This window comes from Tursiops truncatus, chromosome 3, assembly GCF_011762595.2.
Source record: "Tursiops truncatus isolate mTurTru1 chromosome 3, mTurTru1.mat.Y, whole genome shotgun sequence".
In the NCBI taxonomy this organism is placed as follows: Eukaryota; Metazoa; Chordata; class Mammalia; order Artiodactyla; family Delphinidae; genus Tursiops; species Tursiops truncatus.
Window position 1 is genome coordinate 114,872,708 of NC_047036.1, and position 270,206 is coordinate 115,142,913.

At 42.2% G+C, this 270,206-nt stretch overlaps 11 protein-coding genes and 2 non-coding genes across 45 annotated transcripts; 5 read left to right on the plus strand and 8 right to left on the minus strand.

Annotated features, from left to right (window-relative positions):
* Positions 1-10,287: 10,287 nt before the first annotated feature.
* On the minus strand, positions 10,288-46,861 carry NME5 (NME/NM23 family member 5). 3 transcript variants are annotated; one of them, XM_019924482.3, is made up of 6 exons: positions 46,395-46,530; positions 46,113-46,287; positions 39,431-39,636; positions 38,665-38,765; positions 26,594-26,712; positions 10,288-13,478 (listed from the first exon to the last, which is right to left on the minus strand). In XM_019924482.3, exons 2-6 carry the CDS (start codon positions 46,239-46,241, stop codon positions 13,395-13,397), a joined length of 639 nt encoding a protein of 212 aa, XP_019780041.2. In that variant the 5' UTR covers positions 46,242-46,287; positions 46,395-46,530; the 3' UTR covers positions 10,288-13,394. The 3 variants fall into 3 exon arrangements, with proteins under 3 accessions (XP_019780041.2, XP_073658675.1, XP_073658674.1); XM_073802574.1 differs by lacking the exons at positions 10,288-13,478; positions 46,395-46,530 and adding exons at positions 23,365-24,251; positions 46,708-46,861; XM_073802573.1 differs by lacking the exon at positions 10,288-13,478 and adding an exon at positions 23,365-24,251.
* A 222-nt stretch (positions 46,862-47,083) lies between these two features.
* LOC109548170 (bromodomain-containing protein 8-like) lies at positions 47,084-56,588 on the minus strand. Its single transcript, XM_019924487.3, has 7 exons — positions 54,318-56,588; positions 53,198-53,467; positions 52,194-52,351; positions 49,672-49,761; positions 49,505-49,573; positions 48,089-48,266; positions 47,084-47,519 (listed from the first exon to the last, which is right to left on the minus strand). Exons 1-7 carry the CDS (start codon positions 54,711-54,713, stop codon positions 47,469-47,471), a joined length of 1,212 nt encoding a protein of 403 aa, XP_019780046.1. The 5' UTR covers positions 54,714-56,588; the 3' UTR covers positions 47,084-47,468.
* A 107-nt stretch (positions 56,589-56,695) lies between these two features.
* Positions 56,696-76,839, minus strand: LOC101337070 (bromodomain-containing protein 8). Of its 17 annotated transcripts, none has more exons than XR_012330867.1 (24): positions 76,748-76,838; positions 75,575-75,671; positions 71,545-71,685; positions 70,528-70,597; positions 68,925-68,974; positions 68,569-68,691; positions 68,375-68,455; positions 67,889-67,953; positions 67,095-67,231; positions 66,336-66,554; positions 65,802-65,946; positions 64,746-64,955; positions 64,074-64,354; positions 63,272-63,724; positions 62,867-62,960; positions 62,618-62,664; positions 61,629-61,843; positions 61,348-61,440; positions 61,084-61,152; positions 60,315-60,492; positions 59,234-59,365; positions 58,711-58,755; positions 57,462-57,636; positions 56,696-57,074 (listed from the first exon to the last, which is right to left on the minus strand). XR_012330867.1 is itself a non-coding variant. In XM_073802567.1 (23 exons), exons 1-23 carry the CDS (start codon positions 76,764-76,766, stop codon positions 57,015-57,017), a joined length of 3,024 nt encoding a protein of 1,007 aa, XP_073658668.1. In that variant the 5' UTR covers positions 76,767-76,836; the 3' UTR covers positions 56,696-57,014. The 17 variants fall into 17 exon arrangements, 9 of the variants coding, with proteins under 9 accessions (XP_073658668.1, XP_073658669.1, XP_073658671.1 ...); XR_012330868.1 differs by having other exon boundaries at positions 59,234-59,338; positions 76,748-76,835; XR_012330873.1 differs by lacking the exon at positions 66,336-66,554.
* A 370-nt stretch (positions 76,840-77,209) lies between these two features.
* KIF20A (kinesin family member 20A) lies at positions 77,210-87,277 on the plus strand. Its single transcript, XM_004312050.4, has 19 exons — positions 77,210-77,343; positions 77,806-77,991; positions 79,163-79,252; positions 79,355-79,474; positions 80,055-80,193; positions 80,297-80,484; positions 80,571-80,700; positions 80,882-81,076; positions 81,189-81,300; positions 81,410-81,478; positions 81,698-81,841; positions 81,983-82,148; positions 82,259-82,423; positions 82,553-82,692; positions 82,832-82,934; positions 83,247-83,445; positions 83,690-83,781; positions 84,006-84,143; positions 84,774-87,277. The coding sequence occupies exons 2-19, from the start codon at positions 77,827-77,829 to the stop codon at positions 85,089-85,091; spliced, it is 2,673 nt and encodes an 890-aa protein (XP_004312098.1). The 5' UTR covers positions 77,210-77,343; positions 77,806-77,826; the 3' UTR covers positions 85,092-87,277.
* Positions 85,938-108,887, minus strand: CDC23 (cell division cycle 23). The gene is made up of 16 exons (XM_004312052.4): positions 108,706-108,887; positions 108,548-108,620; positions 104,854-104,991; positions 103,862-103,904; positions 103,001-103,106; positions 102,774-102,906; positions 100,985-101,162; positions 100,802-100,899; positions 100,579-100,660; positions 90,012-90,165; positions 89,772-89,891; positions 89,376-89,451; positions 88,983-89,044; positions 88,204-88,282; positions 88,007-88,126; positions 85,938-87,165 (listed from the first exon to the last, which is right to left on the minus strand). The coding sequence occupies exons 1-16, from the start codon at positions 108,864-108,866 to the stop codon at positions 86,995-86,997; spliced, it is 1,794 nt and encodes a 597-aa protein (XP_004312100.1). The 5' UTR covers positions 108,867-108,887; the 3' UTR covers positions 85,938-86,994.
* Positions 104,476-104,597, minus strand: LOC117312033 (small nucleolar RNA ACA64). Its single transcript, XR_004526211.1, has one exon. It is a non-coding gene; the product is annotated as a small nucleolar RNA ACA64 (small nucleolar RNA).
* A 15,321-nt stretch (positions 108,888-124,208) lies between the features above and the next one.
* TRNAC-GCA (transfer RNA cysteine (anticodon GCA)) lies at positions 124,209-124,280 on the minus strand. The gene has a single exon. It is a non-coding gene; the product is annotated as a tRNA-Cys (tRNA).
* Positions 124,281-137,324: 13,044 nt separating this feature from the next.
* GFRA3 (GDNF family receptor alpha 3) lies at positions 137,325-154,828 on the minus strand. 2 transcript variants are annotated; one of them, XM_033853217.2, is made up of 8 exons: positions 154,393-154,828; positions 147,199-147,486; positions 142,395-142,487; positions 140,760-141,072; positions 139,172-139,275; positions 138,867-139,001; positions 138,369-138,547; positions 137,325-138,155 (listed from the first exon to the last, which is right to left on the minus strand). In XM_033853217.2, exons 1-8 carry the CDS (start codon positions 154,463-154,465, stop codon positions 138,066-138,068), a joined length of 1,275 nt encoding a protein of 424 aa, XP_033709108.1. In that variant the 5' UTR covers positions 154,466-154,828; the 3' UTR covers positions 137,325-138,065. The 2 variants fall into 2 exon arrangements, with proteins under 2 accessions (XP_033709108.1, XP_019780049.2); XM_019924490.3 differs by having other exon boundaries at positions 138,369-138,457; positions 154,393-154,811.
* A 5,316-nt stretch (positions 154,829-160,144) lies between these two features.
* On the minus strand, positions 160,145-184,266 carry CDC25C (cell division cycle 25C). 6 transcript variants are annotated; one of them, XM_019924489.3, is made up of 15 exons: positions 184,024-184,265; positions 183,404-183,616; positions 182,609-182,703; positions 181,854-181,899; positions 179,926-179,959; positions 179,721-179,810; positions 178,685-178,753; positions 175,151-175,309; positions 165,578-165,730; positions 164,536-164,637; positions 163,463-163,525; positions 162,095-162,193; positions 161,427-161,560; positions 160,936-161,047; positions 160,145-160,736 (listed from the first exon to the last, which is right to left on the minus strand). In XM_019924489.3, exons 2-15 carry the CDS (start codon positions 183,598-183,600, stop codon positions 160,587-160,589), a joined length of 1,503 nt encoding a protein of 500 aa, XP_019780048.2. In that variant the 5' UTR covers positions 183,601-183,616; positions 184,024-184,265; the 3' UTR covers positions 160,145-160,586. The 6 variants fall into 6 exon arrangements, with proteins under 6 accessions (XP_019780048.2, XP_033709110.1, XP_033709109.1 ...); XM_033853219.2 differs by lacking the exon at positions 179,721-179,810 and having other exon boundaries at positions 184,024-184,266; XM_033853218.2 differs by lacking the exon at positions 163,463-163,525 and having other exon boundaries at positions 184,024-184,266.
* Positions 184,267-184,622: 356 nt separating this feature from the next.
* On the plus strand, positions 184,623-186,833 carry LOC101339242 (oocyte-specific histone RNA stem-loop-binding protein 2-like). Its single transcript, XM_033853226.2, has 4 exons — positions 184,623-184,792; positions 185,624-185,719; positions 185,826-185,930; positions 186,563-186,833. Exons 1-4 carry the CDS (start codon positions 184,749-184,751, stop codon positions 186,738-186,740), a joined length of 423 nt encoding a protein of 140 aa, XP_033709117.2. The 5' UTR covers positions 184,623-184,748; the 3' UTR covers positions 186,741-186,833.
* Positions 186,834-188,529: 1,696 nt separating this feature from the next.
* Positions 188,530-199,201, plus strand: FAM53C (family with sequence similarity 53 member C). Of its 3 annotated transcripts, none has more exons than XM_073802577.1 (5): positions 188,530-188,767; positions 192,447-192,676; positions 193,067-193,124; positions 194,522-195,306; positions 196,235-199,201. In XM_073802577.1, the coding sequence occupies exons 2-5, from the start codon at positions 192,599-192,601 to the stop codon at positions 196,490-196,492; spliced, it is 1,179 nt and encodes a 392-aa protein (XP_073658678.1). In that variant the 5' UTR covers positions 188,530-188,767; positions 192,447-192,598; the 3' UTR covers positions 196,493-199,201. The 3 variants fall into 3 exon arrangements, with proteins under 3 accessions (XP_073658678.1, XP_004312104.1, XP_073658677.1); XM_004312056.4 differs by lacking the exon at positions 188,530-188,767 and adding an exon at positions 188,950-189,221; XM_073802576.1 differs by lacking the exon at positions 188,530-188,767 and having other exon boundaries at positions 189,630-192,676.
* A 3,015-nt stretch (positions 199,202-202,216) lies between these two features.
* KDM3B (lysine demethylase 3B) lies at positions 202,217-261,344 on the plus strand. 4 transcript variants are annotated; one of them, XM_019924491.3, is made up of 24 exons: positions 202,218-202,446; positions 215,232-215,399; positions 218,195-218,308; positions 220,992-221,097; positions 222,676-222,800; positions 224,912-224,986; positions 227,690-228,289; positions 231,882-233,118; positions 234,236-234,437; positions 238,733-238,947; positions 239,720-239,872; positions 245,173-245,280; positions 246,826-246,953; positions 248,040-248,319; positions 249,063-249,319; positions 252,183-252,449; positions 253,258-253,429; positions 253,827-253,917; positions 254,064-254,194; positions 255,137-255,256; positions 256,494-256,633; positions 256,914-257,090; positions 257,939-258,073; positions 259,920-261,344. In XM_019924491.3, exons 1-24 carry the CDS (start codon positions 202,252-202,254, stop codon positions 259,998-260,000), a joined length of 5,277 nt encoding a protein of 1,758 aa, XP_019780050.1. In that variant the 5' UTR covers positions 202,218-202,251; the 3' UTR covers positions 260,001-261,344. The 4 variants fall into 4 exon arrangements, with proteins under 4 accessions (XP_073658676.1, XP_019780051.1, XP_019780050.1 ...); XM_073802575.1 differs by lacking the exon at positions 245,173-245,280 and having other exon boundaries at positions 202,217-202,446; XM_019924492.3 differs by lacking the exon at positions 239,720-239,872 and having other exon boundaries at positions 202,217-202,446.
* Positions 261,345-262,555: 1,211 nt separating this feature from the next.
* Positions 262,556-269,266, plus strand: REEP2 (receptor accessory protein 2). 4 transcript variants are annotated; one of them, XM_033853224.2, is made up of 8 exons: positions 262,556-262,724; positions 265,145-265,217; positions 265,506-265,582; positions 266,767-266,887; positions 267,109-267,222; positions 267,578-267,725; positions 267,823-267,953; positions 268,039-269,266. In XM_033853224.2, the coding sequence occupies exons 3-8, from the start codon at positions 265,515-265,517 to the stop codon at positions 268,105-268,107; spliced, it is 651 nt and encodes a 216-aa protein (XP_033709115.1). In that variant the 5' UTR covers positions 262,556-262,724; positions 265,145-265,217; positions 265,506-265,514; the 3' UTR covers positions 268,108-269,266. The 4 variants fall into 4 exon arrangements, with proteins under 4 accessions (XP_033709115.1, XP_019780054.2, XP_073658679.1 ...); XM_019924495.3 differs by lacking the exon at positions 262,556-262,724 and adding an exon at positions 262,809-262,870; XM_073802578.1 differs by lacking the exon at positions 262,556-262,724 and adding an exon at positions 262,901-263,196 and having other exon boundaries at positions 267,584-267,725.
* Positions 269,267-270,206: the final 940 nt, after the last annotated feature.

The following is a 270,206-nucleotide window of genomic DNA, read 5'->3' on the forward strand; positions in this document are numbered from 1 at the left end:
TTAAGTTTAAAGAGAACACTTGAGGTTCCCAAACATACCATTACCACTTGAGCCCAAAGCAAAGGAAAAAGTCAGCCCATTCATTCCCCCTGCTACACTACACTTCATGGCATGTACCCCTTTTCCCCCTCCTCGGTATTCACCTTAAATTGGCTTCACCTGAATAAAAATGTTGAAGGGCACAAAATCAGAGTCATCTTGGATGCTGATATTTCTAGAAATCCACTGCTCTTCCTATTGCTTCATGGTTTATGCCTGCTGTCCCAAGTATAATTGTAATTGCGCCTCCTTTCACTCCAAAAAGTGTACTGTTTGATGGCAATCATATAGTCCTCCTATTTATAACCCACTTCATCCATTCAATAAACATTTCTTGACCACATACTCTGTTATAGGCATAGCACTAATGCGAGAGATGAAGAAGTTCATGACATTGACAAGGTCTCTGCCCTCATGGAACTAGTATTTTCATGGAGGACACATACAATGAACAAGTTAAAAAACAGATTATTACAGATTGAGATAAGTGTCATGATGGAAATAGTAGGGTTCTTATAACAAGGTGGCAACATCTTAAGAAAAAGTGGTCAGAGAAGGTTCTCTGTGAAGTTGACATTTAAAGTTATACCAAAGGAACTAGTTATAAGAGCTTCAAGAAAACATATTTCAGAGAGAAGCATTAACAAGCAATAAGGCCCAAAGCAGAAAAGAGCTTGGAAAATTCCAGGAACTGATAAAAGTTTGATATGACTGAAGAATGCTTTGCGTGTGGTGGCATGAGATGAACTTAGAGAAGTAAGCAGGGGTCAGATCATTGAAGACCCAATCGGTCACAGTAAAATGTCTGAATTTTGTTCCAGAGAAATGGAAAACCATTAAAAGATTTTAAGCTAGGGGATGATAGGATCCTATTTACCTTGTAAGAAAACTGGCTGTTATCTGGAAATAGTCAAGCGTGGAAGGCTGAAGACAAGGAGGCAGTTGTATTAAGACAGGCAAGAGCTGATAGTGACTTGGACTAAGGTAGGGATAAAGTGAACAGAGGGAAGAAGGAAGATGGGCAGTATGTATAAAAGAGGTAGAACCAATAAAATTTGCTGATGGATTGGATGTGATGGGTGAGAGAAGGGGAAGGATCTAGGGTGACTTCCAGTTTCCTAACTTTAGTAACTGAGTGGCAGGTGGTGCTGTTTACGGACATAGGCAAAATGAGAGGACCAGGTTAGGGCTAATGGGAAGATGGGGATCAAGAGTTCCATTTCAAGCACATTAACTTAGAAATTTTTCTGAGACATTCAAGTGGAAATCAAGCAGGCAATTGGCTATTAAGTCTGGGAAAGATACTAAATAAACTAGAAAAGAAAATTGAGATGGAGATGCAAACTTAAGAGTCGCCAATACAGAGAGAGTTTCTGAAGCCATGGGAGTAAATGAGATTTCCTAAAAGGAGTAGGAAGTGAAGGGAAGAGGGCACAGGTCCAAAGAAGCACCACACCTCTCCCATTGACGTCCACAAGTGCCTATTGAATAACCTGAGCAACTGAGCCTCTTTTTGATTTTAGGAACAGATGGATACAGATTTGCCAGCAGGTAGGGAAATATAAGAGCTAACCTTTGTGGGGGGCCTCCATCAATCTATTCAATCAGTAAATGTCTTCTATGGGTCATGATGGACTGTGCTAGGTGCCTGTCTGGGAGGTAAACACGAAGGGACACGTTCCCTCCCAATCAAGAAGGAAAGCACACCTATGCCCATAAAAACGTGGTGTGATAAATATTCTAATAAAAGTGTGTACAAGGGGGCTTCCTTGGTGGCACAGTGGTTGAGAGTCCGCCTGCCGATGCAGGGGACACGGGTTCGTGCCCCGGTCCGGGAAGATCCCACATGCTGCGGAGCGGCTGGGCCCGTGAGCCATGGCCACTGAGCCTGCGCGGGAGAGGCCACAACAGTGAGAGGCCTGCTTACCGCAAAAAAAAAAAAAAAAAAAAGTGTGTACAGGGGCAGTAGGAACATAGGGATGAAAGCAACCAATTTCTGCCTGGCCCAAAACTGAGGCAAACTCATCCAAGTAGTGAGAGGAGCTGAACATTAAAAGGGTGCTCTGAAGCCAGAAAGGCTTCCTTGCATGCTGTTTGTTTCTGTTTTGCTTTAAAACAAATCTCGTACTTCCTAGAATCAAGGTAAAATCATGACAGGTTGGTAGGGGTAAAAAAGGAGGCTTTGGCTCTCTGTCCTTTGACGACAGAGACTAGCCCTTTCCAATGAGCCTTAATCAGGTGTGGGGTGGGGGTAGGGGTTAGAGGAAAAAGTAGAAGAGAGTGGTTTATGGCTGTTCACAAAAAAAAAAAAAAAGCAATAAAATACTTTGCCCTGAGCTGCAGAAGGGTCATAATTGGTATGATAAGCTATCATTTAACATGAGGAGGAAATTGAAGTTTCATTTCCTTGCTTTTGTGGCACCCCTTGAATTGGGTTGATGACACCATTCAGTCAGTCAGCATGAGGCCTGCCTTACCAATTTTGTTTTGCAAAACAAAGCCAGTCACGGTCAAACTCAGTTGGTCAATTCCACAGATTAACATGAGAGACCCCTGGAAAGCAAGACAGCTGGATTAGCTCTGGCTGGGAAATGACGGGTTAATCCTAGGCCAGCTAGGCAGGGCGCTTTCATAAGATCTTTCAGGCTCCTGGCACCCTCCCACTCCTCACCCCTCCAAGAGCTTCCCACACTCACCAGTGTCCTGGGGTTGACTCTAAATAATCTCCAGAGTTTGAAGGACAGGGCTGAGCTGAGAGTATGGATGCATTTCCCCATTGTGCCATATGTTGATTGCCATCTTCTCGTCTTGATTTTTTAGACGCAGACTGGGTAGTATGGTGTGACAGAAAAAAAGCAGGCAGGAATCTATATGAGCACAAACTGGGAAGAATGAAATTTTCTTTAAAAATTGACAATAATACAACATTTCTCTCAAATTCTGGGCTCCAATAGGTGTACCTACTCATTCCACAACCTAAAGAAAACAGCAAGGACGAAAATTTTGTTAAAGTTCTACTGAACAGCCAGACAGTTTTGTTGTCTCTACGGCTAAGACATTAGAAAAGAATCATTGATTCTCTTAGAGAATGATTCCCATTCTGATTCTTCTCCATGTCCAGAAAGTTGCTGAAAAATCGAGGCCACTTTAGAATAGATCACAATCTGGAGACTTTCAAAGCTCCCATTTAGCTGAATAATTCCATTTTTCTCTCTTTCTGAAGTCTGATGTTTCTGGTGAAAAAACAATTCTGCCAGTAACACATAAGGACTATCAATAAGCCAAGAAAATCTGCACATGCAATGAAGTTGCCTGAATAATAATGGGGTTCATGTTCCAAAAGGAGATTAAGGTAATGTTTAATTTTAGTTCCCTGAAGGTTGTCTTACATTTTTCCAAAAGGATTTATTCCTGCAATCTTCTGTGACAATCAACACAATTTAATTTTGAGGTAATCAAGAGAGGTAATTTAGTATTGTGGGAAAAGTGCTGCTGATTTTGCCACAGATTTTACTGTAAAGCCATGCAAATCACTTTCTGTGCTTCAAAATCTTTACTATAAAAAAGAAGGGAATTTGATTAGATTACATTAGATATTCACAACATTTTTTTCAAATTCTAAAGTTCTATTCTGAGCCTCTAAATTTTTCTATCCTGACAGTTCTGGCCTTTATAAGATGTCCCATGCCAATTGCCATACAGAATAAATTAGAACCCCTTCTGGTTTCATGAAACATATAGCCTGTAAAATAGCAATAGTCAGATGTTCTTCATGTACACAGAGTCTTATGATTAGATTTTACTCATTTGAATTTAGTGCAGAAGGAAGCTTCTTTGTACATTATATTTTACAAGGATTTACTATTAAATTACCACCACAAGTAAGATGGCAGGTGGAGGTTTTTAACTGCTTATGACAATAATATTTTCAAGTGCTTCTTCTCAAGGGGTTCCTGGTATAATGAATAGCACTCTGGGTATGAGCCAAGAACATGGATCATCAGCCATTAGCTTTATGTGTGACCTTGGGCATGTCTCTTAGCTACCCTGAGCCTTGTTTGCTTCAATTATAAATAAAGGGGTTGGATTAGGTGGTTTAAAATTAATTAGTGGGCTTCCCTGGTGGCACAGTGGTTAAGAATCTGCCTGTCAATGCAGAGGACATGGGTTCAAGCTCTGGTCCAGGAAGATCCCACATGCTGCAGAGCAACTAAACCCATGTGCCCCAACTACTGAGCCTGCACTCTAGAGCCTGGGAGCCACAACTACTGAGCCCTCATGCCACAACAACTGAAGCCTGCATGCCTAGAGCCCATGCTCTGCAACAAGAGAATCCACTGCTATGAGAAGCCCATGCACCGCAATGAAGAGTAGCCCCTGCTCACCACACTAGAGAAAGCCCACGCAGCAGTGAAGACCAAATGCAGCCAAAAATAAAGAAAGAAAGAAAGAAAGAAAGTTCCCTTTAAAAAAATAAATAAATAAATAAAATTAGCAAAGCTTTTTTTTTTATAAAGTTGATGTGCAAGAGCATGTAGTGGTTAAGTGTAAATAAAGGTATCAGTGCCTTTAGTAATACGGAGAATGAAAAGGGGTTTGGAAGCACTTTCTGAGTGAAGAAGGAAGAAAACCTATGACTGTCAGCCACAAAAAGCAATAGCATAAATGGAGTAAAGCCCCAAGTCCCACTTCATTAATTTATACACAATAAATCCATTAAATGAATGAACTTGGTTTATACACAACACTCAGTTGGCCCTATGAGAAAAACAGGAAGTTTCCCATGTCTATGAAGAACCACCATTAAGTAATGGAAAGGCTTTAGAGCCAAATTTAAGTTCAAAACCCCAGCTCTAATAATTCCCAGATATGGCCTCTACATCAAATCGTTTTTTTTTTTTTTTTTTTTTTTTTTTGCGGTACGCGGGCCTCTCACTGTTGTGGCCTCTCCCGTTGCGGAGCACAGGCTCCGGACGCGCAGGCTTAGCGGCCATGGCTCACGGGCCCAGGCGCTCCACAGCATGTGGGATCTTCCCGGACCGGGGCACGAACCCGTGTCCCCTGCATCGGCAGGCAGACTCTCAACCACTGCGCCACCAGGGAAGCCCCCATCAAATCGTTTTAACTTCAAGATTGTTGTGAGGATTAAGATAACATAAGTGAAAGTGCTTAGCACAGTGCTTGGCACATAATAGGTAACGACAGATAGTAATCCTTCCATTAATGATGTGAAGAGAGTCCATATATAAGTTTAAAGAAAAAGACCTGAGGTAAAAAATTATAGCTAACTTTAACTGAGTGCTTACTCTGTGTCACAAGGCACTGTTAGGTACTTTTACACATTTAATCCTTAAAACAACCCTGTAAGGTAGGTATTATCATTATCCCCAGTAGAGAGAGGAGGAAACAGACTCAGAGAGGTTAAGCAAATTTTCCCACAGTCACAGAGCTAGGAAGTCATGGAGTTATGATAGAAAACTGCTTTGCTGTTTCCAAAGGCCAAATGCTAAACCATTTCACCATATGTCCAGTACATTATGTCAAAGGAGTATATTATTAAGTGCCAGATAAGTCAGCAATTAAGCTGTATTAGAGCAAAACTATATGAAATTGTCTCCTAGGCTAGGAATTATACAAGCATAAAAGAATAGGAGAATCTTCAGTGTTTGTGATGTAGGATGACAGAGTAAAGCAAAGAATGGCTTTAGCAAATGAACAGAATTAGGAATGGGCAAGGCGAGCAAACCAAACACTCTAGCTAGAACAGTGTCCATACGGCAAGTTCTGAGGATATATGTTTGGAAAGATAAGCATTGACCAGTCTGTGGGAGCCCTGAATGCCAGATTAACAACTATAAAATATTTTTCCAGCATATTATGTATATACAAGATAATAAGTATTTGTTGATTGTCACAAAGTAGTGAACATTAATTTCAAACAGCTACCCATGGAAGTAGGAAACCTGTTTTCTATACGGACAATGTCTATTCAACTTGGGTTCCCCTGACCAAACTGAATAGGAAGAAAACATGTTGGCACACTCTTTTTAACTCTTTCACTCTGTGATGTGCTTCATAATTTCAAAATCTTTTTAAAAATCATATTGCAATATAACTGACATATCAAGATCTTTATAGCAGCTTATGGTCAAGAATACTGAACTCACTGATAAAGATAAAGGGAAATGATCAAGATGAGGACAGGAAAAAAGATGAGGAGAATTTTAAAATAATAGAGCTCTAAAAAGGAAGAAGAGTATTCTAAGAAGATACCAGCGCATGGAATCCAGTGAAAAGGTCAGCTCAGATGGCATAGGAGATCCCAGGGTCAGGCCTCAGACCTAGGTAACTACTGAAGAGCTGAGGACAGGTTGAGGGCACCCAGACCTACAGGAAGCTAGACAAAGGGTCTGGCTTCCTAAATACAAGAGTGTGTTCAGGTTGGACGTACAATATTAGCAACAGAAAGAGGAATATAACAGTGTGATTTCACTAATGTGCCTAAAAATATTACATTTTGACTTAATTTAGTATATTGTGTTTCTTACCACAAAGATTACAGTGGTTTCAAATAATCCATTTTCTCAAACCATCCCTGAGAGGCATGAAGGAACTCATAATGGTTTGCTACTTACGTGTTGAACTTGTATCTCTGAAATGTGCAAACAAGTTAGACTAGAACTTGGGGTTCCTAGTAAATATTTTATTTTAATTGAACTTTGAAAGACTGAAGCTTTAAAATCTAAAAATTTTCATCTGGGACGTTTAGTCTGTAGCTAGTCATCGGATGGTTAGAAGTTTGGCATGACTAATTCTTCACAGTCCATTTGCTAAGTGACACATTATAAAAGCAAGCACCACTGAAAAGGATGTGCTTGTTTCGAAAGCTTCAACCTCATTGTAGACTGACTGTTTTATGTGGGTCCGTGGCTAACCGTTTTATGGTGCAAGAGGCTCTAACCACATATATATGTTAAAGACGCCTTGAAATGTTCTCACATTGGCAAGGACTAGGAACACTAGATAAAGACCAGAGAGGCTGTCATTCTGGTCCCAACATAAAGGCCACCCAGAAGGATCAGGATTTTATAATCCTGATTAAAATAAGATTTATTAACCCCTGAGATGCTTATTCTTAAAAAATAGCTTTACCCTCTCTATCCCAAAATTAGAAAACTTGAGCTGAAAAGTAACTAGATCTTAGTAGAACAGTTGAGAATGCTTACTAAGTAAGTTCAGTAGGGCTGCTTCAAAACTAAAAAGTTGAGCACTGAGAGATCCAAACAATGATGACAGAAAGTTTAAAGAAGGATCCAGAAATTGTAGTTTAGGTTGACACATTGTTGGTAGCTGTGTCTTTAAAGGACTTTGTCTATTTCACCTAATTTGTCAAATTTATAAGCATAAAGTTGTTCCTACTATTCCCTTATTGTCCTTTTACTACTGGTAAGGTCTGTAGTGATTTGACAATATTGGGCTAAGTAGAATTGTTTGAGAAAGAAAAAAAAGGGAGGGAAATTTGAGATTGCTTTATGTGAAGCCATAACTTTTCCAAGGAGCATTCCATCGCCGTCTCAGCCAAGAAATGCAGATGAGGCAAGCGGGGGGAAAAAAGGAATTTTTTTTATGGTTCTAGTGATGGGCTGTTGGTTGGATTAGCTGCCCATTTGTCTGCAAGCTGCTTTCTCCTCCCATTCCGAGCTCCCTGCCATCACAGTGCAGCTGCTGGCCAGGAAGCCTGAGGAAGGGGCTCCCTCTGGAGCTGATGGCAGTGGCACTTTGGAAAGTGCTGGCAGGGGGTGGGCTATAAAAAACAATTTGGTCTGGGAACAAAAGGCATCAATCACAGCAGTGTCATCAACCCTTGATTTGGATGAGGGGAGAGAACTTTCTGGGTCATCCTGGAAGCAGGAAAGGAACAGACATCATATTTAGTAATCTCCCCTTTCCAATGGACTAAAGTATGTAGTTAATTTAATAGGAAAACTATGCTGGACTGCTCCACAAAGATTTTTTTCTTTAGTCATGTCCTTCAATGAGGTGGGAGAAAGCTATCTCCCTTACAGTATTTATCTGAAATTGCCAAAAATCACTGGACTCTACATTTAGAAGTGAACTTCTCTACTAAAGGCTCTCATAAGCCAGGGAGTTTCTGAGATTTAGTTAACTTCTGTAAAGTAAATGAAAGGTGCAAAGTTAGTACAGTGAATGTTATTAGTAAGGGGACTAACAAAAATAAAGAACCCAAGATAAGCACCTAAAGTCAAAGAAGTAGCAAACAAAGAAGAATTGAACCATCTCTGAATGAAAATTCAAAGCTTAATCTAAATAGTTCTTACATAGAGTTAACAACAAGAGAGAAGTGGCAGTATTTCTGAGATGGAAAAGTACTTCTAGAAAGTATCTGTGACACTTTCAAATCAAGCTAATCTGTGGCACCCTTAAGCCAGGGCAGATAAACTATTGCCCTGGGTTCTCCAAATGTGGTGGGGGGGGGGGGGCGCTTCTACATGTCATCCCAGAGCTAAACTTCTAAAGAAGTAAAGAAAAATCTAAACTTCTGTTTAGTCCTAAGTCATAAGAGAGCTGCATGCTTGCTTGCTTTTTTCTATGATCTCTTTGAGTCCTAGAGAAAGAAACTAAATGAAGTGGTATATCTTTTTTAACCAGAATACCACACTATCATTCAGTGCAAGAGAAATGCATTAAACCACCACTACTTAACAATAACAAATGTGTACACAGGACTTTGATACCACCTGACAGGTTATGTCAGAAGGCAGTCTTCTCATTTTCTTATTCATTCTATGCTATACTTTCCAGTTCTGGCCCATGAAATAATGACCTCAAATGTGTCCCAAGTTTAAAAATCCTATGGCTAACTACATTGTTTTCCATCTGCATGTATTTTTATCTATTTTTCCTCCAAAATGTATCTCAAATTAGTCTGTTTTCTCTATTTTTTTCTTCCACTTAAAAAAAAAACCCAAAAACAAATGGCAGGTCTGGCGACTGAAGCTGACTTCCAGTATAGAATTTTTCTGCCATACACAGTGCTGCCTCTTTTTTGCACAAGAGGAGGCTCTTGTGGTGGAAATGACCTCCTGAAGCTGGAATCTCATTGTAAAAACTATTTGCTTTTTCCTATATGCTCTTGACCATTGCTCAAAATATAGCCATCCACTATTTATCTTTGTTTTTAAGATTTTAGTTTGTCTTCCCAACACGATGTTAAAGGTGTTTTGAAATACAGTGGGCACACCAGTCCCAGGAGGAATATGTCCAAAAATTCATATAAACACCATAACTGAGAACTTGTAAAACATCATGGCTCTAGATAGCTTAAAGATAGTCTATTAATAAGGAAGTGTTGCTAACCCTTTTAATGTTGACAACCATTAAAACATTTATCTTTTTAAACCCTTAAAAAATGACAAAAGCAGTAATATGAACACTGTAGAAAAATTAAAATACAGCTAAGCAAAAATAAGAAAATCAGTGTATTCCCACCATCCAGAGATTATATAATAACGTTTGAGTGGGCGCCCTTCTACATCTTATTCCACATATATATGTATTTCTTTATCAAAGTAAGATCTCACTGGGCTTCCCTGGTGGCACAGTGGTTAAGAATCCACCTGCCAGGGCTTCCCTGGTGGTGCAGTGGTTGCGAATCTGCCTGTCAATGCAGGGGACACGGGTTCGAGCCCTGGTCTGGGAAGATCCCACATCCCGCGGAGCAACTAGGCCTGCGAACCACAACTACTGAGCCTGCGCGTCTGGAGCCTGTGCTTCGCAACGAGAGAGGCTGCGATAGTGAGAGGCCCGTGCACCACGATGAAGAGTGGCCCCTGCTCGCCGCAACTAGAGAAAGCCCATGCACAGAAACGAAGACCCAACACAGCCAAAAAAAATAATAATAAATTAAATTTTTAAAACTTTATAAAAAAAAGAATCCACCTGCCAATGCAGGGGACGCAGGTTCAAGCCCTGGTCCAGGAAGATCCCACATGCCACGGAGCAACTAAGCCCGTGCGCCACAACTACTGAGCCTGCACTCTAGAGCCCGTGAGCCACAACTACTGAGCCCATGAACCACAGCTGAAGCCTGCGTACCTAGAGCCTGTGCTCCGCAACAAGAGAAGCCATGGCAAGGAGAAGCCCGCGCACCGCAGCAAAGAGTAGCCCCCGCTCGCCACAACTAGAGAAAGCCCACACACAGGAATGAAGACCCAGTGCAGCCAAAAATAAAATAAATAAAATAAATTTATTTTAAAAAAAGTAAGATCTCACTGTACATATTGCTTCGTAACATGTCTTTTCAGTTAACAATCTTTACCTTCCAAGACAACACATTTTCATTGTATCTAATACTCAGTCTAGATTCAAATCTTCCCAGTTATCTCAAAAATGTCCTTTGCAGGGCTTCCCTGGTGGCGCAGTGGTTGAGAGTCTGCCTGCCAGTGCAGGGGATACGGGTTTGAGCCCTGGTCTGGGAAGATCCCACATACCGTGGAGCAACTAGGCCCGTGAGCCACAACTGCTGAGCCTGTGTGCCTGGAGCTTGTGCTCTGCAACAAGAGAGGCCGCGACAGTGAGAGGCCTGTGCACCGCAATGAAGAGTGGCCCCCGCTCGCCGCAACTAGAGAAAGCCCACGCACAGAAACGAAGACCCAACACAGCCAAATATAAATAAATAAATAAATAAATAAAAATTTTTTCAAAATGTCCTTTGCAGCTTGTCTGCATAAATGTGGGTTCAATCTAGAAACTAGTGTTGATTCTGATTATGTATCTCACATCTCTGTTAATCTAAAAGAGTCCCTTTTCTCATAATACCAATTTGTTGAAAGACCAAGGCAGCTGTCTTACAGAACATCACATCTTGTAAATTTTTGCTTCTTTATGGTATCATTCAGATGGCCACATTATTTCCTACTACTGTAAGCAGGAAGGTGGGCCTAAAGGCTTGATAATTTTAAGGTACACATGTTTGGCTAAAACACATCATAGATGATTAGTATATGTCATTTTTATATCAAATCAAGAGCTATATAGTATCTGAATGTTTCCCTATCAACAATGTGAAAAACTGAACACCAGCTTTTGATAATAACATACAGATCTTTTTTCCCCAACTTCATTTGTGAATAGTTTTAAAGCACAGAAAAGTTGAAAGAATAGTACACTAGAGTGCCCACCACCTAGACTGAACAATTGTTAATATTTTGTTAACTTTGCTTTATCTTTACATGTATAAAAATATTTCTTGCTGAACCATTTGAAAATAAGTTGCAATCATCAAAAAATTTCCCCTAGAAATTTCAGAATGCATAACCTAAACATGATATTCTCCTTTTATGGCCATATCATTTTGACCCTTTGAAATTTAGCAATTATTCCCTAATATCACCTAATATTTAGTCCATATCTAAATCTCCTTAATTGTCCCCCCAAAGGTCTTCTATAGATGTTTTTTTAGGCAAGAGCTACTCATTGCTTTTGGTTAAGGTGTTTCTTTGGTCTTCCCCATTTCCATTTTTTGTTTTATAATGACATTGCCTTTCTGAAGAGATGAGGCCAGTTTAATTATTTACTCTTAAAAAAAGTCTTTTACAACTTGGATCTTTTTTTAAGTAAATTAAAATTTCTTTAATAACTGAGAATTTTTCATTTTTTGAAAACTAGCACTTCATCACAAAAACATAATTGAGAAATATTAACCTAAAGACTTTGGTAGAGGGACCAATCATTCCATTTTGTGAAGGATTAAGGGGCCTCAAAGCATGCAGGACTTTCAGTGATACAACCAGAAATGAGTTGTCATGCTACTGTCGGTCACCCTTGTAGGGCACTTATTAATGTTGAGGAAATAATTATATATGACTGGTTAAAACTATAATTGAGTTCTAACCATTTTCATTTTACTAAATATAGGTAGCCCCCCTTTCTGAAAGTTCACTTGATGCCACTTTGCTCTTACGAAAGACCTGCATTCGTATCTGTTTTCACTAACCAAAAGAAATCTGAAGAGGATTTTTGCTTTTATGATAAAAGGCAAAAAGGGAAAACAGAACTATTTGTTTTGCAATGAGCCAATTCAGAGGCAGTGCGCACAGCGAGCAACAAGAGTAGCACCACGAATATCATTCCTAGGGAACTACACTCAGCATCCCAGCATCAAGCCGTGATAGCTTTGAACTGTCAGTGAACACCTGGCCTTTATCCCAATTGATTCTGTGAATCTGTTAGCAACTTGTGAACTAAGGTAATTGATTCTTCACATTACACCCTTTCAGCTTACGAAAGGTTTCATAGGAACACTCTACTATTGGATAGCGGAAAAAACCCGTAATTATTTATATACTTATACTTTTTAAACTCAGCTGTCTGAACTATGCATTAATTATGCATGTAGATATAGGCTAGGGAAAATATAACGAAAATTCCATATCTTCTCGAAATTAAAAAATAATAAGCAATATCTTACATCAGCCTTCTATTACTTAATGCTTACATCATTGTTAAAATCATATCCTAAATCGACAGCCATTGCAACACAATGAGCTCCTCCACAGAGACAGCACCAGGGCAAGTGAGAGCCAGATGGGCACTGGATGACTGTGACTCACGGAGGAAAAATAACTAAATATGGGAAAGGATATCCTAAGAGACCGAGAAGCACCATCATATGCATTCTTTGGGCAAACTTGCCAGAAGGAGCACAAGAAGTACCCAGTCACCTTCTCAGAGTTTTCCAAAAGTCCTCAGAGAGATGGAGGACCATGTCTTGCACTGTAAAGCTGTGCCAAACTTGTTTTTAAACTGTATAGTGTCTTTTGTGTATAGTTAACATACTACCAAATGTGTCTTTAGCTACCCCTGTCCTGGTGGTATTTTCAATAGCTACTAACCTTGCCTAGTACATTATGGAGGTTGTAAATTGGCAGAGAAATTTAAAGTAGGTTCTTGTTGGTGCACAGCAAAAATCAGTTATATATAGAAATGGTATCTTATTATCTTCAGTTGTCTCTGTTGCATCCTATATGAACTGTTGTTCTCTTAACTGAATACCACTTTGTAACTGTAAAAATAAAAAGTTGCAGTTACTTTGTTGACATTCTAAATCCTGCTAATACAATTTTCTTATTAAAAAAAAATCATACCCTAAACCAATATTTTACTTTAGATAATGTTATCTGCTGCATGAAATAGTTATTCTTTTAAAATTTATTTTTAAGAAATAATTTATGTCACATGTAGTTACTTAAACCCTTAGGAGTTACTTCTTTCTTAAGTAGAAGCATGCCTTTTACAGTGAGACAGTTCGTGATTTGTTCTTTGAGAGCTTTATTTTAATAAGGTTCTTCTGCAACTGGATGATGACAAAGTTTGGGTTTGTTGGGATTATTTTTCAGCAACCAATCAGCCAGCCAAATCTATGGAAAAAAGAAAAAAAAAAACCCTTACGTTAATTAATGATTACATATTTCTTCAATATATACTATTTCAATTTAAAATAGTTTCCAAAATCACTTTAAGAATAATAAGAAAATGAGCATTAAAAATTGAAACAGGGGGCTTCCCTGGTGGTGCAGTGGGTAAGAATCCACCTGCTAATGCAGGGGACACGGGTTTGAAAACTGGTCCGGGAAGATCCCACATGCTGCGGAGCAACTAAGCTCGTGTGCCACAACTACTGAGCCTGTACTCTAGAGCCCGTGAGCCACAACTACTGAGCCTGTGTGTGACACAACTACTGAAGCCCATGTGCCTAGAGCCTGTGCTCTGTAAAAAGAGAAGCCACCACAATGAGAAGCCCGCCCACCACAAGGAAGAGTAGCCCCCACTCACCGCAACTAGAGAAAGCCTGTGTGCAACAACAAAGAGCCAACACAGCCAAAAATAAATTAATTAATTAAAAAAATTGAAACAATAAGTTTTACATTATGCAACACTGTCAAGTATAGATCCAAACTGGAAAGGAAGGTAAAACTATGTCCATTCACAAATGACATGACCCTATTACATATAGGCAGATCTCCATCAGTTTACTGCACTTTGCAGATAGTGCATTTTTTTTTGTACAAATTGAAGATTTTTTTTTTTGCGGTATGCGGGCCTCTCACCGTTGTGGCCTCTCCCGCTGCGGAGCACAGCCTCCGGACGCGCAGGCTCAGTGGCCATAGCTCACGAGCCCAGCCGCTCCGCGGCATGTGGAATCCTCCCGGGCCAAGGCACGAACCCGTGTCCCCTGCATCGGCAGGCAGACTCTCAACCACTGTGCCACCAGGGAAGCCCCAAATTGAAGATTTTTGATCACTCTGCATTGAGCAAGAGCAAGATTATTGGCATCATTTTTCTAACAGTATTTGCTGACTTTGTGTCTCCATGTCATATTTTGCTAATTCTCACAATATTTCAAACATTTCCATTATTATTATATTTGTTATAGTGGTCTATGATCAGGGATCTTTAATGTTACTATTGCAAAAAAATTATGACTCACTGAAGGTTCAGATGATGCCTAGCATTTTTTAGCAATAAGGTATTGTTGCACACTTAATTGACTACAGAATAGTGTAACCATAACTTTTATACCCATTGGGAAACCAAAAAATTTGTATGACTTGCTTTACTGCAATACTTGCTTAATTGTGGTGGTCTGGAACCTAACCCACAACATCTCCATGGTATGCCTGTATTAAAAAATCCCAAAGAATCAAAGAAAGCTACTAGTGCTAATAAATTAATATGGCAAAGTTGTAGGTTACAAGATCAATACACAAAAATCAGTTGTGTTTCCATATATCAGCAATGAATGATTCAAAAAGGAAATTAGGAAATCACATTCATTTATAATGGATTTGAAAAAAATATCTAGGAATAAATTTAACCAACTTGTGTCCTGAAAATTATAAAACATTGCCAAAAGAAATTTAAAAACCTAAATAAATGGAAAGACATCCCATGTCCATGGATAGATTTAATAACATTCAGATGCTAAGATGTCAATATTACTCAAAGTGATCTATAGATTCAACACAATCCCCATCAAATTTCCAACAGTTGTTTTTGCAGAAAAGGAAAAGACAATCCTCAAATTCATATGGAATTTCAAGGAGCTCCAAATAGCCAAAACAATCATGAAAAAAGAAAAAAATCAAGTTGTAGAATTTGTTCTTCCCAATTTCAATATCTTCTATAAAGCTACAGTAATTAAAACAGTGTGGCATATAGATATACATATAGATCAATGGAATAGAATTGAGAGCCAGAAATAAACCCATATATATATGGTCAACTGATTTTTGACAATGGTATCAAGTCCATTCAGTGGAGAAGATATAGTTTCTTCAACAGATGGTACTAAGAAACTGGATTTCCACATGCAAAAGAATGAAGTTGGACCCCCTATCTCACACCATACATGCCGCGCAGCATGGTCAAAAAAGATAAAATAAAATAAAATAATAAAATGTATGGCATTGGCACAAAAACAGACACATAGATCAATGGAAAAGAACAGACAGCCCAGAAATGAACCCACACTTATATGGTCAATCAATCTATGCCAAAGGAGAAAGGAAATACAATGGGGAAAAGACAGTCTCTTCAATAAATGGTTTTAGGAAAATTGAACAGCTACATGCAAAAGAATCGAACTGGACTACTCTCTCACACCATATACAAAAACAAACTAAAAATGGAATAAAGAATTAAATGCAGACAGGAAACCATAAAATTCCTAGAAGAAAACACAGGCATTATGCACTTTGAAATCAGTCTTAGCAATATATTTTTGAAAAATTTTATTGAACTATAGTTGATTCACAATGTTGTATTTTTAGAAATATATTTTTGAATATATCTCCTCAGTCAAGGGAAACAAAAGCAAAAAAACCCAAATGGGATGACATAAAACTAAAACACTTCTGAACAGTGAAGGAAACTATCAACAAAATGAAAAGGCAGCCTACTGAATGGGAGGAGGTATTTGCAAACAATATACCTGATAAGAGGTTAATATTCAATATATACAAGTGACTCATACAACTCAACATCAAAAAAACAAAAAATGAATTTAAAAATGGGCAGAGAACCTGAATAGACATTTTTCTGAGGAAGACAAACAGATGGCCAACAGACACATGCAAAGATGCTCAACATCGCTAATCATCAAGGAAATGCAAATCAAAACCACAAGGAGATATTACCTCACATCAATTAGAATGGCCATCATCAAAAAGAAAAAATAACAAATGTTGGCAAGGACATGGAGAAAAGGGAACCCTGGTGCACTGTTGGTGGGAATATAAATAATTGATACAGCCACTACAGAAAGCAATATGGAGGTTCCTCAAAAAGTTAGAATCACAACTACCATATGATCTAGCAATTCCGCTTCTGGGTACTTTTCTGAAGAAAACAAAAACACTAATTTGAAAACATATATGCACCCCTATGTTCATTGCAGTATTATTTACAATAGCCAAGATAGGGAAGCAACCTAAGTCAATATATGAACAGATTAAAAAGATGTGATAGAGGGCAGACAGCAGAAGCATGCAGAACTACAATCCTTCAGCCTGTGGAACAAAAACCACATTCACAGAAATATACACAAGATGAAAAGGCAGAGGGCTACGTACCAGATGAAGGAACAAGATAAAACCCCCAACAAACAACTAAATGGAGATAGGCAACCTTCCAGAAAAAGAATTCAGAATAATGATAGTGAAGATGATCCAGGACCTCAAAAAAAGAATGGAGGCAAATATCGAGAATATGCAAGAAATGTTTAACAAAAATCTAGAAGAATTAAAAGTACAAACAAACACAGATGAACAATACAAAAACTGAAATGAAAACTAAACTAGGGCTTCCCTGGTGGCACAGTGGTTGAGAGTCCGCCTGCCAATGCAGGGGACACAGGATCATGCCCCAGTCCAGGAATATCCCACATGCCGTGGAGCAGCTGGGCCCGTGAGCCATTGCTGCTGAGCCTGTGCATGCGGAGCCTGTGCTCCGCAACAGGAGAGGCCACAACATTGAGTGGCCCACGTACTGCCAAAAAAAAAACTACACTATAAGGAATCAATAGCAGAATAACTGAGGCAGAAGAACGGATAAGTGACCTGAAAGACAGAATGGTGGAATTCACTGCTACACAACAGAAGAAAGAAGAAAGAATGAAAAGAAATGAAGACAGCCTAAGAGACTTCTGGGACAACATTAAACACAACAACATTTGCATTATAGGGGGCCCAGAAGGAGAAGAGAGAGAGAAAGGACCCGAGAAAATATTTGAAGAGATTATAGTCAAAAACTTCCCTAACACAGGAAAGGAAATAGCCACCCAAGTCCAGGAACTGCAGAGAGTCCCATACAGGATAAACCCAAGGAGAAACACGCAGAGACACGTAGTAATCAAATTGGCAAAAATTAAAGACAATGGAAAATTATTGAAAGCAGCAAGGGAAAAACGACAAGTAACATACAAGGGAACTCCCATAAGGTTAAGGTGATTTCTCAGCAGAAACCCTACAAGCCAGAATGGAGTGGCATGATATACTTAAAGTGATGAAAGGGAAGAACCTACAACCAAGATTACTCTACCTGGCAAGGATCTCATTCATATTCTATGGAGAAATCAAAAGCTTTACAGACAAGCAAAAGCTAAGAGGATTCAGCATCACCAAACCAGCTCTACAACAAATGCTAAAGGAACTTCTCTAAGTGGGAAACCCAAGAGAAGAAAAGGACCTACAAAAACAAACCCAAAACAATTAAGAAAACGGTAATAGGAACATACATATCGATAATTACCTTAAACGTGAATGGATTAAATGCTCCAACCAAAAGATACAGGCTTGCTGAATGGATACAAAAACAAGACCCATATATATGCTGTCTACAAGATACCCACTTCAGACCTAGGGGCACATACAGACTGAAAGTGAGGGGATGGTAAAAGATATTCCATGCAAATGGAAATCAAAAGAAAGCTGGAGTAGCAATACTCATATCAGATAAAATAGACTTTAAAATAAAGAATGTTACAAGAGACAAGGAAGGATGCTGTATAATGATCAAGGGATCAATCCAAGAAGAAGATATAACAATTATAAATGTATATGCACCCAACATAGGAGCACCTCAATACATAAGGCAACTGCTAACAGCTATAAAAGAGGAAATCGACAGTAACACAATAATAATGGGGGACTTTAACACCTCACTTACACCAATGGACAGATCATCCAAACAGAAAATTAATAAGGAAACATAAGCTTTAAATGACACAATAGACCAGATAGATTTAATTGATATTTATAGGACATTCCATCCAAAAACAGCAGATTGCACTTTCTTCTCAAGTGCACACGGAACATTCTCCAGGACGGATCACATCTTGGGTCACAAATCAAGCCTCAGCAAATTAAGAAAACTGAAATCATATCAAGCATCTTTTCTGACCACAACGCTATCATATTAGAAATCAGTTACAGGGAAAAAAATGTAAAAAACACAAACACATGGAGGCTAAACGATACGTTACTAAACAACCAAGAGATCACTGAAGAAATCAAAGAGGAAATCAAAAAATACCTAGAGACAAATGAGAATGAAAACACGACGATCCAAAACCTACGGGATGCAGCAAAAGCAGTTCTAAGAGGGAAGTTTATAGCTATACAAGCCTACCTCAAGAAACAAGAAACAACTCAAATAAACAATCTAACGTTATACCTAAAGGAACTAGAGAAAGAAAAACAAACAAAACCCAAAGTTAGCAGAAGCAGAGAAATCACAAAGATCAGAGCAGGGCTTCCCTGGTGGTGCAGTGGTTGAGAGTCCGCCTGCTGATGCAGGGGACACAGGTTCGTGACCCAGTCCGGGAAGATCCCACATGCCGTGGAGCAGCTGGGCCTGTGAGCCATGGCCGCTGAGCCTGCTCGTCTGGAGCCTGTGCTCCACAACGGGAGGGCCACAACAATGAGAGGCCTGCATACCGCAAAGAAAAGAAAAGAAAAGAAAAATCTCCCAACTAACAGAAGTCCAGGACCAAATGGCTTCACAGGTGAATTCTATCAAACATTTAGAGAAGAGCTAACACCCATCCTTCTCAAACTCCTCCAAAAAATTGCAGAGGAAAGAACACTCCCAAACTCATTCTATGAGGCCACCATCACCCTGATACCAAAACCAGACAAAGATAGTACAAAAAAAATTACAGACCAATATTACTCATGAATATAGATGCAAAAGTCCTCAACAAAATACTAGCAAACAGAATCCAACAACTCATTAAAAGAATCATACACCATGTTCAAGCGGGATTTTTCTCAGGGATGCAAGGATTTTTCAATATACACAAATCAGTCATTGTGATACACCATATTAACAAATGGAAGAAGAAATACCGTATGATCATCTCAATAGATGCAGAAAAAGCTTTTGACAAAATTCAACACCCATTTATGATAAAAACTCTCCAGAAAGTGGGCATAGAGGGAACCCACCTCAACATAATAAAGGCCATATACAACAAACCCACAGCAAACATCATTCTCAATGCTGAAAAACTGAAAGCATTTCCTCTAAGATCAGGAACAAGACAAGGATGTCCAATCTCACACTCTTATTCAACATAGTTTTGGAAGTCCTAACCATGGCAATCAGAGAAGAAAAAGAAATAAAAGAATTACAAATTGGAAAAGAAGAAGTAAAACAGATGACATGATACTATACAAATAGAATCCTAGAGATGCCACCAGAAAACTACTAGAGCTGATCAATGAATTTGGTAAAGTTGTAGGATACAAAATTAATGCACAGGAATCTCTTCCTTTCCTATACACTAATGTTAAAAAAATCTGAAAGAGAAATTAAGGAAGCACTGCTATTCACCATTGCAACAAAAAGAATAAAATACCTAGGAAGAAACCTACCTAGGGAGACAAAAGATGTGTATGCAGAAAACTATAAGACACTGATGAAAGAAATTAAAGATGATACAAACAGATGGAGAGATATACCATGTTCTTGGATTGGAAGAATCAATATTGTGAAAATGACTGTACTACCCAAAGCAATCTGCAGATTCAATGCAATCCCTATCAAATAACCAATGGCATTTTTCACAGAACTAGAACAAAAAATCTTGAAATTTATATGGAGACACGAAAGACCCCGAATAGCCAAAGCAGTCTTGAGGGAAAAAAACGGAGCTGGAGGAATCAGACTCCCTGACTTCAGACTATACTACAAAGCTACAGTAATCAAGACAGTATGGTACTGGCAGAAAAACAGAAATATAGATCAATGGAACAGGATAGAAAGCCCAGAGATAAACCCACGCACTTATGGTCAACTAATCTATGACAAAGGAGCCAAGGATATACAATGGAGAAAAGACTGTCTCTTCAATAAGTGGTGCTGCGAAAACTGGACAGCTACATGTAAAAGAATGAAATTAGAACACTCCCTAACACCATACACAAAAGTAAACTCAAAATGGATTAGAGACCTAAATGTAAGACCGGACACTATAAAACTCTTAGAGGAAAACATAGGAAGAACACTTTTTGACATAAATCACAGCAAGACCTTTTTTGATCCACCTCCTAGAGTAATGGAAATAAAATCAAAAATAAACAAATGGGACCTAATGTAACGTCAAAGCCTTTGCACAGCAAAGGAAACCGTAAACAAGACGAAAGACAGCCCTCATAATGGGAGAAAATACTTGAAAACGAATCAATGGGAAATACTTGCAAATGAATCAATGGAATCAATCAATCTCCAAAATATATAAACAGCTCATGCAGCTCAATATTAAAAAAACAAACAACCCAATCCCAAAATGGGCAGAAGACCTAAATAGACATTTCTCCAAAGAAGACACACAGACGGCCAAGAGGCACATGAAAAGCTGCTCAACATCACTAATTATTAGAGAAATTCAAATCAAAACTACAATGAGGTATCACCTCACACCAGTTAGAATGGGCATCATCAGAAAATCTACAAACAACAAATGCTGGACAGGGTGTGGAGTAAAAGGAACCCTCGGGCTTCCCTGGTGGCGCAGTGGTTGACAGTCCGCCTGCCAATGCAGGGGACACGGGTTCATGCCCCTGTCTGGGAGGATCCCACGTGCAAAAGAGTAGCTGGGCCTGTGAGCCATGGCTGCTGAGCCTGCGCGTCCCGAGCCTGTGCTCTGCAACGGGAGAGGCCACAGCAGTGAGAGGCCCGCGTACCAAAAAGAAAAAAAAAAAAATTCTACAAACAATAAATGCTGGAGAGGGTGTGAAGAAAAGGGAACCTTCTTGCACTGTTGGTGGGAATGTAAATTGATATGGCCACTACGGAGAACAGTATGGAGGTTCCTTAAAAAACTAAAAATAGAATTACCATATGATCCAGCAATGCCACTAATGGGCATATACCCAGAGAAAACCGTAATTCAAAAAGACACAAGCACCTCAATGTTCACTGCAGCACTATTTACAATAGCCAGGTCATGGAAGCAACCTAAATGCCCATCGACAGATGAATGGATAAAAAAGATGTGGTACATATATACAATGGAATATTACTCAGCCATAAAAAGAACAAAATTGGGTCATTTGTTGAGATGTGGATGGATCTAGTGACTGTCATACAGAGTGAAGTAAGTCAGAAAAACAAATATCGTATATTAACACATATATGTGGAAGCTAGAAAAATGGTACAGATGAACTGGTTTGCAGGGCAGAAATTGAGACACAGATGTAGAGAACAAACGTATGGACACCAAGGCGGGAAAGCGGTGGGTGGTGGGGGTGTGGGTGTGCTGAATTGGGTGATTGGGATTGACATGTATACACTGATGTGTATAAAATTGATGACTAATAAGAACTTGCTGTATAAAAAAATTAATAAAATTCAAAAAAAATGATGTGACATATGTACACACACACACACACACACACACACACACACACACAATGGAATATTACTTAACCGTAAAAAAAGAAAATTTGTCATTTGCAACAAGATGGATAAACCTAGAAGGTATTATACTAGTGAAATAAATCAGAGAAAGATAAATACCATATGATTTCACTTATGTGTGAAATCTAAAAACCAAAACAAATGAATAAATATAACAAAACAGAGTCATAGATAGAGAGAACAAAGAGGTGATTGCCGGAGACAAGTGGGGTTGGGAATAAGTGAAAGAGGAGAGGGATATTAAGAGATATAAACTTCCAGTTACAAAATAAATGTCACAGGGATGAAATGTACCGCATGGGGAATATAGTCAACAACATTTCAATAACTTTGTATGGTGACAGGTGGTAACTAGACTTAATCATAGTGATCATTCTGTACTGTACAGAAATATCAAATCACTATGTCGTGCACCTGGAACTAATATAGTGTTGTAGATTAATTATAATTCAGTAATAAAAAAGGAATTCATACAAAACTCCAACAGATAACTGGACAAAAGATAAACAGATAGTTCACAAAGGAGGAAATACAACTAAACATAGAGGGAAATGTTTAACCTCACCATTGTGTGAGGTTAAAACAACTGAATGGAAGTTAAAACAATTGAATTACCATCTTTAATCTATTTTTCCTCTCATCAAATCAGTCCCACTCCCACTCCAGTGTTTTTAACTTAATAAATAAATTTATTTAAAAAAAAGAAAGCAATGTGAGAGTATGTACTGTGACTGAAAATATTCACATTAGAAATTATAATGCAAAACAAAATTAAGAAAATTCTGAAAAAAAAGAGTAATTGAAAGGTTTAGAACTGACTTTGAAATATATTACAAACCTATGACTTAAAGCAATGTGGTACTTACAAATGAACAGATGAAATTAACAAACCAAAAAAAAAAAAAAAGAGAAACCCACTAAATGCATGTAAGAACTTAGTATATATTAACAGTGGGTTTTTAAATCGATGAAGAAAATACATACTGTTCAATAAATGGTTTTTGTCAATTGAGTAACCAAGTGGAAAATAAAATAAAATGTGGCTCTCTACCTCACTCCCTATAGCAAAAAAATATTCCAGATGACCAAAGACATATACATGGGGGGAGAAAAAGGAAATATTAAAAAGTACTAGAAGGCAGAATGAGAGAATGTTACTTATAATCTTGAAACAGAAAACCTTCTTCAAATATAACAGAAACCTGGAAGGCATAAAAGACCTCAACAAATATAGTACAAAAATATTAAAATATATCCTGGAAGTAGTATTAAACTGAGAAAATCTAGTAACCAACAAAATATGTTGCTTAAAATATGTTTAATTTCTTAAACATAGAGAGTACCAATACAGTAAGAAAAAGACCTAGACGATCAAGCGCTGGCAAATGGACAAAGGCCTGGGGTAGGAAGTTCACAGAAAAGGAAATGCAAATGGCTTTAAGTAGCATATACTAAAAGATACTCAAACTCACTCATAACAAAAGAAATACAAATTAAGTTACGAGATAACCACTTTTCACCTGAGATTGGTAAAAAAAAAAAATCCACAAAACTTGAAAAAACATCAGGTACTCTCATTCACTTTTTAAAATTTAATTAATAATTTATTTTTGGCTACATTGGGTCTTTGTTGCTGCACGCGGTCTTCTCATTGTGGTGGCTTCTCTTATTGCGGAGCCTAGGCTCTAGGCACGCAGGCTTCAGTAGTTGTAGCTCACGGGCTCTAGAGTTCAGGCTTCAGTAATGGTGGCACATGCGCTCAGCAGTTGTGGCTCACGGGCTGTAGAGTGCAGGCTCAGTAGTTGTGGCTCTCGGGCTTAGTTGCTCCACAGCATGTGGGATCTTCCTGGACCAGGGCTCGAACCTGTGTCCCCTGCATTGGCAGATGGATTCTTAACCACTGCGCCACCAGGGGACTCAGGGAAGTCCCCTCTCATTCATTTTTGATCAGAGTATAAAATGGTACAACTACTACAAAAGGTAATTTGGCAATATTTATCCAAATTAAAAATGCACACATCGGGCTTCCCTGGTGGCGCAGTGGTTGAGAGTCCGCCTGCCGATGCAGGGGACGCGGGTTTGTGCCCCGGTCCGGGAGGATCCCACATGCCGCGGAGCGGCTGGGCCCGTGAGCCATGGCCGCTGAGCCTGCGGGTCTGGAGCCTGTGCTCCGCAGCGCGAGAGGCCACAACAGTGAGAGGCCCGTGTACTGAAAAAAAAAAAAAAAAAAAAAGCACATATCAAAAACATCAAAATAACATTCTTTTTGACTTCGTATTTTCATTTGTAGAAATTTATTCTACAAATAAATGGTATGCTGACAAATGAATGAAGATATTCACTGTAGCAGTTTATAATAACAAAAGAGTGGAAACAACCTGAACAACCATCCATATGTGACTAATTAATAAATTGTAGGGAATTCCCTGGTGGTCCAGTGGTTAGGACTCCGCCCTTCCACTGAAGGGGGCATGGGTTCGATCCCTGGTCAGGGAACTAAGATCCCACAAGCTGCACGGCCAAAAACAAATTTTTAAATTTGTAGAAAATCCATAAAACAGAATGCCATAAGCTGTTCTTTTAAAATGGGGCAATTTTGTTTATGGTGCTATTTAATAATTTATAATACATATTAAGTATATAAGGTAAAAAGCATCAAATAGTGTGTTTAGTAGCTAGCATTTGTATCTATATGTGTTTTTAAGTACATATAAATAATAAGTATTTTATTTTATGCTTATATATGTATAGAGTTTCTCTGAAAGGATATACTAGAAGCTGGTAACAATAATTAACTCCAAGGAACAACTGGGTAGCTGAGGAAGAGGAATGGAAAGGAGAGTTACTTTTCACTATATATCCTTTTGGAACTTTTAAATTTTATACCATATTCCAACATTGCTTATTCAAAAAATTAAACAGCTTAAAAAATAAGTAAGTTTTTTAAGGGATAAAATTTTTTTTTTAATTTCATGTTTTGAATTATAATTTGACTTTTTGATCTCTTTCCAAATGAAATAATCTCAATGTGTGAAAAGTGTTATACTCAGAGATGTTTATTGTTACAGTATTTATAATAGCAAACAACTCAAACAGCAAAAGAATGGTAAAGGTAACAAAAGAAACATCATGTAACTATTAAAATAATCTCTATAAAATATATACTTAAATATACCAATATTTATGGGATATGTGTTTATATGTAGTGATATAAAAAAATAAAATCTGGGCAAAGAAAAAAAAAACAGGACTAGTTTTTTTGAAACTAAACAGGATTAGTTTCATTGGAGATATAGGCTTTAAAAACCAAACCAAACCAAACCAAACCAAAACCAGTAATAGCAGCAGCTAATGTTTGAGCACTTACGCACCAAGCACTTTAAGAATTTTACATGCACTAATACATTTAATCCTAACAATATCCCTACTAGGTAGACAGTTGCCAATATACCTACAACTTATTGATGAGAATAAAGAGACTCAGAGAGAGGTTAGGTGTCTAGAGTCAGAGCTGAATCTAAGCAAGATGACTTGGGAGACCATGTTTAGGAAATGGAACCAGGAGTATCTTTTTCTTCTCTTTACATTTTTCAGTAGTTTCAGGTTTCTTACTAAATGAAAATATACTATTTTCACAATGAAAAAAGACATATTAAAGAAATAACCTGTCAATCTTTTTCTTTTTGGTAAAAGTGGTAATGTTAGTGGGAAAGATTAAATCTTTTGTCTTCCAAAGGGGATTCCCTTTGAGAATGCTAACAAAGGCTAGAGATATTATTTTGGTACGGCTGGTATTAAAATAACCTTCCTTGATTATCTCAGATGGGTGGGAGTATTTATAAAGAAGGACCCCGGCTGACACTTGGCCCTGGACAATCATCCTAGGTCCTCATACTCAACCGTTCTTCCCCCTGAATGAGCAATGTTGAGGCCTCTAGGTATGTGAATAAATGTTTTCTGTTAAAAAAATTTAGATTGCAAAAAAAAAAAAAAAAAAAAATTTAGATAGCATGAGAAACAAAAATGTTGAACACAATTCAAGTAAATAATTTTATCATTTGATTATATAAATTATATACAAAAACAATGCTCAGCAATGAAAGGATGCAATGACTGAAAATGTACTTAGGAAGAATTTTTTTTTAAGAGTTAAAGCACAGCAAGAAAATAAGTATAACTGACCCTTGAGCAACATAGGTTTGAACTGCGGGGGGTCCACTTACACGCAGATTTTTTTCCAATAGTAAATACTACAGTACTACACAATCCACGACTGGCTGAACTCAGGATGCAGAATCACAGATACAGAGGAAATGAAGATACGAGGGTCTACTATAAGTTTTATGTCAGATTTTTGACGGCACAAAGGGTCAATGCCCCTAACCCCAACTCTCAAGGGTCAACTATAATCAAAAGTTATACAAAATGAAGTATCTAAAATGTATATATAAAGTTTTTTTAAATGACTCTCAATATGTTTCAAAGAATATAATATTTTAACTATGAAAACTATAGACAATATTGTTCAGTATGAATAAAAAGATTTCTTACAAAAGGATCTGCTGGTTTTTGCTTACAAAGCTCTGAAAGTCCTTTAAGCAGAGTTGGCATTACGTGCACATTTAAATAGTCCTTAGCAGCTTGTCCAACTGGAATGGGCTCAACAATCACTGCAAATACAAATGATTAAAGCTAATATAAATGATGAAATATTACACAATCATTAAAAAGGACACCTTCAAATAAATTTTAACAGCATGAGAAATACTTAAGAGTTATTTTTTTAAAAAAAGGAAACAGAACTATATACCTAATATTTTGTTCAAAAACACACAAGCACACACATACAGAAAATAATAAGACTCATAAGACTGGCCAAAAAAACCCATCAAAATGCTGACAGTGCTCATACATAAGATTCTGATGATATTTTCAACAATCTCCTTTTCTGCATTTACATTTCCATGTTTTTTACAGTAAATACATAATGGACAATATTATGAAAAAGAAAAATATGAAGAATGTGTATAATCTAGGAGATTAATTCATCACAAAAATTAACTCCTGTCAACAAAATGGTAGGCATTTTGCAAAGTGTTACAGATACAACAGTGAATAATACATGCTTCTTGCTCTCTTACAGACTACTGAATATACACATAAAACCTATTTCTATAATAGTCTGAATATTCCTGCTGTTATTTTTCAGGTTTTAAAATAAATAATGTAAGATTTAGGGAAATTTTAGTGTTTTCAGCTTTTCTGAACACTATGTAGGTGAACCAGACTTGCAGTACAACAAAAAATATATTTCTACCAGAAAGAAATGTGTAACTCTTCATAGGTCTTTTGAGGTTGATCTCCATCAATGTGCTTTTTTCTTTTTTAATAAAATTTTTAATTTATTTTTGGCTGAGCTACGTTTTCATTGCTGGGCACAGGCCTTTTCCAGTTGTGGCAAGTGGAACTACTCTTCGTTGTGGTGAACGGGCTTCTCACTGTGGTGGCCTCTCTTGTTGCAGAGCATGGGCTCTAGGTGCGCAGGCTTCAGTAGTTGTGGCTCGCAGGCTCAGTAGCTGTGGCTCACGGGCTTAGTTGCTCCGTGGCATGTGGGATCTTCCCAGACCAGGGCTTGAACCCATGTCCCCTGCATTGGCAGGCAGATTCTTAACCACTGCGCCACGAAGGAAGTCCCAATGTGCTACTTTTGATAAAGATAAGAAAGCAAAGCGACTAGTCTCATGTGTTCAGATCTAAATCCTCACTGACTGAAGGCAAAGGAAGGTGGGAGGATAATTTCTGTATGACTGTATGTATATGTGTATAGGCGCAGTCTCAATGAGACAAAGACTAACAATGGGAGTCATTTGCCAGGATGCCATGAAGAGCTGGGAGAAGTCTCACAGGTATTGGGTAACAGGCTCCTTTCCTATTAGTCTCATGATAGTACCCTTTATTACACTGATTACTGTAATAATTTTGTTTCATTTTGATGATATAAATATTTGTCATCTGTCTCTTCTACTCTGTAAGACCATGTTAAGACAATGTTTATCATGTTCACTGGCCCCAGGTCCTTTTATATTATTTTAAACATGAAAATCTGAAAAAAAATAAAAATAAAAAATAAAAATGAAAATCTGATTATATCGCTTTCATCCTTAAAATGCTTCACTGATTCCTTCTTTTTCTGTTTTTCTTCTTTTTTTTTTTGCAATACGCAAGCCTCTCACTGTTGTGGCCTCTCCCATTGCGGAGCACAGGCTCCAGACCTGCAGGCTCAGCGGCCATGGCTCATGGGCCCAGCCGCTCCGCGGCATGTGGGATCCTCCCAGACCAGGGCAAGAACCCGCGTCCCCTGCATCGGCAGGCGGACTCTCAACCACTGCGCCACCAGGGAAGCCCCTGGTTTTTTTTTATACAGCAGGTTCTTATTAGGTATCCATTTTATACATAGTAGTGTATACATGTCAATCCCAATCGCCCAGTTCATCACACCACCACACCCCCCGCCACTTTCCCCCCTTGGTGTCCATACATTTGTTCTCTACATCTGTGTCTCAATTTCTGCCCTGCAAACCAGTTCATCTGTACCATTTTTCTAGGTTCCACATATATGCGTTAATATACAATATTTGTTTTTCTCTTCCTGACTTACTTCACTCTGTGTGACAGTCTCTAGATGCATCCACGTCTCAACAAGTGACTCAATTTCGTTCCTTTTTATGGCTGAGTAATATTCCATTTTATATATGTACCACATCTTCTTTATCCATTCATCTGTCGATGGGCATTTAGGTTGCTTCCATGACCTGGCTATTGTAAATAGTGCTGCAGTGAACATTGGGGTGCATGTGCCTTTTTGAATTACGGTTTTCTCTGGGTATATGCACAGTAGTGGGATTGCTGGATCATATGGTAATTCTATTTTTAGTTTTTTAAGGAACCTCCATAATGTTCTCCATAGTGGCCATATCAATTTACATTCCCACCAAGAGTGCAAGAGGGTTCCCTTTCCTCCACACCCTCCCCAGCATTTGTTGTTTGTAGATTTTCTGATGATGCCCTATCTAACTGGTGTGAGGTGTTACCTCATTGTAGTTTTGATTTGCATTTTGCTAATAACTAGTAATGCTGAGCAGCTTTTCATGTGCTTCTTGGCCATCTGTATGTCTTCTTTAGAGAAATGTATATTTAGGTCTTCTGCCCATTTTTGGATTGGGTTGTTGTTTTTTTAATATTGAGCTGCATGAGCTGTTTATATATTTTGGAGATTAATCCTTTGTCCATCGATTCATTTGCAAATATTTTCTCCCATTCTGAGGGTTGTCTTTTCATCTTGTTTGTAGTTTACTTTGCTGTGCAAAAGCTTTGAAGTTTCATTAGGTCCCATTTGTTTATTTTTTATTTTATTTCCATTACTCTAGGGGGTGGATCAAAAAAGGCCTTGCTGTGATTTATGTCAAAAAGTGTTCTTCCTATGTTTTCCTCTAAGAGTTTTATAGTGTCCGGTCTTACATTTAGGCCTCGAATCCATTTTGAGTTTATTTTTGTGTATGGTGTTAGGGAGTGTTCTAATTTCATTCTTGTATTACATGTAGCTGTCCAGTTTTCACAGCACCACTTATTGAAGAGACAGTCTTTTCTCCATTGTATATCCTTGGATCCTTTGTCATAGATTAGTTGACTATAGGTGTGTGGGTTTATCTCTGGGCTTTCTATCCTGTTCCATTGATCTACACTTCTGTTTTTCTGCCAGTACCATATTTTCTTGATTACTGTAGCTTTGTAGTATAGTCTGAAGTCAGGGAGTCTGATTCCTCCAGCTCCGTTTTTTTCCCTCAAGACTGCTTTGGCCATTCGGGGTCTTTCGTGTCTCCATATAAATTTCAAGATTTTTTGTTCTAGTTCTGTGAAAAATGCCATTGGTTATTTGATAGGGATTGCATTGAATCTGCAGATTGCTTTGGGTAGTACAGTCATTTTCACAATATTGATTCTTCCAATCCAAGAACATGGTATATCTCTCCATCTGTTTGTATCATCTTTAATTTCTTTCATCAGTGTCTTATAGTTTTCTGCATACACATCTTTTGTCTCCCTAGGTAGGTTTCTTCCTAGGTATTTTATTCTTTTTGTTGCAATGGTGAATAGCAGTGCTTCCTTAATTTCTCTTTCAGATTTTTTTAACATTAGTGTATAGGAAAGGAAGAGATTCCTGTGCATTAATTTTGTATCCTACAACTTTACCAAATTCATTGATCAGCTCTAGTAGTTTTCTGGTGGCATCTCTAGGATTCTATTTGTATAGTATCATGTCATCTGTTTTACTTCTTCTTTTCCAATTTGTAATTCTTTTATTTCTTTTTCTTCTCTGATTGCCATGGTTAGGACTTCCAAAACTATGTTGAATAAGAGTGTGAGATTGGACATCCTTGTCTTGTTCCTGATCTTAGAGGAAATGCTTTCAGTTTTTCAGCATTGAGAATGATGTTTGCTGTGGGTTTGTTGTATATGGCCTTTATTATGTTGAGGTGGGTTCCCTCTATGCCCACTTTCTGGAGAGTTTTTATCATAAATGGGTGTTGAATTTTGTCAAAAGCTTTTTCTGCATCTATTGAGATGATCATACGGTATTTCTTCTTCCATTTGTTAATATGGTGTATCACAATGACTGATTTGTGTATATTGAAAAATCCTTGCATCCCTGAGAAAAATCCCGCTTGAACATGGTGTATGATTCTTTTAATGAGTTGTTGGATTCTGTTTGCTAGTATTTTGTTGAGGACTTTTGCATCTATATTCATGAGTAATATTGGTCTGTAATTTTTTTTGTACTATCTTTGTCTGGTTTTGGTATCAGGGTGATGGTGGCCTCATAGAATGAGTTTGGGAGTGTTCCTTGCTCTGCAATTTTTTGGAAGAGTTTGAGACGGATGTTAGCTCTTCTCTAAATGTTTGATAGAATTCACCTGTGAAGCCATTTGGTCCTGGACTTTTGTTTGTTGGAAGATTTTTCTTTTTTTCTTTTTCTTTTTTTTGCGGTATGCAGGCCTCTCACTGTTGTGGCCCTCCCGTTGCGGAGCGCAGGCTCAGGACAAGCAGGCTCAGCAGCCATGGCTCACAGGCCCAGCTGCTCCGTGGCATGTGGGATCTTCCCAGACTGGGGCACGAACCTGTGTCCCCTGCATCAGCAGGCGGACTCTCAACCACTGTGCCACCGGGGAAGCCCTGTTGGAAGATTTTTAATCACAGTTTCTATTTCATTACTTGTTATTGGTCTGTTCATATTTTCTATTTCTTCCTGGTTCAGTCTTGGAAGGTTATACCTTTCTAACAATTTGTCCATTTCTTCCAGGTTGTCCATTTTATTGCCATAGAGTTGCTTGTAGTAGTCTCTTAGAATGCTTTGTATTTCTGTGGTGTCTGTTGTAACCTCCTGTTTCATTTCTAATTTTATTGAGTCCTCGCTCTCTTTTTCTTGATGAGTCTGGCTAATGGCTTGTCAATTTTGTTTATCTTCTCAAGAAGTAGCTTTTAGTTTTATTGATCTTTGCTATTGTTTTCTTTGTTTCTATTACATTTACTTCTGCTCTGATTTTTTTTTTTTTTTTTTTTGCCAGCCTCTCACTGTTGTGGCCTCTCCTGCTGCGGAGCACAGGCTCCAGATGCCCAGGCTCAGCGGCCATGGCTCACAGGCCCAGCCAGTCCGCAGAATGTGGGATCTTCCCGGACCGGGTCACGAACCCATGTCCCCTGCATCGGCAGGCAGACTCTCAACCACTGCACCACCAGGGAAGCCCTGCTCTGATCTTTGTGATTTCTCTGCTTCTGCTAACTTTGGGTTTTGTTTGTTTTTCTTTCTCTAGTTCCTTTAGGTATAACGTTAGATTGTTTATTTGAGTTGTTTCTTGTTTCTTGAGGTAGGCTTGTATAGCTATAAACTTCCCTCTTAGAACTGCTTTTGCTGCATCCCGTAGGTGTTGGATCGTCGTGTTTTCATTCTCATTTGTCTCTAGGTATTTTTTGATTTCCTCTTTGATTTCTTCAGTGATCTCTTGGTTGTTTAGTAACGTATCGTTTAGCCTCCATGTGTTTGTGTTTTTTACATTTTTTTCCCTGTAACTGATTTCTAATATGATAGCGTTGTGGTCAGAAAAGATGCTTGATATGATTTCAGTTTTCTTAATTTGCTGAGGCTTGATTTGTGACCCAAGATGTGATCCGTCCTGGAGAATGTTCCGTGTGCACTTGAGAAGAAAGTGCAATCTGCTGTTTTTGGATGGAATGTCCTATAAATATCAATTAAATCTATCTGGTCTATTGTGTCATTTAAAGCTTATGTTTCCTTATTAATTTTCTGTTTGGATGATCTGTCCATTGGTGTAAGTGAGGTGTTAAAGTCCCCCACTATTATTGTGTTACTGTCGATTTCCTCTTTTATAGCTGTTAGCAGTTGCCTTATGTATTGAGGTGCTCCTATGTTGGATGCATATACATTTATAATTGTTATATCTTCTTCTTGGATTGATCCCTTGATCATTATACAGCATCCTTCCTTGTCTCTTGTAACATTCTTTATTTTAAAGTCTATTTTATCTGATATGAGTATTGCTACTCCAGCTTTCTTTTGATTTCCATTTGCATGGAATATCTTTTTCCATCCCCTCACTTTCAGTCTGTATGTGCCCCTAGGTCTGAAGTGGGTATCTTGTAGACAGCATATATATGGGTCTTGTTTTTGTATCCATTCAGCAAGCCTGTATCTTTTGGTTGGAGCATTTAATCCATTCACGTTTAAGGTAATTATCGATATGTATGTTCCTATTACCGTTTTCTTAATTGTTTTGGGTTTGTTTTTGTAGGTCCTTTTCTTCTCTTGGGTTTCCCACTTAGAGAAGTTCCTTTAGCATTTGTTGTAGAGCTGGTTTGGTGATGCTGAATCCTCTTAGCTTTTGCTTGTCTGTAAAGCTTTTGATTTCTCCATAGAATATGAATGAGATCCTTGCCAGGTAGAGTAATCTTGGTTGTAGGTTCTTCCCTTTCATCACTTTAAGTATATCATGCCACTCCATTCTGGCTTGTAGGGTTTCTGCTGAGAAATCACCTTAACCTTATGGGAGTTCCCTTGTATGTTACTTGTCGTTTTTCCCTTGCTGCTTTCAATAATTTTTCATTGTCTTTAATTTTTGCCAATTTGATTACTACGTGTCTCTGCGTGTTTCTCCTTGGGTTTATCCTGTATGGGACTCTCTGCGGTTCCTGGAATTGGGTGGCTATTTCCTTTCCCGTGTTAGGGAAGTTTTTGACTATAACCTCTTCAAATATTTTCTCGGGTCCCTTCTCTCTCTCTTCCCCTTCTGGGACCCCTATAATGCAAATGTTGTTGTGTTTAATGTTGTCCCAGAAGTCTCTTAGGCTGTCTTCATTTCTTTTCATTCTTTCTTCTTTCTTCTGTTGCGCAGCAGTGAATTCCACCATTCTTCCAGGTCACTTATCCGTTCTTCTGCCTCAGTTATTCTGCTATTGATTCCTTCTAGTGTAGTTTTCATTTCAGTTATTGTATTGTTTATCTGTGTTTGTTTGTACTTTAATTCTTCTAGGTCTTTGTTAAACATTTCTTGTGCCTTCTTGATCTTTGCCTCCATTCTTTTTCCGAGGTCCTGGATCATCTTCACTATTATTATTCTGAATTCTTTTTCTGGAAGGTTGCCTAACTCCACTTCATTTAGTTGCTTTTCTGGGGTGTTATCTTGTTTCTTTATCTGGTACATAGCCCTCTGCCTTTTCATCTTTTCTTTCTGTGAATGTGGTTTTTGTTCCACGGGCTGCAGGACTGTAGTTCTTCTTGCTTCTCGCTTCATTGATTCCTTACTGCACTTATATTCAAGACAGAATTCCATACGTTGGCCCACTGACTACACTGTGTCCTCTATTTACCTCTTCAACCTCATCTTAGTGTCTCTTCCTCCAAATCTTTCAGTTTATGTATGTGCCATGTACCATATTCTTTCCTGCTCATCACTTGAGCACTTGCTGTTCTTCTCCTAGAATGTTCTTCCCTTTCTCTGGTTAACCACTATTTATCCTTTGGATTTCAACTAAAATGTCACTCCTCAGTCGGGCCTGTCTTGTTACCAGTCTCTCATGATACCCTCTAATTGCCGTATAGTACTTACCACACAGTAACTATGCAACTCTTAGATAATAACTATGCAATTATATAGGTAATTATTGTTTAGTGGCTATCTTTTGAACACTAAACTATAAACTCCATGGGAGCAGAAACCTCATCTATTTTTTATAATTTTATTTTTTAAAGTTTTATTGAGGTATAGTTCCCTTATCATGAAATTCTTCCACTGAAGTATACAACTTATTTTATTTATTTATTTTTTTTGCGGTATGCGAGCCTCTCACTGCTGTGGCCTCTCCCGTTGCGGAGCACAGGCTCCGGACGCGCACGCCCAGCGACCACGGCTCACGGGCCCAGCCGCTGCACAGCATGTGGGATCCTCTTGGACCAGGGCACAAACCCGTGTCCCCTGCATTGGCAGGCGGACTCCCAACCACTACACCACCGGGGAAGCCCCTATACAACTTATTTAATAAACTTATAATTGTGTGATCCTCACCGCAGTCCAGTTTTAGAAAACTTCCATCATCGCAAAAAGGTTTCCTTGTATTCATTTGCAATTCACCACTACCACTCCCACCCCCAGCCCTTGGCAACCACGAAGCTTCTTTCTCTTTCTAAAAACATCTTTTCTGGACATTTCCGATAAATGGATCATATAATATATGGTCTTTTGTGCCTGGATTCTTCTACTTTGCATAATGTTTTGAGGTTCACCCATGTTGTAGCATGTATCAGGAGTCTGTTCCTTTTAATTGTTGAGTAGTATTCCATTGTATGGCTGTATGGCTATACTAAATGCTGTTTATCCATTGGTGAACAGTTGGATTGTTTCCAGTTTGGTGCTGTATTAAATAATGCCACCATGAATATTCACATGTGTTTAAGTAGAGTTACGTTTTCATTTTTCTTGTGTGGGTACATGCTGCCAGGAGTAGAACTGGTAGTGGAGTTACATGTCACGTGGATGTGTTAACATTTTAAGAAATCACCAAACTGTTTCCCAAAGTGGCTGTACCATTTTACAATAATGTATGGAGAATGCCAGTATCTCTATACCCTTGCCATTGATTATAGCATTCTAGTGGGTATGCAGGTGGTATCTCATTGTTTCATTTGCATTTCCCCGATGATTATGTTGAGCACTTTTTCATGTGCTTATTAGCCATTCATCTTCTTTTGTGAAATGCCTATTCAATTCTTTTGCCCAGTTTTTAATTCAGTTGTTTGTCTTAGTATTGAATTGTAAACGTTCTTTATATATTCTGGATACAAGTGCTTTACCTGATATATCATTTGCAAATATTTTCTCCCAGTCTGTCGTTATCTTTTCATACTTTTTAAATATATATATATATTTATTTATTTATTTTTGGCTGCATTGGGTCTTCGTTGCCGCGTGTGGGTTTTCTTTAGTTGTGGCGAGCGGGGTGCTACTCTTCACTGCGGTGCACATGCTTCTCATTGCAGTGGCTTCTGTTGTTGCAGAGCACGGGCTCTAGGCATGTGGGCTTCACATGGGCTCAGTATTTGTGGCTCACGGGCTATAGCGTGCAGGTTCAGTAGTTGTGGTGCACGGGGTTAGTTGCTCCATGGCATGTGGGATCTTCCTGGACCAGGGATAGAACCCGTGTCCCCTGCATTGTCAGGTGGATTCTTAACCACTGTGCCACTAGGGAAGTCCCCTTTTCATACTCTTAATGATGGCTTTTAAAGAAGAAAAGCTTTGAATTTTAATGTAGTCCAATTTATCAATATTTTCCTTTATAGATCATACTTTTGATGTCATATTTAAGAGCTTTGTCCAACTCAAGGTAATGAAGATTTTTTATATTTTCTTCTAGATGTTTTTAGCTCTTACGTTTAGGTTGATGATCCATGTTGAGTTAAATTTTGTGTGTGGTGTGATCCAAGGGTCTAAGTTGTTTTGTTTGTTTTTGCATGCGGATATCCAGTTGTCTCTGCACCATTCGTTGAAGAGCCCACCCTCTCTCCATCAAATTTTCTACATACTTTTGTCGAACATCAATTGTACATAAATGTAAGAATCTAATTCTAGATTCTCATTTCTGCTTCATTGATCTTTATGTCTACCCTTATGTCAGGACCATACTGCCTTAATTATTGTGGTTTCATAATAGGTTTTGAAATCAGGTTAGTGGAGGTCCTCCAACTTTGTTCTTTGTTTTCAGAATTGTTTTAGCTCTTCTAGATCCTTTGCAATTCCATATAAATTTTAGAATCAGCTTGTCAATTTCTACATAAAAGCATTCATAGACTTTTATAGGGATTGTATTAAATTTATCAATCAATTTGGAGAGAACTGCCATCTTGACAATATTGACTCTTCCAGGAACAAGTGATGTCTATTTATTTAGATATTCTTGAATTTCTCTCAGCAACATTTTGTGCTTTTCAGTGCACAAGAATTTCACTTCTTTTGTTAAATTTATTATTAAATATCTTATTTTTGATGCTACTGTGAATAAAACTGTTTCCTTAACTTCATTTTTGGATTGTTTGTTTCTGTTTTTGCTGACCATTTATTATCTGTCTCTGACCACTTATTATTTGGAAGTTGGAGGACTTCCACTAACCTGATTTCAAAACCTATTATGAAACCACAATAATTAAGACTGTATGGTACTGACATAAGGATAGACAATAAAGATCAACGAAGCAGAACTGAGAATCTAGAATTAGATTCTTACATTTATGGCCAACTGATTTTCGACAATAGGGCTGGATGAATTAATGAGAAACTAAAAAGGGTTTTCATGTTTCTTACATAGATAAACTTTCAATGTACTTTTAAAAGCTTTTTCATGGCATAATTTATATACTGCATTGTATATTTATTTTTATAGACTTTTAAAATAGAGTCTTCTTGAAAAGAGCAGAGACATCTTATTCATCTTTGTATTTCTGGCACACAGTAGTTAACTCAATAAATTTGTTGAATGAATGGAATATAGCAAAGCTTTGAATCAGCCATCCCTATTAAAAGGGAAGGGAAGAGCACTAGCTTTTTCAAGGATTAGGAATATGTTTTAGAATATCTTTGTAACTTGCTTTAGTGACTCCTCATCATATAGGGTTTTGCATATAGTTCCTGACTGACTGCTAAGCAAGAGGGAGCTCATATCATCAACTCTGAGAACTTTCCCTCAAGAACTTCACATTCTCATAGCAAGAGATCTGCAAGGTAGTAGGTAATAAATCATTTATCTTTATCCTACAACTGCTGCTTCTCAAATGTCTAACTGTATCTAGAGGATTAATTAATGGGTAAAATCAATCTAAAATAACAGTTTAGGGATATAACCCTATGAGTAAGAAGTGCTTCCAAAAATATCTTCTACTTAAGATAAATGAGCTTTTAACTCTATTTTAGTTAAAAGCTAAGGAGGAAAAGTCTAATTCACTAGTAGGACTAAATCTAAAGATCTACCACATTAAAAAGACATCTCATGTTTAAGATGTGCTCCAAAATAATATGGAAGCAGGAAAAGTAGGAGCAGGGGTTATAGATGAAATAATACTGAACTAAACCAACTATACTTCAATTAGAGAAAAAAAAGACTGACCAAAATTGTTGAAGCTGGGTGATGGGTTCATTAGGAGTTTATTATACCATGCTATCTACTTTTGTGTAAATATTCCACAATGAACAGTTCCAACGAAAAAAATATCTTAATGGGATGGATACGACAGAAACTTCTGTCACAGAAATAAAGTATGTAGTAGGCAAATCCTTTTTGTGTACAGATATCTTTAAAACAGTTTTTGTTCAAAAATCTGAACTTTTAAATCTCCAAGACAATTTTCAATTTTCTTTGAATAAATCTTCAGCAGAAAATACTGAGGAACAGGTCTAAATTACTTAGAGAAAAAAAAAAGCCAAAAAAAATTCAAAATTGCCCAATGCTTAGACTTTTCTTTATAATGAAAATCACCAAAACTCCTTTCTGCTCTAAAAATATTACTGAAAATAAACTAAAAACCTCAGTGCTGCTCCTTATTATACCCACTTATAAAAGGTTTATAACTTTCATAACAGGTTGGAAACAAAAAGAGGGCCTGAGAACTATTAATTTCATAAAACCATGAGTTTGTTAGACAAACAGTAAACTGTTAGAGAAAATGGCAAATCAGTCATAATTTCCAAAGAAGATTCTTTTTCAAGTGTAACAAATTTGACTGATGCATTTAGGGATAACTAAAAGGAATTACAACACAGAAGAAGAAAAACCCAAGAGAAAAGAAAGAAAAAAAAGTAAACTCTTCTCAAAATATTCCCTAGAGGTCACAATTTAGTTCTGAGAAAAATGTTTTCTACTCTTGGCTTCAAGTTAAGTAACTACAATTTGACAATATGACAGAATATACTGGAGAAAAACCCTGTTATCTTCCTTCCCAGCTTCATCTCCAAAATAAAAGAGAAAGCAAACAAGTAGATGCAACTAATTACTCATCTGTAACTCACCTGCAGGAAACATGAATCGCATTTCTCTTTCTGCTGCAGCAAAATCATTACTTCCATGAAGTGCATTCCTTAGCTCATCTGTGCCATAAATTGCCCTTAGACTAAAAGCAAGTTAGAGATGATGACCATCCAATCTGACATGCTTTCTTTACTTTTTACATATGCATTCTATTTAGGAATTTTACAGAAGCATCGCCACTTCTCACATATGGAGGTCTTAATCTATTTTGAATTTAAGCATAAATCTATCTACATGAGGGTCAAGTATATTTAAATCTGTGGGAGGGATACACTGGAAAAATAAGAGTTACCTGGGTGAAAAAGAGGTGTTGTTTTGTGACAACTGAAAAAGCAATGCATTTTCAAAGTGCAAGAACTCAATGCCCTCTGGTTTCCAGACATTAATGATAATGCTGAAAATCTGAGTTTCTGGTCCTGCGTTACCAATATTCTATAAAATACCATACCAATTTTCCCATGAAAAATCCTACACCAGTGGCAGTTTAATTCAAGGATGAGAGAAAAATAAGGCTAGTCAACCATAAATCAAAATTCTCTGAGACCTTTTGTGGTATTTGATATTAAAATACACATTTAAGTAGTTAAAACACAAAATGGACCTCCCCCACCCAGCCCTCCACCACCAACAAAAAAAATCAGGTTATTTAGGAAAACTTTCAAATTAAAGGAAATTCCTATTACAATGAAATCAGATTTTTTTTTTCATTTTCATAGTTGGATTCCGTTTCTCCCCCAGGAAAGTTACCTGTCTGGGTGTGTCTCCTTAGCTACTAAGCTATTACTTGGTCCCAAGAGTTCTTTCCAGTAAGAGATGGCTTTAAATCTAGCTAATATCATGGCAACAAGTGGTCCAGAACTCATGTAAGCTGTTAAATTGGGGAAAAACATTTTCCCATACTGTTCCACATAAAAGTTACTACATTGCTCAGGGCTGAGACGCAGTTTTCTTCTCTAAAAGAGAAACAAAATCAACAAAAGCATTATTGACAGTTCAATAATACCTCATTCAGTCATTAATAACTTGAAATTAGTACCAATCTGACCACAAATTTGAGATTTATTTTTGTATTATGAACGAAGGGCAAGATAAGAAAGTTAAATGTAGGCTGTAAATAAGAATTATTTAACCTACTTAAGAAAAACTATTCCTGTTGGGCAGCCTCTTTCAACATATGGTATGTTAATGACAAATTCATCATATCTCCTTCTTAAAGTAAAAACACGCCAATCATCAATATTCTGTTAATACATACTTTGTATAAAGCAACAAAATTGAGGGGCTTCCCTGGTGGCGCAGTGGTTGAGAGTCCGCCTGCCGATGCAGGGGACACGGGTTCGTGCCCCAGTCCGGGAAGAGCCCACATGCCGCGGAGTGGCCGGGCTCATGAGCCACGGTTGCTGAGCCTGCGCGTCCGGAGCCTGTGCTCCGCAACGGGAGAGGCCACAACAGTGAGAGACCCGCGTACCGCAAAAAAAAAAAAAAAAAAGTAACAAAATTGGACTTTAGAATATTCCAAATTCATCTTTCCCTATCTATTTGTGATATTTTCCTATTCATTGTGAAATTTTCCTACATATTTTCCTACATATTTAGAAATAGTACGCAGTATAATGATGCAGTAAACAAGTTTTTCACTTGAACATGAAAGTTGTATATTCTTTATTCTGGTTCTGCCATAAATATGTTGATTCACTATGATCTTAAGAATGATTAGTTAGCATTAAGTTTGTTAATTTGAAAGAATATGAAATGTTTGGGACAAATAAATGTTAATTTTGTTCACAAATGAGAAACTATATGAATTAATTATTAAATTTTAAAAACCACAGAAGCTGAGTCAGTCATTCTTCCAATTAGAAAGCATCACATTTTCCCTAAGAGCAACTATTTGAGTATATCTCATTTATTTATTTATTTTTGGCTGCGTTCGGTCTTCGTTGCTGCACACGGGCTTTTCTCTAGTTGTGGCAAGAGGGGGTTACTCTTTGTCGCCACGCACGGGCTTCTCATTGCAGTGGCTTCTCTTGTTGAGAAGCACAGGCTCTAGGCACATGGGCTTCAGGAGTTGTGGCAGGTGGGCTCAGTAGTTGTGGCTCGCGGGCTCTAGAGTGCAGGCTCAGTAGTTGTGGTGCACGGGCTTAGTTGCTCCGTGGCATGTGGGATCTTCCCAGACCAGGGCTCGAACCCGTGTCCCCTGCATCAGCAGGCGGGTTCTTAACCACTGCGCCACCAGGGAGGTCCCTTGAGTACATTTTTAAAAAAATAACTCCATTACTACTGTTTGTCAAATTCACTAAAGGTGGATCAGGAGGGAAAGGGCTCAAAATAGAATACAGGGATTCAAAGTAGACATCAAGGAAAACTTGCTGGAGTAAGGATGATGAGACATGGAGATAAATTACTAGGGGAAGGCTAAAAATCTCCAAGATTAAGGCAGATATCTATCTTTCTAAAATGGGTTAGAGGACTTCCCTGGTGGCGCAGTGGTTAAGAATCTGCCTGCCGATGCAGGAGACATGGGTTCGAGCCCTGGTCTGGGAAGATCCCACATGCCACAGAGCAACGAAGCCCGTGCGCCACAACTACTGAGCCTGCGCTCTAGAGCCCGTGAGCCACAACTACTGAGACTGTGTGCCACAACTACTGAAGCCCACATGCCTAGAGCCCATGCTCCGCAACGAGAAGCCACTGCAATGAGAAGCCCGTGTACTGCAACAAAGAGTAGCCCTCGCTCGCCGCAACTAAAGAATAGCCCAAGCGCAGCAATGAAGGCCCAATGCAGCCAAAAATAAATAAATAAATAAATTTATTTAACTAACTAAATAAAATAAAATGGGTTAGATTTTCCTGAGAGTACAGTGTGAATTTTACCAAGTGACCTACCTCTTAAAGCTCCTTCCAAAACTATCATGTGTCTTCAAGTTTCAGAAACTTGATAAAATTGCTTGGTTTGTAGAGAGGGATCTAAACTGCCCAGAGCAAGAATCTTGTAGAGATGCTTACTAGGTAAGTCAGCAATGCTATGAACAGGCTCTACTGGACAAACATAACATTCTCACTAGTCAAGGATCAGTTACAGTACTGTAAAAAAAAAAAAAAAAAAAGGTGCTGACATCTATTCTCATATTAAAATTCATACAGTCAAGAAATAGAAGAAATTTGAGAAGTTATAACAGTGCCTGATTTAGTATAATCCTTGATTCTATTATTTAAAATTAAGATATGCCAGTATTTGTGATTCTTATGCATATTGATTTGAGTGTTTTTTTTTCTGCACTGTAAGCCCTTATCTGCCATTATACCCCTTAACAAGCAAGGGAAGCTATATTCTGCAGGTATGCTAGCTAATGCAGCGTAATTTTAAAAATTAAGGGCTCATCTTAAACTAAAGTTGATACTGAATCAGTGATTCCATCAGTTGCTTTAAAATTAGATCAGATAAACTTTTTTGAAATTTAGATTAATATTTTCACAAAGAGGGAATTCCCTGGCAGTCCAGTGGTTAGGAGTCTGTGCTTTCACTGCCAAGGGCATGGGTTCAATCCCTGGTAGGGGAACTAAGATCCCGCAGCTGCGGCCAAAAAATGAATAGAAATCAACAACAAATATTTTCACAAAGAGGAGTTATTAGTTTGTAACACAGAAAGGCTGCCACCTACTGAAAGAATACATCATATTTTAGGAGTTTTTTCCTAGATGGAACAAGAAAGCCTCAAGTTCAAGGAACTCCCACCTATAATAGAGCCTACTTTTAAAGCATACAGTACAAAGGACAAATGATTCCACTGACATGAGACACCTGGAATAGCAAAGTCATAGAGACAGAAAGTAGAATAGTAGTTACCAGGGGTAAGGAGAGGGCTGAACAGGTAGTTAGTGTTTAATGGGTACAGAGTTTCAGTTTGAGATGACGAAAAAGTTCTAGAGATGGATAGTGGTGATGGCTGCACAACAGTGTGAAGGTACTTAATTCCCCTGAAATGTACGCTTAAAAATGGTTAAAAAGGTAAATTTTATGTTGTGTATATTTTATCACAATTAAAACAAAAAAGCAGCATACAATATACCAAGGCGTTCTTTGGTTTGAAACTTCTTGCTGACTAGGGAAAGTGTTAAATATTAGCATTTACACTAAGTTTTTTTTTCTAACACTGTTTTAATTTATAGTTATCATTAACTCCTTAATTATTAAGTTTTTCACTAATTCTTTTCAAAATATGGATTTAAAAGACAAATTGGAAACTTTATATTATTTGTATACTTTGTTTCTTTCTCAAATTAATGAGTAATATACTTACAGGGCTAAAAAATTCAAAGCAATATAAAAAGGTTTATATGAAAAATCTCATTCCCATCCCTGTCCTAACCCAGCCTGTTCTTCCTCGCCCTCAATATGCAACCATTTTTTAATGGTTATTTATCTCCTAGTTTCATTTTGCAAATACCGGCAAACATGTATATTACTTTTTCTCTTTCTATCATAGAAAGTAGCTACACGTTGTTCTGCATCTTGCTTTTTTCCATAAAAGGACACAGAGGGGTTTATAATTAGTTGCATAGTATTCAATTTGGTGGCTCGCCAGGGTCAATTTAACCAATCTTCTAATGCTGGGTTGTTTTCAATCTTTTGCCTGTAAATAAATGCTGCTGCAAAAAATAACCTAGATATAGGTCACTTCATATTAATACATGGGTTATAGGAGAGATTCCCGGATGAGTACTGCTGGGTTTAAGGGTATATGCATCTGTAATACTGATAGATAACTGCCAGATCCCCTTCCATAGGGGTTATGTCATTTACTTTTATATTCTTGCCAGATGGTATCTCAGTGTCATTTTAATTTGCTTTATTCCTGCTTAGAGATTGAGCATCTTTTCCTATGTTTCAGAAGCATTTGTTTTTCTTTTTCTGTGACCATCCACATGTACTGCCCATTTTCAACTGAATTTTTATCCTGTTCTAGCAGCTTTTTATATACTAGGGAGATTAGCCTTTGTGATATGAATTACAAATCTTCTTCCCCAGTCTTGTCATTTGTGTTTTGACTTTGCTTATTATGTTTATTTGGCCATGTGCAAGTTTTTTATATTTATACTTTTTTTTTTTTTTTGCGGTACGCGGGCCTCTCACTGTTGTGGCCTCTCCCGTTGCGGAGCACAGGTTCCGGACGCACAGGCTCAGCGGCCATGGCTCATGGACCCAGCCGCTCCACGGCATGTGGGATCTCCCCGGACCGGGGCACGAACCCATGTCCCCTGCATCAGCAGGCGGACTCTCAACCACTGCGCCACCAGGGAAGCCCCTATATTTATACTTTTATCAATCTTTTCCTTTACGGTACCTAGACTTTATTTTTTTTTAAGTAAATTTATTTATTTATTTATGTCTGTGTTGGGTCTTCATTGCTGCACATGGGCTTTCTCTAGCTGCGGCGAGTGGGGGCTATGCTTCGTTGCAGTGCATGAGCTTCTCACTGCGGTGGCTTCTCTTGTTGCGGAGCACAGGCTCTAGGCACACGGACTTCAGTAGTTGTGGCTCGTGGGCTCAGTAGTTGGGGCTCGCGGGCTCTAGAGTGCAGGCTCAGTAGTTGTGTCGCATGGGTTTAGTGCCTCCGCAGCACGTGGGATCTTCCCAGACCAGGGCTCAAACCCATGTCCCCTGCATTGGCAGGTGGATTCTTAACCACTGCGCCACCAGGGAAGCCCGAGTTTTCTCCTTTTTCTATTTTCTAAAAGATTCAATAGGCAATATGACACTGTATATTTATTAGAGAATAAAAAACTGAAATTTCAAATAAGGATGGTAGAGAAAAAAGGAAGATTAAAAATATTCCATTCTAAAGACGCAGACATAGAGAATGGACTTGAGGACATGGGGAGGGGAAAGGGTAAGTTGGGTCGAAGTGAGAGAGTGGCATGGACATATATACACTACCAAATGTAAAACAGATAGCTAGTGGGAAGCAGCTGCATAGCACAGGGAGATCAACTCAGTGTTCTGTGACCTAGAGGGGTGGGATAGGGAGGATGGGAGAAAGACGCAAGAGGGAGGAGATATGGGGATATATGTATATGTATAGCTGATTCACTTTGTTATAAAGCAGACACTAACACACCATTGTAAAGCAATTATACTCCAATAAAGATGTTTAAAAAAATTCCATTCTATTTAAGTTTTTTTAAATTTGATAATGTTTAACAACACTCTATAATCATTTTCAAAACTATCAACTGCAGAACAAGTATAAGGCTTAAAACATTAAAAGTTTGTAAATAACTGGAAAAAAAAAAAAAACAACCAAAAAAACACCCAACAGGGGCTTCCCTGGTGGCGCAGTGTTTGAGAGTCCGCCTGCCGATGCAGGGGACACGGGTTCGTGCCCCAGTCTGGGAAGATCCCACATGCCACAGATCGGCTGGGCCCGTGAGCCACGGCCGCTGAGCCTGCGCGTAAAAACACCGAACAGTCAAGAGAAGACCAAGTAAATAGACTGTGGCTCATCTGTACAGAAGAGTATTACACAGAAGTTAGGAAGAATGAGATAGATTCACATGTAATGATCTGGAATGCTATCTGAGGGACTCTGTAAAGGGGGTCAAGGGAAGGGGACTGTCCTACTTTATGGGGGAAAAATGTTTGTAAATGCATAAAAAAAATCCTGGAAAAACAGGAAAGTGTTAAGTGGTTGCCTCTCTCTGGAGTTTAGGACTTGAGCTGGGAGAGGAGAGATGGAAGAAAAAGAAATTTTACTTCTCATTTTATATCCTTTTGAAATGTGAAAAAACTTTTGTAATATTATCACATATAGCTTTTATACTTATAAGAATAAACCTAAATTTCATGCTAAATACTAAGGATCTAAATGGGCTGACACATTTACATAAACATTTTTAAAAGGTAAAATCAAAGGTAATCTTGGACTTCCCTGGTGGCGCAGTGGTTAAGAATCCGCCTGCCAAGGCAGGGGTCACAGGTTCGAGCCCTGGTCGGGGAAGATCCCACATGCCGCGGAGCAACTAGGCCCGTGCGCCACAACTACTGAGCCTGTGCTCTAGAGCCCACAAGCCACAACTACTGAAGCCTGCGTGCCCAGAGCCTGTGCTCCGCAACAAGAGGAGCCACCGCAATGAGAAGCCCACGCACTGCGACGAAGAGTAGCCCCTGCTCACTGCAACTAGAGGAAGCCCGTGTGCAGCAACAAAGACCCAATGCAGCCCAAAATAAAAATAAATAATAATAAATTAATTTTAAAAAATAAGGTAATCTAAAATAACAGTTTAGGGATATAACCCTATGCCTAAGAAGAGTTTCCAAATATATCTTCTACTTAAGTGAATTTTAAATTCTATTTTAGTTAAAAGCTAAGGAGGAAAAGCCTAATTCACTAGAGAGAAAAAAAACATGATGATCCTGCCCAGAAGTTACCTGAACAATGGTGAATCCAGATCTGAGAATAATATCTTGTATCTCCTCCTCTTTGTCAACAATATCTGGTTTGATAATGGCCAGAGTCTTTTCTACATAGATCTGAGGTGGGGGCATTGATAGCTCCATTCTGGCTTTTCAGTGTACAATTTAAGAGATTCTTGACTGGTATCAACTGTAATGACAGGCACCCCCCACCAACCCAAATTTAATGTAATTGTGACTAAAGAGCATTATCAGGTGCTTAATTTTATTAATTTATAAAGCTGGAAACTGTCATACCTTTTTCAACAAGAAGCGTCTCAATAATACGATTTCTACTCTGCTTCTAAGTCCTGCGGTGGGTTTTCCTAAGCACTTTCATGGAGGTGGAGAGACCAAGGAGCAAGGCGAAAGCCTAGACCCTTGGGACCCAGGAGGAGACTAGGTCTGCAACCCTCCGCGCCGCTCACCGGACCGCACCACCCCGCCCCCCCCCACCCCCGGCCCCCCGGGGAAGCTTAGCGTCAGGCCCGGTTGGAAAGGAGAATCCCTGACCCTCTGTGGGCTGCACCCCCAGATTCCTTCCGAATCCGACCCTCAACTGGGCACTCACCTCAGCCCGGGCTCCTGGAGAGTCACCACATGTTGTTGCTAGGAGACCGGAAACCCAGCTTAGAGACGGTGGCTGCAGAGGCCCAATTCCAGCAGAGCGCTTGGCAGCCCTTGGCTAGCTCAAGAAAGGGAACCAGCCACAGGCATTTTTATTCCCCTTGCACATCTTAAAAGCAATAGACGTTTTCTAACATTTTCCTCATAATTTATCTTACTTCATCCTCCTAGCCATTCGAAGGACACTTCAATTATCTCCACTTTATAAATGATGAGACAAATCATACACACTTTCCCTCGTCCTACCCCAGCCCCTCCCAGACAGTGTATGTAAGAAAACCCACGTTAAATACCTTCCTTATTTCACCAGATAATGCTATCCCCTCTATTCCCAGCTTCTGTAAACATTAAAAGGCAATCTTTGACTTGTGAAATAACATTTATTTAAAGAGCAGTAAAAGAAGTTTCATCTATTTACCTCTAAATTAAGCCTATGAAACAAAGACATGGGCAATACATATGGCATAACCCCAAATCTCAGCTTTCTGTGTTTTCTTTGTATTATGTCCACGGGCACCTTTAATTCTTTGGTTGTAAGTTAAGGCATTATTCTTATTGGAAAAGAAAACAGAGAAATGGTAAACAAGTACTGGGATCTTCTCTAGGTCAGAGTCTCAATGAAAGATCCAAATTCCAGAAAAGTTCAGGGTAGCAGCTCCAAGTTAGCAAAATAGGTTTTCCATCATCCATGGGGCTGGTTAGTTCTCATTCCAGACTATTTAAGACTCTTCTTTCATCTAACCAAATACTCAGCACCTACAGGGTCAAGGCAGACAACAAGCTATGAATCTTTATGAAGGTTTGAAAGCAGTTTTCTTTCTTTCTCCGCAGAGATTCAACTACACTTTTTTTCTTTAAAGTAAGAAGCTGCCCAGAAAAGAAACCCTCAAATGTCTTCTTCTGGCTACCATATCTTACCTTCTATAGATGGGACAATGTGAACATATATTAATATCAACAGGTACAGCAACCAAAAAATGGACAGTGACTCCAGCCTCTGGTTTGCATGTTCAGCCCTCTGACTTGAGGCTCTGGAAGCAGATGCGCCCATTATTTATCTATCCCCAGGTCTCTTAAGAGCTCTTCACTGCTGCCTGCCTTCCTAGACTATTTTATTTCACTATCTATTAAAGCTGGTCCCACAGAGGCTCAGAGTTTTCCAAACCAGCAGGTACAATGTCAGTCCGTCAGGTCCTTGAATCACCTCTGAACATAAACTCTGGGAACGCAAGGTCACTTCAACACCACCCTTATTCTCACAGACTTTCTAAAATCAGATTCCAGAAACTACATTCCTTTTTCTTGCAGCTCTCTACCTACAGTACCTGAATCTGTTCCAAGACTTCTCGCTGCATCTCCACAGCCATACGGTACACCTGATGATCAGAGTCATTGTACATCACAGCATTCTGGAACATCAGCATCAGGTCCCTCTGGAACTGAGCCACGGTGCGAATACGTCCCTTAGACAGGTTCCTTTTCAGGCTAGTTAAGTCCATGGGTCTACAGGTGGCCAAGAGAAACCAGAGGAAATCAAACCTTCATGTGGAACATGTGGTGACCTAACATGCTCTCCTGAAGAACTAACCAGCTCTTAATGAAAACAGTAGTAAAGATAACAATCCCCATCAGATAATAAAATAGCAATAGCAGCTAACATACGACTGCTTACAATAAGCCAAGTGCTATGCTAGATACTTTCTATATGAACTCACTTGATCCTCTCAATAAACCTATATGGTAGGTACCATTGTCACAATTGGCAATGAGGAACCTGAAATCAAAGAAGTTAGGTACTTGCCCAAAGTCACACAGCTTAGTTTCCAATTCAGAAACAGCCTGACTCCAGAGCCCACAGGCCCAGCCATTTCACTTTACAATTGGAGGTATCAAAGTTATAAAGAGCTCCAATGATCAGTTTGTCACAGGGTAGTTACTGACCGATTGTTTACAATGTGTAGTCATATATTACATATTTAATCAACTGTTTTTACTGTATCATCAAAAGCTCAGAGGTTTTTTTTCTTCTTTCATGGAGATGAAAAGAGAATCAAGTGAATATTAAGGTAAATATTATATAATGCAACACAGAGAGTGGGTATATAAAAGGCGGCACAACAGCGTAGAAAGAGGACTGAACTGGGAGGTAAGACTCTGGGGTTTAGTTCTAGCTCTGCTATCACTGTTGATCACAGACAAGTCATGACCACCTCTGAGTCTTAGTTTCCTCATCTACAGAATTAAGGAGTCTGTCTCCAAAGGTTCTTTTCTGATCTTTTATACACTACTAACACACACTGGTTTATGACAGCATTTTAGATGAACTATGCTATAAAAATCCAAAATACTGCAATCAACCAGTGTTTATAACATCCATTTGGATCACCATCTTTGCCTTAGCATACCTATAACTGCCTGAATGAATACAGTGTTCCTTTTAAAGTTTTGCTCTGAAATAACAGTGCCAAAAACTACCAAAGGCAAATGTAAGATTATAATAAATGGATCATACTACTTAAAAGTCAATACTGATAAAAGCCTCTTTATCCTTTTGTTCCCTATATTCTCAAATGAGGACTGAGCTTACCTTACCATAACTTTATAAACTTGTTCAGCTGTAAAATATATCTTGAGCTTAAGTAATGTAAATGAAATAAAAAAATAATCTAACAGATGTGAAATAAAGTATGAAAAGACAGATATAAAAGCAACCAACCTTTCTTGACCCCATTTCCACTGACCTTTTCACCACATCCTTGTATCCTGGGGCCTGCCTTTCTGACACAGGCTTCAGAAACAGACTGCTGAACCTGTTAAGGGACAAACCCAGAGAGGATGAAGAAACCCTGGAAAGTCACCCTAAATGAGAAGAGTGGCTGTGAATACCAAGAGTGGCTTGGAGTCCTACCTGTGACTGGCTATCATCTTCCAGACTGGCAGGAGAGTCTTCTTAAATAGCAAGTGATCCTGAACAGGGTCACTATGGCCTAGATCAGACCTATAGGATAAAGCAGAGCAGAAAACAAACAGTAACTTCACAAATGGTATTCTGTTCCCCCTAGATGCTTGATAAGGTTTCCTCAACACATAGTGCTCCTAGTTAACATCTGAAGGAAATAACACCACAGGAATGAAAACATGCTTTCATAAAGGACCCCAGACTCTATAAATATTCTCTTACTGATCAGTATTATCAAATGAAGTGGTTAAATTCTTGTAAAGTGTACTAAAAATAGGCAACTGCCTTTGCCTTTTGGAATCTTGCTGATTTGCCCTTTAGCACCTGTGACTTTAAAGAACTGGTCTATAAAAGTAGTCTTTGTTCACTGATGTCTCCGAAGTTCCTGGTACATACTAGGTGCTCAAATAAGTATTTGATAAATGAATCTGGTCCTGTTTTTTTATGCAGAAATATGCCACATTAAGAAGTATCTCTCCCATACTTCCAGGGGAAAAAATACTTGGTTTCATATCCCAAGGAATTCTCTTACACTTCATCTGAAAGCTATACAATTTAAATACTTTTCCTTTTCACTCTCCTCTGTATAGTAGTCTTTAAAATACCAAGAAAAATCCATTTCTCCTCATGGTCCTTCCTTCTCTGGGCTAAACTGCCTAATTTATTTAGTTTTTCTTTAGAGGTGCAACTGCTCAATGTTTTATTTCATTTTATAATTTTCCCAGTTGGCAAGTTTTCTATTTACCCCAAAGTTAAACATCATGTTACACTTCACACTTTATACACTGCATTATTCTCTCTAAATAGGCTCTCTTCACACCTAAGGTTTCACACCCTCATTTTGCTTTATGTACCACATTGTGTGCATCCATTTGAGCACAACTCATACCTTATCATTCTCCAATTTGAACAGCTCCACATAACTATTCATTTTCATGATGCACTATCTCACCTGTATCTAAATTACATACCACAAAAATCAATTTTTCCTTAAGCCCAGAACCCTATAAGAACAAGGGACTTAAAGCACAAAGCAAACCTCTTCCTTTGTCTCTGATCAGTCAGTCAGAATAAACAATAGGTCCTTGGTACTGATGCAATTTTGTTCATATAGCCACAGAAAAGGTATTTATCGTTTCCATTACGTGAAAGGTACTACAATAGGTTTTGTAACTTCATAATCAATCACCTTTGCAATATTTTAAGAAACAATCCCTTGCTTACCTTTATTTCCATCTATTTGGAAATGCATGCCAAGCAACTACAAGTGAAAGTGTGGGAGTGGAAAGGATATGCACTTAGACTGGTACCCCAAAGGTTCTACTTTACTCCTGAGAGTCAGTACAGACTAAGGAAGAAGCCAGAAAAGAGGGGCCTAGGGAATGTCTATCTTTCAAAGTAGTTTTAAGGTTCCCTAGTGATAGCACAAGAACTCAAATGCCTATCTCCCCTTAAGCTATCTAGCCAAGCAGACTCAATTACTAATATCTACTGCTTTCTAATAAAGATTTCATGTTTAACCTAAATTCTAAGATAAGAGTGTGGTGTTTGCGTTTCAAGATGCTGAAATGTCATGAGATAAAACATCCCAGATTATTAAAGATTTCCCGTTTTGGGGATAGTCATCATATGCCATCTGCTCATACTCACAAACGGAGTTATAGAAAAGCAAAGGAAGCAATTCTTCAACAAGCTAGGTTTTTAGCTGTATTCTATTTGTGTAACAAAAATTTGTAATCTGCTATTTACAAAAATATATACGCATGGTTCAGTTGTATACCTTAAACAAAAGAAGGCTAAAATAATTACTGGTTTGCCTCCCCACAGATAATGTGGGTGGATCTGGGATACATCAAAGAAAAAAAAACAGTTCATACTATCTTCTCTCAATACTTAGACACAAAACTAGGCCCAGAAAATGAACTATTTGTTACATAACAAAAATAACTTTGTTTTTCTGATTTAAAAAGAAATTCACTTTACTGAAAAAAATTAAGATTCTAAAATGTGACCTCTGGCCCCATAGTTATTTATGTTAAAATCAGATAATTATATAAACAATTTCCCAAGATGTGTGAAAAAGGAACAAGGGCGATAATAACTTAAAAATAATTTTTAATTTCAAGTTAGTAGGGGATGTTTTAGTATTTTTAAAAGTATAGTTTGTATAATAGTAGACTTGAGTGACAATCTGACTCAGCAACGTTTCCTGAATAAATACAGAGAGAAGGATTACTTATGAAAGAGATTCTTAATGTTGATAAAACAGTCTTGTTTTATAAGATGAAAGCATATAGACTGCTATTTATACAGTAAAATTATATTTAATTATATTACTAGTGTTTTCGAGCTCTAATTCTCTACTTTTCAATTTACAAAAGTAATCAATGTCCGTGGCAACAAATTCAAGTAGGCGTAAACAGATGTAAAAGTATTAATCCTAACAACATGGGATAAAAGTCTATACTTACAGCTTTGAGGAGGTAGCATGGCTGAAAAGGATATCCACCAGAGGAGTCTCCTGGATGCTGAAGCTATCATCACACTCACCTGAAGAACGCTGGTCTTCCATCTCTGACACATACCCTTCACTCTGGTCCTGCTCTTTGGATTCTTGCTGAACCTCCCCCTGGGAATGCCAGGAAACAAAGGAAAGTTTAGAAAGAGATTTACTATCTTCAAGGTAATTTTTCTTGCGTGGGGTAAATGAAGGCTGATCTTAAGGTAAGAACAGGCCAGTTATATAAAGCTATAGAATAAGTTGGAGAAAGGTGACTTAACTAGACGTAAGACAAAGAATTCTTAGAGAACTCTGACTCTGTATCCCAAGAAAAAATGAAAAAGCAATATACTCTATTATAGATAGATGTTGTTTTCTTTTAAAACTGTCATTATTACTTGTGGCCCTGGAGCTAACTAGTCTAGCTGGCCAGATAATATTAATGATAATGGCATTCTAAATTTTACTGATTGCTTACTATGAGCCAGGGACTATGCTAAGTGCTGCACGTGAATTATCTCATTTAAAACTCACAGTACACCTGTAAGGTAGAGCACTATTATTCCATTTCAGCAGAGAAAACTGAGGTTCTAAAATGTTCACTAGGGCTTCCCTGGTGGCACAGTGGTTGAGAGTCCGCCTGCCGATGCAGGGGACACGGGTTCATGCCCCGGTCCGTGAGGATCCCACAAGCCGCGGAGCGGCTGGGCCCGTGAGCCATGGCCGATGGGCCTGCATGTCTGGAGCCTGTGCTCCACAACAGGAGAGGCCACAACAGTGAGAGAGGCCCACATACCGCAAAAAAAAAAAAAAAGTTCACTAACCTGCCTAAGCCTACGCAGCTAACTGATGCTAAAACCAGGATTTAGACCCAGGTAACTGAACTCTCTGGAGTTAGCCTATGTTCTCTAACCATTCTGCCTGCCTCTTTGTGCAGAGGACTGATCAGACAGCTGGTTTAAGTTATTCACTTACCTCTTCACTCGCTGTGGGTTGTTCCTGAAGTGCCCAAATATCTGAGGGAGGTGGAGCCACCTCTGGCCTTCCATTTTCTCCCAGTAATGACTTCTCAGTTACCAAGGGGTCTACCTTGGCTGAAAGCTCTTCAGGCTCTTTGCAGGGCTCCCCCTCTCCTTCAGTAGCTTCAATTCCCCTCGCCTCTTGTTGTCTGGTGCCAGATGAAGGGCAGCAGCCTTCACCTGATTCTTTTTTGCTAATGCACAACGGCTCCATTAAATAGACTACCTGCAATCATAGTTTACTGTTAGATGTATAAGAACACCAGTGGAAATCATCATCTACATATCAATAATGCCACATCATAACACTACTACCACTGTGACTAAGTTTGAGATGGTAAGGGTTAATTGATTCATTCATTTTAAATTTATCAAGTATCTTATATACACAGGTACTGGGCTAATTGGTTGGGACCTAACAGTAAACAAGATAGACATGATTCTTGCCTCAAGGAGCTTATGTTCTAATTTTTCACCTCAAGTGTCAACTCAAATCAACTGGTAACGACTGTCTAAAAAACTGCTGAAAACTTTGTCTGCCACAAACAATGCAGATAGAATTGGCAATATGTGAACAACTGGCAAGACCAGATTCTTGCTGGTCTTGACCTAGGTTCTACTGAATATGTAGAGTTGCCACATAAATATAAACTCTCTGTCCAACTCTTTATTTCTGGTCCTCAGCCCTTCACTAGGGAAATACGAACACTGCAAAATATTGCCTGGAAGTCTTAACATTATAAGCTTCAAGGGGAGTTTGGGCAAGTGTCACCTCCCATGACTCTGAAAGAATGAATTACAAGGATACTCCTAAAGACAGGCCTATATACAGAAATCCCACTTCCTCTGATCAGGCTCCTAATGACTGGGATCTTAGAACATTCAGTCAAAAAGTACATATTTGGCACATGTTTTGTATCAGCACCAAGTGCTGGAGACACAGAAATGAACTCAGTTCCCGCCTATGTGGACCTTATATTTTAGTAAACAATAATGAGAGCGGTAGATATATGGGTAAACATTCTCTTAGGAAGTTGAGATTCTTCCCACCTTTGGAAATAATGGCTCCCCATTACCTCAGAGATAAAGTGGAGGAGGTTCTGGCAGCTGACTTGCTCCGCCTCTTCCTGAGATTCCTCACTGCCACCGTCCCCCACAAGCAGCTCACGAGGTTCTCTCCCTGGGCTGCTTTCCTCTAGTTCCTCAGCCCCTGGCTCCTCAGTTTCCCTCCAGCTGCCCAAATCAAGATCCAAACTGGAGTCCCATGAGCTGAAGAGTGACCTGCAATCGTTGCTCAACTCAGAGTCATTGGGATAGTCTTGTTCAGAATCCAACCAAACCCATTCATGCCTCATCTGTAAATACACAGAAAAAAATGCATTAAATTCACTCAAATCAGTATTCCTAAGGCATTTCCATCTCCCAATTTTGGTAGAAAGATAAGGGGTCAGAAATTTTTTTCGACTCAACATTAGGAAGAGTAAAAACTAGCTGAAGGGAGACATCAAGAGAAAAAGTGATCCGTCATTGGGAATAAAGAAAAAGCCCTATGTCAAGCAGTATAATAGAATTATCACCCAATAATTGTTGTTAGATTTCCTCATACTCTAAAAGAGAAAAAACTGGAGCACTGCTAGCTGAAATGAATGCCTCTATCCCAAACCACCCTTAAACTCAACTGCAAGGCAACAATTTTGATGGACAAGGGATCTTTTCCTCAGCATACAGACATTTTTAACCTATCAACCATTAAATCCTCAATGCATACTAAGATACCTGTGGCATCCTTCTGGTCATATCCAGCTCTCACTTCTCAGAAAGAGAACTGCAAATCAAGTTTTAAAAATATCTTTCCTTGCTTTCAGTACACTGCACTCCTGGTTTTCTTAGTCCTTCATCCTCTCCCTTTTACTACTTTAATACATCCATCTTCTATGTTCTTGTTTGGGCCTCTGCTTCCTTAATATGTCCTTAAAAAAATGTAGCTACTTTGAGGTTCCAACTTTGATCTTTATTAAGGTGGCTTCCGAATCTCTCCACCTTTACTTTTTATATGCATTCTGGTCTCATTTCTCCATGTACCCAAAGGTCAACTCCCTTAGGTGCCCTACCATCTCCTTCAACTCAACACTTATAAAACTAAAATCACTTTTCTTTCTGAACATCTCCCAATAATTTGCTTCTCCCCAAATTCCTTATGCCGATCATCAACACTATTTTCTTAGTCCTATTTTGACTCTTTCTTCTCTTATATTCAGTAAACAAGTCCACTTGCCAATTTTCTTCCACAATAATTTTTCTTAATGCCCATCCTTTACATCTGAATAAATGTGATAGCCTCCTGGTCAGTTTCTCTATTCTTAATCCAACCTGCTCTGAATAGTCTCCCTATTCAATGCTTTACAATAGCTATCACCTCAAATTTCTCAATCTGTCACTCAAAGCCCTCCATAAATCAAGCTCTATTTTGTCCCCTTAGCCTGGTACCTGTAATTCACTATTCTTTAATATGATTCCTAATTACATTAGTCTCCTTATTTCCCCCACCTCAGATGCCTATACCTTAATTTAGCTTGCTAAGCTTGTAAATCACGTTCTCTACCAACCCAAAATCTACGTCCTTTAATGGACCTCTTCCTCCACAAACTTCTCCAACTTTTAGGGCTCCGTTGCTTATATCACATGCATGTTTGCAGACTGCTTTGGGAATGTACTGTAATTGTATTTAATTTTCTAACTCCTAGATTGATTGAACTATCACTCACAAAGACGGTATCTTCTACTTCCTTAGGATCCTAGCAAGCTTTATAGTTTTACTTAAGCCAAAAAGATCCGTGACTTCCAATCATAAAGTTCTATATCTTTCTCAAGAAGGCTCAAAATACTAGACAATACCCTATTAATCTCCATCTCTTTTTAATAAAAAGCTCACTAGTTCACTTCACTGATTTAGTTTTTATTTAGTAACAGAAGTTGGAATAAACTCAGGTGATAAACTTGATAACGGAGTTTAGCCTTCAAATAGTAATGTTATGAATTCTAAAATACACAAGAACCCTACACACAGAAAGGAATAATAATATACTATTCAAGAAATACCATGTGCAAAGACAGTATAAGTAAAACAAATGCCGAGGATAAAGATGCTACCTATATCCACGCTTTAATCTTCTTTAAGCAATGACATAAACAGAGAACTCTGAAAACCTTAAGTTTTACCAAACATTGAAGAAAGGCTGAATAAGGCAGTACTTACAGCACAATGCAGTACTTTTAAACATTATAAACTCAATCTTGGTTACTTACCTTCTCTGACCTGTAGAACAGTTCATATTATAAGACCACTTTCCCCCCAACAATCTCATTCCCACAAATGACGCAAGTTTCTATACAGAAGAAATCACAAGTTTCACACACACATTCACACACTCAAAGAACACACCAAAGGCTAGAGTTTTCTTTTCTTTCAGAGTTTATTGTGTACACATACACTTCACAGGTTTTGTTTTTTTTTTAAGTCTGTACACTTCACAAGACAGTACAAACTAGCTACAATCTGCTAGCAACACATCAGGACATTAACACATCCCATAATTTTTGCCCTAAAACAGGCAATTGTGCTACTCCAGCTCTCTGAGAGAGATTTTTTCCAGCTCATGTCATGTGGCCCAGACACCTCCTCTTCTGTAACTTCCACTTCTGGAACTTCCACAAGCCCAAGCTCTATCTTTACTTCTATTTCATGTTCAGCTCAGTGCAGATACTCTGGGGCTTCACTTTTTCATCTTCATATCTGCTTCAATGGCACAGCGGCGCCCCCTGGTTCCCCCATCCTAGATGACAGGCAGACAAAGACAGGGAGCATGAGTGAGTTAGCTATGAGGTTAGAGAAAAGGTGCAACAAGAATGCTGGGGATTTGGTTTTGGGGGGGGAAGTGGGGGGAGAATCAGCAGAAAAATCCAGGAAACGAGGGGCATTTATCTGTCTTCCCACAGAGCGGGCTAAAAAGCACCTGGTAGTAGTGTGTGAGAGGAAATGTAGGACAGAGTACCTTGCTTCTGCCCACCATAGAGGTCACTGGAGTTCACCTGGGGTCCCACAGAATGACTATCAGTCATCCCACCCGGGCCCCAAATCATGTGCAAAGGAACAGGAAGAGTAAAAGATGGGTGGGAGAGTCAGAAAGGGCAGTGGATAGTGAGATTCTTGGCTAACATACCTGTCCAGCTGTTGATCCCTATAAGAAAGGCCTTTCCTGCAGACTGACCCTGGCACTAGTTCCCTAGCACCTCCTGAGTTGTTTTCCGTGAGATCAGGACAATCAGAAGGCTTCTTTCCATCTGCTGCTCTCTCCCTGCAGCCCAGCTCCTTCCTCTTGTGCAATACTTTGCTGTCTTCAATAGATAAAAGATTCTATTAACCAGCCTTGCAACAACCAGCCAATTGCTTGGGGATTCAGAGTCACTGTTGCAGGCCAGTAGGAAAGAATGGAGATTACGGACTGTGGTACGGACTAAGGCCTGTAGGTAAGATGAGCTAGTGAACACTTTTGCTGGGCCAGGCCATTTTTACATTTCTAACATGCAAGGACTCTAAAATTCTTAGATCTCATGAACACAAGTTGCCTTTGAGGCAACAGTAAGTATAAAAATACCACCCTTGCATTTGTATAACACTTCCTTTTTTTTTTCAAGCCATTTTATCCTCATTTTATCCTCACAACATCCCTGTGAGGTACGCTGGACAGGCACCTCATTATATTACCTCCAGCACACAGATGAGGAAAACAAAGCTCCAAGAGATAATCCAGAGTTTTAAGATCATGTGGTTTTCTAGGCTGATATCCTTCCATTACATCATGACTTAGTGCCTCATAATGAACAACAGAGAGTCAGAGTATTGTTCAAATCACAGAGGAAAAGATTAGAAGTCTTTAGGCTAGCTTTACTAAGCTTATCTCTAATTCCACCAGCCACTACTGTTATGTAGTGGTCACTGTTACTGAGATCTTTATCTTAAATTTTACTGAATGTTTGTGTATCAGTCATCACTCTTGCAACTTAGTATTAGAGGAAAAGAAAAAACCCATGTGCTGAGTATCTGTAGGTATGAGGAACACTTTTTAAAAGCCAGCTAGCAGTTACTGCTCTGAGCAATCTTCTATTTGTAAGAAAAGAACTGTCAAAAGGTGCAGTCAAGAAATGAGGAGAAGGTGCATCCTAGATCCTTACCAATAATACCTCATTTCAGCTCAGTGAAGTCATAAATGGTCCCTACCCAGCCCACACACACACACATGCAGAAAGACAGGAGTGCAGAAGAGAGAGTTTCTTATTCGATGACTTGAATAAACAGAAGTTTAAGACATTGCCACAGTCTGCAGGTTCGATTTCCCTCTGCCACCCACCCCCAGCAAGAGCTGAGAAACTTTGTGGCAATACCACCCCTTGCAGCCATTCAATACTTACAAAGAGAGAGAGAAGGAAGGCAGGAGAGCCCATGGGGACACTGTCCTGTTAGAGGACAAACAAACACTGATCAGGTTCCACGGAAACTCTCAGCTGCAAGCACCCCAAACCTCAGGACAGAGACACAAGCACCACACACACAAAGACAAAAATTTTTAAACTCAAGAATAAGAGGAAAGAGATCCAAAAGCAATCTGGCCATTATGCCTCTGGAATAGGAACTGATGGTCCCCAAATGCTGCAAGCTATGTCATTTCTCCCACCTTGTGAGCACTCTCCGAGAGGAGATAATAATTCATGCACTCAGCTCACAATTTCTCCCATGTGACTGGGTCTTCCAGTCACAGCAGGTTTCTTCAGTGTTTGGATGGGAGCAAACAACTACCATTTTAAAATCTTTATGTCTGTATACCATTGGAATGTAGAAGCCTGGAAGTACCAAGTAGTAACATAAGGTTCCTTGGATGCTTCAAACTTCTATCACTGGAACACTGGCACACAGGCTCTTCCTTGGTCTCCTCACCTTCTCTGAAGAATCCTGTTTGCGGGTAGAATCTCTCCCTCGAAGACTTTTAGCACTGATCCCAGATTCAGATGTCTGCATAATCAACTGTGTGGCCAGGAATTGCTGTAGGGAGAAGAAACAGAGTTGGCCCTAGAGACCTGATCCATCAAGGAAGAATGAAGACACCTTAGGCTTTGTAAATAGGAGTACAGTACTGTTCTGCAAACAACATTCAAATACGTCTTGAATGATTAGGAGTTTTAGCACATTAGGTTTTAGTTCTAGTTGTGCATGCTAAGGAATCGGAAAATGCCAAATAGCTCTAATTTTTTGTTGTTGTTATAATATAGCATCAAAATCTCTATGCTCTTACTCTATAGCACAGGGAATCAGTATCTTGTAATAATCTATAATGGAAGAGAATCTGAAAAGAATATACATAAAAAATTGGGGTGGCCAAAAGTTCGCTAGGATTTTTTTCTGTAAAATGTTATCTGAAAAACCTTAACTTTTTAGCCAACCCCATAGATATAAAACTGAATCACTTTGCTGTCCACTTGAGACGAACACAACACTGTAAATTAACTATATTTCAATTTTTAAAAAAATCCTAAAAAACAAATCTCTATGCTCTAAGAATGAGAGAGAATAAAACTAGATGAACCAAAGCAATTTAAGTAATCAGTAAGCAATTTAAGTAGACTGGCAGACTGCAGAGATAGACAACATCCCTCCAAGTTCAATATCCCAAAGGGTGCCTGGTAATGTAACTACAGGATAGAAGTAGGTTCCCTGCAATGAAAAGGATCGTCTACCATGTACATAATTCATATCACTTAAAAATATACATTCACCATTTCACAAAAATTTTATTAAAAAACTTCAGTAAACAAGATATTTGCCCAAGAAAGGCAGAATATTCCCTCACAACTCTTTTACCAAACCAGCATGAGAAAATCATCATGAATCCAGCAAGAACAAAATTGTATCTTCCTGTGTCCCTGATGGCTATTCCAAGCAAAAACCACAACACCCCTTCCTAACATCAATACAAATCCTTCTCTTGAGTATTTTAAAATTCTCAGGATCCTCAAAGTACCTGGATCTGCTCCAAGACATCTCGCTGCATTTCTACTGCCATGTGATAGACATCGTGGTCTGAGCTATTATACATCACAGCATTCTGGAACATCAGCATAATGTCACGCTGAAATTCAGCTGTGCTGCGGATCAGTCCATTTTCAATGTTTTTCTTAATAGTTGACAAATCCATAGGCCTAAAAAACAGAGCAGGAGGAAATGGGAGCATAGAGGGGAAAAGGACTCCACTGATCTCTGAATATACTATTACCGTATGCATTTCCTCATATATACCATTAGTCCCAGCTACCAGGACTCAAACACCAAGCCCTAAAACAAGTACTTAACCCCAAAACCAAATTCAGCCTATATAATAAGTACTGAGAAAGGTAATAAAGGGGGTTAATTCTTTTAGACTCAGTGATCCAGTCAGTGAAAAAATTAGTTTAGCACTCGGTCATACTTACATCAAAAACATCTGCTTTAAACTTTGTCTAAACCAAAAGTCCACTAAGGGGCTTCCCTGGTGGCGCAGTGGTTGGGAGTCCGCCTGCCAATATGGGGGACACGGGTTCATGCCCTGGTCCGGGAGGATCCCACATGCCGCAGAGCGGCTGGGCCTGTGGGCCATGGCCACTGGGCCTGCACATCCGGAGCCTGTGCTCCGCGGCGGGAGAGGCCACGGCGGTGAGAGGCCCGCGTACCGCAAAAAAAAAAAAAAAAGTCCACTAAGACTGGACAACTTACAATTCAGGCCTAGTCAGCATGCTGAATGGATCATGGCTTACCTCTGTACAATGCTGTGGTAGCCAGGTGCTATGTCATCTGTAACAGGCTGCAGGAAGACATTAGCATACCTGTCCAAAAAGAATATGGTGCAATTACTGACTTATCCTCCAAGAAGCACAGGTGAGGGAACTTGATCTAAGCGGCTGAAGGTTTAAGAGCCAACGCCATCAGTCCTGTATAAGCATACTCAGACTTTTTTCTAATTATCAACAATGAAGAGGAGCAGGAGAAAATGTTCCTACTACTTGGTAAAGCCCACTCACCTATGATTAGCTGCAGCTCTCCATACAAGCATGATGGCTTTCTTCCAGATTTTCTGTGCCTGAATAGCTTCCTGATCCTCACTACAGACAGAGCTGAAATAAAAGAAATATGGGAGTCCCACTTGGCATAAGTCCAAAAAAAATGTGTCTTAATTACTTCTTGTCAGATGTTTGTTCCAGGCCAAGAAACAGAAGATGAAAAAGTAAGACTAAAGAAAAGATCCTCTCCTACTTCTCACCTTCACTGCCTTGACCTCAAAGAAAGAATCGCAGATACTCACAATTGTGAAGAAGCAGGGCTGCTGGGGATGGAGTCTGCCAGTGTGTGGGACTGCAGCGTAGCATTGTGTATGCTAAAGCCATCGTCACTCTCACTCACAGGGGGCTCATTATCCATTTCTGACAAATAGCCTTCTCCTTGATCTTCTTCCTTAGGCTCCTCTAGGCTGGCTGCTTCACTGACTCCATCCTCCTCCTCATCCTCACCTGGGGCATCCTTAGACATAGTGTGCTCCAGTCAACAAATGGAAAGGAGAGCAAAGCTATCCAGCAAAGCATCATTAAACATGATCTGTCTTTTGGGTTAGATCAGTTCTAGAAAATGACCTCACACTGTTTCCTGACTGAGCCCTCTATCACTTATACTACCATCTACTTAAAGATACTGACTGATCAAGTAACTTAGAACCTGGACAAAGAATAAGACCCAGGATCTTTTTAAAAGGAAGAAAAAAAAAAGCTACTTACTTAAGACTAAGCTAAGAGGCGTTCCTTCTTTCCCCTTGCTCTTGAGAGGAACTCTGACCCTGGGTACAAAGTTATCAAAAATAGTTTTTATTTTGTGTCTCATCTGATGGAGCAAGCTCACATCGCATTAAGTCTGTTTGTTACTACTGCTTTAGTAATTCTAATAAGAAAACTTTGGATGACTTTCTCTGAATAGTATAATTAATAATCTGATTTCTATATGCTCTCCCTGGCTCTGATATCCCTACTCACTCCAAATCACTCTGGATGTATCAAAGCTTCTTTGTGCATTATATGCAAAGAAAGGTCTGTGTGATATTCACAAACTCTTTCAATTAGGAAGCACCTGTTGCCATAGTACTCCCACTATGCCTAACTGTCCACTGCAGCTTTTCCCCATGCAACTCCTTAACCAGTCTCATCTCAGAGAATAATGATGCGAGTTTACTGAAATTCATTAAAAGGTAGTGCTATAGGGAAATCTAGTCACACAGCAAGAGGAATAAAGAAAAGTCTGAAATACCTTTATCTGGCTTCCAAAAATAGTCCCTGATTCTTCTTTCAATGAGTCTGCAGAGGAGAGAAAGACTACCTGAAGATTTTTCCACCTTAGCCTTCCCCTTCCTATGGACAATAGTCCCCTGCAGCTCTCCTTTCCATGCTGACCTATTCTACCTCCTCTACTTGCCCACAACCCACAAATCCCTCAGAAGCCAAAGCAAATGATTTAAAGTTAGTTATAGAGTACATATTTCCTGGCTTTATTATTTACCTGACATTTCAAACTTGTGCTGAGTCTCTGACTCTAAAGGATCTTCAATGGGATTTGAGCCATGTGATGGAGACAACATGCTTTCAGGGGATGCCTGAAGACCAAAAAGAACAAATACCTTAAGTCCTGGTAAATCACTACAGCTTATACATTATTCTTCAATGATAATGAGACTATACAAGAAATTCTAAGTCCTCCTACCCATGTAATATGATTCTAATGGTCACCTTAATAGAACAGGGTTAAGTATATATAGCACTGATCATACCTATGGGCTTTGGACACATCAACATGTCAGAACTCAGGCATGCAACAGGAAAACCAAAGGCCTAAAATGTCACTTCTTACCTAAGATATAACCCTCCACCCCCTGCCCCCATCCCCCAAGCCCCTGATGTTAAATACCTCTGTCTTCACTGTTGTAATTGGAGTTTCATCGCCTCTCCTACTGGAAGCATCTGCTTCAGTAATTTCTCCAGTTGCAGTACTTCTGGGTTCCTCATCTAAGTCCTGACTCCTGAGTTCTGGTGGCTCCATACTCGTGGCTGGAACAACTCCAGATACTATTTCAGCCCCTGAAATGCCTTGCTCTGGTTCTGCAGGTTCCATTTTGATCTCAACACTGGGTTCCCTGATGTCCACCAGTTCATGGATTCCTTTGCTTTCTGTTTCTTCAAAGTCCAGCCTCTCTTGCTTGACCGTCATCTCTGGTGCAGGGAGAGGTACTGGCTTGTCCCGTTCCTGCTGCATAGGGTGCTCCCAGGGGCCAGGCAGGGATTGGGGATCATCATTCTCTTCACAGAATGACAGTGCTGCTTCCACTGCTGCCACATCCAGCACTTCAGGATGATCATCTACCTGTCCCATAATACAAACACTGTTGAAGCCACAAAAAGAAACCCAAGTCCCTCAATTCATTAGCACCAAATGGAGATGGCCTGAATCTGAAGCTTCTCTCTCCATCTTCTCCATGTAGCAGAAGCAACCAATGGACAGGTACCTGTCTGGTGCAAACCAGTAACATAGGAAAGGCTGCGTAGATGACTAGTATGTCAGCATCAAAGGGCTTTGGGACTACAGAGATAGAGATGGGAAGAAGCAGGAGAGTTGTTTATGTAATTCTTACCACAAGAAGCAAGGAGAGGCTGAGGAGAGAAGCCTATGTAGGACCCATGAGACATTCTTTGGGGCTTTGCTGAATAGTTACCTTGTCCTCAATGATGGCAATGATGTCCCCAACAGTCTCAAAGTCCAGTTCTTCACCTGTGTAAGACACAGCAATATCCATCTTCTCAGCCAGATCTAAATCTTCCTTCCCATCAATGCTAGGAGCCTTTGATCCTCCAGGGGCCTCTGCTACCCCTGACCGGAAACACTCTTCTTTGATAGAATTGATGATCATGGAGATTTCACTGCTATCCATGGAGACAGTCACAGTATGTGGATCCCCCACAGCCTCCATGGGAACACAGGTGTCAGGCTGACTCACTGAATAACAGGAAAAGAAAACCATCTCAGAAGCTTATTTGGTACCAACTGCCCACCTGGAGATCACACCAAAGCTGTGGACAGATGTCAAGCACCCATACACTTAAGCTCAGTAAAAGTTATCTTACATCTGCCCATGTTTTCTTCTCCTCAATTTTATCTAGAAAGGTGAAAACACATTCTCAAGCCCATTCATATATGTACACTTAGCCCTTTTGCCCCAACACATAAATGCCCACCCACTTCTTCTCACATCCTTGTTTTTGTAAGAATAAAGATGCACATGTCCACAGAGAACAGAAGCTGATGCTCTTGGTCGCCTTTCTCTAACTGAAGCTCAAAATGAAATTTTGGATCTAGTTGCTGCTCAGGGCGTGGGTCAAGGACGCACCTGGAGCTACACTCTCAGGAGTGGAGACAGCCGGAGCAGAGGATGGTGCTGGCAGCGCAGGCATCATGACAATGGTAGCTTGGGACACAGACTCTACAGGGGGTGGCACAATTTTAACTGGAGGTTCACTGGCAACAGTAGTGAAGGAAGCAAGAGGTGTGGTGAACTGTGTAGGACCAGCTTCTAAAAGCCGGGAAAGAGTGGGAGCACCTAACAGACAAAGAGGTACACAAACGAGGTAAGAAGAAAGCACATGAGCAAGAAGCAAACAATAGCCACTTTAAGACTCAAACCAAGAAAATTTTTAGTCTCAAAGGATGAAAGTAACTCCTCTGTTAAATAAGCTCATTATCTATATCCTTATTTTTTCAAACCTTACTTAAGATCTTCTGCCAAGTTAGGAATGACTCAAAGCACTAGAATACATAACTCACATGAAAAATGAGTGGTAATTTAAAAAAAAAGGTATGAATAAATCTGTCCCTTCTGCTGAAGTTAAGCATGCTATAAACCACCCAAATTTAACACCACTCAAATACTAAAATCAAATGTTTGGCAATTTTTAAAACTCTTTTTTGCTTTACGTTTTCTACCTCATTTAATTCTCACTACATCCTTGTGAAGTATATATATTGCAATTAATTAAGAGGAAACTGAGGCTTAAGAATTAAGTTACCTATCCAAGGTCACAAAACCAGTGTGTGGCAGGCCTGAGACTCTTTAAGTCTAGTGTTCTAGTTCCAAATCTTATCTGCCTATGCTATAGTCTCAGGTATCCCTAGCACCCTTTTGTGATTTTTGCACCTTCACCATTAACTTCACTATTCCTTTCATTCAGTATCTACGCTGTGGTCATCCAGGACAATCAGTATTTTGAAGATGACACGGATTTACAATTTCGAGCACCACGTGGTTTAACAGGTAAAGTAGCTCCAAGGTTGGGCTTTAAATCTAGGATTCACAGTTGATTAATAACAAAGGCTAGAAACCAAGGGCAGTCAATGCCATGTTCAACATCTCTAAAATAAAGTCGACAATGGAAAAGTAGTGACTTACCTGAGGCAGCTGGGGAGGCTGCAACAGTGTTGGGTGTTTGCTGCATCTCCCCACCATGTATCATGGGAAGGACCCCGCCTACCTCCAGGAGGACACCTGTGCTGTTCAGGTGGCCAGAAGCCACAGCCATTTCACTCTCATTGACCTACCAGGGAAGAATAGAGGTGAAGGCTACACTCAAGCTTTCCTTTATTACCACTTCCCAAAAAAGCTCCAGCAGTTGGCCAAACTTCATGAAACTAAAAGTTAATATCCAAAGAAAATGATTTCAGACCCAAGGGAAACTCTGATTTTCAAAACTTATTGACAAGAGTTCTCTGGAGAAGAGAACCAAAATAATTATGGCTTCAGATATCTCAGGACCCAAGGATACTATCAACTATTTTGTTTTGTTGTGTTTTTAAATTAACATTTAACTAGGAGATCTCTTCCTCTTTTGAACTTTTTTTTCCATGTTATATTTTAGGTCCCAGGCACTCCCTTCCAAATTACTTAATCACCACAGCTCTCAAACACCCACAGAAGTCTCCATACCAGTCTGGGGCTAGTAGGCAGGAGGCTGCCCTTCTTCAAGAGCTCTGACAGCAGAGGGGAGGGGGGTGGAGTTGCTTTCTGTCCAAGCATCTTTTTCTGGGGTGAATCATCTGTTACTGGGGTCATGGGGGCTTCTAAGGGTGCAGAGCCTGGAGGAAGGGTGTCAGGAATTCCAGGAAACGAGGTGACTGGGGTACTCGGCAAAGTCCCAGGGGTTACCTAAGAGACAACAGAGAACCTTTATCTGACTTCTCAAACTCAGGAAGGTTCCCTACTCATCTGGATGGGTTAGTGTGTCTACCTATTACTTTATTAGTCCTGAGTGGAACTGCCCAGAAACCCTCTACCCGTCTTGCTCTCAACCACACCTTTCTTCCCCACAATTTTTTCTCTTCTACTCACTCAAACCCAAAGTGACTCAATCATTCCACCCAATTTGCCTTTTATAAACTCCTTACCCACTACCAATATTATATTTACATAGAAATCAGCCTATATTTCAGCAGGAATTTCATAAGACCAGTACACTTACAAGTAATTCCTTAAGTTAGTCTTTTACCTATCTCAAAAATGTCAAAAGCCTCAATGTTTTTAGGTCCATTCTTATCTTAGAGCACAGAACATGGTAAATTATGTCTTTAGAATTCAGACCAAGAGAGGAAATTGCCTCTAAGCCAAAAGTGGTTTCCTCATCACTCAGCTCTCTGCTGGCTTACTGCCCCTTTGCTGATCAATTCCTGTGGATGGAAATATACTCACCCCAGAGGTGGCCTCTTCCATAGTGGTTGCAGTCAAGTCGGCAAGTGGATAATCACCTCCTGGGGAGGCAGAATCTATAGGAGAGCGAACCATCACAGTAGGTAACCTCCGAGGGGGTGTTTTTACTGCTTGACGGGCTAGAACATACAAAAGAACAATTTCTGTCTTCAAGATTAAATAAATAAAGCTAGACTCTGCTATTATATAGTAAAGGACAAATAGGGATGTTACATTACTAAGGCAGCATTAAGAATCTGGATTAGAAAGCTTTCTTTACAAGTTTTTAGCCTAATTTTTCCTATGAGCAATTCTCACCCTAAGCAAACTTGTGTACCCTAAAGGTCCTTGGAGTAGGAAAGTAGTTTAAACATCCCTCAATATCCTCTTCAACAACTTAAGATTCTGCTTTTAACAAGAGGGAAAGACCTGAATGGCTCAAAGCATGTATTCCTAGAATTACAAATGCTGAAGTTCCTCCCCTTATCCAATGACTAAGTTATTCTCAATCTTTTTACGGGCTTTGACTTCTAAAACCTTGTTTATGTTCAATATGTTATTATCAGGCTTTTGTGTCTTAAAAGAACACAAGGTCTAGTGAGATCTCATCAGAGCTCACTTTCTAAGAGTTTCTTCCTGGACATAAAGGGACGTTTTTATTCTAGTAAGAGAGAAGATGACAGAGAAAAGCATGCAATTGGAATTAGTAGATTCTGTGTTAACAAACAGTCTTCAACTGTCATCGTCAGGCAGTAGTGTATAGTCAAATTGTTAAACAGTCACTAGGTTCACCTTACCCTGATAAGCCGCATCCGTAGCCTTCCTCTTTACTTCAGCCTCCTCCTCCTCCAATTTCTTTTTCCTAAAGAGGAAAATAAGGGTTAGATCCTAGCTGGCTGTAGCTCCTTCACGGTGCCCTCACAGGGAAGTTTTTTTGCCAGGCTAGCACTTTCTAGAGGAAAAACCTAAAAAATAAATCTTTATCAGCAAAATAGGGAATTTTGAGTATACTGCCTAACTACCAAGTTCTTTACCCAGGCAAACTAGAGCCACTTTTAAGTTAGAACTAAGTTATGTTCTCACACTGAAATATTCTATCACATTACCTTCTAGGACTCACTACCCCCTCCCCGCCACCAGGCCACTCTGCAGCTTTCCCTTTCCAGAATCTCTCAAGTCTAAAGGGATGGCAGACATAGGAAATAAGCCAGATTACTTAAGAAGTAAAGAGGATAAAAAGAGAAAAAGGAGTACAGATGGAAGAACAGTATAATATAACCCACATCGCAATGTCATTGCAAAGCTCATCCAGTCTGCTGTCCATGTGCCCAGCTTGAATTAGTTCTGCATCTCTTTTCAGCCGTCTGTAGGATGAGAGGTAGGTAGACTGGGTTTTTTAATCTATTTAAAAAATTCTGACTAGTATAAGCCAGGCCGATTTGTCTCTCCCAACCATTTTGCATTCTCTGATAAGTACCTATATTTTTCCTGGGTTTCCTTTATCACTTTCTTTAGTTCCTCAACTCGCTCAGCAGTCAGTTTCCGAACAATGACATCTTCAACGGTTTCTACCACTTCTCCCTTTTCACCCCGTTTCCGTCTATGGAAAAATTTAAAAAACAAACAAAAACAAAACAAAACAAAAAAAACACATTTGAATAAGAGAACATTTTTTCCTACTCCCACTTGCTTTCTTTGAGCCTTCTCCAACATCTAACCAGAGATAATTTCTAACTTTTATCACACCATGATATAAACATAAAAAAACCAGACTTCCACAGTAAATATTCTCCACTAAAGAGATTTGGCTCAAGTGCCTGGCTTTGTACTCACTTTGGGGTCTCAGTGGTCTCTAGGAGCTCTGAGTACTGGGAAGCACAATGCTATGGAAAAAAGTGAAAATATGATGAGTAAGCCTAAAAAGAAATGACTTTTCAAAGTTTCAACATATTAGACTAAGGTTTAGACAGGGGAGCTATATTTAAGGTAGGAGTAGCTTCTAGGAGGACAAATTACTTTGCAATCAAATTAGTTCAAAATAATCAATACCATAACACAGAAAAGGGAGTCTTCTGGCCGGGAGTTTGTCTATTTGAGGAAAGACAAGCTAAGAGCCAATATTTATACTTAATATCTACTGAGTAGTTACCGTATGCAAGGCACTGTGCTAAATGCTTTCTAGGTATTACCTCAACTAAATACTTTCAACAATCCTGAATCAACTTTTATCCCTATTTTACAAATCAGAAAACTGAGGCTCATGGTTCAAAGTTTTCAAGTGGAGTCATATTAAACCCAGATCCAGGGCTTCCCTTGTGGCACAGTGGTTAAGAATCTGCCTGCCAATGCAGGGGACACGGGTTCGAGCCCTGGTCCGGGAAGATCCCACATGCTGCGGAGCGGCTGGGCCTGTGAGCCATGGCTGCTGAGGCTGCGTGTCCGGAGCCTGTGCTCCGCAACGGGAGAGGCCACAACAGTGAGAGGCCTGCGTACCGCAAAAAAAAAAAAAAAAAAAAAAAACCCAGATCCATCTAATGTACAAGACTGGTCTTTTAACTGTTATGCTACACTGACAAGAATAGTTTGTAATAGTGTGGGCATACATGGATGGATCTGCAAATATTGAGAAAAAGGAAAAGTATTCTCAAACTATTCTTCATGGTACAAAAGCCTTGTGATTAAAATGGTAGGACCTGGTCACACCGGTCAGAATGGCCATCATTAAAAAGTCTACAAATAATAAATGTTGGAGAGGGTGTGGAGAAGAAGAGAACCCTCTAACACTGTTGGTGGGAATGTAAATTGGTGCGGCCACTGAAGAAAACAGCACAGAGATTCCTCAAAAAACAAAAAATAAAACTACTATATGATCCAGCAATCCCACTCCAGAGCATATATCCAGACAAAACTATAATTTGAAAAGATACATGCAACCCTATGTTCATAGCAGCACTATTTACAATAGCCAAGCTAAGACATGGAAACAACCTAAATATCCATCGACAAGTGAATGAATAAAGAAGATATTCACAGACATAGAGAACAGACTTGTGGTTACCAAGGAGAAGGGGGTGTGGGGGAGGAAAGGATGGGGAGTTTGGGATTAGCAGATGCAAACTATTATATACAGGATGGATAAACAACAAGGTGCTTTTGTATAGCACAGGGAACAATATTCAATATCCTGTGATAAACCATAATGGAAAAGAATATGAAAAAGAATATATGCATGTATAACTGAATCACTTTGCTGTGCAGCAGAAATTAACACAACATTGTAAGTCAACTATACTTCAATAAAATTTAAAAAAGAAATAAACGTAAGAACAAATAAATAAGATACTTAAAGACCAAAAACAAAAAAGGCAGGACCTGGAAGGGAACCCACTTCACACCTCAAAAAGTGCTCTAAAAGAACGTTTACTTGGGAACTTACTTTTTGAGAGAACCAGTCTGGAGGGCGGCCAGGTTCTGCAAAGGGCTTGATTGCTCTGCTAACTGATACCCTACAAAATTAGAAAAGCCTTATCACATACCAAATTGAAAAAAAAAGAGAGAAGGTATACTGAGAGTTCAAGGTTTAGAGTACAAACTTTGGAGTAAAAAACTGTCACTGGGAAATATTCTGCAATATGTGACTATGGAAAATGACACAGCTACTGAAAAGTCATTTTAGAGGGAAAGCGTCATTGCTAAACAGTTTTCCTACATGATGTATTTCCTGAGTGAAGTGAAGCTATTAGGACCTAGTAAAGTACCATTTCTGTTCATTTGGGAAAATATTTTTATGTTGATCTTGGTTCTTTCAGAAAACATCTGTCATTTGGGAAGCAATCTATAAAATATTCCAGCCCCCAAAAGTTATCTTTTGATCTATTAATACAACTCTTAGGAATATAAGAAAATAACAAAAGAAGCAAGCACCAGGAAGAAAGCACCATGTAGACTTGACCAGACTGATGAACAGTTAGGTTTTTCCTAAATGCCTGCAAGAGGATGTTTAACTTATGGCACTTCATCTCTAGAAAATATTAAACAACCCACAAAAATAACTATGAAATATAAAATATATGGTGATACAGAATGTATTTATAACATAATATTAACTGAAAAAAGGTGACACAATTTTCTGCTATGATGCACTCATATGACTTTTTAAAAAGTTACAGGTATAAAGACAAAGGAAGAAACAGGCAAAAATGAAAATAGACTGAAATGGTTTGATGCAAGAGCGTGAAGGGGCTTCAACTGTGTCTATTTCTTTAAAAAGATCTGAAGGAAACATGACAAAATATTAAGATTTCTTAAATGCAGGTACCAGATACATGGGCACTCTATTACTCTCCCTACTTTTCAATGTGGCTGAAGTATTTCACAACTTTAAAAACAAAAAAGTTTTGAATTTTGTGTTGGGATAATGGTTTCAGAGTTTTTTCTTTTATTAAAAATTTACTTTATCCCTGGTGGCGCAGTGGTTGAGAGTCCGCCTGCCGATGCAGGGGACACGGGTTCGTGCCCCGGTCCGGGAAGATCCCACATGCCGCAGAGCGGCTGGGCCCGTGAGCCATGGCCGCTGAGCCTGAGCATCCGGAGACTGTGCTCCGCAACGGGAGAGGCCGCAGCAGTGAGAGGCCCGCATACCGCAAAAAAAAAAAAAAAAATTTACTTTAACATTGTTATGTGGATAGCTATCAGCAAAAAATAAAGTTTGATCCGTAAATTACACCTTTCTTTATACTAAGAAAAGCCCCCAAATCGATCAAAGATTTATATATTTTAAAAAATATAACCATAAAAGTACTAGAAGAAATCAAAGGAGATTTTATAACCTCAGACTAGGGAAGAACTTTCTAATTATGTCACAAAATCCAGGAACTATAAGAGAAAATTATTAATAGACTACATTTTAAAACCCTTCATGTAAAAATATTACATTAAGCAAAGCCAAATAGCAAAGTGGTTTAAAAAAATGCACCTCAAAATAGACAAATGGCTAATCTCCCTAATATATAAGGAGCCACCCCACCCCCCCACCCCCAGTCAAAGAGAAAGACTAATAGTCAAACAGAAAAACAGGAAAAAGCAGTTTACAGAAAAGGAAATAAAAGTGGCTCTTCAACACAAGATATTTAACTTCACTCATCATAGGATAGATGCAAATGAAAGATATGAGAACTATTTCAAAGTTTGATCTTATACTGTCAAAGATCAAAAATACATAACACCACATTCTATGAACCAGGCCATAGAAAAACAGGTACTATGACATATTACCAATGGGAGTATAAATTGAAACAAATCTCTGAGTAGAGCAATTTGAAATACTTACCAAATTTTATAAACATATATATTCTTTGACTCAATAATTCTACTTTCAGTTTATCTTAGATACAATTCATACATAACTACTCAAGGCTATATTTATATGAGCAAATGTCCATCAACAGAGTTCTAGTTAAATAAATTATTGTACTGCATAAAATATCATGCAGCTGTTAAAAAAAATGAGCTAGATCTTCATATGAAGATATACAAGGGTCTACAAGATACAGTACTAAGTTAAAGAAAATGTAGCAGTGACAAGGTAAAGAACACTGTGCATAATATATAACCAGTTGTGTTTAAAAAAGAGAGGGGAGAAGAAAATATTTATTTGTTCATGTATACAAATTTAATGGCAGAGAAACACACAAGAAACTGCTAACCCTGGGAGATAAGATACAATGATGGGAGGAAAACACTGTGTACCATTTTAATTTTTATTTATTTCTTCACTTATTTTTGGCTTCTTTGGGTCTTCATTGCTGCGCGCGGGCTTTCTCTAGCTGCGGTGAGTGGGGGCCACTCTTCGTTGCAGTGCACAGGCTTCTCACTGCAGTGGCTTCTCTTGTTGCGGAGCATGGGCTCTAGGTGCGCGGTTTTCAGTAGTTGTGGCACACGGTCTCAGTAGTTGTGGCTCACGGGCTCTAGAGCACAGGCTCAGTAGTTGTGGTGCACAGGCTTAGTTGCTCCGCGCCATGTGGGATCTTCCCGGACCAGGGCTCAAACCCGTGTCCCCTGCATTGGCAGGTGGATTCTTAACCAGTGAGCCACCAGGGAAGTCCCAACCATTTTGAATTTTGAACCTTATGACTTAAGTACCTCCTCAAAATATAAATACAATTTAAAATTTTAAAGTTTTACTTAAGTGTTCTACTATTTTTTATATAAAAATATAAGAAAATATACAGATTAGATTCTACTTCAATTCAGTTTACTTGGTATTTCGTTTAAAAATGAGTTCAGTTTATATTTGAGTTATATTTAAGTTCAATCTGAGATTTACCAAATTAGTGTGCTTCGTTTTGTCGCAGGATTTACCAGCTCGAGAACAGTTGCTACCTGGAAGATCCTGGTTTCATCTTTGAAAACTTATTTGAAAAATACATAAAGGGGCTTCCCTGGCGGCGCAATGGTTGAGAGTCCGCCTGCTGATGCAGGGGACACGGGTTTGTGCCCCGGTCCGGGAAGATCCCACATGCCGTGGAGCGGCTCGACCCATGAGCCATGGCCGCTGAGCCTGCGCGTCCGGACCCTGTACTCCGCAACGGGAGAGGCCACAACAGTGAGAGGCCCGCATACCGAAAAAACAAACAAACAAAAAACATAAAATTGTTTAAGTGTTAAGTGTGACCAGCAATGGTGCTTTGGTAAACTCATTTGAATGGTTAAAGTAGTAGAGATACACCATACAAATGCAAATTTGTATATTAAGTAATCTGAACACTTAAGACAATTAAAAGGTGTCCTTAGATCCTGAGGGAAAAAAGAGGGGGGAAAAAAGGACTAATGTTAAAAATGAAAGCGTATGTCCTGGTAGCAAAAAAGATTGGAAACCACACACAGTCCTATTTTCTGGTACTTAAAAGAAATACTGAGTGCTAAGACAATTCAATAGGGAAAGAATAATGTTTTCAACAAATACTGAGTCCTGGGACAGTTGCATACCTACATGCAAAAGAGACTCCTGCTTTACAACCTAGACAAAAATTAACTCAAAATGGATCAAAGACCTAAATGTGGAGAGTTGAAAGTTGTTAGAAGAAAATATAGACGTAAACAGTTTCTTAGCTACGACACCAAAAGCACAAGCAACAGAAGAAAAAATAAACTCATATCAAAACTAACAACTTTTGTGCTGTAGGCAATACCAACAGATATCAACAATACCAAAGAAAGGCACCACACAAAACAGGAGAAATATTTGCAAATCATCTATCTAACAAGGGATTTGTGTCCAGAATATATAAAGAATCTTAAAACTCAATAATGAAAAATAATCCAAGGGATCTGAGCAGACATTTTTACAAAAAAGACATACAAATGGCCAATAAGAACCTGAAAACATGCTCAACAACACTACTGGTCATCAGGGAAATGCAAATCAAAACCACAATGAGATACCATTTCATACTCATTAGTACAGCTATAACGAAAAAAGAAAACAATAAATGTTGTCAAGCATGCAGAGAAACTGGGGCCCTCATTTATTGCTGGTGGGAATGTCAAACAGTGGGGTCACTTCCTAGTTTGGCAGTTCCTCAAAAAGTTGAATAGAGAATTACAATATGATCTAGCAATTCCACTCTTTAAAGACAACTGGAAACACCTCTTCACAAAATCTTGTACACAAATGTTCATAGCAGCATTAATTATAACAGTCAGAAAAATGGAAACAACCCAAATGTTCACCAACTGACAAATGGTAAACAAAATGTGGCATACCCACACAAGGGACTATTATTTAATCAAAACAAGGAATAAAGGGGACTTCTCTGGTGGTCCAGTGGCTAAGAATCTGCCTTCCAATGCAGGGGACAAGGGTTTGATTCCTGGTCAGGGAACTAAGATCCCATGTGCTGCAAGGGAACTAAGATCCCATGTGCTGCGGGACAACTAAACCCGCGCGCCACAACGAAAGATCCCGCATGCTGTAACTAAGACCTAATGCAGCCAAATAATATTAAAAAAAAAAAAAAAAAGGAATAAAGTACTGATACGTACTCCAACATGAATGAACCTTGAAAGCACTATGCTAAGTGAAAGAAGCCAGTCACAGACAACCACAAACTATATGATTCTATCTACATGAAATGTCCAAAGTAAGTTATCTATAGAGAGACAAAGTAGATGAGTGGTTGGTGGGGAAGGGGGAGGGGAGATGTTAGAGAGGTAAAGAGGAGACTGTAGAATAACTGCTAAGGGATAAGAGGCTTCTTTCAGGGGTATTTAAAATGTTCTAAAATTAGACTCTAGTGACGGTCTTACAATTCCAAATATACTAAATTCTGTGAATATACTTGGTTAATTTTATGGTAAGTGAACTATATCTCAATAAAGCTGTTAAAAAACAAATGCTGCTTAAAGGTTAACTTATGGAATCCACCGGCATAAAAAAAAAAATACCCGACAGTTTCTAATCCCCAAGAAAGCAGATACCTTACCAATTTTGATCTCCACTCCTCATAACGGAAGACGCTAAACACAGCTTCTCTCGGATGGACCATGGCTCTGTAGGGCCAGTACTCAGCAGCTTATGTTCTGAAAGGAGAGAAGACTTGGAGACAACCACTGAGACACTAATTCTAAGCCCCAAAGGGAGGACTAAAAGCCTAACACAGAACATCCCAACCTGTAAGGACAAAGTGAGCCACTATCACCAAATCTTGATTTTCACCTCTCTAGTAAACACCACCACTAGGGTGATGCCTATTCATTGCATGAGAACTGCACTGAGTATATGGCAAAACATTTTTTCTTCAAATGCCATGGTTACTCTGTTTTTTTTTTTAAAAAAAGAGTCATTAATTTATCGCAGTTCTCCCCAGAGACCCAGTTTTAAGAATGCTTTACTCCAGGGACTTCCCTGGCGGTCCAGTGGTTAAGACTCTGTACTTCCACTGCAGAAGACACGGGTTGGATCCCGGATTGGGGGAACCAAGACTCTGCATGCCCCGCGGCGTAGCCAAACAAGAATGCTTTATTCCAATTTGGACGCAAGGGCTATTTCCCAGGATTCCGAGCGGCCAACCCCCACACCCCACCCTGCACTGCCCCACCTCCTTCTTAGCATAAACTTGTTTACTTCTCTCAGGAACACCCACTACCCTTTAGCTGCTGGGCCTAAAAAACCTTTTCACTCCGTGAAACAGGGGGAAATGGCTGAGATGCACGAAATGCAATTTCCCCCCAGTGGCAGAAAAAGCTCACGGTTAAGATACCCCATTTCTCTGTGAGTACAGGCCTCACAAACGTTCGTCAGAAAACGACTCTTTGAGACGCCGGCCATTCCATATAGCTGTTGTGTGGACAACATGTCTGCCCACACGCCCGAGCCTCTGAGGAACCTTTTTTCCTCTCACTCCGCGGAGCGCCCAAACATACAAGAACTCCCTAAGGTGCTTCTCTCAAAACTCCGCGGCCTTACTGAAACACAAGACTCTACGCTTCTAGGCCCCCAACCATTGGCCTTCACAACGCCGGTCGAGGGCAGGTCTTTGACGGCCCTGGGCCCTCAGGCAAATCATTGCTCCTACTCTCTAAGAGCGTGACAGAAATCTGTTGCCTGGCCTTGGCTCTACAAACACCTTCCACACAAGAGCAGCACAATTACTTACTGCCCGTTCCGGTCGCCATCTTGGCCCCGAAGTCTCCAACCCCTGAAGGAAGACCGTCTGGTAGGGCTAAAGCCCGCGGGATTCTGGGAAATCGAGTTCCGGTGTTTGTTCGCGGTGTGTCATGGGAAATGTAGTCCCCACCCCAACCCACCCCCCACCCCCACCCCAACCCACCCCCCCCCCCACCCCAGGATGAACAAGCGCCCTAAACTAGGTCTCCTGTGAGAGGATGGCGACTGAAGCGTAAGGATTGCCTTTAGGCTTCTTAGAAAAGAAATGCCTAGGGTTCAAGAAAAACTGATAAACCGGAGTTCCAGTGGGCCCAACTCCAAACTCCGACAGTTGGTAACCCGTCCTGCATTAGAGCAGAGAGGTCAAGCCGTAGCAGTTTCCCGGTCTCGCCCGCCCCCTTGCGCCGATTGGTAGGTGCAGATTTCGCTATCTGATTCGCTGAACGAAAGCAGCGCGTAATTTAAAACATTGTATCAGTAACAAAGGTGCACCTCGTGGGCGGAGTTGTGCTCTCAGGCTAGGAAAGTCCAGGTTCGGCCGCGGAGTGAGAGTGAGACGGTACCGTAGAAGTGTGGCGTCTTCGGGTGAGTGTGCGGCTGTGCTTGAGCCCAGCTGAGGTACTTGCTTTTGCCCTGGCGGATTCGGCTTTCAGAAAGCGGAACTGCCGCCATCCCTTTTTTTCTTAATACCGCTGTCCTCACTGTAGGCCTGGGGGGCGAGGTTGGAGCAGGAGCCTAGGGCTACTGACACCGCCTCCACGACACCGTTGAGCGAGGCACCCTACTTGGAGCGTGGCCTTATGCTTTCGGAGCCGGATATCTGTTCATTCCTGTTCGCAGTCCGAAATGCTGCCTCAGATTGGATTAAATGATTAACTCTTTCTCTCATTCCCTTCCCCTTTGCTGGTAGTTTAAGGGAAAAGGGAGTAAGAATTCAGGTAGCGAGACTAGATTGTCCTGGGGCCAGGGAATTGTTTCTTACCCAGAATTTGCCGCCCCTTTTATCCCTTAAGGTTCTCCTCTCTACCCACTCTCGTCTCTTTTTAGACCTAAACTGCCCCTGCTGAAATGTCGCAAGGGATCCTTTCTCCACCAGCCGGCTTGCTGTCGGATGAGGAGGTCGTAGTCTCCCCCATGTTTGAGTCCACAGCTGCAGATTTGGGATCTGTGGTACGCAAGGACCTGCTGTCAGACTGCTCTGTCATCTCCACCTCCCTGGAAGACAAGCAGCAGGTAAAGGAGTTGAAGAGTGGCTTGGGGACAGAAAGTGATATCCTTAGCCTACTAGTTGTCCATACAGAGTAGCATGAGGTAAAAAATCCAGCAATCCTAGGGTTTGAGGGATCAACTCAAAATTAAGAGCATGACAAGTAAAAAATGTACAGTTGTGTGTCCATAAGAAAACTATTAATTGCATTGCATTAACGAAACATCCTCAAATGCATACTCTCAGTTAATCCTATGAGGGAAGGCAATTGTTGTGTCTCCTTCGCCATGAGTCCCAGACATTTTAAATAATTTGCACAAGGTCGTATTGCCATTAAGTAGGTGGAATGTAAATTCAGGTTTTAATATCAACCACAGCTTCCATTTAAGGAGCTTTTCTTTCTGCTGAGCTGAGGTTTCTCAGCTGCAGCATTATTGATATTTGGGGCCAGATAATTCTTTGTTATACAGGGCCGTCCTGTGCGTTGTAAGACGTTAAGCAGCATTCCTGGCCTCTACCCACTAGATGTCAGTAGCTGCTTACCATTTGTGACAGCCGGGAAACCTGTCCTGACATTACTAAATGTCCCTTGAAAGGGAAATGGCCATGATTGAGAACAACTCTACTCAGAAGTCTCCCCTTTTGTAGAAGTTTCATGAGAGCAGGAGCCTTGTTAATGTTCTTCACTGTGGTCTACCAGAGCTCTTAGAATTTCTGGGCCAGAGTAGACAGATCTCTAAATATCTGTTGAATGAACGTGGTGGGTGCTATTATTAACCCCACTCTACAGATGAGGAAACTGAGGTGAAAAGAATTTAAAGAACTTGTTCAAGATCTCATAGTTACTAAATGATGAAATTGGGACTCAAATTCAGGTATGTCTGCCTTCAGGGTGCTTAACTACTGTCTTTTGCTATATCACACGCTGATTTTCATACCAGTTAACTAGTTCTGACTCAGATACTCTGTGGTAAGCCAAGTTTTCAGGATAGTGAAGAGACAAGGAAGGGTGATTAAGTACTGAAAAACTCCATGTGGGTTGGAATGATTATGGAACCCAAGTAATAGCACAGAGTCATATGAGGTGGAATAGAGATAGTGTAAGCATGATTCCCAGGAAATATGCTATATTTGCCCATCTGCTCAGAAGTAACTGTTGAGATTAATCTGTGATATTGGCCTGGAATTCTGCCACAGGTTCCATCTGAAGATAGTACAGAGAAGGTGAAAGTATACCTGAGGGTCAGGCCCTTGTTATCTTCAGAGTTAGAACGACAGGAGGATCAGGTAAGTTTCTGAGGAGGGAGGATTCAAGGTGGAATGATACAGCACAGTAGAGGTTCCCAGGAATGTTTCCTTCTGTGACAACTGTGTTTTCCCCCTTCTCAGGGTTGTGTCCGTATTGAGAATATAGAGACCCTTGCCCTACAGGCACCCAAGGACTCTTTTGCCCAGAAGAGCAATGAGCGAGGAATTGGACAGGCCACCCACAGATTCACCTTTTCCCAGGTATGGAGTTACTGACATGTGAACAAGGGACCAATACCTAGGGGCAACTTTATTCCCTCTTTAGAAGGAAAGCTTTTTACTTGACTGTGACTCCTTATATATGCAGGTCTACAATCTGGGGGACCCTTGTTATGTGCTAGTCAGTGTGTCGAGTACTGTATGTGCATTAATTCCCAACAACTCTATTGTTATTATTATCATCATTGTCCCTAATTTCCTGGTAAGGATACTGTGGCTCGGTGAGTATAATGTTGCTGAAGCCATGTAGCTAGTCATTGGTAGAGTTAGGACTTGAGTCTAGATCCATCTATCTCCCAAGCCCATGCTTGTGACCATTATGTTGTTCCATTTTGTGTGCAGCATTGGACTTAGTGGATAGCATTCCATAAGTATTTGTTGATTTGGATGAAAAATGGACTGGCAGAGAGTATTTAGGCAGCAGCTGGCAGCAATGCAGGAAGAAGTTGCTTGAGTAGTCTCCAGAGCCAACCACCCAGGAAGGGATGTATCTCTACTGGCTCTGCACAGAGAAAAGTGGGAAACGAAGGATGGGCCTCTGAGAAATTGGGTATGTCTCTAGATCTTTGGGCCAGAAGTGGGCCAGGAATGTTTCTTCAACCTGACTGTGAAGGAGATGGTCAAGGATGTACTTAAAGGACAGAACTGGCTCATCTATACATATGGAGTCACCAACTCAGGGAAAACCCACACAATTCAAGGTGAGTAATAGGCCTCACAGAACTGCTGACTGTCTTTGCCTTTTGATGCTCTGAGTTGGGGAACAGCACTTACTACAGCTGTCCACCTTTCACATGCCTCCAGGTACCATCAAGGATGGTGGGATCCTGCCCCGGTCCCTGGCTCTGATTTTCAACAGTCTCCAAGGCCAACTTCATCCAACACCTGATCTGAAGCCTGTGCTCTCCAACGAGGTAATGTGGCTAGACAGCAAGCAGATCCGGCAGGAGGAATTGAAGAAACTAGCCCTGCTAAATGGAGGCCTCCAAGAGGTAAAGTGTTGGTGTTCACAGAGGCAGGGATGGGGGACAAAATCTCCAGAAAGTTTTGTGCTTATGTTATCCCTGGACTCCTCCAGGAGGAGCTGTCCACCTCCTTGAAGAAGAATGTCTACATTGAAAGTCGGATGGGTACCAGCAGCAGCTTTGACAGTGGCATTGCTGGGCTCTCCTCCACCAGTCAGTTTACCAGCAGTAGCCAGCTGGATGGTATGTACCATGACTGGGCTCTGTGCCAAGTAACAGTAGGAACTTATTCTCTACTCCCCAAAACTTCCAGGGGTACAGACCAGAGGTTGCAACCTGAGCTTCACCTTCTGAGGCCCCTGCAGGCCAAAGGGGAGATGGACTACTCTTGAGTTGATGCTTTGTACATTGGCTTCTTCCCCAGAAACGAGTCACCAATGGGCACAGCCAGACACTGCCCCAGTAAGTGTCCCTGCAGATGTTCGCTTCTCCATCTGGATCTCCTTCTTTGAGATCTACAATGAACTGCTTTATGACCTGTTAGAACCACATAGCCAGCAGCGCAAGAGGCAGACACTGCGGCTGTGTGAGGATCAGAATGGCAATCCCTACGTGAAAGGTATGGGAAAGCAGGGAGGCTGGCATGAACCCTGGAGGGGACCTTGGGAGAGACTAGGAAAAGAGTTAGGTGCTTCCCTCTTATGTATGCCCTTCTTTCCTTGGCCTCTCAGATCTCAATTGGATTCACGTTCAGGATGCTGAGGAGGCCTGGAAACTCCTGAAAGTGGGTCGTAAAAACCAGAGCTTTGCCAGCACCCACCTGAACCAGAACTCCAGCCGCAGGTTGGTGGGTTATGAGTCAGCCTTTCTTTCAGTGTGTTCCAGGAAACATTAGTCCTCCACCTGGTCATAGAAGATATGCAGTGACTTTTCTCTCTTTCTTAACTTCCAGTCATAGCATCTTCTCAGTCCGGATCCTGCACCTTCAGGGGGAAGGGGATATAATCCCCAAGATTAGCGAGTAAGTTTTTCCATTTAGAAATTTGGGTTCTTGGCCATAAATGGTAATTGGGGGAGGGGACGAGAGTGGTCCTCAGGGGAATTACTTCCGTTAGATTCATGCTCTCCTTCCTTGGGTACAGAGATTCTTCATGGGTCCTCCCCTCCCTAAAACTATACAAAGGGCTAGAAAGCTCATAACATGTGGGATCCTTATGTCAGATCCTGTCCATCATTCAAGGTTATCACTCTGTGATCTGGCTGGTTCTGAGCGCTGCAAAGATCAAAAGAGTGGTGAGCGCCTGAAGGAAGCAGGAAACATTAACACTTCTCTGCACACCTTGGGCCGCTGTATTACTGCCCTGCGCCAAAACCAGCAGAACCGGTAAGCTTTTCACTGCAAGCCAGGATGGCCTGGAGCTCTGCAGTTTGCTAAGAGACTTCCTGGTCATCACTGGGGCTAGTGCTAGGATACCCCCAAGGGCTGGAGTTCTGCTCACAGCTCTATTCTCTGATTCCCTGCCAGGTCAAAGCAGAACCTGGTTCCCTTCCGTGACAGCAAGTTGACTCGAGTGTTCCAAGGCTTCTTCACAGGCCGAGGCCGCTCCTGCATGATTGTCAATGTGAATCCCTGTGCATCTACCTATGATGAGACCCTTCATGTGGCCAAGTTCTCAGCCATTACTAGCCAGGTGAGAAGCTATAGGTGTGATGACTGTGCTCACTTTGGGCTGGTACCTGTACTTAAGGAAGCTACTAGGGACTAGTAATGGATTCAGTTAAGATTTTTCCCCCTCACTAGCTTGTGCATGCTCCACCTGTGCAACTGGGATTCCCATCGCTACATTCATTCATCAAGGAACACAGTCTGCGGGCATCTCCCAGCTTAGAGACTGGAGCTAAAACAGACCCATGCCTTGATGATGATATTGAAAATGAAGTTGACATCTCCACATATGGCAAGGAGGTGAGAATGCAAGAAAGCTTTGGTGCAGCAGCTTGATGGCGATACATTTTCCATGCTACCTTCCAGGTGGGCCTGTGCCTTTTTAGGGCATGGGCTTCTAGTGACCTCTGACCTGTGTTTCCCTCCTAGGAGCTTCTACAGGTGGTGGGAGCCATGAAAGCACTGCTTTTGAAAGAACGGCAGGAAAAGTTGAGGCTGGAGATGCAGCTCCGTGATGAAATTTGCAATGAGATGGTGGAACAGATGCAACAGCGGGAACAGTGGTGCAGGTACCAGCTGAGTAACCCCTCTTGTTCTGTCACTTAGACCTGATGGTGGGAAGCAGAGACTAGGATGGAGTAGTGCCTCAAGATCTGCTCTCCAAGCTCACTCAGAATCTTCACTCACTTCTCTCTTCTCCTCTGACAGTGAACATTTGGACACCCAAAAGGAACTACTAGAGGAAATGTATGAAGAGAAACTAACGATCCTCAAGGAATCACTGACAAGTTTTTACCAAGAAGAACTTCAGGTGAGTTGCCCTAAACCAGTCCCAACTAGCTGCTCAGATTCCCATCGCTACTTGCCTGAGATAAACAGATTATATAAACTCTCATAGGGGTAGGAATATGTAATTCACCTTTCTATAGTCTCCTTAGTGCTTTGTACTTGTCAGTCTATGTTTGATTAATTGATTAAGAGTTTGATTGGCCAGGAAATGGTGTAAGTGCTAACAAACAGGATTTTGAGGCCCATGTATCACGAAATTTTTGTTCATTGTTCAGTCATCTATTCCTGTAGGGTTCGTCTGACTCTGAATGGAATTGTGCTGCTTCCTTCTTAGGAGCGGGATGAGAAGATTGAAGAGCTAGAAGCTCTCTTGAAGGAAGCCAGACAGCAGCCAGTGGCCCATCAACAATCTGTGTCAGAACTGTCCCTACGGCGGTCACAAAGGTTGGCGGCTTCTGCCTCCACCCAGCAGCTCCAGGAGATTAAAGCTAAACTGCAACAATGCAAAGCAGAGCTAAACTCCACCACTGAAGGTGAGGAAGGAGACAGGGCAGGAAGCATAAGTTTCAGGGAAGAGCTGTTCTTCAAACTTGGGCCTTCTGGTGCCAGCTCCAACATAATTTCCTTAACTCCAAGCTACATCCCCCTGACCTTTCATCCTAGGATGCACACAGCATCACTTGTTATGTTTGCTGCAAGCTACTGTTAATTCAGTTAAAGAGATAAGTCCAAGGCTAGAAAGCCTACACATGTAAGGTTTTTGTTTCCTTCTCTCAGAGCTGCAGAAATATCAGAAAATGTTAGAACCACCACCCTCAGCCAAGCCCTTCATCGTTGATGTGGACAAGAAGTTAGAGGAGGGCCAGAAGGTAATTACCTTTCTCTGTTACCAAAGCTCTCACCTAAGGCAATTTCCAACACTATATCCCTGGTTCATATGAGGACAAGATGTTTTCTCTGCAGTCCTAGAGAATGGCTACCTCATTCAAATGACTAGCCTTTCTAGTTTTACTTCTCTTCAAATGGTTCTCCGACTCCTCCAGATCACTGGTTGATCTTGGCCACAATTTGGTTCCTACTCCTCCTTTTTCAGAATATAAGGCTGCTGCGGACAGAGCTTCAGAAACTTGGTGAGTCTCTCCAGTCAGCAGAAAGAGCCTGTTGCCACAGCACTGGAGCAGGAAAACTTCGCCAAGCCTTGGCCACATGTGATGACATCTTAATCAAACAGGTTAGGGAAGCCTATATACTACTTTCTCCCATCAGCCCACTTCAGAGTATACGTGAGAAAGAGAAAGGTAAAGATTTTTAGGCTAATCTTATAGTGAGGGGAGTTTCTCTTCCTTGCAAAATAACCATTCACTAAGTACAAGGCATTATGTTAAGTAATTTGTAGGCTTTTTCTGTTATATAACAACTCTAGAGAGGTAGATACTATCATATTTCATCCAAGATGCTTAGATTATAAGAAACAATTAATTGTAAGACAAAACACTAACAATTAAGCTATGACACTGTCATCAGTAAATGCATCCTGATTCCAGATGTATTCAAATGTAAAAAAAAAAAAACCATCCTAGGCTAATTTGATACCTAGGAACTGAGGCTCTTGGAGGTTAGGTAAAATCATTCAAGCTCATACCACCTGATGTGTTAGAAAAGGTCCTTCTATTCAGTGCTATTTGTTTGGGTCTTAAAGAAAATACCCTCCTATTCAGTTAAAAGCTCTGACCATAAAGAGTTAATCTTTGTAAAAAGCAGTTTTAGTAACTAGTAGTGGATAGTGTGTATTACCTTGCCCTCCTGTTTCTCTAATAGATTAGACAGAAATGTTTTCTATAACTTTGTTGATCTTCCTTAGGATCAGACCCTGGCTGAGCTGCAGAATAACATGATGCTAGTAAAACTGGACCTTCGGAAGAAGGCAGCATGCATCGCGGAGCAGTATCATACTGTGCTGAAACTCCAAGGCCAGGCTTCTACCAAAAAGCGCCTCGGTGCCAACCAGGAAAACCAGCAACCAAACCAACAGCCCCCAGGGAAGAAACCATTTCTTCGTAACTTACTGCCCCGAACACCCACCTGCCAAAGCTCAACAGACTACAGCCCTTATGCCCGGATCCTGCGCTCACGGTGCTCCCCTTTACTCAAATCTGGGCCTTTTGGCAAAAAATACTAAGGTTGTGAGGAGAGAGCATTGCCCTGAGGTGGGTCAGCTGCTCAGCTTAAGAAATAGGTTTCTTTAAAGCTTTACTATATATATACCTGGAACTCTATCCAGAATGCAATATTCAGACATTAGTTTTTCTCCCTTTTGTAATATAATCACCTATGTATTCTTACACTTTTTTACTTATATGGTTTCTATGCACACAAAAGTTATATTAAAATAAAGATATTGTTCACATTTTAAATTTGAATTCTAAATTTAGCATAATCATTGAAGTAAATTATAAAAGGGGCAGAAAAATTGAAAATCAAGTATCATTCGGGCCCCTGGGAACTTTGCACAGGAATGGCAGTGCAGACCAGCAACTGGTGCACAGCTAACCCAAGAAAGCTTGGCAAGAAATTAATTCAAGGGACATTAGATATTCTAAACCTTCCTTAATATAAAATGAAGTGTCACCAATAAAGATGTTAAAAAAACCAAAAAACAAAAACAGGTTAATTAACTAAATGATTAAAAGGTTAATAAAAAAGTTATTCATAAAAAAATAAAATAAAATGAAGTGTCATACATTAGGAGATGAATGGGTAACAAACTTGTTTTGGAACAAAAATAAAGGAAGGCTGGGCCCTGAGCTCAGAATAACCCATAGCATCTACTGTACAAATTCATTACAGCAGGCATTATAGTCATGGCATATTACCTCCTACTGAATTCACAAGCACAGGCCTGAAACTCTCCCAAGAGCATAGCAAGAATGATTACTTTTACCTTGTCTAATAGATAAAGGCTAGAGAAAAAACTTTCTTGTGGAGATGGGGGGGCATGTGGGGGGGAGACAATTATGGCAAAATATTTATTAAAACAGACCGACTCTAAGAGTTTATTTTTATCTGTACAATCACAGAAGTTATCACACCCAAATGTCCATGAAACTCTCTGTAACCCTGCCTCCTTGCTGTGCTTTAGTAGGTGTATAGCTAACTCTATAGACATCTTTTCCCCTTAGTAGGGCCATCAGCAGTTCCACACTCAGTGAGAGTCCTTTTGCCCCTTCTTTTGTTCAACTCTAGTAAGTTACTTCCAATTTGAAAGCTTCTAGGAGATGCCTCAAAACCAAAACGCCAGGGCTTCCCTGGTGGCGCAGTGGTTGAGAGTCCGCCTGCTGATGCAGGGGACACGGGTTCGTGCCCCGGTCCGGGAAGATCCCGCATGCCGCAGAGTGGCTGGGCCCGTGAGCCATGGCCACTGAGCCTGCGCGTCTGGAGCCTGTGCTCCACAACAGGAGAGGCCACAGCAGTGAGGGGCCTGCATCCCGCAAAAAAAAAAAACAAAACAAAAAACGGCAGAATGTCTTCCCAGTAAGAACAAAAGTATACCTTCACCCCATTTAAACTTAATCTCTGATATCAGAATAGTCATGCTCAGCAAATCAGAGAATGATGAGTCATGTCTATCCAGTGCCCTGACCTTCCTAGGGTATCCAGTGCCCTACTATCAGCAGAGGGTAGAGTTGCAAGCTTTTCTCCCTTCTTTCTTCCTTGCCTCTCTAAAGAAATCTCCCACTCCCAGCAGCATTTAAACTTTGTCCCTGTAGCCTTGCCTGTGCTAAAGTGCTGTTAAAGGGATGTTTTGGGGGGGCAAAAAGGTCTGGGGAAAAAGGCCAAGATCTATAGCCACTCTGAACAGAAGGGAGATAGAAGTGCTTCAAACTGGCAAAGACAGACTCTGTTCCTGCCAGGATTCTTCTGTCAGTCTACTGTGCAGGTGATTCTATAAACTCCCCAAGGAGCTGTTTCCATGTGTACAAACAAAAAGAACTAAGGTCCTTGGAAGAATAGACGTGGCTGTTCTTTACATGGAGGTAAGGCTTAATATGGGTCTGGCAATGTTCTGGCTTGAAAGTAGCCAACTATGGTGTGACTGAAGACAGGTTGAGTGGAGAAACTCTGCGTGTGGGAGTGTTGTTAGCAGACAGTGAAGCAGGGAGGAAAAAGGGAGCAGGCATCTCGGTGGAGGGAGTCTCGCCTTGGTTCCGAAGCTGTAGGATTTGCCGGAGCAAGGCCTTACCTTCTTCCCGGGTCTGAAACAAAGTCAGGCAAATGTGTCAAAATATGTCCAAGGCTTTTCTCAAAAACAGTTTCTAAAATACTGACATACAAAAAAAAAAAAAAAAAAAAAAGAAACGAATAAAATACTGACATACAAAGTTCCACAGAACAAGGTAGCCTTTCCAGTCACCCTGTTTTATTTTTTTTTAATCTTTATTGGAGTATAATTGCTTCACAATACTGTGTTAGTTTCTATTGCACACCAAAGTGAGTCAGCCATATGCATACATATGTCCCCATATCCCCTCCCTCTTGAGCCACGGCAATCAGAGAAGAAAAAGAAATAAAAGGAATACAAATTGGAAGAGAAGAAGTAAAACTGTCACTGTTTGCAGATGACGTGATACTATACATAGAGAATCCTAAAGATGCTACCAGAAAACTACTAGAACTAATCAATTAATTTGGTAAGGTTGCAGGATACAAAATTAATGCACAGAAATCTCTGGCATTCCAATACACCAACAATGAAAAATCAGAGAAATTAAGGAAACAACCCCATTTGCCATCGCACAAAAAGAATAAAATACCTAGGAATAAACCTGCCTAAGGAGGTGAAAGACTTGTACTCAGAAAACTATTAAACACTGATGAAAGAAATCAAAGATGACTTAAACAGATGGAGAAATAGACCATGTTCTTGGATTGGAAGAATCAATATTGTGAAAATGACTATACTACCCAAAGCAATCTACAGATTGAATGCAAACCACTCACCCTCTTAACCACCTTCCACTTTCCACCCCCAGATCATAGTAAAGTCATGTGCTAGAACCTAAAATCCAAACCTTTTACTAAAGAACCGATACTCACATCATTGAATGCACAGCACTTTTGGGCACAAGCTGAAGCTTCATCCCACAGCTTGCACTTAAAATAATACTGGGCCAGATAGCGGAAAGCAGTGCTCTCCTCCAAGTGTTCCACTATTTCCTAGATAAGGAAATCAGGAATGACTGAGGTGACAAGAATAAGATCAGCGACCCAATTCTCATGCTCATGACACATACCCCACACGAATAGATATCTTGGATATATTTGATGTAACATTGGGCTGCCTGTTCTGACTCAGTCAACTGTTCATGAAGCCTACAAAAGAAATTGGTCTTTAAGTATAAATCATATCTCAAAGCAAGCTAGTGATAAAAAGTAAAAGCACACAGTTAAGATAAAAAAATGATAATACATAGACAAGTACGAATTTTGACATAAATGACACAGTGGGACCCAGAATAGTATTAGTGCCCAGAGGTGGTGGTTACTTCATCAAAGCTTAGAATCATTACTCTGCTACTGGTGATGGAGGAAAAGTTAGTAAACACTTAAGCTGGATAATATACCATTGCAAAAATTCCCTGGTAATACCCTGAGTGAGATTAAAAAAGATACCAAGCAATTCAGATTTTTTGTAAGAATCCAGAAAAGAACTGGCAGGAATGAAATTGCATTTAAGAACCTCTTTCCTTATCATTTCTGAGTTATTCTTTATTTTCCTGGGCCTTATCGGGAGGAGATTAGTACCTAAAGTAGTTTTCCTAGACTGCTCTGACATAAAAATTTCATTTCTTTCAATTCATTCTTGAATTTTCCAAATAGGAAAACAATTCCTCTTCAAAGAGAAGTAGCATTCTTTTGAGTCGAGATGGCTAAATTTCCAGATCAGTAATCATACACTGTGCTACATCCCCTCATTCATGTAGATGATGGATGGGAAGCTCTAGAATGTGCAGGACCCACCTCACCAGAGAAGCCAACAGAAATATCACTAGCGTGTCACTCTTTCACTCACTTTGCCAGTTTCACCAGAGCCATCTTTTCCACATCTCCCACGGCGTAAGCTCTCCAATAGCACTGTCAAAAAAATAAATAAACCGGTCACTTCAACCACTGCCCCATGTGCCATGACTAATCACATAGAGACTCAGGTCCTGCAAGCCTCCCAGAAGTTCAGACTTGGAGAATACAAAGCATTTTTACTAGATCTGATAGGTCCAGGCTACATACTAACATTCCCACTAATGATGTCAGCCCAACTTTGCTTTATACACCCTATGTGCCTATAAATATTCAGACTTCCCTATGTAGATAGATCTACATGAAGGAAAATTAAGCACAGATAGCTCAACCCCTCATCCAAACAGCAGATTTCCACACAAACTCTTCAGGACCCAATTTCAGATACCTTTTTGGCTTCCACTAGTTGATTGAGTTTCTCATAACATTCTCCTAAAGCGACCAGCATACGAGAATCATTGGGCCTGAGAGGGAAGAGAAATAGGAAATCCAAGCAAAAACTGAAGTCCTCCCTTGAGGAACCACCACCACTATTTCAAAGCTATGAAGGGAATGGACTTTAATCCAATACTTCATGTAATTATATTATTTTGTGTTCACAATTATACAATTAACACGTTAGTAGAATACACTACATAAAAATGACCAAACAACATATGGCATGTTTAAACTCAGGTCTCTAAGAGTCAAAACCATTCACTGTGATTCTTCAATAGCTATCAAAAGAGAAAGAAGAGTGTCAGCCCTTCCCACAACAAACACATCATCAAGTAGCCCGACTTACCGAAGCTGGTGGGCCCGTCTATAATAATAAAGGCAATAAAATGGCATCTTAAGGATTTCATAGGTCTGCCCAAGGCCATACCAGGCTCTGTAGTCCCGCTTATTGACCTCAATAGCATGCCTAAGAAATGGAAGAGAGACTGGTAAGAGAGCAGAATCAAAGTTAGCGACTTGCAGGCTCAATAGAGACTCCTAAAATCACAACAATCTGCTCCATCTCCCCCTCCAGCTAAATGCTCACCTATAAGCCTGAATAGCAGCAGATGTGTTCTTCATTTCCATGTACTCATGTCCCATCAGCGTCCAGGCACCAAGATACCGAGGATTCAATTTCAGTGCTCTCTGGAAATACAAGGCTGCTTTCTCATGCTGAGAACGCAAACTATAATAATTGCCTAATTGAAAGACAAACAAACAAAATATATAAATAACTAGAAAGGCAAAAATAAGTCACTAAAATAGGCAGCATTCCACAGAGTAGGCATGAACCATAACCCATTCCCCCAAAGTCCTTGCAGAAAAGCCAAATTCTACATATGGGCAACATCATCATTCCCTTGGAAAATATATTTTATCTATTACACATTCTGGTGTTTTTAAAAAAAAAGTTTCCTAACACCACAAAGATTTTCTTCATTTTATTTCCTCTCAATATAGCACTTATACATATATTTCCTTAATAAAGGGTAGGAAATTCCTAGAGTATGCTTTAGATTGGTGGTTTTCCAACTATCTTCCTAGGTTTCTAAGGAGGTACCTAAAGGATTAAAAAGGTAGCACTCTGAACTCCCCTCTTCCACAAGAATCAAGGAAGTTCTATTATCATTGGTCTTAAAAAGAATATATGAAAGATTTTAAGATTCTATAAAAACTTTTATTTGAAGAAAGGGAATAAAGGCCATCTTTCTTATACTAACTAGTAAATGGATAAACGAAATGTAGTATATATCCAGACAACGAAATACTTCTCAGCAGTAAAAAGAGAAGAACTACTGACATATGTTGCAACATGGACAAACCTCGAAAAAGAGCTCAGTGAAAAAAGCTAGACAATAAGACTAAATATTCCAAGATTCCACTTATATGAAATTTCCAGAAAATGCAAAACTATACAGATAGAAGGCAGATCTGCTGGGGATTGGGAGTAGGGCTGACTGCAAATAGACCCAAGGGAACTTTTTGGGATGATGGAGTGTTCTAAACTGGATTATGATTATGGTTACACAACTGTATAAATTAGCAAAAACTCAGTGAACTGTAAGCTTAAGATAAGTAAATTTTATGTTATGTAAATTATCCCTCAATAAAGCTATTTTTAATATATACCAATAAAATGGACAACCTAGAAGAAATGGACATATTCCTAGAAATGTATAAGCTCCCAAGATTAAATCAGGAATAAGTAGAAAATATGAACAGACCAATTATCAGTAATGAAAATGAATCAGTAATAAAACAACTCCCAACAAAAAAAGTCCAGAACCAGATGGCTTCACAGGTGAATTTTACCAAACATTTAGATAAGAGCTAACACTTATCTTTTCCAAATTATTCCAAAAAATTGCAGAGCAAGAAATGTTTCCAAACTCATTCTACAAAGCCAGCATCACCCTGATACCAAAACCAAAGATACCACAAAAAAAGAAAATTACAGGCCAATATCACTAATGAACATAGATGAAAAAATCCTCAATAAAGTATTAGCAAACTGAATCCAACAATACATTAAAAGGATCATACATCATGATCAAGTGGGATTTATCCCAGGGATGCAAGGATGGTTCAATATCTGCAAATCAATCAATGTGATATACCACACTAACAAAACGAAGAATAAAAATTATATGATCATCTTGATACAGAAAAAGCTTTTGACAAAATTCAACATGCATTTATGATAAAAACTCTCCACAAAGTAGGTATAGAGGGAACGTCAACATAATAAAGGCCATATATGATAAGCCCACAGCTAACATCATACTCAAAGGTGAAAAGCTAAAAACTTTTCCTCTAAGATCAGGAAAAAAATCAAGGATGCTCACTTTTGTGACTTTTTTCAATGTAGTACTCAAAGTCTTAGCCACAGCAATCGGATAAGAAAAAGAAATAAAAGGAATCCAAATTAGAAAGGAAGAAGTAAAACTGCCACTGTTTACAGATGACATGATTCTATACATAGAAAATCCTAAAGATGTCACCAAAAAATTACTAGAGCTCATCAATGAATTCAGTAAAGTTGCACACTACAAAATTAATACAGAAATCTGTTGCATTTCTATACACTAATGACAAACTACCAGAAAGAGAAATTAATGAAACAATCCCATTTACAATCACACCCAAAAAAATAAAATACCTAGGAGTAAATCTAATTAAGGAGTTAAAAGACTGGTACTCAGAAAACTATAATACACTGATGAAAGAAAATGAAGACACAAACAGAAAGATACACTTTGTTTATGGATTTGAACCATTAATATTATTAAAATGACCGTACTACCCAAGACAATCTACAGATTCAATGCAATCCCTAACAAAATACCAACGGTGGGACTTCCCTGGTGGTCCAGTGGTTAAGACTCTGTGCTCCCAATAGAGGGGGCCCAGATTTAATCCCTGGTCAGGGAACGAGATCCCGCATGCCACAACTAAAGATCAAACATGCCACAACTAAAGATCCCGCATGCTGCAACAAAGACGCCACACGCGGCAATGAATATTCTGTGTGCTGCAACTAAGACCCAGTGCAGCCAAATAAATAAATAAATATTTTTAAAAAAATACCAATGGGATTTTTCACAGAACCAGAACAAATAATCCCAAAATTTGTACGGGAACACAAAAGACCTTGAACAGACAAAACAATCTTGAGAAAGAAGAACAAAACAGGAAGCATTACATTCCCTGACTTCAGACTATACTACTAAGCTACAGTGATCAAAACAGTATGGTACTGGTCCAGAAACTCACGCACTTATGGTTAATTAATCATGACAAAGGAGACAAGAATATACAATGGGGAAAAGACCGCCTCCAATAAGTGATGCTGGGAAAACTGGACAGCTACATGTAACAGAATGAAATTAGAACATTTTCTCATACCATATAAAAAAATAAACTCAAAATGGATTAAAGATCTAAATGTAAGAACAGAAACCATTAAAACTCCTAGGAGAAAACAGAGGCAAAACACTCTTTGACAGGAATCATAGCAATATTTTTTTGGATCCATCACCTAAGGCAAAGAAACAAAAGCAAAAATAAACAAATGTGATCTAATTAGACTGAAAAGCTTTTGCACAGCAAACAAAACAATCAACAAAACGAAAAGACAGGGACTTCCCTGGTGGCACAGTGGTTAAGAATCCACCTGCCAATGCAGGAGACATGGGTTTGATCCTACATGCCGTGGAGCAACTAAACCCATGCACCACAACAACTGAGCCCGTGCTCTAGAGCCCACAAGCCCAAGTACTGAAGCCTGCGCGCCTAGAGCCCGTGCTCCACAACAAGAGAAGCCACCACAATGAGAAGCCTGTGAACCGCAACGAAGAGTAGCCCCTGCTTGTCACAACTAGAGAAAGCCTATGCACAGCAACAAAAACCCAATGCAGCCAAAAATAAATTAATTAATTAAAACAAAACAAAACAAAAAGATAGCTTACTGAATGGGAGAAAATATTTGCAAATGATATCCAAAATATATAAACAGTTCATACAACTTAATATCAAAAAAACAAACAACCCAGTCAAGAAATGGTCAGAAGACTTGATAGACATTTTTCCAAAGAAGACGTACAGATGGCCAATAGGCACATGAAAAGATGCTCAATATCATTAATCATCAGAAAAGCAAATCATGGGGCTTCCCTGGTGGTGCAGTGGTTAAGAATCCGCCTGCCAATGCAGGGGACACGGGTTTGAGCCCTGGTCCAGGAAGATCCCACATGCCGCAGAGCAGCTAAGCCCGTGTGCCACAACTATTGGCCCTGCGCTCTAGAGTCCATGAGCCACGACTACTGAGACCATGCGCCACAACTACTGAAGCCCGCGTGCCTAGAATCCGTGTTCCGCAACAAGAGAAGCCACCACAATAAGAAGCCCACACACCACAACAAAGAGTAGCCCCCAACTAAAAGAAAGCCTAACTAAAAGAAAGCCCATGTGCAGCAACTCCTAGAAGAAAACCACAACTAAAAGAAAGCCCACGTGCAGTAACAAGGACCCTACACAGCCAAAAATAAATAAATAAATTTTTTTTTTTTAAAAAAGAAAAGCAAATCAAAACCACAATGAGATATCACCTCACAACTGTCAGAATGGCTATCATCAAAAAGACCACAAATAACAAATGTTAGTGAGGATGTGGAGAGAAGGGAACATTTGTACACTGTTGGTAGGAATGTTAATTGGTGCAGCCACTAGGGAGAACAGTATGGAGGTTCCTCAAAAACCTGAAAATAGAACTACGATATGATCTAACAATTCCACTTCTGGGTATATATTCCAGGAAAACAAAAACACAAATTTGAAAAGATACATGCACCCCAATGTTCAAAGCAATATTATTTACAATAGCCAAGATATGGAAGTAACCTAAGTGTCCATCAACAGAGGAATGGATAAAGAAGATGTGGTATACATACATAATGGACTACTACTCAGCCATTAAAAAGAATGAAATTTTGCCATTTGCAACAACATGGATGGATCTGGAAGGTATTATGCTTAGTGAAATGTCAATTTGAGAAAGACAAACTATCTATTATCACTTATACATGGAATCTAAAAAATAAAACAAATGAATGAATATAACAGAACAGAAACAGACTCACAGATATAGAGAACAAACTAGTGGTTACCTATGGGGAGAGGGAAGTGGGGAGGGCAAGATAGGCATAGGGGATTAAGAGGTACAAACTACTACGTGTAAAATAAATAAGCTACAAGGAAATATTGTACAGCACAGGGAATATGGCCAATATTTTATAGAACTTTAAACGGAGTATAATCTATAAAAAACTTGAATCACTATGTTGTACACCTGAAACTAATACTGTAAATCAACTATACCTCAATTTTTTAAAAAAAAAGAGGGCTTCCCTGGTGGCGCAGTCGTTAAGAATCTGCCTGCCAATGCAGGGGACACGGGTTCGAGCCCTGGTCCGGGAAGATCCCACATGTCATGGAGCAACTAAGCCCGCAAGCCACAACTACTGAGCCCGCGTACTTAGAGCCCGTGCTCCACAACAAGAGAAGTGAGCGCACCGCAACAGAGTAGCCCCCACTCGCCACAACTAGAGAAAACCCGCGTGCAGCAGCAAAGACCCAATGCAGTCAAAAATTAAATAAATGAATAAATTCATTTAAAAAATAAATAAATAAAAATAATAAATAATAAAAGAAGAAAAAACAATTTGAGATATACCAAGACTCTGAGGGATTTTTCATGAGATATTGTTGAGTGAGAAAAGTAAAATACAGAGAAATGTGTGTAATATGATCCTATTTTTGTAAGCAAACAGCCCATTAAACCCTGCATATGTGTATGTGTATGTTTCATGTGGTATGGGACATGCTAACACAAGTATGTTAAAGGAGGAAAGGTGCAGTGAGGGAAAAAAAACCTGCACTTTAAAAAAGTTTCCGTTATGTATAAATTGCATGTGCATAAACTAGATAAAAAGATGGATTTAAATGTATATATACTAATTTACAGAGATAATGATATACTGTCAAATGGAAAAAGCAAACTGCAGAGAAATTATACAATTCCACTTTGGTAAAAAACAAGTAATAAGATTTCTATATATGTGTTTGTCTTTGCTTTCAATTTGTCTAGATTCAGCTGTCAGTTTGATTCAGGAGAAATTATTTATAACAATTGTCTGTATCACCTAAGATCATTCAAGTTCACATTCACCTGGGAAAAAAGCAAGATGGAGGGCTTTATGTCCTATAAAAGGATACCTTTGCTTCTGCCACTGACTCAGACCCAGAGACAGAGGAATAAGCAAACTCTAGGCAGATTGTCCAAAGGCTAACTTCTGTAATAGAATAGGAGAAGTGAAGTAGTGGTAGCAAGGGTATAAGCTTTAGCTGCTAAAGGAGTCAGGATGAAAAGGAGGTGTTAAGGAAGTCAGAACAGGCAAGTTCTGGGCAAAGATTAAGTAGATGAGATTTTCTGACCAGTTGGAACAGCTAAAATGTACTGAATGATTACAATGTGCTGGGCAACTTACATTGTTAAAAGTGCTTTTTATATGTTAATTTACTTACTCCTCACAACGAATACATGGGAGAATGTTCTACTGTTATTATCCCTTTATGGATGAGGAAAGTATAGCACACAGAAGTTAAATCCAATGTCACACAGCTAGTTAGTAACAAAACCAAGATTTAAACTTGGGCAGTTTTGTTCCAGAGTCCAAATCTTAACCATGCTATACTGTAATATATACATATATAAATACATATACGTATTTGTTTGTGTGTGTGTGTGTGTGTGTGTGTGTGTGTGTGTGTGTGTGTGTGTAAAGCTGCCTCTCAGAGACTGGGACTCCAGAAAAGATGCAGAGGAAGCATTCAATTCACATCAAGACATAACTGCAGAAGCAAGGACTAAACAAGTAGGAGATTCTTGCCATCACTCTATTCTTAAGTTGTTTCATTCTCTTTCAGGTCTTCAGTTTCTTCTCGTCTCTCTCCACCCTTCTTTCTCCTTTGTGAAAGCTGAAATATATTTTTTGTCATATCTAATGTTCCTTTTTCTTGATTTTTAAGATAGGTGGGCTGAATTCAACAAACATTTATTGACCATAAGTCAGGAACTTCTCTAGGCATTACAGATACACTGAAGAACAAACAGTTCATTAAGAAGTTTACCAATCAAACGATTATTTAAAAAACCAGATGGGAATTCCCTGGCAGTCCAGTGGTTAGGACTCCGCACTCTCACTGTCAAGGGCCAGTGTTCAAACCCTGGTCCGGGAAATAAGATCCTGCAAGCCACGAGGCATGGCCAAAAAATAAATAAATACATAAAATAAAAAAAAAACCAGAAACTCCTAAAGCATTACTCTTCATATGTACGTATCCTTTGATTTTGTTTTGTTTGGTTTATTTTTTGCAGTACGCGGGCCTCTCACTGCTGTGGCCTCTCCTGTTGCGGCGCACAGGCTCCGGATGCGCAGGCTCAGCGGTCATGGCTCACGGGCCCAGCCACCCCACGGCATGTGGGATCTTCCCGGACCGGGGCACAAACCCGTGTCCCCTGCATCGCCAGGCGGACTCTCAACCACTGCACCACCAGGGAAGCCCATATCCTTTGATTTTAACTGGCTTTAAGTTAGTAAGCTAAAAAAGGAACAGTTCATTATCTCCCCTACCTCTATTTCCTTTCTTCAGGTGAAGGACACTGTTATCAATCTGGTTACCCATTCACCAATTCCTGTAAGTTCTACTTCCTAAATATCTTCTAAATCTAATCGCCTCTCTTCATTCCTCCTGCCAATACCTCAGCTTGGGCTCTCATCATCTCTAGACTGGATTATTGCAAAAGCCTCCTTGTTGGTCTTGCCCTTTTTCTAATCCTCCCAGCACACTGTCTCCTGTTATCATTTGAAAATGAAAATCTAAAAACATTTATCATTCTCTGGTTTAAAATCCTTCAGAAGACTTCTCCTGCCTTAAGAATAAAATCCAAACTTTTAGTAAGGCACAAAAGGCTCTTCAAGATCTGGCCCCGTTCATACATTCCCTCCTCCCACACCATGCTTCAGGACACTAAACTATTTCAGGATCACTGTCTGTTTCACACTTCAATGCCTCTGCACTGCAATACCCTTCCCAAGTCAATCCATCTCCTCCTTTAGTGAACTCTTTCTCTCCTGCCCATCCCTCAGGTATCACCTTCTCAAGAAGCCTTCCCTCATCAGACTGGATTAGCTACTTTTCCTATATACTCTCTTAGCATCCTATGTTTACTTCAATCATAACCCTCAACCCACTATATTATAGTTGTTTCTTACTGGTCTTCCTCAGTAGGTAATGAGGTAGATACTGCAACACAAACCACCATATCTGGCACTCAGAAGATGTTCAAAAGATGTTTTCTGAATAAACTGGAGTTCCATCCTCACTTTAACAGACTTTATACTTCATTCTCAATGCTCTGATATTGAAAAGATTATTTGTTCCTCTTACCTATGTTCCCATAGGATTTTTCTTTTTTTAATATTTATTTCCCATACTACACTACAACTTCCTAAAGGGCTGGAAATATTTATTGAATGACTGAATTGAAATTCTATCAGTTTACTAACAACATCCTAACATACAAATGTATGTTCTCAATGCAGTGTCACCAAAGACCCAGGAACAGGGTCTTTCATCTCCAGGAAACTTAGGCTTTCAATCACAACCAATCAAGTTTACTTTTATCCAAGAGTGGCCATTCATCTATTTATGTCAACTGATTATCAGGTCACAGTAGTGTGGCCAAGTACATAGGGTCATAGTTCTCAACCAAGGATGATTCTGACCCCAAGAGGTTATTTGGCTTTATCTGCACAACTGGGGGAAGGAGGTTACTGACATCTAGTGGGTAGAGCTGGGTATACTTCTAACACCCTGCAATGTATAGGACAGACCCCCACAAAAGAAATTATCAGCCAAAAATGTCAATAGAGCCAAGAGTGAGACACCCTGATACAGAAAAAGATACACTCTCATCTCTTTTCATAGGATTGGAAATTCTTACAAACATTTTAGTAATATTAGTAAGTTTAAAATACACAGGCTTTTTTTTTTTTAAATACACAGGACCTCCCTGGTGGTCCAGTGGTAAAGAATCTGCCTTCCAATGCAGGGGACACGGGTTCGATCCCTGGTCAGGGAACTAAGATCCCACATGACATGGGGCAACTAAGCCGTGCGCCACAACTACTGAGCCTGCATGCTGCAAACTAGAGTCCACGCACTCTGGAGCCCGCACGCCACAACTACAGAGCCCATGCACTCTGGAGCCCACGCACCACAGCTAGAGAGAAGCCCGCGTGCCACAGCAAAGAGCCCACGCCGCAAAAGAAGATCCTGCATGCCTCAACAAAGACCCTGCGTGTCGCAGCAAAGAGCCCACACCGCAACAGAAGATCCTGCATGCCTCAACAAGGACCCTGCGTGTCGCAACTAAGACCCGACACAGCTAAAAAATAAATAAATAGGGGCTTCCTTGGTGGCGCAGTGGTTGAGAGTCCGCCTGCCAATGCAGGGGACACGGGTTCGTGCCCCAGTCCGGAAGGATCCCACATGCCGCAGAGCAGCTGGGCCCGTGGGCCATGGCCGCTGAGCCTATGCATCCGGAGCCTGTGCTCCACAACAGGAGAGGCCATAACAGTGAGAGGCCCGCATACCGCAAAAAATAATAATAAACAAATAAAATAATAATTTTAAAATACAGGGACTTCCCTGGTGGTGCAGTGGTTAAGAATCCGCCTGCCAATGCAGGGGACACGGGTTCGAGCCCTGGTCCAGGAAGATCCCACATCCGCCGAGCAACTAAGCCTGTGCGCCACAACTACTGAAGCCCACGTGCCTAGAGCCCGTGCTCTGCAACAAGAGAAGCCACCACAATGGGAAGCCCACGCACCACAACGAAGAATAGCCCCCGCTCACCACAACTAGAGAAAGCCCGCGTGCAGCAACAAAGACCCAACGCAGCCAAAAATAAAATAGATAAAATAAATTTACTAAAATAAAAAACCCACATATATATATAAAAAATACACACGTTTTCGATCCAGCCTTTCAAGGAACTAATTATACAGAAATAGTTGCATAAACATACAAAAATAAATATATACATACAAAGATGTTTCCTGAAGCAATTTTTATGTTAACAAACACTAGCCACAACTTATACAACAGAAAACGATTAAATAAAAATAATGGCACATCTATATAATAAAATACTAAATAGCCATCAAAAATAATACAATACAACTCTACATGTACTAGCATGGAAAGATGGAAAAGATATATTGTTAGGTTAAAAAAAAGGACATTACAAAGCAGTGTGTATAATGATACAGTTTTTGCAAGCAAACCATACACACACACATACACCATTTATAGTACTCACACAGAAAAATATTCTGGAGTCATATCCACCAATCTTGGGGATGGGATTACAGTGATCCTTCACATTCTATTGTATATAATTTTGTTACCTTTTTTTTTTTTATAAATTTATTTTATTTATTTATTTTTGGCTGCGTTGGGTCTTCGTTGCTGTGCACGGCATTTCTCTAGTTGTGGTGAGCGGGGGCTACTCTTTGTTGTGGTGCGTGGGCTCCTCATTACGGTGGCTTCTCTGTTGTGGAGCACGGGCTCTAGGCACGTGGGCTCAGTAGTTGTGGCACATGGGCTCTAGAGCACAGGCTCAGTAGTTGTGGAGCAAGGGCCCAGTTGCTCCGCGGCATGTGGGATATTCCTGGACCAGGGCTTGAACCCGTGTCCCCTGCATTGGCAGGCGGATTCTTAACCACTGCACCACCAAGGAAGTCCCAATTTTGTTACCTTTGACACTTATTTTTTTTGGCTGTGCTGTGAGGCATGCAGGAATGCAGGATCCCAGTTCCCCGACCAGGCATCGAACCCATGTCCCCTGCAGTGGGTGCACGGAGTCCTAACCACTGGACCGCCAGGGAATTCCCTTTTTTTCTTTTGACACTTTTATATTATTGTTATTTTTACATTTGGATTACTCACAATAAAGATAAAAAAAGAAAAAAGATGGTGACTCTTACCAATTACACAGCATGTTTCTACACGATATTTATCAATCTCACAGAGGTTGTGAGCCAGATAACTCAACTCAGATTTCATGCTCTGAAAGAAAAGAAAGACGATCTAAGCATGAAAAAGGAACCCCTACATAATTGTTCTTGTAGCTAATGCTACTAGGTGACAATCCAACCCAGGAGATCAAAGCACAAAAGAGCTTAAGTCCAAGCAAAGGAAGGAGCTCACCCTGACATAAAGAAGGTTGGAGAATGTGTCCATATTTTCAATCCTGTAAGGGTCTTGTTTCCTTAGCTCATTAAAAATAGAGAGGGCTTTGTCGATATCTGCAGAAAGAAGACAGAGAGTTCAGAAAACAACACAGCACTACCTTCAGGGTTTGATGGTATTTCGTTGTCCTTATTCACTCACCTCTGATATTGTGATAGGCAACTGCAATTTGGGAAACAATATATGAGCTCTTAGAGAAGCCCACATCAATGAGATTCTGATACTTTTGCAGGGCCTCCTCTATCAACTGCAACTCTGTGTATATATGAGCCAGAAAAAACTCTTTCATCCAGGTGTCTGGCAAAGACAGGAACTTCAGCTGGCAGCAGGAGAGAGAGGAACACACTTAATATACTTTGACCTCTCTCCCAAATGAACATCAAGGAACTATATTGTCTAAAAGAATTTAACACCAAAATTTTATTAGAGTACCTAATAATGAACACAGGGCAGTTCAATTAAGTGAACAGGACTTACAAGCACAATAGGGAGGAATAGGGAGGAATGGTCTAGCTGGGGACAGCTTCAAAGAAACGACAGGATTTGAGGCGAGCCTTGGAGGATGGGTAGAAACTGAATAGAAAAAGGGAGAGGAAGAGAAAAAAGACAACGTTCTAGGTAAGGACAATAAAAATAGAGGAAAAACAGTCATAATGAGTGTGGGTAAATAGAATGAGGCAACTAGCTCAGTTTGAGGGGAGGCTATGTGTTGGGAAGAAGTGGAAAAATAAGACTGAACTGATAGGGTGGGTCCTATGCTGCAACAGGAAATGGGATGCAACAGGAAACCACTGCAATTTTTGACAGAAGAATGACATGATGACATGGGTGCTTTAAGAATAAGTTTGGAAACAGTATGTCAGATGGCTTGGAAATGGGAGTATAAAAATGGGAAAGCTAGATAGAAAGTATTTATTACTTTTAAGTAATCCAAATTTGAGATGATAACCAAGACAGCAAAGGAAACCAAGAGAAAGAGATGCAGACAAGAAGGTAACCATGGCAATGTCTGGCGACTGACTAGATAAAGGGAAATAAGAGAAAGGGAAGAGACAAAATATGACTCTGAGGAGTCAAGACTGGGTGCATCCTGAGAAACAGAGATACAACTGAGAGGCCATCAAGTTGGGAGGAAGAAAGAGAATTTGGTAGGCAAGATGAGAAATTTGGTTTTGCATATTCTGAGTTCAGAGATAAAACAAACTTTTAATGAAAGTCTAGTAGGCAGTTAGAGATAGGTAAATACAAGTAAACCAAGATTGAGATTTCAGACACAAATGTAGTAGCATGTATCACTATTGGGGAAAATCAACCAGCCCTTGGTCCTTTAGAGCCAACAAAAGGAAGTGTGTTGTTGCTTCTATTAACTATTGAATAACAGCAAAATAAACTTTGTAGACAATGTTCTCTAACAATGACTAATAAAACAATGCAGTTTATAAAGCCATTTTATATACATTATTTCATTAATTAACAAATCTCTAAATCTCAACAGAGACCTATGAGAGCTCAGAAGAAACATTAAAAATGTTTTTAACTCAATTCTTGATATCAGAGAAATCGTTCCTATAGCATCTTTGGAATTAGTAGAGAAACTATAATAACATTTAGTCTATAAAACAAGTTACAGTAAAACTTGAATGTGAAAACATGAATATGAAAAGATACTCTAAGTCAACTGAATGCAAATGCAACAGCAACTACCAAACAAGATCTAGACATCAGTCTTTCAAATAAAGACCTAAATCCCAACAAGAAGAGCAAGGAGCAAAGTACTATAGTACTTTCTGTGTGAGTACTATAAATGGAGAAGGAGCAAAGAGGTAGCTATAATGAAAGGTTTAGCAAAACTTTCTCCCCCTACCCCATTATTAAAGAATTACATAAGACTTGAAGCAGAAGATTTTTCACATAGCTCATCTCAATTTACCATCTCCTTGTCTGTAATCAAGTTACAGAGCTCTAGCCAGGCTCCCCAATGCAAAGGCAAAACATGAGTAGCCTCCACAAACACATCAATGGCCTCTTTCACCAAGTCCAGCTTTCGAAGCACCACACCATACCTAGGAAAGAAGGGAACGATCACAGAAGTTAACAACATCTCCCCTCTACTCAGAAGAATATCTCACATAAGTTCCAAATTACTATAACACTTACAGATAAAGGCCAAATCCATCAAGCTCCCGAGCCTGGTGTTTTTTGCTGAGCTCCACTCTCAATTCTCTGAGAGCCTCATTTTTCACTTGACCTTTCTCCAGTGGGCCTAGGAAAGAAACAGAGTTTCTGATCTAAGGGTAGACTGCTGTTTTTCATTTCATAGACCTAGATATTCCCTTTGGCATCAACCAAAGTTACACCTGGAACTTCCAGCAAACACTCACAAGTGGCCAATGACATCTTTTTTTTTTTTTTTTTTGCGGTACATGGGCCTCTCACTGTTGTGGCCTCTCCCGTTGCGGAGCACAGGCTCCAGACGCGCAGCCTCAGTGGCCATGGCTAACGGGCCTAGCCGCTTCGCGGCATGTGGGATCTTCCCGGACTAAGGCACGAACCCATGTCCCCTGCACTGGCAGGTGGACTCCCAACCACTGCGCCACCAGGGAAGCCCCCTCCAATGACATCTTACACAGTCCATTTACTTTATTATAGAAACTGCAACTGATAAGTGGTCTGCAGTCATATTTTGTTAGGCCCACACAGGTTTTTAAAAATCTGAATTAATCGTCAATGCTGAAAACTCAGAAGCCTCAACTAAAAATCTAAATTTCCAGGTTCAGGTTGCAGGGAACAGGTTAGGGCCAGCGGAAGAAAGCCCCTGACAACACCAGGCCCACATTCCCATAGGGCAACCCTCAGAGGGAGTTGGGTGACAACCAGCCAGTTGTGCTCTCCAATTTGCAAACTCCTCCTCAGTGGACTCCTCCTCAGTCCACTTCCCATGTTTATATTACCTGCCTGGCTCCTATAGGCATTATAGAGTTTGTTTTAGTCCAAAAGGTAAGAGAAAGAAATTCATACCTAGGCTATCAACTGTTTCATCATCCTTCTTCTTTTCTCCAGACTGTAAGAGAAAATCAATAAATAGGTCTTTTTTCCGCTTATTCTGAAACCTGTAGCAGCCTGATTCAACCAAAAAGTCCAACCAAAATGACATCTACTATTGGTCACTAATTTTAAACAACTATTCGGGGGCTCCCACTGGCCAAATCTGGAATAATCTGAGTACCAAAATGATAAAGTGAAATAATGAATTATAAACAATTAAAAATACAGGAATTCTTGAGTCCATACTGATACTAGATAAATGCATAAATAAGTGGAGAAGGGGAAGACAGACTCTTGCTTAGAATTTACTACTCAAGAGAGTGCTGGAGTAGAAAATCATCATTTTGCAACATTTTAATAAAGAATACTTCAGGCAAAAATTAACAATGAATTTCTTGACTAATGGTTATTTAGGTTTTTAATTTTTTTGTCTATTACAAAAAACCCTTCAATGAACAGCCCTGTACATATATATATCCTTGTGCACACACTGAAGTATTTCTATTGGACAAGCTAAGTTTCTTAAGGAAGAATTGTTTGGGCATAGTATTTCAAATTGACATAATCTGCCCAGAGCAGCGGCCCACACATGTCGGGGCGTGGGTTTCATCTCCCCATACCAAGGAGTGGGTGGTGGGCTGAGGCCCCAGTGGTTCTGGGTGCCAAATCTCACCCACAGGCACGCCAACCAAACCAACGCCAAACTACTTTTACTCCTGAAACAGAGTGTCTACTGCCCCATACCTTTGTCAATAATGAATATTACCAATATTTTTATATTTTCTTTCGTACTATCATTTTTTTTACTTTACTTATGATGTCTTCTTTATTATTGCTAAGTATTTATAAAGTACATTCACCAAGTAGACTTTTGCTAAACTATTTGAAGATTAAACTTTTGCTACTGGGATTCTAAATATGGATGTTTCACTGACAGCAGAATGACATCTTAAAATGGCCCTCACCAGATATCTAGAATACATGTACAGGAAATAGGCTTTCTTGCTATTGCAGCCATGCAGGAAATGTGCTGCCCGATCATACTCTTTAACGTCAAAGTAGGCCTTGGCCAGGGTGTAAGCATCCATATCCTGAGCATCCTCCTAAAAAAGAGACAAGTTAATGTAAGTGGTTAGGAACAGGATAACAAAAGTTCAAATCCAAGAATATTCATTAATTTCAAGATGTAAGAAAAGATAATTATTTTCCTCCTCCCAAAAACCTAATACTTATTTATTAGTTTATGAAGTAAGGTCACAGAACATTTTTTCAAAATAAAACCTTGGGGACAATATTAAAATTTAAAAAACTAAACCAATGCACTCAGAAACTTTTATTGTTTCTGCAAATGTTGTGGGAAATTGCATATGCTTTAGTGTTAGGGACTTGGATTTAAATTCTGACTGCTTGATTTCCTGGTTTCAAGACATTAGTAGGGAACTTACTTAGCTTCTCTGAGTATTCACTTCTTCATCTGTAAAATGGAGCCAGTAATACGGATTTGATATGAGGAAAAAGTGAGAAAGTCATGAAAAATGTCTAGCATTAATATGTGACATGCCTTTCCTTCGGCAGACTTTTAAATTTCCACATAAATGCAACATGCTGTGGAATTACTTATACTTTTTGTATTTCAACAAAGTTTTGACATGTTAGTATTGTAAAAACCAAAAAAACACAGCTATAATTCTCTATGTAAAAAAAAAAATGAAATGATGCACATTTGAGGTAAAAACATACAATCCCCGCAAATTCTAAGGATAAGTTGATTAAAACTTTAGTAATTTCATTCTCCTCATCCTTCATGTCCAAATATTACCAGCACAAAACTGGAACCAAAATTATGTTCAATATTTTCTTCATTGGATGAAAATGTCCTAAATATGGCCATTCAGCTTAGGATTGTGGTGGCCCTTTTCACGTACACTCACCATTTACTTATTTCTTCTCCTGCCTCTCTCACCTGCATTGTATCTTTTGGATTAAGGAACATTCATTGTTTTTAAGTGTGTGTGTGTGTGTGTGTGTGTGTGTGTGTGTGTGTGTGTGGTTGGTGGGGGTGGTAATCAAGAAATGGCATCTTCAGGAAAAATAAAATGGATTATGATAAAGATCTTTCAGATGACACAGACTATGTAAACATATGTACTATAGATCATACATAAAATGTATTCCTATCTCATTTAATTGTCTCAATATCCCCACAAAGTAAATACTATTATCCACAGATGGGGAAAACTGTGGCTCAGGAGGTTAATTAAGTTGCCAAAAGTCACTAGTATGGCTGAGATTTGAACCCAGAGCTGTCATCCAAAATCAGTTTCGTGCTGTTGTACTGGGCTGGCCAAAAAGTCCATTCGGTTTTTTCCATTAGATGGCTCTAGTAGTGCTTAGTTGTCTTTAACTTCATTTGAAACAATTTTGTTAGAGTGTATTGTGACAGCTGTCACATCAGGGTTTTTTTTTTTTAATATTTATTTATTATTTATTTTTGGCTGTGTTGGGTCTTCGTTTCTTTTTTTTTTTTTGCGGTACGCGGGCCTCTCACTGTTGTGGCCTCTCGCGTTGTGGAGCACAGGCTCCGGACGCGCAGGCTTAGCGGCCATGGCTCACGGGACCAGCCGCTCCGCGGCATGTGGGATCTTCCCAGACCAGGGTACAAACCCGTGTCCCCTACATCCGCAGGCAAACTCTCAACCACTGCGCCACCAGGGAAGCCCGGGTCTTCGTTTCTGTGCGAAGGCTTTCTCTAGGTGCGGCAAGCAGGGGCCACTCTTCATCGCGGTGCGCGGGCCTCTCACTAACGCGGCCTCTCTTGTTGCGGAACACAGGCTCCAGACCCGCAGGCTCAGTAGTTGTGGCTCACGGGCCTAGTTGCTCCGCGGCATGTGGGATCCTCCCAGACCAGGGCTCGAACCCGTGTCTCCTGCATTGGCAGGCAGACTCTCAACCACTGCGCCACCAGGGAAGCCCTCAGGGTTAATTTTTTTAAAAACTTATCAAAACTGGTGAACTTCTGTGTAGCCATTTTAATATTGAAGATAGAAGGAAAAAAGCAACATTTTCCGCATATTATGCTTTATTATTTCAAGAAAGGTAAAAATGCAACTGAAACGCAAAAAAAGATTTGTGCAGTGTATGGAGACGGTGCTGTGACTGATCGAACGTGTCAAAAGTGGTCTGCAAAGTTTCGCGCAGGAGATTTCTCACTGGATGAGGCTGCATGGTTGGGTAGACCAGTTGAAGCTGACAGCAATCAAATTGAGATGTTAATTGAGAACAAGCAACGTTATACCATGCAGGAGATAGCTGATATACTCAAAATATCCAAATCAAGAGTTGAAAATCATTTGCACCAGCCTGGTTATATGAATTGCTTTGATGTTTGGGTTACACGTAAGTTAAGCGGAAAAAAACCTTCTTGACTGTTTTTCCGCATGTGTTTTTCTCTCTTAAATGCAATGAAAACGTTCCGTTTTTAAAACAATTGTGACGGGCAATGAAAAGTGTATAGATACTGTACAATAATGTGGAACAGAAGAGATCGTGAAGCAAGCGAAATGAACCACCATCAACCACACCAAAGGTCGATTTTCATCCAAAGAAGGTGATGTTGTGTATATGGTGCAATTGGAAAGGCGTCCTCTATTATGAGCTCCTTCCGGAAAACCAAACAATTAATTCCAACGAGTACTGCTCCCAATTAGACCAACTGAAACAGCACTTGATGAAAAGCCTCCAGAATTAGTCAACAGAATACGCATAATCTCCCATCAGGATAACGGACAACTGCATGTTTCTTTGATGACCAGGCAAAAACTGTTACAGCTTGGCTGGGAAGTTCTGATTCAACTGCTGTATTCACCAGACATTGCACCTTTGGATTTCCATTTATTTAGGTCTTTACAAAATTCTCTTAATGGAAAAAATTTCAATTCCCTGGAAGACTGTAAAAGGCACCTGGAACAGTTCTTTGCTCAAAAAGACAAAAAGTTTTGGGGGCTTCCCTGGTGGCGCAATGGTTGAGAGTCCACCTGCCGATGCAGGAGACACGGGTTCGTGCCCCGGTCCGGGAAGATCCCACATGCCGCGGAGCGACTGGGCCCGTGGGCCATGGCCGCTAAGCCTGCGCGTCCGGAGCCTGTGCTCCGCAACGGGAGAGGCCACAGCAGTGAGAGGCCCGCGTACCGCAAAAAAAAAAGATTAAAAAAAAAGATAAAAACTTTTGGTAAGATGGAATTATGAAGTTGCCTGAAAAATGTGAGGAGGTAGTGGAACAGTGAATACGTTGTTCAATAAACTTCTTGGTGAAAATGCGTGATTTGTATTTTTATTTTAAAACCGAAGGAACTTTTTGGCCAATCCAATAAAAACCTTTGACGCTTCTCCCCGTTATGAATACTATCTAGGTTGAGCTAGAAAACCTAAAAGGCTGAAATCTTAAGCAAGGATTGTTTACTAATCTCTCCAGCTTAAGTAAGAGCACCACTAAGTCTTTCAAAACTCAGCAAAAACATACAGATAAAATCGCTTAAAACACCCAGCTCTTTGAATGCTTGAATTTCCCCTAGGATGTTAAGCAGTATGCTCCCTTCCGGTGACAGAGCACTCAGTATCTCTTCTGATGATGGGGAGCACTCAATGTGAAGACGTGCTTACCTCTGTAATAGGCGGCGGCGGCTGCAGCTCGGACAGAGGCAACGCCGGGAGGGAGAAGGCCAACTCCGCAGACCTGGAACACCCACACAAACTGAATCAGCTAAAGACTCCCAAGGCCGAGGATCCAAGCCCGGTCCCCTCGGACTCCGACATCTTACCATTTGCTACTGTGCAGTAGGCCCCGCTCCCGGGTAAGGCCCGCGATAAGTAGCAGCTGCTTTTTAATTTCCCGCAAATTTGAGAAATCGCCGCTCGATGACAGGGCGGGGACCACGGCAGCCGACACTGACACCGGGACTACAGAAGAGCTGGCAGCCATTTTCCTGTCTTGGCCACCCCAGCCAATCACCAGCGAAAATACTAGCTGCCCCTCCGCACCAAAAAAGTCTGTCTGTTATTGGCACGCTCTTGCTCCAGAGAAACCAATCAGAAATCTTTCTTCTCGTAACGTCAGTAAGAGGCGGGGAGGGAAGAGGCAATTACTTCTCCGATTGGCGAAGAACTAGTGGGGCGCGAAAGTTAGAACAAGAAAGAGGGGGGATAGCCACGACTTCTGGGCGGGGCAGAGAGGAATGAGTGATTGGGAAGGTGGCTTGGGAAACTAGGGTTGGGAATAGGGGCAAGAGAGTGCAGAATGATGTGATTGGACGAAAGATAAGAGTGTAGTTCTTGGGTAGATTCTGTGCCGCTGGATGACAAGTGGTGTATGTGTGTAGCAAGGATGTCTGGTATCCTCTAGATTTTTTCTTAAAGAAGTAAATTGTATGGCCACAGGTGGAGAATTCTTCCTCTTTACCCACCTTTTTCTTACCCCGGGGGAGTGGGGAGAGTAACTAACATTTATTGAGGGCTTACCTTATGACAGGTTCTGTACTTTTACATACATAATCGGGTTTTACCATTAAAACAGCTCTACGATATTGTATCATCCCAGTTTTATAGGTGAAGAAAACGAAAGCTCAGAGAGTTTGCATCACTCTTCCAAGGAGAGTGTTTAGATTATAACCCAGCTCTGACTCCAAAACCCAGAGTTCTTAAACACTACATGAACATTTTCAACCTGTTTTGTTTTTAACCCTTTCATAGTAATATATGGTTTTACCAACTCCCTTGGGAATGTTTTGAACCCATTCTTTGGGTGTTATATAGAAGTGATTTTAAGTAAATCATGTTGTTTAGATTAACATGTATTCTTAAAGATTGTATTCTAAAGTCAACTTTATCGCAACATACTATACAGTGCATGAAGGCAAAATTCTACTTTTTTCTTGTTTCATAAGTGTTGCACACTTTGTATTTGTTTTAAATTTATAATTTAAGAAAAAATGATTTGTTAGCAAATACAAAAATTACAGTATATCATACATCTACTCATGTGTATCTATGTATATATATTTGTATATATATACTGAATATAAACTGAATAAATACTGACACATAGAATGAAATGTAACTGTTTATGGCATTATAGATAGATAATGCTTTTATGACTTGTTTAGAATTCTTATATTTGCCCTTTAAAATGTTATTGTTTATTTTTATAATTGTCTATAATTTTATAGTTTTTGTTTTGTTTTTAAATAACAAGAAAATAGAGATGATTTCAATATGCTTTTGGCAAGCACTTATTTACAAACAACACATTTTTAGTGTAGCCAGTCTTTTGTCCCAATGAATGAAAAGATAAATTGGATATAATTGTCACACAATTTTTAAAAATAAATTTATTTATTTATTTATTTATTTATGGCTATATCGGGCCTTTGTTGCTGCGCACGGGATCTTCTCTAATTGCGTCGAGCGGGGTCTACTCCTCTTTGTAGTGCGCGGGCTTCTCATTGTGGTGGCTTCTCTTGTTGCAGAGCACAGGCTCTAGGTGCATGGGCTTCAGTAGTTGTGGCACGTGGGCTCTAGTAGTTGTGGTGCTCGGGCTTAATTGCTCCACGGCATGTGAGATCTTCCCAGACCAGGTATCGAACCCGTGTCCCCTGCCTTGGCAGGCAGATTCTGAACCACTGAGCCACCAGGGAAGCCCATTGTGGGTAAATTTTTAAAGTATATATGACTTAAAATAAAACACTACAACAGTCAAATCCACCACGGAGGCTTCCAGCGTTCAGCTGAGTAATACAGCTGACCCTTAAACAACATGGGTTAGAACTGTGAAGATCCACTTATATGAAGATTTTTTCAATAAATACGTATACGTGGGCTTCCCTGGTCTGGGAAGATCCCACATGCCGTGGAGCAACTAAGCCCGTGCACCACAACTACTGAGCCTGTGCTCTAGAGCCCGTGAGCCACAACTACTGAGCCCATGTGCCACAACTATTGAAGCTCGTGCACCTAGAGCCCGTGCTCCACAACAAGAGAAGCCACCACAATGAGAAGCCTGCGCACCATAACGAAGAGTAGTCCCTGCTCTCTGCAACTAGAGAAAGCCCGCGCGCAGCAATGAAGACCCAACGCAGCCAAAAAAAAAAAAGAAGTTATACTCAGATTTTTGACTGGGGGGCGGGGGCTGGCACTCCTAAATCCCATGTCGTTCAGATGTCAACTGTAAACTGTTTCATGTTCCTCTGATCACCAAGAACCACTTCACATTCATTCTTTCATTCACTCAAGACCCAAACTGTTTCCTTTTATCAGGAGAAAATATTTTAATAATTATCTTATTTGTTAAATGTTTAAAAAATGAAAGCCATAATCACCACCTTTAATGATGTGGACTGCCCCCCCCAACACGTTTGTGAACTCCTTCTCTCTACTTCCTTGCCTTTCCAACACCACCAATCTCAGCCCAGTTCAAAGGTGTTTTATTTCCAAGCTGACATCAGCCCTCCTTTTACATTTCTTCTCTCTCCAGGGGTACAATGATGGTAATAATGAGTTCTTTACTGGGAAGCAGTTGAGTGGAGAGCTGTAGAATGTGGGCCCTAAGCCATATTACCTAGGTTCAAGCCCTAACTCCACCATTACCAGCATTCCCAAGATCTTGAGAATATCATTTATTCTATGTCCTTTAGGTCATTCAATGATAAAATGAGGACCATAACAATAATTCCTGCTATTCAGTTGGGGTAAGAACTGAATGAGATAATCCACGTAATATAGTTAGAGCAATTGTTAACACAATGAGCACTGGATACATGTAAGATATTCTTGAACACTTACTCTCTGCTGGGATCTTTGCATATCAGATCACTAATTTGCAGGACAACCCTGCAAAGCAGTTTACAGGTATGATACATTTATATCAGATACAGTATATAAGTATGCTTATACATAACATACAGTATGTAAGAACAGTTTAAAGAATAATACTAAGGGACTTCCTTGGTGGTCCAGTGGGTAAGACTCTGTGCTCCCAATGCAGAGACCCGAGTTCGATCCGTGGTCAGGGAACTAGATCCCACGTGCATGCCAAAACTGAGAGTTTGCATGCCCCAACTAAAAGATCCAGCATGCTGCAATGAAGACCTAGCGCAGCCAAAAAAGAAAGGGAGGGAAGGAAGGAAGGAAGAAAGGGAGGGAGGGAGGGAGGAAGGGAGGAAATTAAAAGAGCACACATGACCCACTACTTCGATTAAGAATAGAACAGGGCTTCCCTGGTGGCACAGTGGTTGAGTCCCCCTTCCGATGCAGGGGACACGGGTTCATGCCCCGGTTCAGGAAGATCCCACATGCTGCGGAGCGACTGGGTCCGTGGGCCATGGCCGCTAAGCCTGCGCGTCCAGAGCCTGTGCTCCGCAACGGGAGAGGCCACAACAGTGAGAGGCCCCTGTACCGCCAAAAAAAAAAGGAATAGAACATTACCAGTTCCTAAGCAACCTAAATGTCCATTGAAAGAGGAATGGATAAAGAGGATGTGGTACATATATACAATGGAATAAATTAGTCATAAAAAAGAACAAAATAATGCCATTTGCAGCAACATGGATGGACCTAGAGATTGTCATACTGAGTGAAGTAAGTCAGACACAGAAAGACAAATATCATATGATATCACTCATATGTGGAATCTAAAAAACGGATACAAAAATGAACTGACTTACAAAACAGAAGTAGAGTCACAAATGTAGAAAACAAACTTATGGTCACCAGGGGATAAGGGGAGAAGGGATAAGTTGGGAGATTGGGATTGACATATACACACTACTATATATAAAACAGATAGCTACTAATAAGAACGTGCCGTATAGCACAGGGAACTCTACTCAATGCTCTGTAATGGCCTATATAGGAAAAGAATCTAAAAATGGATATATGTATAACTGATTCACTTTGCTGTACACCTAAAACTAACACAACATTGTAAATCAACTATACACCAATAAAAAAAAATTTTTAAAGAACATTACCAGTTCTTTATTTTTATTTATTTATTTATAAAAAATTTTTTTAAACCAGAACACTTAATGCATGACTAACCGTTGAAACCCATAAGATGAACTGTATGCTGCAACAGCTGCCCTCTTGGGTTTAGGTGTTGCTCCTTCACAGAATCCATGCCTGAATCCACAGCATACAGTTTTTAGGTGCCTCATTCACTGGTCAAGGCGATATTTTGTCTTTTAGCCTTGGCACTCCATTATACTTTCTCTTCCTCTTGGCCAGGTAGCCACATTTGCCACAGGTTGACTTCTGAAGGTGGGAGGCGGCAAAATGTATGCACCTTACTGTGACGCTTTCTCAATGATGACATCCCCTTCCTCACCTCTTCTGTGGCCAAGACCAAAGAGATTACCAGTTCTTTAGAAGCCCCTCCAGTGACACTATCCTTCCTCCTCCCCTCCCTTCCCTTTGCTCTTTCTCTTTTCCTTTCCTCCCTCTGTACATTCTTTCTTCCATTCTCCTCCTTTTAAAGAATTCCCTCTTTTTTTTTCTTTCCGCACTCTGCTATTTCACAGCTATGAAACCTAGAGCAACATACTTAATTCTTATGGACTTCAGTATCCTTATCTATAAAATGGGAATAATAAGAACAATACCTACCTTACAGGCTCGTGGTAAAATTTAATGAGATAGTGTTTGTGTGAGGGTTAAATGAGATAATCTATGTGAAACCTTAGCACAGACCTTGGCATATGGTTGGAAGTCAATAAATAGTTGTTTATATATTTATTATTATTTTAAAATCATTTCTTCTCTGATGGAAGAATTCTGTGGTATAATGGAAATAGGCCTTTGGAGTCATAGAGACCTGGGTTCAAATTGTGGTTCCATTATATACCAGCAGTGGCTTAATGAAAGTCACTAAACCTCTTCATCTATAAAATGGGGGTGATGATACTAATGGTCAGTAATTGACCACACAGGGTTGTTGTGAGGATCAGAAGAAATGACACATAAAGTACCCAGTAATCAGTTAAAACCTTTCCCTTCCTCTCTCCTTTTCTTCCTCTTTCTTTGATAAATTTTCTTCCCAACAGGGCTATTAAAAGCAGCTGTGTGCTTGTGCAGTTTCTCCTAAACTCTGGATTCAGCTCGGCAAGTGTTTAACAAGCACCCACTAGGTGGCTACAAACACCTTCCTGGCTGGTGTGCTGTTATGCCTAGGACACTAATCCCCTTTGAGAAAATGAAGTTCTAGGATCATCTCCATTCCTGGGTCTGGACCCCTGGGATAATTTTTTCAATAATTTCTAAAAAGAAGAAAGAATAAGAAGTTGCTGAATACAACTCTAGGCCCTAACCCCAAGCTTGTCACACACGACAGCTTCAGTAACAACTTTATCCAGTCATGTGCTGTCCCAACTAACATTCTCCAGCTGCCCTAGGGGTTTGTAATACAGTGAAGGTTGACACACCTGAGGCCTTTCCCAGAATAAACTCCATTGTCTTCTCCTACTATGATCCCAGCTCTGGCCAACAGATAGAGCCATTTCCTCCCTCCCTTCTCTTCAAACTGCCTAAGCAGAAAAGCTGTTGCTCAAAAGATGTGTGGTCCAGGAATGGGAGAACTGTGGCCATCACCAGACACCAGAGCTAAAGAAGGGTGAGGGCTGACTACTACCAGGAAGAATCTATTACATCTAAACTGGTGAGGACAGAAAGAACAGTCAGTTCCCATCAGGGTTTCAGCCCTACGGATATCTGGGACTGTTTAGTTTTTTGTTGGGGCTGGGAGAGGGCTGTCCTGTGCATTTTAAGATGTTTAACATCCCTAGCTGCTAGCCTCTAGATGCCAGTAGCATTCCCCTCCCCAACCAAAAATGCCTGTGACAACCAAAAATGTCTCAGACATTGCCAAACGTCCCCTGTGGGGCAGAATCACTCCTAGTTGAGAACCACTGGTTTGCAGCCACTAATAGTGTTGGGGCAATGGTCTATATAGAATAGACTCCTGGGGACCTTCAGGGGATGTACTCTGAGGGCCACCTGCCCTGACAGCCCAGTTTCCAATGCTTGGGAGTTGGGGGAAGGCCCTTAGAACAAGGAAACTAGCCCTCACCTGTTGAGTAAGAAAAGCTAAGGGGGTCACAAACAGAAGGGAAGAGAGCAAATGTGGAGTTGAAACCCTCATGGTTAGGATTAGACTGTGAGGTGTGGTTTATTTTTTTATTTTTAATTAATTATTTAATTATTTATTTAGTTATGGCTGCGTTGGGTCTTCGTTGCTGCGCGCGGGCTTTCTCTAGATGCAGCGAGCAGGGGCTATTCTTCGTTGTGGTGCGAGGGCTTCTCCTTGCGGTGGCTTCTCTTGGTGCAGAGCACAGGCTCTAAGCGCGTGGGCTTCAGTAGTTGTGGCACGTGGGCTCAGTAGTTGTGGCACACGGGCTTAGTTGCTCCACGGCATGTGGGATCTTCCCAGACCAGGGCTCGAACCCGTGACCCCTGCATTGGCAGGCGGATTCTTAATCTCTGCGCCACCAGGGAAGTCCCTATTTTTTTAAAATATTTATTTTATTTATTTGGCTGCGCCGGGTCTTAGTTGCGGCAGGTGGGCTCCTTAGTTGTGGCATGCAAACTCCTAGCTGCAGCATGCACGTGGGATCCATTTCCCTGACCAGGGATCGAAACCGGGCTCCCTACATTGGGAGCATGGAGTCCCAACAACTGCGCCACCAGGGAAGTCCCCAGGTGTGGTTTATTTTAATCTCTAAAGATAAAGAAACTGAGGCTCAGCGATCAAGCAACTTGCCTAAGGTCAAACACCTAGGAAGTGATAGAACTAGATTTCAAACCCAGGACTATCTCCAAAGCCTTATGCTGCAACTCTGGGACTCCTGGAGCCTTATTTATGCATTCATTCATCCATCTGTTCATTTAACAACTACTTAGTTTCCACTATGTGCCAAGCTCTGGGAATAGAGTGATAAACAAGATAGTCAGTCCCTACATTCATGGACCGTGTTGTCTAATGGGAGATAAAAATGACAAAGAAACAATCATACAAGGAATTAGTCAACAACAGTTATAAGAGCAGTGAAGGAAACACTTAGGGAACTAGACCTGTGCTAGACTATGGCCAAAGATGGCTCTAAGTCCTTCTATCCCTAGATACATGCCCTTTTACAAGGTGACTTTTCATCAAGAAGTGAGTCTATTTCTCTGCTGTTGAATTTGTGCTGGCCCTATGACTTTCTTTAACCTATTGGTAAAACAAATGCAGTAGAAGTGACGTTATATGACTTCTGGGGACCTTCAAGGGATGTACTCTGAGGGCCACCTGCCCTGAAAGCCCAGTTTCCAATGCTTGAGAGTTGGAGGAGGCATCAAGGGACCTTACAGCTTCTACTCTCACCCTCTTGCTGCCCTGAAGCCACCATGTAAGGAAGCCCCAGGTTAGCCTCCTAGCTGTCTCAGGCATTCTAGCTGTCCCAGCTGTTTCCACCATTTTGGCTGAGGCTCCTTACAATGAGCAAGGCTATCTAGGAACAGCTAGCAGCCAGTCAACCCAACAACTGACAGCGGCTGCAGAGGTCACCCAGGCAAGACTGAGCCCAGTCAAACTGCAGAATCATGAGCAAATGGTTAAGGGAAGTTTGTTATCCAAAGACAGAAATCCAGTTGAAGGTCCTAACCTGATCTGGGGGTGGGGAGTGGGTCAGGGGAGGCTTCCTTGAAGACATAGGTTCAAGCTGAGACCTGGAGAATAAGTGGGAGTCAGCCTGGTAGAGCATGGGGGAAGAGTATCCAGGCAGCAGAGACCACCATTTGAAGGCCTTGAGCTAAAAATGGAACTGTGTTTGAGGTCACAGTTTGTGTTTGAGGTCCTACGCAGGGAATGGTGGCACGAGATGGTCTAAAGAGAGAGGCAAGCCCAGCATTGCAGGCAATGACCAGTGAGTGAAGTGCTTTACTTACCACCCACCACCCATCTCCATCTCCATCCTGGACCGACTTTTTAATCACATTCTGAATACATCCATGGGCTGTGTCAAGCATGTAAATTTCATCCACTGTGTATGTCAAAGAATTAAAAAGTTGAAAATACAGATGCACATTAACCTGCCTCCCAGAAGCTTGCAAAAGGTTGAGTCACAGTCTTCTGGGGATGAATGATATGAAGATGACAAGGCAGCCTGAGCACATGGTAAAATATGTATTTTTAATAGCTGCGATGACCGTCTAAGCTATTATGGCCCCATCTTCACTGATCTCAGCTCATACTTAAATGGAAATTTACTTGAAAAGCCCTTTCTTTGTATAATGGGAAGGCAGGCTTGTCCAATTCCATTTCCCCAAGGTAATAGCTCCAGGATGTAATGGGACGCCTCGCTACCAGCCCTGCTCATCGGGGGCTCAGAGCCTGGGTACCCCCCCTTCTCAGTGTTCTTTATCCCTATTACTCAATAAGGTCCCCCCTAAGGATGCCTCACCTCCAAGGTCAATGCTGAGAACTGTTAGGAGGAGGGAGAATTGACTGGGCTGATATCACTGTGTTGCTCATTCTCTTTGCGATGGGGGAAGATGATACAGCGGGAGCTCCTTCTGCAGGGGCAAAGAGCTAAGCCTGATCACAGCAGGCTTCCCATCAGGCAGGCTTCCCTCAGGACAACCACAGGACCCCACACCCAGGCTGTTCATTGGTTCCAACCACCCGAGGGAGGAGGGCAGGAGTGGGGTGGCTCTGTCCTTATCCAACCTAGCAACTCCTGCTTTCTCTCCTATCCCAAGAGGGTCCCACTGCGAAGCACTACAGAAGAGGGGATCATTCACATTTTTTTTTTTTTTTTTTTTTTTTTTTTTTTTTTGCGGTACGCGGGCCCTCTCACTGTTGTGGCCTCTCCCGTTGCGGAGCACAGGCTCCAGACGCACAGGCTCAGCGGCCATGGCTCACGGGCCCAGCCGCTCAGCGGCATGTGACATCCTCCCGGACCGGGGCATGAACCCGTGTCCCCTGCATTGGTAGGCGGACTCTCAACCACTGCGCCACCAGGGAAGCCCCAATTCACATTTTTTTCACTACAAAAGTGAATATTTACTTAGGATAATAAAATAAATCATACAAAATTACACATTAAAAAAATGACAGGGATTTACTTGGCGATCCAGTGGTTTAAGGCTCCACGCTGCCATTGCAGGAGGCGCTTGTTCGATCCCAGATTGGGGAACTAAGATCCGCGTGCCGCGTAGTGCGGCCAAAAAAAAAAAAACAACTGACAAATCCCATAAGCATTACAAAATCCGAGGGGGGGAAACATGTTTTTATTAATTAACTTCCTGACATACCTCCATAATACATTTTTTCCTACATTTTAGCCTGCAATTTTTTTTCTTTAAATTTGAACGCTTTCACTTTACCAACCCTGACTTACAAGAGCTTCCTTTTGTTTTTCTTGCTCTTGTTTTTCTTGTTAAGGTATAAGATACATACAATAAAATGTGAAAAGTACCCATTTTCACATGTGAAAAGTAATTTGATCTTAAGTGTACAATTCAAGGTTTGTTTGTTTTTTATATATGCACACACTCATAAAACCACCACCCAGATCAAGGTAAAGAACATTTCTGACAGGTGTTTACTCTTAATCCAGTTCTATTACCAATACCTTTTTTTTTTAATTGACTGAGGTTCAGGTATTAGGCTATGAGCTTTATGAAACATGATATCATTTGATCCTCATAACAAATTACCACTATCATCTCCATTTTACAGATGAAGAAACTGAGGCTTCAAGAATTTAAATGCCTTGCAAAAGGTCACCCACAGAAGCAGGTGCCAATGTGGCACTCAAACCCGGATCTGCCAGACTCCAAGGCTCATGTGCCTAACCACTGCTATAGCAGGGGGCATCTACTGGCATCATTTCAAAGTAACCTACTGCCTCCCCCATTTTTGTTTTATTTTACTTATGTTCTCCAGGAACCTCTGGGCTTCCCTTTAAAACTTGGATGGAACAAGCTCCACTTTCAGCATACCCGCTCCTGTGAGCTCATTGCCTGGCTCCCGCCCCCTGAGGAAGACATCAGAGGACCCTCTACCAGCCCACTGTTTCTGGCAGCACAGTGACCACTCCACTGAGCTTGCGGCCCCTCCTGAGAAAACAGCTCCATTCTCACACTTCCCAGGGTCCATGAGTGTAGAAAGCACAGCTCAGACCCGAGAATGCTCTTTATCTGGAGTTGGAATGGAAAAGTCACTCAGTCTTTGAACAAGTCCTGCTTCAGCCACTTCCTAATCAAGTAACCACGAGCAAGTTGTTTTATCTCATAGAATGAGAGTTTCCTCAACTGGAGTAGGAGGGTACTAAGAGAAGCTCGCTCATAAAGTTGTTCTGAGGATGAGATGAGATCATGCCATGCAGACAGTCATTACACAAAGATTGTTGCATTTCCAACAGGCAGGGGGTCCGGTGTCCCTTCACACTTGCCAGATTACCTGCTGGGTCCAGGTCAGGAAAGGATCAATCACAATAAAATTACAGAGTGGTGGCAAATAAAAATAAGAAGTAAGGGAGAAGAAGGGAGCCAGGAAGATGAAAGACCTGGGCAGAGAGAGGGTGAAGTACAAGCTGAGAGTCCTGAGCTGGCACCTCAGACTCAGGAAGGAGCCCTCCCTGGGGCAGCCTGGCACTGAGCATTTAGGCCTTCCCTGTCTTTGGATAGCCTCCCAGACAGCTCACAGCTTGCACCTGCCTACTCCAAGGCCCACCTGGTTGTTGGAGGCTAATGAAATCCCCCTTTCTCCCTTCCTTCCTGCTTTGCCCTCCAAGCTGAGGCTGGTCCCAAGCTGACCCAAATCCGGTAAACATATCTCCACGGTGTTGACCTCATGCTGAGGAGGCATCTGGCTCAGTCCCAGCTCTTTCTGCCAGGGGACACACAGAGACATGCATCCCATCCTCTAACACCCTCCCCCTGCGCCCCCCCTCAACACTCGCAACCTGGGCAAGAGAAATGCATCTCCTCTGCTGCCTCTCTAATTTGAGAAGGTAGACAAGAAGGCTAAACCCACTCCCACCTACACGGTCTGAAGAAGACTCATGAGTGCCCATTCGTAGAGCAGCACTAGGGGCCAGGGGACGGGGGTACGCACTTGCCCTAGCGCACTTGCCTTAGTAAGTACTAACTGCTATGCCTAAATTTCTCTAACCCGTACAACCCTGGGAGAGAAGTGTTATTTCCTCCTTTTTACCCATGAGGAAACAGGGTCTGAAAAGTTAACAGTGTGGCACAAGGTCAGTGGGTGGCCAAGCCAGAATCCAAACTCAGGTTTATCTCTAAAACCTAGTTGCTTTAACTCATACATTTCGATCTAAATTAACTTTTTGTAGTAAATGCTAATGTTCCCAGCTCAGAGTTGAAAAAACTAAGTCTCAGAGAAATTTAGCAACTCACCTGCAATCACACAATTATTCCTTTGCCCCATAACTCTGCAATTACATGATGATACCTTTGCCCCATTAACTCTCATTTGCTAATCTCCTGCATCCCTGTTGACTGCCCTCATGGAGCCTGTCATTTCTTGCCTCTGGTTGGAGATGACTGGGTGAGCATCCTTCCTCCCAGTCTGCCACCCAAGGTGCCTAGTGAGTGCCTAGCTGTTGGCCTCCATGCTTAGTCAGTCCTTGCTACTTGAAATTGATCCCAAATGGCTGCCAGAGCCTCTCCTCAGCCTCTGCCTCTGAGGGTCCCTTGGGCCCAAAGAAGTGTGATGACCTCAGATTGGGCCAAAGGCAATAACAAGGAGCTGCCGGCATCAAGCCTGGTGTAGCAGACAGAAGGCCCCAGAGCAAGTCTGATTTAATCCTGTAATGGAAGGTGACTCAGATAAGGCTTTTATCAACCCTTCCTAGGCTGTGGGGAAAAAAGGACCACCCCAGAGTCATGGAGAGATGCTTTCCACTGTCCTAGGGCTGCCCAAGGGTCCCTGAAGGCCTGGCCCCACTGGAAGGACCAGGGGAAAGCAGAGGTGTCAAGGGGCACTTGGAGGAATTTGTCTCAAATTTTCAGGACTGAGGGGACAGGAGGGAGAGGAGGAGACTTGGGAATTCATATGTTCAGGCAGAGAGGATATTAAACCCTAACACTTAAAATAATAACAATAACAATAATAACCGCTATAATTTATTAGGCATTGTACTAGGCTTTTAAATGCTTATGCAGTAGGTACCATTATCATCCTTATTATAGAAGAGAAAATCAGACTCAGGAAGGTAAGTCACACAGTTACTAAAACGGGAGAGCTGGGACTTCCACCTAAATCTGCCTGATTCCAATGCCCTCTGGCCTCACCATGACGCAGATGGATGGTACACAATCACTCTTACTCACACACATCTTCACTCCCGGAACCTTTGTTTGTCAGCACCTCAGGCACTTCGCCTCTTCCTGGAAGAATTCCAGGAAGCTTTATGTAACCACAAGCTGCAGCCTCCCCAACACCATAAAGGGGAGAAAATACAGGATAAAGCTAGGTGAGCTGACCAATCAGGAGCAGAAAGGCTACACAGCCCCCACCTCTGAACCCCCAGGGGCAGCCATACCAAAGGCAAAGTGGTATCTGGCCTTCTGCCAACTGCTTTCTCTGTCCCTCACCCCCTCCCCCAGCCCTAAGCTCCCTACCCTCACTTCTCATTTTTTTTCCTAGATCAACTTTACTTTCCAAGCCCCTACTCCACTCATCTTGTTCATTCAGGAACACTTCTAAGTACTCATTGTTAGCAATAGACTAGGGATTCACCTCCCTTGCCAGAGAGAAACACATACAATGCAATATTAATAGCAATAATAGCTAACACTTACTGAGCACTTACTATATGCCAGTCACTTTTCTTTCAATTTGAGCTTGAAAATGCAGGCAGAACAAGCAGTAGCTTTTATGTCAATTACAAGGAGACTAAGTCAGACAAGGGGAGGGATCTAATGTTCCATAAGCTTTCTCTGCATGGAGGCCCAGTACCCTCAGGAGACAGAGGAGCATGGTAACAAAGATCATGGACTCTGGGCTCAGGCCACCTCGGGTCTGAGGTCAGCTCCATTACTGGCTAGCTATGGATTTGTAGACAAGCTAATTCTCTGAGTCTCAGTTTCTTCCTTGATAAAATGTAAATAATAGTACTTATCTCCTAAGGCTGTTGAGAGGATTAAAGAAATGATGTTTGTAAAGTGTTTAGCAAACTCCCTAACCCATAATAATCAATCAATTTTTAGCAATTATTATTACTTATTAAAATAGTGTTAGGATGAAATAGCTAAATTGCAAACTTTTTTAAAGCTCTTCAGACCTAAGCAGGATTTTTTTTTTTTTAATTGCATGGTTGTAGTTGATTGGACTTAAAACTACCGTGCTCCTTGGGACTAAGAGGTCAAGGGCTTTCCACATCATTCTGCCTGCTGCTTGGAAGCATACTTGGCAGGAGCTGTTGTAACAGAAGTGGTTTGGGGCAAGTACCTATAGATCTAATTATCTGGGCTTGAGCAGAAATTACCACTGGGAGAGCCGCAGGGGCAGCATTTTTGGATTTGTTTGCTTCATACATTAGTTTGCTAGAGCTGCCTAGCAAACTAATGTGGTAACAAAGTACTACAAAATGGGTGGCTTAACCAACAGAAATTCATTGCATCACAGTTCTGGAGGCTGGATGTCCAAAATCAAGGTTTGAGCAGAGTTGGTTCCCTCGACGGCTGTGAGAGAGAATCTGTTCCAGGCCTCTCCCCTAGCCGGTGGTTTGCTGGCCATCTTTGGTGTTCTTGGCTTATAGTATCACCACCTTGATCTCTGCCTTCACCTTCACACGACATTCTCCCTGTGCACTTGTCTATGTCCAGTTTTTGTCTTTTTATAAGGACATTAGAGGTACTGGATTTGAAGCCCACCCTTCTCCAGTTTGACCTCATCTTTTTTTTTTAATTGAGGTGTAGTTGATTTACAATGTTTCTGTAACAGCAAAGTGTACAGCAAAGTGATTCCGTAAGTTATTACAAGATATTGAATATAGGTCCCTGTGCTATACAGTAGGTCCTTGTTGCTTATCTATTTTATATTATATATACTAGTGTAGATCTGTTAATCCCAAATTCCTAATTTGTCCTTGCCCCCCCCCTTTCCCCTTCGGTAACCATAGGTTTGTTTTCTGTGTCTGAGTCTATTTCTGTTTTGTAAATAAGTTCACTTGTATCAATTTTTTAGATTATACATATAAGTGAGATCATATGATATTTGTCTTTCTCTGTCTGACTTACTTCACTTAGTATGATCATCTTTAGGTCCATCCATGTTGCTGCAAATACCATTACTTCATTCTTTTTTATGGCTGGGTAAAAATCCACTGTGTGCATGTGTGTGTGCATATATATATATATATAAATAAAGAACACATCTTCTTTAGCCATTCATCTGTAGATGGACATTTAGTTTGCTTCCATGTCTTGGCTATTGTAGTCCTCACCTTAACCATATCTGAAATGGCCCTGTTTCCAACTAAGGTCACCTTCTGAGGTACTGGAGGTTAGGATTTCAACATATAAATTTGGGGGGGATGGTGCAATTCAACCCATATCATGTTAGAATTTCTTGACTAAGCTCATGACTTTAAACTCTGGAAAAAAATTTAAGAATTTGTGGGTGTTCATGTTGACCCTCTAAGTCCATGAACCCCTCCTCTCCACCCTTCTCATCTACCTACTTTTCAATACTTCTACCCCAGAATTAGAGTCCTCTTCAAAATCACCATTTTACTTTCCAAAGCTTTCAAACTCCTTTTCAGTGTGTGATGACCATACTGAGGGCTCAGTAATTATCCAAAAATTACTTGTCGAATAGGCACTAAGCTCTATGAAAACCACAGCAATCAAGACCCAGTACCTACCCTCACAAAGCTACTGAGTAGATAGCAGAGCATTTACTTTAATTTTAATTTAATTTTAGAGCATTTTCCTTTTTTAAAAAATAAATTTTATTTATTTATTTATGGCTGCTTTGGGTCCTTGTTGCTGCATGTGGCCTTTCTATAGTTGCAGCGAGCGGAGGCTACTCTTCATTGCAGTGCGCAGGCTTCTCATTGTGGTGGCTTCTCTTGTTGTGGAGCACAGGCTCTAGGCACGTGGGCTTCAGTAGTTGTGGCACGTGGGCTCAGTAGTTGTGGCACGCAGGCTTAGTTGCTCCGTGGCATGTGGGATCTTCTTGGACCAGGACTCAAACCCATGTCCCCTGCATTGGCAGGCGGATTCTTAACCACTGAACCACCAGTGAAGCCCAGAAAAGTAGACAAGGGGGCACCTGGATTTGAACAGGGGACCTCTTGATCTGCAGTCAAATGCTCTACCACTGAGCTATACCTCCTCTCATTTTCCTTTAAAATCTGGCTCCAGCACCAACTTTTGTCACATTTTCATAATCATTGTAGCTAATAAAACATTTATGGATTTTAATCTGTATGCCAGGCAGCAGACAAAGAATTTACATTCACTACTTCATTTAATACTTGGATCAATGATATGAAGTGGGTACATTATTGTCCCCACTTTACTGACGGGGATAATAGACATTTATAATTATATACTCTCAGATAGCTTTTCCCTGTTTATTTTTTTTACAATTTTCTTTCTTTTTTTTTTTTTTTTGGCCACACCATGCGGCTTAGTTCCCCAACCAGGGATTGAACCCAGGCCCTCAGCAGTGAAAGTGTGAAGTCCTAACGACTGGACCGCCAGGGAATTGCCTTCCCTGTTTCTTTAATTAGCTCAGTGTAAGTCCTCTAACCCCACCCATCCTTAGGTCCTCAATATCCCTTTAGACAAAGTGAGAGAGTGGCATGGACATATATACACTACCAAACGTAAAATAGATAGCTAGTGGGAAGCAGACGCATAGCACAGGGAGATCAGCTCGGTGGTTTGTGACCACATAGAGGGGTGGGATAGGGAGGGTGGGAGGGAGGGAGATGCAAGAGGGAAGAGATATGGGAACATATGTGTATGTATAACTGATTCACTATGTTATAAAGCAGAAACTAACACACCATTGTAAAGCAATTATACTCCAATAAAGATGTAAAAAAAAAAATCCCTTTTGAAACTACATGATCATATAATACAATTTTTTTGAGAACTTCCAGGTGCTGTTGCAAATCAAACATTTTGAGCCTTTCCATATAATGACAAAATATTCAAGAAAACATGGAGGAAAAGTTTCTCAACTAGTTTGTTGATAATTTGATTCATAACTGGTTTTACTGATTTGTGCTTACTAGTTAACTGACGTATGGGTGTGTTTTGAGTATATAAGCTCATTTGTAAGAAAACCATTCAAGTTTTTAAAGAAGTGTGTTTTACCTTATAAAGGGACAACATTGCCCTTATCCTAGAATAGTCTCTTTGGGTTGCAAGGTAAAGAGAGGCACTCGTGCTAGTGTAAGAAAAGGTGAGTACTAATGGTTGGGTGTGTAGACTGCATAGACTTCAAGGACAGGAAATTAGCATGGCTAGGCCTTATGGAACTGAAAAAATCATCAGGAACAAGTCCATTTCCATCATTTTCACATAGACTAAAGCTAAATGGCTTCTTCTTTGTATATGTCTCTGTACTTCTCCGTATCAGTTTCCTCAGCTCATCCATCAGCTGTACTAGTTCTGGAGTCTACATGACGCCCCACAATTGACTGCTTCAGTTCCCAAAAGAGGAATCTGATCTGTCTAGCTTAGGTTAAGTGTTCACTTGTGGTCCAACCAACAAATGGCCAAGGGGACAGGGTCATATGGCACAAACATGGCTGCCCAGGTCTAGCTATTTGGCAAGAACTATGATTGGGAACAGTTCCTAGAGAAGTGGACCATAGATGACAAACCAAAGTATGAATACTAGAGAGTTCTGAAGACTATAATGACCTAGTTGACCAGACTCCCTATTTTGTTCCAAAATATTAGTTGGCAGATAAATTTGTGAACAATTCTAACATGGCTACCATTTCTTAAGCTCTCACCTTAGTATCTTATTTAACTTCACAACCCTTCCAGATAGGCATTATCATTCCTGTCTTACAGATGAGAAATCTGAGGCTCAGCAAGATTAAGTGAGAAGTAGTCACGTCACGGTGAGCTAGGATTGGAACCTGGGTCTATTTGACTCCAAATCCTGTACTCTTAACTTCTAGGAGTAGGAGACTTATGCTATTACAGTAAAAAGCAGTTTTTTAGCTACTGTTCTAGCTTACAACCATAACCTCAAATATATTTGTAAGGTCTACAAACTTCTTTAAATTGCATTTACATCAATGACTCATATGAGTCCCTAGCAACCTGTGCAGTAGTCAGGGCAAGCTCAAATGAAGTGCCTCGAATTCTTCTTATCACATTGTAGATTCACCTTGCCCATTGGACCAGTGAGTGAGAAGTAGTAATCAGACAGCTGACTTGGCAGCTACAATCTACAGAAGATGTGTACATCGAATGTTAGATGTGAGCAAATGCTTCTAAATCAATTGGACCGCCCTAGAGATTTGGCTGGCAATGAATGAGAGTGTGAGGTGCTTTTGACACACGCATCCAGCATCTGATTTGAGCGAAAATGTCCAAGGGCACAGGTGGGACTCCCAGCCCCAGGCTCTAGACTGTGGTAGCTGAAGACCTAATCTGCTGTCTGCAACTGGATTGCATCAAGGGCAGTTTCTGGTCTCCTGGTTCTCCTGAATCATTGGGAGTTGTGTGGGTTAAGAAGCTCCGCTCCCCAACTCCCACCCCCACCTTTAAACACCCTTCTCTAGCAAAGTTTGGTCTCTGTAGCCCCTTTGCCAGTAATAGGAGATGGTACTTCTCCCCCGCCCACCAAGTTCAGAAAGGAAAGCACAACAAGATTTCTTGTTCGCTGAGAAAACTACCTCCTTTACATTTGGCTTCTTTTCCATTGAGATCAAAAGTTGCAAATCAATCAGGAGAAAACTGCCCTCGGGACTGTTGAGCAGACATTTTCACTCCAATCAGATGCTGCATGTGTGTGTCAAAAGCATCTCATACTCTCATTCATTGCCAGCCAAGTCTCTAGGGAGGTCCAATTGATTTAGAAGCATTCACTGCACACATCTGTGGATTGTAGCTGCCAGGCCAGCCATCTGATTACTACTTCTCACTCACTGGTCCAATGGGCAAGGTGAATCTACAATGTGATAAGAAGAATTCGATGGAATGAAAGACAGAGCAGCTGTCCTCCACACTCCAGGATCAGCAAGCTGAGAAAACTGAAGGTACTAAAAATTAACCAGGTTTTGAAGCTATCATTGAACATTTACCACATACCAAGGGTTTGGCATACATTAGTTCATTTAATCATCAAAACAACTCTGGTAACTAGATGTTATTAATATCTTCATTTACAGGTATAAACAATATTTTAGCTATGGAAAGCAGAATTTCTTAAACATAATAAATTATGAATAGGCTTTATGAGTGGATCATCATCTCTAAAACTAATTTCTCTCACAAAAGGGACCTGGGAAGAGCTCTCTGGGCAGGGTGGTTAAATGGTTATCACTTTTACTGCTTTGCCTCACTATCATCTTCTGCAAAAAAAAAACTTTAAGTGCACTTCTGTAGTCAGACAGATCTGGATTCCAATCACTTAGAGTAATCAGGAAAGTGAACTCACTCTTAGTATTTCAAACAGAGGGAATTTATTTATTTATTTATTTATTTAAAAAATAAAAAGAACTTTATTATTACCTGTTACATCTCCTATATTCCCCTCCTACCCCCTCCAAACAGAGGGAATTTAATACTGTGGCCACTCAGGTAATGGAAGAACCGAGAAGCCAAACAGGGGAAAGTGAGGTGACCCAGAGATTAGCAAGAGCAGGAAACCGCTACCATCCCTGGTCTGGAGTCCAAAGTAAGGGAGATAGAGCCCAGAAGCTGCCAAGGCTGAGGGTCCCCTGTTTCCTCCTGTCCTCAGCCCCCTAATCTCGAGCCAGTGGCTCCCATTGGCCAAACCCAAACAAAATTCAGCAACAAGGAAGCCTGGGAAATGTTGCCTGCTGGGAGGTGGGTTTGGGGTAGAGGGGTCAGGGGAACCCATTTGTGACACAGAGTATCATAAGGGGAGCAATGGATATGAGGGCAAACAGGCAAATGATGGACCCAGTTCTTGCTAGTATCAAATTCCACCTTTATAAAACAATTTCTGTCTTACAATGTTGTTGTGAGAATTAAAGGAGCAAATCTAAAAGAAGTGCACAGTCCCTGGCACATAGTTTGGAGGCAGCTCTAACTAATTTTCCCCAGACAGGAAAACAAGATTCAGACAGATGAGGTGATTTGCTTAAGGAAAGAGCTTGGGGTTTCTTTGGCGGAAACTGGTGTGATCTTGGGCCCGTCACTTTATTTCTTTGAGCCTCAATTTCCTTACTCTACCAACTCACTGGGTTGCTGAGGAGATGAATTCTGTCTGCAGATACTGATATTTACTAAGCACCTACCATGTGCCAGGCTCTGTGAGTGCAGATAAACAAGGCAGACTCACACAGTCCCTGCCCTCCTGCAGTTTACAGTCTGGTTGGGGAACAGACATGATAAGAAAGTTGTACAGACCACCATGAAATGACGCTGTGATAAAGGCCATGAAGAAGTCAGTACTGGAAGGGTGGGTTACATCGTGGCCTGGCCTAGTCTGGGAAGGTCAACTTGGCTTCCTTGTGACTAAAGTCAGTAGGAGGGGGCCTGGTGAGGAGCCAGCCACCGTGCCCCCAGCCTCCCCAGGGTCAGGCTACAAAACTCGCCTGAGAGGACATCCCGCATCCCACGTCCGGCATACCCCCACCATTCGCAGGGGCTCCGGGCGGCGTAGGCCCTTCACAGCAAGGCACCGCGTCCCTCGCGGGGCCGCCCAACCTAGGCGCATCAGCTCCCGCGCTCGGCGGCCCCGCGTCCCGGGCAGCCGCTGATAGTGCGCTAATGCGTATCGAATTTTTGTTGAATTCGGCCTGCGGCCCGCGCAGAGAGCGTGGCAACAGCGCTGCCAGAGCCTCTTAATTCCCTTTGCTTCGATCCCGCCGTTAATGACATAACCTTCTCCTCTAATTAACTGACAACTGCATTAGGCGGCGCGCCTCCTCCGCACGCCGCCTGCGGCTTCCCCACCGCGGAGCCCGCGCCGGGGCAGAACCCGCGCCGGGTTTCACTCGAACTAAACGGGGAGACCTGCTATGGGGGTGGGGAGGTGGGGGGGATAGTGTTTCAGGATAGGACGCCCCAGCCGCCCTTATCACTCAAAAACGTATGCTGTTGTTTATGTTGTTGTTTACTGTGTGCTAACATTGGGCCACACACTTAACATGCTTTAGCTTACTGATTCGCTACCGCGACCCAGGAAGCAGATAAATTGGGGTTCACAGGTGAAGGAACATAGGCGATAACCAAGGATTGTAGCAAGCGAGTGAGGGAGGCAGGACTCCCACCCCTCCTACCCAAGCTTGTGCCCTTAACTCCTAGGCTACCTACCCTCCAACATGTAATTTAGACTACACTAAATATGAAATATAGTAAAGGCGAAGTGCTGAGCAGACTAGCTGACACATAACAAGCACTCAATCAATTTTGGTGGCAGGATAACTTATTGAAATGCTAATTTCCATCTAACCTCTTCTGCCTCCCCTCTCCTGGTTGGCCATTTCAATCAAGTGGTCCCGGCAGCCGAGGAAGCAGAGGCAGCTGCCTGTGGTCTCTTGCCAAACACAGGAGACCCAAACTTTGTACTCTGTAGAATTTACAAAGGGTTTCTCCTCCCTATCCCTCATTCAGGCACATGTACATTATATGCTGGAACCAGAGCAGGACTTAACTTCAGTTTCATTTGTAAAACAGAAGTGTTACCTTTAGCTCTAAGATACATTTTCCAAGCCCTACTACCTGCAAGCATGATATACTAGGGGGTTTGTGGCAATGGTATTCATCTGGGCAGGACATGTTCACATGCGTTACAGACTACTGAAATGATCCGGCTGTCATTCACTGTTCTCTCTTCACCTTGGTTTCTGTGCCTTTATTTTCATTTTGTTGTATTGTGTATTTTTTATAAGCCACCTGAAATCTCTTCTGGGCTGAAGGAGAATATGAAAAAAATACATTTAAAAATTAAACAGATGGTACTTCCCTGGTGGCACAGTGGTTAAGAATCGCCTGCCAATGCAGGGGACACGGGTTCAAGCCCTGGTCCAGGAAGATCCCACATGCCGCAGAGCCGCTAAGCCCATGCACCACAACTGCTGAGCCTGCACTCTAGAGCCCATGCTCCGCAACAAGACAGGGCACTGCAATGAGAAGCCCACGCACTGCAACAAAGTGTATCCCTCACTTGCCACAACTAGAGAAAGCCCACGTGCAGCAAAGAACATCCAATACAGCCAAAACTAAATAAATTAATTAAAAAAATTAAACAGATGAAATAGCAATGTAAGTGTCTGGCCAATATTCATTAAGTTGAATTGGCATTTGAAAGTGAGGAAACTGAGGCTGGGAGAGGTTCACAGAATTGTTCCAGCATGGCAACAAGAGAAACGTCTCTGTCCATGCTTCATCTAGCACCTCCTCTCTTTCCTTCTACTTGCTGGGAGTCACCTTCCCACCTCAAGCTCCTGAGATCTCATACTGTCCACTTCCTGCAGGAGAAAACTGGATTTAACAAGTCCCTGACACCCAACACTGAAGTAAATATTAGATCAGTATATCCCCAGACAGCCATTTCTTCTCCATCTCTGACAAACCTACCAGACACAGCTTTTTGGCAATAGGGCCCATGATTTTTTAGATCAAGAGACTGAAGCTTGGCAAGATTAAGCAATTTGCTTGAATTCATCCAGCTGATAAGTAGTTTTGCTGAGATGCAAAGGCTGAATCCACTTTCCATTGTGCTCTTTTCACTACAACATGCTTCCATTGAACAGCTAGAGAGCTGCGTTCCCTAAAACACTCCTGACATGCAATTCCTGAAGAATTAAGTGTATTTGATTTGGCCTAAGAGGGGGTTCATTTCTGGGCTCCTTCACCACATCTCCCTCTCTTCTCCTATGTGCGGGAGGGGAGTGGAGGGTAGGCAACCAGCCTGAATTAGATGGTCTCTTTCAGAAGACACAAGGAGGCTTTGTGATGGAGGCTCTTAAAGGGCACAGGCAGACTCTGCCTGGGGCAAAGTTGGGGAATGAGGCAAGTCTCTTAAATGCCAGGCCCACCACCACTGAGAGGGAGCCATGAGACGTGGAGAAATGAGACTGCCTCTCTTCTGATATCCCACAATATAATACACTCATCTCTCAGGCTTTCCTCCCTTCCTAAGAAACACTTCTATGCCCATTTCTATCTGTTGAGCTTCTCTTTGTCCCTTGAGGTTTCTACTCAAACACTGCCTCCTCCATGAAGCCCCCCACAATGAATTAACTGCCTCTTCCTCAGGAGTCTCACAGACCCTAGATCACATGCACTTTCACAACAAGCACAAATCCTGCTTCAAAAACACTTGCCAGTGATTAGCTGTGTGACCTTGAGCAATAATTCATTTCTGGACATCTGTTTCTCCATCTGTAAAATGGGGATAATAGTGTATGCCCTCAGAGGGCCGTAAGGAAGTTTAAATTGGATTACTTACGCATGTGAGACAAAGAAAAAATATTAACTATATATATTCATGGTGTAAATCTCTCCTCTGAGGATCATGTTGTGAGAAGAGATTCTGTGGAGATGGCTGCTTTGTGTATACAATACAGGGAGACAGATGGGGAAAGAGGATTTCAAGTTTTGCTGTGTACTTTTTTCAAAAGACTGTGCAATAGTTATTAAAATTTTTTTTCAAATATTATGGATGCCAGATGATACCATGAGGAGACAAGCCCATGAGGCAACTCAGCTTTAAAAAGGATACACATGCAAAGCTCTCAGTGCAATGTTCAACACATATCAAGTACTCAAAAAATGATTATTATTTGTTTATCTCCACAACAAAACTTGTCTTCATTTCTACGCCAACCTACTGCCTGCCATACCCAGTCCACAGTAGGTGCAGCAGGAAGGAGTCTCCACGGGAACCCCAAAGCCAACCAAAGTCTGGGAAGACCGGACTCTTGGAATGAACGCCCTGACACTTCAGTTGACCGCAGCAACTGGTAAGTCAGCATGGGGGCGGGGAGGGAGGGAGCAGCTATTTGCTGGTATCCCTCTGTGGCGGATAGGCTATCCCTTCCTGCTTGTCACTGTTCCAGGCCAGACACAGACTCACTTCATCCTCTCACCCACACACTGATCTCTGCACCCTGGGACGTCACCAAGGGGTCCAGAGGCCACGGAGCTCCCCATGGCCAGGGACGCCAAGCATGCCAAGCCAGAATTCTGCACACCAGTTTCCCAGGACTCCTGCCTGATCCACAGGGCCTGGCTTTCACAACAGTAGCTCTGCAGTTGGGTGTGTCCCCAGAGGAGAACCCTCCCTCCCCCTGGACAGTGTGGTAGGGAGTTGAGTGACAGGAAGACCTGACAACACCTCCCCTCAAAGAACTTCAGTCACAGCAGACTACTTGTCATCCTCCCAGCACTCCCTGCCCTTTCTAGTCTGCATTTGCCCACTCTGATTTTTGGGGTGCCCTTCCCCAAATTTCTGCCTGATAAACCCTACTCATGCCAGGTCCAGTCCAAATACCTTCTCTTTGGGGCTTCCCTGGTGGCGCAGTGGTTGAGAGTCCGCCTGCCGATGCAGGGGACACGGGTTCGTGCCTTGGTCCGGGAAGATCCCACATGCTGCGGAGTAGCTAGGCCCATGAGCCATGGCCGCTGAGCCTGTGCGTCTGGAGCCTGTGCTCCGCAACAACGGGAGAGGCCACAACAGTGAGAGGCCCACGTACCGCAAAAGAAAAAAAAAAAACAAATACCTTCTCTTCTAGGAAGTCATGCTTGTAGCTTAAAAGAGCTCTCTGAACCCACACTCCTCATCACGGCCTCTGTTGAAATTTAGGTAGTGGTGTCTCACCCCAACACTGGACAGACGTGACGTGGATCAAAGATTGCTCCTGGGAGTCAGGGAGGTTGAGGTTTGATTCCTAGATCAGCCACTTGTTAGCCCTGTAACCTTGGACAAGCTGCTTAGCTTGGCTATATCCCCTTGTAAAACAAGGAAAATAAAAGAGGATACTTCTGAAAAGTAAATGAGACAATGCTCTTTAAGCCATTAGCCTGGTGCTTGGCACACATTAAACTCTTAATAAATGTTAGTTATGATTATTGTCTCCTTCACCCCCACAACTCTCACAGTATGTCAGATAAGCCCTGACCAGCTCAGCACCTGAGGGTGGAATTTTATTGGACCAAGTCTCCCATGTGAATAGGCATCCTCCTGAGAGAAGCAAAGATGCTGAAAAGAGACTGGAATTTCTGAGAACCCAAGATTCCATGAGAGGAAATGAGAGTGAGAGCCTATGACTGTTGGTAAGAGGGGCTATAGAGGCAAAGATGGAGGGTTATCAGCCAAGGAAGTGGCTGTGCTTTTGTTGGGGAGAACAAACCTTTTCTTCTACCCTCTTAGGGTCAGTAACTGGAGGCCTGTGAATTAAGCTAACAAAAAACATATTAACAGGAGATAAGGCACAATTTTTATTAATATTTACCTGCATGCGAGTTTACAGAAAAGAATATAGGACTTGGGGTTAGACTAGGGGCCTTATATACCCTTTTAACAAAGGATAGAGGGTTTGGGTCCCAAGGAACAATAAATTGTGCAGAAGTGACTAGGAAATATATGGGGGAAACTAATGGAAGATAAGGGCTATTTTAGTAAGGTCTGTCTATGCAAACTTATTTTGGTGTTGACTCCTCATCTCCATTTATGCCCCTTCAGGCACGTAAGGCGAGGGCATAGAACTCTTCCTGTTGGTTCTTAATTGCCTTCAGGTAAAAATAATCCTTATGCCAAAGTGGCATATTTTGGAGTGGCATATTCTGACCCCCTTCACTTTGCCTTACTCTTCAACTGTTGGGACCAGAAATCTAGCAAGCCCCACAGCAGCAAAGCCTCCTTCTGCAGCCATAAAGAACTCCATCTAGCTCTCAGGATGGTTCTCAGACCCAAAGGAGCCACAACAGGGCCTATGTTCCTACATTCCTATCCCTGAGGGCATCCAAGAAGGAAGCTCAGAGAAGACACTCCTAGACCAGGAAGGAAGCCACAAAAGAAGCAAAGCTGGACCTTGAGTGATTAAGATCTACCTTAATTCCCTGCCAAGAGTCTATGCTCTTGGAGTCCTGCTGAGACACACTGCCTTCTCTGAGAACTGCCCTCCACTAACAGGCCTGGGGCCCTGTAATTACTTTAGTAGCATGTGGATCTATGTTTCTTTTACCCAGCTGATAAGCCTGGGATGGACCCTTAACCCAGGAAAGCCAATCTAGAACCTGTGCACAGACAATCAGATTTTCCATGAATTTGGAATTGGGATGGAGGTCATTTAGTTGAAAATGCTGGCCGTGGAAGGTCATGCAAAGGAAGTAGGTCTACAGAAAGAATGAAGTAGATGGCCCAAGATGTCTCGGTCTTCAACAGACAGGGCTCAAGACTGGTTCCTGACTTTCCAGTCCTATCCTCGGCAAGGGCCCAGCTGAACTTCCTGGGATTCAGTTGCATGACATTCCCTTTTTACTAAGTAATTCCAATGTTTCTGTTACTTGCAGCCAAAAGACCCTTGACTAAGACACTGACTGTCTCTGATTCCATGCCTGGTCCAAGGTCCCTCAGAGTCTGAGCTACAGACCCAGAGCTCTGATTTCCATCCTGGAGTTCAGAGCTTGAATAGCGAGTCTCCCAGAAGCAGCCCCACCCAGAATTCAGCCCACAATTGGAGGCAGAGCCAGCACCATCACTCACCACTGTTCCAGGCCAGGGAGCAGAATACATAGTACCCACAGATCCCCTCCCAGAAGTAATAATAGTAATAGCTGCCATTTACTGAGTATTCATCCTGTATCAGGCACTATGTTAAGTGTTGTAATTATTTCCAGTCTTCAAACAACCCTGATTGTTTTAAATATTTTTACTGTTATCTAATGTAAATATATGTGGAGATCAAAATGAGCATACATTCCTCATGCTTATAAGCTTTTATAGAAATAAGAAGCCAAAAAAATTGCCAACCAAAACCATTTAAATTGATATAAACATCAGTTGATATTGCTAATTTGTTTTTTGATTGAAATTAAATTGCTGATGTTGTATTTATTAAAAACAAAAGCAAAACAAAAACTGCAAGCCTTTAAGTACTCCTACTGGGATCCCTACTGGAGATAAGGAAATGGTGGCTCAGAGGGATAAAGAATATTTGCCAAGGTCAAACAGCTGAGTGTTAAAATCAACCAGGATAACTGAAAAGTCCCAAGTGCCTAAAGCTGAGGTCTAGCTGCCAAAGTCCTGGGCTGCCCCTTCACCAAAATGGCAGCTCATGAATGCACAGGGACAGACCTTGAAAAATACAGCCTGTTACAGAGCATTGCTAAGGTTTGTTGAATGAATACATGATTGAATGGGTGAATTGGAAGATAGTTGTTTAAAAGACAGTCTGCTCCAACCCGGCCATGCAGAGACCTGTAATTGAGCGCTCTCTGCTTATCACTGCTGCCAGCAGCCCTTCCCACCTCATTACCCAGAAACTAGTCTAATGGCATTAACCATCCCGGCCAGCCAGGATACCATTAAAAGCTTCAGTCCAGCCACTGTGTGCCCCCACCCCGAGTCTTGGCTCTGGGCCCTAGGCTGGGAGAGTGGTCTGGTTGTTTACCAGGAATTTGGACCTTCTTCAGAGAAAAGCACAGATGACCTATTAGACTAATTCAAGCACTTAGCAAGGAATGACTGTACCATTCACCCCCCCGCCAGCCCCAGGATAATGGAGCCAAAGCAAATGGAGAGGCCTTGACGGTTCAGAGATCTTCCTGGGAGGGGAGGAAGGGGAAGGTCCACCCAGTGCCGCACTGAAGTTTGCAGGACAGCAGGTTGGCTGGGCACTTCCTCGGCAGGGTGGGGTATGTGGATACAAGAATGTTTAGGGGGTGCTTTCCCTACTCCACCCACCACTCGGGCAGCTCTTCGGCACATCCTACCCCCAGTCACCTCCTCACTGCCTTAAAACTTGGCTCAGAGAAAAATAGGAAGATAACCAAATACCTATCAATTCAGAACCAGTTAAATAAACTATGTATGTAGGAATATGCATTCATACAAGTCCATGTTATGCAGCTGATAAAAAGGATGATGTATTCTGAGCTCTACTCATGGATGTTGAAAAGTGTCTGTGACTTACACTTTGATAAGCAGTCTCTGACCTCACATATATAAAATTATACATACCCATAGTTTCTCATGTGCACAGATGTACAGGGAGTAGTTTGGAAGTTTGAGAATGGGATTTTAAAGATTTTAATTTTCTTCTTTATAACTATCTGTACTGTCCAAATTCTCTACAAAAACCATATGCTGTAACTGCTAACTTTTTTGAGTTCTATTTATCAGGCACAATGCTTTCACATGGATTATCTCATTCCTTGTGAGGTAGGTGTTTCACCTTTTCATGTTACAGATGTAGACAGTGAGCCCCAAAGAGGTTAAGGCCAAGGTCACATAGCTAGTGAAGAATTAAATGAATTATGAATGTATTTGCACACAGTAGGGGCACAGTAGTACTTGGCACACAGTAGGGGCTCAGTAAATGAGGGTTATTATTACAATTATTGTACAGTACTCATCACACTGCACTGTTCTTATTGACTGCCTTGTCAGTTCCCCTGCTCTGATATGTAAAAGGCTTGAAAATAGGATCTGCAAATAGCATTACCTTGGAATCTCCCACACCCAGCACAGTGTCTTGGAGAGCCAGCACTCATCAGATGCTTTTGGAAAGAGTGAGTGAATGAATTAACAGACAAATTTCCACAGCTCTATAAATATATTTTCCCAATACTTTGCATGGGTAGCTGTTTCCTTATCCCAACTGGATTGCACATGAGTTCAAGAACCAGTCTCTCCTTTCCTCCGGCCCCCATTATGGTATGGAGCAGACCGATAACACAAGCAGGTGCTCAAACGCTGTGGTTGACTATGGACCCTCCCCCTTCAGCTGCTGTGGCAGATCCCACGCAGCATGCCCAAAATGGCTGGAGCTGGAACAGGTGCCCAGTCCACAGCCTCACATAAGTTATTTTTCTTCCAACTCCATGTCAAGTACACAGAGAGGCTGAGAGACTTGCCTGGGGGGTCACATAGCATCTGGTGGCAGGGTTGCTGTGTCTCCTAGATCACCTGGCCTGTGCTCTTGTGTCTGTAACACCCCTAGTTCTATATAAATTCACAGAATGAGACAACGGGAAAAGAGAAAAGTTTTAAGTTAAAATGTTTAATCATGATCCAAGAGGCTAAGGGGACTTTGGGACAGTAGCAGGAAGAAAGCAAGGCCCATATGCTCTAGCTCGTGATGCTCAAATGTTCTGTAGGATCCCTGGGAAGGCAGTAGGTTCCCATTCCCCATTCAGAGGAGGAGACAAGGGGCCAAGAGTCTTGCTCCAGCTTTCCTCACCATGAGGAATGTCTTTCTAGGTTGCTTCAGAACACCCAGCCCTGCCTACCTGGAGAATGCAAGAGAGCGTGACTGATTTGTTAGAGCCTGGGTGATGCTGGTGGGCAGAAGAAAGGGGTAGGGAGAGAGCCTGGTAGAGCTGGACATCACCAGAAGATATGGCTAAAGTCCTAAGGAGGGGCAGCCTGAGTCAGAAATGAAGGGAATGACCCTGGCGGTCCAGTGGTTAGGACTCCGAGCTTTCACTGCCAAGGGACCAGTTTAATCCCTGGTCGGGGAACTAAGATCCCAAAAGCCAAGAGGCACGGCCAAAAACAACAACAGCAACAACAACACAAAACAAAAAAAGAAGTGAAGGGAATGAGAACTAGGCTAGTCAGCTTCTACTGTGGCCTAATCTGGAGTCAACTGGAGGTGTGGGGTAACGTCAGGGTTGCCATGTTGTATACCAAACCTCCTTCCTGATGCTGTCCTTTCCTCAACCCTTGCAGGCTGCAGGTCAGCTGGGTGTGGTAAAGGAGAAGAGGGCCCCCAGGGAAGTCCAGCTACCAGAGGCTCAGGAGCAGAATCAAGGTAAGTGTACAGGAGAAAAGAGAGGGCACCCAGGGCTGTGGCCTCAGAGCAGGGTTTTTGTTCTGTGGAAAAAATAAAATGGAGTCAGCTCCACCCTTTTCACCACCTTAGCCTCAGTCAAGGCCTGTCCTCCTCCCCTGAGGTGTCTGCTAGAGGTCTAAAATATTCATGACCACAAGGAGTTCACCGCCCCCATCCAATCTCTTGCCTGCCTTGTCTGGGTTTCCCCCAGCGGTCCAGTAAAGGTAGGAGAGGTGTAACAGAGGAGGCCCTACCTGGCCTTCCATCATGGAAAAGGTAGAGGCTGTCCAGTCCTGGGAGAAGAGTTGGCTGTGAAAACGCATCTTAGCTGCAATGGCCTCCACTGAGGAGAGGAGAGAAGGAAGACTGAAAGCACGCAGATGTTGGAGATCTCTCAGGCTCCCAAAGAAGGAAAGGGAATGTCTCAGGGACCCTGGGATATGCAAGGGTGGGTGAGTGGCAGCTGGGAATGGGGTATTATCTCATTCTGCTTGCTATTCCTTGAGCTGAAGAGTGTCCCTAGGGCCCAGGCAAGTGAAGAGGCAGCATGGCCGGGGATGGGGGTGGGTCACTAATAGAATGGGAGAAGGCAGAAAGGCTCAGGTTGGGGAGATGTAAGCCTATGCTGAGGAGGGGGCTGCTCCGTCTGCAGGAGATGGATGGAACCAGTGGACCACAGAGCGGACCCTTTCCCTCTCCCTGGGTCAAGCTGAGCCAGCCACGGGGGCTGGGAGCAGGTGGAGAGCACTCACTGAGGCAGGGGTTTCGGGAGAAGGACTCTTCCAGCTGCTCACACTCCTCCTGCAGATTGCCACTGCCTCGGCAGGTGCAGCTTAAGGCAACACTGGCATTGACGTTGCTGACAAAGTTGGGAGTCATGGCAGTCCCTATGGGGTGAAAAGAGGATTGTCAGTGCCTAAGCCAACCCTACCTTCAGCTCCCATCCTCTCCCACCTGTCTCAGGACCACTCCATGGGGGTTCAGTCTCCAGAGCATTTTCACCCCCCCCCCAGGCTGGCCAACCTGTAGGCTTCCTAAACATGCCCCCCAGCCTCACCAATCAGCCCCATGTATGCTCGCAGACATTTGGACTGCTCTGTTGCACAGGTCCCTAGGATGTCCATGGGATGGCAGTGGGTCTGAAAATCCGCCAGGCGCGATCTGAAGAAGGGAAATTTTAAGAGTCCCTGTTGATGGTGTGGCCTGCAGCCTTCACCTTGCCACAGTGTCACCTTGCTGCCCCTTTAGTTGAGATGCCCATCTTCATGCCAAATCCGCCTCTGCCTTTTTCAGAGCCTGGCCCATGGCGTCCTCCTCAGTGAAGCCTGCTCCTGTCACAATTAAATGCACCATCACCCCAGCCTCCACAGCATATCACTCTAAATTTGGGCTCCACAATCCCTAATTATGAGATCTCAGGCAGTTTCTTCAGTTTCAATTTCCTTGACAGTAAATAGAGATGAAAATAACACTACCTTGAGGATTTTTGTGAGGATGAAGTAAGAGAATACATGTATAGCATTTAACACAGTGCCTGGTATACAGTGAGTGTTCAGTAAATGTTAGATATTATTATTTTTAACACTCATCCTACAATAGGTAAAGCTGGTTATCTTCAGGGGATGGAACGATGAGTATATTTTTGTGTGTATATTTGTGCACTTTTCCTTATATTTTGCTTTGTGTTAGATTGGTGGTTTACTTATCTGTCATCCCCACGCAGTTGCAAACTCCTTGAAGGAAGGGACAGTATCTTAGTCATCTAGCCCAGCACTTGTTATATAACAGTAATAGTAACATTGGGTTGACCAAAAAGTTCGTTCGGGTTTTTCCATTAAAAACCCGAACGAACTTTTTGGCCAACCCATAGCTCCCAGCATAATAACAGGCAGCATAACAGAGCCTCTAGGAGCACAGGCTCTAGGCCAGACTACCTATGAAGGAAATCCAAACCTCATTAACAAACCTGACTTACTACCTAGGTGAATTTGAGCAAGTTATTTAAACTTTCTCTGCTGTGGTTTCTTCATTTGTAAACTGAGGATGATAAAAAAAAAACAGTAATAATAGCAACTATCTTATAGGGTTCTTGTGAAGCTTAGATAAATTAATAGATGTTAAGTACTTAAAATAGTACTTAGCCCATAGTAAGTAACTAACACTTACTCAGTAAGTGTTAGTATTATGATTTTTGAGAGCTCCATGTAATATCTTACAGAAGAGGAAGTGGGACTCAGAGAGGTAAAGTAACTTGCCCAAGGTTATACAGAGAAGTAAGTGGTAGAACCAGGTTGCAAAACAAGGTTGGTGTCTGATTTTGTTTACCTGGAGAGAAAAAAGACTGGAAGGAAATGCTCCCCAAATTATGGTAGATTACCTCCAGGTGACAGGTTTTGAGTGCTATTTTAACACAGTTTTATATTTCCTAAAGTTTTTACACTCTCTCTATATAATTTTATTTTATTTTATTTTTTTATAAAAGAGTTTCAGAAAGTATCCAGGGTAGCTACATGGTAAAGTCGGTTCATGGTGCCTTGCGGAGGGGTGGGGGGGGGGGGGAGGGTGGTTCAGACCCAGCCCTGCCCAGGAAGGAGGCGCCGAAGGAGTGGTGTCCACCCCGTCTGCCCGCACCCAGCACCCGGCACCTGCACAGCGGGTCGGACAGGCATATGTGCCACAGCTCCAGGCAGTTGGGGGCCTCCGATGGCAGTGAGCAGCTGGGGGCGATGGTGTTGCGCCGGCGCTGCCCGCAACCCTGGTCGGTGGGCGCGCACGGGCACAGCAGCAGGCCCTGAGCGTGGGGCTCCGACGCCTTCTCGAAAAAGGAGCGCAGCTGCCTTTGGCAAGTGTGGCGCTGGCAGCGGGACCCGGAGCACGCCTCCCCGTACGCCTTGCGCAGCCGGTCACACTTGTCATTAAGAGTGCACAGCATGGCGAACTTGAGGCAGAGGTCCGAGTCTGGGGGGAGAGGGGCACCAAGTCAGCAGTCCTCTCTGCAGACGTGCAGCCCAGCCTCCCCAGGAATCCCGGCAACCCTCTGATTTCACAAGGACGGTAGTGTGAAGGCACTCCTGTCAGGGAGGACTGCACCGAATAAGGCCTTTCCCTCTACCCACAAACCGTATCAGGTATTCGTGAGCCTCTCCCATCCTGCTCCTCAGCTTGCCTAGGTTTAAAAAAAAAAAAAAAAAAAAAAGCCATATACATCTAACCAAACCCTTTCCTCAATCCTATGCAATGAGTGAGATCCCATGGTGGAAATTGTAACCAAGAGGCCCTACAACATTCTAAAGTACTTTCTGGGGAATTCCCTGGCAGTCCAGTGGTTAGGGCTCCCCATTTTCACTTCTGAGGGGTTGCATCCCTGGTAGGGGAACTAGGATCCTGCAATCCTCCTGGCACAGAAAAGTACTTTCTGGATTGTCCACAGCAGATGCAACCAAATTCTATTTAGGATTTTGGTTCTGCATCTGTCTATTCTGCCCATCTTTCATTGACTGGTGCATGCATAAAACCCCCCATACTCTGAATCTTGGGAAATTATGGTGATAGTTCTATTAACAGAATATTCCAGCAGTCAGAACAATGGAATAACTGGAATAGGTTATTCCCAGATTCCCTGTAACCTAGAGTTTGTAATACATAAATCTCTATGCTTTTCTCTCAAAATTCTAATACACAGTACTGACTGTACAACAAAGCTCACATCTTTCTCAAAAAGAGAGTGCATGTGTGTGTTCCTTTCCAATTAATACAACAGCCTCACTTTCCTGAAAAACATGCATCATATTAGTCCTTGCCAGACAGATGGCTCCCCACCCTGAGTCACCCCTGAGGAGTCACGCTCTCTCTCACCATTTTCCCTGCCCAACACCTCGCCCATCCCATTAGAATGGTTGAAAACAAGCAATTTCCTAGTCTTCAGGGACAAAAAGCTACTTTCCTGGCTGCCTCGAATTAGGGTAAATACTCCATTTCAGCACTTTTTTTTTCTGGGACTGCTGCCACTCCCACCAAAGCCTTTGTAGAGATCCACCTTTTGGAACCAGGGAGCTCTAATGGGCTCTCTTGGAATATCTCCCTAATAACTATTGCTCTGTGTTAACTCGTGAGACTAGATCATGCGGCATAGCTCAGACTCTCACCCTGAGAGTGCTTCTTTAGTTACCTGGCAGGCCACAACTCCCTCCCTTCATTCTCCCAGCTTGTGTTCCCCACTAGCCACCCTTCCCTCAGGGTCCAGGCCCTCCCACACCCCAGCCCCAGCTTGCCTTCCACACCTGGTTTGAGCATGTTCAGTTTGCTGAAATTCATTTTCCAGGGTTTTCTGGTCACTGTATCTTCATAGGGAGAGACATCCAGCTCATAGTCACCTAGAGACAAGGTGGGGAGCACCAGAATCCTGAGGATGGGGCTGGGGGTGGGAGCAGGAGGGGTTGAAGCTGCTGGAGAAAAAGAAGAAGCACAGTCTCTACCTAAATAGCTGCATGCTGGGCAGAGGAGAGAAAAAGAACAGGGCCATAAAGGTATAGGCTAGGCTTGACAAATAAGCTGGGTTTAATGATAAGAATAATAAAGCTACTGTTTGTTGAGCACACTGTTTACTGGGCACTATGGTGCAAGTGGAAAAAAATATATATATATACATACAATTTCACTTAGTCTTCATAGAAGTCTTTGGGTAGGTAAAAGGAAACTGAGGATAAGAGAGGTTAATTCACTTGCTCAAGTTCACATAAGCTAGTAAATGGAGCCGGGATTTGAAACCTGGATTACCTGATTTCAGAGTCTCTGCTCCTAACTACTACAAGTATCACCTGTGGGCACATAAGCAGGCAAGGGGACTCTGTCTTGTTTTCTCTTGCTATTGGAGAAGGGGCAGTAGTGGACTCTGTTCCAGGCCTGACCACTTGGCTATGGAGATGCATTGCATGCTGAGGTGATGCAAATGAGACTAGATCTGGAACTGAACCTGACTGAGAAAAGCAGAGAAGGGAGAGAAATTATCTGAAAGGAAACACATCTCTTTCAAACACCCCATGGGGCTGTGGGCTCCTTAAGACCTTATAAAATCACTAGGTCTTATAAAATCACTGCATACACAACATTGTTAACCAACCTGTACTTCAGTTAAAAAAACAAGATCACTGCATAGCTCATACACATGGTAGGTGCTCAATAAATGTTGAAGACAGAGATGAGCTTGCAGGGATGTCACCCAATAGGCTTTGTGAATATGTCTTTAGGCGGGAAGGGATATAGATGATATCAAGCCAACAGGAAAGGATGGTTTGGATGCTTGGGAAGACCTGGGAGCTCCCAAGGGAAAAGAGGTGGAGACAAGAGCATTCAGGGAGAAGTCTCAGTGGAAGTTCTAAAAGAGAAGTGATTAGGATGAGGAGTGGAAATCAGGGAACAAAGAGAATTTGTTTCCAATTGCTTACTGTCGGAGGATTATACAACCTCACCTGTTGCCTTGTGACTTTTAGGCCACCTATGAGAGGACTGTACTTTCCCACGCTACTGTAAGGCTTGGCCATGTGACTTGCTTTGGCCTGTGGACTGTGAGCTAAAGAGGCATAATCACCTCTAAGTTTCAAGAACTATCATGTGGTCCTGCTTGGCTCTTTTCCATCTACCATCCTGGATCCTCAAATGAAGAAGGCAAGTGGAGCAAAGACAAAGCCAACTCATGGGACTTCCCTGGTGGCGCAGTGGTTAAGAATCCTCCTGCCAATGCAGGGGACACGGGTTCGATCCCTGGTCCGGGAAGGTCCCACGTGCCGTGGAGCAACTAAGCCCGTGCGCCACAACTACTGAGCCTGCGCTCTAGAGCCCGCGAGCCACAACCACCGAAGCCCGCATGCCTAGAGCCCGTGCTCCGCAACAAGAGAAGCCAGCGCAATGAGAAGGCCGCGCACTGCAACGAAGACCCAATGCAGTCAAAAATAGATAAATAAATAAACAAATAAATTGTCCTCCAAAGCCAACTCATGGAAGCCCACAGCAAATGTGTAATATGAACAAAAGATATATTTTTGTTGGTGAAAGCCAGAGATTTGGGGTTGGCTGCATAATTTAGCAAATTCTTATTAAAAATGTAATTGGTCATGTAATGGAATCTAAAAAAATAAAATGGTTCTGATGCACCTAGGAGCAGGACAGGAATAAAGACGCAGACATAGAGAGAGAGGACACGGGGAGGAGGAAGGGTAATCTGTGATGCAGTGAGAGAGTAGCATTGACATATATACATTACCAAATGTAAAACAGATAGCTAGTGGGAAGCAGCTGCATAGCACAGGGAGATCAGCTCGGTGCTTTGTGACCACCTAGAGGGTTGGGACAGGGAGGGTAGGAGGGAGATGCAACAGGGAGGGGATATGGGGATATATGTATACATATAGATGATTCACTTTGTTATACAGCAGAAACTAACATAACATTGTAAAGCAATTATACTCCAATAAAGATGTTAAAAAATGTGATTGGTATCTAGAAATGGAGTGCTGAAGTAACAAAAAAGGATCTAAAATAAATGGTATTGGCTTTGGGACTAGGTAGTGGGTGGTGAATAAGCTGTTAGTGGGGGCTGGGAAGATGGCAGCCCTCATTATGCAGTGGCAAAGCATTTGGTAAAATTGTTGCCTGCAATAACTTGGAAGGAAGATGATGTACTGAGTGAGCTTGTGCTTTAAGGGGAAGAAGCTGAGAAGCTGAAGATTACTAATATGTCTTGATTGCTGATAGCCACACTTGGCATGGTACTACGAGAAAGATATACGCTCAGAGAACTGACCAGTTTACACACAGAGAGGAAACAGAAAAGAAAGAATACAGAAATTCTAGGACCTGCAAAATTAAGAAATGCTACTCCTCATATTCAAATAGTAAAAGGTAAAATTGAAAAATGCATTGAGTAATAAGGTCAATTACAACTCAGCCTTGGGCCAGAGACCAATTCAAGTTTGTGGCTATCATGCCCTTTGTGGAGATCTCTCACTGATTAAGACAGTATCCGATAAATCCTGCCTGTTGGACAAATGTTCTCAGGGAAAAAAGACTAAGATAGTGGCTCTCCCACAGAAGCTTGATAAGGGCAAGGTACCTCTAATTAGGTCTCAAAAGAGATGTATGTCTTGAAAGGGATTATAGGAAAGGCTACTGGCACATGAGGTGACAGAAATCAGACATAAAACGCAATTATGTTTTGAGAGAGTTGTACTGCTAAGAGCCACCAGCCTGGATTAAAAGAGACTCTAACTATTTGAGACTTAAGATGCTCCAACATTCCTCAGGTAGGAAGCAAGTGGAGAATGCTACTCAATCCCTAAGGAGGTCATAGTCTCCAATGCCCTTTCCAGATGTAGCCCAAGAAAATAATGGGAAACGAAGGACCTCCCAGGGGACTGGGAAACTCCTGGGCTTTTGCTCCCCAATGAGCAAAAGCAGGGCCTTATTAAAGAGCAGTCCCTACTCCCAGGAAAGACAGCCCTTGCAACAATTGTGTGGCAGGACTTCAGAACTGCTATGAATCAATGTCTGCTGTGTGCTTCCCATTACTCCTCTTTCTACCTGAGAGTTTGTTGTGCTTCTCCTGTCCCCATTCCATTACTATATATTGAGTATAGATGGGAAGAGGATGACTTTTTTAAAAATTTATTTATCTGTATTTTTGGCTGTGTTGGGTCTTCATTGCTGTGTGCGGGCTTTCTCTAGTTGCAGCGAGTGGGGGCTACTAATTATTGCGGTGCACGAGCTTCTCATTGTCGTGGCTTCTCGTTGCAGAGCATGGGCTCTAGGCGCACGGGCTTCAGTAGTGTGGCACGCGGGCTCTAGAGTGCAGGTTCAGTAGTTGTGGCGCATGGGCTTAGTTGCTCTGTGGCATGTGGGATCTTCCCAGACCAGGGCTCAAACCCCTGTCCCCTGCATTGGCAGGTGGATTCTTAACCACTGCGCCACCAGGGAAGCCCAGCAGATGACTTGTTAGCGCATAGGTTTCTAGATTAAGAGAAACCACATCCAGACCTGATATAGAAATTATCACAAGATCCTAGACTTGGAGCCTGATGTCCTGCTTAGATAGAATTCTTAGGCACCTTCCTTAGAAAGTGAGTAGGTATATTTTGCTTGTGAAAGGGAGGGAAATGAATGTTTTGACCAACTGGTGGACTATGGTAGATTGCATTATTGTTTACAATTATTTTTGTCCTCCCTGTAAGACTATACATACTCAGTTATTGCCATGTGATTTTCAGTGTCCCCTGTGGGAGGAGTATACTTCTCCTTCCCACTGATGTCAGGTATGACCACGTGATTTGCTTTGTCAATGGAATGTGAGCAGAAGTATTTTATGTAACATCTGAGCAGAAGCTTTTAAAGGCATCAAATGGTTCTGCCATTGTTCATTTCCCTCTGCCATGAGAAGGGAACATCTCAGGTAGAGGCTGTACTGGATCCCAGAATGAAGAGGACACATGACACAGCCAAGACAGAACATGAGCAAGAACTTAACCTTTGTTTTACAAGACCCTGTTGTGTTACTGCAGCACAGTCTAGTAAAAGCTGACTGATACGGAAGGGGATCTCCAGAGTCAGAGGAAGCTCCTCTCTTTGGCTCTTCCAGTGCCTTCCGTCTTTTATCATCTCTTGTCTGGTTAATGAATATCCTCTCTGTTAAAGGCTGGACCAGGACACTGCCTCCCAGTCTCTCTGAACCTATGGATTATGTTGTATTTGCAGCCTGTTTATGAGTTAGGACCATTTCCCTCCATTTCCTCTCCATATCTGTCTGTTCCAGGAGCTCCCCATGTTGGGCCTTAGCCTGGTTCAGAGACCTTCCAAGAGGCAGCTACATGTTTCCAGATTAAAAAAAAAGGGGAAAGTAGTGAGAAGGGAGGGCAGTACTGTGGGGCCAAAATGCATACTGCCAATTCCTCCTTCCATTTCTTACTGACGTCAAATGCAGAGCTTCATTATCATCCCTGTCAGAATCTACCATGCGGCCCATATCCAGCAGGATTAAAAAACAACTCCCAAGAGCCATCTTCCCTAGCTTAGCCCGCTCTAGGATGGGGGCCTCACCAAGGCTACGGGCAGGGTGAACGGTCCAGTAGATGTCCAGGCAGGTAGCTTGGTTCTTCATGCGCCGATGGCATGTGCAGCTCATCAGAGAACTATTCCTGAGTTGCTGTGCTGCCTCCATGCAGTCCTCAGGGACTGAAGGCTCCTCTGCAGGTGATGAGGTGCTTATACTAGAGGCACAGGAATTCAAGTAGTGGTAGGTAGCATTGCAAGTGGGATCGGCCTGGCACTTCCTCCTGGCCTGGATACAGCTGTTCACGAGCCGGCCTTCTGTGGGGAGGTGGTCCCCTGTGGAGGGAGAGAGATCATATAAGGTCAGAGTAGCTGTCTGGGAGAACCTAGTCATAAGGTAGGGTGGGGGGATTCTGGATGAAATCTTTAGCAGGAAAGTCTTGGGGCGGCACAAAAGCCTTTAGCGGGGAGAAAGAAGTCCAGTAGGAGTAGAGAGTCTGCAGCTGTCACAATATGGACAGAAGAGATCAGGCTCAAGAAGAGAGGGGGGTTTGATGAAGACAAGCTGCTCAGCCCCCTGGGAGGGGGAGGGGGACATTATTTGAAGCTGAGCCTGATGGCCCAGCCAGGCACTGGGAAGAGGGCCCTGAGCAGAGCTATGCCATGGACAGGGATAGCATCATAACCAGAGAGCTGAGAATGTGCATGGGAGTGCTAAATGACAGTTAGCAACAACTCTGAGCCTTCCATTAAAAGTCACTTAAGGGGGGCTTCCCTGGTGGCACAATGGTTGGGAGTCCGCCTGCCGATTCAGGGGACACGGGGTCATGCCCCGGTCCGGGAAGATCCTGCATGCTGTGGAGCGGCTGGGCTCGTGAGCCATGGCCGCTGAGCCTGCGCGTCCGGAGCCTATGCTCCGCGATGGGAGAGGCCACAACAGTGAGAGGCCCGCATACCGCAAAAAAAAAAAGTCACTTAAGGGGAATTCTCTGGCGGTCCAGTGGTTAGGACTCGGCACTTTCACTGCCGGGGCCCAGGTTTGATCCGTGGTCAGGGAATGAAAATCCTACAAGCTGCGCAGTACGGCAAAAAAAAAAAAAAGTCACTTAAAAATACCTTACAGTGGGAACTGGTTGGGGTTGGGGTGGGGGGCTTTTACAGATTCTGTCACTCACTCAGGAATATCAAGGTTGGTTATAGTTCAGCTCTGGAGAAAGGCCCTGCACCCTAGGACTTAGGGTCCTATCAAGTGGTAATAGCACACCATCACCCCCCAGTTTTTCAAGGCAGAACATCTAGGAGTCATTCTGAATTCTTCTCTTTCCTTCACATTCTATGTTCAATCCAGTAAGTCCTGTCAACTCCACTACATATCTGGAATCTGTCCACTTCTTTCCACAGCTATCACCACCTCCTTAGCTCAAGCCACCATCAACTCTTGTCTGAACTAGTTGAGAGTCCTTATTGGTCTCAGTGATTCCACCTTCCAAATTCATTCTACCATACCATTCAGCCATCTTTTTTTGTTTTCCAGCTTTATGGAGATATAATTGACATATAACATTGTTTAAGCTTTAGGTATACAACATGATGATTTATGTATATATTGTAAAATGTTACCATAGTAAGATTAGACGTGTTAACAATAAGATGTGTTAAAATTAACACATCCTTCACTTCACATAATTACCTTTCTTTTTGTTGTTGCATTCATCTTTTTTAAGAATTTTTTTAGGTTGGAAAAAATTTTTATTGGGGTAAAATTCATGCCTGGTGATCATTCTGAAATGTATAGAAATAGCAAATCACTATGTTGTACACCAGGAACATAGTACTGTAGGTCAATTATACTTCAAAAACAAACTCATAGGAAAAGAAATCAGATTTGCAGTTACCAGAGGCAGAGGGTGGGGAGGGAGAACTGGATGAAGGTAGTCAAAAGGTACAAACTTTATTTTTTTTATTATTTTTTTAAACATCTTTATTGGAGTATAATTGCTTTACAATGGTGTGTTAGTTTTTGCTTTATAATAAAGTGAATCAGTTATACATATACATATGTTCCCATATCTCTTCCCTCTTGCGTCTCCCTCCCTCCCACCCTCCCTATTCCACCCCTCTAGGTGGTCACAAAGCACCGAGCTGATCTCCCTGTGCCATGCGGCTGCTTCCCACTAGCTATCTGTTTTACGTTTGGTAGTGTATATATGTTCATGCTACTCTCTCACTTTGTCACAGCTTACCCTTCCCCCTCCCCATATCCTCAAACCCATTCTCTAGTAGGTCTGTGTCTTTATTCCCGTCTTACCCCTAGGTTCTTCATGACCTTTCTTTTTTTTTTTCCTTAGATTCCATATATATGTGTTAGCATACGGTATTTGTTTTTCTCTTTCTGACTTACTTCACTCTGTATGACAGACTCTAGGTCCATCCACCTCACAACAAAAAACTCAATTTCGTTTCTTTTTATACAAACTTCATTTTAAAAAGAAAAAGAGAAAGAAAAAAATTCATGCAACATAAAATTAATTATCTTAAAGGGTACAGTTAAGTGGCATTTAGTACATTCACCATGCTATACGACCATCACTTCTAATTCCAATTCATTTTCATCACCCTAATAGGAAGCCCATACCCATTAAACAGTCACTCTCCATCCTCCCTTTCCCCTAGTCTCTGGCAACCACTAGTCTGCTTTCTGTCTCTACACATTTACCTATTCTAGTATTTCATGTAAATAGAGCCATAAAATATATACTCTTTTGTATCTAGCTTCTTTCACCTAACATGCTGTTTTCAAGGTTTATCCACATTGTGGCATATATCAATATTTCATTCTTTCTTATGAATAATATTTCATTGTATGGATATACCATATTTTGTTTACCTAAATGTTAGTTGATGTACATTTGGGTTGTTTCCACCTTTTGGTTATTGTGAACAGTGCTAAGTGAAGAATCATGTACAAGTATTTGCTTGAATACCTGTATTCATTTCTCTTGCGTGTATACGCAGGAGTGGAATTGCTGGGTCATATGTTAATTCTATGTTTAACTTTTTGATGAACCACCAAATTGTTTTCCACAGTGGCTGTCCCATTTTACATTCCTATTAGCAATGCATGAGGGTGGTTCCAATTTCTCTACATACTTGCCAACTCGTGTTTTCTGTTTTTTGCTCTGTTTTTATAGCCATCCTTGTGGGTGTGAGGTAGTATCTCACTGTGGTTTTCACTTGCATTTCTCTAATAACTAATGATATTGAGCATATTTTCATGTGTTTGTTAGCCATTTGTATATCATGTTTGGTAATAAATTAATTAAAGTATAACATATAGAAAAATACATAAATCAAAAATATATAGTTTAATTTCAAATTATATACACCTGTGTAACCAGATCCCCAGGTAAAGAACCAGAACATTACCAGCACCCCAGAAGCCATCTGCCAGTCACCATCTTCCCAACGAAGCAAATATAATACAATATCCTGATTTCTAACATTAGCAATTTGTTTTGCCTGTTTTTCAATCATACAACATGTGCTTTTGGTGTTTTGGCTTCTTTTGCTCAATATTACGTTTCTGAAATTCACCCACACTGATAAGTATAGTCGTAAATAGCTTATTTTCACTGCTGTATAACAATCCATTGTGTGAATATAACATAATTCTAATACTGACTAGCATTATATGGGATCATCTCTTAAAAACTGTAAATCAGATGATCTCCTTTCTCTGCTTAAATCCCTCCAACAGCTTCCATTGAACTTAGGTTAAGGTCTAGTTTATGTGCCTTGGTTTACAAAACCTTGTAAAGACCTGGGCCCTGCCCACCTCTCTAATCTTACCTCCTGCTCTCTCTTCCTCTCCCACTTCCCTCCATCTGCACTGGCCTTCTTTCTGTTTTGAATGCTCTTCCACCTGATCTTCACATGGCGTGTCATTTCACAAAGGCCATCCCCAACGAACCAATGTAAAATAGCCCCCCAGCTACTCTAACACACTGTTGTTCCAATTCTCTGCATAGCACTTATCACCACTTGATTTTTTTTTTTTTTTTTTTGCGGTACGCGGGCCCCTCACAGCTGTGGCCTCTCCCGTTGTGGAGCACAGGCTCCCTACGCGCAGGCCCAGCGGCCATGGCTCACGGGCCCAGCCGCTCCGCGGCACGCAGGATCCTCCCGGACCGGGGCACGAACTCGCGTCCCCTGCATCAGCAGGCGGACTCTCAACCACTGCACCACCAGGGAAACCCAACCACCTGATATTTTTTTACTTCATTTTTTATTATCTCCCCAGCTAGACTTCCATGTCTATCTTATCACTACTCTGTTGCCAGTGCCTAGAACAGGGCTTGTTCTTTGTAAGTGCCTACTAATATTTTAAAAATGACCACATAACAGAGACATTTTATGAGCCACCCTGATAACTTCTCTGGGCCCCTTCTCTCTACTTATAATCAAAGAGTCCCAAAATTAGGAGGGGCCTCTGAGTTTAGGTAGTCCAACCTTATCTTCCAATCACATAATAATCAATTAGATTACTTATTAAAATGCAGATTTCTGAGCCCTAGCACTAACTACCAAATCAGAACCTCTGGTGATAAAGCCTGGGAATCTGAATTTTAGTAAGTTTACTGGAGAGAATGATGTAACCTAAAGTTTGAGAATTGGTGCCATATCCAATGTGTAAAAAAAGACAGGATCAGTAGTACTGATTTCTCCTTTTGCTTCAGGTTCCAATACGCCTCAGCATGGCATTATTACTCTTTTAATTTAAAATTTTGGTATTTTGTTCATAATGGATTTTTGGTATTAATTTTGATTTTTAAAAAGGGGGTTGGATTAAACCAGAGTTTCTCAATGCACGGGATGGGGAAGAGATAGGATGGGCCCATTTGGGGGGTGTATCAGAATTTCCAAAGGGAATGTGTGGTTCAAAAAAGCATATTTACAGACCTACTAGAGAACGGACTTGAGGATATGGGGAGGGGGAAGGGTAAGCTGGGACAAAGTGAGAGAGTGGCATGGACATATATACACTACCAAACGTAAAACAGATAGTTATCGGGAAGCAGCCGCATAGCACAGGGAGATCAGCTTGGTGCTTTGTGCCCACCTAGACGGGTGGGATAGGGAGGGTGGGAGGGAGGGAGACGCAAGAGGGAAGAGATATGGGGACATATGTATATGTATAACTGATTCACTGTGTTATAAAGCAGAAACTAACACACCATTGTAAAGCAATTATACTCCAATAAAGATGTTAAAAAAAATCACATAAAAAAGCATATTTGACAATTTCATATGTGGAAGATGAACAAAAAAACTTTTTTTAATGCAACTAGTTTTTTTATTAAACTTTTTATATTATATTGGAGTATAGTTGATTAACAATGTGTTAGTTTCAGGTGTACAGCAAAGTGATTCAGTTATACATATACATGTATCTATTCCTTTTCAAATTCTTTTCCTATTTAGGCTGTTAAATAATATTGAGCAGAGTTCCCTGTGCTATACAGTAGGTCCTTGTTGGCTATCCATTTTAAATATAGCAGTGTGCACATGTCAATCCCAAACTCCCTAACTATTCCTCCCTCCAACCCTTCCTACCTGCTAACCATAAGGTCGTTCTCTAAGTCTATGAGTCTGTTTCTGTTCTGTAAGTTCATTTGTATCATTAAAAATATTCTGAAATTTCAAAATTTATTTAAGGAAGACATGAGATTTTTATCTTTATCAAAAGGGGACATGGATTTAAACAGTTTGAGAAATGCTGAATGTTTAAGATGTTACTTCTGGTAGGTACCCAGAAAGTGCTTGCTGAAAGAAACGTAGCAGGTCCAAGTCTCATTGCTTTAACTGGACTAAATATTGAGTCGTAACAATTTTCAAAAGTAAACCTCTCTCATTTCTAAGCTGACAGTTCACCAAGTGTGAGTAGTAGTAGATTTAAGGGCACTGCAGCTCAACAAAAGAAGGTGGGGGTCATGTTAAGTTTCATCATTAACAGGTGGTAACTTGTTCCACTAAATTGGTCACAAGGAAGGTATTTAAAGTTTACCCCTGATCCTGACATACAGCCATACTGTTAGGGTTAGTGAAATATCCTGGGCAGTCCAATCAGATCAGTAAAGTCTTGCTGCTCTGATTTACTAATGAAGTCAGTCTGGACAGACCAGTACTTTCCTTCCTTCCTTCCATATCTGTCTCTCAGCCAAGATTGCACTTCTGCAGTCCTACTTTGTGGACTGAGGTCATGTGTAGATACGTGGTCTCTGACTCACGATTCCCTCCAGGCAGGCTCTGGACAGGAGCCCCACAATGAGATTCCATGTACCCATCCCACTCCCAAAGGCCACGTGCATGCTCCTTGGGGGGATGGCATAGTTCTAAAACCCGGCCTTTAACTATGTATTCCACAAAACACCTATTGTGGATTTATAACAGGGCAAGGCACTGTTGCTGGGCAGCTTGCACGGAAAGGCCATCTTGTCCACTAGTGAGTTTTCCCCTCCAATTTAAATAATAATAAAGTATATCCTGAAGAGAGGGTTTGTTGATGGTGAGCAATACTCTCAATCACACAACCAAATAATGATGTTGGCAAGTATTGGGAAGCAGTTTTCAACCTTAATTTGTGACGTCAGTTGTGTTTGTTTGTTTGTTTTTTCCATGAAAGTGCAGAGTGCTAACCACTGGACGGCCAGGGAGTTCCCAATGACAAGTCAGCCCTAACAAAAACTTCTCCAGCTTCACCTGTACCTAGTATCCGCTTCCGCAGTCCTTACATGGGGTGGAAGAGGTGAAGCCCATGTGGAGCAAAAGGCAGTCCTGCTTCTGACTCTCCCCGCCCCCTAGAGATGCTGTAGTGGTAGTGGCCTAGCTGCTGGCTGTTCTGTGACTGTACAGACGCACTTCAAACGGGGGAAGAGGGGGAACGAGGAGCGAAGAGATGCTTGGGTGCCCTGGTCATGGCTGGCACTCAATCTACAAGTTAAGTCACTGGACTAGGTGTGGAACCCAGCCCCTTCCTGACACCCTGGGCTTCCTCCTCCAGTTCCCCAGGCTCGGACAGACGGACGCCCCGCACCAGGCAGCAGTGTGGGGCCTGAGACCTCTCTGGGCACTGGTGCCGGGACCCCACCTACACGGTCACCACCACCACTCACCACCACCCCAGCCCCCGCCCCCTCCCGCCCCAGCCGGAGTGGACTCCGCGGACGCACAGACGACACTCACCCGCTCGGAGCAGCAGTGGCAGCAGCAGCAGGAGTGCAGGCAGCATTGGTCGTGGGCTCGGGGGGCGCGCCATTGGCGGGGTGCGCTAGCCGACTGTCGGCGTCCCAGGGCGCTCTGCCTGCACCCCAGGGCGCTCTGCCTGCACCAGGCGCGGAGCGCCCTCTCCCCTCGCGCTGGAGCTCTGCGAGCCGGGTTCCTCCGCCGGCGGCTCCCACCACCGCCTCCCGCCCCGCCTCGCGCGCCCGGCGCCAACACGCTCCCACCAAGGTCCCGGGCGCCGCCCTCCAACTCCAAAGTGGACGGACGCACCACGCCGACTCTCCTCCTGGACCGGCAGGGCTGGGGTGAGGGCGAGCGAGGGCACGCGCCCCGGAGCGGCCGGTCTTTGGCTCTGAAGAGTGCTCCACCCCAGCCGGCCCACATGCTGTCGGCCGCCAACTTCGTTTAGAGGAGGACTTCTACCCAAGACAGTGTGGAAACTGTCAATGGAAACTCGCCATCTCTGGGGTCCAGATATTTATTAAGAAAAAAAGCATCCTGTCTCACTTTCCGGAACCCCCTCTACCACCAAGGAACAACCAACCCAAATGACATAACAAAACTTGAACAAACGCACAAGGGCACTTACATTTCAAGTATATTTTTTCTTTTAGAATTTGCACATCTGTGATTTCATTTCGCCTCGTAAATATCTTCAAGGGTGAGATTCGGTTGTTGTTATTAACCCCAAGATTCTGCAAAGATGGATCCCAGACAGGTGAAATGGCTTTGCTGGGAACAAACCTGAGGCCAGATCCCAGGACCTTTGCTAGACTAGACTCCTCCAAAATTCAGCCCCTTCAGTGTCATGAGGGAGGATGGAAGGATCAAACTTCCCTCAGACTAAATTGTGGAGATCTCCCTGGACAAAAGATCACTGAGAAAGGTGGCTAGAGAGACCATTTAGGAGCCTCATCATTTTCAGATGATGGTTAAGAGACCAAGCTACTCTACCAAGATTAAATACTTAGGAGAACCCAGGACTTCTACATATAAAGATAAGGGTATTTATTAGACTAATTTATTGAGCTGATTCCCACCTGCTCCCAGGATAAAGACAGAGGCAGAATGACTTGGAAGAATGAGAACTAAACAGTACTTAGAGAAGACGGTAATGAAAGGAATTGGAGGGTTTCCTCCCCTAACCTTCCAGCCAAGCCCTCTCCTACTTCCACAGCCCACCTGGCAGAGGGCCAGGAGGGAGGGTACTGAGAAATGCAATATAGACCTCTGAGATTTATTGGCTGCTGCTTCTGAATATGGCCATCCTGCTGTGGCCTCTGGGGGGCATTTGCCGATGTAATCAGCCCAGAAAGACAGTCATTCCAGCCAGGGTGTAAATCACCCTTCACAAAGCTAGGAGAGAGACATGTGGTCCTAGATAAGGAAGGAGACTGATGTGGCCTCTTGTGCCCTTTTCTCCCTTCTCCTGCCCAGGGGGAGCTGATTCCTGAGCTGTAATGCACTTTAAATGGAGTTTGTGCTTCATTTTAATCTATATCTGCCCTGCCAGTCTTACAGGAGAGCTGTGAAAGTGAACATCTGGCTACTCAGCTTTTGTACAGGGCGTGTTTCCCCCCAGTTCCACTCTACCTCTGTGTACCTTTCCCAAGTCCTTCCCTCCAGTAAGATTAGAAAACCTGTGGCTGGGGAGCTGACAGCCCCCACTTTCCACTTCACTCTGGCAATAGTTTCAAAATGGGATTTACAAGGCAAAAGGTAACAATTTCAGGTGGTTGGGATGCTAGGAAAGGGTGCTATGAATCAACAAAGATGTGGGGTGTTCAAGGGGTGTCACTTCTGCTTACTCCTTCAGCAACCAAGGCAAATCAAGTTTGGGGTAGGAGGGTAACTTTGGAAAAGGCATTTGCTCAGGGTGCCTACTCAGTGGGTCCACTCAGTGCTCTCCCCACGAAATGGACCAGGAAGGCAGGAACAAGGTCAAGCCAATGGGCTGAAAGCAATATCCAATTCCACCTGTAAAAGGCCAGCCTCTTTTTGAGAGTAAATGAGATACTTGGAGCATATTCCTGTCTGGGCACTGCGGTGGAGAGCTTGACATCACTGGGCCTTTAATGAGGATTGGTAACCAAGACTAGTGGAGGGTTGTGGAAGCCTCTGCAAATACATATGACTCCAAGACTAATATTGACAGATCCTCCAGCACACTGTCTCCCCACCAACCATGTCCTCTGTGACTTGCCAACACCTGCTAGATAAGCAGCATTGTCATTGGGAACCTTGTGGGTAATGACAAATGAGCCAATACTTTCTACAAAGATGTTACTCAGCCATCATTCAATTCAATAATGTCTTTTGAGATTGATTATGGGTTCAGCTTTGTGCCAGGTGCAGAAATGATTGAGACACAAACTGCCCTGGGAGGCCTTACAAACCACTGATTGGGGCTCAAAGGTCCAAAGACTCTGTACCTAACTCCACTTTCATTTGTAATCTTGGTTTTCTGCCTTCTATCAAGCCCTCTCTCACCATTGAGCTTTCATTCCTGTTGCTATCCTTAGCTAATCCAGGGTGTTAGCAGTTTAGTGAAAAACAGTTAAGAGAACAAGCTTTACAGACTACCTGGTTTCAGATGCCATTTCCAACACATGCTGGGTAATCTCGGGCATGTCACTTAATTTTTCTGTGCTTCAGTTTCTTCATCTGTAAAATTAATAGCAGCATTCACTTCATATAACCATTGTGAGGATTAAACAAGTATACGCTGAGTAAAGGGTTTAGCTTAGTGCCTGACACATAGTGAACACGGAATGATATCACCCCAGGAGGCAGGCAGGAGTTCATTGTTCTATGAACTCAGCCACCCCCTACCACCAGACCTACTGCTTTGGAGCTAAGGCTAGTTCTTCTTCCTTTTGCTGAATATACTAGTGGGCCAGAGTGCTTGTAGGGATGGGAACAAAAAGAATCATTTTCTACCTTGTCAGTTTCTTGAGGGCAGGAACTGTGTCATATTATTGAATGCCTGTGGTACTTAGAATTGACATCCCTAGAGAGGAACTGGTGTTTCCCTAACATTTGCTTGAACTGAGTGGGGAAAGAAAATCGTCCACGCCTCCCACTTTATATGCCTGGTAAGGAAAGGGAAATGCTTCCCTCTCTGTAGCAGAGGTCAGCCAGGTCCTGGGGCTGAGAATCAAGCAGGAAGCAGTATTCAGACCAAAAGGTTTCCATTCTTTATTACTTGACTTCATGATGAACGAATACCAGTCAGTGCAAGGACACCAGAGCAGAGCTAACCCCCTATATAGCCTCGTGTGGAGGTTCCTGGGCTGGGGTCTTAGTGTCTGCCCTTAGCCTCATTTCTCAAACCCTAGCAACCCTATGGCCCTGACTTCTCAAGAACTGACAACTGAGGCTCTTATACATGTAACACCTGATACAGTGCCAACTTAGAAAGACAGATTGTTCATTGATGAGGATTTGGTAACAGCAAAATCTATTAACGGTACAGACTCTGGAGCCATCTCGGCCTGGGTTCAAATCCCAATTCTGCCATTAATTAACTGTGGGATTTTAAACAAGTTACTTGGGCTTCCCTGGTGGCTCAGTGGTTAAGAATCCGCCTGCCAATGCAGAGGACACGGGTTTGAGCCCTGGTCCAGGAAGATCCCACATGCCGCGGAGCAACTAAGCCCGTGCACCAAACTACTGAGCCTATGCTCTAGAGCCCGCATGCCACAACTACTGAAGCCTGCATGCCCAGAGCCCATGCTCCACAACAAGAGAAGCCACCGCAATGAGAAGCCTGCACACCGCAACGAAGAGTAGCCCCCCGCTCGCTGCAACTAGAGAGAGCCCGCGTGCAGCAACAAAGATCCAATGCAGCCAAAAATAAATTAATTAAATAAATTAAAAAAAAACAAGTTACTTAATCCCTCTGTTCCTCAATTTCTTTATTGGTAAAACATGCATAATAGTGAATACTTGCCTCACAGGATTGTTGTGAAAATGAGTTTATATATAAAATGAGTTCATGAAGTCTTGCATGCAGTAAACAACTGAAAAGTTGTTAGCTACTATTATTATTGTTCCTGAAAATAACATGAATTAAGTGATGCGGTACCTATACAATGGGAAGATATTACAAGAAACTATATGGGAAAATGTTGCCTTTTAGGCAAATATAATTTTCCACAAAGTAGATAGCTGATTAAGCCCTAGTTTTATGTGTTGCAACTCAGAATTTCCATTTAAGATTACTGAAATGTGAACACTTGTACACCAGTCTCTTCCCAGGTAGTGACTTGCTTCCACCTTTTTGGGGAGAATTATCAGGAAATGACCCACTAGATTAGGCAGTGAGTCAGGGACCCCTCATCACACTTGGAAGTGGAGGTGCTTCCAGCAGTTTCCTGCTCATGCAACTAGAAGTTCCTGCTTGGTGGGGGGAAGTGTGTGGAGTGGGACAGGGAAGCAGCATCTTTCCCTCAGCTATTTCCACCTAATGTAGCAGAAGCTTTTCTTTCCTTTTTACCCCCGGCCCTTCTGAGCTCTGAGCTCAAGGGCTTAGGCAGGTCAGAGAGGGAGCCTCCCTCTGGACAGACACGCTCCAGCTAGGAGTGGAGGCTGCAGGCTGCAGTGGCTGGCTTAGTGAATACAGCAGTGCCCTCTGCTGTGAGGCAAGCATGCAGCATTCCGGGAGAACAGCACTTGCAAACCTTGCAAAAATCAATCCAGTCACTCTGGCACACTGTTGGGCTGCCCTATGGCTAATGCCCTCCTTCCCTCCCACTCACTTTTAAAAAGTCTCCCTGCTCCAGAACCTGGGAAGATATCATTTTTGTCTCCATTCTATGTCAGTCTAGGCTTCAGAGCCCTTTGTCCTTTTCTAGTCCTGAGCTATCACTACTACTAGGTTAATGCCAGAGAAGACAATGTTCAATTAATTCCACGGCCACCCAGGCCAAGTAGGGCTGTACCTTACTACACAGACAAAAGCCTACTCACCTTAAAGAGCTCTAAGAAAGGAAAGCCTGGGATAATACTGAAGAATGCAATTTAAAATATCTTTCTGAAGTCTAACTGATCTTGCTTGGTACTTTTCTTTTATTCCTATCTTCATATAGCACGGATCTCTACTTCCAACCATCCTAAATCCTAAACTTGTCTCTGTGAGACATGAAGTGGAGTGGAGAAAAAAATTTTGGAAAATGGGAAAAGTCAAAACTCCATTGAGGCTGTAGATAAGGAACCTTTTGAGCCCAACTCAGACCTATCCCTTGGCCTTAGAGAATGGCAATTATTTTGGTATTCTGAGCCTTGATACCATTGAGTGTTGAGTCTGGGGCACACTTTTAGGCAACTCATACTATGGAATGGTCTAGGAAGGGAAAGCCTGGAACATTGCTGAAGAATGAAATTTAAAAGGTTTTCCTTAATTCCAGAGCTGTGGTTCTCAAGCCTTTCATGTATCAGAATCACCTGAAAAGGAGATTTTTAAAACCCAGATTTCTGGGCCCTAACCTCAGATGTTCTGATTTAGTAGGTCTGGAGTGGGCTGTGAAAATTTGCATTTCAAGCAAGTTCAGATGATGCTGATGGACCAGGGCCCAAACTTTGAGAACCATGGTCTGGAGAAAAGCACCTAGGCCTTAGCTATGAATAGAGATGGCTACATCTTTGTCCGAAGGAGTTTAATGTGGTGATTACTTCCTTATACACATCTTCTAGGAACAGACTGGGCTCACAATCGCATTTCTCATTCTTCAATGTTTATTTTCCCATTTTAAAAAAAGGTGAGAGAGGGAAACAAAGAAGGAAAATATAGAGAAAGAAGATGGGCAACTCTCTCTCGCATAGACAGAAGCCCACGGGGAAAAAGATGTGGCTGACCTCTGAGGAGACTCAAGCAGTTAGGAAGAGGAATCCAACAGCTCCCTGAAGCAACACAAATCTCTATGCAACCCAAGGCTCCAGCCTTATAGAGCCAGCTCCAGGACTTCCCACCAGCCAGGAGCTCTACTGACACCTAACCAGTCCCCAGGCCTGGGATTTCAGTAGTTTGGCAGCCTGTTGGTTTGCTGACATCTTTTAACATCTTGGGTTTAGCTGCATAGAAGATGGCCTCTTTCTGCTTAGGGTTTCTACAGTGTCTTTTGGTGAGTCCTAAGCAGCCAGTGGGTGATCTGATATCATGGGCTCACATCCTTCACCAGCAAGGCAATCTGTTCCTGCAGCTGCCGCTCCCCTTCCCATGCTTTGCTCTGGTTTCGACACCTCAGCAGCTCAGTCTTATGGTCCTGGTGATGCATAGGGCAGTAGCTCTGTGGTTCGCACAGCTCCTGAAAGGCAGGGGACAGAGTGAGGGATCCCCTTGATGATGCAGTCTGCCTACTAGGTATAACAGAGATGCTGCAAGTAGTGGCTAAGAAGAAACAGCAGTTTCTTCTCAGAGGGCTTTGCAGGACCTGGGACCTGCATGCTAAAGTAGGCTTCCCCGAGTTTGGGCTCCCCCGTTGTCCCATGTGCCCCATCCTTTACCATATATTCTGGAAAGAAGTCTCTGTAGCCCCCTTTGAGGATATACAGCTCTGGGTAATACAGTGCAGGATACTGGTTCACAGCCCTGTCCTCTTGTCTCAGAGAGCGGTACCTTTAGAGAAAATCCAGGGATGGGTGGGGTGGAAAGAAGCAAGTTCAGGATTCCATGGGCTATACACTGGGGAAGGGGAGGACTTTTGCTAACCCTCAAAAGGAACTCCAGATCTATTTTTGCAAAACAAGGTCCAAGTAGCACCATTCTTTCTCCTCTGCTCCATTGGTACCTAATTCCCAATTCTTTTTCCTTCACTGCTTCCAACCTTTGAATTGTAGAAACTCCTTTCCTCCACCTCCCTAACATTCTTCAAACTTCAGTGAAAAGTATTCATTGATTCAGTCTCTGTCTGAACTGATCTGGGAAGGTTCTCTGGCTGTAAGTCCCTACTCAAGATCCATTTCCATCACCCACCCTACCCTGTGTAGACACTCACATGCGGGGACCCCTCTCTGAGGAGAATTCACAGTGGAACACAATGATTATTCTTTTCTGAGTATCCAAAGGGACAATGGGTTTCTTCAGAAAGAAGTTATACAGTTCTTCTTGACTGTACAAGTTTAAAGCTCCCTGTAAAAGAATTTTATTAAGTATTTCCTTAAGGATCTGTGAACAGGGCCAACACTTAGAAATAACTGGAATACCATCTTGAAATATTTGGTTCAGGAAGGCTAGACTATAAGTACTTTCAGAGAGGCAATCTACCTGTATCTACCCCCAGGGCCTGGCATGGAGCTTGGTATGTAGTAGGTGCTCAATAAATGTTTATAGAATGGAGCTGCCTGAAGTGTAGGAATCATTGTGAGGAATGTCTGTAAGCATTAAGTGTTTGCAAAGTGCTTCTCAGTCCTTGGATGAATGTTTTTACTTCCAGGTAGGAGCTCTTGGCTCCTATAGAAAAACGGGAGATTGGTCTAAGAGGGAAAGGGAAAGTAAATTGTTCAAAGTACACAGAATTAGAACAGGAACGAGGACTGAGCCTTGATGTGCTCCAAATATATAATATCTGCCCTGGTTCTAGAGTTCACAGGACCCTTTGTCCAGGCTTCTCAATAAAGAGCTATCCCCAGCCCCTTCCCTACTAAGTCCTCAATGTAACCTTACCTGGATGTGTCCTCCCAGGTACTCATATGGATAGCGGCAATCGATGATATAAAATATCTCTATCAGCCCCTGGAACTTCCCCAAAAGCAAGGCAGCCACCTGCACAGAAACTATGATTGAATATCCTGCTTCTTCTGAGGGAGAGAAGAGCCAGTCACACAGTTCCTGATTTGCACAGCATTCCACTGTACGCCCAGCCTCCAAAGTCCCCCTACGGTTGAAATATGGCAGTGATGCAGCCCCACCCCACATAAGAGGATAAAATAGGAAATGGCCTTTTTGGAGAACCAAAATAGCTGGTATTACCAGGACATCAGGGAAAACCACACTCAGGCTACTTATTTGGAGGCAGGCATGGCTGCAGTCAGCCTCTGAGAAGATACCCAAGGACTTCTGTAAGGGCACAGGTAGCAGCTAGAGCTCCTGATTTTACAAGAAGAAATGAGAAATGATTCCCCACCCTCCGCTGTAAAATTAGAAAGCAAGTTTCCCAAAAGGGATATGGAAGGAAAGGGGTGATATCCAGAAGAGGAAACTTAAGCTCGTGTAGTTATATCAATTGGTTCAACCTTTCTGGAGGGGACTTTGTAAATACTTATAAAAATAAATGCAATTACACTTTCAACAATTTCTTTTCTAACATCTTAAGTAAACAGAAAAGTACATAAAGATAGGGCACAATAATATTCATCTCACCATTGTTTCATATTATCAAAATACTATGAATAGCTTAAATACTCAATAAAAGGGGTTTAGTTAAATAAATTAGACATTATCAGTATAACAGAATATTACATAGCCATTAAAAGGATAATATAGATATCTTTTTATTGCTATAGAAAGATGTTTACAATGTCTTACTAAGCTAATTGCAAAATTACATGTTTATTATGATCCTATTTTTATAAAACTTATGCCAGAATAAAATGTGTAAGGCCATAAGGAAAGTATTATTAGTGCTTATTTCTGGTGGTGAGGTTATGGGTAGAGTGACCAAATAATTACTGCACAAACTGGGACACTTTTGAGAGTGAAAGAGAACACTATTAATAATTACCCTACACTAATAGGCATAAACGGGATTGCAACATGTAAACCAGGATGTAAGTTCAGCCTAACTGGGTGATTTTTACTTTTTTCCTTTCCCCGTCCTCCTTCCTTCCTTTCTTTCATAACAATTATATATCATTTGTTTAATTAAAAACAAAGGTGCATATAAAAGAGAGTCCTTTAACACAGCTTCAGTTGAATAAAGAGCCTATATGAGTGAACACAGAAATAAATACAAATGGAAGTGGGGATTTTAGGGACAGAACAGACCAGATGGTAGCTTATGTAACCAGTTACCATCTCCAGAAATCTGCTTACTGTTTCTGGGTTGACGTACTTCAGATCTTGGTGTCTCCCTGACACGGTCGGCAGTGCACATACCTAGAAATACCCAAGAGCTGAAATAATAGCAAGTTCTCTATACCCAAATTTGAGATCATGACCCATATATTGTCCTTTCCAAATGACATTTAAAACCTCAGATGCCTTCAGAAATCAATGCTCTCTATAACATGCATATGCAGCAATTTCATTTCTAAGAACTGATCCTAAGGAAATAATTACGGATAGGTACAAAGTTTTAGATTTAGCTACAAATATGTCCACCTTGGTATAGTGCATAAGGAAAAATTGTAGAAGTAAATATCCTACAAGAAAGGATTTATCAAGAAATTATGGGCAGCCAAAAAAGAAAGAAAGAAGTACTGTGCTGCTATTAAAAGTGATGAAATGATGAAGCAGAACTGTTTACTGACATGAAAAGATGTTCCTGATACATCAAATGAGAGGGAATAAAAACCTCAGCAGATCACAAAACAAACATAGAAAAACAAAAAATGTATTTGTGTACATGAATGTGTGTTTGTGAAAATACATAGAAAAAAGTCTGCAGGAATATACACCAAGAAAATATTAAATAAAAGCAACAATACTATGACAAGATTTGGGGTAGATTTCATTTTCCATCTTTTCTGTAGTGACCAAGTATGATTTACATAATTTTCAAATATATTAAAAAAAAAAAAGTAGAAAGCCTCATACTTGGGACTTCCCTGGCAGTCCAGTGGTTAAGACTCCGCGCTTCCACTGCAGGGGGTACAGGTTCGACACCTGGTTGGGAAACTAAGATCCTGAATGCTGCACAGTACAGCTAAAAAAAAAAAAGAAAGCCTCTTCTTATCTTCCCCACTGCTCTGGATATTCCCAGAATGAATAAGGAATCCTTTCTCATGAAAGGTTTAGGGCCTAGATCTACCACTACAGCAATTTCAGGTTATCAGTGAGTACTTGGTGAAGATGCATAATTAATTAAACCTAGTGTCCTCTGCAAGCAGAGAAGATTCAGATCCAAAATACAGGATGAAATATAGGATTGGTGTAACCAAACTCACCTTGGAGAAATCACCAATCAGAGGCCCCTGGTTAGAATCTTCCTCCAGCATCTGAGTCATATTAATGTCACAGAGGGAGACCATTTTCTTTATACCTAAACCCTGAAGACAAGATTCCCCCCACCCCCAGTCCTCATATTAAAGGTTTAAAAACCATGGGATGGAAGGAGTAGAGGGAGACATTAAAAATATGCATACTCTTTGATCTAATAATTCCACTTGTTTTACTAAGAAAATAAAGATATGTACAAAGATTTGGCTGTAAGGATGTTTACAACAGAGAAAAATTTCTAATAAATGATCAATAACAGGATCTTGATTAAACAAATCATATCCACACACTACAGATTACTATTAAGGAATAAAAAGTATATTGTAAATTTCAGTGACATGAAAATATGACATGATATCATTAAATAGGTTAGAAAACATGTACTTTATAATGCCACTTTAATAAAAGAAAAAACATTTGCATTAAAAAATGTCTGAAAGACTATACATCTAGTATTAACAGTAATTATCTCTGGTCTGTGGGATTATGGGCATTTCGCAACGGCTTCTTTTTGCTTACCTGCATTTTCCATTTTTCTGTAACGTCATACACTGATTTTATAAAATAGCCAAATGTATTGAGATTTTTTTTAAAGGAGGGATAGGGAATGAGGGCTAAGTTTTTCAGAATTTGCTTCCCACCAAACAAGTGTGCTCTAGGATGCTATTTCTCTCAGAATGCATATAAAACAACAATAAATGTCCTTACCAATCAAAGTTCCCTTGTACTTTCTCAGATCTTAAAAAAGAGGGTTGGGAAGACAATACAATGACATCATTTCCAAAATTATACTATAATATAACATATTTATTATTAAATATTTTATATATGGATGCAGATGTAGAAAAGAAAACAGGAAGATGGAAAGAAGAGATAAAAGTAAAAGTAATGAAGAAGACCAAAAGATGTACTAAAGCAATCCCCATGCCAGAAAAGTGGAGAAAACGAGATAGAAGATTAAAGAGGCTGTCTTCTTAAAAAGTTTCTTACCTTCCTGAGCTCTTTGTGGCTAGAACAATATTTCTTTTTTACTTTATCTGGTATTGTGTTGTCCTTGAATTTCACCATCTGCTTCAGTCCTGGACTGTTCAAACTGTCTGGCAACGAAGAGGAGCGATACAGGCAGCTCCTGTTCACAGATGCCTGTTTGGAAATATGAAACCCCAAGGTTCTTCCTCCTTAAAGTGTGTCTGCAGGCCAGCATTGTGAACATCTCCTGGGAGCTTGTTAGAAATGCAGAATCCCAGATGTTAGGCTTCAGCCCAGACCTGCTAAGTTAAAATCTGCACTCTAACAAGATGCCCAGGTGATTCCTAGGAACACTCAAGTTTGAGAAACAATGCCCCAGGTAAGCAACCTGTCTTCCCCTCCTCATTAACATCTTTCTCCTCAGACTGCATGATGTTCCATCTCTCCTAGATGTTTTAAATCCAGCCAAATTCTCGACCTGACCATCTTATATATAACAATTCTTGTAGAAGAAAGCAAATGCAAGCTTAGTTCCTCCAGTCATATGATAGTTTCTCTATGGGATCCTAAGACCCTGACAATCAAAAAACAATTTTTCTTTTCCAGCTGTGTTGGGTCTTCTTGCTGCACGCGGGCTTTCTCTAATTGCGGTGTGTGCTACTCTTCGTTGCAGTGCGCAGGCTTCTCATTGCAGGGGCTTCTCTTGCTGCAGAGCACAGGCTCTAGGCACACGGGCTTCAGTAGTTGCAGCATATGGGCTCAGTACGCAGGCTTCAGTGGCATGTAACTGTGGCATGCAAACTCAGTAGTTGGGGCGCACGGGCTTCAGTAGTTGTGGCACGAGGGCTCAGTAGTTGTAGCTCGTGTGCTTTAGAGCACAGGATCAGTAACTGTGGCACACGGGCTTAGTTGCTCTGCAGCATGTGGGATCTTCCCGGACCAGGGATCGAACCCATGTCCCTTCCATTGGCAGGCGGATTCTTTTTTTTTTTTTTTTTTTTTTTTGCGATATGCAGGCCTCTCACTGTTGTGGCCTCTCCCGTTGCAGAGCACAGGCTCTGGACGCGCAGGCTCAGCGGCCATGACTCACAGGCCGAGCCGCTCCACGGCATGTGGGATCTTCCCGGACCGGGTCACAAACCCGTGTCCCGTGCATTGGCAGGCGGAATCAACCACTGCGCCACCAGGGAAGCCCTGCAGGCGGATTCTTAACCACTGTGCCACCAAGGAAGTCTAAGATCCTGACAATCAAGATTTAAGAACCCCGACAAAACTGAAGATGACAAGCCAAAAAAGTTAGCCTGGGTGAAAAAGTACTAAGAAGCAAGAGTATATAGTTGTCCCTTGGTATCTGTGAGAGACTGGTTCCAGGACTACTACAGATACCAAAATCTAGGGGCGCTCAAGTCCCTTACTTAAAACCATGTAGTATCTGTATATAATCTATGAACATCCTCCTGTATACTGTATTTTATTTATTTATTTTTTGGCCATGCAGCACGGCATGTGGGATCTTAGTTCCCTGACCAGGGATCGAACCCATGCCCCCTGCAGTGGAAGTGTGGAGTCTTAACCACTGAACTGCCAGGGAAGTCCTTCCTGTATATTTTAAATCATCTCTAGATTATAATACAGCTAATACCTATACCTATACCTAATACCTATAATACCTAATACAATGTAAATGTTATGTAAATAGTTTCCTGTGTGGGCAAATTCAAGCTTACTTTTTGGAACTTTCTGGGAAAAAAATTTTTTTTTTTTAATATTTTCAATCTGTGGAGTGAGAGAGAAAAAATGTCATTCAGCCTTCTTAAAGGGGATGAATGGGGAAGAGATATAGCAAAATAAGCAGCATGCAAGGAAAAAGAAAACACTAGAATCTAATATCAGGATGACCATTACAGGATTGATACTATGAAGCCCATCAGGAAAAAAGTAGATTAAATACCATGAAGAACTAGTTTGGGAGTTGCTGGCCCAGGAATAGACTTAATACAGGAGGATGGACTAATTGTCTCTTTGAAAGGCATGATATGTGTGTTATATACCCAGAGGCAGGGGGATATATTAAAAGACCTCTGATGGCAAGTTTCAACTAATTCAAGATTCTTATCCTCTGTTTCCTTCTTTATACACTCACCTCACTAATTGCCATGGATTGATTTAGGAGGGTGCTAGACCTCCTAAATAAGAGATAAGAGAGCCAAAATTAGAACACATATTGATAATAAATGGTTTCTAGGAGAAGAAAACATGAACATCAGTATTTTACTTTACAATAACTATATCTACACTACAGTGTTTGTCACACCCATGGTCCTAAGAAAAACTCCATTGTTCATGGTACCAGTTGAAGGTACAGTTCACATTTGATATACCAACATTCTATACCTACCTTTTCCTTTGGACCCCTGCCAGTCATCTCCCTATGTCTCCACAACCCTACTCCAAGCCACTGGTGACTGGACCATATTGCTGACTGAACACTCCTATTTAGTGGTCAAGAATATGTAAACATAACCTGGGCCAATCAGGTTCCCTCTCTGATAGTCTAACTTGGAAAATATCAAAATAATTAGGCAGCAGCAGAAGCCAAATCTTTATTAAAAGGAAGAAGCCAAGAGATATAGTCAAAGGCCATGATGCCAATGAATGGATGGATGAACCAAAGGTATGGTGGTAGAGGAAATGTGGTGAAGAACTGAGGAGTAGGCTACCCAGCCTCCATGACAGACTTCCCTTCATATAACTTCAGTTTTGCCCTGAGAAGAATGCAGGAGGAAGCCAGATCAGAATTTCACATTTGCTGGCCTTAGTGCAATCTTTGTTTCTTTTAACCAAAAGAGCCTCTCTAGAACACACTGTAATTATTAAGCTAAGGGCTCATTTTAAAGAGTTTGAATTAATTATCTACTAAGTGAAATGTATCCATGTATTAGTATTACATCTAAGAAATCTTTGCCTAACACAAGGTCACAAACATTTTCCTCCTGTTTTTTTCCTTCAGTTGTTTTACAGTTTTAGGTTTTATATTTAGGCCCATGATCCATTTTGTGCTAATTTCTATATACGGTGTGAAGTATAGATTGAAGTTTCTGTTTTTCAGATGGATTTTCAATTGCTCCAGCACAACTTGTTGAAAAGACTATGCTTTCTCCATTTAATTGCTTTTGAGTCTTGGTTTATTATCAATTGACCATATATGCATGAGTCTGTTTCCCGAATATCTATTCTGTTGCACTGAAGCTTTAGGTTTTTGGTAGCTATTATGATGGTGATAACGAAGGTGATAAACATCTCCTTGGGTTTCATATTGTCCAAGGACAAGAAGCCAGAAATAAATGATAGCAAAAAACTACTTTAACAAACAGAAACAGCCACTACTGTTTTGACAGATACTTTCCAATACATTTATATAAAAACAAATGGCAACTTATTGCAAGGAGTATAAGTGGTAGGTCATAGAGGAATGATGATGATGATACTTTAGATTTGTCTAGCCAGTTAGAAGTTTCCCAGTTACCAGAAGCTAGTGAGGGGAGATCCCAGGACCAGCTGTCTTAGATCTACCAACTAATGACTTTCATTGTTTAAGGAATCAATGAACACTTTCCAAATCTGGGAGTTTTAAAGCATTGCAAAGGCCAGAAAGGAGAAAAGTTCAATTCTACTTGCAGATTTTATTAAAATGTTAAATTAGATAATTATTACTTTGTAAACTGTGGAGGCATCATCATTTCCTCATGGCTTATATGCTCTTCAGCACACATAGTCTTGGCTTCTGTCTGTACCGCTCTACTGCTCTTGTCAAGGTTATCAACAATCTTCTTGTTGTCACATCAGATGGTCACTTCTTTAGCCATGTATCATCCTGAATTTCACAGTGCCTTCCACTGACTTGGCTAATCCCTTATTTAGCTTCAATGGCACAGCCTAGTTTCTTAGTTTAGTCCTAGTATAGACAACTGTTTACTAAAAGAACTGTGATGCTTCTACCTCTCTGTTGCTCCTTCTCAGTCTTCTTTGTCAAGCTTCCTCACCTACAAAACCTCTAACAGATGTTGGATTCAGGGCTAGGACCGGGCCCTTTTTCAATCTCCTCACTCTTGCCACAGGTGACTTTTTTCTACCCATGAATTTAAACTTTCCCTCTATGCTGATGACTCTCAAATTTTTCTCTCAAGACTTCTGCTCTTACTTCCAGACTTCCACATTCACATACCTGTTTGACAATTTTTAAGTACATACCAGGTGACACAGCAGTGAATCAGAGAGTGGAAGAGACAAACAAATAAATATACTCTGTACTTTCATGTAGTGAAAAGTGCTGTAAGTAAAAAATAAAGAAGGATAAAAGACAGGAAAAATATTGGGGTTAGAAGTTTGTCGGGAAAGGCCTTTCTGTTAAGGTGACATATGTGGAGATAAGAGACCGAAATGAGGGAGAAAATCATGTTTGCCCAGGGGAAGAGTGTTTCAGGCTGAAGGAACAACAAATGCCGTGGTGAGAATAGCAAGGCAAGTGATGGCCGCATTTAGTACGGTTCCATTTTTAGAAAGCTCAAAAACTGAAGCAATACTATAAACCAAATAGATCTAACAGACATCTATAGAATACTGTACCCAGCAAACAGTAGAATATACATTCTTCTCAAATACACATGGAACATTCTCCAGGATAGACTATATACTGGGACATAAAACAAGCCTCAATAAATTTTAAAGGATTGAAGTGATACAAAGTATGTTCTCTGATCACAATGGAATAGTTAGAAATTTATAATAGAAAAAAATCTGGAAAACTCACAAAAATGTAGAAATTAACACACTCCTAAATAACCAGTGGGTCAAAAAAGATCACAAGGGAAATCAGACAATACTTTGAGATGAATGAGAATGAAGATATAACATACAAAAACTTAGGTAAAAATGCAACTAAACCAGTGCTTAGATGAAATTTATAGCTGTAAATATCTATAATAAAAAAGAAGGAAGAATTCAAGTCAATGACCTAACCTCCACTAAAGAAGAAACTAAATCCAAAGCAAGCAGAAGGAAGGAAATAAGACAGATTAGAGCAAAACTCAGTGAAGTAGAAAATAGAAAAACAATAGAGAAAAACAACAGAACCAAAAGTTGTTTCTTTGAAAAAATCAACAAAATTGATAAACCTTTAGCTAGACTGACCAGGAAAAAAAGAGAAAAGACTCAAATTACTAAAATCACAAATGAAAGAGAGGACATTACAACCAATCATATAGAGTTTTAAAAACATCATAATGGGGACTTCCCTGGTGATCCAGTAGGTAGGACTCTGTGCTCCCAATGCAGGGCACCCAGGTTTGATCCTTGGTTGGGGAACTAGATCCTACATGCATGCCGCAACTAAGAGCCCGCATGCCACAACTGAAAGATCCCACATGCCTCAACTAAGACCTGGCTCAGCCAAAATTAATTAATTAATTAATTAATTTTTAAAAACCATAATGGTATACTATGAACAATTATATTCTAATGAATGAGAAAACTTAGATTAAACAGGAAAATTCCTAAAAAGGCAAAAACTATTGTCAAGAAAAAAAAAACAGAAAATCTGACTAGACCTGCAAAAAATAAAGAGATTAAATTAGTAATTTTAAAATTTCTCACAGGGACTTCCCTGGAGGTCCAGTAGTTAAGACTCCACGTCTCCAGTGCAGGTGGCATGGGTTCAATCCCTGGTCAGGGAACTAAGGTCTCGCATGCCATGCGGCGCAGCCAAAAAATAAAATACAATAATTAAAAACAACGATGACAAAACAAAACTTCTCACAAAGAAAAGCTCAGGGACTTCCCTGGTGGCCCAGTGGTTAAGAATCCTGCTGCCAAATTGAAGGAGAAAAAACATATGATCATCTCAACAGATGCAGAGAAAGCTTTCGACAAAATTCAACACCCATTTATGATAAAAACCCTCCAGAAAGTAGGCATTGAGGGAAATTTCCTCAACATAATAAAGGCCTTATATGACAAACACACAACCAACATCGTCCTCAATGGTGAAAAACTGAAAGCATTTCCACTAAGATCAGGAAGAAGACAAGGTTGCCCACTCTCACCACTATTACTCAACATAGTTCTGGAAGTTTTAGCCACAGCAATCAGAGAAGAAAAAGAAATAAAAAGAATCCAAATCGGAAAAGAAGAAGTAAAGCTGTCACTGTTTGCAGAGGACATGATACTATACATAGAGAATCCTAAAGATGCTACCAGAAAACTACTAGAGCTAATCAATGAACTTGGTAAAGTAGCAGGATACAAAATTAATGCACAGAAATCTCTGGCATTCCTATACACTAATGATGAAAAATCTGAAAGTGAAATTAAGAAAACACTCCCATTTACCATTGCAACAAAAAGAATAAAATATCTAGGAATAAATCTACCTAAGGAGACAAAAGACCTGTATGCAGAAAATTATAAGACACTGATGAGAGAAATTAAAGATGATACAAATAGATGGAGAGATATACCATGTTCTTGGATTGGAAGAATCAACATTGTGAAAATGACTATACTACCCAAAGCAAGCTACAGATTCAATGCAATCCCTATCAAACTACCAGTGGCATTTTTCACAGAACTAGAACAAAAAATTTCACAATTTGTATGGAAACACAAAAGACCCCAAATAGCTAAAACAATCTTGAGAAAGAAAAACAGAGCTGGAGGAATCAGGCTCCCTGACTTCAGACTACACTACAAAGTAACCAAGACAGTATGATACTGGCACAAAAACAGAAATATAGATCAATGGAACAGGACAGAAAGCCCAGAGATAAACCCACACACATATGGTCACCTTATCTTTGATAAAGGAGGAAAGAATATACAGTGGAGAAAAGACAGTCTCTTCAATAAGTGGTGCTGGGAAAACTGGACAGCTACATGTAAAAGAATGAAATTAGAACACTCCCTAACACCATACACAAAAATAAACTCAAAATGGATTAGAGACCTAAATGTAAGACTGGACACTATAAAACTCTTAGAGGAAAACATAGGAAGAACACCTAGAGTCCATGCTCTGCAGCAAGAGAAGCCACCCAATGAGAAGCCCGAGCATGCAACAAAGAGTAGTCCCTGCTCGCCACAACTAGAGAAAGCTTGCGTACAGGCACGAAGACCCAACGCAGCCACAAACAAACAAACAAATTAATTAATTAATTTAAAAGAAACTGAGGCATAGCAAGATCATATGACTCACCCATACAGGTAAAAGTGGCAGAGTCAAGCTATGAACCCAGGCAGTCTGGCTCTAGAGTCCATACTTTTTAGACCAATATGCTCTATTGACTCCCATGCTCTTGACTTTTCCCTCTAACCCCAAATAATCTCAAAGTCATCCTTCAATCAGGATTGGGAATGGTGGTCAGAAAAACATAATACCCAAGGCTAATTAACCCTAATTTTCTTTCAAGGAGAATATATTCAAATATACTTTGTGAAATATGAAAATATATAAAATGACTTATTACAAAGCTACAGTAATTGGAACTATGGTTCTGTGAAGATACACCTAGACCAACGGAATAGAATAGGGAGTCCAGAAATAAACCCTCACATACACAGTCAAATGATTTTTGACAATGGTGCCAAGACCTTTCAATGAGGAAAAGACAGGCTTTTCAACAAATAGGGCCGGAAAAACTGGATACTCACATGCAAGAGAATGAAATTGGACCCTTACCTTACACCATAAGCAAAACTTAATTCAAAATGGAACAAGACCCAAATTTAAGAGTTAAAACTATACAACTCTACAAAGAATTTCTGTGTGGGGTGATGAAAATAAAACTGACACCTCTGTGCCCTAGATCTCTCCTTTCTGATCCTTGAATGATGTTATTCCTGTTATGTATCTACCTCATTATTAGACTCTTTAGTGGCTATTACTCCTTCTTCACAAACTTTCTCTCTGCTTTTAAACTTGGAGTCACTAGCCTTCATTTTCTCCTCTATGCAGATGGTTCTGAAACGTACATTTCCAGCCCTGATGGTTCCAATTCCTCATTCAGTATTTCCATTTAAGCTTCCTGTTACTGTCTCTAACTGAAATGTCCAAAACTGAACACATCTTATTCCCTTTGAATTCACGTTTCTTTTCAAATTCATTACAGTGTCACCATTTCTCCAGTTACTCAGATTGAAGTTAAAAGTAGTACCATCCCAAACTCCTAGGTCCCTTTTTCCTATCACTCTGCCATTCACAGCACTTTTGACAATCATTATCTTGTTTATTGACTTACTTGCATTATCTATCCTCTTGACTAGAAAAAATACAAATAGGAACTACATGAAAATTAGGAATCTTGTCCATCTTAATCATGACTCTGTTCTTAGTTCTAGCACAGCACCTGGTGCATACCAGCTTCCTAATAAATACTTATTGAATATTGTTAACAGCTTATAATAGTTTTTATTAAAAATAATAAAGTAGGTATATTATTACAAACTGCTTTTAATACTTTATCATATTAACAATGATTCTCTTGTGGAAGTGTTTATTATCATTATGCTCTCCATTTTATATTTGAGAAACTGAGCCTTAGAGTGGTTAAGTGTCTTGTTCATGGTCATAACACTACATAAGAGAATGAGGACCAGAATCCAAGGGTTCTAACTCAGCTATATCATATTACCTTGTAAAATGAATAAGTTTAAAAAACACACCCCCTGGACTTCCCTGGCAGTCCAGTGGTTAAGACTCCATGTTTCCAATGCAGGGGGTGCAGGTTCAATCCCTGGTTGGGGAAGATCCCCCATGCCACAAGGCAAGCCAAAACAAAAAACACCCCTACACATATTTGTTTCAAAGAAATGGAGTTGATTCAGAAAATCTAACTGCCTCAGAAACTATCTTTGATATTTCAGTACATCGCCAATAAGCTACAGGCTTCAGATATTCCTCTCAATGATATGGGGAGGATAAAAGACAAAAATATATATTGTAAAATACTTAAAAAATCATGCTAAGTATATCCCATCTATTACTATTATTCTGGAGGCATCACTTACACAAGATTACATTGATGGTGATCTACTCAAACTGCTAACGAACCTTCTCACCCAGCAGTAATAAGAGTCCCATGATGACCTGATACCCTATCAGTCAGGTAGCCCTTAGAGTATAGAGACCATGTCTTCTTGATCTCTGCAGACCTACCACATAGTACAGTGGCTGCAACATATTAGATACACAATATTATTTATTCAAGAATGAAAGAATTTAGGACTTCCCTGGTGGTCCAGTTGTTAAGAATCCACCTTCCAATGCAGGGGACGCAGGTTTGATCCCTGGCTGGAGAACTAAGATCCCACATACCGCAGGGCAATTAAGCCCATGCACCGCAACTACAGAGCCCACATGGTCTGGAACCTGTGCACCACAACTAGAGAGAAGCCCGCGTGCCATAACTAGAAAGAAACCCACCCGCCACAATGAAAGATTCCGCGTGCTGCAACTAAGACCCAACGCAGCCAAAAACTTAATTAATTAAAAAGAATGAAGGAATTTGAAAAATGCAAAAACACCATCAGAGAGTACTTTACCTTGGCCTCTTCTTGATCTTCCAGAGAAAACTCCATCAATTCATCTGAAATCTCCTCTGTCTGGTTTTCTCCTAGCTCTGGAGTTTTATCTAATTTTGAAACTGTAGTAATAGGACTGTCCAGATGTTTCATTTCACTTTCCACCAAGTTTCCATTGTCCTATGAATTATATTGACAATATTAAAAACTATCCAGGACCCTTACCTTACACCATATACAGATATTAACTCAAAATGAATCAAAGACCTAAATGTAACAGCTAAAACTATAAAACTCTTAGAAGAAAATAGGAGGAAAGCTTTACAACCTTGGATTTGGCAATGATTTCTTGGATATTACACAAAACCACAAGCAACAAAAGAAAAAATAGATAAACTGGATTTCATCAAATTAAAAACTTTTGTGCATCGAAGAATACTATCAAAAAAGTGAAAAGGCAACCCATAGGATAAAATATTTGCAAATCACATATCTGATAAGGGATTAAATTCAGAATATATAAAGAACTCCCACAACTCAACAACAATAACAACAATAACAACAATAGCAACAATAACAACAGAAGGAAACAGGACTTGAATAGACATTTCTCCACAGATATACAAATGACCAATCAGCACATGAAAAGATACACAACATAACTAGTCATTAGGGAAATGCAAATCAAAACCACAATGAGATACTACTTTGTACCCATTAGGATAGCTACTATTAAACAAACAAACAAACAAAAAACCCCAGAAAATAACAAGTGTTGGCAAGGATATGGAGAAATTGGAACCCTTGTACATTGCTGTGGGAAATGTCAAATGGTGCAGTCGCTATGGATAACGGTATGGTGGTTCCCCAAAAAAATCAAACATAGAATTACCGTATATGACCAGTAATTCCATTTCTTGGTATATACCCCAAAGAATGAAAGCAGGGGTTTGAAGATATTTTTATGCGAATGTTCACAGCAGCATTATTCACAATAGCCAAAAGGTGTAAACAACTCAAATTCCATCAACAGATTAATGGATAAACAAAATGCAGTGTATTCATATGATAGAATATTATCCAGCCATAAAAAGGAATGAAATTCTGATGCATGCTACAATACGGATGAACCTTGAAGACATTATGCTAAGTGAGACAAGCCAGAAACAAAAGGACAAATATTATATGATTCTACTTACATGAAGTACCTAGAGTAGTCAAATTCACAGAGACAGAAAAGAGACTAGAGGTTACCAGAGGGAGAAAAGCGTAGTTATTATTTAATGGGTAGACAGCTTCTGTTTTGAAGGATGAAAAAATTCTGAAATGGATAGTGCTGATAGTTGTACAACATTGTGAATGTACTTAATGCCACTGGGTTGTACACAAAAATATGGTTTAGATGGTAAATGTTATATATATTTTACTACATTAAAAAAAATCACACACACATATACAGAAGATTATGTAGTAATTTACCATGCTCCACGTCTTCCCCTATTCCAAGGAATCAAAAATCTGAAACATGATCAGCTTCATCTACTTAGCATGGGATATGTTAAAATGGCTTTCCCAAAGTGTTGAGATTAGAATCCAAATCTCTGGAGTATCTTAAGTCCATAGTCTATTAAAAACAAGTGATGCTGTACACCTGAAACTAACACAACCTTGTAAATCAACTGTACTTCAATTTAAAAAAGAAGAAAAAATCACAACAAGTGAGTGCCTGGGTAACTTAAGACTCCAGTAGCAAAATGGACAAAGGACACAATCATTCACTGGAGAAAATATACATGGCTAATAGTCACATGAAATCATTACTAATTATTTTTAACATAAAATAAAACATTTTACCCATCTAATTAGCAATTTTTTTAAAGTGATAACAAATTATCCAAATGAGCCATGGATTGCTCCTGAAAACATAAATTCTTAGAACTTTTTTTGGAAAGGAATTTGGCAATATGTATCAAAAATCTTAAAAAATATTTAAACCCTTTAATCCAGTAATTATGTTGTCTTGGTGCTAATCCTAAATAAAAAATTTTTTAACATAGGCAAAAATTTGTGCTCAAGAACTTACATGATAGCATTATTTGTAAAAGCAAAATGTGGATACTCCTAAGTGTCCAACAATCGGGAAGTATTGTACGTAGGTGTTAGAATAAAAGTATCCCTTAAAAAGTAATGTTTACTAAGAGTTGTAATATTAACTTAAAATAACAGGATATGAAGTTATACATATGATATGACCTCAACTTTGTAAAACTGTACACATGGTTAAAAGATTGAAAGAAATGAGGTAAAATGTTAATAGTGGTTTTTCTCTATGAGGTAGCTATTTTCTTTTTTATATTTTCCTTTATTTATTTATTTATTTTTAACATCTTTATTGGAGTATAATTGCTTTACAATGGTGTGTTAGTTTCTGCTTTATAACAAAGTGAATCAGTTATACATATACATATGTTCCCATATCTCTTCTCTCTTGCATCTCCCTCCCTCCCACCCTCCCTATCCCACCCCTCTAGGTGGTCATAAAGCACCGAGCTGATCTCCCTGTGCTATGCCGCTGCTTCCCACTAGCTATCTATTTTACATTTGGTAGTGTATATATGTCCATGTCACTCTCTCCCTTTGTCCCAGCTTACCCTTCCTCCTCCCCGTATCCTCAAGTCCATTCTCTAGTAGGTCTGTGTCCTTATTCCCATCTTACCCCTAGGTACTTCATGACGTTTTTTTTTTTCTTAGATTCCATATATATGTGTTAGCGTACAGTATTGGTTTTTCTCCTTCTGACTTACTTCACTCTGTATGACAGACTCTAGGTCCATCCACGTCACTACAAATAACTCAATTTCGTTTCTTTTTATGGCTGAGTAATATTCCATTGTATATATGTGCCACATCTTCTTTATCCATTCATCTGTTGATGGACACTTAGGTTGCTTCCATGTCCTGGCTATTGTAAATAGAGCTGCAATGAACATTGTGGTACATGACTCTTTTTGAATTATGGTTTTCTCAGGGTATATGCCCAGCAGTGGGATTGCTGGGTTGTATGGTAGTTCTATTTGTAGTTTTCTAAGGAACTTCCATACTGTTCTCCATAGTGGCTGTATCAATTTACATTCCCACTATCTGTGAAAGAGTGTTCCCTTTTCTCCACACCCTCTCCAGCATTTATTGTTTGTAGATATTTTGATGATGGCCATTCTGACCGGTGTGAGATGATATCTCATTGTAGTTTATTTTTATACCATTTTCACAATGGGCACATAGTACTTTTAAAACCAGGGAAGGGGGGGCGGAAACACTTAAAGAATAAAGGGGAAATTTTTTAAAAGGCCTAAGAATTTTTTCTTCTCCTTAAATTTAAATGAATAAAAAGATCAGAGGATATCTCCTCCCTTTCCCTGCTCAAAGGTTACTTCTCCAACCTCTTTTCTCACCCAAGTCAGCTTTGAAAAATTCAAAGGGACATAAATCCAGATCTATCATCCTCTACCCCACAATACCTCAGTTGACTCTTGAGGAAGATGTCCAGTGACTCACCAGCAGAAAAAGAGGAGACCTCAGGTTCCTGGGTACCCACCACTCCAAGGGCTTTGAAGTGCTGTTTTCCTGCATAATAAAAACTACATTGGCTGGAGGAAGAGAAGTGTCAGCAGACCCTGCCAAAAACATTTCATCTGGTGAAGCCATGAATAATCCTTACAAAACACAGTATATGTAACCAAGGTTGACCACGTACCCTGAAAATACAAATTATGGTTTGGATTTGTTATGGTGTGTAGATCTGCTCTGGAGCGTACTAATTTTATGATCACAAGCCAAATGAAGGGAGGAAAAAGGAAGCCTGACAGGGGAAGGAATGATGAGATTTTTAAAAAGTGATTATAAAGGGATATTAGAAGGACTATAATTCAAGAAAAAGCTGATTAGAACAGCCAAAAACATGGGCATAACTTAGGCAATGTGAGCAAAGAAGAACAGCAGCTATCTTTTATAGATACTGACCTGATGGAAAGGATGGGAGGCAGGGAAAAGAAAAAAGATGGCTAGAAAATGGGATTAGTTGAAGGGATTAGTTAGAGAATTATCTTAGCGATTAGGTAGCTGTGGAGAGGCCAGTTTCAACTTGGAACTGAAGGATGGTCTGAGACTCAGAGGAAAAAGGACAATGACTTCCTCAGAATAGGGGCTAAGAAGCTGGGCTAAGGGGGAAATAAGAAGAAATTAAGAAACCTAGACTTGTATATGAAGCCATGCAAAGAATATGTGAACAAGTTATGTAAGTTATCCCTATCTGTTTAAAAAAGAAAAAAAGTCCTAAATTCCTTACACTGCAATCAACTGAACATGAGTAATAATGATGAACTGCTGTGGAAGACTTGGAGCTAGGATCAAACCTTAAAGGGTAAAAACAAAACAAACCATAAAGAATTTTTTTTCCATAGTGATGCAATTTGCTTGTCTAGCATACTGAGGCACAAACAGCTCTAGGTCTCATAATGATACTGATGAGTTAGTTGTTCCACTCAAAGGAAGAAAACTGCTAATGGATCTAGGTTTCCATTAAAACACTCACATTCTCTTTATTTGTGGATGAGCTACATATTGCATCTTTCTTCCTGTGGCCATGGTCCAAAGCATTCGGAGTGCTACAAAGCAGCTGTGCCTACAAGAGATTGTTTTCTGAGAACATCCAGCATCCTCAAGCCACAGGTAAGCTGGAAGCCCTCTGTTTCCCACCTGACAAACAAACTCAGACCCAAGAAAGATGAGTTACTCACTGGGCTGCATTTTACAAGGTGTTGGTGATAATTCCTGTAGATAAAAAAAACTGCCAGTCAGTTAAACCCCAAATAGGATTTGGTTATTCTTCAGTGGCTTGGGACATCCCACTTTTCCTTTCTTCCATTCTAGGAGACCTGTACCTAGTTGATATGTCTTTTCCAATAACAATATGTAGGGTGTTCTCTGTGGTAAATATCAAGACATTGAGTGACATCCTGGGGATAAGGACCTCATTTCACTGGCATAACCATATACATAGATATGCATCAAAGATGATGAGTTTGTCCTACATCTTATGCAGACACAATTTACAATTTACTAATTTTTCAGCATTGACTATTGAGAGATAATATTTATTTTTTTATGAATTTCTATCCTCCCTTTCCAGATTTTATCTAGTTTACCTGGGTTAGGACATATAAACAATTCAAAGAAAATACAGGCAATATAAAGTAAAATTTTCACATGTATTGATTAAAAATACTCATGGAAAGCCTTCCCTAGTGCATGAAAGTGGCACCTAATTCATCTGAACATCGAAGAATAATACTATAAAAAGATTAAAACAGTCAAATGGAAAATTTATGATAAATTTAAGAAGTTGAATTAAAATTACTTTTCAGTCCTGAGTACTCTGATTGAACATTTTAAGATCTCCAACACGGGACTTCCCTGGTGGTTCAGTGGTTAAGAATCCACCTGCCAATTCAGGGGACACGGGTTCGATCCCTGGTCCGGGAAGATCCCACATGCTGCGGAACAACAAAGCCTGTGCGCCACAACTACTGAACCTGCACTCTAGAGCCCACGAGCCACAACTACTGAGCCTGCATGCCACAGCTACTGAAGTCCATGTGCCTAGAGCCCGTGCTCCACAACAAGAGAAGCCACCGCAATGAGAAGCTCATGCACCACAACGAAGAGTAGCCCCCGCTCGCCGCAACTAGAGAAAGCCCGCGCACAGCAACGAAGACCCAGTGCAGTCAAAAGTTAATTAATTAATAGATTAATTTTTTTAAAAAGATCTCCAACAAAGAATCTTCAACAGTAATAATAATAAACATTATAAAATGTATGGTATGCATTAGGTACACATTTTCATTTAATCCTCACAGCAGCCATTTATGTAAAGTGCTATTATTATCTCCATTATTATTATTTCTTTATTACAAATAAAGAAACTGATGTCCCTTGAAATTAAGAAACTTGTCAGAGTCAGCTGGTGAAGTAGTAGTAAGCCACTGGAATCCAGACACTCTGATTCCAGAGCCTGCACTCTACACTTTCAACCACTAAGATATATATACTCCATCTAAGTGCAGTATACCATTCTCCTCCATTCTAAAGACAATACTGATTGTATGTGATGGTTAAAATGAATAGCCTTCATTTTCACAACACAATTTAAAATGAGCTTTTTTTTTTTTAAGGAATTTTGCCTTTTTTCTTTTTTTTTTCAAATTTTATTTATTTATTTATTTATTTATGGCTGTGTTAGCTCCTCGTTTCTGTGCGAGGGCTTTCTCTAGTTGTGGCAAGCGGGGGCCACTCTTCATCGCAGTGCGCGGGCCTCTCACTATCGCGGCCTCTCTTGCGGAGCGCACGCTCCAGACGCGCAGGCTCAGTAATTGTGGCTCACGGGGCTAGTTGCTCCGCGGCATGTGGGAACTTCCCAGACCAGGACTCGAACCCGTGTCCCCTGCATCGGCAGGCAGATTCTCAACCACTGCGCCACCAGGGAAGCCCCACAACACAATTTAGATCTTGGAAACTTAAAAACATTTCAAGGGAAGAATCTAGGCCCCCAAGCCCACTTACATCTAAAGTGAAACATTCTCTACTCTACAGAGTCTGCATAGGATAAAATCCCCAGGCCAGTGTTGAAAAGGCTTTAGCATGGGGTTCATTTCGCAAAAGAACTTACATCCCAGCTAACTGTATTTCCTCAGGTCCTGTAGAATCCAAGTGACCTGCAATCAGATGTGAAGAGTTATTCCTGTCCATGCATTTTGTCTTTCCTTCTCATTTTCTTCATTACCAGTGAGTCATATTAATTTCAAAAGCTGGCCTTGTGAACACAAAGGCTCTTGATAGGTACCAGTTTCATGGTACAAGGTACCATGGTATAAGGTACAAGTTCATGGAAACTTAAGAATTTACATGTGTCACGGAAAGAAAAAATTCTGATTAGCAGTGCATTATGCTAAACTACAGAGATTTCTTCCATGAGTAGAAAGGAAAGCTTATCACTCAGGAAATGTGAAATCAGAACAAATACTAAAATGGTTGATTAGTAAAACACATTCCTTTGGGGTACACACCCTATAAAAACACATAAGAATTAGTTGACAAAGTATTTCTTTATGTTGGTTTCTTTGCCTCTGCTGAGATTAGACTAGGGCATAAACTTTTCATCTTTAACTACCACTTTCATTCCCACAATCAGTCAACAAAATATTCCTTCTTGTCTAACTTTCTCAATGAAAAGTGACTCCTATTGGGGTCAATTCTCTTCCCATTGGCTGAATCATTCTCCTCAAAAATCCTCTAGATACTCAAAGAATTCCATCTTCAAAGTTCTCTATTTACTTTTACCACCTTCCATCTCTATCCTACTACTCTGTCCTCACCCCTAACAGTTATTCCTTCCCTTGAGGCTTTTACCTCCCTTTTCCCTACCAGTTTCATCAAGGTCTGAAGAAGTGGTAAACTGAGTGGCAGACATCTCCCCGCTGCTAAGATTCGAAAGATTAAGGCAACGTTTTGGGGTTTCTCTGTTGAGACATAATAATACATCAAGATTCCCATTAGGTTGTAATATCCTTAAAAGGCAAAGATCACATTATCCTCTTCATTTTAAATACCCCTCAATGACTATCACATAATCTGAGCAGTGTCCAAATAAAGCTAATTGTTTTTTGGAAGTATTTCAGATTAGGCTGAGAAAAATCTCCCACCTTTTCTCTACTCTAATAATCTGCACCTCATTTTCTCCTCACCAACATATTAAGACAAGGGAATTTTTAAAAATTGGCTGAGGTGGGTCTTGACCACACATCTTTTGCCCTGAGCAACATAACAACACAGATTTGATTTCTCCCTGGAGTCTCCAGTACTTCTCTGATCTGTGATTCTCCAACTTTGTTGATTAGCTGACGCATGAGGGCATAGCATGACCAGAATTTGAAGTACAGTAACAGTAACGTTAACAGTAGTACTAATAAGTGGAAACTCATATAACGCGATAAAGTTTTCAAAGACTTTTCCCAGACATCACATCATTTGATTCTCACAAGATCCTAGTAAGATATTATGCCACAGCAAAGAAGCCTGAGACTCAAAACGGTCACATGGCTAGTCAAGGGCAGAGCTAAGACTTAAACCCTGATCTCTGAGCCAGGATAATTTTTAAAAACCCAAAAACTGTTTAGAAGAGCAAAGGAGATAAGGTGTGAAAAGAAAAAGTGGATTTACCCAGACAAAATGCTTAGGTTTGCAGAATCACCAAAAAGTTTCTTCTCCACTGGGGTTCTAGGGATATCTGAACTGATGGAAAAGGAAGTATCTCTCTCCAGGAGCAGGTTTAATATCTTCCTCTGATTGGACCTAAAACTAGGTCCTGAGTCAGGGCTTCCCTCCTCTCTTGTAGATGAAAAGAATTCTGCAGACATGGTCTCCGAGTTCTCACTAAGAAAAAATAAAACGTAGCTAAGAGAGGGAGAACGTCATCTACACAGGTACATCACAGATGGTCTAGCTGTCAGAACCTCCTCCACCCTTTCCAGCAGCGACCAAGCGGATCAATATTAAGGAGGGGGCATTCCTAAACGGTGAACCACATCTTGGCTTGAAGATTAAATAGCACTTGCCGAAGCGGCTTGGCCTTTCCAGCGGAACCTGAACTGACCGAAAGGCAACCTCAGGACCTTAAAGATGGAATGAAAAGAGGACCTGGACTTGTTAGGAGCCACATAGCTCGTGACTCCTGACAGGAAGGAACTCGGGTCTCCTAACTCGCGATAATGCCTGTTTTGTCCCCCTAACCTCTGTTTGCGAGGCCCGTGATTCCAAGGAGGACACAGCTCTGGGCTTACCTCAGGTTTGAGTCTGAGACTTGCCTTCAGGAGGAAGAGAAGTAGGCAGGGAATCACACACAAGCGAAGACTCTAGCAGAATTCAAGGAAATCTGGGGAAAAGAGGCGATTTAACCAGACGACAGCTATGCCTCTCGACCAGATAGGCTGGAGTTTGCCTTCTCCGCTTCTCTCACCGGACTGTCGAAGTTACAGCCTCAGAGCAAGATCAACAGCCATAGGCCTTGACCATTCAAACCTTCCGCCCGCCCAATAACCTATCCCGCTCGCCTCTAAGCTGCGCCAGCCAATCTCCGCGCACCCGCCTAGACAACCCCGCCCCCCCACACCTCGGCCAATCGTTTGCCTCGTACAGCACCCGGGGGCGTGAACTGTTCCGGAAGGAGCGAGATTTGCCCCGCCCCGCAGCCCAGCGGGCTGCCGACTGGCCCACCAGCTTTCGGCAAGGCCCGAGTTAAACCCCGCCCCACAGGGAGTTTGGCGCCTCATTGGCTCTCCCTCTGGCCTATCACCACACCCTTTCTGAGCTCTCCTTTCCTTCAGCCCCTCCAACCCCGGGACATTTAAATTGCTAGCGACGACCACTCCCTAGGGTAATACCTGGAGAAATTAATTTAGGTGGGAGGGTGCTTTAAACGTTTTTTGTTTTTGGTTTTTTCCCTTGCTTCTTTCTCGTATCGTTACGTGGACCTTTCCCTCTTAGTTTTGCTAGCCTTCCCCTGTAGATGGAACATTTGCCGCCCGTGTGGCAGATGTTGCGGCGAGACAGGTGCGTGTATTTATGATGAGTAGCACTGGCCCCTTCCAAGAGCTTTCCTGGGTCGGTGTCCCTTTTAAGCGCGCAGCATCTGAGACGCTAGGTTATATGCGGTAAAGGGAATTCCTTTTCAAGGAAAGTAGGAGAGTTGAATCATCTCTTGGCGTAATCCTTATCACAGTCCAGAGGATACCAAACTTTGGTTGTTTATGGAAATTTGAACATTGACTAGGTGATACTAAGAATTTATTCTTAATGTTGGGGATTTGCTTTTAAATAATCCTGTGGGAGTGGTGGTGAGTATAGGTGAAACAAGATTGGCCGTGAGTATTGGGTGATGGGTAGCTAGGGGGTACATGATATCAGTGCTCTCAAAGTTTTACCCGCATACTAATCACCTGCGGATCTTGTTAAAATACATATTCTGATTCAGTAGATCTGGGTAAGAATTCAAGATTCTGAACGTCTAACAAGCTCCCAGCTGATGCTAATGCAGCTGGTACTGGGACCATACTTTGAGTTGCAGGAGATTACGCTGTTCTCTTTGTATATTTGAAATTTTCCATAAAAATGTTTAAAACAACCTTGGAAGCTCTTTAAAATACATGTTCCCAAAGTGATAATTCAGTAGGTCTAGAGTAGGGCTCAGGAATTATCAAGGCCCCCAGGTGCTACCCAGACAGATGGCTTGCAGACCACACTTTAAGAAACGAATTAGAAATGCAGCCTTAATCTTTGAGAGACAGTAAGTGAGAAATACAACCTTTATCTGGTGTCAGGATCTTGGTAGTGGTAGTGGCTGAGAGTAGCTGGGTTTTATCCTAATACCCTTTTCATCTGTAGAATCTGCTTCCCCAGAAAGGAGGTGCGTGAAGAGCCTTTATCCTCTAGGATAGAGATGGTGAGTGTGGGAGTCAGTACAGAGCCCTGCCATGCCAGGTGAGTTTGACAATCAGGCTGGGGATTAACGGAATGTGGGAAGAGTTGGTTTCCGCTTTGATGACCATCATCACACTTCATGGGACGACTGTCTATTTCCTCACAGGTGGGAGGTAGAGACAGATGCAATTGTCCTACAGCGGCGGCAAAAGCAGATAGATTATGGCAAGCGCACACCTGGTTACCAGTGCTTTCTGCAGCAGGTCCCCAAGTGAGTGCAGTTGTGGGTAGTTACAACAAGAGTGTCAACCACGTGGCTTTTGTTCACTATCAGATGATGGAAAGATACTAGAATCTGAATGCTCCCACAAAGTTGTAGCATTACTAAAATAAATTATCCAGCAGTCTAGCCCCCCCAGATAAGTTTCCAAGTGTTTTTTTTTTCAAATGGAACAAGTTATACGTGGGCCATAAGACTTTTTAAAGCTCTATCCATGTTTGCTAATGAAAATTTTTTTTCTTCCATCCATTTTCACCTCATGCCTCCATCTGACTTGGCTTATTACAACATATTTGCCTAATTACATGTAAGCTTACATGCATACATACAAACTAATGTATGAAAAGGTAGAATGTACTTTAAAGAGACGTCAAATATTTTCTTTTATATCTCTCTTGACTTCTGAGGGAGTTGGAATATCTAATTTACCCTTCCCAGAAGAAAGAATATTAGGGAATTGGGAATTTTGATGTTTAATCTAATTTAAAGATTTTCTTTGGATTGTGGGCATTGATCTTACCTCATTATCAGAGAATCCCTAATGAGTCTCCTAATTCATCATGATAAGCAGTGAGCTGTGCCCCTTCACCTTGACCTCAGTCTGACATATATGTTGTTGCCAGGGCACAGCGACAGCCAGGACTTCACCCTCAAACACCAAACAAGAACAGGAGGTACAGCCGTCGCTCCTGGGATGCCCAGATCAGGCAGTGGAGAAGAGCCCTACATTCCTGGGACCCCCCCAGCCAGCCTCTGCAGGCTGAGGGGTGTGTGCACTACTATTCCTTGTTCCTTCCCTGAGTGGTGGACTAAGCCCTACCTCTCCCCACTTTGCAGAGGTTTAGCTTTCACTGGCTGAAAAGGGAGAGTCTGAATGAGCTGCACGTTCCTCTGACTCTGCTGCCTTCTTAGGTGGGGAATGGACAATCTCTTAGAGCCAATGGATTCTACCCCTTTGGATGACTGGCTCAAGACCCTGGAACCCTCAGAGAATCTGGATGGAGAACAGAAGGGAGCCCAGGTAGTATCCTCTGCTAAAACCCACTGGAGCAGGGTCAGAGATGGGATCTGGCCCAAGAGGTCACAGTTATGATGGGGTTCAAGGTAGTAGCCCAAGAACAAAAGAAGGGAAATGGGACAGAAAGAAAAAATTGCAGGACGTGAGTAAAAAACCTTGAACCAAAAGTGGCATAAAGAAATCTAGTTATAGTTAGTAATGGGGGACAGGTTGGGCTGCACTGGGGGCGCTGTTTTATACGTGATGAAATGGGTGTCATCTTCCTTTGAAAGGAGACATGAAACCTGAGTTGCAGGGTTTAGTTGTTTTAAGTGTCTCAGTTTCTTTCAGTGTTTTCCAAATGCGCCAATGCTAACTTAACTTCTTATTCTCAATCACTTAACTTTAGTAAGCATGGTATTTTGTTATTAAATAAAAAGGGTGATCACCAAGTGGTGAAGACCAAGGGCTTTAGAACCTCAGACTGCTTTTTTTTAACTTTTTATTTTATATTGGAGTATAGTTGGTTAACAATGTTATGAGTCAGATTGCTTTTTAATACTGCTTTTGTCCACCACACGGGCAGTCACTTAACCTCTCCTGCTGTTTAATCCAACAAATAAGGAGATTTTGTCTCATTTGATGATTGTAAACAAAAATGAGAATACATATTTAAAGTATGCAGCACGGTGCCTGGCACGTAAGTGCTCCATAGCAGCAATTATTGGAAACCATGTCTCCTACACTTCACGGCCCCTGTCCCTTCTTTTGCCAAGGGGAAATGTGCAGGGCAAACAAATGTGCAGTGTATCTCCCATCCCCCCCCCCCATTTTCTTGATACTACCTCACTTTCCCTCTACTCTTCTTTTCCAGTTTGCAGGTTTGGTGGCTCCTGTCTCCTCCCTTCCCTGGTTCTGTGAGGAAGATCCCCACCACTGGCTCTACCTTCTAGCCGATCACAATTACTTATCTGTCCCAGACTTGAGTGGGACACAAAATATTTAGGGAAAACATATCTTTCACGGGACTCGTTGCTGAATGTAATAGTGAAGATTACTTGCACTACTTCTACTTAACAATCGATTAAAAAAGATCTAAAACTCTGTCCTACAAAGAGATCATAACACGAAGGCATTGTTTAAAACCTCTCCTCTTCCCATATTTTACCCTCTCTCTAAACCTTCTTTGCTGGCTGAGACTCAAATTTACATAAGAGCCAGAAACCACCTAGCTGTTCCACAACCTCTTCACGTGCTAACGGCTACATTCAGTCTCTTCAAAAAGGACTTAAACTTTGGCTGAGGTGGGAGGTGGTGGTAGTGGTGGAAATTTAATAAAAGGTGGTTTCCTCTTCCTGAAGAGGAAGTATAGCGCCATCAACATCTTTTCCCCAGCTGCTTGTTTCCTCCCTCCCTTTTTGTCTTAAGGAAAGTGGTCCAGCTGTAACCACCGAACTCCCCCCTCCCCCACGCAAGCAACTGAACCGCCTATGATGTCATAATCACAATCCCATTACCTCATCCTGCTGGGGTGGGGGGGGCGTAGAGGGAGGAGAAGGAGTGAACCGCCCTGGGCCCTCGTCAGATTTACGGTGTTTTGGGTGACGGCTAATTACAGAACCAAGTGGGAACGGCCCCGCAACCGTTGTAAATCCTGGGTTTATAACGTTCGAGCCCATCCGGCAGCTGGAAGAGGGGCTCCTGGGACTCAGAGCAGGCCCTAATCGGCGCTTGGACTACACTTCCCAGAAACCTTCACGCCGCGGACGGGTCCTCTGCTGGGGGAAGGGGGATTCCTTCAGAGTGGCGGCCTTAGAGGGTAGGAGAGCAGGTGAGAGGAATCCTGGCTAATTCCGTTACGCGCCGGAACCGAGTTGGGGGCTGTACAGGGGCCGATGTAGTAACAGAGGGCAGGGGCGATGTCTTTGTTTATCTTCGACCGACACGGCCTCCCCCGGGGGTTTTGAGATTTGCCTCCAACTGGGCCAGTCCACCTTCTGCAATATTTTGCAGGGGGTGACTCGCTAGGGAGGAAACCACCCTCATCGCTAAATTAAAGAACCGGGCGTCTTCCTGACTGTGCTCTCCAAGAAAGACTTTGCGAGAGAAACGACGCGGGTCTCGAGCCTCCGCGGACGGTTCAGGGGCGTTCTGCGAACCGGAGCGATCTCTCCACTCTCCTCAGGGGCCCGTTGGTTCGGGCCGGCGCCTTTTAAGGGCACCGTGGGGCGAACCGAGCGCTCAGAGCTGCTCCGGCCGCGGCCCTGGGAGCAGGAGGAGCCGCGGTAGGTGGCGGAGGGCAGGTGGCGCTGGGGCCTCGGGGCGGGCACCTAGACCGTCCCTCCCTCCTTCCCTCTTTCCCCTCCCCCAGCCCGTCCACCCTCGAGGCACGGCCTCGCTGGCCGCCTCCGCTGGGAGAGCACGGGACCTGGTGGGGGAGGGGGTGGCGGAGCGCTAAGTCCCAGACCCTCTCCATACCCTGCGTCCTGAGTTCGCTTCCCGCGGCCAGATGATGGAAGCTGATTGGGAAGAGACGAGCGACAGCCCCCCGCAAGCGTGCCCCGGCGCCCCCCGCCCCCCAGGGGCCAGCGGACGCCCCATGCCCCACCCCGCGGGGACAGGCAGGGCAACCAAGGGAGAGGTTGAAGATTGGAGGGGGGGGCTAGCCTTTTGCTTCTTCAGTGGGGTGGGGGGAGGGGTGATCCCCACTTGTCAGCCCTATCCCCTCAGTGCCATATGGAGGAAGAGCAGTCAGGTCCCCACATACCTGTTCATGTACCTTCATGCCTCCCTCATGTTTTCCTTCAGTCTCCCCCAGAGCTGTGGGACTGGGACCTGGGGGGAAGGTCCCCAGGGGTTTGTGACTCTCCTCTCCCTTGGCCTGACTTGATCCTAGGTTATCGAGGTTTCAGCACAACCTCAGCATCCCTGAAACCGTAATGTCAGGGGTTACTGCCACCCAGTGGGGTGGGGGTCCAGCCTTTATTTGCCGGGGGGGTGGTGCTGATGGTGGAGAGAAAGCCTGGATTGAGAGTTGGGCCTGGTGGGGTTTGGGGGAGGGCCTAGCAGCCTGCTGCTCTGTGTAGGGCTGAGCCCCCGTGCCAGTTGTTAAGCTGAGAAGTTTTAACTTGCTTAGTGAACGTTCAGGGCTGTCTCTGCCCCTCAGATACACAAAATGGAAGGGGAAGGAAGGCGGCAAGAGAGGGCTTCTTATACTTTTTCCTCTGCCTGCTTGAGAAAGAGGAGGCCCCTCGCGGAGCTGGTTTGCCTTCTTTTGTGTCCTGGTTTGATTCCTTATGGCTTCCGTTCTGTTCCCCCTCTCAGCCTGGCCTGTTTTAGGAAACTCAGACTGAGAGTATCAGTTGCGTGGTGGTAGCTGCATTGTTCCAATTACCGCCGTGTGTGGCCACATCCCAACAATTAAAATGCAGAAAAACACAAAATCACTCTCTTCACTTGATCCCAGAGAGGGCTGGAAGTTTGCTGTTTGGCCAGATGCCTCATGAAAAGCTTGAAAGAGTTTGCTTCACTCCCTGCCCCTCATGGCTGGTCAGCCTGAGGCCTGGGGTCTCTGAGGGTAAAAGCCTACAGTTAGGTTCCCTCTCTGGTTGATCTTTGAGGGCAGAGTTAAGAAACCAAGAGCAGAAGTGATATAAGCTTTAGCTTCTACAAGAACAGGGGAAGCAGCTGAAGGGAGCACTCAGGAAGCTGGAACTTTGTTCAAGGTGGTAATGATGATTATGCATGAAAATGTTATTTAACTATAGCGATGATTGACTTCCACAACGTTTTTCCCTGAACTCCAAGTACGCCGAGGTGTATTTCTTTGCTTTTCCTTGTGGTCTGCCTCCCTCTGAGGTGGGAATTGGGTAGAGAGGATTCCCTCTTTTTTTTTTTTGCCAAGGTAGAAAGTTATCTGCCCTCAAGGTCAAGCCTTTTGGGCTTCTCTTGGTATGCAGGTGAGGGAGGTTGACATCCAGCCAAATAGATGAACGCAATTGCCTTCTTCATCCTAATATTATCACTTGTGGCATTCTGAGGCTTTGTAGAGCAACAAATAGGAGGGGTGAGAAATGGCAGTCTTTGTGAACTCCTGATTTGTACAGGGCAGGTGGTATACTTTTTACATTTTGATATTTGTGTTATATTGTCCCAGTGACATATATTTTTTAATAAATTATTATTTATTTTTGGCTGCGTTGGGTCTTTGTTGCTGCGCGCGGGCTTTTCTCTAGTTGCAGCGAGTGGGGGCTACTCTTCGTTGCCGTGCGCAGGCTTCTCATTGCGGTGGCTTCTCTTGTTGCGGATCTCTGGCTCTAGGTGCGCGGGCTTCAGTAGTTGTGGCTCGCAGGCTCTAGAGCGCAGGCTCAGTAGTTGTGGTGCACGGGCTTAGTTGCTCCGCGGCATGTGGGATCTTCCCGGAACAGGGCTCGAACCCGTGTCCCCTGCAGGTAGATTCTTAACCACTGCGCCACCAGGGAAGCCCCCAGTGACATATTAAGATTATTCTGCCCATTTTTCGTATGGGTAAACTGAGGCAAAGAAAAGTTTGATGATTTGCCAAGAGCATCACACCAAATCGGATCTAGATTTGATTTCTTGATAGTTCTCTCTGCTAGCAAATGCTACTTCCACTGTCTGGTGTGCTGTTTGCCTGCTGGTCATTCTGGGAATAGGCAGAACAGTATGGAAATGTTAGGTTAACTTCCCCTCCTCCCTTGAGCGAGGCCCCTCAGGCAATTTTGTGGGCTTGAAGCCTGTCCTCTGATAGAAATAGTTTGCTTCTACTATAATTGACCATGAGAAGGAGTCTTGATTAATTGTATTCATGGTCTTTGAGTCAAATCAGGCTAAAAACTTAGTCAAATGAAGTCAGAGTTGTTGTTTTTAAACTCTACAGAGTTGAAATGTAAATGGAATTACCTCGGTAGCATTTCCTTATCCTCTTATAAGAGAATATGTACAGTATCTGTTGGAGAACAATAATATAATATCAGCTGTTCAGGCTAAAGGAGAACATAATACCTTGTTTATTCTGATTGGTTTGAAGCAGAAAGTCATTCCTACAACCACTGTACCGTTCTGTTCCCTATTACTCTTTCTGTAGTTTAGGAAAAGGTTACCTCTCTTTGCTTATGACTGGAAGATAAAGAAAATATTGGACTAATCAGGATGGAAATAACAATTTGGGCATCTCTCTCATTTGAGCTATTTTCTAAGTGGTGCTAGTATTCTGGGTAGGCAGAGCAGAGCATGAACCAGGTTAGGAGTGGCAAATAGGTTTCAACTTGCTTGCCAACTCCATTTCATTTTACTGGTTATCCGGAGTGTCAGGTTGAGAATGTTTCTGAGGCTATGTTTAGGCTTAGCAGGAAAAAGCTGTGATCAATTAATGATGTCTGCCAGAGGCCTGACATAGGGATGCTGTGGTATGTGTGCCATACATTTTCCATCTCTGGACTAGATACATCTCTAATATCACTTGGGGCTGGTCCCTCTGTAATTGGCAGACTCAGCAGGCATGACTGGAGAGGGAAGTCCCAATGGTGCTAGAATGGTGCTGCAGTGGCAGAAGACGGCTCACGAGTGAGGTCTGGAAGAACAACAGGGAAGACATCCATCATTTGCTCCAAAGTGTGCAAGTCAGATTCCGGGGAGAATCATGATAACCCTGATCACTGAGCAGCTACAGAAGCAGACTCTGGATGAGCTGAAATGCACACGCTTCAGCATCAGTCTGGTAAAAGACCAGTCTTCCTGCTTCTCTACGACCCCCTCCCCCTTTTTTCGGAGGCTGTTTGTTGTTACTACTTCACCCTTGTCCTGTGCTGTGTGAATCATGGTACTTGTATTGCAAGAGCCCACTAAAGGCTCAAAACCCAGCCCAAAAGGAAGGGGCAGGGATTTTCTTCACTGTTATAAAAGGGACACCAAAATTTGGGTGGAAAAGGGTTTGAGATACTGGAAGACGTGGATTATTTTACTCACTAACTTTGGGAGGACAAGAAGAAGAGAACACTTAGGAGTTCCTAACATCCCTGTAGCCCATGAATTGCAGGGGTGAGCTGAAGAGGGCTTCCTGGAACTCTGTTCTGATCCTGAATCATGATGGATATTTTCTGTCTCTTAGCCTTTGCCTGATCATGTAGACATCTCCAACTGTGGGAATCCTTTCCAGCTTGTGTCTGGTAAGACATGATGTGTATATTTGTGTGTATGCCCATGCCTCTATCCACGCATTTCTTTCATTGGTTTTCAGTAACCAGGACTAGCTAGCCTGCATCCACAATTTTCTTGCCAGGGTCACCTTCTGAGATTGGCGCTTGTCTCCATTTTACTGCACCAGCATGGAAGTTACTTGTTTAGTTTGGTCTTATTCTAGTCTTGTAGGAACTTTTTTTTTTTTTTTTTTGCGGTACGCGGGCCTCTTACTGTTGTGGCCTCTCCCGTTGCGGAGCACAGGCTCCGGACGCGCAGGCTCAGCGGCCATGGCTCACGGGCCTAGCCACTCCACGGCATGTGGGATCCTCCCGGACCGGGGCACGAACCCGTGTCCCCTGCGTCAGCAGGCAGACTCTCAACCACTGCACCACCAGGGTAGCCCCTGTAGGAACTTTTATAATCTAATTTTTTGTGTAGGCAGTACATTCCCATTTCCAAAATTTTTAAACAGCAAAAACATTATACTGAAAAAAGTCCCCCTTCCTCTCCTCTCTCCTCTGCACCCAGCTCCCATCACCTCCGTAAAAGTAACTACTGTTATTAGTTTCTTGTCTATCCAACCAGAGTTTCTTTATACAGATAGAAGCAAATATAAATGTAAATGTTTTTATTCCCATGCTTTTAACACAAAAGGTTGCATTCTGTATATTTGGCACTTTTTTTTTTTTTAAACTAATCATAATATGGCTAGAAGATCTTTCCCTATAAGTATGTTCCTTGTGGGTGGCGAGACACAAAGGAACACGAGCAGTCTTAGGGTTTTTCCGAAGCATGGGTTCCATTGGCAAAGGCCTTCCCCACCCTACTTGCCCTCCCTAGAAATACAAATGATCTCTTACCTGCTTGATCACCTACCTCCTGTCTTGGTGCTTTGACACATAGGAAAGGGAAAGGCTAAGGACGGAGAGCATAGGCCTGCTTTTCACAACTCCGGGCTGGGGGATGCGGGAGCAAAGTAGAGCTCGGTGGAGTAGAGTGAGGGATGAGCATGGCTCTCACACGTTCGCTTCTCTTGACTCATTCCACCTTTGACGGGGAGCAGCAGGCAGTATATGAGACTATATTTTAAGTTTCAGGTGGTTCCTCATACTGGAGGCAATATAGTATGCTGGTTAAAAGGCAGCTTTAGCATCAGACAAATCTGGTTTTGAACCCTGCTTTTGGTCATTTGATTCCTGCATGACTTTTGGCAAGTTACTGGACTTCTCTCATCTGTGAAATGGGGGTAGTAATAATAGTACCTAACTCATGAAGTTTTGGGGAAACCTCACATAAAGTGCTCATCACATTGTATGGCACATAGTAAGCTCTTAAAAATATATTAGCTATCATTAATATTATTTTTATTATGAATGCCTTCCAGAAGGTGCTTCCTGGAGGGGCCTGCCCCACTGTTCCTGTGCTGAGTTCCAGGACAGCCTCAATCTCAGCTACCACCCCTCAGGCTTGAGCCTGCACCTCAGACCACCTAGCCCAGGAAATTCCCCACAGGAGCAGCCCCTCTCCCAAGTCCTAAGCCCTGAGCCTCCAGACCCAGAAAAGCTTCCTGTGCCCCCTGCCCCTCCATCTAAGAGGCACTGCCGCTCACTCTCAGTGCCCGTGGACCTGTCTCGCTGGCAGCCGGTGTGGCGGCCCGCCCCCTCCAAGCTGTGGACTCCCATCAAGCACCGGGGCAGTGGTGGAGGGGGTGGGCCGCAGGTGCCTCACCAGAGCCCCCCAAAGCGGGTCTCCAGCCTCAGGTTCCTCCAAGCTCCCAGTGCCTCTTCTCAATGTGCCCCACCCCACAGACCCTACAGCCCCCCTTTCTTCAGCCTGGCCCTGGCCCAAGATTCTTCTCGTCCCTCTGCCACCTCCCCCCAAAGTGGCTCCTGGGAGAGTGATGCTGAGTCCCTGTCACCTTGCCCACCCCAGCGTCGCTTCTCCCTGTCACCCAGCCTGGGCCCACAGGCAAGCCGCTTCTTGCCCTCTGCCCGGAGCTCCCCCGCATCCTCCCCAGAGCTGCCCTGGAGACCTCGAGGCCTGCGCAGTCTTCCCCGAAGCCGCTCACAGCCTTGTGATCTTGATGCCCGCAAAGCTGGAGTCAAGCGGCGCCACGAGGAGGACCCTCGGCGGCTGCGGCCTTCCTTGGACTTTGACAAGATGAATCAGGTGGGACCAGTAGGACTAGGGAAGCTTGGATGGGAGTAGGGGGACTGTTCCATTTGCACCTGTGAGTTGTCCTCTAGCTCCAGGCCCTCCTGGCAGGGCCTCCCTTGGAGCTCCTTTCTGTCTGAGCTTTTGCTGAGAGTGATCTACCATCCCGATTTGCCCAGGATTATTCTGGTTTTATCATTGAAAGTCCCATGTCCTGTGAAATTTCTCAGTCCTGAGGGTTCCAGAGAAACTTGGGGTGAGACCCATGTTAAACCTTCCAACAGAGATCCCAGATTGTCCTGCTAGAGACACTTTCCGTCCTCTCTGAGAATGCATGAGCCACAAAAGCCCCATCATCAGTGCCCCACCCCTCCTCATGCAAGGCTGGTTTTGTCACTTGCCCTTTACTGCTTCATGTGGGTCTGTAAGGGCTTAAGCAAAACAGGCTCTGCATCATTCATCTGCTCAACAAATGGTTTTTTGACTTCCCAGTGTGAGTGCAGTTGTTGTAGGCAGTTGCCCACTTTTTTCATATTCTTCCTTCCAGACCACTGGGTCATAAAACTTTCTGAGGACTTATTCATAGAGTCATTCATTCAACCAGTCAGCAAGCAGTGTTGGATGCCTACTATGTACCAGGCTCTGACTAGGCACTGGCAATACAGGAGTGAGACAAGCAGACAGTATTCCTGTCCATATGAAGTTTATAAACATGCTTCTAATCTTGAATCTGATCGAAACTATGGGCACTTTCCTCAAAGAAATGTGCACATACACTGAATTTTCAAAATTTTATCAGGGAGTTCACGACCTCACCCTAACAGAAAGGACTCCTGCTTTCAAGGATAACTAAGAGAGGGGTACTTTGAAATCCAACTTGGGCCAGGGTTCTCTGGGAAATTAGCATCTTTCTTTGCCTTAATTTTGTTTGTTTGTTTGACAGAAACCATACTCAGGAGGTCTCTGTCTCCAAGAAACAGCCCGGGAAGGCAGCAGTATCTCTCCACCGTGGTTCATGGCCTGTAGCCCCTCACACCTCTCTGCTTCCTGCAGCCCCATTGGGGATTCCTCCCAGGTGCTGAGTGAAAGCGAAGAGGAGGAGGAGGGGTCCGTGCGGTGGGGCCGGCAGGCACTGAGCAAGCGGACATTGTGCCAGCAGGACTTTGGGGACCTGGACTTGAATCTCATTGAGGAGAACTAAAACTGAGAGGCTACTTCCTGGGGCCACACAGACTGACTCTCTTATGGCTACTAACAAGTGTCGAGGTCCCAAGGCCGGGGGCCCAGCCTGGGAATGGGGGTGAGTGGAGGGCTCCGACTCAGGGCAGCCGGAAATCTTCTCACTCCAGGAAGCTCGACCATGCCGAGAGACTGGCTGGGACAAGATAAACGGAGTTGGTGGCGGGAGGGACAGCCCCAGAGCAGGCCCTTACCATGGCGGCCCTGAGTGTGAGTATCCCTGCCACCGAGAAAGCAATGGGCAGGGAAGGAAGGGGTCTCCTGACCCCAGCTCGGGGAATTTCACTAGCCCCTTTGCTTCAAAGGGCACTTGTGTCTTAGAATTTGGCCAGGGTGGGGGGTTCATTCAGCCTCCTCTGAGAAATTGTGTGAGAGTGTGTGCGTGCATGAGAGTGCTCGAGGAAAGGTGTGTTTGGGTAGCCTTAGGGAAGGAAGGCAGTTGCTCCGTAACGGCAGAGCACCATGGATCTTGGGTTTTTACGGGATAGCAGGCTTGTTCAAGGAGTCAAGGTTCTAAGGAGCTCTGGAACCAGGCTTGTAATCCATTAGCACCAATGGCTCTGCAGAGGATTCTGTTTTGGGGTACAGCAGGGTCTTTTAAGTGCTATGACCTCAGCTAATGGTCTTTCCCTCAGGCCCACACCTCCCGTAGATAGATCTAGTATTGGCTGGAGAGGGCTCTCCACACTGATTCTGAGCTGGCCTTTTTTCTCGCCAGATTGCCTAGGCTGTGTACAACCTGCCTGTCTCACTCTCTAAGTAGATGCAGGCATATGTGGGCAACTGAGGCAGGGCTGAAGGGCTCCATCTCTTTTTTTCCCTCCCTACTGATGGGACCTTTTCCCCCTTACCCTCTGCCCTTCGAGGGTCAAGAACAAGGAAGGAAGGCCCTATATTGAGGCTGACCTGCAGCAAGTAGTGTTCAGTCCCCAGCAGGCACCCCAGCACTAACTTTAGAGAAACCTATTGTTAAAAGATCCAGGCCCAGCCTCTTTTCTGACCTGCTTGAGAAAGAGGAAGGGGATGTCAGCATATACTAGTTTGCTTGTCTTCCACTCCTGCTAGGAAATGTTTGTCTCTAATTGGTCCTTAGAGACCTCAGGGAGGTTGAGGCTCACCGAAGGACTGGCTGAGGATGTGTAAAGCAAAGACTTTGAGAAGCAGCTGGGAGTTTGTTGTTGGATTGAATTTCTTTTTTTGTTTCACAGCCACAACTTGAGCCTGGGCAATGGGTCTCAGTGGCCATGGTGGTGGGTTTAAGGACTGCAGAAGCCCTGTAAGGCTGGCTCCAGTGGAGATGCCTACTGAAGCTGCTGCCACAATAGCTTGTGAGGCTTTGTCCAGCTTTGCTTAGACCCTGCGGTACCAAATTGGACCTGCCCTTCCTGTTTATTGGGAGAAGGGCATTTTTCCAGGGTTTTGAAGGAACCAGTTGCTCATGTTAGGGAAGAAGACCAAAGTCTGTGTGTTTTCTTCCTCGTGGAATTGAACCTGTCATTTTCTGGGTCTGCCACATGTTGGATAGGAGCATCAGTGAGGCCCTAGCCTCCTCGCCTCCACTCCAGAGGAGGTGGCTGTTTCTTTTTCAGCCTCCAGCCCTCAGAGGTTCTACCCTTCCAGGGCTCCTTCACTTCTCCTGCTAGTTACCAAATGTTACCAGTGAGCTACTAGGTCTGTAGGGGCTTGAGAGAGAGGCTTTCTGGAGAATCTAAGGAAACCATGAGCCCAGGAGTTGCCCATCCTTGGTTTCATCCCTCCCCTGGCTCTTTTCCCTCTTTAGGCCATAATTTCCCTGGTGCCAGCTTCTTTTCCTCCTGGGGCATCCTCATCCCTGGGCTCTCTGCTACACAGGGGCTGTGCCAGCTTACAATAGGCCACTGGTAATGCCAGTGGGGTCTCTGCAGACCCAAAGCTTAAGAAGTGAGGGCAATAATTCTGCCTCCACCCTGAGTTCCCCAAAGCTCTAGGGCACCATCCTTAGGGGAGAAGATCTGTAGATGCCATATATGAATTCCATTACTTTAAGATCTGGAAAGTTAAACTAGCTGGAGCTATCATCTTGCTTCCCAATCTAAGTACCTGTGGCCCTGGGACAAGCCTTTTCGAGAAGTGGTTTATTTTGCTTTACACAGTAGATCTGTTCCAACAGTTCTGTGTAAACCAAATGCTGTTTTCCAATGCATTTGGACTGCTGACCATTTAAAAGCAGCCTGTGATTGCTTCTTTTGTAAAGCAAGCAACCTCCCTCTACTTTAGCTGTTTTGACTCTTTGGATTTTCACATATTGGGCTTACCCAGAGTGGAGCACACCTCTGCCGGGCTGTGGTTGACCCTGGGTAGACATCTGCATCTGTGTTGTGTGTGTGGTGTGGCTGACCAGTAGGTGAGTATTCCTGCGTGTGTGAGTGAAGCCACTCCCAGGCTGGTGCTCTCCTCCTGTGCCCGGTGACTGCCCAGTGGCAGCTCCAGCTGCCCTTCACTCCCACCTGCTGCCAAAGTCCCTGTGCTAATGGGATTACAAATACAAAAAGTGGAAAAAAATTTTTTCGTAAACTTTGTTTTATATTTTAAAAAAATCCATAAGTCTGTGTATGTTAAACATGAGGTCCTGCCTCTGTGGCTGTGTTTGAAAAAATAAAGTTTTATTAGAATAATCCATTTTCCCAAGCAACCTTGTGTACTACAGTGTCTTCTTCCTCTCTTCACAAAGAAAGGCAAGGAGGAAGCGGGGAGAAGGCCGCCTAACTGTTCCAGCCCCTTCTTCTATGACATGGCTGGGCCTTTGCCCCTTGAGGGCAGTATTTGGTCGCTGGGCCCTTTGCGCCACAGTAGTTATATCCTATGCCCAGCTTCTGTTAAGGCCTTGGTTATTTCTGGCAGTCTGATTTGATCTCTTGTTTCCCTGGTACTTATACCCATCTCCTCTTCCCTCCTGCCACTCACTTCCAGCAGGGTGAAGTCAAGTATTAATACATTCTTGCTCCCTGAGAAATGCTTGATGGTACAGTTAGAAACTTGTCTAGATTGGTTTGTAGGCTTTGGGAAGTGGGGAGAAGGCATGATAGGAGCCTTGACCAGGAATGTCTTTTCAGAGTTTTCACATGTTCTGTCCTGGAGAGATGGAGATAAAGTCATCAGAATTCAGATTCCAAAGACCTAGGCAATTTCTCCATCCTGAAAATACTGATTTTGGAAAATTATCCTAGCAGCAGAGCTTCTCTTTTGCTCTAGAAGGTGGTATTTTCCCTAATGCTTCAATGTGGAATGTTCATTTGCTGAAAGAAGCTGTATGGCTCGCTCTCTCTCTCTCTTTAGGCATTTCTATTCCATCCTTTCTTCTCCCTACGTTAGCATTCTTCCAATGTGTGTGGGTGAAATATAGTTGCTTAGAGAGCCAGGAGCCTCTTGTCCCTAAGGCATAGCCTTTCTTTTACCAGTTGTGGTGCTGACTTGCCAGGCAGCAAGAAGAGTCAAGTTGCTTAGCCTCCAACCCAGTTTCCTGCTTCAAATTGGTGGCACTCATCAATGAATACCAATGAAGTGTGCAAGAGGACAGGATTGGCTTGATTACCTGGAGCAGGAACTTTGAGGGGATGAAAAAAACACTCTAAAAAGAGTGGGAGTTGTCACCTGCCCTGGAAACAAAGGAAGAAGGGCTTTGAGGGGTTAGGACAATAGCATGTGGTTAAAGAATCTCAGAATTATAGATTCGTTCTTTCTTCAGAACTGCTGTTTTGTTTCACCTACTGTTTGAGCAGGGGTAAAGCCTGAACATCTAAAATTACTTCCCTCTGCTTTTTTTCCTTTCTGTTCAGTTTTTTTGTTGGGTTTTTCTACTGTTTATTTTCTGTGAAGGCAAATGTGATTTTATTTTCCATTCCTGAAGTATAGGAAAGAATATAAACTTCATGAGGGCAAAGGTTTTGTTTTTATTCAGTGTTGTGTCCCAACACTTTGAAGTTACTGGCATATGAAAACTATCTGCCATATTTGTTGAATTAATTTTTTTACCTTTGCCTTCCCATCCCTGGGCTTAGGCACATTTCTGTGTCAGTGCTGTGAGAAGCCAGCTTTGGACAGTGGGACAGTAATTAGAGCTCCATGTGGGAGAAAATCCCAGCAGTGAATTTTAATGGAAAAGCTGCAAGGCAGCTAGGTCATGTATGGATTCACCCCTGTTTCTCTCCTACCAACTACAATTTTTGGGCTGTGTGCTTTAAGAGGTGTCTCTTGGTGCAGAAGAACATTGAGTCAGGCCTCAGGTTAGCTATGGGAAATGGAAGTTATAATGAATAGAGAGAAAAAAATCCAACGAAAAGTTTCCTTGGTGCTCCACAGGGTTAGTTCTAGAGTGAATTCCCTGGATGTTGTACTTTGACTGAAGTCAATAATTGGTACCTCCCTATTGCCCCCAACTTTTGCTAGAAGACAAGTAGGTCAAGGGTAAAGAAGGCTATGGACAGATTTCTGGGTAGGCACATAAGTCTTGAAAAAACTCTACTGCTCTTAACTGTCTGTAGGTCAGAGCAGTGAAAAAAAATGGGCACTTTTACGGTAGTAATCATGCATTAATACTGGACCTTTTTCTGGTTTATATCTGTTTCCACATATACTCTGCATCCATAAGGCCATGGAACTTGTGCTAGTCTCTAACATGACCAACGTTAATGACTTAGGTTTCTCATTGCCCAGTGTGAATAAAAATCTAGGCAAAAAAATCTCTGTATCTCCCCTTCTCTACAGACCCTTTTCTAACAGGAGTATCAATCTTCCACGCCTGTGAATTCAGATAGGAGTGGTGAGGTTTTCTTTGTCCCCAGCCCCACTACTTCCATGGTAAGATGTATATACTTCTGGTCTCTTTCCAATTCCCCTGAAAGTTGAATTGAGAAACACCTGGACTTCATAACGTTGGCTGATTTGGAAGGGGAAGAAGCTCCATGGGGTTATGTCAAAATACTGAGATGTTGGAAGCATGCTGGCCTTCAGCCAATGTAAAGGGTGGCATTATTACATACAATGGGTGTGTGACACATTGGTCAATTGGAAAGGAACCTATGAAGTATTGGTAATATAGAATGGGATGGTACCATGTTATGGACCAGTGAGAAGAAAGATAATTGTGTCCCATGGACCAATGGGAAGAAAGTTTCCTAAAAGATAATGACAGGAGGGGTAGTGCCTATTTTCAAGTTCGGAAATCAATGGGGTATTGGGGCACTAACTTTTTAGCTCAAAATATCAACTCTCTAGGTAATTTGCCCCTCAGGCCCCCAGTCCAGTAAAAGTCTTTGGTGTCCGAGGAGGGTAAGCCAAAGCCTTCTCAGATAAAGGGGCCCCGTGAAGGAAATATGGCACCAGGATGGTGCCACGGGGGACTGAAGGACCCGCCCACTTCCCCACCCCGGCCGAAACTGCAATTCCCCTCCCTGCCGCAGGCGGCACTGCAGGCCCCGGGGAGGTTGGGGAGGAGCGCTGCGAGGGGCCCGGAGCTGCCGTCCCGCTCCGGAGCGCGGGGGGCGCTGTGCGGGGCCCGGGTTGCAGCTCCGCTCCCGGCCACGGGGGGCGCTGCGCGGCGCCGGTGGTTGGTGGTGGCTGTTTGGGGGGGGGGAGCCGCGGCCGCGGGTGGTGCGGAGGGAGGCCTTGCGGGCGGATCGGGAGCTCGGCGGCGGAGGTGGTGGGAGGCGGCGGGCGGGAGCGCGGGTCTGGCCGGCCCTGGCGATGGCGGACGCGGCGGCCTCCCCGGTGGGCAAGCGGCTGCTGCTTCTGTTCGCGGACACCGCGGCCTCGTCCTCGGCCTCGGTCCCCGCGGCGGCGGCGGCGGCGGGTGGAGATCCGGGGCCTGCGCTGCGCACTCGGGCCTGGCGGGCCGGCACGGTGCGGGCCATGAGCGGGGCGGTGCCCCAGGACTTAGCGGTGAGTGGCGGCCGAGGCGGGCACTCGAGGCCGGGGTTGCACGGCCTGCGGGCGGCCTCCCCGGGGGCCTTTGTGAGGGGGCGGTGGGGTGGGGGTGACCCAGTTCCGCGCCCCCAGATCTCCTCAGCGCCCCCCGCCGGCATCTCAGCACCCCGAGCTCTGGCCAGCATGGCTTCCGCGTCGGGGTTCGCGCCCCGGTTTACCCCGGGGGGCGGCCGGGGCACTAGGAGCTACTGCCTCCGCCCGGCAGGCCCCGCCTCCTGAGCGACCCCTTTCTCAGCGTTTCCCCCCCACCCGCCAAACACGCCTTCGGAGCAGGCTCTCACACCCTGGGCTCCCGGGCCCCCTCAGAGTTCGGCCGGTGCTGCCGTTGCCTCCTTGAAGACGCGGACCTGTAGTCCCCAGCCTCTCCCGGGAGACCTGCGCCCTGTTCCCTTCTTCCCGGAGCCCCGAGTGGGGCGGGAATGTGGGCACTTGTAGGAGACGGAGAGGCTGCAGTTGGAGCTGCTCGGGGCTGTTTTAGCTGGCAGTTACTTCCTCCTTGTCTGAGCCGGGCTCGGCCTGGCGGTCTCCAGAAAGGCCAGCTCTCAGGATTCTCTTCAGGCTCCTCTCTCTGCGCTTCTGGGTGACAGGAGCTGCTGTTGTAGCTGTTTTTGATAAGTTTGAGATCTGTCTTGGCAGCCGAATGGGGCTGTTGGGTGGTACTTTTTTGCTCGTAGCTGGGCTACTCCCCCAAACCTTGGGAGAGGTTTTGTTTTGAAACTTTGTGTTGGGGCTCGGCCGATTTTGAATACTTGTCTTGGGGTATGTTGTGATTAAAGTTGTTCAGTAATAGAACTTAACTAGCATTTGGGATCATGTTGTGTTATTTTTGTTAATGTGGCGGCAAAATACTGCCTTTGAGCTTTGGCAAACCTCTTTAGTTCCTCATTCTGATAACGGCCCTAGCTTCTCTGTTGAGATAAGGCTGTGAAAAATAGGGGGATTCTTTTGGATTGTGATAGATGTTCAGGCAGAAGGAAAATTTTCTTGATGAACTTGTTTCTGCAGATATTTTATTCGCTGTAAACAGGAACTCATAAGATTTGATATTAATATTGCAGGTTTCTGATGCTCGTTTTTCTACCTATTGATCAGTGGTGTTAGGCTTTTTAAATTTTCTTCCTGATACGCAAGCTTTTATGGGTTGTTTTGCTTGTGGCTGGCTTAGGCTTCTGCTACTTGAGTTCGTTCACTTTGATCTTTCTCCATGCTCTATGAGAAAAAGGCTGCTTGGACATTTATGAGGCTTCAGTGGGGCGAATTTGTAGAGATAACAGGAACATAGTGGGGTGAGGATGATTATTAAGAAAGGGGATTTGGATTTAAATTCCTTTGCGCTTTCTTTAGAAGATTGCTTTTTATAGGCTTGGACGGGAGAGAGGTGTCCCTCTCAGATCCAGTAATTTACTCTACCCCCTTAAATGCAAAACTTAAGTAAGATCCACCATTATATGCATATTTTGACCAAAGGCTTAGTCTGTCCTAGAGTTTCAGTCAAAGTTTTATGTTCTAGTTGTTTCCTCCATCAGATGAATTGCTAATGAGCTCTGCACCTGAAATGGCTACCCATTCACTTTGTTGTTTGCTGGGCTCCCTAAGGGCAGAGGTTTTTGAAGCTCACTGAGATGCTGGACACCTAGTAAGCTAAATACTGAGTAGTTCTACCACTGCCCTTGGAATTGGTTTCTCAAACCAAGTAAAAAGTTGCAGTGATTCTTGGAAATTAAAGCAAAGTGTATATTACAACTGTGTTGAGGTCTTGCATAGAGCTTTATGCATATAAAAACAAAGGCAGTTTTGGTTTTAAGAATACTCTTACGCTTGTCTTGTGTGTATAATCAAGGGACATAGGTGAGAAAACAGCCACAACAAAACTCAGAGCCTTTAAAATTTTTTACCATCTTGCAAAATTGCTCAAGAATTGCTGTTGTGATGATGAGGTTCTGTTAATGACAATAATTAACATAGGATCAAAACTGGCCGTTTGTTTTCCTTTTTCATTAAAGAGATTTCCTTTGGACCCTAGGCATGTGGGCCTTTCCAATTTGCACCACACACCCGTAGTAAACACAACTGTCTTCCAATCAAAAGTGTTCTTCCTGTACTCAAGGGTGGAGTTTGCAAGCAGCTGGCCTGTGATTGGGCAGATTTTCATTCAGTTATGTTTAAGATGTTTTCAGGCATGCTTAGTTTTGAGTAATGCATGGCAGGGCGCCCCCTGTTAAGGATGAGTAATTGAGGGTTGAATGAATGAGTTTTTGAAGTGATTGAAAACACTTTGCAATTTTAGGCTCCATTGATATCCTCTTTCTAGATACTTTTAGATCCAGAAATCTTCCAAAATGTAGTCCTGATCCATTAATGAACGCTTTTTTTTGGAAAACAGTTCCAAAGCCATAAGTCAGGATCTTGTTGATCAAGAGTTTTGTTGAAAACGGTTTGTTAGGTGGGCATCTTCCTCACCAAAGCTATGCTGACAAATAACTGAGATTTTTAGATTAAGTGGATAAACAGCTTTTTTTCCCCCTCATGGAATAGTAGCTTTATTTGTATTTCAAAATAGGCCTGTTATGCGATAAAAAAAAAAAAAAAAGTCTAGTTTCAAAATTAGTTTAATGGATTTTTGTGCCTTTACCTCTAACTTCTTTTCTAACTCTGTGTCCTCCTTGTGTTTCTGGTTCATTATTGGTCTATGTAAGTGGCAGAGACCTTGGGACCGTCACATATATACGTATGGTAAATAAACACACAAACCAAAAATAGTGGATTTTTCTTTTTTTGTTATAAAAGCAAAACTTGCGTTTTGCAGAATGTCAAACAGCCAAGCATAAACACGGGAAAGCCAACAGTCTCCATCCTTTACCAGCTTCCACTTATCAAAGAAGCTTTGTGCGCCTTTCTCAATACTGGTACAAAAAAGTATGAAAACATTTATATCTCTACAAAAGGTTGCTTTTTTTTTTTTTTTTAGCAAATGGTATCATACTGCACAATATCTGTAGCCTGCTTTTTTTCTTTTTTCCATTTAACATTAGACCATGGGCATCAGTACCTGTAGCTCTTACTCATCCTTTTAGATAACTACATTATATTCCATAGAATGGATGTATCCTTTATGATGGGCATTCAAGGTATTTTAAAATTTGGGGCACTTAACAAACAATGCTGCAGTTAATATACTTGTACATATATCTTTGTGTAATCATGGTTTTATTTCTGTAGTTTAGCTATCCAGGATTGTTGGGTTAAGGAGTACATGTATATATTTTTATTTTGTTAGGTAATGCCAGGTTATTTTCCTATGAGATTTTAGCTTTTCATACTCCCACCAGCATTCAGGCAATGCTTGTTTCCCTTCATCCTTGCCATCACTGGTGTCATTGGCCTTTGTTGTTTTTGGCAATCTGATGGGCGAAAAATAGTATCTAGCATTTCATGACTACTGATCTTTTTCTATGTTTATTGGCCTCTTACATTTTTTATGAGTCATTTATGCCAATCTTTTGCGTATTTGAAAAAATGGAAGTTTTCTTATTCTGTACAAGTTCTGTGCATATTTAGCACATTAACCCCTTTACCTGTCAAGTGTGTATTTTCTCTCATTTGTCTTTTAACTGTTTATGGGTTGCTTTGCTGCACAGAAAAATAAAATGTTTGTATCATCAGATCTCTTAGACCTTTCTTAATGGCTTCTAAGAAGGATTTAATTGCTTGGGAAGAGGACCTCCCCCTGCCACCTTGAGCCTATATAAATATTTTTCAGCTTTTCTTTCTAGTGTTTCATTTATTTTTACCTTTAGATCTCTGGTCCATCTGGAATATTTTTGTAAGTGGCATGTGTGATGGACAATCTAACTTTTCCTACTGAGTAGTAACCAATTGGGGCAGCACCAACTTTATTAAATAAACCATCCTTTTCTTTCTGTATGATAGAATTAAATGATGCTTTTAGTAGCACTGATTTGTTTTGAATGTGTATCTTACCTATCTCAGCTGTCCAGAACTTGCAACAGGAGTAAAAGCATATCTGCCGTAATTTTTTTAATCCCTTAATCTTTTATCTTTATCTGGGGGAAAGGTGGTCTCTAAAATACTCCTTTTCTTTGATTTGAGATAATGTAATAATTGTGGCAGTATCCAGGCTAGTACCATGTTTCTTCCATCTGGGAGTCTTCTAAGAGGAGTGGAAGCCTACCCGCCTTTTTTTTTTTAACCTCCTCCTCCAATGTTTCTTCTTTGTTTCAGATTAGGTGGACTTTAAAATACCTCTCTACTTTGTTTCTATATAATGTAATAATTATAGTCAGGTTTCCAGTGTACAATCCAATATAATTTATTCTCAACCTGTGTTCAAACACAGAATTTAAGCCCTAATTGAAATAGGAGATTATGGCTTTTAATGATTATCCTTAAGTGTCCTTTTCTTGCATATAATTCCAAAATTAAATAAAAATCTGAATAATATTATAGTATCATATACTGTTTATTAAAGTCAATAGAATATGTTTTGTGGATCAGTGTGTGGTTTAGAGAACTTTAAATAAAAATGAGATTGTACAAAAGAATATATAACGTTTAAGTGTGAGGTCCTCTACTCACGCTTTTCACCTGCACTCTCCTCTTACAGCAGGAGGTCTATTTTTGAAACATTGAGCCACTGTTGAGGTTTTTAGGCACTCAAGTGCTTCATATAGTTGTTTTCTAAAGTTTGTCTTATTTTATATGTGCATGTAATTTTTAATACCTCTATCTTATTGTCTTTACATTCTCTTTGTTTCAAGACTATACCATATGTCCACCAGTGATCACACTGTACACTGGTCATTTTGTCCAGCAGCCTCTCCCTTTACTACACAATCAGATTTTTCTTGTTAATTTATGCATTTGTTTCTTAGAGTTGTTTCACTAACTCCCCACCTGCCAAGGGCTCATTCCCTCCTTTAGTAATCACTTGCCTAGTTCATTTATTCACTCATTCATTCATTCATTCATTCATTTATGGCTGTGTTGGGTCTTCGTTGCTGCGCGCGGGCTTTCTCTAGCTGCAGCGAGTGGGGGCTACTCTTCCTTGTGGTGCATGGGCTTCTCGTTGCGGTGGCATCTCTTGTTGGGGAGCACAGGCTCTAGGCGCGAGGGCTTCAGTAGTTGCAGCACAAGGGCTCAGTAGTTGTGGCTCGTGGGCTCTAGAGCGCAGGCTCAGTAGTTGTGGCCCACGGGCTTAGTTGCTCCTGTAAGTAACATGGTGTTTTCTGTTAGTGATTTTCTCAGCAACAGCTGGAATGGGTTCCTGTAGGCTTTGCTTCCACAAGGCCTGGGGGACACAACACCTGTTGCTGCTTCTCAGTTTTCCGCTGCCTTTGACAGGTTGGTGGTTTTTAAGCCCTCCCCACCCCACTATCCCTACTGCCAAAGTATCTTTTACCCTTGTTCTGTAGTTGGGTAAAACCTGCCTGATTGTTTAGTAGTGACTCATACTGCTAACTCTCTCAGTTTTACAAAGGCAGGAGTTCTGGGGGTTTTTTATGTGACTTCACGGGTAATCAGGCTCTAGGGGACTGATTCCCACTAACCAAACTGGAGACTGATTTGTAAATCCACATGTAAGGTTATTAACCTACAGTAGGAGATAAACCTATCCAGAGATCTGCACAGAACCCCCTCCTGGTCTCCTCAAGAGACCAAATTACAGATAAGACAGATCCTTGTCATGCACAGAATCAGACAAGGAAAGTAGGGTGTTGCCAAAAGAATATTTACAGTGAGCAGTCCTGATTTGGTGATCCTCTGCTTTCCTAGTACTTTCTGGCTTCCATTGTTTTATTCCGCCTTTACACTTTGCTTTTGATTTTGTCATCCATTGAAATCCTATAAAGAGAAAAGAAAGCCTGTCCATTCTAGGTTCTTTCACCTTTATAAAGCCTTTCTAAATCCCCAGAGTGTTTTTTGCTTTGCTCCTTTATCACTTTGTGGATACCTCTTTTGGAATATTTATCACAGTTTTTTTTTTATATAGATACATAACAAGGTATATAGCTTATCTCCCCTACTAGATTCTAAGTTCATCAAGAACAGGGAACACATGCATTTTTTACTATTATTTTACAATCCTTCTCTGACCACCTTATCTTAAGAAATAGCATATTTAGAAGTCAGTATTAGGTTAATTTTCACTTCTGATTTATTATGGATTTTCTACTCTGTGGCCCCCAGTTATAAGGTATTTATACTTGATCTTTAAGGTTTTTTCTTTTGTATATTTTTACTGATATCGACTACCAATTTTTTTCTTTACATGTTTGGATTTATATTTGGGACCCCCATCCAAAGTACATTGTCCATTGGTTTTTGTGATTTAAATCTGAGTTGCTGGATTAGAAGCATTAGATGTTTTGTTTTTCTGATTCTCAAGTAATACACGCCTAGTATACAAAATGTAGAAATTATTTTAATAAAAATATAAGTAAAAAAAATAGCCCCTATAGTGTCATAACCCATTAAAAACTGCTATGTTTTGATACATATTCTAATCTTTTTTTAGAATTGCTAAAAGTTGAATTCGTACTGTATTTTCAGTTCTGAGTTTTGCTTTTCACTTAATGTGGCAATTATTTTCCTATATTACCAAAAACTTTGGTATTATAGGTGATTTTAATTTTCTTTGTGCTTTTCTGTATTTTCCACAGATAACATGTGCTTCAGGTGCTTTCGTACCTGAAAGGGAAACAATTCTCTCTAAGAAAATCTTATAATTTATTTAACCTGGATAATTTATTTAATTGTTCTTCTTTCATTGGATATTGAAATTGCTTCAGATTTTAAGCTTTATTAATAATTCATTGATGACCGTTTTTTGTGAATAAAGCCTTTTCTGTTTTTAGGGTGATTTCCTAGGATTATTGCCAGGAGTGGTATTATGGAAACACAGAGTATACACATATTTAAGATTCTTGATATATGACAATTTTTTTTTCTTTTAAGTCATACCAGTTTATATTTTGACCAGTAGTATGAGTTTGCTTACGGAATGCATGTTTATCAGGAGCCCAAGATCTGCTAGGCATTTTACTTTATTTCGTTTAATCCTGCCATAATTCTTTGAGGTACTTACTGTCCGTATTAATAGGCAAAGGAAGTAAGGCTCAAAGAGGCTAAAGTAACCTGCTCCCAGTTACACAGATAAGGGATGTTGGGATGCAAATCCAGATCTTTGTGATACCTCTACCCCTAAGAGCATATATATCTATATGCTTGAGTTTTTATTCAGGTTATTCCTGTGGTACTCAAGTACTTAACATTTAATTTATTGAGGTTGTTAGAAAGTAGGGGAAAAAAATGGGATTAATTGTTAGAAATCTCTCTCTTGATCAAAGGAACCATAGAGGGAAAATTATTTTTTGCTTGAAAACAGCAGTGTTCTAGACATGCATCATTCCCCACTGTGGCTGTCAAGATGTACCAGTTTTGTAATATCATTTGTAACAGAGTTCATATTTTGTTTAGAATGTAGTTAGAAAAACTGGAAAAGAAAATTTGGGAACCTTGGAAGTTAGTCTTCCATTTTCCTTACCCTCTCACAATCATCACCATATCCTGTTATTTTTATCTCTAATTTCTCAAATATGTTTTTCATTTACACAGTCTTATTGGTTTAGGCCTTTTACATCTTTTACCTGGGTTTTTATCACTTTATAATTGGTCTCCCTGCCTGCAGTTTCTTGCCTCTATGAGTTCCCTTCCAACTGATCCCAAAGTTAATTCTTTCCTTTAAAAAAAAAAGTTATTATATAAATAATATGTTTAAAAACAAAAAAGAAGGAACATTTACTGGTAAGGCTAAAATACTATTACCTCTCCTATCCTAATCCTTCTCTAGAACACTCAGTCTGCTCTTAGTTTCTCTGCCTTTGCACCTGCTGGAAAGTCTTTCTCTCCCTTCTCTGCCAGAAGAATATAGTTTGTCCTTTGAGATGCAGCTTGTATACTACTACCTCTTCTGTGAAACCTTTCTAGTTTACCATGGCAGACGCCTTCTCTAGCGTGTTCAGTCTTTATTATTGCCCTTATTACATAACTCTTTAATAATTTCTATACCTCTGTTGGCTCATCTAGGGTTTTATTCCCTCCTGCTGAGTGCTTCCTTATTCACCTTGATACCCTTAGCCCTGGCAAGTGCCGTACACGTGCGCACACACATATATTTTTGAAGCGTTCTATTTTTGTTGAGTGAGTGAATAAATGAATAATTTTATTAATTGTAGTAAGAATGGCCTTAGGGAGAACCAGAATCCAAACTGATTATTACATGATTATGTGATAAACATGGAGGTCTATATTACTCAGATTACTATCATTTGATTTTTTTCAAACTTAGGTTAACTTATTTGATTTTTTTAAAATTTTATTTCATTTTAATGTCACTCAAATGAATGTACATCACATATAGACCATAAAAGAGATTTTGAAATGAAAGCAGGAGTTTTACCGCTAACTCTTCTTAACTAAGGAAATATTTTACACATCTAGTCCTTGGGTTCTAGCTGTACAATGTATAGTAGTATTTGCTGCTTTTACTCTAATAGTAGAAATTTTTAAAAGACTTAAAAAAAAATCAACTCAAAGTTTTAGTTCTGTTCTGTCCAGATTATCAACCTGCCTTGGCCATCTCTAACTCAGTCCAACCACCACCATTGATTTTTGTTAGTTTATATCCCTTCTTTCTGTCCTGTGACCTGGCCACTACCATTTTAAGAGTTCATGTTCTGTGTGCTTTGACCTGAAATGATTCTTCACCTTATATGTTCTAACTCCCTCCATCTCTAGCTAGGAGGTGAAGCACAGTGCTAGGGCCAGAAACAAGCCTTAATGCTGGTAGAACATGTTTACATATATCCATATTCCGTATTGCTCTCAAAACATATTTGTATTATTAGCCTAGAGCTGTTGCTTGATCCTAGAACATATAGCACTGTGGTTGTCAAGTTCAACACTTTATTCCTTTGCCCAGGCAGGTTAGGAAATAATTGCCCTTAAATTAGGTGAAATATGACTTTCAAATATTTCAGCTTTTCCATGGTGTTTTCAGATGTGTGATGATAGGATTCCTGAATATTAACTTTTTAAATGTTCAAGTTCTTATCTACAAAGAATTAAAATCGTTACAGCTTTCGTACAGTGATTTTTTTAGTGTGTTCTTATATTTGTGTGTTGGTATGACTTAGAATTTTGTGACTCGTATGTTGATTTTTTTTTTTTTTTTTTTGCGTTACGCGGGCCTCTCACCGCTGTGGCCTCTCCCACCGCGGAGCACAGGCCCGGCGGCCGTGGCTCACGGGCACTGCCGCTCCGCGGCATGCGGGACCCTTCCGGATCGGGGCATGAACCCGCGCCCCCCGCATCGGCAGGCGGACTCCCAACCACTGTGCCACCAGGGAAGCCCTCGTATGTTGATTTTTAAAGTGGTTGGCAGATTAGAACTATAGCATGGCACCTAGCTGTCAGGCACCATGAAGCCTCAACCTCCGGTTTTCTAAGTAATGCCCAGTAGAGTACTGTGTCACTCAGGGTCAGACTCCGCCTGGGGCTTCAACAGTCTCTGCTCCTTTTCATGGCTTGCAAGGTCTTGTCTGTCTTTCAGCTATTGCCTCCTCCAGACATCAGTTATGGCACCACTGAACAGTAATGGGACCACTGTTCTCCTAGTCTCGGGTTCAAAATCCAAGTCATTTTTCAATTTTTCCTTACCCTTATATCCAGCCAATCATCATGCTTGATGATAGGACTCATCGATTCTCACAAGCACTAGTAACTTCCTTCCTAGTCTCACTGCTCCCACTCTAGGTCATGTAAGAACACCCCCTGTTCCCCACCCCACCCCCAACTCTAAACCATCTACATCCACTGAGTAGCTGAGTTGTCCTAAAACCAACTGTTTTGTTCAATTTTGACCTCAGTCAGAAACCTTTTAATGGCAATTGCACATATACACACCCACACACACACATACACACATCTCCCATTGGCAGCTGGATGAACCCAAATTTTATCCCAGTATTCGGGGTCTTCCACATTGACTCTTAGTCTTTTTAGTCTCATTTCCCACTCCTTCCCCAGTGTATTATAGCTCCTGGCCATCCTAGAACTTGACTGGGACTTTTTTTTTCCCTTAACCTCAGCCCATATCAGTCCCTTTGCACACCTGAAGTGATCTCTCCTGCCTCTGAACACCCCCTATACTTTATTTTATTTCTGTTTATCTTATGGCATGTTATTGCCCAAGTAGTGCTTTGCAGTTGACCAAAGTGCTTTTGAATCCATTACTTTATTTAATCTTCACAACCACTCTGAGGGTAAGTAAGACAGGTGTGTCTTATCACAAGGGAGGAAACCAAGACTTGAGGAGGGGAGAGTGATTTGCTCAAGTTTTGTGATTAGTAGAGGGTGGGGCTAAGACTGAAATCCAAGCCTCCCGGAACATAATCCCCAAGCTCTGTCCATTACTACCTTTCCTGGTGCCTGAGTCTGCACTTAAATGTAAGTTTGAATACATCTTTTTCCAGTTATCAGTAAGTTACTTAAAGTTGTGTTTGATTCCCCTAGAACATATGTGAATATATGAGTGAGCCCATTCATACGTTAAATGTATTGCAGTTTAATGTTCTTTCCCGTTCACATGTTAAAGGTATTGCAGTAAAATCATGCTTCCCCTTTCTGAGCCTTATTTTCCCATCATTTTTTTTTTTTAAGTAGAAATGAAGGTTACTTGGTATATTATAAATAATAAAATATTGTTATAATATAAATAATAAAACTGGAGCTTTGTATAATGAATTTAATTTCTGGAATAGCTTTTCCAGCAGTGCACTTCAATTCACAAGTATTTATTACCTGTGAAGAGATTAAGCCTAATGCTAGGCTACTGAGTGGTTCCACACTTTTCAAGTATAAGTATCGTAAATTTTCATATAGTTGTAACTCTAATTTTTAGCTTGACTGGATGGGAACTAATATACTGACAAAAGTTGTTGTGACTTCAGTAACAATTCTAATGGATTTGAACTTTATTCATTATATGATCTACATATATTTGAAAAATGATGGTGACACATGTACCAGACCTCTAGTATTTAGTCTACAGGAAATGCTTTGTACCCTTAGTACTTAAGATATTCCTGGTAACTCTGTGATTCCTAGTTGGGAATGACTGCTGTGGGGATTCTGATGTTGTCCTACATCACTCATTGCTGCCTTAGGGAGTGTCATGTGAGAAATTTCTTGTAGAGCCAAGTAGTTGGAAAAGTGTTGCTTCTCTGAGAAACTGGTTTGTGTTCTACTTTTTGCCAGTGATGAATATGCCACTGACCTCTCCATTTTCAGATTGGCCTTTAGGAAGCTCAGAGCCAAGTCAGTCAATCAATCAATCAATCATTCATCATATGTCACTCAGTCATACAGCTGTATAGATCCCTATTGCCTGCTTAAGTTTTCCCTCTTTTTACACTTTAACAATTGTTACAACAATTGTAGTTGTAGTTTGCTTAGCCCTGGTTTTTTAATTGATATTTTAGCATCTTATTGTATATGTTTCCCAAAAGCCAACTAAAATTCTTTGAAAATGAAGTGGGATATAAATACTCCAGCCTTTATTTTGTAACCAGCTATATTTTAGGCACTAGATATATCTGTTCTAAATATTGATACCTATATGCCTATGTATTGCTTTTATTGCTGTGTAGAACATGCTCCAATGTCAGAATTTATATGGAAAAGTTAAACCTAAGTATACTATTTATTAGAAAAATGTAGTTTCATTTAATATGAATTGCTTTCAAAAACTCTTTAAAGATTCTACTTAAGTATATCTGAAAAGGTGGAGTATCTTTTCTGGGAGGAAGCAAAGCATTGTGACAACGGTGTGCCTCTGCTAGCAGATAAGAGATCACTCCTGGCAGTCAGTGGTACTTTAAAAATCCACACTTGGGACTGGGAGTTTTTTTTTTTTTTTTAATTGTTTATCCTTTTGCATTGTGTACCGTGTATATATAACCTATTAAAAATTAATTTTAAAAGTTCACAGTCGGGCTTCTCTGGTGGCGCAGTGGTTGAGAGTCTGCCTGCCGATGCAGGGGACACGAGTTCATGCCCCGGTCCAGGAAGATCCCACATGCCGCGGAGCAGCTGGGCCCGTGAGCTGTGGCCACTGAACCTGTGCGTCAGGAGCCTGTGCTCTGCAACGGGAGAGGCCGCAACAGTGAGAGGCCCACGTACCGCAAAAAAAAAAAAAAAAAAAAAGTTCACAGTCATTTTCAGTAGAAGTATAAAAAATTTCTCTTCCTACCTGTTAGACTGTGAGCTCCTTGAAACCAGGAAGTGTGCTAGATTCCCCTCTGTATTCCTGAACCTAGCATAGTGCCTTATACATAGTAAGCCCCCAGCTAGTGTGCTTAGATGTGAATTGGAAACTAAGAGTTGTAAATCTCAGTAGGATCACAGCTAGAAATTACTAACTGTAGATAACTCACGCCCCCTTAAATCTGTACGCTCTTTTCCGAGTGAGGATGAGACCAACTTCCTGGCTCTGAAGTAAGATTGGTTTTTACTGAAATCCATTAAAAGAACTTAAAAACAAGGTAGTAGAATTTTACCTAGTCAGTTTTTCAAAACAGGGGGTTTGTGTTTGTTTTTATATTATAGTGTGGGATTTTTCCAAATGTGACCTCAAGATGGCTTTTTATCTCTTTTTCCAGATCTTTGTAGAATTTGATGGCTGTAGCTGGAAGCAACACTCCTGGGTTAAAGTTCATGCTGAAGAAGTTATTGTACTTTTGCTGGAAGGGTCTCTAGTATGGGCACCCCGGAAGGACCCAGTCCTTGTCCAGGGCACTCGAGTCTCAATTGCACAATGGCCAGCCCTGGTGAGTGACTTTTATTAGCTAGGAACATATTTGGGCTTTATTCCTATTCTATATGGTATTTACCCAATAGCTGAACTCTTTAGAATTCCCAAAACTCCCAGGGCTTTGTCCTTAACACACTTTGATTCTGAAGTTACCAGAGCAAAAACTGGGAGAGATCTTTTCTCCTGTGTCTTCCCATACTTTTTGTATTAGATAATATTTGATACTTTGTTTCTAAATAATTTTTTACCTTTTCTTTTCTCATAGTTATGTAATGAAACAATGTTTGTAATCCTTAAAGTCTTTTTTTTCCATAGAAACTATTTTATTTTTTTCCAGCTTTTTTGAGATAGAATTGACATATATAACATTTTGTAAGTTTGTGTACAATGTGATGATTTTTTATATATAGTGAAATGATTGTCACAATAAAGTTAATTAACACATCCATTGTCTCACATAGGTTTTTGTGTATGTGGTAAGAACTTTTTTTTTTTAACTTTGCAGAACACTTTAATAATCTCAATAAGGTATAATAATCTCACTGTTTTATAGAGTACTTTCCTACATATTATCTAATTTGCTTCTCACAACACATATGTGGTAAGAACTTTTAAGATTTGCTCTCTTAGCAACTTCCAAGTATACAGTACAGCATTATTAACTATAGTCACCATGCTATACGTTAGCTCCCCACAGCTTACTCATCTTATTATTGCAGTTTATATCCTTTGACTACCTTCATCCATTTCCCCCACTTCCCCCACCCCTGGCAACCACCAGTATATTCTCTATGTCTGATTTCAGTTGTTTTGGATTCCACATGTAATTGAAATCAGACCATATTTGTCTTTCTCTGACTTATTTCACTTAGCATAATGCCCTGGAGATTCAGCTGTTGTTGTAAATAGCAGGATTTCCTCCTTTTTTGTGGCTCAGTAATATTTCATTGTGTATAATATTCGTGTGTGTGTGTGTGTGTGTGTGTGTGTACACCACATTTTCTTTATCCATTCATCCATCACTGGACACTTAGGTTGTTTCCATGTCATCGCTATTGTAAATACTGCTGCAGTGAACATGGGGTTGCAGATATCTCTTCAAGATATGATTTCATTTCCTTTGGATAAATACCCAGAAGCAGGGTTGTTGAATCATATGGTAGTTCTATTTTTAATTTGGGGGGGAACCTCCATACTGTTTTCCATAGTAGCTGCACCAATTTACATTCCTACTGATGGTGCACAGGAGTTCCCCCTCTCTACATCCTTGCCAGCACTTGTCATCTTTGTCTTTGATAATAGCCATTCTAATAGGTGTGAGGTGATTACTCATTGTGGTTTTGATTTGCATTTCCCTGATGATTAGTGCAGTTGAGCCCCTTTTCATGTACCTGTTGGCCATTCATCTATGTTTGGAAAAATGTCTATTCAGGTGATTTGCCCATTTTTAAATCAGATTATTTGTGGGGGGGGTTGTTTTGTTTTTAGCATTTTAAATTAATACCCATTTATTAATTGGGTAAGTTAGAAGTACAGACACTTTGTGTCCTACTTCTTAGCTCAGAATCTTGCAAGGCAAAAATTGGTGTTTGCAATGCTATGTTCTCATCTATAGTAGGTAGTCCTCTTCTAACCTCCCATGTTTATGGCAGAATTCAGTTCCAGTCTCCTTGCTGGCTGTCAGCTGGGGATATTTGTGGGGAGTTTTGGCTCTTGAGTTGTATGAGGTTTTTTTTTTTTGTTTTTTTTTTTTTGAGGTTTTTTTTGATATATTTTGAATATTAACCTTTTATCAAATATATGATTTGCACATATTTTCTCCCATTCCTTATGTTGCATTTTCATTTTGTTGATCATTTTTTTGCCTTGTAGAAACTTTTAAGTTTGAGGTAGTCCCACTTGTTTATTTTTGCTTTTGTTGGTTATGTAGCATGGCTTGTGGGATCTTAGTTCCCCGACCAGGGATTGAACCTAGGCCCACAGCAAAGAAAGTATGGAGTCTTAACCACTGGACCACCAGGGAATTCCCTAAAGTTTTTTGTTGTTGTTTTTTTTAATTATTAAGTTTTGTTTTCTGAAGTCAGACAAAATAGTGCTGTAAAATTTAATTCTGAGAGTATCCATTTGTTTCTATCTGTTCTTTTAGCAAAGTGTAGGCATAAATAGATTTTTTAAAAAAATCTAATTCTCCTGTTATTAACCAAATTAAATAATATTCAAAACAAAACTTCTTAACCTATTGATTATACATATCATCACTTACTGAACTGTCTTTTTTCATTTGTTTTTAAGACCACTTTCTAGTTGAACTTTTAGAAGAAGCTCAAATGGATCTGGGTCCCTGGGTGACTTTAGTAGGCAGTTTATTTACGAAACAGTAATGTGAATTTGCCCATGCATATTTATACCACTGATCATTTTAGAAATCTCATTAAGGTTTCAGAAGTTCCAGAGATGATAATGGTGTGACTCTTCATTCTGGAAACTTACTGTAATTTAGCCCTCTTGGAGCCTGACAAGATTAGTCAGATCGCTAGAGAGAATGAGGAATTTCCCGTTCTTCTTGTCCTTTTTAGCTGTAAATAAGAGTATTGAACTGACTTTATGCTCTGGTTGGCTTCATATGATTATTTGAGGGGCAGATGCTAGGTTGGGAATGTCTCTGAGGACTTATGCTTTAGCTTATCTATATTTACTGGGGTGAAAGATACATTAATAATGGATATTTTCTCTGCAGTTAGATATTCAGTTGAATTGTTATTTATTTCCTTTTCCAAGTTCTAATCAATTTCTTGTCATTGTACTTCACAGACTTTCACTCCCCTAGTAGATAAACTCGGTTTGGGTTCTGTGGTTCCAGTTGAATACCTTCTGGATCGAGAGCTTCGTTTCCTGTCAGATGCTAATGGGTTGCATTTGTTCCAGGTACTTAACACTTGGTCTAGTCCTAAACTTATTTCTCTCCTTGCTAATTTCTCTGTTGATTATAAATAGGGTGCTTACCCTCCTTTTTTATTTCAGATAATATTTTTAATATCGTTATAAAATTACAGAGAATGGTGGGAATCTTAGATTAAAATTTTAATATTATTTCTCAACAGTCTCAACCAAGGTTTCTCAGCCTCAACGATATTGACATTTTTGGTCAGTATTCTTTTTCATAGGGGGCTATCCTGTGTATTGTTTGATGTCTAACAGCATCCCTGGCCTCTACCTACTAGATGCCAGCACTGAGTTGTGATAGGCAGAAATGTTTCCCAACACTGCCAGTTGTTCCAGAGGGGGCAAAATCAGCCCAGATGAGAACAATGGAGTAAAACAATTCCATGGATGCCACAGTTGATGGTGTATGCTTTCAAAGAGATGGAATAATAGAAAAAGCAACATTTTAGGGAGGATAAAACATCAGTTTAATCTTGGAAAGGCTGGGTTGAGGGGCCCACAGAACACCCCATGATTATCTCAGAGGTCAAATGTATTGGTCTGGCTATCATCAGTCTGCACAGGTGGCAGTATAAGTCAATTAATTATATTGTCCCCTTTTCTTTTAACATTGAATCAAGTTCTTCCTCCCAGTAATTCCATGTACCTTTTAAAGTTTCTTTGCTCTCTTGAAAAGTATATTTGGTAGCTGAGGCTTCTTTCCTCCTCTACACACCCCCACCCAACCCTGAAACCACTTAAGACCACAACTCTAAGGGTTTCCTCAGAAGAGATGGCTTCCCAGAGGTGGCTGCTTCTATAACTTGAGTCTAAGAGGTCCTATACTTAGGTCTGTGGCAGGGAAGCTGGGAATTTGGGCTGGTTCCAAGCAACATTAAATATTGAAGAGCTTAGGTATATTTTTAGTTACAAAAAAAGGGATAAGTTAGTAGTTTAAACAAACTAGTGTCTGAGTTAGCGTTTCAGAATTTATGGAGGACAATATTTATTTCTCACTTGTAAGGGTTACTGTCTGAAGGTTAAAAATTAGGAGACTTCCGGGCTTCCCTGGTGGCGCAGTGGTTGAGAGTCCGCCTGCCAATGCAGGGGACACGGGTCGTGCCCCGGTCCGGGAGGATTCCACATGCCGCGGAGAGGCTAGGCCTGTGAGCCATGGCCACTGAGCCTGCATGTCCGGAGCCTGTGCTCCACAGTGGGAGAGGCCACAACAGTGAGAGGCCCGCATACCGCAAAAAAAAAAAAAAAAAAATTAGGAGACTTCCAAGAGTTTTGCTGTCTTATTGAGGCAGCCAAGAGCAGTATTTCCTGAACTGTGTTCTGTGTAATATTAATGATTTTTTTGTTGTTGATATGTCTTCCTCCCTCATTAGGCCTCACACCCTCTCATCAATCTTGCTTTATTCATCTCGTAATCCTAGTGCTTATATGAATAGGCACTCAGTGAATGTCGGATAAGTATCAAAATAAACAAAAAGATTTACATGGAATAAAATGTTTTGTGGTCAAATAAGTTTAGAAACGCTGACCTAAACATGTTTTTTTCCTACATGTCTTCTCAGAGCCTTTAATATACTGTCGTATGTAGAAAGATATAGTATGCAGTTGACCCTTGAACAACACGGATTTGAACTACACGGGTCCACTTATATGTGGATTTTTTTCAGTAAATACAGTACCTATAAATTAATACGAATTTTTTTCACATTATCTTTTCATTTTTGATATCTAGTGTTACTAATACTTATAACATCTAGTGTTTTGTATTATATGAGGCAGTCTTGATGTAGTGTACTGACAGATGATTCATCTTGTAAACAGACATCATAAACTTAGGGTATCAATAAATACAGGACTTCCCTGGTGGCGCAGTGGTTAAGAATCCACCTGCCAGTGCAGGGGACGCGGGTTCAATCCCTGATCCGGGAAGATCCCACATGCCGCAGAGCATCTAAGCTCATGTGCCACAAGTACTGAGCCTGCGCTCTAGAGCCTACGAGCCACAACTACTGAAGCCTGCGCGCCTTGAGCCGGTGCTCTGCAACAAGAGAAGCCACTGCAATGAGAAGCCCGCACACAGCAACGAAGAGTAGCCCCGCTCGCCACAACTAGAGAAATCCCGCGTGCAGCAACGAAGACCCAATGCAGCCAAAAATAAATAAATAAATAAATTTATTAAAAAAGAAAAGAAAACACAAAGGCAAACCACAAACTGGTAGAACCAATAAACGTCGGGAAAATATTTTTTTTTTAAAAAGTTATATGCAGATTTTTGACTGCATGGGGTGGGGAAGCAGTTGGTGTCCCTAACCCCCCCCCCCCACCTTGTTCAATGGGGGTATAATATTTCCTAAACCTAAATGATCCTAGCATCCTTAACTTTTTTGGGGGGGCCCACACCACTTGGCTTGTGGGACTTTTGTTCCCTACCTGGGGATCAAACCTGGGCCCTTAGCAGTGAGAGCTTGGAGTCCTAACCACTGGACCACTAGGGAATTCCCCTAGCATCCTTAACTTTTGTAGAGCATCTTGTGAGACTAGGTTTCTATGGAACATTCTCTGGCAAATGCTGATGTAGAGCTCCTCAGGGGTATAATTTTTCTCTTCTGGTTAGATATTATTGGTACTTACTTCAATATTCCGTTTTTTCTTCTTTTATCTTTATCAGATGGGAACAGATAGCCAAAACCAGATTCTTTTGGAACATGCTGCTCTGAGAGAAACAGTTAATGCTTTGATCAGTGACCAAAAGCTGCAAGAGATATTTAGCCGAGGTAAGAACAGGTGGTCCTCTGTCCCTGAATTCTGAATCAGGTGTATGGTCAGTGTTGAAAGTGATAGAATGGGGGGGACACCATGCAACTCTCAACATTTGTGCTTGTCTTCTTTTTGTGGGTGGTGTCAAGAGTAACTCCAGTTAGCTAGATCTCTAGAATAGATTGGAAAAACAAGATCTCACTCAGACCACTATTTCCTTTTGTATTACATTTCGTAATATGCAATTTTGTCTTTCTTTTTTTCATTTCTTAAATATTTATTAAGTACTAACCTCGTACTAGACACAGTGTTAAGGTACTGAGGATATAACCATGAACTGGAAAGTCTCTGCCCTTGTTGAGCATTACTGTCTATAAGGTATGCTCTAAAGACTGTTAACAACAACAAATAACAACTTAGAGTGTAAGGTATGTTCATAAAGGAAGGTGTCCACAGACTCATTCACATTAACAGCATGTAAATTTTTAAGAATGAAAACAAAAAAGAATTACTAGCTTTTATTAGCTTTTTCAGTTCACATACAGATTTTGCCCAAGATTCTACGCAAAAGGTAGACTGTTGCCTCATTTATCCTTCCCTTCGTGTTGTACATCTACTCTACGTCCTTTCTGACCCTCGTGATAATCATGCTTTTCAATGAAATAGGATCCTTGGTTCTCTTTTGTCAAACTAAATCTAAATAGGTAAAGGTAAGAAAACTTGCCTCTTTGGGAAAGGAAAGTATCAGGGTAAAATGATGTTTAATAATCAAGGAAAGGTATGGAAGAGGAAAGAATGTGAGGAAAAATAGCAGAGAGAAAAAAATCAAGTGGACAGAATGAGAGGTAGAGATGTTTATGAGTATGTATAGAAAATTTAAGCTTAATTGTAGCTCTGAAAGATAATAATTTAAAATAAGCAGTGATTTAGCTATCTAGTCTCAAATGTATAAGATATGTAGGAGAGAGAAACTGTCCTTCTTGGAGGGCCAGTTGAAATTGCAGGGTAACATTACCTGCTGCTAAAGTAATATCTTTGAAACTCTGTGTTCCTAGGAAGACAGGTGCTATATTTGTTCAGACTATTATTAGTGCAGAGGCTGGAGACCTCATAAATTGAACTCTCCACCTACTGTAATGAAAGTCAGATAGCAAAGTGTAAATGGTTATATATCATTCCTATGGTAACATAACAAAATAGTACATTCAACTTACTGGCCTCCCACTTTTTTAATGTATATGTCAGATAGATCTGAGTAGATTTTCACATTACCTATAGTTTTTGATTTGTAAGTTTCTTTTCTCTTCCCTGTATTACTTTCTAGAATTGGAAGATTGAGATAAGGTAGAATCGGAGGCCTGGGACATTCTAAGAAATCTCCAAATAAACAATTTACAAAAGTCTCTGGGAAAAACTATGTTTTGTTTTTAAATTGCTGTGTATGGTAAATCTGAAATTGCTCATTTATTCAACTCCATACAAGAAGATTAAAAGTGCCAAGTATTTACACTATATAATTTTCTTTCTGTTTTTAGAAACAATCATGAAATACAGCTTAGCCAAAAATACTCAATACTGACTAATCTCTCCTTTAGGTCCCTACAGCGTTCAAGGTCACAGGGTCAAAGTATACCAGCCAGAGGGAGAAGAAAGTTGGCTCTGTGGTGTTGTAAGCCATCAAGACTCCATCACCCGTCTTATGGAGGTGTCTGTAACTGAGGTGAGGCTCTGTGTTATTTTGTCTGAGGTCCATCCATCCCCTTACCCAGGGTGGTGTAGGAAAAGGGAGCACTTCATTACATGTAAGAAGACTTGGGTTCCATCTCTGGCTTTGTCACTGTTTTTTTTTTTTTAATTTATTTTTGGCTGCGTTGGGTCTTCGTTGCTGCGCATGGGCTTTCTCTAGTTGCAGTGAGCGGGGGCTACTCTTCGTTGCAGTATGTGAGCTTCTCGTTGCCGTGGCTTCTCTCGTTGCGGGGCACGGGCTGTAGGCGTGCAGGCTTCAGTAGTCGTGGCACTCAGGCTCAGTAGTTGTGGATCGCGGGATCTAGAGCGCAGACTCAGTAGCTGTGGCACACGGGCTTACTGGCTCTGTGGCACGTGGGATCTTCCCGGACCAGGGATTGAACGTGTGTCCCCTGCATTGGCAGGCGGATTCTTAACCACTGTGCCACCAGGGAAGTCCCCCCTGGTTTTATCACTTATTGATTCTATCACCTTGAGAAAGACTGTTCAACTTTCTTAACCTCAGTGTTCTCATTTGTAAATTAGAGTTAATTAGGTAACCACCCCCTGACCTCACAGCATATTTTTTGGGAACTAAGATAATGTATTTGAAAGTGCTTTGAATTCTATGAAAGGGTATACAAATGTGAAGTGGTATTATCATTATTTTATCATATTCAGAAGGCTTAGTATTTAAAAATCTAATCAGTTAGCATTTGCTTCTATAATACTTATGCCACTCCCCCTTAGATACTGAAAAATGAATTGTTTCTAAAGCAATAAATAGAAAAAAACATAACATCTAGAGCTACCTGGAGAATTGTCTCTCAAAACAACAAGAATATTTGGGGACTTCCCTGATGGTGCAGTGGTTAAGACTGCTTCCACTGCAGGGGGTGCAGGTTTGATCCCCGGTTGGGGAACTGAGATCCCACGTGCTGTACAGTGCAGCCAAAAACAAAAACAATAGCAGAGTATTTTGAGGCAAACACGTATGTATTTATGATATCTTTGAATTGGTTTCAGACTTGCCCTCAGCAGTCACATGTAATGTAAACATAAATGATTTTAGTTATTTCTTTATTGAATTTTATTTATTAAATTATTCAATCCTCATTTACAAATTTCAAATGATACACATATATATAAAATAGATATTGAAAGCCATCCCTTCCCCTAGGCAAATGTTACTCTCCACAGTGGTAATCACCATTAACAGTTTGGTGTATATTCCATATGCTTCCAAATATCTTGTGTGTGTGTGTGTGTGTGTGTGTGTGTGTGTATGATATTTATATATTGTCCATTTAGGAGATAGCTATATAAATCATACTTTTTTAACAAATGGGATCATATGATACATATAGTTCTTTGATTTACCTTTTTTACTTAATTTTAGATTGTCAGCATCTTTGTGTGTAAATATATATAGAAATCTATCAATACTTTGTCCTTTTAAAATAGATGCATACTATTCACTGAATGGATGTATCATAACTAATTTAATTTAAAATTGATGGACGTTTAAATAATTTGTATTATTTTCACTAATACGAATAATGCTGCAGTGAATATCCTTGGGCATATATCATTGTATACTGTTTCACATTATTTATTGGAACAAATTCCTAAGTGTGTAATTGCTAGGTCAAAGAATATGCACATTAAATCTGACGATGTCTGTCAAATTGGCCCCTCCCAAAACCTTTTGTTTTTTAATAGTAGAGTGGTGCTTTTAATGATTACTGGTTCTGAAGGTTTTTTGTTTTTTTAATTTCAGAATAGGAAGGTTTTAGAGTTGCAGAATTTGAAATTCATATCCCTAAAAGGGGCACTTGGGCATTGAATGAAATTTTTTTATTCATTCGTTTAACAAATATTTGAGTGATTACCATATTCTAGACCTTGTTTCAGATGTTGTTATTCTGGCAGTGAATGACATAGTAGAGATCCCTGTTCATGGAGCTTTCATTCTAGCAGGGGAGTAGAAACAAATAGAGATAATTACATAGATTAGAAAAATACATAATTATGTCTTTGGTGGACAAGGCATTAAATCTTTTTCTTCCTTTTTTCATATTTTCTTCTATCCCGCTCCTACTGTAGAGTGGTGAGATCAAGTCCGTAGATCCCAGACTGATCCATGTGATGCTGATGGATAATTCAGCGCCTCAGAGCGAGGTACAGTAATGAACTGAGTCTCTGAGCAGACTCATGAGCTTGCGTTATCTTGTTACATAGACTTCCTTATGTGTGTGTTATCCACGGATACCCTTTGGGTTTCATCTCTGACCACTGTACATTTCTTGCTCTCTCCACGGTCTTGTCCAGTTGAGGGAGGATAATCTCAAGAAAGAGACCTAGTCTGAGCAAACCCTTTTCATCATGGCTATGTTGCCTAGCTGTTTTAAAATCCATGGCCTATTTTTTTCTTACATTTTTTCAGGACAGATATATTTGAAAGATACAGTAGACAAAGCTGTAATAAGCAGTAGAAATATTCATGACCTACCCAGTAATAAGAAATGGAGGAGAAGCTACATCCTCTTTTTCTTTCCATTAGGTGGTAGTGAGCTCCAAGGAAATCTGAAATTCCATATCCCAAGAAGAGTCAAATCAAACTGGTGTGTAGTTCAGTGCTCAGCACACAGTGGATTACTCCATAATTACTGTGAATCAGGCCAACTCTTGGTTCATTGAGAATTAACATAACCCATAAAAAGATACATTATATATCAGTGCCTGAACCAATCAAGGAATCCTGTATGAGTTTCCTTCAGTAGGACATTGACTTGGACAGCCTTCTGTCCATATATTCCTTATAGTCTTTTAGCACCTGCGTAGTATTGCTCTCTTGGCTACTCCTGCTGAGTATACAGTTCTTCCTCATCTTCTTTATCCAGTCATTTTTGGCTTGATAAAACAAGATTAGGGTAGGAAAAGAAGAATCAGGGTTACATTTAATAGTTCTTTACTACATATTATATTATTACAAATAGGATAAGTCTCTTGACTGTGTTTACGTGGCTGAAAAACACTTGTTATTTTGATGCCATATTGGGTCCCTCTTTTATTTCCTTCTTTATTTCATTCATTCTTTAAGCACCTATTATATGTCAGGTACTGTTTAGCTGCCCAGGTATAGCTAGAGAGTACTGGTCTCAGTGTCCTAGTCTTTCTACTCACATGTGAGTAGCTCACTGTAAGTAGGGCATACATGTAAATTGTTGATCAGGGAGATTGCTCTGAGCCAGGCTCTGTAAGTTGGCCAAATGAGTTAAAGGTGAGATCTGTGGTTTTCAGCAACAGATGTTGATTCTTCCCTTCTCAGCTTTGCCATGATGTGACTATCTTCTTAGCTAGCAAAGTACAATTATTGACAGTTCTGCCAAGTTTTGCAGTAACCCTTCTTAGAGATCCATGGTTACCTCATCTCCTTAAAAGAGTGAGCAAGAAAGAAAGGAGAGATTTCACTGATTGTACTTCCGTACTTCACAGCACTGAAAACTGGGTGATGATGGAGGTTGAAGAAAGGGTAAAAAGGTTTTAAAAGGATCACATGAAAGCAATTCTTTTTTTTTTTTTTGAAAGCAATTCTTAACAAACAGAAACAGTTCTTGAACGAAAGATTTAGAAACTTAGATTAATATTACCAAAGGCATGGGAGAAACAAATAAATCTTGAGCTTTGTTTAAGGTTTGTAGAAGGAAATTAAGGGAGAAAAGACAGAAATGAAGGCAGCAAAAAAAAAGAAGAAAAAAAAAACTAGAACTGGCAAGAAGAAATGTAAAATTTGAAAAAATTTCAGTTATAACAGCTATAATAATGATTACAACAAAGATAGATCTGCACAAAGAATCTATAAGTATTTAAAGGCAGTAAGACTAGAGTAATCAAGTTGGTAAATAATAATGGCCAAATAACTATGTCTCTAGCTTATTGCCACCCCAACGTGTTATCTGAATAAAACTGTCTGAAAGTTAGCTAAATGAAGCTAAAATGAAAACTTGCTTCATGATGGGATACCAATCTAAGACTGTTCCAGATATAAGTTGCTTGAGAGAATGTTAGCTCTGTCCCAAGCCCCTGTCCTCTTGTCCTTCTCAGGGAAAGAGTTTTTATTCAGAGATAGGAATTGCCCCCTTTTAATTCTGTGTCTTTTAAAGTTGTCTGACCTCTCAAATAAGGCACAAATAAGATTTCATGTGATAGGCTAAAATTACTGGAAGAGCTAAGAGATTTGGTTGTTTGGTTATGGTAGCCTGCCTTTTTAGCTTTTCCCTGTCTAATGCTTTGAAATAAGCTCTGGAGATTGTTTGTGTCTTTATAGTGTCCATAAGAGCAATTCAGACTTGTTTCTGTTGGGCTCACTTTTGCTCTGGTCACAGACTCATGGTTTTCCTATTGTTAAGTTGTCACCAGTTTTTAATGACTTCTGGATAGAAGAGATTTTATTTTTCAATAGTTGAAATGCCAGTTTCTGTCAAACAAGGAGATAAATATAAAAGTAAAGCAGATTTTGTTTTTCATCAAGAGGCAAATAAGTTCCCAGCCTAGCAGTCTATTTTGTAAAAGAAATTCCACAAATTTTTAAAATCCTAAAAAAAGTCCAGTTGAGGAAGTAGTGGATTTTATTTAAGGGAAGGTTTGCCAAGTGAGTTAACTTCTTAGTAACCATTATCTTGAATATGTGTGCATAAATTGAATCACAGGAAGATTGGAGCTTTTTAACAAAAGGGGATGTCTTAGAGCTGGCATTGGAATTTGGCAATCTGTACCTGCTTTGATTGTCTGCTTCTAGAGATGGGAAAGAGCTAATGGTTTATGGTTTTCACAGGATGGAAAGTCCCTTGTAATAAATCTTTTTTGAATTTTGTTTTGTAGGGGGGTACGTTAAAAGCAGTAAAATCTTCCAAAGGAAAGAAGAAGAGAGAGAGCATAGAGGGGAAAGATGGCCGGAGGAGGAAAAGTGCTTCGGACTCTGGGTGTGACCCTGCATCAAAGAAATTAAAAGGAGACAGGGGTGAAGTAGACAGTAATGGGAGCGATGGAGGTGAGGCAAGCCGAGGGCCCTGGAAAGGAGGGAATGCCAGTGGAGAGCCAGGGCTGGATCAGAGAGCCAAGCAGCCACCGACTACATTTGTCCCCCAGATTAACCGCAACATTCGCTTTGCCACTTACACCAAAGAAAACGGCAGGACTCTGGTGGTGCAGGATGAGCCCATAGGTGGGGACACACCTGTACCTTTCACTCCATATTCTACAGCCACAGGTCAGACACCTTTGGCCCCAGAGGTGGGTGGAGCCGAAAATAAAGAGGCAGGAAAAACACTGGAACAAGTTGGCCAGGGTATGGTGGCTTCAGCAGCTGTGGTCACTACCGCCAGCTCCACCCCAACCACGGTGAGGATCTCAGACACTGGCCTTGCAGCAGGGACTGGGCCGGAAAAACAGAAAGGCAGCTGGTCGCAGGCCCCAGGAGAGGTGAGTTGTTTCAGGGGCAGATTTGCAAGATTTGGGTTCACTCTTTCACCCTACTTTGTTCTTAACACATTAAAAAAGCATCTCAAATGCCACAGGGAAGGAGTATTTCTGAGATGTGCTTAAATTGTATTCTGTGGATAGTCCTTTACTGCTCGTTGGGCAAATGCATATATCTTTAAAACTTTATCAGCTCTTAAAAGTCACCTGAACAATTGGGCTGATCAAAAACTGATTATACAGCCCAATTTAATGAGTTGTTAAAATAGATCTAATGGGGAATCTTTTTAATTCAGTTATCTATTTAGTTCATGTAGTGGTTGAGCCTCAACCAGGCCTATGAGAGGCAAGGTTAATGAATTATAGTGTTGGCAACAGTGAACACTGTAATTAAGGCTATGTGAAAGCTACTATTACCCAAACCCCTGTTTTCAGTTCATCATTTTATATATTTTCCTTTGAGACTGGGCTGCTTTCTTTGATTTCATATGACCATGGAAGGTTGGTTTTTTCTTCCCCCTAAGTTAATCTTTTAAGTCTTACCTGGAAATTTTGATGGAATTATTTCATCATTTCATATATTTTCCTTTGAGGCTGGGCTGCTTTCTTTGATTTGATATGACCATGGAAGGTTGGGTGTTTTTTCCCCTAAATTAATCTTGTAAGCCTTACCTGGAAATTTTGATGGAATTAATCACAGTAGTATCTAGTTTACTATGTTCTTTATCTTACATGCATGTATTGTTGCTGAAAAGGAACTTTTGTTAAATACAAGTTAACATCACGTTGGCTCCCCAGTCAAATTTGAAAGAGTGTCAAAATCAGTTATAGTCTTTTGGTTCTTATTTTGGTCACCAAAGTATGATTTATGATGCTAGTCATATTTTTTTCAAACTGGCTGTTAATTCAAGCTGGAATATGAAATACAAATAAAATACTAATTTTTTTTAAAATTATGTATGGGAAACTACTGTGTGCTAAGTACTGTATATTATAAACAAAGAATTGAAATCCTGCTTGACGGAGCTCACATCCTAAAATGGAATCATTTTATAACAGTGTATAACAGTGCCATATAAAACATGGCATATACATTTCATCTGACTTCTTCCCCTCCCTAGCAAATGCAGTTTGTTAATCTCTAGTGTGCAGGGTTGGGGAGGGAGGTGAAGTGCCCAGGCAGAAGAGAAGGCCTGTAAATGCAAATTTCGCACTCTTCATGTTTTGTTCTCTGTTAGTTTGCCAGCATTCCAGCATTACCAGATCCCCAACTAGCTAGTTGATTAAAATCAAATCCATGTCAAAGGCAGAGTAGATGTAAATGAGGATTACAAAATAGACCAAATACTACACTCTGCAAGAAGAGATCCACTGAATGCTGTTGTTCTTGGAGTGGCAAAGCTGAATAAATGAAATGTGGATCAAAGGGCATTTTCCAAACAGGTTTGAGAAATTTCTGTGACTGTATCTGTAACTTTGCTAATGTGTTAGCCTAGGTATTCTCTTGGAATATGATTTAAAAGTACAGAAATGGGTATTTCCATCATGAAATGGGGACACAGCCCTCCAGGAAACTTCTTTCCCTAAAACGTGTGTTAAAATCAGTTTGTCATCACTTTCTTATAAGAAGAGGATTTGAAATTTAATCATTTGAAGAAAATGAAAGACCATCCAAATTATTTTTCATTCATGTGTGTATTTATTTTTAAAGAGTAACTTTAGTAGTGAAACCTGAGATCCTTATGCTTATTCCTTGCAGTCATGCAGGTGTCAAGGCTCCTGGCCAAATTCTGGCAGTGAAACAACAGCATAGCATCAGTGCTGTGTCTGTCTATTCTCTTTATTTGGAGGAGTTTAAGTCTGGTTGCCAGTTAGTGGGAAGGAAAAGAAGAATGAACTAAGTTTTTGACTGTTAAATGCACTGAAGCAGTCTCTGTAGCAGATGTCAGCTGGAGGCAAGCCACAGGTGGTCTGCCTGGTTCTCATGCCTCTTTGCCACCCCAAAGAAAGTCCTAATGTAGACTCCTCTTGCGTATTTAAAGGAAACCTTAAATATATTGAAACTCGCCCCACCTTTTTTATAAATTTATTTATTTTATTTTATTTTTGGCTGCGTTGGGTCTTCGTTGCTACTCTCTGGCTTTCTTTAGTTGTGGCGAGCAGGGGCTACTCTTTGTTGCGGTGCATGGGCTTCTCATGGCGGTGGCTTCTCTTGTTGCGGATCACGGGCTCTAGGCATGCAGGCTCAGTAGTTGTGGCGCGCAGGCTCAGTAGTTGTGGCACACAGGCTTAGTTGCTCTGCGGCATGTGGGATCTTCCTGGACCAGGACTCGAACCCGTGTCCCCTGCATTTGCAGGCGGATTCTTAACCACTGCGCCACCAGGGAAGCCCCCCGCCTTTTTTTAACAACACCCTTTCATTTATCTGGCATAAATTTTTTTAAATTATGGTAAAGTAACACATAACATAAAATTTACCACTCACACCATTTGAAGTATACAGTACTGTGGCATTATACATTCACACTGTTATGCAACCATCACCACTATCTAGTTAAAGAAATTTTCTTCTCCCCAAAAAGAAACTCCATATCCATTAAGCAGTCATGGAATAATTTTTATTTCCAAGTATTACATAAGTGCTCATACCTACCTGTGGATATTTCTCTGTATTACGCACATATATGGGTGTGTAATATACCATATGAAAGTGATTCTAACCCTTCTTTATGTATACATCCTTCTTTATTCAAATGCAGAAGTTAGCATTTTTAAGGTATCAAAAAAAAGAAAGTGTTTTTTCATTCTCCAATTTGTTATGCTGAATGCTTTTATTTGGTGGGTGTATCAGTGTCTACAGTTTTCCACTTTGGAGACTTGTTAGATCCTAATGATAACAGAAGGGTTCAGTAACTGGTGTGCCTTCTTTAATTTAGCACCTTTAGGTCTAACTTTAATTGAAACAGATACTTCAACTTTTAGGTTGACTTGGACCCATAAATAAAAATAAATGGCCAAATTCCAAAAGGGTCCATCTTGGTGAGTTTCAGACTAATAAAGAAAATACTTTTCCTTAGTGTACAGTGGGCTTGTCATAGGGCTGAAGTCGCTTTTGTAAGATGGGCAATTTGCAATGGCTTAAATAAACTGAAACTTTAACCATAGCCCCTAAGGTCTTTGAGATAGATGAATATTACAGGGTCACTAGTAATATTTCACTATATTTCAGAGTAAAAGCTGATGTCCATTGGGGAGCCCTTTTCTTCAGTTCCTGGTGGAGTCTTCATTTCTAAATAGATACTTAGAAGCCTACACAGCCTCCAAGTGCTCTGACAACCAGTTGGCTAACAACCAAGGGAATGGCAGGATATCATTCATCCTGCCATCTCTAGCTTACCTTGCTAAAGATCCCCCTGTGCTGTCTGTGGCAGTTTTCTTCCCTGGTGAAATATAGGTATAAGAACAGTTTTCCTGGAATTGTAGGAGAGAAAAGTTGATTGACCCACAGGAAATGTTGGCCTAGGTCCAAGAAGATATCTTAAGATTGTCAAGAGAAGCCAGCATCACTAACTCAGGCTATCTTCTCTCTTTTCAGAATTCAAGAAATTCTGTTCTGGCCTCTTCTGGATTTGGAGCATCTCTCCCGAGTTCATCACAAGCTTTGACTTTTGGAAGTGGAAGGAGCCAGTCCAATGGGGTTCTAGCTACAGAGAACAAACCTTTGGGCTTCTCTTTTGGCTGTAGCTCTGCACCAGAGTCTCAGAAAGACTCTGATCTCTCCAAAAACTTGTTTTTTCAATGCATGTCCCAAACTTTACCCACCAGTAACTACTTCACTACTGTTTCAGAGAGTTTGGCTGATGATTCCTCCAGTCGAGACTCATTCAAACAAAGCCTTGAGAGCCTATGTAAAGGAAGATCCGCTCTTGGAGCAGACAGTAAATCAGGCTCTAAGGCTGGAAGCTCTGTGGATCGGAAAGTGCCTGCAGAGTCCATGCCCACCCTCACGCCAGCCTTCCCACGGAGCCTCCTAAATGCCCGCACCCCAGACAGTCATGAAAATCTATTTTTACAGCCCCCTAAACTGTCCCGAGAAGAGCCTCCTAACCCTTTCTTGGCATTTGTGGAGAAAGTTGAACATAGCCCTTTCAGCAGCTTTGCATCTCAGGCATCAGGTAGCTCTTCCTCTGCTACCACTGTCACCTCCAAGGCAGCACCCAGCTGGCCCGAGTCTCACTCCTCTACAGATTCAGCATCTTTAGCAAAGAAGAAGACCCTTTTCATCACAACTGACTCCTCCAAACTGGTGTCTGGTGTTCTGGGCTCAGCTCTTACCACTGGGGGGCCAAGCCTCTCTGCCATGGGGAATGGCCGGTCCAGTTCACCCACCAGCAGCCTCACCCAGCCCATTGAGATGCCTACTCTATCCTCTAGCCCCACAGAGGAGAGACCAACTGTGGGGCCTGGGCAGCAGGACAATCCTCTCCTTAAAACCTTTAGTAACGTCTTTGGCAGACACTCAGGCAGCTTTCTGTCCTCCCCAGCAGATTTTTCACAGGAGAACAAAGCTCCTTTTGAAGCTGTGAAAAGGTTCTCACTGGATGAGCGAAGCTTGGCTTGCAGACAAGACTCGGACTCCAGTACCAATAGCGACCTGTCAGATTTGAGCGACTCTGAGGAGCAGCTGCAAGCCAAGACCGGCCTAAAGGGGATTCCGGAGCACCTGATGGGGAAGCTGGGCCCCAATGGGGAGCGCAGTGCTGAGCTGCTGCTGGGAAAAGGCAAAGGGAAGCAGGCCCCCAAAGGCCGGCCTCGGACTGCCCCCTTGAAAGGTGATCCTGCTGGGCTTATACGTGGGCTTGGCTCTGGCACTAGCTTTAAATGCTTGTTGTGCTCTTGGGCAGCAGAGGCCCTCTCTTTGATGGAAAGTTCTATAATCTCATAGAATTACATAGTCAAAAGGGCATAGTAGGGGCCCCTCATCAGACCTTCTGGTTCAGGGCAGGATTGATCTATACCAGTACTGTAAGAGGGGTATGTGTCCTGTGTAATGATAATCCCAAAAAGTCTTGATAGTCTGTTATTTTTGGTCAGGAACTCTTTTCTTGTGTATTTCTCTTGCCTTTGGCCCTTCCTCTTTTATTTACTTAGGCAAGTTACTCAGTACTAGTCTTCATTCTCACATCGCAGCCTTTTTTTTTTTTTTTTTGTGGTACGCGGGCCTCTCACTCTTGTGGCCCTCTCGCGTTGCGGACCACAGGCTCCGGACAGGCAGGCTCAGTGGCCCATGGCTCACGGGCCCAGCCGCTCCGCAGCATGTGGGATCTTCCCGGACCGGGGCACGAACCCGTGTCCCCTGCATCAGCAGGTGGACTCTCGACCACTGCGCCACCAGGGAAGCCCTACATCGCAGCCTTTAGTAGAGTTGATGAAGCAAAGCGAACCACTCCTCAGTTTGCTCCTCTCTGTCACATATATATGGTTTTAACACCTCTTCCAAAAGCCATTAACTCCTATGGAGTGAGGTTATGGTCCAAAATTGTATAAGGGCAAGTGTCTAAGAGAAAGTCTGATGGTAAAAGTCGCCATTCTTGTTAGGATTTGGTATCCCATGGGAACCCCAAGAGTTCTTGATTAGTAGAACAGTCATATCCTGAGGGGCTAGTGGCAAGAGGCTTCTGCTGTCTTGAGTTTTCCTCACCCATGCTCAGAGTTGTTTTGTTGTCATGGGGTACTTCCCACAAATTCTCCATGGTCTTTAACTCCTAGTTGAAGCCTTTGTTCCCTGTGCTCCTTTTCTGTCAAGGATAGACCTGATGGGCTCATGCCCATTCAGTGCAAGGAGGAGTGACTCAGGTCAGGACAAGTGACTGTTCCCAGGAGGATTATGTTATTGAGTCTCATTTAAACCTTTCATGACCAACAATTTCTCCCCCTCCCTTGCCACAGTTGGCCAGTCAGTGCTGAAAGATGTGAGCAAAGTGAAGAAGCTGAAGCAGTCCGGAGAGCCCTTCCTGCAGGATGGGTCGTGCATCAATGTAGCCCCTCATCTGCACAAGTGTCGTGAGTGCCGCCTGGAGCGGTATCGGAAGTTTAAGGAACAAGAGCAAGATGATTCCACTGTGGCTTGCCGCTTCTTTCACTTCCGGAGGTACCCAGACTCCTCTCTTCATCTCCTTCCCAGTTTCGTTAGTGACACTTAACTTCCACTCTTTCTCTGAATCGGTAAACATATCTCACCATCTTTTTACTGTTTTCCTAAATTGCATTGCTCTTAGAGTCTGTGCTAAGTAAGGTTCTGCCATCCCATTAGTGGCCACTTAGTTGTTTGGATTGTGAAATGATACGTGACTTTGTCCTTAGAGAACTGAAATTGAACAATCTTACCTGCTGCCCCCTGAGCTGTGTTGAGTTATTCCTAACTTGGGTTGCATTTGAAACCAGTGGTGTGAGCAGAAGGATGCCATTTTGTGTCATAGATCTGCCTGACCACTTATTCCTCTTTAGTGCTAGAGTAACTTGAGTCCGCTACGGAGAAGGGGAAGTAAGATTAGGAGATAATGTGAAATAGAGATAACTGTTGAAATCCTAGGAATATCCCTTGCTTTTACCAAACAACAGCTATTTAGTCACTTTTCTTCTGCTTGATAAACTTAGAAGAGGAATTTCTTCTAAGCAATCATTCAAGTGTCCTTAGTTTTTTAAATAAAGAAATCCAGGTGGTTTATCCATGTGGCATGGATTCACTTATTCAGCAAATATTTATTGAGCACTTAATGTGTGCCAGCCATTGTTGTGGGCATTGAGGATTAAACAGTACATAAAACCATCAAATTCCTGCCCTCAGGAGGCTTGTTGGGGACACAGAGAGTAAATAAGAAAAAAAAAAGGTTAAATATATAGTATGTCAGTCTGTAATAACTGTGAGGAAGAAAAAGGAGGGAAAGAGGATTGAAGTGTGGGGAGGCTAGAGAGTCTACAGTTTATTTATTTATTTTTATATCTTTTTTTTTTTTGCGGTACGCGGGCCTCTCACTCTTGTGGCCCTCTCCCGTTGCGGACCACAGGCTCCGGACACGCAGGCTCAGCGGCCATGGCTCATGGGCCCAGCCGCTCCGCGGCATGTGGGATCCTCCCGGACCGGGGCACAAACTCGTGTCCCCTGCATCGGCAGGCGAACTCTCAACCACTGCGCCACCAGGGAAGCCCTATTTTTATATCTTTATTGGAGGAAGCTACAGTTAAATAGGATGGCTTGATGGGGGAATTCCCTGGTGGTCCAGTGGTTAGGACTCCTCGCTTCCACTGCAGGGAGCACAGGTTCGATCCCTGGTTGGGGAACTAAGATCCCACATGCCATGTGGCAAGGCCAAAAAAAAAAAAGGATAACTTGAGAAAGTGAGTTTTGAGTAAAGACCTGAAGGAGGTGAGGGGAGTGAGCCACGCATTTTTCTGGGAGACGAGTATTCGAGATAGAGGGCACAGCAACAGCAACTGTCTTGAGACTGGAATATTTCTAATGTGTTCATGGAGCTAGGGTGGGTAAAAGAGAGTAAGCAAGGGGGGGAAAAGAGTGAAGTCAAAGAGTTAATGATAGGTCCAGATTGTAAAGGGCTACTCTTAAGGGCCCTGGCTTTTATGCTGAAGAAGCAGTTGTTGGAGATTTTGAGCTGATGAGTAACACTGATGAATGTTTTAAAGGATCACTGTGACTACCTTCTTGAGAGTAGATTATATTGAGGCAAAAGCAGGGAGAAATTAGGAGAATATTGGAATTACCCAGGTGAGAAATGATGGTGGCTTAGTGTAGGGAGGTATTAATAGAGGTGATGAGAAGTGGTTAAATTAAGGATATATTTTGAAGGTAGAGCCACATGATTTTCTGATGGATTGCATGTGGATATGAAAGAAGAGTCAAAGATGATTTTATGGCTTCTGGCCTGAAAACTGGAAGAATGGAATTGCCATTTACTGGTAAGGTGATTTCTTAGGGAAAAGTGGGTTTGAGGAGGAAAATGGGGAGTTTTAATTAGTTGATTTATTTTTATTTTTTTATTTTGGGTTGTGTTGGGTCTTTGTTGCGGTGTGCAGGCTTCTCATTGTGGTGGCTTCTCTTGTTGTGGAGCACGGGCTCTAAGTGCATGGGCTTCAGTAGTTGCAGCACGTGGCTTCAGTAGTTGTGGTGTGTGGGCTCAGTAGTTGTGTCTCACGGGCTTAGTTGTTCCGCAGTATGTGGGGTCTGCCTGGACCAGGGATCGAACCGATGTCCCCTGTATTGGCAGGAGGATTCTTAACCACTGCACCACCAAGGAAGTGCAGGAGTTTTAATTTAGATATGTTAAATTAGAGATTCCTATTAGATTTCCAAGTAGAGATGTTGAAAGGGCAGCTGGGGAATTCCCTGGTGGTCCCATGGTTAGGACTCTGCCTTCTCATTACCAAGGGCCCGGATTCAATCCCTGGTCAAGGAATTAAGATCCCACAGCTGCATGGTGCGCCCAAAAAGAAAAAAAAAGAAGAAAGAAAGAGCAGCTGGATATACAACTCCAGAGTTGAGGGAAGAAGTCCAAGCTGGAGATAAAAACGTGGATGTTACTGGGTATTTAAAGCTGTGAGTCTAACTGAGATCACTTAAGGAGTCAAAGTCTAGGCAGAGAAGAGAAGTAGTCCAAGGACTGAGTTCTGAAGCTCTCCAGCATTTAGAGATGGGAAAGATGAAGAGGAACTAGTAAAGGAGGCTGAGAAAGAACAGCCAGTGAGGTATCCTGGCAGACAGCTGAAGAAAGTATTTCCGGGAAGGAATTATGAACTCCGGCAAATGTTGGTGATTGGGTGGGGTCAGTTAAGGACTGAAAATGACCATTGGATTTAACAAGGGGGAATGACCTTGTCAAAAACAGTTTTGGGGACTTCCCTGGTGGCGCAGTGGTTGAGAGTCCGCCTGCCGATGCAGGGGACACGGGTTCGTGCCCCGGTCCGGGAAGATCCCACATGCCGCGGAGTGGCTGGGCCTGTGAGCCATGGCTGCTGAGCCTGCGCGTCCGGATCCTGTGCTCTGCAATGGGAGAGGCCACAACAGTGAGAGGCCCGCGTACCACACACACAAAAAAAAACAGTTTTGGGGCTTCCCTGGTGGTCCAGTGGTTAAGACTCCACACTTCCACTGCATGGGGCGCCGGTTCGATCCCTGATCAGGGAACTAAGATCCCACATGCCGCGTGGCATGGCAAAAAAAAACAAAACCAATTTTGGTAGATTGGTAGGAGAAAGCCTGAATGACGTGGATTAAGAGAAAATAAAAGGAAAAGGAGCTGGTGACTGTCAGTATAGACAACTCTTTTTTTTTTTTTTTTTTTTTTTGCGGTACGCAGGCCTCTCACTGTTGTGGCCTCTCCCGCCCTAGCCCTAGACAACTCTTTTAAGAAACTGCTCCTGGGCTTCCCTGGTGGCGCTGTGGTTGAGAGTCCGCCTGCCGATGCAGGGGACACGGGTTCGTGCCCTGGTCCGGGAAGATCCCACATGCCGTGGAGTGGCTGGGCCTGTGAGCCATGGCCGCTGAGCCTGCGCGTCCGGAGCCTGTGCTCCGCAACGGGAGAGGCCACAACAGTGAGAGGCCCGCGTACCGCAAAAAAAAAAAAAAAAAAAAAAAGGAAACTGCTCTTACAAACATAAACGGAGGAGGTGGGTGTGGGATCAAGGGGATTTTTGAGATAGCATGTTCAAATACTGACAAGAGTGATTCAGTAGAGAGGAAAATAGATGATGTGGAAGAGAGAATTAGTGGAGGGATGCCTATGCAAGAGGATAGGATGTAGAACATAGGTGGAGAGGTTGGTCTTCACTGGTACCTAGTTCATCCATAGTAGCAGAAGATGAAATGGAGTACATGGGGCCAGTGACAAGAACGTGTGGTAGCGTGGTGGTGGGAGCTTGTGGGAATTCTCTTCTGGCTCCTTGCGGAATTTTTTCAGTGAAATACTTAGCAAGGTCCTTGTGGGGAAAGTAATACCGGAGGTTTAAAAAGAAGGAGAAGATATTAAATAGGCATCTAGGAGAGGGAGCACGCTAGGAAACTGTATTGTGGCTGCCAGGCAATATTAAGGGTTCACGTGAGTAGACATGAATTTTAAGTGTGACAGTGAGCATAGCTCTGTATTTTTCTCTGGTCAGATTCAGTGCTGTGGGTGCTGGTGTGGAACAGGTGGTTGGAGAAACTGGTGGACATTTCTGGGGACAGCTTTTTAAAGAACCCAGACCTACTAGGTGTGAACAAGCCTTCCTATTAGTGCATACTGTGTTGGTCTAATATAGTGAAATTTCTGAACTCAGTCTGATTCCTGTTATGTGTCATTTAATTTCTTTTAGGTCCTAGGATTTTAAGTGTGTGTTGGTTTGCATGGTTGCTGCTATTTACTATGTATTTGACTGTGTACCTTCCTGTCTCAGGTTGATCTTCACTCGAAAGGGGGTACTCCGAGTGGAGGGGTTTCTGAGTCCCCAGCAAAGTGACCCTGATGCCATGAACCTGTGGATTCCCTCTTCCTCCCTAGCAGAAGGAATAGACCTCGAAACCTCAAAATACATTCTTGCCAACGTTGGAGACCAGTTCTGCCAGCTTGTGATGTCTGAGAAGGAGGCCATGATGATGGTGGAGCCACACCGTAAGGCACCCTCTTGCTTGTCTTCCAGTCAGTTCTAGTTGGAAACTCATTTTCTTTTGCTTAAAGGGAGGTGTGGAAGGAGTGGCAGGTGGCATTTTCTATGGATGAATTAAGGCCGATAAAACTTCTCTTTGTAGTAAACTAAATAGCTGAAGCCACACCTGTATCCAACAGTCCTCATTCTTTTAGTCTTTGGCAGTTAAAAAACTAAAAATTCCTTCCCTGTTTGTCTTTCATTGTTGTAGCACAGTTGTCATAATTTGCATTTTGATCCCTGTTTGGGTTTGATTCACGCCGAATATTTTCAGTTTGCTTTGAACTAATTTGTGTTAGTAAGTGATACTTGATGGTTTGTGAATAGATGAAGTGCTACTGGTTGTTGTGTTTCATACCTAGAACCCACATTTTTCAGACATTTATGATATTTCCATGTCTATGAGATACTGTACCCTATTTCTAGACCAAGGAATATTATACTATGAAATTATGCCCTACACTTTAAGAAAAGAATCCTCTTGTTTCAAAATTCCCCAAATTGAAAATTTTATAGTATCTTAAATGACAACACGTGGCATTCATTCTCATTGACACTTGTTCAGAAATATTAGAAATTCCATGTATTTTGTTTCTCTTACAATTATAGAAATACAGACTTCATGAACCTTTGAGTTTAATTGCTAGACAAAACACTTGAGTAGGAATCAGTGGGTCTGGTATCTTTTGCTGTTGCTCAGGATGGTCAGTGCCAACAGTATTCCTCTTTTTCCACCAGAGAAAGTGGCATGGAAGCGAGCAGTGCGTGGTGTACGGGAGATGTGTGATGTATGTGAAACAACTCTCTTCAACATCCACTGGGTTTGTCGCAAATGCGGATTTGGGGTCTGCCTTGACTGTTACAGGCTCAGGAAAAGCCGACCACGCAGTGGTGAGCAAATGTTGTCCTGTGTAGTTCTAAAGGTAAACTGTCAGTGGAGGTGTGGACTTGGAAATTGAAGCAGAAATGGGTTTGCGCCTCCTCTTTAGCTGTTTAGCTTCATTTATGTTTTGTCACATTGTGAGGTCTTAAAATTGCCAACACTCCAGCCTGACTGGGAAGGTTAAAACAAGCCAAGAGTAAATCTTCGTCTTCCCTGGTTTTTTTTTTTTAATAACATCTTTTTTTGAGATATAATTCATATGCTGTAAAATTCACCCTTTTAAAGTGTACAGTTCAAAGGTTTTTAGTATCTTCTCAAGGTTATATAGTCATCACCATAGTATAGTGTATTCTCAAGGTTATATAGTAATTTCATTTTCACTGCTCCAAAAAGAAACTTCACACCCATTAGCTGTCACTCCCCATTCCTCCCCCTCCTTAGGCCTTGGTAACCACTAATCTACATACTGTCTATATAGATTTGCCTATTCTATACATGTCATATAAATGGAATCATACAATATTTGGCCTTCTGTGACTGGCCTCTTTCACTTAGCATACTGTTTCAAAGTTTCATCCATGTTATAGCACCTAATTCATTCCTTTGTATTGCCAGGTAATATTCCATTGTGTGATATACTACATTTTCTTCATCCATTCATCAGTCGATGGACATATAGGTTGTTTCTACTTTGGGCTGTTATGAATAATGCCACTAGGAACATTTGTGTACAAGTTTTTGTGTGAACATATGTTTTCATTTTTTTTGAGGATATACCTAGCAGTGGAACTGATGGGGCATATGGCAGTTCTATTTTTAACCCTTTCAGAAACTGCCAAACTGTATTCCAAAGTAGCTGCACCATTTTATAATTCCACCAGCAATGTACGAGGATTTCAGTTTTTCCACATCCTTGTCAACACTTGTTATTAAATGTCTTTAATTGTAGCCATCATAGTGGCTATGAAGTAGTATATCATTGTGTGTGTGTGTGTGTGTGTGTGTGTGTGTGTGTGTGTGTGTGTGTGTGTGTTTTTAATAAATTTATTTATTTATTTATGGCGCATTGGGTCTTCATTGCTATACACGGGCTTTCTCTAGTTGCGGCGAGTGGGGGCTACTCTTTGTTGTGGTGCGCGGGCTTCTCATTGTGGTCGCTTCTCTTGTTGCGGATCATGGGCTCTAGGCGCGCAGGCTTCCGTAGTTGTGGAGCGTGGGCTTCAGTAGTTATGGCTTGCGGGCTCTGGAGCACAGGCTCAGTAGTTGCAGCGCACAGGCTTAGTTGCTCCATGGCATGTGGGATCTTCCTGGACCAGGGCTCGAACCCATGTCCCCTGCATTGGCAGGCAGATTCTTAACCACTGCACCACCAGGGAAGTCCCTCACAGTGTGGTTTTGACTTGCATTTCCCAGATAACTACTGATGTTGAGCATCTTTTCATATGCTTATTGGCCCTATGTTTATCTTCTTTGGAAAAATGTCTATTCAAATCCTTTGCTTCACTTTGTTTTTGCTTTACCTTATTGCCCACCACTTCCTCATTCTTCCCTCTTCTAAGATACAGTGTAACCATTGTAACGGTGGTTTTAGAGCTTAGGCTACTGGGATCTGAATCCTACTTGCACACATTATTATACTAACTATGGTATCTTGGGTTAGCTACTTAAACCCTCAGAACCTCAGTTTCCTTGTCTATAAAACAAAGATAATATGAGTATGTCCCCCACAGCATTGTTTTGAGGATTAAATGAGATGATGTATGTAAAGTGGTTAACACAGGGCCTGACATCCACTAGGTTCTACATACTAATGGAGCTAAGATCTTCCATTTTCGCCCATGAAAGATAAACTTCTGCACAAATTGCCCTCCTGCCATAAACAACAAGGAAACCAGACAAAATATATGAAACCACAATTTCAGATATTAGAGAGCAGGCAGTTTGAGTCTGTGTTCCCTAAGAAAAGGGAGGAAACAAGGTGAATCTTACAGTTGCCCCAGTTTACTGCTTGGAAGCAGTTTCCATCCTGTACCACAGGGAAAGGCAACTAAAATAGAGTTTGGCAATCTCATGAGTTGAGACAGAGATCAGAATCTGCAAAGAGTAAGGTAGTGTACTAAAGAGGTTACAACGACACAGAGAGAACACCAGAGATCTGTGGAGAAATCGTCTAAATTTTTTTTGTCTTATAGTGATCTGCACATGCATAAGGTGAAACTTTCCTCAAGGCAATCAACTGAGTAGTATACAGAACTGACAGTTTGTATTCCCACCAGCCAGAGTGGAGAGACACTGGATAGAGTTCAAAAGAGTCACACCCTTAGTAGTAAGACTAATGTTGTCCCAGAATACAGGCTGCTCTGGAGCTGCCATAATGAAGTGTAAAGCAAGCCTTGGAAGGATCAAATTCATCTACAAGTTACTTAGTTATATGCCACACTAAAAAACCAAACATTCTTTAAAGGATTACAACAAAATCCAGTACTCTGAACATAATACTCACAAAGCTCTGCATTCAGTGAAGAATGGTCAGGTATACAGAAAAGCAGAATAATATGACCAATAATCTGGAAAAAAGAAAAAAAAAAACGATCTGTAGAACAAATCCAGAAATGACAGTAGTGATGAAATTATTGTACAAGGACCTAAAACAGCTATTATAAAACTTCTAAATATGCTTGGACATAAAGGAAAACACAATGAGAAAAACAGAAGACCTGTAAAAGACCCAAATGAAACTTCTTGAGATGAAAAATATCTCCCCCCCAAATATACACTAGGTGGCAGATTAGATACTGCAGAAGAAACAGTGAGCTTGAAGACAGCAATAGAAACTATAAAAACTAAGCACAGAGAGAAGAAAGAAATTTATAAGTTGAAGAGTGGCTTGTTGAACTACAGGATATATTGGGCAGTCTCCAAAACTTATAAATGGAGTTCCAGAAAGAGGGCAGGAGGGCAGAGACAGAAAAAATATTTGAACAAATAAAGCCAAAAATTTTCCAAATTTGATGAAAAAGCTATAACACCACAAATCCAACAATAATCCTCAAACAGAAAATACGTTAAGAAAACCACACCGGGGCTTCCCTGGTGGCGCAGTGGTTGAGAGTCCGCCTGCCGATGCAGGGGACGTGGGTTCGTGCCCCGTTCCGGGAGGATCCCACATGCCGCGGAGCGACTGGGCCCGTGAGCCATGGCCGCTGAGCCGGCGCGAACGGAGCGTGTGCTCCGCAACGGGAGAGGGGCCCGCGTACCACAAAAAAATAAAAAATAAATGGAGAGATGTACTGTATTCACGGATAGAAGATTGAATATTAAGATGTCAGTTCTTCCAAATTGATCTATAATTAAGTGCAATTCCAATGAAAATCCCAATAGGCCTTTTTGTAGAAATTGACAAGTTGTTTCTAAAATTTATATGAAATACAAATTACCTAGAATAACCAAAATTTTGAAAAAGAAGAATGAAGTTGGAGGATTTATACTGTTTCATTTTAAGACTTTGTGTAAAGCTACAGTAATCAAGACACTATGGTTAGCACAACAGAACAGAGTCTAGAAGTAAACCCACTCATATACATTCAACTGATTAGCTGCAAAGGTGCCAAGCTAATTGAATGGGAAAAGATAGTCCTTTCACAAATGGTACTTAAATAACTGTATATACATATTCAAATAATCAAATGAACTATTTTTATTCACATTATATACAAAAAATTAACTAATAAATCATAGACCTAAACATAAAAGTTAAAACTCTAAAACCTCTAGGAAAAAAATAGAAGACCTTTGTGTCCTTGGGTTAGATAAATATTTCTTAGATAAGACACACAAAAAAAAAGAAAAATTAATATCAAATTTGAAAACTGCTCTTCGAAAGACATTAAGTAAATGAAAAGGCAAGCCACATAGTGGGAGAAAAGATTTGCTGATCACATATTTGCTAAAGAACTTGCATCCATAATAAAGACCTCTTAAAATTCAATAACAAGAAGACAAAAAACCCAGTTGTTTTTTTTTTAATTTTTAAATTTATTTATTTTTGGCTGAGTTGGGTCTTTGTTGCTGCTCTCAGGCTTTCTCTAGCTGCGGAGAGCGGGGGCTACTCTTCGTTGCGGTGCACGGGCTTCTCATTGCGGTGGCTTCTCTTGTTGCGGAGCACAGGCTCTAGGTATGTGGGCTTCAGTAGCTGTGGCACGCGGGCTCAGTAGTTGTGGTGCATGGGCTTAGTTGCTCTGCAGCATGTGGGATCTTCCCGGACCAGGGCTCAAACTCGTGTCCCCTGCGTTGGCAGGCGGATTCTTAACCACTGTGCCACCAGGGAAGTCCCCACCAAAACCCAGTTTTTAAATGGGCAAAATATTTGAACAGGTACTTCATCAAAGAAGATAGATCAATGGAAAATAAACACATGGGAAAAAGCTATCATTACTTACTAGGGAAATACAAATTAAAACCATAATGAGAAACCACCAACCCCACTAGGATGGCTAAAATTTTTAAAACTGAGAGTACAAAAGTGCTGTCAAGGATATGGAGCAACTAAAACTTATTAAACATGGCTGATAGTAATGCAATTTGGTACCATCACTTTGGAAAACAGTATAGCCATTTCTTTATAAATTTAGACATAAACTAGCATTCCACTTCTAGGTATTTCCAAGAGAAATGAAAATATGTCCACACAAAGGCTTGTACTTGAATGTTTGTAGCACTTTATTCATAATAGCCAATAATGGGAAACAATCCAACTATTTACCAGCTGATAAGTGGGTAAACACAATAAGGTACATCCATACTATGGAACAGCACCCAGACATAAAAAGATATGAATTACTAATAAATGCAACAATATGGATGAATCTGAAAATCACTGCTAAATGAAAGAAGCCCAACACAAATGACAAATGACATACCATATGTTTCCAGTGATATGAAATTCTAGAAGAAGCAAAATTTTAGTGTTAGAAAGTTGGTTGTTGGTGGCCAGGGGTTGAGGAAACGGTATTGACTGTAAAGTGCTGAAGGGAACTTTATGAAGGGATAGAAAAGTTCTAAATCCTGAATGTAGTACTGTTTCTACAACTATATACATTTGTCTAAATTCATTGAAGTGTACACTTTAAATTGTTGAATTAATTTTATGTAAATTATAACTCAGTGTAGCAGTATTTTTTAAAGTTAGCTGTTATCTTCTTTGACCCATGAAAAAATTGGCCTGTAAAGTCTGAAACTCTGACTTACTGAGAGAGATACATCTTGTGACCCTCATAAAATAAGTAAAGTCATTTCGTTTCTGTTTCAGAGACAGAAGAGATAGGTGATGAAGAGGTTTTCTCCTGGTTGAAGTGTGCAAAGGGGCAGTCCCATGAACCAGAGAATCTCATGCCCACACAGATCATCCCTGGCACAGGTAAAGGAATTCCTTCTTTAGATTTGGTGGGGGAAAAAAGATGTTTTTAATTGAGCTGTAATTTACACACCATAATATTTGGTAAAATGGTTTATCTCAGCTTGACTCTTTTTAAGCCTCACTAGATTTCCCTGAGAATTTGAATCTTCAGAAATGTTAGATTGTATGCAGCCACTGCACCCACTTTGCCTCACCTTTGTGGGTGGAGGGGTTGGTTGCTTTTCAGATGTCATTTTACATTCCTATGGTCGGCAGGACCAGGATAGCAAAAGTCAGTCTGGGAAGTCCCTGGTGGTCCAGTGGTTAAGACGCTGTGCTCTCACTGCCGAGGGCCCGGGTTTAGTCCCTGGTCGGGGAACTAAGATCTCACAAGCTGTGTGGCCCAGCAAAAAAAAAAAAGAAAGAAAGAAAAAGCCAGTCCCCTGGCTTCCAGAAAGACCTTTGGTTCTAGGTTTATAAAAATCCAGCTGAAGCTAATCAAAGCTCTTGAATCCATGAAGAAGGCAGCTTAACAGTAGAAATGAATGGTCTTGTGGCAGCTTTACTTCATTGATTCCTCCAGATAAAGTGTTTCCAGCTTCCACAGTTCCATTAACATGCACACACTGAAGTTGGTGAATCCTCTGCCTATATTCTTCTCCACTTTGGGGAGCCATCCCCTGGATCTTTATAACCCAGTGCATCTGAGCAGAAGAGCTCCCTGAGTGCAGTGGTCAGATGCCTGCTCCCTGCTGATCTAAGCATTGGTTAAATGTTTGTGTAAAGTTTACATTGGTCTATTTTTTTTTTTAGGTATAACTTACAATAAATCTCAAGTATACAATTCAAAATGTTTACATACGCTTGAACAACAGGGAATCTACCCCTAGAGTTTCTGCTAAAGGACACCTTGTTAACGTTTACTAGAGGAGGGAGGGAGTGTAGCTTAGTGGTTAAGCGTGCACAGAACTTTAGTGCTAGATAGACATGGGTTAAAGTCTCGGTACTTTCATTTACCAACTTTATGTACTTAAGCAAATAATCTAACTTCTCTGAGTCTCAGTTTCATCATCAAAAATTGAGGGTACTGGGCTTCCCTGGTGGCGCAGTGGTTAAGAATCCGCCTGCCAATGCAGGGGACAAGGGTTCAAGCCCTGGTCCGGGAAGATCCCACATGCCGCGGAGCAACTAAGCCCATGCGCCACAACTACTGAGCCTGCGCTCTAGAGCCCGCGAGCCACAACTACTGAGCCCGCGTGCCACAACTACTGAAGCCCACGCGCCTAGAGCCCATGCTCCACAAGAGAAGCCACTGCAATGAGAAGCCCGCACACCGCAACGAAGAGTAGCCCCCACTCACTGCAACCAGAGAAAGCCCACACACAGCAACGAAGACCCAACGCACCCAAAAATAAAAAATAAATAAAATTTAAAAAAAAATTGAGGGTACAAGCTGCTACCTCATTGACTTGTGGTAAAGCTTGAGAGAGATAATGTAAATAAGGTCTTTAGCACAATACCTGGCACATACAATTATTCTAAGGTTAATTGTTATTTTTTTTCCAGCTCTTTACAATATTGGAGACATGGTACATGCTGCCCGGGGCAAGTGGGGAATTAAAGCAAACTGCCCTTGTATTAGCCGGCAGAACAAATCTGTGTTGAGACCTGCTGTCACTAATGGGATGTCACAGGTAAAGTGGTGTGTATAGGTACAACTGAGAGAAACTCAAGTTCTTTGTACCAGGAAGTGCCTCATTTTCACCTCTGTTGTCCCAGGCTACTGTCAGATTCCTGGGGAATTAGGGGATGGGGAGGCCTGTCTAGAGAGAGCCCCAGAAGTTACTCAAGGGATTTAAATTCCCCCTGACTGGTATGAGTTTCTCTTCATGTGTCTTTAAAACCAATTCAGGCTTGTTTGATAAATAGCACAAAGAGATTCTTTGCATCTTGTCAAGATTTGTACCTCAGGTTCCTTGTGTAGGTGAAGAGTACAGAAAAGGTAATTAGGAATACAGTCCTATTTGTGTGCATGGTCCCTGCCTTGTCATGTTAGGTACTGAGGAAAGAAATATGAATATTAGCCTGCTGATCTGGGATCATTCTACCCTGAAAGCAGTCCTAAGCCTTCACAGAGGGGCAGTGATTTTCTCATTGCTTTGTCAGAGGTGGAGGTCATTCTGGTGTGATGGTGACTATTTTGAATAAGAGGCTATTTTAAAAAAATAAAAAAACCACACACACACCTCTTACACTCGGAGGGCTTTCCAGGAATGCTACACATGATCAATAAGAGGTACAGGGATTAATGCTGAGAGATCTCAAAATATCTTTTCAGTAGAGTTGACATATTAGAGCAAATCATCTGGAAAATTCAATAATAGAATAATAACCATTTTATTGAGCATGTATGTGTGCCAGACACTATTCTGAGCTCTTTGCGTATATCAGTACTATCTCATTTAATCCTCAGAACAGCTCTATGCGGTCAAGTTCTAATCACCAATTTGCCAGTGCAGAATTTGAGCCTCAGGCATGCCAAACAAAAACACTGTTTTATTTTCAAGTCTTGTTCACTGCTCTTTCCACAGAACCTAGCATAGTTTCTGTCACATTGTAGGACTCAACAAATATATGTTAAATTAATGAATGAGTGAAATAGCAGTTTATGGGACAGTTGCTTTCCCAGACCTGTTTAGTGTCAGCTGTCATTACTATTTGCATTGTGTTTTTTCTACACAAGGACAACACTTTAACCATGTTGGCGTTCTGTGCTATAGCTTCCTAGCATAAACCCTAGTGCCTCTTCTGGAAATGAAACCACCTTCTCAGGTGGAGGAGGAACTGCATCGGTAACACAACCAGAGACTGACCATGTTGCCAAAGCCGACAGTACTGACATCAGATCTGACGAGCCTCTGAAAGCAGACAGTTCGGCGTCAAATAGCAATAGTGAGCTAAAAGCCATCAGGCCCCCTTGCCCTGACACAGGCCCACCTTCCTCTGCCCTGCACTGGTTGGCGGATTTAGCAACTCAGAAGGCTAAGGAAGAAACAAAAGGTGAGATTAACACAAGCCTCTGCCCTGCCTGTGGGTGGAACACTTGAGTTATTCTGGGATTCTTCAAACTCACACATTACCATCCACATTTTTGAAACATGCCACTTGCTTTCTCTGGCTGATCATGTAAAATGAGGGAATCTCTTTCCATTTCTTTCTAGAAGTGGAGCTTTCTAAAAAAGGCACATGCCTGGGTTCTACCCCAAACCTCTTTAGTCAGAATCAATATAAGATTTTTAACAAGCTTCCCAAATGGCCCTGATAGCCAGTATTACTAGCCAGGAGGGCTACACTTGGTTTTCAGTGGGCACAAAATCACCTGGGGAATCGTTAAAAATGCAGATTCCTGTGCCCCACCAGAACTATTAAGTGAAAATCTCTTGGAGTAAGACCGAGAATCTCCATTTTTAACAAGCACTCCAGGTGATTCTAATACAAGTATTCTGGAGACCCACTTGAAGCAACACTGTCTTAGAAAGTGAGGGAGACGAAAGATGGATGGGAACAAAAGGAAGTTTGAAATCCAGATCTGGAAAAGAAAGGAAGAAGTAGGAGAGCTTCTCCTTGGCCATGAGACCTGCCATAGTCATAGCTCGTCAGGCTTGGCCCAGACAAACCGTATGTAGTTTGGGGGGCAGGGGAGGGGAAAGTCTTTCCTCTTTCCCACTTGGCTGATTTTTAGGAGTCAGTTGCCTGCTGGGTATTCCTTGTGCCTAATGCTATTCCTGGTTATGTTCTTACAGAAGCAGGGTCCCTGAGGTCGGTGCTCAATAAAGAGTCTCATTCACCCTTTGGGCTGGACTCATTCAACTCCACTGCAAAGGTCTCTCCGTTGACTCCAAAGCTTTTTAACAGTCTGTTACTGGGTCCCACTGCCTCCAACAACAAAACTGAAGGCTCTAGCCTTCGAGACCTCCTCCACTCCGGGCCCGGAAAGCTTCCTCAAACCCCCTTGGACACAGGCATACCCTTCCCCCCGGTCTTCTCTACATCCTCAGCAGTAAGTGTCCTCTCTACAACTCTAGCCTTTGCTGCTTTTCCATGAAAGAACCATCAGAGATCTGATAACTGGGTTAGAGGGTATATGACTGACTTGTGTCCTCCACATTATCAGTCCAGCTGACAAGATCTTTCTTTATATTAAATTTTGGGAATGTTTGAGATCCTTTTAAGTAGTAAACCTTTTGTGCCATGTTAGGAAGTCAGTAGAAACTGAGACTGAAGTTTTTCAATCATCAGCAGAAATCACTTTATTTTCTTGACAATAACAGACATTAAATTTTTTTTAAACGTAGGCAGTACATTCATATTGTACTCTCTTGGGTATCTAATAGACGCCTCAAACCTAACACCTCTAAAACCACACTCCTGTTCTTCTGCCTGTGAGCCTGCATCTCCTTTATTTTTTGCTTCTCTTGGTCAGTGGCTTCCAATTGCTCGGCGAAAAATCTTGGAGTCTTTTGGGACTCCCCTCTCACATTTCGTATCTAATCTGTTAGCATAACCTTTCAGTTTGATCATCAGAATGTATTCAGAGTGCACCCATTTCTCATCAGCTCCGCTGCTTCCTCTCTAGTCTGAGTCAACATCCTCTCTTGCCTGAATTTTTGTAGTAAACTCCTTAGAGGTCCTCTGTATTTCTTCCTTTTCTACACAGAGCAGCTAGAGTGGTCCTTTTAAGATATGTCACATTATATCACCTCTGCCTAAAGTCTTTCAAGGGCTTCCAATTTCATAATAAAAGCAGAGTCCTTTCAGTGGACTATAACGTTCCAGCCCTATCTTCCCCTCACTTCCCTGACTTCAACTACCACTCTCCCTCTTGTTCACTCTGCTCTGGCCACACCCACCTTCTTGCTGTTTCTTGAACATGGCCAGGCATGCTCTTTCTTCAGAGCCTTTGCACTTGTCCTTTTCTCCACCGAGAACTCTCTTTCCCATGTCACAACATGGCCTGCTTCTTAATCAACTTCCTCTCCTCCCTCCTGAAATGTCACCTCTTCAGTAAGCCTTCTTCTTAGATCACCCTTTTTAAAAGTCCATTTTACTCCCATCCTCCACTCATGTCTGTTTCCCCTGCACTTTTTTTAAAAAATTTATTTATTTATTTATTTTTGGCTGCATTGGGTCTTCGTTGCTGCACGCGGGCTTTCTCTAGTTGTGGCAAGTGGGGGCTACTCTTCCTTGCGGTGCGTAGGCTTCTCATTGCAGTGGCTTCTCGTTGCGGAGCACGGGCTCTAGGTGCACGGGCTTCAGTAGTTGTGGCATCTGAGCTCAGTAGTTGCGGCTCACGGGCTCTAGAGCGCAGGCTCAGTAGTATGGCACACGGGCTTAGTTGCTCCGTGGCATGTGGGATCTTCCCGGACCAGCGCTCGAATCCGTGTCCCCTGCATTGGCAGGCAGATTCTTAACCGGTGAGCCACCAGGGAAGCCCTGCACTTTTTCCATAACACTTATTACCATCTGACTTGCTGTGTTTTATTTATTTTCTGCCTTACCTCCACTTAAAGGCATTTTTGTCTGTTTTTTGTTTTTTTTGGTTTTTTGGGTTTTTTGTGCTGCACAGCTTTCAGGATCTTAGTTCCCCAACCAGGGATCGAACCCAGGTCCCCAGCAGTGGAAGCAGAGTCCTAACCACTAGACTGCCAGGGAATTCCCCATTTTTGTCTGTTTTATTCACTACTATATCCCTAGTGCCACAATGTTTGATACATAAGTATTTAGTAAGCATTTACTGAACTAATTAATTCAAAACGTACAAAATTTAAATTTTAAAAATACAGTGAAAAGTCTCCTTCCCACTGTTGCCTCCCTTTCTGTAGGTGACCATTGTTTCATGATTGCCCTTTCAGTGATATTAAAATATGTATATAGTTCCCCCCCTTTTTACACAAATGTTTTTATACATTGCTTTTGTATTTTCAGTTTATATATTCCAGAGAGCATTTCAAACAAGTACACAAATATGTTTCTCATTCTATTTTATGACTAATGACTGAAATTTGATGAACTGTGGGTGGTTGAGCCTTGTACAATGTGGGTTATTTGTTTCTCTTTTGGATAAATGACCAAAAAAATTACTTTGAGCTCTGTCTTATTTGTACTGCTCCAACTCCCAGTTCTCCTTTTTCTTTTAAATTTTCCCAGGATGTTATATGATTACATGTACTCTGTAGAGATCATGATTAGTGATACTTCAGACATTGTGTTATCAAGTTTACAAAAGCCCTCCCCTTCCTTCACTTCTATGACCTTAGGTATGTCACTTTCATCTCTGGGCCTGAGCTTTCCCACCAGCTGAAACAAATGAGAGATTCTTGGTAGGGGACGGATTGGGGAGTAGGAGACTGCTTTCAGAATATACAGTTATCTTGGGTACTCTGGTACAACTGTTTATTGGGGTACACTCCCTGGTAAAAAAAATCACTGCCTTGATAAGCCACCTCAGTTACTTAATTGAAGTATATCCCTTGGGCATGCTGGCCAAAAAAAATGTGTAACCCTCAAAATAAATGATCTTTCTCACTCAGTTACAGCATTTTGTGATCCCTGCAGTCTACGTGCATATGCTTAAAACGGGGCTGAATGCCAAAGATATTTCTTAAGTCTCAAATCTCCTGCAGTAGAGGGGACCTTTCTGTACTTTTTTTTCATAAATATAAAGCAAAATATGAAGGCTAGGGAAATGTAAGATAGTGACTTAATAGGCTCCCCCCTCCAACTACAAAAGACTTTACAATTAACTTTTATGAAATTTAATCAGGTAGATCAGAACTCCGTGTGAATATAACTGTGAGACTGTTTTTGAATACTCTACTGATGGTGCCTCAGTCATACTAACCTGATGGGTTTGTGTCTGGCAGGGAGTGAAGAACAAGGCCAGCCTCCCCAACTTCCTTGACCACATCATTGCCTCAGTGGTAGAAAATAAGAAAACCTCAGATGCTGCAAAGCGGGCCTGTAACTTGACTGACACCCAAAAGGAAGTGAAGGAGATGGTGATGGGGTTAAATGTGCTGGACCCCCATACCTCTCACTCCTGGCTCTGTGATGGAAGACTTCTGTGTCTCCATGACCCCAGCAACAAAAACAATTGGAAGATCTTCCGGGAGTGTTGGAAGCAAGGCCAGGTAAGCAAGAATAAGCAGATCCCAGGGTCGGCTGTCTGCCTGCCCACTATAGCTACCAGGATAGTTTCAATTCTCTCTGGGAGACACTTTGCTAAGGAGATTTAGACATATACTAAGTTTGTTATAGACAGCCTTGCTACTTCGAGTTTTCTTGGATTTTTAAAAGTCAGAAGATTCCTAAAAATACATTGTGGATCTTTTTATTTCTCAGCTGTGTAGCTCTGTGTTCTTAAAAGGGCAGTTGAAATTCCTGTGAGGTTGTGATCTGGCATTAATGACACCTTTAGAGGAAAATCCGTAAGTGTGATATGGGGTGAGGCGAAAATGGGTGGAAGTGGGTGGTACTCTTCTAGGTAAATGTTTCAAGACCATACAAGTCTGTGTGATAGTGTGATAACACTTTCTGATTTTTATACATTAGCAGGTGTGAGGAAGGGGGGGGAGGTTGTAGAATTGTCTGGAGAGTTTTTCATTCGAGATGTGAGGACGTATTCTCAGAATTTGCATTTGTCAGCTTTTCATCCTCTCACCTCAAAATAGTGGTAGATACCAGGGCAGCAGAAGTGATTTTTGTGGAATGTGCCCCCCACCCCACCCCCCGCAGTGAGAATCAAGTGTAATAACAGAGTAGAAGTGTTTTCATTTTCTGTAGCTGACATTGTTGAAATCCACAGATTGTGAAACTGGGAGGGAATAATAAATCATTGTGGAGAAGAGGTTGTCCCCAGGAAACCCTCCTATTCTGTCCCTTAGCCCTGAGCTAAGTATTTCCTAAGTGACTCTGATTGAGATACTTTTGTTTCCACAGCCAGTGCTGGTATCAGGGGTACATAAAAAACTCAAGTCTGAACTCTGGAAGCCAGAAGCCTTTAGCCAGGAATTTGGAGACCAGGATGTGGACTTGGTGAACTGCAGGAACTGTGCTATAATTTCCGATGTGAAAGTTCGGGATTTCTGGGATGGCTTCGAGATCATATGCAGTAAGTAGCTTTGATATCTGGTTCAGTAAAAGCAGACTGCAAAGTAAGCATCTATATGCCCAGCCCTACCGCTGAAATAACAAATTACATCCTCTTAACAGGAGGAACATTCTATCCTGGTGCCAACCAGGTAGCTCTCATGGCAATCACATGGCTCCCAGAGCATACCTGGACTTAAGCACATGATCACATGGGATGTGTGGAGCACTTTCACTTTGAGATGGAAAAATTTATCATGTACTAAAGCAGTGGCTAAGGAAAACAAAGCCCACCTTATCCATTATGGGGGTTTACAAGTCTGAAAATAAGAGTTTAGTCTTCTAAACCTTTTAGTCACTGGAGAATCAGGCAGCAGCCAACCCAGCAGATATTTGTAGGAGTGCTTTCTGTCTTCCAGAGCGATTAAGGTCAGAAGATGGGCAGCCAATGGTGCTCAAACTCAAGGACTGGCCTCCTGGGGAAGATTTTCGGGACATGATGCCAACAAGGTTAGTGAACTACAGTGAGTCGTCTTGAGAGACTTGTGCTTTGCTAAAGCTGTCACAAAGTAATCACAGAAAAGTGAACTCCACCTCTTTTCCTTTTTCCCCTATAACAAGCTAAGTCATCTTTCATGCTTTTTTTTTTTTTATAGGTTTGAAGATCTGATGGAGAACCTTCCTCTGCCAGAATATACCAAACGAGATGGCAGACTCAATCTAGCCTCTAGGCTACCCAGCTACTTTGTAAGGCCCGATTTGGGCCCCAAGATGTACAATGCCTACGGTATGAGGGAGAGGCCATAATTGACCTTTCTGGACACTACTGTTTCCATTTCACCTATAGAGGGAGATTTGTAATCAAGATCATGTGTAGAGGGCAAAGTGACAGGAGCTGAAGAAGTTGACAGTATCCAGGATGGTTTAGAATATGTTTGCTTTTGCCACTGATTTGCATAATAGCCCTTTGGGCCCAGTACTGTATATGTATGTATGTGTGTATATATATATATACACACACACAGTAGTTAGAAAGTTTCCTCTCAAAGGTTCCATCCAAGAGACTTCCCTGGTGGTCCAGTGGTTAAGACACTGTGTTTCCACTGCAGGGGGTGAGGATTCTATCCCTGGTCAGGGAACTAAGATCCCGCATGCCGCACGGCACAACCAAAGATCCTTAGCTTTTAAGAGACTTGACAAGATAAGAGTGAAGACGTCTGAGTACCATGCTACCCAACCAGCTCTTTGTGAAGTCACAATAATGTCCTAAATCACTGTGAAAGCCAAGCTTCATTTGAGTGTCCATAATGCCCATATCTGTTTTGCTTCTGAAGGGGAGAGATCGTTTAGGAGGGTGGAATTGGATCAATGGCCAAAGCTAATGATAGTGTCAACTGAGCTTGAAATCAGTTTTAAAACACTAGAAAAGAGACGAGGAGAATTATTTATTGATAAATAGATATACGTCATTCTCCCAATGTTACACATTTAAGAATATCTTCGAGTATGTTTTCACTTGTAGGGTCTATATGGATTCTTCAGAATATTGCCCTTTCAGGAATTCCCTGGCTGTCCAGTGGTTAGGACTCCACGCTTTCACTGCCGAGGGCGCAGGTTCAATCCCTGGTCGGGGAGCTAAGATCCTACAAGCCTTGCGGGGCAGCCAAAAAAGAAAAAAAAACAACATAATATTGCCCTTTCACCTTGCATATCTTCCTTTTACCTTCAGGCTTGATAACAGCAGAAGACAGAAGAGTTGGCACAACAAATCTTCACTTAGATGTGTCCGATGCAGTTAATGTGATGGTGTATGTTGGGATCCCCATCGGGGAGGGTGCTCATGATGAAGGTATGATTTCTAGAACCCAGTGCTTCAGCAGGGTGAGGTTTAGCCTCAGGAGTAAAATGGTGTGTCTTTCTCCTCAGTCAGGGCCAGTGGGTTTTTCTTAAATCTCTGCCAGGCATGATGCATAGTAGGTGCCCAGACAAAGGGGTGATTTGCAGCAGAGAAGAGTGGTACTTGTGTATCTTTGACCAGAGTTATTCCCTCTCTGGGAATGCTGCCCTTTACTACTGAGTATGTAGCATCACAAAGAGGAGTAAAGAAGAAAGGACAGGGCTTCCCTGGTGGCGCAGTGGTTGAGAGGCCGCCTGCCGATGAAGGGGACACGGGTTCGTGCCCCGGTCCGGGAAGATCCCACATGCTGCAGAGCGGCTGGGCCCGTGAGCCATGGCCGCTGAGCCTGTGCGTCCGGAGCCTGAGCTCCGCAAGAGGAGAGGCCACAACAGTGAGAGACCCACATACCACACAAAACAAAAACAAAAACAAAAAAAAAGAAGAAAGTTCAAACTGGCCTACTTGGTCCATCACCCAGTTCAGCTGTGGGGTAATAGGTGATAAAGCCAGGTCATTTGCACAGAGATGAAGCATAAAAGTGATATTGTGCTGCATTGCACTCTCCGCTATTTCAGTGTAGAATTAATGTGTGTTAATTACGGAAGTTTTAGAAAACAAAATTTTAAAGAAGAAAACTCAAAATCTCAAAGTTCAGGGATAATCAATATCATTACTTTGGTATATTTCCTGCCACACATTTGCTTTTGATGCTACACATCTGCACATCTTTCCATTAGGCTGTCATTTAAAGCATCATAACAGACAAGGATTAGAAGCCAAGCCTCTTAATTTGCCAGAGAAGCTTTACTCTTCATGGCCTTAAATCCACAGAATCCTAGAGTTTGAAGAGGTCTTGAGAAAGTATACAGTCCACCTACTTACAGCAGGAAATAACCTGCAATTTGAACATAAAATATGGCTACACAGTTTGAGCAGGAAATATGTTTTAAAGGGACACTGTATCTCCAAAAAATGCTGAGTCTCTGTTAAGTATGGAAGATTAGGGTCGCTCTTCCCATGTGTAGGAAGCTTAGACCAATGTGAGTTTTGATTCTTTGATTCTACCTTATATCACTCCAGAGAGATAGAGAATAGTAGAGACTAAACTTGTTTGAATTGGACATTTTGCTTCACTCAGAGGTACTGAAATGGCTGGTTACGTTGAAAAGTGCCACTTTGCTCTTTTCAGAGGTGCTCAAGACAATTGATGAGGGAGATGCTGATGAGGTGACAAAGCAAAGGATTCATGATGGAAAGGAGAAACCTGGTGCTTTGTGGCACATCTATGCAGCCAAGGATGCGGAGAAGATCCGGGAGCTGCTCCGAAAGGTGTGTCCCTGGGTGGGCTCCCAGCTCACAGACAAAGGGTCTGGGGATGCTGAGACAGCCTGCCTAGGGTTTCTCACGCGGAGTCCCTTGGAGTTAAAGACCTGTGCCCTCTGTCAAAATGCCCCATAGGGCTGAATCCACACTTAGAGGATATTGAATAAAGTAGAAACTTTGGCCCACCAGTCATGTTACTGCAGCAAGTTGGATTTATCCTGTTAATAATCTTTATGTATTTATTGATTTTTCCATCTTTGGGTTTCGATCATGGTTTCATGATCAGGTTGGAGAAGAGCAAGGCCAAGAGAATCCCCCTGATCATGATCCAATTCATGACCAAAGTTGGTACTTGGACCAGACCCTACGTAAGCGACTCTATGAGGAATATGGTGTGCAAGGCTGGGCCATTGTTCAGTTCCTGGGAGATGCCGTCTTCATACCTGCTGGAGCCCCACACCAGGTATGTTCCAACTTGGGGGTAGGGCTGGCTCCACAATTCCCATAGTTTCCTTATATCTGTGTTTCTTGCTAATCTGGCAATAGATATAAACGGCTGGGTTAGACTGATTGCTCTTCAAGTGCAACTTATTTTTTGATTTTTAATTTTCTTCCATGTAATTTTATTTTTTATATATATTTTTTTTAATTAATTTATTTATTGGCTGCGTTGCGTTTTTGTTGCTGCGCACGGGCTTTCTCTAGTTGTGGTGAGCAAGGGCTACTCTTCGTTGCGGTGCACGAGCTTCTCATTGCGGCGCTTCTCTTGTTGCGGAGCACAGGCTCTAGGCACACGGGCTTCAGTAGTTGTGGCCTGCGGGCTCAGAAGTTATGGCTCACGGGCCCAGTTGTTCTGCCGCGTGTGAGATGCTCCCAGACCAGGGCTCGAATCCCTGTCCTCTGCCTTGGCAGATTGATTCTTAACCACTGCGCCACCAGGGAAGTCCCCCTTCCATGTAATTTTAAATGCTTATTTAAAGATTTTTAAATAAGGGAGACTATTAAAGAAAAGGTGAGTCTCTGTTCAGCTACCTATGCCGTATCCCTTTTCAGTCCCCTTGTCCTGCCTTCTCCAGAAAGTAGCCTACTGTTAACAGTTTGGTGTGTATTTTTCCAGATCCTTTTCTGTGCAAATACTAACGTTTTCATCTATAAATGTATACTTACAGTCTTTCTGCATTTGTTGTCTTTATGAAAATGGAATATCATAAGTATTTCTAAAGTGTTTTTTTAAACGATATGATGGACAGTTTCCACCTGTTGCTGACTCTCTAGTGCCTGATGTTTGCCTCTGTACTTTTCCTCTCCCAGGTGCACAATCTATACAGTTGCATAAAAGTAGCAGAAGACTTTGTATCTCCAGAGCATGTAAAGCACTGTTTCCGCCTGACTCAGGAATTCAGGCATCTCTCTAACACTCATACAAACCATGAGGATAAACTGCAGGTAAAGAACTCCTCCTCCACCCCAACGCTGTCTTCTCATCTCCTACTAGGCTACATACACAGGAGGCACATTCTGCTTTCTGAGGATATTACCTGGGCAGTATAACTGCAGAGAGATGATTAAGGGACCCATGTCTGGGGTATGGAGTCCTCCCTCCAGGAAGTATTTAATCAGTCCTCTTCAGGTTTGCTTTTAGAGAATATGAATCTTTTAACCTAGTCACTTCCAGTGTTACAATCTTCTATTTCTCTGCCCCTGGAAGATACAGTGTATCCGTGTTAGTAACTGACTAGACTGACTTCCTCGGTCAGGTGGGAAAAGCACTGTGGCAATGTGTTCCAAACCTCTTTCCCCAAAGCTTCTTCTCACAGCAAATTTCTGTGCAAACTCAATTCCTTAGAGCCCTGCTAGGGACTGTAATCTATGTCCCTAAGAGTTGTTTCCCACTTGTAGATCTAAGCTGGACAATCAGATTAGGTTTTCCTCTGCTCAGAAATGGATTGGAACTTGAAGGGCAGAATTTCATTGTTAATATACTTGGATGCTTTAATAACATTAAAAAAGAAAAAGAATGTAAGGAAGCAAGATTTCCCAGGCAGAACTTCAGCATCTGAATAGGCGTTCTTCCAGCCTCTCACATATGACCTGTTTTCCTCCATCGTGCCTGTGACTCAGGTGTATTTTCTTTGGTCAGTGTCCCATGAGGTTGTAGATTTTTCTTGGTTGCTGGTAGATTTAATCACCTTTAACCCTGAACTTGATCTGTTTTGCTGTTCCTTTTTCAAAATTATGGAATATTTCAACCATAAAGTTCTTATACAAAGTACCATCACATTGATAAATAGATAACATTGATATTATAGATATATAATGCAAGTATTCAGGCATACATATTTCAGACCCCACCTCCATTAGGTCTCTACTTGTTACATGTCACCTCCCAATCCTCTGTCACTGCTTTATTTTCTTCTGTAGTATTTTTCACCATCTAACATACTATGTATTTTATGTTTGTTTCTATCCCTACTAGGACATAAGCTGTTTAAACTCCATGAAGGCAGGGATTTTACTGTTTTATTCACTGCTTTTCCCTAGCACATAGTAGGTACTCAGTAAATATTTATTGAATTAATACAAAAAATGTAATAGAGAACAGCAAAGGGGGCTTTTGTGCCCATAACTCAGCTTAAGAAATACAGCATCATATACGTACCACATACACAATATATACATATTCAACAACTACATTATTGAAGCCTCCATGTACTCTTTCCCATTCTACCTCCTCAGAAATAATCACAGTGTTGGTTTAAAACCGTCTTTATCCTGTTCACTTTATTTTAATAACTTTTACTTCACATGTGTGTTCCTTTTTGACAAATTAGAAAATATGTATAAGCACAAAAGGGAAAAATACCCAATAAATCCTACCTGCCCACTATTGTTTTAGTGCATTCTTATTAGCTACAGGACCTCAGGTAAGATTCTTAACCATGGAACCTCAGTTCTCATCTGTAAAATGGGGATAATAATAGAATCTGCCTCATAGTATTATGGTAAGGATTAAATGAAAGTCCACATAAAGAGCTTAACAGTAGTTCCCAGCATATAGAGGATGGTGATTACATAGCCTTTCAAATGATGAAATCATTCTTTTTTGAATATAGACTATATATCTTGTCTGACTTGTAAATCATCTTTTGGGATTGATTTAGGAAGCATGCAGTCCTGGTTGAGGGCTTTCATCACTAATCAGAAGGCTTTTAGTCAGTGTAGGACATAACATTTTCATTTGCAGAACACAGTCTGGCTGCCATAAACTGATTGTGCTGATTGCTCTCTCCAGGTGAAGAACATCATTTATCACGCAGTGAAAGATGCTGTTGGCACCCTCAAGGCTCATGAATCCAAGCTGGCAAGGTCTTAGGCGTGGAGAAATTCCAAACTCGCCTGTGAAGCAGGTCTTTCACTCACAACACATACAGGGAACAGCAGGGTTCTCTGCTGGAGCAGAGGTCCTTCACTTGGAGCCAGTGTGGTCAGTATTACAAACTCTCCAGCCACTCTTTGCTGCCTCAACACTGAAGGTTGACACAGGAAAGTCGCACTGTTCACACACACAGTTTCAGACTCCAAGCCAAGGGTGCCACATCCCCATTCTGTGGCCTTTTGGGACTCTGAATTGCCTGAATATCGCTGGGCTTTCCTGCACATTCTCATGATTTGAGATTCGTGGAAACCAGGAATGTGGGCACACCTTTCTTTTCTTTTTCTCTTGTGCCTAGTTAAGTGGGAATGTGTTTGGAGGTAGGGGGAATCACGTAACTGGTACAAGTGGGGGCTAATTGCTTAAACACGCCTGGTGGAAGCCTGATGGTGTCTCTGCACATGACCTCTGACACACCCCATCCCGGGAGCCGGGTGAAGCGTTTCCCCACCATCTCTCCTGTAAACAGTGGAGTCTTGAAGGACCCAGGGGGAATCCACTGCTTTTCCCAAGGGGCTCCAGGATTAGGAAATGTGTGTATTTAGTGAAAAATAGGTTTGTAGTGAAATAGTTACTATTTCATGAAAGTAGATATTTTTAGAACTTTTGAAATACCACAGTTGTTTTCCTGGATTATGAGGAAAGGCACATTATGTTTAGTCTTCCTTTCGATAAAACTCTTTGAAGAAATAAGATTTTTAGAAATCAACGGCCCATTATAGCACAAAAATCAGCCAAAGCAGAATTTTAAAGAATTGGCTTTGTAGGATTCTTTTAGTTTCTCCCCATCCCATCTCAGTCCTATCTTGAGGGAACAGCCATCTTGAGAAAGAACTTTGTCATGTCTGTGCTGTTGGTGTGTTCCATGCATACACACACTGGTGACTCCAGGACCCATTTCCATCTATTACCAGCGTTCCCTTGGGACTCCTCTTACAGTTCCAAATGCGAAGGAAAGTTTGCTTTCCTACATGAGGCTTTTTGTTTTGGGGGTTTTTTTGTCCGGAAATATTTTCAGCAAAACTTTCCAACTCAGTGGAGTTTTATTAAGAATTTATTTGAAAATGATGGAATTCATTGGCCCATAGGTACATTGGAAAATGTATCTATCTTCCCGGCTGTACTGTAGTGCCCTGCAGGCTTGTTTATATGTTCACAGTTACATTTTTTTTTTTTTAATAAAAGTCATTTACTGTAGAATACTTTTAATTTCACTTTCTGTATTTTAATTTTGTTGAAGGGCTGATTGGGATTTCCATGTTCTTATTAAAAATCTAACAAATCTGTTTGTAGTGGACTAAATTCTTCCTGTGCCAGCCATTCTAAAAAGCAGGGCCAGGTTGAGGATGGGGTTGGAGGTGGAGGATGGTTAATTTTCATATCATCATTACATTGTTGCATCCGATTATTACTCTTTCCTTCCCGAATGTGTCCAATTGGGAGAGGGAAGTGCCAGGTCATTGTGGTTTGAGGGCTTGGGGATGAAGGGAAGGTGCTACATGAGTTAGAGGGTAGGAGCAAAGATGGGCTTTCCATAGTTTATGCTCTATGGGAAAGCTGGGTTCCTACCTTCCTGAACAGTCTGGGGGGAAAAGGACATGGGAAGTGGCCAGAGCAAGGTTTTTGGCAATCAGTGACAAAAGTTCATCAAAACAAGAGGCCTGGCTGTCCATGTATGAAATTAAAGTGGCTTGAAGGGTGAGGACAGACTACGTTCCAATTAGAAAAGGCCTTTTGAAGAGGAAGTTGTAAAGAATAGCAAGAGGGATCATCGGAAGCTGCTTCTCTGGATCCTGTTGGAAAAACATCTTCCGAAGTGTTTCAGCCTGGAAATACAATTATCCGGGTAGAAATAGACCATTGTGTGGTTCAAGGATACTGAGCTTGAATAGGACCATAAATGAAATACAGAGTTCTGAGCATGTCCTTTCAGCCTGGATGGGCATGGGTTGATGCTATGGTCATCAGAGGATTACACCTCGACATAAAGAATGCAGAAGCTTTGAAATGGCACAGGAAAGGAAAGCAGTGGGGGAAGGGGGGTTGCAGAGGTTGCTGGAGCTTTGTTGCTTTGGTGAAAATCAGGAGGCAGGCTAGCCTACATTCTGGATATAAATGTCTTCAGAATTAGGGCATCCACTGCCGCCAGTGCTTGCTGATGGGGATGGAATTGGAGCCCCTGGATTCATCTCCTACCTGGACCCCAGGCCTCTCTACCAGCCTCTGTTTACCAAGAGGCACTCCCCTGCCCCAGGGTATCCACCTTGAGAGCACAGGGCTCAGTTCCCTTACAAAACTGAAAAAGCAGATCAGATTGGGAACGGGGTTAGGTCCTTTTCCAACTGGAGTGATTGGTGATGGTGGGGTGGGCAGATGCCCCTGTACCTTTGACTTCAGGACTTGCTGGGTGGGTGTCTTGACGGCCTGTGATGGGGGAGGAGGGTTTGATAGTCAGCAGTTGGGAGAAGTAGCCCATTTAGTAGACTTCCTGAGCTCCTATCTTAGCAGCATGACTTTGTGGTTCTGTGACCCTTGGCAAGTTATTGAACCTCCCTAAAGCTTCCCATTTTCTTATCTTCAAAATGAGAATAACTATAACCTCTACCTTACAGGATGGCCACTGAAATAATGCATGTGAAGCTCTTAGCACGGGCCTGGCACACAGTAAGCACTCAATAAGTCATAGCTATTATTCCTCGTGGGATGTTCTTTCAGACTGTTGTGGGCAGGGCAGGAGGAGGGCTAGGATGTCAGGATGGAACCATGAAGGCCTCTGAGGACCTCAGCCCAGGGCTTGGAACCCAAGAAAGGTGAACAAGCGATTAGAAGAAGGCAGGTCAAAGGCGCATGCCCGGCGACAGCAGGTGCAGGGGGCGCGCCGCCGCCGCGGCCTCCCCTTTAAGAGCCGCCACCGCCCACGGCACGCCGCTGCGGCAAGGACCTCCCCTTTAACGGCGGCGGCTCGGCGCTCCGCGGCCCCCGCGGCGGCTGCTGCTGCGGGTGCTGCTGCTAGTGCGGCTCCTGCTGCCGCCGCTGCTCGGCCTCCAACAGCTGCATCCTCGGCCCCGGCCGGGTTCCCGCCCTGCGCCCCGCCCGGCCCCGCCATGGTGTCCTGGATCATCTCTCGCCTGGTGGTGTGAGTGCGGCGGCGGCGGCGGCGGGGCGCGGCCGGTTGGGAGGGGGATGGGGGCTAGGGATGGGAGGTGAGGGGTATTGAAGCCCGGGATGGACCACTCCGTGGCTTCATACAGCAGAGTCACCTAAAGGCACATCGTCCCTATTTGGGGTCCCCAGAGACGTGGAGGTGTGGGACCTGGAGGAGGGGGAACTGTTAGAGGAGCATGGCAGACCTGGCTTCCCACCCCTTTTATTTTTAATTTCCCTGTTTCTTCGCCCTCCCTCACCCCAGGGGCTGGGCAGCACGGCTTGATTTATCAGGGGAGGCGGCTTGTCCCCTCCCCCACGTCGCAGATCTGACTGGAGGAGCTCCTCAAACCTGGGCCCTCATCTCCCTTGGGGAGAGGGCTAATGGAAGAGCCCGGGGAGCAAGGCAGGGCCTCCTCATTCCATAGCTTAGGGCCGTGGCAGCCTTGGCCTCCCCAAAGGGCCGGGTTTCTCCTGCCTCTTCCACTGACTGTCAGGAGACTGGGGGGTGAGGGCACATGCTCTGAAGACCCCCCCAGGGAGGACGGGATATGGGAAGCAGAGATGCTTGGAGGACAAAGTGTGGGAGGTAACTGGGAGAGGATGTGTGTGGCCAGCCTGGAATTGTGAAAGCCGCGGAGGGGAGGGTGTTAGGTGGCCTTCATTTCAGGCTGCCAGCTACGTCCCTCCCACCTCCCCCAGGCTGCAGGAGGTCACCCTCTCCCACAACCGGGGACTTTGTCCTTGAGGATTCCGCCCCCCACCCCATCTCCAAAGCCTATTTCTCAGAAGTGTCCTGCCTCAGTGAGGCAAGTGCATGGGGGAACAGGCAGTACCACACATTGTCAAGGGGCTGGGCCTGGCAGGGGCTCCACATGGGCCTCAGCCAACCCCTCCCTGCCCCAGCTCAGGTCCCTGCCCCTAAGCCTCTACCTTGGGGGACTGACACCCCAGAATCCCCTCCCTGCTGAGTGCTTGTGTTCTGGATTCCTCTAGACCCACCAGAGTCTCCCTCCTGCCTCTCCCGCATCCCACCCCAGAGGGAATCCAGGGGCCTCAGACCTCCCTGTGACCTTCCCAGTGTCTGCTTCTCTCGTGTGAATGAGCTCGCTGAGCGGCATCGGTCCTCTCCTTCCCTCACCTGTGTCCTGTATGTGATCTCTGATGGGATCAACACTGGACTCCACTCTAGCCAGGACCTCCAGCCCAGCACACTACCCTGAGCCTGTTCCCAAAAGTGTTTACATGGGGGAATAAACCTCTCTCAGGGCCTCCTGCCCCTGTGCCCTCTGCTCCCCAGGCCCCAAGGGCTACAGTGGTACCTCTGACTGACAGGTAGAGTGCCCTGTTAGGTGGCCCTACCCAGCTTGGCTCTGCAACAGGGAGGTAGAGGGTAAGGGCAGATGGGTATGAATGGGAGTGGTGTCAAGAAGGAAGACAACCCTGTGGCAGTGACCAGACCCCCACCCCTGATATGCTTATGCAAAAACAAGGATCAGGGCTGAAGAGGCCACAGCAGACCCTCTGGCCTCTGGGTCTTTCTGTGCCTCGGGGGCTGGAGAAAAACTGAATAAAGGGTTACAGAGGAATTCCCTGGCGTCCAGTGGTTAGGGCTCGGTACCCTCACTGCCGGGGGCCCAGGTTTGATCTCTGGTTGGGGAACTAAGATCCCATACGCTGTGCTGCACAGCCAAAACAAAAAGGGGCAGGGGGGGTGTTATGAGGCATCACCCTAGCTGGCTGGGGCTTCCATGCTTGTGTATCACCTCAGGCTTGCCTGCTTTGACCTAAACCCCTGACCTGAGTTCATCAGTCCAGCTGATGTGGCACTCTGGAGTTCTGTCCATTCTCCCCTTACCTACCCAGGGACTGACGCAGAGCTGGGAGGGAAGGCTACTGCTCTTGGCCGAGGGGCCCAGTAACCATGCCTGCCTCCCTAGGCTCATCTTTGGCACCCTGTACCCAGCCTATTCTTCCTACAAGGCCGTGAAGACAAAAAACGTGAAGGAATATGTGAGTGTATGACCCTTTATCTCCCACCCAACCCACGTGGCAGAGATCAGGGAGGACACTGGGTCACATGACAGGTGGGGATGACTTTGTACTAATGCTGTCAGCACTAATGAGACCTGGTTCAGGGGAGGTTCCAGTGTGTTCCTCTCCTCCAGGCCTGGTGTGATACGCAGGCAAAGTTGAGGTCCTGAGCGTCCCCCACAGCACCTCCAGCATGGTTGGCAGGCAAAGGTGGGGTCCTGGGTGTTCCCCCAAGGCCCCAGCCAACACCACCCTCTGTACCTTCAGGTGAAATGGATGATGTACTGGATCGTCTTTGCCTTCTTCACCACTGCCGAGACACTCACAGATATTGTGCTCTCCTGGTGAGATCTAGTGTCCCCTCCCTGCATCCTCAGGGACCAGGGCCTCTGACTTTTTCTACACAGCCAGTCAAACAGAAGACTGAGACCCAGGGTGGGATCCCCCAACAGTTCCATGGGGTCCTGGGTGTCCCCTCCCCCCAATCCCCATCCAGGCCTGGCTTGATCAGCAGAATAAGAACAGATATAACCCTCACATTTCTTTCTGGTGGTAGCCAAATCACCGCAATAGAATTCAGGAAACCTGCTTCTGCCGAACTTGCCGTGACCTTGGCAGGTCACAGTTTCCTAGGCCTCAGTTTCCCTATTTGTAAAATAGGCGTATGACTCATTCTTATAAACGTTGGATGCTTGTATTTCAAAGGCTTTTTCTAGGCACTACTAGACCATGTATATGTCCTTTGAGGACACGGAATGCCCTAATCATCTGTATATTCACAGCAGGAGCTCAAAAATGTTTACTGAATGAGCAAATGCCTCTTGGAAGAGAGGACTAATGTAGCACGGTACACTGGAAGTCCAAAGAAAAGAGTTTTACAGAGGCAGAGGACAAAACATCCTTGCATTTGTAGATTTCAAGGGCCTATGGCCTTTGAGAAAAACAGTTTTAGAAGAGGAAGTTGAATGGGGTCAAATTAGGAAAGAGTAATGGGTTAAAACTTGAGAACAGTGAGTGTAGGTGCCTCTTGACACAAGCAAAGGAGGGAGCTTTGATGAGGATGGAGGAGACCTGAAGGAGTGTGTGGCCTGGGAAAGAGCCTTGGGGCATGGAGAACGATCCTTAAAAGCAGGGGCCATGCCATGGCATCAAGGGGTGGATCCAGAGCACAGCTGGAGAAGCCCGGCTTCTTCATGGGAGGAAGGGCAGGAAGAGAATGGGGTGAGGACCCAAGAGTGCACCTGGAAGTTCAGGGATCTCGCCGTGGTGTTGACCCCAGGACAGAGGAGTGGGTAGTCTTCTGTCAGAAGAGGGTGAGGAGAGCCACTGCTGCGGGGAATTCCTGCGGGATCACCTCTCACCTTCCCACTTGGAGTCTCAGTTGAGCCTCGCCTTGACCAGTCTCCTGAGCCACATGGGGACCTCAGTGCACTAAGGGGTGGGGGGCCAGCCAGGGTCATGCAGAGAGTCGGCGCACCTCCTGACTCCCTGCCCCAGGCTCCGCCGCTTGCCTCTCTCCACCCAACAGGTTTCCATTCTACTTTGAGCTCAAGATTGCCTTTGTGATATGGCTGCTGTCCCCTTATACCAAAGGCTCCAGCGTGCTCTACCGCAAGTTCGTGCACCCAACACTGTCCAACAAGGAGAAGGTCTGTTGGGACGAGGGAAGCTCCCTTCCCATCTGCCCCAGGTCAAGGCAGCCCAGTGCCTGTAACCACGTGCATTCGTGGCTCTCCCTATGGGTGATCTGGCAGGGCCCTGGCCTCCTGGGGCAAGCAGTGCCTTTGTCCAGGTGTGAACAAGGGCAGGGCAGGGCCTGGCCAGCAGGGCCCACCCCTCACCTCTTCCTGCTTCCCCTCCGACCCCTCAGGAGATCGACGAGTACATCACACAGGCCCGAGACAAGAGCTATGAGACCATGATGAGGGTGGGCAAGAGGGGTCTGAACCTGGCCGCTAATGCCGCGGTCACGGCTGCTGCCAAGGTGAGATGGGGGCAGACCCAGCTCCCAGGGCCCCACTTTGCTCATCTCATCCCCCTGGCCAAGCCCCTTTGCATCCACCAGGTCCTCAGGTGTGTGAAGGTTTGGGGTCTTGTGCAGCTTAGGGTTCCAGTCCTGCCTCTAACACCCTCCAGCTAAGGAACTTCCACTCAACGGGCCAGTTTCCTCATCTGTCCAAAGGGAAAGCATGGCCCCAGCCTGTCAGTGCTGCCATAGGACGGGGTGAGGACACTGCGGGGAGAGCACTGAGCCCAGTGGCTGCCCAGTGCCCCACGGTGACCTCTATCTCCACCCCGCCCCTTCCTCCGGTTCTCCCGGTGCGTGGTGGTGACCCTAGGGCCAGGGGGTGCTGTCAGAGAAGCTCCGAAGCTTCAGCATGCAGGACCTGACCCTGATCCGGGACGAGGATGCGCTGCCCCTGCAGGGGCCCGACGGCCGCCTCAGACCCAGCCCTGGCAGCCTCCTGGACACCATTGAGGACTTAGGTACAGACCAGGCCCAGGGCTGGGCATGGGGCACAGGGGCAAGGAGGCCAGGTGGGAGAAAGGCCAGACCACTGTTCTCCTTTCCTCCCCGAACCAGGAGATGACCCTGCCGTGAGTTTAAGGTCAGGCACGAACCAGGCAGATCCCCGGACAGAGATCTCTGAGGATGACACGGGAGACAAGGCCCCTAAGAGGGCCAAATCCATCAAAAAAGTGCCCAAAGCTGAGGTGAGAGCTGGGCCAGAGCTTGGGGAAATGGCGAGGGGTTGCAACTCCAGGCTGAGCCTTCTGTCTTCCTGTCTCCTTCCCACAGCCACTGGCTTCCAAGACGCTGAAGACCCGGCCCAAGAAGAAGATCTCCGCGGGGGGTGACTCCGCTTGAGGCCCCGGCACGCACCCCCCGCCCCAGGCTGCAGAGCCCCAGCTCCACACTGTGCCAGCAGCCCTCATTCTCAGGCCCTGGGGCCTCTCAGATGGCTGGTTCTGGTGCCTGCCCAGTGGCCCCTCCCCCGGAAGGGCTTGGAAAAGAGGAGGGAGGCCCTGCTGTGGGGGCTGAGGGTAGAGGCTGGACCAGGAGCTGAGGACTGAGCCACTCGAGGAGGTGTGGGCTCCTCAGAGCCTGAGCGCTCTTCTCCCCGCTCCAGCCCTGCCCCCGCCCACCCAGTGCCTTGCTGAAGACCATGGCCATTCCCTCGTCTGAAGTCCTGACATGGTCCCACCGCTCTCCCTGGGTCGGGGTCGGGGGCCAGTCACAGCCCAGAATGACCAGAGACAGGCCTGAAGGCCCTGGGAGAGAGGGAGGGAGTGGGGAAGGCCTCGGAGAACCTGGGCAGGGGCTCTGGGCCTGAAGCTGTGAATAGAGGACACGGGCCTAGTGTGCACTCAAATGACCAGGAGGGCCAGGCCAGAGCTGCAGCTGAGGGCCTTGGGTAGGACTGTGTGCTACATGCGCCCACTGAAAAGAGCTGGGGCTCCAGGGGTGTGCGTGTGAGAGTGTACGTGTGTGTGCATCTTTCTGGGTCTAGAGCTGGGGGGTTTTGAGTAAAGGACATTCCCTCTAGCAGTAACCTCCCCCCACCCTCAGCCCTCCCTCCTACTCTCTGAGCCTCAGAGGACCCCAGCCCATGAGAGAGTAGGGCTCTGAGGGGCCTCTCACCTCCTCCTCTGCCCTTGATCCTCTCCCCTTTGCCTCCTCCCATTCCTGCCCTGCCCTTGGACTAGGCTCCACCCCTCAGAGCCCTCAGTAGAGGCCCTTGCTGAGCTGGTTCCTTTCCTCCTCACCTGGGGGCCCATCTTCCTTCGCCCTAGGGTCCTCGTCTTACGCCAAGCAGACTAGGCCCCATGTAAGCAGACCCCCGTCAGAGCCCAGCCTTTGCCCCACACTTTGCCCCAGCTTCTGCCGTGGCTTCAGTCAGGGCTAGGAGGAATGTATGAAGAAGAAAAAGATCTTAGGAGCCAGGGGGCTCCCAAATCCATGGAAAGAGGGTGCCCAATGGACCTTTCGCACTGGATGAGCCAATAAACCAAATTCTGGCACCTCATTTATTTTGGCCTCTGTGCTTTGTTCTTGTTCTACCAGTCCACAGGCGGGAAGGACTTCAAGTGAGAAGCAGGGCTCAGCTGTGGGATGGAGGGGGGAAGAGGCCAGACTGTGAACCCCAGGAGTTCTGATCTCCAAGGTAAGAGATAGGCTTGAGGCAGTTCAGTCTGGGAAGATGGTTTTGAGGTTCAAGGTAGAGCCAGGGGACTAGGTGGGGCCAGGACTTATGAAGAGCGAGCGACAACCCTCAGAGGTTGTCCTGTCCCTCAGAATCTTACCCTGAGACCCCTGCACATTCTGGTACCTCACAGAAAGTGCCAGGTGTAAGCTCTAGGGACAGAGATCATGATGAGGCCCCCAGGGAAGAGAGAATGGGATATGGGGGCTCCTGGTCAGAACCAGGAGATTGGATGCCCATAGTGCCTAGAAACGGTGAGCCAGACACTGAAAGGAGGAGATAGGTGGGATGAGGGGAGAGGTGGAGATGAGGAACCAGCCCCATGGTTCATGTCTGACCCTGGGGACAGGCAAGGAGGACAGGGAACCAAGGGCTGGGGCCAACGAGGCATGCCCATGTGGCCTGAGGAGGGAGGGGTCGAGCCCTGAGCTGCTGGGCTGGGGTGGAGGAGAGAAGGAGGAGGGGGGCTGTAGCGCATGGAGTCTGAGTTCTGGGGAGGTAGACCCAAGGTCTCCAGGGGTGGAGGGGCACAGCTGGTGGGGACGAGATCCTGAGGTAGAAGCCAGGAGAAGGAAAGGATGACAGAGGATCAGAGGCAGCGTTGGAAGAGACGAAGGAAAAGAGTAGAGAGGGAGGGAAGGAGGAGGGGGAGGGTGAAGGAAGCAAGAGAAATAGCGGCTCAGCCTTGCGGAAGGAAAACAGAGGAAGCATAGCCGCCGGGGATGGGGTAGGGAGTATGAGTGGGGACCTAACTCCAGGCCCT

Bases quoted from the DNA above. Each gene is read 5' to 3' on its own strand.
- NME5 (XM_073802574.1), bottom strand. From the start codon at position 46,241: ATGGAGCTATCAATGCCCCCACCTCAGATCTATGTAGAAAAGACTCTG. The intron at 39,637-46,112 runs GTAACTTCTGGG...TTTCTCTTTTAG, and splicing joins CTGGATTCACCATTGTTCAG to AGAAGAAAACTGCGTCTCAG. The intron at 38,766-39,430 runs GTAACTTTCCTG...ACTTGCTTTTAG, and splicing joins AAGGAGACACACCCAGACAG to TCTAAGGGCAATTTATGGCA.
- LOC109548170 (XM_019924487.3), bottom strand. From the start codon at position 54,713: ATGTTGAGTCGAAAAAAATTTCTGACCCCTTATCTTTCTACCAAAATT. The intron at 53,468-54,317 runs GTAATGGGGAGC...CTATGATTGCAG, and splicing joins TCCTCCACTTTATCTCTGAG to GTAGTCTATTTAATGGAGCC. The intron at 48,267-49,504 runs GTCAGTGGAAAT...GGCCACCTGTAG, and splicing joins TACAAGGATGTGGTGAAAAG to ACCCATGGACTTAACTAGCC.
- LOC101337070 (XM_073802567.1), bottom strand. The intron at 71,686-75,574 runs GTAAGGTATCTG...TGCGGAGCACAG, and splicing joins AGGAGTGGAGATCAAAATTG to TCTCCGGATGCTCAGGCTCA. The intron at 68,456-68,568 runs GTACTTATCAGA...CTCATCCTACAG, and splicing joins GAAACCCAGGAAAAATATAG to ACGGCTGAAAAGAGATGCAG.
- KIF20A (XM_004312050.4), top strand. From the start codon at position 77,827: ATGTCGCAAGGGATCCTTTCTCCACCAGCCGGCTTGCTGTCGGATGAG. The intron at 80,194-80,296 runs GTGAGTAATAGG...ACATGCCTCCAG, and splicing joins GAAAACCCACACAATTCAAG to GTACCATCAAGGATGGTGGG. The intron at 81,301-81,409 runs GTTGGTGGGTTA...CTTAACTTCCAG, and splicing joins AACCAGAACTCCAGCCGCAG to TCATAGCATCTTCTCAGTCC.
- CDC23 (XM_004312052.4), bottom strand. From the start codon at position 108,866: ATGGCTGCCAGCTCTTCTGTAGTCCCGGTGTCAGTGTCGGCTGCCGTG. The intron at 101,163-102,773 runs GTAAATTGAGAT...TCCTGCTGCCAG, and splicing joins TGATTACAGACAAGGAGATG to CTGAAGTTCCTGTCTTTGCC. The intron at 90,166-100,578 runs GTAAGAGTCACC...TCTTTCAATTAG, and splicing joins AGAAACATGCTGTGTAATTG to GCAATTATTATAGTTTGCGT.
- GFRA3 (XM_033853217.2), bottom strand. From the start codon at position 154,465: ATGGCGCGCCCCCCGAGCCCACGACCAATGCTGCCTGCACTCCTGCTG. The intron at 141,073-142,394 runs GTGTGGAAGGCA...CTCTCCCCCCAG, and splicing joins ACTGAACATGCTCAAACCAG to ACTCGGACCTCTGCCTCAAG. The intron at 138,156-138,368 runs GTAGGGCCTCCT...TTTTTTCCACAG, and splicing joins TTTCCATGATGGAAGGCCAG to AACAAAAACCCTGCTCTGAG.
- CDC25C (XM_019924489.3), bottom strand. From the start codon at position 183,600: ATGTCTGCAGAATTCTTTTCATCTACAAGAGAGGAGGGAAGCCCTGAC. The intron at 161,048-161,426 runs GTGAGTGTCTAC...TTTTCTCTAAAG, and splicing joins TCAGAGAGGGGTCCCCGCAT to GTACCGCTCTCTGAGACAAG. The intron at 160,737-160,935 runs GTAAAGGATGGG...CCTGCCTTTCAG, and splicing joins ACTTCTTTCCAGAATATATG to GAGCTGTGCGAACCACAGAG.
- LOC101339242 (XM_033853226.2), top strand. From the start codon at position 184,749: ATGGAACATTTGCCGCCCGTGTGGCAGATGTTGCGGCGAGACAG. The intron at 185,720-185,825 runs GTGAGTTTGACA...ATTTCCTCACAG, and splicing joins ACAGAGCCCTGCCATGCCAG to GTGGGAGGTAGAGACAGATG. The intron at 185,931-186,562 runs GTGAGTGCAGTT...TGTTGTTGCCAG, and splicing joins TTTCTGCAGCAGGTCCCCAA to GGCACAGCGACAGCCAGGAC.
- FAM53C (XM_073802577.1), top strand. From the start codon at position 192,599: ATGATAACCCTGATCACTGAGCAGCTACAGAAGCAGACTCTGGATGAG. The intron at 193,125-194,521 runs GTAAGACATGAT...AATGCCTTCCAG, and splicing joins TCCTTTCCAGCTTGTGTCTG to AAGGTGCTTCCTGGAGGGGC. The intron at 195,307-196,234 runs GTGGGACCAGTA...TTTGTTTGACAG, and splicing joins ACTTTGACAAGATGAATCAG to AAACCATACTCAGGAGGTCT.
- KDM3B (XM_019924491.3), top strand. From the start codon at position 202,252: ATGGCGGACGCGGCGGCCTCCCCGGTGGGCAAGCGGCTGCTGCTTCTG. The intron at 234,438-238,732 runs GTACCCAGACTC...TTCCTGTCTCAG, and splicing joins CGCTTCTTTCACTTCCGGAG to GTTGATCTTCACTCGAAAGG. The intron at 245,281-246,825 runs GTAAAGGAATTC...TTTTTTTTCCAG, and splicing joins ACAGATCATCCCTGGCACAG to CTCTTTACAATATTGGAGAC.
- REEP2 (XM_019924495.3), top strand. From the start codon at position 262,824: ATGAAGGCCTCTGAGGACCTCAGCCCAGGGCTTGGAACCCAAGAAAG. The intron at 262,871-265,144 runs GTGAACAAGCGA...CTGCCTCCCTAG, and splicing joins GGGCTTGGAACCCAAGAAAG to GCTCATCTTTGGCACCCTGT. The intron at 266,888-267,108 runs GTCTGTTGGGAC...CCGACCCCTCAG, and splicing joins CACTGTCCAACAAGGAGAAG to GAGATCGACGAGTACATCAC.